The 220,056-nt window shown below is 43.6% G+C and overlaps 3 protein-coding genes and 1 long non-coding RNA gene across 4 annotated transcripts; 3 read left to right on the top strand and 1 right to left on the bottom strand.

The window, feature by feature from the left end:
* Nucleotides 1-15,421: 15,421 nt before the first annotated feature.
* KDSR (3-ketodihydrosphingosine reductase) lies at nucleotides 15,422-43,022 on the top strand. Its single transcript, XM_068161018.1, has 10 exons — nucleotides 15,422-15,645; nucleotides 24,234-24,323; nucleotides 25,408-25,464; nucleotides 29,536-29,601; nucleotides 29,754-29,849; nucleotides 31,529-31,720; nucleotides 33,576-33,659; nucleotides 36,650-36,733; nucleotides 39,198-39,299; nucleotides 39,621-43,022. The coding sequence occupies exons 1-10, from the start codon at nucleotides 15,538-15,540 to the stop codon at nucleotides 39,738-39,740; spliced, it is 999 nt and encodes a 332-aa protein (XP_068017119.1). The 5' UTR covers nucleotides 15,422-15,537; the 3' UTR covers nucleotides 39,741-43,022.
* An 8,379-nt stretch (nucleotides 43,023-51,401) lies between these two features.
* BCL2 (BCL2 apoptosis regulator) lies at nucleotides 51,402-164,299 on the top strand. The gene is made up of 3 exons (XM_068161017.1): nucleotides 51,402-52,296; nucleotides 52,674-53,466; nucleotides 159,464-164,299. The coding sequence occupies exons 2-3, from the start codon at nucleotides 52,879-52,881 to the stop codon at nucleotides 159,596-159,598; spliced, it is 723 nt and encodes a 240-aa protein (XP_068017118.1). The 5' UTR covers nucleotides 51,402-52,296; nucleotides 52,674-52,878; the 3' UTR covers nucleotides 159,599-164,299.
* Nucleotides 156,171-181,375, bottom strand: LOC137452531 (uncharacterized). Its single transcript, XR_010990110.1, has 3 exons — nucleotides 181,288-181,375; nucleotides 159,391-160,058; nucleotides 156,171-156,437 (listed from the first exon to the last, which is right to left on the bottom strand). It is a non-coding gene; the product is annotated as an uncharacterized lncRNA (long non-coding RNA).
* Nucleotides 181,376-185,282: 3,907 nt separating this feature from the next.
* On the top strand, nucleotides 185,283-205,321 carry LOC137452529 (MARVEL domain-containing protein 3-like). Its single transcript, XM_068161016.1, has 4 exons — nucleotides 185,283-185,398; nucleotides 186,602-186,749; nucleotides 190,440-190,603; nucleotides 204,447-205,321. The coding sequence occupies exons 2-4, from the start codon at nucleotides 186,643-186,645 to the stop codon at nucleotides 205,139-205,141; spliced, it is 966 nt and encodes a 321-aa protein (XP_068017117.1). The 5' UTR covers nucleotides 185,283-185,398; nucleotides 186,602-186,642; the 3' UTR covers nucleotides 205,142-205,321.
* Nucleotides 205,322-220,056: the final 14,735 nt, after the last annotated feature.

Raw genomic sequence — 220,056 nt, 5'->3', positions numbered from 1 at the left:
CTGCCCCTCTACTCAGCTCTGGTGAGACCCCACCTGGAGTACTGCCTCCAGTTCTGGAGTCCCTATTACAAGAGGGATATGGAGGTGCTGGAAGGTGTCCAGAGAAGGGCCACGAGGATGATCAGAGGGCTGGAGCACCTCTCCTATGAGGACAGACTGAAGGAGTTGGGGCTGTTCAGTCTGCAGAAGAGAAGGCTCCGAGGTGACCAAATTGTGGCCTTCCAGTATCTGAAGGGGGCCTACAGGAAGGCTGGGGAAGGACTTCTCAGGATCTCAGGTAGTGATAGGACTAGGGGGAATGGAATGAAGCTGGAGGTGGGGAGATTCAGGCTGGATGTGAGGAGGAAGTTCTTCACCATGAGAGTGGTGAAGCCCTGGCATGGGTTGTCCAGGGAGGTGGTTGGGGCCCTGTCCCTGGAGGTGTTTAAGAGCAGGCTGGCTGAGGCTCTGGCCAGCCTGCTCTAGTGTGGGGTGTCCCTGCCCATGGCAGGGGGGTTGGAACTAGATGATCCTTGTGGTCCCTTCCAACCCTGACTGATACTATGATGCTATGATGTATGACTCGTCTTTGGCTTGTTAGCTTCAAATCCTTTTTTTTTTCCCTTAATTTAGTATTCCTGCTTACTCTGACTGCAGTATGAAAAAATGTCATTTTCCTCCAGGTGAGCAAAACAGTTTTTCAGTTGCAATCAGCTGTGCATGTGCTTGTTAGGTCGTTCACAGACAGCTTCTGCACCTTGACATTAAACTTTGGATTTCCTGTTGCTTGTGGAATACATCTTGATGCATATGCTCAGAGGGTAAGCAAAGCTCTGTCAATTGTTGTCTGCCTTTTTTCCTGTGTTGCCTGACTGACCTCAAATTTCAAAGTCTTAGAATCATAGAATAGAATCAATACGGTTTGAACAGACCTCCAAGATCGTCAAGTCCATCCTGTCACCCAAGACCTCATGACTATGAAATCATGGCACAAAGTGCAGAAGACAGCTGCACCTTCCCTGTGATAATAGCATCACAGAATGATCTGGGTTGGAAGGCACCTCCAAAGGTCCTCTAGTCCAAGCCCCCTGCAATCAGCAGGGACATCCTCCATGAAATCAGGTTGCCCAGAGCCCTGTCCAGCCTCACTTTGAGTATCTCCAGGGATGGGGCCCCAACCACCTCCCTGGACAACCAGTTGCAGTATTCCACCACCCTGTTGCTTCCAGGGCATCTTCCAGGGCAAGCTCTACCCTTCCTAATGTGTGGCAGTTCCTGTGCTATTTGTGAATTGTAAATATAAGTAAGTATTGTATATTTTGTACACATTCATTGCATTCTGTATGTCTAGATTTTAGTGTGCTTGTAAATATAGCTTCTTGTTTCTTCCCTGATTTACCTATTGGCTTTGTTTTGCTGTTCTCCAGCACGATGGAAATGCACAAACTTCCTTTTTTTTATTTGTTTTGGTTTATTTTTCAAAGCATCTGCTGGTCTTTGAATATGCTTTTGGTTTAGTTCATGGGCCAGAACACCTCTAGTTTGGGGTGATACTGCTGAATCAGCTTTTGTTCCTACCCCTGTCTTTTAGGGGACTCTGATCATAGTGTGTCAGCTGAAAGAAACAAACTGCTGAATGTTCTCTGGCCAGGCATTTTGACCTGTTCTGTGTCTGTTTAGTGCTCTTCCTAATAAGAATGCATTCTGACTTTTTTCCATGTTATTTTTGAGGATTCTGCTTCTAATAGTTCTGAATTTGTTGGAATATGCCAGAACATTATTCTGCTATTTCCTCTTCTCCCAAAATGACAATCTGGCCTCATGATTGCCTTCCATAGATGTTTTTGGTCTTAACCAGGTCCATCCTAGTAATCATGGTTGACTTAAAGCCATTCCTGTAACTTAGGTAAACTATTGCAAGAACTTGGTGTGCTCTTTGTTTCCTACTGTACCACTTTCCCAACAGGTACTTAATTCTTGTAATGACAGTGTTCCTTTTATTCTGTGCAGGTAGCTTTTGTTGTAGTTTTTGTGGCCTAGCTCCAGTGTTTTCCTGTTTTATTTTTCTTTAGCTTTTTACTAATAATATTCTAATCTAGTGACTTTATTCCACAAATTCTCTGTCATAATTAGCTATGTAAAAACTCTTACTGTTCATTAATCCTGTGTGCTGGTATTTGTGTATTGACAGTCCAGATAGTAGATAAGCTTGTCCTGTTGTCTTTTGGTCTCTGTGACCCAATTACAATTCTTCTTCTCCCTCCCTATCTCTACAGACACACACAAACACGCCCTTCTGATAGTAGCCTTTTGACTAGGTCTCTGCTTTGTGCCATTTTCTGTTTACTGACCCTTGCACCCTTCAGCCTACCTAAGAGGCTTCAACTTGATGAGTGAGCGCTCACGGATGCTTCATCCCACAAACAGAGCTTAGGGATGCCAGAGTCCACCTGTCCATACTCTATGTGCATGGGACATGGCACATGTACAATCTGCCAGTGTTTTGCAGACATACTTGAGGTTTTAGGGCTCATTTATTTGGACTTCTCAATCATCAGTCATGAAAACAAAATGTGATAGCTCCTGCTATGATGCAGTTCTTCTCTAAAAAGACCTTGATTTTGAGACATCTCCAGGAAGTAAGTTGCCAACACCTGCGTGCAGGCCTGATGTTGATAATGAAGCCACAGTTTGCTTTCCTGCTTGGTGACCTATTACCAGGCACTGTGCCATGAATTGCCAAGAGCTGCTTTTGCTTACCCTCTCTCCTCCTCTGCTGCCTCAGCTAATTTAAATCTCAGCTATTCAAGGCAGGGACTTCGCTTTCAGACATGCTCTGTGTCATGTGTGTCCTGTAAACTATAAACAGTAATTTCCTCTGACTCACTCTGCTGGCCAACGACTGTCCACAGGTCATTTGTGACAAAAATCTTAGCTTTAGTTACCTCCTGCTGCTGCTCTGTCAGTGCCTCAGCAACAAGTCAGCTACATGATGGACCGAGAAAGTTGCTGTAATACCACCATCTCATACAGGAAACATAATGGCAAATGAGGACAGTTACTTAGAGCTGTGACTTGGGCCCTGGAAGAGTCAAATTAATTGTTGGTCAAAAAAAAGCTACAGGAAAAAATAAATACAGGAATTCAAATAAGCATTTCCCCTTCCCTCCTGGAAGTCTCTATGGGCTGTAGCCAAGAGGCTCTGACTTGTCAAGGCCCTTTTTGTGTTGTTTGGGGTATTTTTAAGGCAAGATTTTAGAAAATCTGGAGAAGCAGCTGACTGCTGTTTTCAAATGTGCCATTTGAAATGCCACTTACAATGCTCATGCTCCTGCCTGCCTGAGCCTGATCTCCCTTGAGAGTTTTAATAATGTTTTAATGAATTAATCACAGCCATGGATTGGTCCGCACACAACTGAACAGAATCATACAATGTTAGGGATTGGAAGGGACCTCAGAGATCAAGTCCAACCCCCTGCCAAAGCATGATCACCTAGGGCAGGCCACACAGGAACATGTCCAGATTGGCTTTGAAAATCTCCAGAGAAGGAGACCCCACAGCCTCTCTGGGAAGCCTGTTCCAGTGCTCCATCACCCTCACAGTAAAGAAGTTTCTCCTCATGTTGAAGTGGAACTTCCTGTGTTCTAGCTTATATCCATTATTCCTTGTCCTATTACCGGGTGCCACTGAAAAGGGCCTGTCCCCTTTGTCTTGACACCTACCCCTCAGACATTTACAGACATGAATAAGGTCCTTTCTTAGCCTTCTCTTCTCCAGACTAAACAGTCCCAGTTCTCTCAGTCTTTCTTCACGGGAGAGATGTTCAAGTCCCTTAATCATCCTCATAGCTCTTTGTTGGACCCTCTCCAGCAGATCCCTGTCTCTCTTGAATTGGGGAGCCCAAAACTAGATACAGTATTCCAGGTGTGGTCTCACCAGGGCAGAAGAGAGGGGGAGGAGAACCTCCCTAGAATGCAATTACTGTTTTGTTTTTAATCTTTACACCTGTTCTTGCTTGATGTGGACTTGCATGTTTGTGTCCAACTTTGTTCTGTCTCTGTAATTTAAATTTGCTTAGTTTAGTTTAGTTTGTTTCTTACCTGCCTGAAAACCTCATGCCCAGGATGCAGGTGTCCACTCTAAGTATGGAAACAAGCAGGGGGTTTGCCTGCCTGACAGCAAATATTATGTAGTTGCAGCATAGCAAATTTCCATTGGAATCACAGGGCCTGCTGACAGAACCTAAAATTTTCCACCTGCCCTGTGTATTCACTGTTTCATCACAATTCAAGAGGGAACAGATTGAAGCTTGGGGAGGGCAGATCTAGACTGGATACTAGAAAGACTTTCTTTACAGTAAGGGTGGTGAGACACTGGAACAGGTTGCCCAGGGAGGTTGTAGATGCCCTCTCCCTGAAGGTGTTTAAGATCAGTCTGGATTGAGGCCTTCAGCAACCTGGCCTTGTGGAAGGGGTCTCTGCCCATGGCAGGAGCATTGGAACTAGATGATCTTTAAGATCCCTTCCAACCCAACCCATTCTGTGAAATCAGGACAGAGAAGGGATGCCCATATAAACAGATATAAAGAACACACAGGGGGCTGATACACCTGCAAATCCATATTCATAAATGTTAGTCACAAACCCCTCAAAAAGGTGCATGCACCTGTGCAACGCCCTCCAAATGCACGATAGGTAGTCAGTACAAACTTGCCTTCATCCAGCACTTGTAGCACTGTGAGGTGCTGTTCATTCCAGGTTTAGATGGGCTCAGCCCAGCAGGGAACAAACATTTTGGAGCATTGGTGGATTGTTTCTGGGGGGATGTAGTGGTGGTGCTCTTCCTAGACAGTCTGAGGCTCAACATGCAGTAACCACCTACAGAGACACATTTCAGTGACTGGCTTGTGCCTCACATTTCTGTAGCTGGCATAGGGTGGAAATTCACTGGTGAATGAGGCTAGGAATGCTGATTCTCTGGGCTGCTATGGGTTTCTGTCCTAGTTGTCAGCTGCATAAAATGGTTTCCATGTTTTGTGTCCATCAGGCTTACTCTCTTGGGCCTTCTTTCACGTGAAGCATGCTCACTTCACCACAGTAGATACTGGAAATGCATGATGGTCCTTAAAAGAAGAAAAAAGGTTTTGATTAGTTTTCCTTTTGATGTGCAGTGTTAACAGGCAACCTAAGCCTGCCTCTTTCCTATTGCTTTTGAGCAGGTTTTCTTTTCTTCTCTCTAATTTTGGTTTCTTTCTTGTTTTGTCTGACTCACCTTCTGTCCTTTGCACCGTTTTTTTCCCCTCAAGTGTAAGATAAGGCACTGATTCCTTTTTAAACGCTATTTCAAAGCTCTGTATGTTCCTGTATTTCTCTAATGTTTATAGCAAAGCAAGCTTACATGCAGCAAAGCAAAAGCTGACAAGAGTGTCTCTGATTTCCCTTCCTTCAAGGCGACAGAGCCCTTCTGTACATGCTGTCCTTCAGCTGGCTGACAGCAGGATGGCAATTAGCTGTGCTATTAGAGCATGGAGACAGGCTTTGAGGAGTGCAGCTCTGATGTATCTCAGTAATGCAAGGGGGAGAAATGGCTGAACTTCTTGTTTTCAGCAAGCTACTTTACACTCATTTCTTTGGTTGGAGGAGGAGAACCAAACTATATAGAAGAGATCTTCTAAATTTCCATTGCATAACCTCATCAGGGGCTGATAACAAGGGCAGATGTTGTGTAACTGAATCCAAGAAATAAACATGAGCCTCTTGCCAGTGCTGTGTATATCCAGTGTGTTACCTGGAATTGGAAATAGACTTAATTCATGTAAAAAGCTTGAGCAGAGTTCTCTGAATTACTTTGAAAGAGAACCTGGCACAAACTTCCAGTGTGTTCAAGACTGCAGCCCACAAAGCAAACAGCAGCGGGAGAGTATGAAGTTCTCCCACACAACAATGTGGGGTAGGTCAGGAAGCTCTACAAAGGTGAAACATTGTCCAGGAGAGGCATGAAGATCTGGAGAGCAATGCTGTAGCTTTACAAGCACAGGAACTACGTAATAAGATCACCTACAAAAGGTAGGTTTTGAGAAACCAGAGGCCTGTCAAGACTAAAAATCATTAATTTGGCCTTTTGTAATATGACTGAGTCATATCAGTGTGCCCGTGATAGACGTGGCTTGACTGAATGACTTGAGGTGGTATAACTGGTAGCTTAATCCCAAAGCAGAGCAAACTCCTGTCAATTTTTGGGTTACCTAGAGGTATGTTTCCAAAGGCAAGACACAAAGCACAACATTATGCCTGTTTTGGAAAAGTAACAGTAGCAGCTTGGGTGGGAACAACTTCACCATCAAGATGCTGATGCAGAAAGAGGGTAAAGTGGAAAAAATGGACTAGAAGTTGCTGAAAAGGTAATTTCAAAAATGCTCCCTATCTGGCTAAAATGTGAAAGCTAAAATGTGAAAGAGACAGAAGGTAGCAATGACAGTAACAGGTGAAAGAGTGCCTCTGAGGAAAGGCAAAACACGACACAAACATCGCTCAAGCAATGTGATCGTTTCAGTGGTATCTCCTGAAGGGCTTAATTCAAAACAGTCAGGAGAGGCTTCCTGAGCTGTCCACCTAGAACTACTGTTTCAAAAATCTAAAAACATGTAGTGACCAAGGAGCTTTTTTCCCCACAGATTAAATTCTCTATTAAAGCTTGCCTGTCGCAGCCTCACAACATGAGCTTAGGGATGCTAACAGCAAGCTGCAGCAGCTGTGGATTTCCTAGACAGGTGGGGAGCAAGGACAGAAGAAACCATGGTAAGCCTCATCTTACTGTTCTCAGCTTGTTAAACAAGGAGTCAGTGGGATTTCTTTGAGCTTCAAGGCTCTTCCCTTTCTTTCCTTACCCAGTTTTCCAGTGGGAGGTAGGCACCACTCCACTGTGGGGCTGGTGGCAAGTGCAGGGGGGCAATCTCTTTCTGGGGGTGCACAATAAGAAGACAAGGAATGACAGGTACAAGCCTGAACATGGACGATTTAACCTCAACATGAGGAGACACTTCTTTACAGTGAGGGTGACAGAGCACTGGAACAGGCTGCCCAGAGAGGTTGTGGAGTCTCCTTCTCTGGACACGTTCAAAACCCATCTGGATGCATTCCTGTGCAGACTACTCTAGGTTATCCTACTTTGGCAGGGGGGTTGGGCCTGATTATCTCTGGAGGTCCCTTCCAACCTCCAATGTATTGTGATACTGTAAGCACAGTACTGGCATCTTCTCCTCTTCCATCCTCCCAAAGCACAGGTTCCCTGTTGAAGCACAACTTCTTTGCTCCTTCCTGTCAGCAGATCTTTGCTTCATGCACTCAGCAATTCAGCTTTTCCCTATGACACTGGGAAAAGGAAGTAGCTGCCACCAGCACACAGAACTGTGAGGCACGATAGGAGTTGCAGCATCTGGTTTTGCTGGCAAAGCAGGAAAGGCTCTACTGCAGTACTGAGAAGTGGAAGACTGCAGGAGGAAGATACAGAAAGCTAGAGCATCTCCAGGGAAAACTGGTATGTCTCATATGTTGAAATACTGTACCTGCAAGAATAGCTCTACAGACAAATTTTAGGATGAAGGCCTTCCAGATAGAAGCTTCCTGCATGTCTGCTGTTAGAAAAACAGTAACTTTTTCATTAGGAATTAAAAAACTGCAAGGTAGAATAGAGAAAATCATACTTGCTTTACTAAACCTAAGAGAAAGGCAGTTTAGGCCAACTACTTTTTCAAACTCACCAGTGCACTTCCTCAAACTTTCACAGATTGCACTAGGTTGGAAAGGACCCTCAGAAGTCATCTTGTCCAACACTCCTGCAGTCAGCAGGGACACTTCCAACTAGATCAGACAGCCCAGGGCCTGGGCAAGTCTGATCATGAATGTCTCCAGGGATGCGATCTCAACCACATCCCTGGGCAACCTGTTCCAGCATTTTGCCACTGACATTGTGAAGAGCTTGTACCTTATGTCTAACCTAAATCTACCCTGCTCCAGTTTAAAACCAATGCCCCTTGTCCTATCACTTTAAGTCCTAAACAGTTCTTCCCCAGCCTTACTGTAGGTCCCCTTCAGATACTGAAATGTAGCTCTATGGTTTTCCCAGAGTCTTGTCTCCAGGCTGCACAGCCCAAATTCTTTCAGCCTATCTTCATAGGAGAGGTTCTTCACTCCTCTAATCATCTTGGTTGCCATCCTCTGAACCCACTCCAGCAGATTCCTGTCTTTCTTATGTTGAGGACCCCAGAGCTGGACACAGTACTCCAGGTGAGGTCTCACCAGAGCAGAGTGGCAGAATCACCTCTCTCGACCTACTGGCCATGCTTCTTTTGATGCAGCTCAGGATTTGATTTGCCTCCTGGGCTGCAAGCTCATGTCCCCCAGGTCCTTTTCTGCAGGACTGCTCTCAATTTCATCATCCCCCAGCCTGCGTCGATATGGAGGATTGCCCCGACCTAGGTACAGGACCTTGCACTTTGCCTTATTGAACGTCATGAGATGTTGTGGGGGACTGTGTCAAAGGCTTTACAAAAGTCCAGGTAGATGACATCAGTTGGTCTTCTCTTGTCCACTGATGTAGTTACACTGTTGTAGAAAGCCACTAAGTTAGGTCAGGCAGGACTTGCCCTTAGTAAGGCAATGCTGGCTGTCTCAAATCACCTTCTTGTAGTTCTAATTGTATGGTGCATTTTCCTCTGCACATTCAATTATGGTGGCCCAGCAGTGGATTCCCAGGGACTGAGTGCAATGCAGTGGGATATACAGTGAGGTGCTGGGGGTATTTCATGTCCTGTCATGGTTTCTGGGTTAAGCAAATAAACACTTTATGTCGCTGTGGCTCCTCCTAGTCAGACAACTGTTGTTATCAATAATATTATGTGTGCTCTCTTGTAACATCAACTTCCATTGTAATCATCTGCTCAAACATTAATTTTTGAGGCAGAAAGAACAACTAAGAATGGGTGCTCTTGTGTCCAGAAACAAAATTAATGTGCAAAAAGCCTGTATTCCCTTCTTACAGATGTTTAAAAGTTTTAGCACTGAGCCTTCAGTGCAAAGGAAGGTTATGAAGATAGATGTTCCTTCTGTGCCCATTCCTGCCTGCATTCAGCAGTATTTGCTCCAGTGTGTTTTCCATGCCATCCAAAGAGAGGGAGGCTGCTCAGACTTCTCCTCCAACCCATAATCCACAGGATCCCTAGGAATATTTAGCAACCTAAAGGTGTCTCTTATGTCCTAGTATGAACAGCAAATTGTTCCAGTGTGAAGTCTGGTATAAGGAGGTGTACCAAATGAAAAGAAACACAGCTACCAAATGAAATTAAGGAGCATCTTGGTACTGAGTTTAATTTATGCCTTTTTAAATTACACAGTAACCACTTCCTTTTACTACTAGGTTGTCATTAATTTTATTTCAATAGATCTGGTACTCAATATGCAAAATAATCAGTCCAGTTCAGCATCAATTAGAAAATAATTATAACATATATATAATTCACAATTAATGAGTTATTAATTTTGGATGTTGATTTACCTTTTAAATGCTTGTGGCTAACACATTAAACAGTGAAATAAGCTTGAAGAACAGTGAGAAAGCAAAAATCTGATTCAAACAGTGCTTTCAGCAGTTTCATTGCCAGTGTATTCATGCCAAAACAGCTGCAGAAGCCCTGAGAAACTAGGCAGGCAGCAGGGCTAAATATGTAGATGTCACCTGCTTTTGTATCACACAGTCAGTCACCAACACCTCCTCTGCTCCCAGGAAGCAGACTCGATTCGACCTAAACCCAGGCTGCCTACAAACACCATCTGCCTGTGTGCTGGCAACCTTGGGGATTGATTCTGCTGAAGCCTGTGGGTCACCAGCCCTCCTGCCTCAGTTCATCATGATAAGGGCACCTGGAGGCTGTGAGAGAACTGGAATCTGTCCCTTCCAGAAGCAAGCACCTCCTGGATATGCATGGCAGCCTTATGAATCTTCTAGGAAGACCCACAAGATCAGCCTGACAGCTCTCCATCAGAGGAGGTACCGAGTCAGAGTATTCTGACCTGAGTAGCATTCTGGAAGATATTTCACCCTGCAATACAAGGACAATTGTATGATCTCTGCCCAGCACCATGACCTGGTGGACACAAGCTGTTGTCCAGCTACAGGGAGCCCCTTTCTTCATTTAGAGAAGCAGAACCAGGCAGACAACTGGTATGTATTTCTGGTATGTATCTCTGCCATGTGACATTAGTCACAGAATCACAGAATTAATTGCGGTTGGAAAAGACCTCTGAGATCATCAAGGTCAGCCTATGACCTAACACCACAGCATCAGCTAAACCATGCCACCAAGTGCCACGTGCAATCTTTTCTTGAAGACCTCCAGTGATGGCATCTCCACCACCTCCCTGGGCAGTCCATTCCAGTGCCTAATTAGCTTTTCTGTGAGGAAGTGCATCCTAATATCTAACCTAAACCACAGACACCACTATATCCAGGCCACCATTTCTGTTCTCTTTCCCAAGTGTCCTCCCCAGGTAACTGTCAGGGACAGACAATATGTTAGATACTATAATAATCAAATGCAGCAGCTTTTATGTTCCTATTAGCTATTCCTCGCCAGGAGCTAAGGGATCAAGGAGGTTGGTTAACAGGAACCACCCATCTAGGCTGCCTCTATGTTAAAACCTGGAGCTTCACAAGAATCCCAGAATTACTAACATGGGCTTAACCTCTTTTAGCCATGAATGCTCATTTCTCAAGAAGGCCACTGGATGCCACACCTATGGTTACTACAGAAAGAGGGGAAAGCCTAGAAAAGGAAGCAAGTTAATTTGGAAGGATAAAAGGAAAAAGTTGTTTTCCTTGGCCATAGAAGTGACTTACACTGATGTTTCTTTTTCTAAATGCAGTAGGACAGGCTGGATAGAAATCACTTAAAGAAGTTTCCAGCTTTCTCATGGTATAGTCTATGGATCCTGGTTTCTCCTTCCCCTTCCCAATACACAGAAAACACAACCAGAAAACTCAGGAGGGGAGTAGATGCATAATACAAGTGACTCCAGAGACTAGAGGCTGCAACCTTGTTACCTCTTCTTCTGAAACATCATCCCTTCTCCTGAAGACATCTTAAACCAAGCTGTATTTCTTCTGATTCTACCTAGTGTGTTTTGGGAGCATCTGTCTTTTATGAAGAAGATCAGAAGGACACCTGTAATGCCAGCCATTTGTGCTGTGTATTACCAACTGACAAATCTGTTCCTGTGTTTAAATGACTACTTTGATTCTTCAGTTGCCACGCTTTGGTTCTTATTAAAAATCTCAATTCACAACATTCTGATTGCAAAAGTCCATTGAAGGATTTAAATTAACAAAACCAAGGAAGCAGAAAACCACAGCTGCAACAGCTCTTATGGTTTGGCCACTTTCATCTACTTCTGTTCTCTCCTTCTCTAAACATATCACTGCTGTATTGAAGCCTCTTCTAAAGATTAATTAGCAAATCAAAGAGCATGCTTTACCCATTCTTTTTCCCTCCCTATCCTCAGGGTATATACAGATAGTGGTCAGCTTGCTCTTTAAAATTACACACTTTGTGAGGTTATTTATGAAGGTCAGATTAATTAAGTATTGCTTTATGTACAACTCCTGTTTGGATGGAGAGCAACGATTACATTAGCGTTCAATTTCTAGTTCCACAGTCTTTGGGAAAACAAGTCTATAGTAAACAATTCCCTTGTGCCAGGAATGCATTTTCCCAGTGAATGAGGTCATGTGAGATGAATACAAACCAGAAAACCCAAGGAGGGCAAACCTTAGTTTCTACTAGCATACTATAAAAGAATCAATAAAATCTGCTGGGGAATTAATTGGTGAAATCTCTGCAGTTCATGAGGTCTTTGCTTTTGAATATGTTTTCCACACAGAAATACGTGACACTTTACAGAGAACAAAGCAACAGCAGACTATCAGCAGAGCTTTACTGTCAAGTCCAAGGTTGTAAGGTGGCCTGTAAGCCAAAAGAAAAAAAAACAACCAGTACTTATTTCTCCATTAAAATCTATAGAGGAACTCCACACTGATCTTGAAGAGCTTTCAAAATGGGGCTAGTAAGATGTGTTTGTCACATAACTTTGCTCAGGACCACAACATGTGTTCAAGGCTTTTAATGACCTTCTACAATATATTCAACCTTTGTTTTACTGGGAATGAGTGAAAATTATTCCTTGCACCCATGCCCTCACCTTGATGTTGAGTGATATTAGATTGTGAAAGACAGATTTGTCTGCTTTGCTTTATCTCTGTAATGCTGACATTCGAGCTTTGAAAGTCTCATCAGCTTCTGCAGTGGAAGTCTATAAATAGTCTAGAGATACTACCTGATTAATGTCCTCTCTTGCATTAATATTGTTGGAAAGATAGCACATATAGATTGCCCTGGGTACAAAAGGAAATGAACATATTTGCTGCTTTTTCCTGTCCACATCTGATGTTGACTTCTGCTAACAATATAATTAACATACTCTGTTTTCTTAACTGTATCACTAATCAACGTCTGTTGTTCTCGTCACTGTAGCAGCTAGTATCATAATCATAGAATCATGAAGGTTGGAAAAGACCTTTAAGATCATCGAGGCCAACCATCAACCCAACTACCATGACCACTCAGCTGTATCCTGAAGCACTACATCTACACACTTCTTGAACAACTCCACCACCTCCCTGAGCAGCCTGTTCCATTGCCTCACCACGCAGTAAAGAAAGTTTTCCCAATATCCAATTGAATCCTCACCGGCACAACTTAAGCCCATTTCCTTGTCCTGTTGCTAGTTACTTGGGGGAAGAGATCCACACTGGCCTCACTTACAACCTCCTTTCAGGTACTTGTGGAGAACAGTAAGACCTCTCCTTAGCTTTCTCTTCTCCAGACTGAACAACTCCACTTCCCTCAGCCACCCCTCATATGAAATGCCCTCCAAACCCCTCACCAGCCTCATTGCTCTTTTCTGGATGCCCTTCAGGACTTCAATGTCTTTCTTACACTGTGGAACCCAGAAATTAACACAGTACTGAAGCTGTGGCTTCACCAGAGCCAAGTAAAGGGGCACAATCACTTCCCTACTCCTGCACAATTTCTTCCTCCCACTTCCTCAAGCCTCTGCAGCACCAAACTCACAATGCCACCAAAGCATATTCCAGGTCAATCCCATTTCAGGACTAATTCTTGGGTTTGCATCCTTTCAGTATATCAAATCCAGGTCCTTTGTTCTCACTTTGAAAAGTGCATAATCCCTGCCCACATCTCTGCTCCCATTTCCGCCTACTCACTACGTCTAATCTCCTCTCCAATGTTATTTTCACACCCTTCTGCACACCCTCTTGCCTAGGGGCTTTTGGTTGTTGATTGGGGTTTTTTTGGTTTTTTTTTCTCCCCCTTCTTTTTTTTTTTTTTGGAAATTATTATGCAGAGGTCAACAACTACTGAGAAACAGTAATCTGAGGGAGTTTTCCAGTTACAAATAATTACACCACAAATTCAAGAAATAGCAGATGGAGTCACTTAGATGAAATAAGTCAAATAGAGGGACTGCTCTGGAAGGTCGGTTGGTTTTTTCCTCTCTCTTTGTTTTGCTTTTTGTTCTGCTATTGTGTATTTAAAGCTGAAAACCATGTTTGTTTGGTTTTAAAATTTCTTTTACCACACAAAAAAACGGTGGTTTCACCCTGCAGGGAACAGTACACTGGGAAAAAAACCCCCACAATTTAGATTTGATTTTAGAACAAGGGAGCAGTATTAACTGCCAGAGGAAACCAGTGGAGCTCAGCTGCTCTGCAAACCGAGTCTCACTGAATCCACAATTGTTGTGACTGATGATGTAAAACAGGTTTGAAAACCCACCCATGCTCAAGAAAGTTAATGATCTTGCATAAAACATTTATGTTTTCTACTTCACCAATATGTGATGTTTTTCCATGCCAGGGAGTATTCTCTGCTTCTGCCCCTTTCTGAGTGCACGTCTAATGAATGGTCTGACACCCAGATCGGGTCTGGGACCTACTGGAGAGGGTCCAGCGGAAGGCTACAAGGATGATTAGGGGACTGGAGCACTGCCTTATGAGGAGAGACTGAGGGACCTGGGGCTTTTTAGTCTGGAAAAGAGAAGACTGAGAGAGGATTTAATAAATGTTTATGAATATCTGAGGGCTGGGTGTCAGGAGGGAGAGGACAGGCTCTTCTCACTTGCTCCCTGCTGTAGGACAAGGAGGAATGGATGTAAGCTGCAGCACAGGAGGTTCCACCTCAACACAAGGGGGAACTTCTTTACTGTGGGGGTCACAGACCACTGGAACAGGCTCCCCAGAGGGGTTGTGGAGTCTCCTAATCTTTCAAAACCCGTCTGGATGCGTTCCTCCGTGACCTGAGCTAGATTGTATGGTCCTGCTCTGGCAGGGGGGTTGGACTCGATGACGGGTCCCTTCTAACTCCTGACATCCTGTGATCCTGTGACACAACTACACCATTTTTATGACGAAATTTGGTAACCTCGGGCAATGTGTTTAAAAGTTTGTGTACAAGCAGGTGCTTAATATTCAAGACATTTCTGTAAGCACAGGAGGAATCCAAGTGCTTAATATAGCCATACTTAACTAAATCACGTGTGGTTTTTTTTTTATCTTCCCCTCCCAAACTGGCGTTTATTGCCCCATGGAAGGGGTGTTCAGGCTCAGCACTCGGCGCTCACCAGCCGTCTCCAGGCGGACGGCAGTGGCAAGCCTGCTGGAAGGGGACGTCTCCACGAAGGCCTCTCGCTAAAAGCCAGTATCTCTACAGGGGCCGAACTTTTCAGACCCAAGCTTGTCTACGTTCACCTTCGGAGAAACTTTCACTCTACCCTGGGCACTAGCTGCTGCCCTCGGGCCCCAGAAGCCACACACTGGGTGTCCCCTTCGCAGGACTGCACTAGCGGACAGATGTCACCCACCACACGAAGCCGCAGCCTCGCCCTGCCTCCGCCTCCATTTCGGCGGGAAGCGGCCACCTGCCCTTTGCAACGAGACAAAATCCCCTCCCCAGGCAAAGCCCCCGAGGGGTGGTAGCCGAAGCGCTGCCGCTCCACCCGTGGGAGGCGCCCGACCTATCCCCGCCTCCTCGAGATGGATTCTATCTTCCCCGCCGCTCTTTGCCTCCAACGATGACCCTACAAACACCCGCGGGCTCCAATCTCCGAGCCCCATCCCGCCTCTCCGCCAATCCGTGTGCGCCTTTTCTCCCTCGATGGCCAATCCGAGGACACAGGCCCGCGCCCGCCTCGGTAGCCAATCAGTTGGCGGAATGGCTGCCTGACTCTCCTCCTCCTCGCTGGCCCCGTGGCAGCGTTGTTCCCCGCCCGCTAGGTGCCGCGGCGCAGGCGGGCGGTTGCTGCGCTGGGCTGCGGTCGGCGACCCCTTTCCGCAGCAGCCAGTAGCAGCAGGAGCAGGATCCACAGCCACCTCCTGACGGGTTTCGCGTCCTTGCTTGCTGCGACCCTTCCGCGGGCACAGCCTGAGCCATGCTGCTGCTGGCGGTCGCATTCATCGTGACCTTCGTCCTCCTTCTCTACATGGTGTCGCCGCTCATCAGCCCCAAGCCTCTCAAACTGCCCGGCGCTCACGTCGTGGTGAGTGAAGCGTCCCGCGAGGGGTACGCTTAGTGCGAGGAAGGGGTGCCCCTCGCTGCCCCTTTCAGCCCTGCGCCGAGGCAGGGAGGCGGTTGGCGGGTCGCCGCCGTTCGGCCTCTGCGTCTTCCCCGCCGCGTCATGGGATGGGTGGGAGAGGGATTCCGTGCGAACCGCCCTCAGCCTTTTTGTCCGCTGGGTCGTGGGGAAGGGAGGGAGGCTGCTCCCTCCGAGATGGGCGCGCATCGCTATGGGAAGGAGTGTCCCGCTGGCAGCCAGGCAGGCAGCCGCGGGGTATGGTGGCATTAGAGGCCCCGCAGGGAAGGCCTCGCTCCATCAGGGGTGAGCGGAGGAAGCCTCCCGATGGCGGGAGCGGCGGGGGAAGGGGGCACTGGCGGAGAATGCAGGCGGTAGCTGCCTGCAGGCTGGTGTTCAGCGCCACCCAGGTCTGGGCTGGTGGGAAAGGCCTGTTCTGGGGAGCTTCAGCGTCGGGGGTCCTCCTGGTTTGCAAGGAATCTTGGCTGCTAGCTCCAGCACCTCAAGCTACCGAAAGACGGGAGCCACAAGGAAATGACCTGTGCTGATGACTCCTGACAACCGCTTGTCTATCTCGGTTGGCTTAAGGCAATCCTCTGAGTCACCAGAAACGCAAACCATCTTCAGCCTTAATGTTGACTTTTTGAGACATTCCTTTTGTACTCTCGAAGTTACCGCTTGAGTTCTGTTTTAGCATCTCCCAAGGTATTTCAGTGGTGTGTGTGCTCATAAACAAAAGGCAAAGTCTGTGTTTGACATGGTCCTAAAAGACAAGTCAGATCTGAGGAAATGGCATGACTAATACAATAGAAGTGGTCAGATGATACTGAGGTACCGTTTCCTCTTTAAGTACAGAGGTTTCGATGTCTATGACAACAGGCTTTGACTGTAGTCAAGGTGATAGAACTAAGTCTTTAGAAGGAAGTCTGCAGAAGAAAATACTGTTGAATCAGTTCTTAAGTAGTACACCACTGGAAGCTCTATGGGTGTGTGGCTGGCTGGGGGGAGGGAAACAATACCAATCACAAAGTAGTGAATTTGGATGCATCAATTAAACATTAGAAAGAATCGGTGTCTTAGAATTATCTTTAAACTTAGCTTTAAATCTCTGTGCTGTATGCAGAGAAGTTTTAGTTTACTGTTTGGTTAGATCTGCTTTTAAGGAGCAAGTAGCACTTTCCTATAGTTATTACAGTAGGATTTTGGGGTAATCCAGAAGTTACATGTTCTAGGTGCAAATGAATTTACAGCTGGGGGGAGTGTTTAATTACTGTTTTTAACTCTGTATAGCGCTTTTCTATATTGCTTTGGATTTATTATATCTGGAGGATGGAGCAGTCCCCAGAATAATTTAGACCTGTCCAAATTACAACAGTATTCCTAAGTTGCTTTATGCAATATGTGTTAATTGGATGCTGTAACTAGCTTTGCAGCATCATGTATTGTATGAGGTGTGTGCAAGCTTGCATTAAGGTCCTCTGGTTATGGCTCTTCCCACAGAAGTAATGCTTCTTAAGGAGGAACTCTTCAATGGTGTGTAAAAGCAAATGGAAAGCAGACTTTGGGGCCTTCTGCAACTTTGCAGAAATAGAACAGCAAGAAATAAAAACTTAGTGGATTTTGTTGCAAAATTTTGCTGCTTTAATATATATGTGTAGTGCCTGTTCTTTTAGTGATTAAACTCTTTGAAGGCTCCTGTGCTGCTGCTTCTAATCAGAATGATTCATTTAGAAACATTCACATTGAAAATTATGAGAATAATCTTGTTAGGGAAGTAATCTCTAACCACTCCCTGTAACTGCTGTCCCTAATTATTTTAGCAGTAGAAGCTCAATTTGATATCAGTGGAAATCGCAAAACCAGTATGCTGGAAGTCTTACAAAATTAGAAGTACAGCTAGGGAAGTAACTTCATTAATATATTGATGGAAGTAAAGCTATAGATATATTTGATACAAACCAAAATGCACTTGCAGACAATTTTATTGGTGCCAGCAGTGGCACAATTACTTGATTTATTTTTACTAGAGTTATGCTCTGAAAGTATTCATGTAAACTAGTGAAATATGGAGCATTTGTTTCAGGGATCAGGAGTTCTTAGACTTGTAGACTTTCTAGTGGGGTACGTAAGGGAAAATACTGGATAATGGTACTGTAAATCAGAAATGCTGTTCAGGGAGGTTTTCCATGTTGCATGCATAAAGTGAATTCTTACACTGAATACTGGGACTAAATGTTCTCTGATACGTGAAATGGATGAGAGACTTCATGAAAATATTTGAGGACCGTAACATTATTGAAGGACTTCTTTGAACGTGATGGCATTCAACAAGTCCAAGTGCCGAGTGCTGCACTTTGGCTACGGCAATCCCATGCAGAGCTGCAGGCAGGTGAGCTGCCAAACAGAAAGGGAACTGGGGGTACTGATTGACAGCCAGCTGAATGTGAGCCAGCAGTGTGCCCAGGTGGCCAAGAGGGCCAATGGCATCCTGGCCTGCATCAAGAATAGTGTGGCCAGCAGGAGCAGGGAAGTCATTGTGCCCCTGTACACTGCACTGGTTAGGCCACGCCTTGAGTACTGTGTCCAGTTCTGGGCCCCTCAGTTTAAGAAGGACATTGAGACACTTGAACGTGTCCAGAGAAGGGCAACAAGGCTGGGGAGAGGCCTCGAGCACAAGCCCTATGAGGAGAGGTTGAAGGAGATGGGATTGTTTAGCCTGGAGAAGAGGAGGCTCAGGGGAGACCTTGCTGCTCTCTACAACTACCTGTAGGGTGCTTGTAGCCAGGAGGGTGCTGGTCTCTTCTCCCAGGCAGCCAGCACCAGAACAAGAGGACACAGTCTCAAGCTATGCCAGGGGAAGTTTAGGCTCGAGGTGAGGAGAAAGTTCTTCACAGAGAGAGTTGTTAGCTGTTGGAATGAGCTGCCCAGGGAGGTGGTGGAGTCACCATCCCTGGAGGTGTTCAAGAAGGGATTGGACGTGGCACTTGGTGCCGTGGTCTAGTAATCATGAGGTCTGTGGTGACAGGTTGGACTTTATGATCTCTGAGGTCTTTTCCAACCTCGTTGATTCTATGATTCTATAAGTCTTCTCACAGAAAAATATCAAAATCTGTTTATGATTTGATTTAGATAAGACTGTAGATTAGCATTTGGTAATCTGTCAGACCCTGGTTAAACCCAGTCTTGAAATAAAGGAATAAAGACCTGCAAATTGCATGTTTAGCTGGTCTAGCTCTCTCAGGAGGGCAGAAGATTACCATTGCACAGTAAATACATTTTTTGAAGATAAACTTGAAGCAGAGGCGATCTTATTTACAAATTTCTTTCTTGGGGCCTGTTGAAAGTATCACGTAAATATATCTGTTAATATTTCTGAAGGAAGGTCATTGGGCGACTTCAGAGGCTATTACAAACCCAATTACTGAATTTTCAGCTCAAGTCAGTATTCTTTTCACTCTTAATCCTTCATGAAAAGTATTCCCCTTCGCTCTTAACAAGTGCGGTTAATGGATGTTTGGATTACAGGAACATAACTGATTCCAGCTGCCATTTGGGATAGAAATTTGAAGCAGTAAGCTTGTTAAGTTTTTCCCTCTGTCCTTTCCCAGAGTCATTTACATAATGGAAGCACTCTCTGTTCTCGGCAAGGCGTGCTTTCTGGAGGAATCATCATCACAGGAGTCTCTTTTTTCCTTAGAAAAGAATAGGACTGTTATTCAGAGTGAGAGTCTGCAGCCCACAGTACTTATGCTCTAATTTTTTTTCCCTTCCCCCTCCCTCGTACCTTCCAGGTATTTTGGTGACCTTAGTGAGCACTGTTAAATAAAAAGGGCGTCTCTGTTACCAAATTTAGCTTATTTAAAAACAAAATACTTTTGAGATGTCTAATGCTACTTGCATTGTTTCTAGCACAACTGGGAAAGTGTTTGTGAATCACAGAATGTTACGGGTTGGAAGGGACCTCCAGAGATCATCTAGTTCAATGCCCCTGCCAAAGAAGGACCACCTAAGCAGGCTGCTGCACAGGAACACATGCAGATGGATTTTGAAAGCCCTTGGGATTGTAGAGCTGCTGCTTCTTGTGCTGAACTACTTTGTGCTTCGAAATCCAGAAGACTTACTTCATACATCTTTTATTTTGCTTTAGCTTTCTCCGTGGGTCTCAGGCTCCATACTAGCACACATCACCTGGTTTGTGAGAATAAGCTGCTATTTTTGTGTCTGGTTGTAACAGCAGACAGGAAAATGAAAGTAGGTTAAGGCAGTTATCAGTGCTTCATGTGCATCGTGCTCACTTGCATCACATTTAAGTGTGCTTTTCTGGGGACATTACACCTTCCCTACACACATTCTCTCTGCACCATTTCTCTGCAGAGGTGCTTTGCTTGATGGAGCAGAATGCAACAAAACCTATAGATGTTAGGGCAAAAGCTTCTTCCTGTAAATTTCAGGAGGAAAGTTTAGAAACTCTTTGCTGGAATACCAATGCCAACGTTGCCCCTCTTGTTTCAGTCTTAATCGTTCTAAAACCGGGTTGAAATTTCAGTGGAAAAACCCAACAGTGTTCTTGGTGATATGAATGCAGTTTCTCAAAGCTTGTGGACTAACAATGGAAGGAAATGTAAAGACGCTCTTTGCTCTCAATTGTCCCATTCAGATTGAAAAGAGGCCTTAATTTGCAAATGGTTCAGGATGATCATGCCAAATCCACATTTATAGGGGTCATCTCTAGTCTAGAAGTGGTTTCACCACTTTTGTGCAGAGCCCAGCTTGATAAATGCAGTCAGCTGTAAGGGCAGCCGATCTTGGTGTCTCAGCATTGTAGCTTGTGTTAGGAGTAGTATCACCTGGATGTATCTAAGTAGTTTGACAAGAGGTCATGTTGAGCCTGATCAGGCATACTAACTACTTAGAGCAGATGAGAAGGATGTTCTGTTTGGGTGGAACTAGGTATCTTCTGTCAGAGCACTCTTTAAGAAGCCAGCTTGCATCCAGTGCTAAGTGAAAATAATCTCTGTTGGAGATACTGTATCAACCAGGTCTTGATCATTCCTGCTGACAGCTCTGTAATTTGCAGTTGGACTCTCTCATTAATTGAAGCAAATTCCCAATATTTTGAATTTGAAAGTCAAACACAAATTTCCAGTTATCAAGGGGAAAATAAACCCTATGATCCATACAAGCTGAACTCTGTTACCAAGGATCATGGCTCAAGATGCTGGAGCTTCACCTTTTTTGGAATAGCTAATTTGGTGCTGTGTTCTCAAACACAAACAGCTCAACAACAGTGCTTAAGGGCTGGTAATGCTACATTCTGAATATTTGAATTAATACTAGGATCTAATTGTTGCATCCTGTCATGAATTTAGTCTGTGTTTTGAGTTGCTGTGCCCAGGCTTTTATTTTTGCTAGCTCCTCTCAGGCTGGGTTAGAGTGAAATTTAAAAACAGGATCAGTGACAATTCAGATGTCTGGGACTAATGAAGTGCAGTAGTGCTGTAGAACCGTTGGCCACAAGAGTAGGTAACTGCAATAACACTTTAATAGAGTAAATGTGTGCTCTTCCTTTAATTCTGAGCACCTATGTCAGTGACTGACTTACATAGCAGACTTCATCAATTTGCTTAGACTGATTTCATTGCAGCACAAAGCAAAGTCTTCACTAATGTTAGGGGTTTGTGTGTGTTTCTTTTCCCCTGTTACACTAACATTTTTGGTGAATGTTCCTGAAAGACTGGACATCAGGAAGTTTGACCTTTACTGGGAGGGCGGTAGAACACTGGAACAGGTTGGCCAGGGAGGTGGTGGAGGCCCCATCGCTGAGGGTATTCAAGGTCAGGCTTGATGGGGCTCTGAGCGACATGATCCAGTAAGGAATGTCCTTGCTTTTACTGCCTGGGGGTTGGACTAGATGAGCTTTGATGGTCCCTTCCAACCCAGTGTATTCTGTGATTCTAGTGTGTATTAGTAGCAGCTTCCCCCACATTAGTGGCAGCCTTCCACCCAAATGCTAACATTCCCAGTTAATTGATACAGCCTTTTGTCACAGACCTTTCTGACAGGAGCTATATTCAGTGTTCTTGGGTAGGGCTGGGAGTAAAGACTTCCATTTCCCCTTTCTTGCCTGACTTCAGACCTTGCCTGTGTGAAATGAATGTTAGCATTGTCTGATGAGCCAGAGGCTTGCTGCCAGTACCTTCACCTTCAAAGAATTCCTCAAGCACTGGTGTAGTTGACCTGTTTGTGATACTCAGCCATTTGTGGATGTAGTAATCAGCTGTCTGTGCTGTGCCAAAAACTGGAATTGGAGCAGTCTTCCATGCACATTGATTAGTTCAAGTGCTGATGTTACCTGGTTGCTCTTGAAAACCTGTGGAAGCAGCTCGCAAGTGCTGTGGAACTGAGGTCTGCCTGACTGTATCAAAATGAGTACTTTAATGTTTTCAGAGGCAAATCTTCAAAGCTGTTTTGCTAATCTTCTTAATTCTGGAATTTTGCTGAAGTCCCAAATCCTTGGCACACATACTTCTATGGGTTTGATTTCACTTTGCAAGCAGTCATCATTGCTTCAGAACACTGCAGACTGGGTTTCACATCTCTAGAAAAGGGCATGCATCTTGAAGTCATCCTCAGGGGTTAGTGTAGTGTGAAGCTGATCTTGCAGAGAGAATCAGTTAGAAGCTAACCTGAAGTAGCTATCTCTAATAATAGAGGAAGCCTGAAGAGCTGAAACCAGTCTTTGTGAATGTTTCTCCCATTCTTGGCCCACTTGTGACTGCAGATGAATCGGGCAGAAACCCATTGACCGTGTTGTAAGTCTTTGCTATGGTTATTTGACTTAGAGTGGGTTATTCTTGAAGATTAATATTGATAAAATACTCACGTGAAAGAAGTTTAGTGACTCATGGGAGTGTACTTCTGACTCTTCTGACTTTACTGTCTCCAGGAGTGGAATGAATCTGGAGGATAACGCATCTCTGGAAATGAAAGAGAGGTGCTGGCAGATGAGACAACAGAAGGCTTTTGATAGGTTTTGAAATTGGAAACTTGGGATCTTTGCTCTTTCACTGATTAGCTCAATTCCTCAGTATATTTTCCTCTGCTCCTCAGTATGTTTTCTCATATTTAAAATGGAGTTGATACCTTACTTTCTCTGAAGTCTTATGAAAGCTTTTGATGCCCCAAACCCTGCAATTGACAGAACAATGTGAATCACTTCTTTTTTGTAATTATTAGGAAATCTGTATTTCAGAACTTGCTTCATCAGCAGAATTATTTTCACAATAACTGCTTTTAGGCATTTTGCTGCAATATTTTCCCAACTACAACCTTTCAACATGCTGGTAAAAGAAAATTCCAGTAACTTGTAAATACAAGGAAGATACCACTGTTTGTTTAAGGACTAAAGGCATATGCATACTGTGGCTGGGCTTAAGTGAACAAGTCATCTAAAGGCAGTGTCAGACATTCTCATATTAGTAAGAAAGTGAGGCCAGGATTGATATTGTCTCCATGTTCCACATGGAGTTCTTAAGTAGGTTTATTGGGGGGAGTACTGAAAGCAGTCTTAAGGTGACTTTAAGCTGTATATTGGAATAGAATAGAATAAACCAGGATGGAAGAGACCTTCAAGATCATCGCGTCCAACCTGTCATCCAACACCACCTAATCAACTAACCCATGCAACCAAGCACCCTGTCAAGTCTCCTCCTGAACACCTCCAGTGACGGCGACTCCACCACCTCCCCAGGCAGCCCATTCCAATGGGCAATCACTTTCTCTGTGTAAAACTTCCTCCTGACCTCCAGCTTGAACCTCCCCTGGTGCAGCACATTCTCATGCAACATGCAATATAAGGCTGTGGTCATTACCCTGAAGAGCTATTCATGTCTTGTTTGCATATAAAACTATTCAGTGCTACAGTTTAGAGGAAGAAGAAAAGATGAATGGAAGTTTAAGTGTTGGTATCCTAATAAAACTGGAATTACAACACACATGGTCCAAGGTCCAGACTAGGGGATTGAGAAATACTCTACAGAGTCAACTGTTGAATTAATGGTGGGTTTTTTGAGAAAGAAATAAGGTATTTTCAGATTGTTTGTGTGATGGTATCTTCAGCAGGCAATCTACAACTGTCAATTTCACAAAGAATTTCTATTGGGACCGAGTATGAAGGGGCAGTATGTATGCCACTGTATTATTATGGCTAACATTAACAGTGATTTCATACTTAGCTACTTGGGCTTTTGGACATAACACAGATAACTTGGTCAAGCATGTGAGCACACCCACATGGGAGTGGGTCTGAGTGCCTGATGTGAGAAATGAGCAAAAAATGCTGCTGGGATAAAACTGGTTTGGGGATAGAAATAAACACTCATCAACCTATTCAGATTTAATCCTTCATTCATGTTCAGTAAGGAAACTTAACTTGAGTCTACCTTCTGTGTTTGCACCTCATTTCTAATCCCAGTATGTTTTTGGGATTTGACTGTTATCATATGGGAGAAGGGGTGAGAATATTGAACTAACATTGCTCTTTTCAAATATCTTAGGTAACTGGAGGCTCCAGTGGGATTGGAAAATGTATTGCTATTGAATGTTACAAGCAAGGTGCTTTCATAACACTGATTGCAAGGGATGAGGTAAGTGTCTGTGTATTTTTACTGGCTAAGCTCTGTTCACAAAATCTGCATAGGCATGGAATAATTTTGGAATTTATAATTATTCATACTTTCTTCAGTGTATATTTTAAGGGGATCCTAAGCATTTCAGATGAATGCCTTTGAGTAGCAGAGGTGGCTGCCTTTTTTAGGAGTGCAGCTGAACATGGAATTTGTGATTAGCTTGCCTTAAAATTCTTCCAGTGCTATGACTTCTGCTAAAGGCACTCATTACTTCACTGTCTAGATCTGTGGCAGAGGACAAAAGCCTATATTCTTTGCAACTGTAGAGTTTCCCACCAGTAACTGACAGGTTGGGGTTTAAAGACCGTTACTTAAAATGCATAGATTATTTTGCTGTCTTGTTCATCAAGACAGCTTTGGAGGAAAAAGGATTGGGGTTTTTTATGGTAACTCAAAAGTATTCAGAATTTAGGTGGAATGACTCTGTTTTCATAATGGGTTGGGGTTGTTTTTATTTGTAGAGAAAAATCTAATTTTCAGGAAGTAAAAACACTTAACCTTTTTTTTTGGGGGGGGGGGTGGTGGTGTCAGTCCTAGCTGGCTTTTGGTGGTTTACTTATGCTTGAGAACTTTGTATAACTTCAAATGCAGGCAGAATTAGCACAACTGTTCTTGAAATAACATGAGCTTTCCTGAAAAGGGTATGGCCATTTGAATTTCCTGAGCATTAGTGTCATTTTTATGACAGTTCTGTGACACTGATTATTCTTAGGAATACTTAATGTAATATTGCATAAATGTAAAATAGAAGAAAAAGTTAATACCTAGTCTTAAATGCTCTGCCTAGTTGTAAGAAACAAAAGCATTGACTCTACAGAGGTGGTAACTGGCTCTAGACGATGAAGTGAAAAACAGATAAGCGAGTTCTGGTAGCTGGAGGGATTTAATGGTTTCATCATATCTGTGAAATGACAATAGTGAAGTGTTACAACTAGTTGAAGATCAACTCTCTTGGATTTTAGACAATGTTGTTAAGCCTTATTTAAATACTGAAGAGTAAATTGCCCTCAGAACTGCAACGCTGTTCTTCTGTCCGTTTCAGAACAAGCTGTTGCAGACAAAGAAGGAAATAGAGAAGTATTGTGTAAATGACAAGCAGGTAAGATGGTTGCTAACAGCGGCTGTTGTGTGTTCTGTTTAAGGTAGTCACTCCAACATAGTTGAGTAGTCCTGCCTTTGAAACAGCTGTTTGACAAAAAGGAGTGAGGACTCAGTATTTGAATTAAAAAACACCAATTTGCTTACATAAGATGTTCTGAACTCTGCCATATTTTATGTTGCCTAGCTAGTGCATTAGTCTGCTCTTCTTTAGAGAAAAAGATTGATGTCTTCAGCTGTAGGTGTACTGTGTTTTATTGGATAACTGCAATTTACTGTCACTCAGTAGTTGCTTCTGATCTTTGGAATGAAGAACCAAATTTATTGTCAAATCTCTTGGTTTTTTGAAATTCATAAATGCAGTGACTGGCTTGGGAAAGAAGATCAGACATTTGTCTCAAGGTTTAGTTCATACTCCTATTCCATGCTCATCTTTACATCCTACTCCGATTCCTTTTTCTCCCAAAGTACTGTAGCAGATTCAAGTTAAATTTGTGATGTTTTAGGACTCCTGAACACTGAGGCTTCTTTGGTGAATAGATGGCACTTGTGCATAAAGGCACTATTTTAGAGCTTGCACAGGTACTAGCTTACAATAGGTAAGCTTACAGTGAAATGCTAAAATTATTTAAATCAAGGGGAGAGGAAAAAAAACCAGTGTTGAGGCTGTTGACATTTCTGATGGCTCCTTTCTTGTTCCAGAACTTTTGTTACTGTCATGATTGCGAATACAAGCCATTTATTTCTCTGGGAAAAGAGATTTGAATTGATAAATTTGGTATTCTGCTGAAAAGAAGCAATGGGGAAAAAACCCCAAATAGTTAGAGGCAATAATACTAGTATTTGCTGATACAAAACTTTCTTAACACCTCCATTTACAAGATTCTGTCTCCACTTCCTTTTATTTTTGTCAAATGGCTCAAGGTGATTTATTTTGTTTTCCCCACGCATCCTGCATTACTCAGATCAACTTTATTTGAAAAACTAAGCCATTTGAGGTGAGGAGAAACTGTTTTGCCCCTTTGAAATAGACACATGAATACCAATAACTTCTTTTTTTTAGCTGCTGTAGTGGTCTCTTAAGCTTAGCATTAAAGTTAATCCCTTGTCAAACATTGTGTCAGGATGTTCCTGTTAAAATCTATGCAAACTGGATAGATGCAGACTTCAAAAAGTAATATTACTTGATGCCTGTTCTTAAGAGTTTCAGTTAAAACCTCCAAAAAGTACCTTCCAGGTTGAGAAAGGTCCAGTGTGGACTGAACAGGACTGCTTTTGCAGAAACAGCTTTAGATCTCCAGCCAGGTAGGCTGGCTCTCGGTCACTTGAAAGAAAGCCTGTGAGATCTAAATGCAAAGAGCAGTTGGAAGAATCAGGCAGTCCAAGGCAGATCTCACACTGAAACAGCAGATCAGAAGCTGGGAAGTGATGGTAGCTGAACCACTGCTGAAAGAGGAGTTACCTCAGACAACTTTCTCTGTGCTGTTACTTTTACTTGATGTCAAGCTAAGCGGCCAGAGATCCTCAGGAAAGATACTATTTTTATTTTCACATGAGCATATGCTGTCACTGTTCAGTTCTTGGGTATACACATGAAACCAGATTGCATTGGGAACCAGGGGCTGACATCAATGTACATTTTATTGTTTGATATTTGCAATGTGATTGATTTAGAGTGCTGACACTACAGCCTCTGTAGGTATAGGTGTGCAGTGGAACAAAATCCCTGCCCTCGGTTTGCCTGCAATACTTCATAAAATCCCTTTCCTAATAGCTTATATTCCCAGTTACTTCACTGGGAGTTGAAATGATCTTACATTGTGAAAGTTTTATTAATGATCCAGCACCAGAACAAAAGGTGAGGAACAGAGCTGGGGATACCAGACTATTTCTGGCAGCATGTTCTGTGTCTTCGGCGTGGGTCTAGTAGATACTTTGGAGTGAAGGTGATCAGTATATTGTAGCAGAAGAAAGGCCATATGATAATAGAATCAAAGAGGTGAATTGTACAATGTGATAGCAGTCAATAAAATCTATGGTAATTCCTGCATGTGTTGTTCACACTATAACTAATGCAAACTGATACATTGACCAGCTGCTTCAATTTTGATAGAGAGCTAGGAGTTTAAACCTCATTGACCTTGCAAAGACCTCCAGATAATAAAACAATGTAGTTTTTGCTCAACTGCCATTTTGTTGTTAAACTTATGGATAAAGGATAAATATTTTCAAAGTGTAATAAATGCCCTTAGGGAAGATGCATGCAGACCTGCCAATAACCTGTGCCACAAGTTTACTGTGATGCCCAACTAGGCATAGTGCTGGGAGGCAGGAATAGCCAACCTGCTGTACAGGATAGGCAAGCATATTCTGTTTATGCAGCTAAGAAATGTTGCAGCCTGACCAGAGGCAGAACTGACAAATGAGTAGCTACCAAAGCAGCTAATTACACTATGGCAGGCTTTTTGTGGTGTGTATGCACATGTCTCCATGGCTAGTGGTCATGATGATGCTTACTACAAACTGGTGGTGACTTTATTTCACCTCAGACTGAGTTTAAATGAATTGACCAAAGTAACAGAAGGGATAGAATACAGGATTCCCTTTTTTTTATTGTGATAAGAAAATAGCTTTTCAAGATGAACTGCTGCAAAGCTTGGCTGATTGCTCAGCTCAGAGGGTGGCTTATTTAGAATATAGAATAAACCAGGTTGGAAGAGACCTTCAAGATCATCATGTCCAACCCTTCAACCAATCCAACCCACCTAAACAACTAACCCATGGCACCAAGCACCCCCTCAAGTCTCCTCCTGAAAACCTCCAATGACAGCGACTCCACCACCTCCCCAGGCAGCCCATTCCAATGGGCAATCACTCTCTCTGTATAGAACTTCTTCCTAACATCCAACCTAAACCTCCCCTGGCGCAGCCTGAGACTGTGTCCTCTTGTTCTGGTACTGGCTGCCTGGGAGAAGAGACCATCATCTGCCTGTCTACAACCTCCCTTCAGGTAGTTGTAGAGAGTAATAAGGTCACCCCTGAGTCTCCTCTTCTCCAGGCTAAGCAACCCCAGCTCCCTCAGCCTCTCCTCATAGGGCTTGTGTTCCAAACTCCTCACCAACTTCATTGCCCTTCTCTGGACACACTCCAGCAAGTCAACATCCTTCCTAAACTGAGGGGCCCAGGACTCGAGGTGTGGCCTAACCAGTGCAGTGTACAGGGGCAGAATGACCTCCCTGCTCCTGTTTGTTAACACCTGGCCAAGATACCACAAAACTTAGACATCACTGCCATCTGGTTTTGGTCATTCTGTCCTGCCAGCCCTCTTCTCTCACCAGACCAGTGCTTTATTTTGTTCTGTATCTTTCAAACTAAACCACATAATCTCTGGTTTCCAGAGGAGAAGCAAACCTATGTACATTACATCACTTTTTAGATGTTTAGGACACTGTGCAGCTAGTCAGTTTCTCACAGAGCTTTTATGTTGTCCTTGCAGCATCCCAATTGCCTATCCAAACGTTAGGACACTTTTAACACTTGCTTTACAAATTGTGGACAAGTTTTTTTGCACTGCCCATCCCACAGTTTCAGAATGACATTCTCCAACAAATGCCTTTCTGTGATAGAGGGGGGGAAAATATCTTTTTCTTCAAAGATAAGCCTAGACCACACATGCTTCAACTTGCACTTAGCACTGCTAAAGGTTAAATGGAGCGCCATGGAACTTTGTCTGCCCAAATTAAACTTCAGTGAAAACTATTCTGTGTAAATAACTTGAGTTGTATTGTGTCTTCTTAGAGTCAACTGGAAATCATACTTGGCCCAGGATTAGCTGCTTTGATCTTAATGAAGTGCTTATTTGTTCTTAATATAATCTTTAGTGTACTGGAATGAGTGAGAGGGGAGGAATTGCTTGCTTCAATGTGGGAGGAGTGCAAACTGTCCTATCCAAAAGGCTTCTTGTCTTTCTGGAAAGGATAGGTAATTGGATTTTTGTCCTTTTGAAAGGCCTGCAGTCAGCAGTTACTGGACTTAGTGTTGTAAAAAGTGTTCTTTTGCTTTCCTTTTCTAGGTTGTATTGTGTATTTCTGTTGATGTATCTAAAGACTACGAACAGGTGGAGAATGTTCTAAAACAGGTGAGGAAGTAACTGATTCTTCTGTGTATCTTAAGAAGCATATCTGTCTGTGATGTATTTCTAATTAAAATATTTTTTGTGTAATGATACTGTGCTATATGAAAGGGTTTTTACCTCCTAAAGAACATCTTCACTTCTATCACTTCTTCCAGGCTCAGGAGAAGCTGGGGCCAGTTGACATGCTTGTAAACTGTGCAGGAACATCAGTTACAGGAAAATTTGAGGACATTGAAGTGAATTCTTTTGAAGTGAGTGAGCATACTTTTTTGTTATGTGATGATTTCTCCTTCAGCCATTCTAGCAATTAGATTGCATTCCTGTGTCTTTGCTGACTTTGCATGAATAGTTATATGCTTGATTTGAGGTGGCTGTCAGACTGTCTTTAGATTTGTGAGGCCTGCCTCTAATTTCTCAACTATTAGTCCACTCATGGGTCAGAACAGTGAATTGTCCATCTGGAACAGAGTCCTCAAGATAGCAAAAAAGACCAGCATGTATTTTTGCAGTTAAAGGCACTGTTAATGGTAGTGAATTTCCCATGGTCTCATTTTCTTCTGCTGAAGAATTTTTCTAACCTGTTTTAAGGAAAAAAAATCCGCTGTTACCAGTGTTCAACACGGAGTTGCACACATTGTTTTCAGCTTGAGAAGCTGCTCTTCTGATCATTAAAAGACCCCCAAAAATGCCAAGCCCCTGTACCTTGGTTACTTCATGCACAGAGCCTCCAGCCCCCTAGTGATCTACAGCTAATATTAAATCATCTGAAAATACTAAATAATAGAATAAACCAGGTTGGAAGAGACCTTCAAGATCATCGTGTCCAACCTGTCATCCAGCACCACCTAATCAACTAACCCATGCAACCAAGCACCCTATCAAGTCTCCTTCTGAACACCTCCAGTGATGGCGACTCCACCACCTCCCCGGGCAGCCCATTCCAATGGGCAATCACTCTCTCTGTGTAGAACTTCTTCCTAACCTCCAGCCTAAACCTCCCCTGGTACAGCTTGAGACTGTGTCCTCTTGTTCTGGTACTGGTTGCCTGGGAGAAGAGACCAACCTCTGCCTGTCTACAACCTCCTTTCAGGTAGTTGTAGACAGCAATAATGTCACCCTTGAGTCTCCTCTTCTCCAAGCTAAGCAAGCCCAGCTCCCTCAGCCTCTCATAGGGCTTGTGTTCCAAACCCCTCCCCAGCTTTGTTGCCTTTCTCTGGACACGTTCCAGCAAGTCAACATCTTTGCTAAACTGAGGGGCCCAGAAGTGGACACAGGACTCAAGGTGTGGCCTAACCAGTGCAGAGAATCACCTCCCTGCTCTTGCTGGCCACGCTGTTCCTGACGCAGGCCAGGATGCCATTGGCCCTCTTGGCATCATAGTATAATAAATCTGAATCATCCATTCTATTGATTGTATATGACATCAGTTTTGGTTTAGGCCTTCTAGAGATGGAAATCAAAGACTTCTCCTTATCCTGCCAAAGATTAAGATCTTTGAAATGTAGGAATATAAAAAAATATTACTGTTTCCTGTTTGAGAAAGGCCTTTAAACTTGGGGTTTAGTATGTTTGCATGCATCACGTGTAAATGGATTGCTTCTTGAACACTGTTTAAATTAGATTTTCTGTCATACATTCTTTTTGCTTTGAAGGCCATATGTTTCCCCATATTACCATTTTTCTAGTTTCCATTAAGACATGCAGGTAGAGTGGATTTCTTCTGGCTTGAAATGAGGTTTTCAGCTATAAAACAGTTTATGAAGCTGTAGAATAGAAAACAATTGTTTCTTTTGCCAGCTGATGGAGCTGCAAGTCTAGTGAACTTCATGGTTCAAGCAGAATGAAATGGAGTTTTGGGTTTTTTTTTTGATAAATAATACCAAACAGCTGAATGTGGGATTCAAACATCATATTAATATCTTTTGTACAGACATTAATGGCAGTCAATTACCTGGGTAGTGTTTACCCAAGTCGAGCAGTAATCGCTACCATGAAGGAACGAAGAATGGGAAGGATTGTGTTTGTATCATCTCAGGCTGGGCAGTTAGGCCTGTTTGGTTATACAGCCTATTCTCCAACAAAGTTTGCTCTTCGAGGGTTGGCTGAAGCCCTGCAAATGGAGGTATGTGTGCAGTAATTGAAGTATGTAAGTTTGGTTGTTTGGGGGCTTTTTGTTTGTTTTTAACTAGCAGCACAGCACGTTTTCATTTCAATAGTTCTTTTGTCTTGTGCAGCACCGCTGATATCTGCGTGTTATGCTGGCCCCCTTTTTGGCAGCATATACATTCCTATTGCTCTGCACGATGATGCAGAAACTAAGCTGACTTCAGTTGCATAAGAGGAAACAGACTGAATCTGTTCCTAGAGCTGAAGATGACTACAATTTTAAAAACTACTTGTTTTTGAAAGGACTTGGATTTTAAGTCATATGGAATCCAAGTCTCTGAATTTCAAGGCTCTAAGAGCAGAATGGTATTAAAGATCCCATAGATGCATGAGGGGTGGGACTGTGATTCCCAGCTTGTTTGTGAGGCCATGGTAAGTGGTGTGTGAACCATATGAAACAGTAAAGTTTGCAAGGTGGAATTTGAGGACTCTCCACAGAAATTGTGTGGCCTGTGGTTCACCCTTCTAAGTTTTGATATATATGATCTTTTTATAGTGCCATGATCTAATTTTATGCTGAAGTCCAGACTAGAATCCAAACACACACTGTTATTATTCAGTGGAACGAGGTTGGCAGGTACAGTGCAGTAAGACAGGTAAAATTGGTTTGGAAATTACTTCCCTTATTTTTCTGTTGAGAATGTATATTTCAGTTAACTGTTTAGAGCCAAACACAGACACTTCCCATATAGACTCTTGCATGGCCTCTGTTCTGTTCAGTGTAGTTGCACACCTTGATGGGGTTAAGGATGAGGTCTTAAACTGCCAAGTAGAATAGTGTGACTGCAATGTCTGTCTTAGACTGGTGACAAATATTTTTGTGAAGACTGAATTATTCAAAACTAAACCCAGGGTTTTTATGGACCTGTGATATGGTATTTTAGTAAGTGTTTTCAATATAGGATGTTTAAAAATGGGAATAAAAATTCTTAGTGCATTATGCTTTGCGTTATTGTAACCCTCTGACTATTTTCATTAAAAGCTTCTTTATTTGTATTGGAGTACAGATTTGCATTGTGTTGGGTTCTCAGTAGTGCAGTAAGTGATGTAATTCTATGACAGACACACACACATAAATAAATGCAGTCCTTGACATGAGACCTTCTATTTTTCCTCAGTTTTCTACTTTCTTCTCCTTAGACTTGGATCTCATTCAAGTTTATACCAGGGGTTGAAAATTCTTGTGACTTGGGTATACCTCTTAAAGATAACAAATTTGAGGAAAGCCCATCAAAAAGGAAAATTCATAGTTGTCAAGCAGTGAAAATATTTTTTATCACAGTATAACTAAGGTTGGAAGAGACCTGGAGGATCATCGAGTCCAACCTATAAACACAGACCCCATGACTAGACCATGGCACCAAGTGCAACATGAGCAACAATAAAAAAGTGTGCTGCCAAGCCTCAGTGAAAGCCATTTTTGACCTTGTGTTCATGAATGTTGGATACTACTGTTTGGTACTTACTCAGTCTTTATTTTTAATTTGAAAACAATAAATTGTAGTAGTTTCATGTTCCTCCTAAATGCCTTAAAAACACTTAATCAAATTATTTATACCAAATGCAAAGTTTTTAGGTATTTTTATGAAACAGAACCAACGTAGCGTGGTTAGAAATGTTTGCCATTCTGCTTTGTCATTGGACAAAGCTCCCAGTTTTAGAAGTGCTGAATGATGGGGGTGTTTTAACACTGGCAGCAATTTAATTCACACTCACTTTGTTTCTTCTGTGCAAGATAAATTGATGATGTTATGAGGGACATCTAAAGGCTGTGTCAGTATTAAGATAACCCTTACTTTTGTAAAATACAGGTAAAACCTTATAATATCTACATAACGGTGGCTTATCCTCCAGATACCGACACACCTGGCTTTGCAGAAGAAAGCAAAACAAAGGTAAATTATCCCTCAGTAAGACTGTGATGTTCTTAAAGCTTCACTTTGTAGTAAGCAATGCATTGCAGATTTCATTCACTTCCATAGTGCTTCTGAAACCATTGCATGTTAAGATTTTAAGAAGTATTTTTAAACACTTGAATTGCATTAACTTAACTGCTCAGCGTTGAACAGCTTGCAGAATAATTTAGTGTCGTTTGTTGCTCTGGCTTTAAATGGAAGAACTACTTACCTTAAATCGATGAAACACTGCAAAGTCTTTCTGTGCATAATCAAAATACTGTTGTGGACTGGTAAGCTACAAAACCACTATTTACTTTGATGTCAAAGCTTAATGAGCTAAAAATTGCATCTTTGATAATATGTAGTTGTTCTGATAGATGGGACAAACCAAAATGAATCTCAGCTCCTTGAGTGAAGTTTGCAAACTAACCATGCTGAATATATGAATATATATGTGTGTGTGTGTGTGTATATACACACACATGTATATATATATATACATATGTGTATATATATACATATGTGTGTGTGTGTATATATATGAATATATGTAATGACACACTTGAATAGTGGCTGTTGTCTACTATTGAAGTAGGAAGGAAACTTTGTTGCATTGCTTTTTGTAGTGCAAATGACAGTATCGTGTTTCAAAAGGTTGTGTCAGCAGAGGGCTTTTTTTGTTTGGCTTTCCTTAAAAGTGGAAGTTTTGACCTCCAAAGCATTAGTCATCTCACATAATTTGGCATATCCCATGAAGTGTAATTCCAAAAACTACATTCAAGCTCCCTCTTAAGACTGAAGTATGGGGTATCTTATTTTTTATTTGCATAGTCTGAACTAGAAACTTGATATCCGAAGAGATCAGTCTTTTCAAGATGCTCCATCATGTATAATAGGCAGTTGGGGTTGAATTATATTTTGTCTTTCTCCCATTGTATAGGAATCACTACAAATTACATAAAACAACTCTTATTTCATCTTTTCTTGCTGTAGATGCTCTGTGTTAAATGTACACTTCCACAGAGTAAGACATGCACAGATATTTCTATAGCTTGCATGTTCTCTTCTCTGGCATTTTTTCCTTCATAGCAGCCTATTTCTGGGGAGTAAAGTCACCAGCAAAATGCTCTGTTCATCTAAGATTACTCTTCTAAAGACATTCAGTGAGTTTTATTCGTCAAAAAGTTGTCTTTTAAGCAGAGTCTTAGGCTATGTTTTAGCATACATGAAATATCATAATAGTTAGATCAGGCACCTTAAATCTCTGTAATACTGCACTGCTTTGACAGTTCAGATACTCATTTATTATTGTTGCATTTGTTTAATACTACTTAGTGTAAAAAATCTATCTCTGTAGTTTACACCTCTTTAGTACTAAGCTATTTCTCTTTGTAATAATTGAATATAACAAAAAGAAAATGTCAGGAAATAAGAAACTAGGATACAGCTTTCCTGTGTTTAACAGATGAAGTTTTATTGCTTGTTTGGGAGATGTGTGTGTGGGTTTTGTTCATTTGTTTGGTTTGGGGTTTTTTTGGGCATCTGCTTTACAAATGACAACTATGCTTTGGCTCTCTGGCTAGCCAGGTGAAGTATTTAATGATGTTTTCTGACTGCCTTTTTTTCAGTGTGTTACTACCTTTAGCCTGTTGCTTCTGCACAGCTGCTATTTTTTGCCCCCCAAGTTACAGTATTTAATTACTGTTGACATCCCTACGTCTCTTTCAGATTTGGTTGATACTGTCCAGCAAGCTCAAAAGTACATAGGGGTTATGAGATGGACATCTTGTGATACAAGCCATATGACTGTAGGAAAGCGTGTAAAAGGTGTTTGTATGTCATTTCTGCTGGCAAAGACACTGATTGCCCCCCTGCCTCCCCTTTAAAATACACTGACTGAAAATAAAAAAAATAGTAAAAAATTCAGTGAACCTGGTCAGTGAAATTGAGATTTGTAATCCTGCAGATACTTGGAAGCAGGCCTGTTTCTGTAAAGTTTAATTTCTGTAGCACTTTGGATTGGTAATGAGAAACTTGTGGTTGCTCAACTCTTTCCTGGAAGTGCTTTTTTAAAAACACTAATCTTAAACTGGTCCTGGTATTTGACTAGGCTTGAATGATTTTTTTGGGTTTTAATTTATTTTTCCTTCTCTCTTAATGTAACCAACTTAGCCATTACGCCACGCTGACCTGTGACTGAGTGCTCTCCATACTTTAGCACTGTTTTATCTTCATCAACAGAACCATCTATTTTAGCATATTTGAGCATTTAAATGGAGTCCTGTGCAGTTAGCTCCCTCATTGTTTTATTTGTTAAAAGAACAGGAATGACAAGTATGTTTCTAACTACTTCAAAGCATACTTTTGCTGTTTGTTTTTGAACAGACCAGACTTGTTTGAAAGCTTTCTTTTTTTTTAATGTGTGTGTGAAAGAAGTTGTGGTTGCTAAAACAACTGCCATAATTGCTTTCTTCTAGTGAGGTAAAGTGGCATGTATGCTCTAAAACATGAAGAAACAAAACACAGTGATAGATTTTGGTGGATACTTGGGTGTGGAGTTTGAGAAATTTTTTTAAGTTGTTTTGTAGGATCTTAAAATATTTTAGGTCTAACTTTGACTTAATTTTTTAACAAAACCCCCATAAATTAATTAATACAGGTGTCAAGGAGATGTAGTTGAAACATTTTGTTAGCTAGTAATGAAAATAAAACACTTGAGGGGAAAAACACTTTCATATTTTATTAATATTAAACTATGGGGGGGGGAAGTGCTACCCAAGGAAAAGTTGGCATTTCCCTTCGTAAAGTTAGACTACTGTTTATGGAAGTGCTTTTATCTTTAAGTGGATGCTTCAGGTGACAGTGTGATACCACTTGCTAACAATGATGTCATCCATGGCAAAAGACCCAGAACCAAAATTTGACCTTCATATTTTTTCCCTGCTTATATTGTTAGTCAAACTTACACTGATGTTTTTCTACTAAAGCCCTTAGAGACGAAGCTAATTTCTGAAACCTCATCTGTTTGCCAAGCAGAACAAGTTGCCAGAGTTATAGTCAAAGATGCCATAGTAAGTACATTATCTTTGTTAACTGAACTCTTCATTGCAGAGATTACAATTGCATGTGATGCTTGTTTATGGCTGTAAGACAATGGCTAAGGGAAGAGCAAAACGTATTGATGTGTCGTGGCTTTAGCTGGAGGCAGCTCTGCACTGAGGGCAGAATGAATTTACTCCAAAGGAATAAATAAACACTTGCACAGAATTGGAGGTTAAGTAGAAATACTGTTTCCAAAAGTAAAACAAATACAAAAGGTACAAAGGCAAAAGGATATATATGCACACAATCAAAATCAGCTCAGGCCTAGCTCTCTAGCGGGGCCCACCAGGCCAAGACCTGCCCCCCAGCACTAGGCCTCAGTAAGCCAAACTGCCCTTCCACCAGGATAGGTCTACCATTCCTCAGTGCCCTCCCCTCCCCCCCCCCCAAGCTTCACTGACCCTCTCCCCACTAGCTGGCACACTAGGTCCAGCTGTGCAGCAAGAAAAGAGCTTGCCCACAAGGCCACAGAAGGCCACACTCCCCCCAAAACCAAAGAGATAGTAGCCCCATGTGTGGGGAGCAGAGAGGAGGGAGAAAGAGACAGAATGGGCTATGAGGCCTGCTTATATAGGAAGATGCAGGATTATGGGATGGAATAACAATTTATATCCTGTGTCCACCCCCTGGGATGGTCTGTCCAGCCCCTTGGACTCTTATCTTTGGAGGACTTTTATCTCTATGGTAGGACACTTAGTCTCTAACCTATAACAACATTGCTCTTTGTTGGTTAGTTTGAGCAGGAAATATTTTCTTCTTTTCCCACTCTGCCCACAAATGGTTTCATACAATCACTTGGAACTAAAAAGTATCTGAAGCTGTACAGTAGACAGAACCAAATGATGCATCAGTATGATGCAATGTCTCAAAGGCAGATTCTGACTGATTTCAAAGCACTAAACTGTTGACTTCTTGCGTATCAAGTACCATTTGTCTGCCCTCAAAAGCTTGTTGGGCTGTCTTCTTTTTCTTGGAGATGAGTTCATGTAAAAATAATTTTACAATAAATGAAGGCAGTCTAGCCCTTTTGGCTTTCAGTGTCTCAAGTGTGTGGTTTATGAGTGATAAAATGCTGCTTTTGGTGGTTAAAAGTGTATTGCCTTTCTGAGCAAATTTTTTAACGTTTTGTGCTCTGGAATATTTGTAGGCCCCTCAGAAGAGAGGCAAACAGAAAATTCATAAGGCACAGGAATTGAATCCTAGAATCTATTGTTGTTTTGCAGTTGCAAATGCTCTGGATCCATAACATGATTTACATCTGCAGCAGCTGTTCAGTTGTGAAGTTTTGACAATATTTTTCAGAAATGCAACACAGACACAAAATGATGTCTGTTTTGGGGGTGAGGAGTTTTCAGAGCAAGTACTACCTCACATAGTATTCAGGATTCTGCTTTGGTGCTTAAGGAAAATTAATCTCTCTAATTTTCAGCATCTGGTATTTCTACACCATGCTTTCCAGTGTTTTGGATGCTACCTTAGTTCAGACATGGTCTTTATGCAGTGATGCTGTCAGCTGACTAAGACCAAAATGAAAAGGTAGCTCTGTACTGTAGGAATTCACAGTCCTCTAAGACATGTTTTGGGAAATAACCAAATCTCCTAATTCTTTACAACTTTGCATAGATACATTCCTAACCCTGATTAAGGAGCTCCACCTTCTCCTTTTCACTTCTGCATTCCATAGATTTTAGTACTGTGCTGTTTCAGAAAGTCTGTTTTCCAGCATAAAGTCTGGTGGAAAAACTGGGAAAAGTCTGGGAGTCAGACTATAAAGCTGCAGCTTTCCTGATGAGTAGTCAAAAACCAATCAACCAAACATCATTTTCCTGCTGTCTGTACCCCCTCTTCTGCCAGCTGAATTGCTAAGCAGGCTATACATCTCACTGTTTTGAGGAGGGCAAGCTAAAAATCCATGACATAGATGAAGAAAGACCTGTTACCTAGCATTTGAAATACATCCCCCTGTCAAATCTCATGGGATAACAAATTAACTTTACCAAAAGGCAAGCAATATTTTATTCTGCTATTGTATTGATTGGTGATCTGACAGGATTGGTGTGTAATTCTGTCTCTAAATTATACATACAGGCAGAGAGCTCAACATGCATTTTTTCCATCAGTAAGCATGCTACAAGAAGAAATGTAGAGCCTTTCTAGCTTGTAAAGACATCTGTAGTAATTTAACACACATCTCTAAAGAAAGGTTAGCTTCCTTGTCCATTTTTAAGTGAATGCCTTTTGGAATGTTGCTCTTTAGCACAAAAGATTTCTGAATATTTCAATCCTTAATTGTGTTAATATTTTCTTACATAAAAATGTTTGCCAGTTATATCAATCAGCTCTGTTCAAGAACATGAAATAAGACACATCACAAATTGCCACAACTGGGTAAATTACTTTTTGTCTCTTCTTTGCTATTTGCTTTCCACCCAGCAAGGGAATTTTAACAGCTCTGTTGGATCAGATGGTTACATGCTGTCAATACTGACAAGTGGAATGTCACCAGTCACTTCTATTACAGAAGGTCTTCAGCAGGTAAGGTTTGAGAAGACTCCCATAGTCAGTTTCTTATACTTTAAAATAGTTTAAAATGTAGAACAATATGCAAATGTTGGTTAATTAATTTTGCCTATCAAATGTCTGTTAGTACTGTGGAGACTTCTGCTTATTTTCAAGCTGAAGCAGCAAATTGGTAAGATTACTACCTGCTGTTACACAGTTATGACATTGTCCACGAGTCTGTTTCGTTAAGATTATATCACACACCTGTCTGGCCCTTTTTTCATTTCACAAGTAAATAATAAGATGCAATTTGGCATCTTCAGTGAATTGAGAGATGTTTCTTTCTGTTTCCAGGTTGTTTGCATGGGCATTTTTCGCATCATTGGCCTATTTTACCTAGGAAGTTTTGACAGCATAGTTCGTCGCTGCATGATGCAAAGAGAGAAATCTGACAGTGCAGATAAAACTGAGTAATCTTTGCTTTGCATTGAAAGAAGAATGTCCAACAATCCTGGACAGCTTGCTGCTTAAGTGGGACTCAGTTTATCTTCTGAAGGATTTAGAGTGGAAGTACTTGGTATATGTGAGAGATGAGTCCCCTCAAAAGCTATGAAAGAAAACAAAGCTACAACTCCAGAAAATGCCAAACTATGCAAAAGTGTGACTGTGAGGATCAGAGGTGTCTGGTTTTGTGCGTGTGGAATTTGTGTTGGAGAGAGTTTGGGGAACTTGTAAGTGATCTGCAGGTAAAATTTGAGATGAACTATGTGCGGTAATTCTGGACAAATGCTTAAGTTTTCTCACTTTGGTGCTTATGGATGAACTAAGTACCATGACAGACTGGGCTGAAGTTGACTGAAGTCCCCTGAACAAGTTGGTACCTTTTGCTAATGCTTTGGGACCATTTTTAATTTGGAGAGTTGATGTTTCCTTTGGCCAGTCTACAGAGCCTTCTGTCAATGACAGCTTGCTTTATTCTGTACAAGATGCAACTGTGGAAACCTTAGGATGGCAGGTACATTTGTACCATCCAAGCTTTCTCAGGCTGGGAGTAATTGAAAAGTATGACTTTAATATATTGCATACTTTCTAAAGGGAGATGAAGAACCCATTCCCACAGAGAAAATGCTAGGAGACGTGATTCGGTCTGTAGCTCTTTTGGCCTTTGAAGTATGTTGTGAGGAAAAACAACAAAAACCAGTACTGAGTACATTGATCTTGACTTTCAGCATTTTAAGCCATTGGAATGATGTAAAATTTTTACAGATACTTATCTGCCAGTTTTTGCTCTGGAAAGGAAAGTAGCTTAATGCTACTGTTATGCATATTGTTTTTCAAAGCTGCAAATGATGAGCCAAACCAGTAGTTGAAGATAGAACCAATTGTAATTAAAATGCCAGGCTCTTCCAGTAGCAGGAATGTAGCTTTTTGAGGCAGAGGGGTCAGGAGGGAAGAGAGGGTGTGTCAGAATGGCATTCCACTCTTAATTTTATCACCACACAGTAAAGCTTTCACATGATAAGAAATTACTTCAGATGCTCTCCTTCTATGGCCTACTTGTAATTTGTTTCATTTTTACATTATACAAAACAAGGCTGCTCAATAACTGCTTCAGAATACACAGAACCCAGTGGTTGTTTCTAATACCTGTAACTTCAACACTGAAAAAGTGTGATGCATAACAATGATGTTTTAAGGGTGCACTATATATATACACTATGTAAAGGACCACTATAGCAAGTGCCTTGTGAGCTGCTTTTTGGTTTGGTTTTGGTTTGTTTTTTTCCCCAAAAGCTGCACATTTTGTATCTTTTAGCATTGCTGTGTTCCCAGTGTCATAGTTTCCACTTTCAGTCAGTAAAATTACTCAAAAAAACAGGTACTTTTAACTTCCTTGAAAGCAGTATTTAAGAACAAAATGGCCAAAATTGATTGCTCTTGTTAAGATATTTGTATTTATTTAAGAAAAGAGAGATTCAGTTAAACTGAGATTAAAAATTAATAGGTAGTTAGCTGTTTATTTTCCCCTTCTGAAATTGGTTGATCACTTTCCAAATTTTCTTCACACTGACTAAACTTGCTTTAATACCTGGTTTACAAATATATTTGGGGGGGGGTGGGGAGATCACATTGGCACTCTCATTTTAAGTGGTTAGACTTGCATTAGATTACAAATGTTGAGGCATCGTTGAATTCTTCACAAAGCCTATGTTTTAAGAATTCCCTCCTGATTTTGTTTAGATATGTGAAGCTGTGCATGCCTATAATATACTAATTTTGAGAATAGAGCCTACTCCTGCATTTTTAAACAGCTGGGCTTCAGTGCAAAGACACCTAGTGTGCATATATTTCCTGTGCTGCTTAATGTGAATGACATAATTGGCTGTTTATCATACATCCATTGTCAACGTTATGTTTCTTAAAGCAACAGAGCAATGCCATTTGGACCCCATCATCTATGTTAATTCTTACTTTGGTGCAAATAAAATGCTCTTTGACCACCTGCAGAAGAGATCAAAATGGATGAATCCATTGTGCCGTAGTTTGAACTAAATGCTTCTGTAAAGGGCTTGACATCAACACAGGCTCTCGAAGGTCAGGATTTAAAACCAGTAAGACACTCTGGATACTTGAATTTTTGGATCTTCAACTTGAAATACTAAAGGGTTTGCATTTAAGAAATATTCTAGAAGGTCAGAGTGCACAGAAGACACTATGGCAGCTAAGCCTCTTGAAAATATTTCAAGTTGGACATCCTAGATCACTCTTTCTTGTCCAAAGAGTCCTCCAAATGACAACTGATAAAATTCAGCACAAGTGTATGCGAAGAAGGAATAAGAATACTGGATGAAAGCCATGGCCCTGATATGGAGAGACTTCAATTCTTACTTGGCTTTCCATAGTGTAAGTGGTTGTATTGACAGTAAAATTGTAGGTTGAAGCCCATAGCCATTGTGGAAATTGGAATGAAGGTTTCTAAAGGAGCAAGTAAAGAATAGTCTTTGTAACTGTTCTAGTTTCTGCTGGTGTAAATTAATGCAGATAACCTCAACTGATGAACTTTTCAGCTGTTCTCTTGTCAAAATACAGAAATTGTCAACTGCAGCAACCTTTGGTGTTAATTTTGTTTCCTTATTCACATTCTCTCTTTATCAGTGTATTCATTTTAAGGTCCAACATTAAGTGAAGGAGATGCCTTGTAATTTTGTGGACAAATGTTTAGCAGCCAAAAACCTATTTTGCCAGTTTAAATGTTACAAAAACCTCTACATCAGAATGTTCTAGCAGTGTATTGGATCCGTGAAGAACTTCACATAGGCTTTATTATTTTGTCAGATTGTCAATAATTTAATCACTTGTGCCATATCAGTCAGTCTCTTGTCTCTTGTTTTCTTGCTCAATCTTTGAGATTCAGTTTAGGCTCCAATAGTCTTTTCCATTCCATGTAATTTCTAATGACCGCTTTGAATACAGATTTATTGTACCTTTATATCTATAGTTTACTTCACCAAGGTGTTCATATGTGCAATTTAAATAGATTTAATATTTTACTAAGAAGAAAGAGAAAGGTAAATAAACTTTATTTGCTGTGAAAAAAAAAAAAACAACCCACAAAACTCTAGGCACTTTTAAAGGGTAAAAAGATGCAGCGCTGTTTGTAAGAAGAAACTGCTTATTGCTTCGTCATTTTTGTGCCAGAACTGTAAACCAGTTGGAATATTTTATATTTCTCAAAATAAATGGAGAATCAACAAAGCATGTAACTTCTGAGTTCTTTGAGGGGATGAAGGGCAAAGTGTGAATTCATTTGCAGGGCCTTGGTGGTGGTGGTTTTTTTCTTCTTTCTTTTTATTCTTTTCAAGATTTTAGAATCTGGGATTAGTGCAGCAGGAGCCTCCTAATTTTGTGGGACAGCAGAGGGGGCAGTATATCCCTCCATTTTAGCAGCTGAGGGCAGAGGTGCACGGCAGGTGAAGGATGTAAAGAATTCGAATATTGTCATCAGACCTGGTGTCACCGAACTGTAATGAAAGCGGGATTAAATGGACAATCTACTTTGATTGCAGGAGCTGCTGTTAGTGTATAACTAGTGCTTGTGCTCTCTGGAAGTGCATGTGAATTCTGACAAGCCAAGTGGTTTGTTCTTCCTAGTGGAAAACAATGGCAATAACAGTGAAGTTAGCTATCTCTCTAGCCCACCACTGAACATGCAGCTATCTACAAAATTGCTGTAAAAGTATCAGGCCAAAGTAGATAGCTCTTCATTCCTTTTCATAACTGGATTTCAGTTACAATGCTAAATTATCTGTAGGTCCATTTTGGTTTGGTTTGGGTTTTGTGTTTGGGAGGGGTTGTGTTTGTTTTTCTGCCAGACCATTACCAAGCATTCTAAGAGTAGGTGCGTGTTTGTCAATGCTGGTAGTGAAACTTCATGAAGTCATTTCCTATTCTCTGTCACTGGGGGGAGACTCTTGCAAGAGCCTTTTAAATTAGGTGTCTTGTCTTGCTACACCTCCCGTTCTCCACCTCCCGTCCTCTTTCTCCTATTTCCTTTCTTTCAGTCTGGACACAGTAAACAGGTAAAAAAAGAAGGCTGTGCTCATCTTCCTGTCGTTGGTGCTCTGCAGAGGGGGGTGGAATAACATTATTGAACTTCTGTACAGAAATTTGCACTGAAGGAAGTGGAAAGTAGAAATACATGGGTCTTTTGTTTGGTTGTTGTGGGGGTGGTTTTGTTGTTTGGTTGGTTTGGGGTTTTTGTTTGTTTTGAGCCCCAAAGATGTGTATCTAAAGCTGATTGGAAAGGACTGCTGTTTGAGGAAACCTTGATGAAGGAATATTAAACCCCCTCCATGGCAGAATACCACTAAACCAGTATTACATTTTATTTTTTAGAAGTTGGGAATATATTTATTTTCAGCTTGGAGGGGAATTCCCATGTTAATTTTAAACCTTTTGAGTTGTAAGTATGAAGTTCTTTCTGTCCTAGTGTTGCTAGAGCAATGCAAATAAACACAGGGGCTGAAAGCGTAACATACATGACTAACAACAAATCATGCCACCAAGGGTCGACTTCCTTGGCCAAAATAAGATGTTAAATCTGTAAAGATACCAGTGGTGATTAATGTAAAGAAAAATACTAACATCAAATTTTCAATGTTCTAGGTAACTTGCAACTGAGGAGAAAATCCTTTTAATCAGGTGCTTCAAAGAAAGTAGAGAAAATGAGATGCATTGGTCTTTATCTCAAAGTATTTACTTAAATGCTTTCCTCTTTTTACTTTGAGGCAACTTTAACAGGTGTAACAAAATGTTATGGATCTGATGGATATTCCTATTTGTCTAGCAGAGTCCTCCCACTTCCTTTCCCTCCATGCTGAATGTGTTTCCTTCACTCTTCTGCTGTCTCAGGTAGGAAGTTGGTCTTGGATTACTTTTTCCATAGAAGAAGGAAGGGACATAGGGAGCACTTTCCAAAGCACCAGAATCAGCTGGTACCTTGTGAAAAGATGGTGAGACAGCTCAGGTACTGTAAATACAAGATCCTATTGCCACATAGTGAAGTAGAGATGTTAAAGTGAAGGATTTCCAGAACCAGATGCAGTTGTCTACTTCCTTTCCAGTGCAAACCATGGGGCCTCTATCTTGATGAGAAGTTTGACGGATGAGTACAGTAAAAGAGGTCTGAAAGTCAGGAGCTGTTTGCTGTGTCAGACCCTAAAGATACTATCTTAGGATCTTATCCAGCTGCCTTCCCTGATGAGCACAATTAAGCACCATGAAATAAACCATAATTGCAGGTTGAGCACGCTTTTAAATGTTTTACAGTAGAATTCTCTGCACTGCAAGTGCTTCCAGACAAAAAGGATCCACTCCACACCTCTAGCATTTGCAACACTGACAGGATGAAAGGAAATCTCCCATCTCAGGAATGCACTTGAAGACATTTATTCAGGTTAACCTGCCGCTGTCCTGGTTAAAAGTTAGGAAAATAAGCATCCAAGCTTCATGGGTTCTACTTCTCTCTGTCCTTTGACATGCAGAAAACTCTTTTTAAAAGCATTGTATGAAAGAAGCTACCTGCTGCCTAGATGATACTGGGCAATGCACTGAGCAAAATGGATGAAGACAGTCTTAGCAATAAATGGTGTGTAGCTAATGGAGAATTATATGCACACATGCAAGTTTCTTACAGAGCATTTTTTAAAGCATTTTCTGCAGCTTGGCAGGCATAGACCATCAGTCTCTGGGTATGGTGGTCTCATGGACAGAAATGAACATGAAAAATCATGGTTGGTGGATAGTTTTAGTCAGGGCAAATTAGAAAGTTCTGGCTGGCATGAAGGCATGCGGAGCAAATACATGCTAGCTTGGAAAGGAGAAGCACTGCCAGGGGTGGCACAGACAAATGCCTCACTGGACACAGTACCAACAAGCACTTCAAGCGCCACTGGCTATATGAGGAGCAGCCTGCTAATTTGCATGTGTGCAAATTCCCAACTCAAGGCCACAATCTCAATGGACTCTCAGTAAAACCAATATCTAAGCTGTACTAAAACATTGTAAAGCAAAGGATCTCCTTGATTGTCATATTTACATGTACCACTAAATAGTACTTTTGGGTTATTCAAATTTAGAGGTTTTGGGGCTGGTTTTTTTGGTTGTTGATTTATTCTAGGATAGAAAATTGCATATTTTCAGCAAAACTGTGGCATTGTCTTTGCTCACTTTGAACGCTGTCACACAGTGCAAACTTGCTTCATGCCTGCTCAAGCAGGGCTTGAAACAATTGCATGCTTCTCTCCAACTTGCCTGCTCATGAGCCAAGGAAATAAGAGTGGGCAGGTCACCAGGAAACAAAGTTGCTGTTGAAATCGTGTTGGTGTTAATACAAAACTATGGGGGAAAGGTGTCCACTTTCACATTGTCAGGAAGTTCAGTGTTGCTAGGCACTGCAAACTTTTTTAGATCATTTGTTAATAATGCATCTACTGTATAGCAGGCTTCTGAGAAGCTATCAAAGAGCAGCTTTGCAGGAGCCTGCCTGTTTGTTCAATTGCCTGAGCATGGGTAAGAAAGCCATCTCAAGAAAATAATCTGTTCTTTCCGCTGCCAGACCTGACTGATGCCTGTGGTCAGCGTTCCAGCCTCTCTGATTGCCATGGGAGCTTTTTCACGTGAGCTTTTGTTTGTATTCCTAGCTGAGTGCTAATTCTTTATACAGCTAATTCTTATTAGTCTGATTAAGTTCAGTGGGATGGCTCACATAAAAGTAAATGTATGTGTGGAAGGATTTGCAGGATCAGATCTTCAGTAGTCGGCATGTGATGATTTATTAGCTGGCTTTGTGCGCTCATTCCACGCTCCCTGGTAAATCCTGATCCTCTCTTGATGGTTTCTTCTAGCTCCTCCCTAAAATATATTGTCTTTTGGGGGGGGGGTTGGGTGTCTTTTTTAACAGCTCAAACAAACAAGCAAGGTCTAAAGCAGAACTGTGATGAAAACTTGTGACAGTTTAATGCATGCTTATCACCCGCTCAGGCAGAGTTATAATTGGTTTTGAGATGCCACTCCCTTCAATTGCAGCTGTAGATGCAGGTCAGATGCAATGCAGTTTGTTACATTATTTAACAACAAGGAAGACTTCCAATGGATGTATGTAATTTTGGTTTGCTTTTTTACAGAGTCCAAATTTGTCATTCTTCAAGGCACAGATTTTCTTTCCTGTGATTCATCCCTAATACCTTTACTTACAGCAAACAGTTCCTAGGATTTTTCCCTCTATTTTTCTGGTTTGTTTTGTTTTTTTTTAATATAGTCTTAGCTATGTTTGGTGTTAGCAAGTTTTCTTGTGAACTATGACAATTGTTTTCCTGTTACACTTATAAGAAGACTGGGATCTATCATTCCAATAGCAAAGTGCTGAATATAGCTGGTGGGGGGGGAAAGCATCATCACTAAATGTGTTGCAGAGAATTTTATGGAGTTTTTGCTGTACCCATTTCAATCAGAAATCAGTTAAGAATTCTGAGACTATTTTGTTTTACTGATTACCTGCCTTCAGTCCACTGTTCATTTAGTTGGTCTTAACTCTATTTTGCATAAAATTTATATATAAATACCCTAAACAAATTGAGTGATCTCTTCAATTTCTCCTTATAAAAGCCTTTTTGTTTTTTTAATAGGTATCTCTTTTTTTGCATCAGCCCCAGTCTGATTTATTCCCTTTGCTTTAAAACTGATCCTGCTATGACATTGTTGTGCAGCTTATGCAGACACTTTTTCTGTGTAACTTAGCATTTGTAGTCTAGCTGGACTTCAGCAAGGCCTTTGACACCATCCCCCACAGCAAACTGCTGGCCAAGCTGTTAGCCTGTGGCTTGGACAGCAGCACTCTGAGCTGGGTTAGGAACTGGCTGAAGGGCTGAGCCCAGAGAGTGGTGGTGAATGGTGCCACATCCAGCTGGAGGCCAGTCACTAGTGGTGTCCCCCAGGGATCAGTGCTGAGCCCCATCCTGTTTAATATCTTTATTGATGGTCTGGATGAGGGGATTGAGTCCACCATCAGTAAATTTGCAGATGACACCAAGTTGGGAGCAGGTGTTGATCTGTTAGAGGGTAGGAGAGCTCTGTAGAGGGACCTTGACAGGCTGGACAGATGGGCAGAGTCCAACATGATGTCATTTAAGAAGTCCAAGTGCTGGGTGCTGCACTTTGTCCCCAGCCTGTAGCACTGCATGGGGCTGTTGTGACCAGAGTGGCTGGAGAGCAGCCAGGCAGAAAAGGACCTGGAAGTACTTGTTGACAGCTGTCTGAATATGAGCCAGCAGTGTGCCCAGGTGGCCCAGAAGGCCAATGGTATCCTGGCCTGTATTAGAAGTAGTGTGGCCAGCAGGAGCAGGGAAGTCATTGTGCCCCTGTATGCTGCACTGTTTCAGCCACACCTTGAGTCCTGTGTCCAGTTCTGGGCCCCTCAATTTAAGAATGATATTGAGACACTTGAATATGTCCAGAGAAGGGCAACAAGGCTGGGGAGAGAGGTCTCAAGCACAAGCCCTATGAGGAGAGGCTGAGGGAGCTGGGATTGTTTAGCCTGGAGAAGAGGAGGCTCAGGGGAGACCTTGCTGTCTACAACTACCTGTAGGGAGGTTGTAGCCAGGTGGGGGTTGGTCTCTTCTCCCAGGCAGCCAGCACCAGAACAAGAGGACACAGTCTCAAGCTGTGCCAGGGGAGGTTTAGGCTGGACGTTAGGAAGAAGCTCTTCATAGAGTGATTTGCCATTGGAATGGGCTGCCCAGGGAGGTGGTGGAGTCACCATCCCTGGAGGTTTTCAGAAAGGGATTGGACATGGCACTTGGTGACATGGTTTAGTTAGTCATGAGGTGTTGGGTAATAGGTTGGACTTGATGATTTCTGAGGTCTTTTCCAACCTTCCTGATTCTATGATTTGTGTGTGATGTATTTTCAGTTGTGGGACCAACTACATTAGCTCAGTCACCAGCACAGTGGCAGACTTAATCATCATAGAATGGTCTGAGTTGGAAGGGACCTCCAAAGGTCATCTAGTCCAACCCCCTCTGCAGTAAGCAGGGGCACCCTCACCTAGATCAGGTTGCTCAGAGCCCTGTCGAGCCTCACCAGTCAGCTTGGTTGGTTATGGCTGTTCTGTATGAGTTGTTCCATTTAAACCACAGCATGTTACATGGAAATGTCAGGTTATTTTCTATATTCAGAACAGACTTTTTTTTTTCCTCTTTTGGTGCAAGAATAAAAAGGCAGTGATTTTACTTGGTTGACAGATACCTCCATTTGTGCCATTAGAAGCAATCCCTCAGCTCCCTGTAAATGCCTTACTTTTGAAGTCTTCTTATGCATCAGGAGTTGAGATGCATTTGCACCCCAGTATTTAATTATGCCACAAGCTACACACATGCCCTGGTGGTGCTACAGCCCTTAGCCTGGAGCTGCATAGAGCATCGTCCATCTTTTCACCTCGCTTCAGCTGCTGTCTTGCAACCTCTTGTCCCTCTCCTGGGAACTCAACCAACCGCAACAAGCCCTGTATTAAATAGCAGCAGGCAGGAATAAATACGAGGCAGAGGAGAGGGCAGCTGGACGGGTGGGCCTTTCGCTCCTGCCAGGCCGCAAGGCTGGGGCTGGGGGTCCCGGCTGCCGCGGCTGAGCCCGGGGAGAGCAGCGGCCGCTGGGGGGCAACCGCCGCGCGCCGGGGAGGCGCCGCCCGCCCTACCCGGCAGCCTCGGCCAGCGCGGGCATCCCTCCCTTTGGGGTCCGCAAGTGCTCGGCACTGCGACGAGGAGAGGAGGTAAGCGGAGAGCTGGCAGGGAGGTGAAAAATGTTGGCACGGGTACGGGACCGAGCACTTTCCCGTGCCCCCCTAAATAAGAGACGTCAAAACGATTAAACGAAGGCCTCTTCAGGTACCTGGAAAGGCGCTCGTTGGTACACGTTACAGACACCTTCCCTGGCGCAGCTTCGAAATGAGTCTCTAGATCATCACTCGGGCCGCAAGTGAGCTGTTAGTGTGTGAAGACTCTCCCCCACTTCGGTACCAGGACATCCTCTTCTCAGTGGAGCAAAAGCTGAGCACCCACCCCCCTCCAGTGCGTTTTCCTCAACCAGGTACGCGTGAGGCAGGTAAGCCCACACACCGTGCACCATGGGCCAATGCGTGAAGAAAAGGTGACCCTGAAAATGGAGGCAGAGGGCAGGGTCTCCATTCCAGGGACGGAATGCACATTTGTTCCCTGTCCCCCCTATCAAAGCAAACTCACCTTCACAGCTTTATTTAGGCCTTTTATTCCTTGTAGGTTCAGAGTAGTGTATATAGATTTTCATCCCAGACACCCACATATCAACAAAAACTGGCAGACCTCATCAAACGTCTCCTTCCCCCTCTGAGTTGTCCCGCTTCAGCTTCACTTGGGCTTTATGCTGTGCTGTCTCATTTCAGCAGGGTCTCTCACAGCATCACTCGTCCGTGCCCTGATGTTTGTCGGGATAGCAGAGGGGCTGAACCATCGCTATTTTACTAATTCCAAGTGCTATTAGTTTACCTGATTTGAAGGTTAATTCTGCTTCTTTGATCAAGTTCCAAATTAATCTGTTAAACAGTTCATTTCCCCCCTCTTCAGCCTAAAAACCCCAACCTTCAGGCCGGGTGCAGGGACAAATCCAAGTCCCATTTCTGCAGAGTCTAAGCATCCATCTCCTCGCCTGTTCCCCGGGCACACCTGAAAACGGTCTGGGCGTAGCACAGGGGCCTGGAATTTCACACCGGGGGGGGGTGGGGGAGAACCACCCGCAGAAGTGGCCCACGGCGCTAGACCTGTCCCCAGCTCCTGGCTGCACAAGGTCTCCGCTGCCACACAGCATCTGCTCCCAGGGCTGACCCCCCCAACCCACTCCGCTTTGGAGGCCTTGCCCGCCTACATCGGGCCACTTTCCCTTTTAAAAGGGACACTCGGGTGTTTTTTTTCTCGTCTTCACACCTCAAGCACCCCCTTAATTGTTATTTTTTCCCCTGTAATAAATCCGCGCAGCTGCAGCTGCTCACCCGTCCCGCGCGCGGCGGTAGAGGCGCGGAGCCGGAGCGGGGCACTCCCCCGCGCAGGGCAGCGCAGCGCAGCCCCCAGCCTCACGCCGCTCTGCCTTCTCCGCGCGCCCGCCTACGCCACCCATTTCCTCCGCTCGGGCGGAGGCGGGAGAGGGCGGGCGGCGGCGCGGCCCTCCAGCACCACCCGCAGACCGAGTAGCCGCCCCGCCGCCGGCCCCAGGCCAACGCAGCGATGGAGGGCGGGCCGGGTGCGCGTGGGGCTTCTCGCCCCTGCCACCGCCTGCCTTTTTTTTTTTTTTGCCTTTTTTTTTTTTTTAGCACCCCTCCCCATTTCCCCCTTTTCTTGAATGAAGCGTGAGGCGGAGCTCTAGGAAACTACCACGCCCGGCTGCGCCGCTCGGGGCCGAAGAAGGAGCCTGCCCCTCGGGTTCCGCTTCTCCCCGCCTTTCCCCGCCTCCGCCGCGCCGCTCCGCTTCCCCCCCCGCACCCCCCCCCCCTCCGCCGCCTCCGCTGCCGCCGCCGCTGGGAGAGCTCCCCGCCCGCGCCCGCCGCTGCCGCCGCTCGGAGCCGCCGCCGCCCGGAGCCGCCGCCACCGCCGGCAGCAGCAGCGCGGAGCGCCCCGAGGAGCCGCCCGGGGCCGGCGGGGGTGCGCCGGGGCTGCGCGGGCAGCGGGCGGGCAGCGGCGCCGTGGCCGCGGTCCCCATCGGCACCAGTCACACCGCACATACGCCCCGTCCGCGCCACTCCTCGCCAGCGCCGGGGGCTTTTCCTCCTCTGATACAAAGCTGCTCGGGAAATGGCATTTCTCCCCGGAGCCACAGTCAAAAGCAGTTTTCCTTCTTTATTTTGATGAATTTAAAAATTATTTTTTTCGCTCTTTCTTGTGAAAAATAATTAGTTTCCTAAATACATACATTTTTTTTTCTTTTTTCCTTTTTTTTTTTTATTATTTGGCGTGTGCGTGTATGTGTGGGGAAGCACCGGGCTCCTGCGATCGGTGTCTGAATGAAACTACGTAAATGCCTATGTCTGTACGTTGCACTGGAGGGAAAAACGGAGCACTTCTGCGAGAGCTTGGATTCAAATGCGGTTCATCTGGTCTCCAGGATTTTCCGTCTCTTTGGGGTTGTTCACCTTCCTGGGCTGCGAGGCGGGATTTTCTAAGCTTTGACATATCTTTGAAGATGTCTGTTAAACAGAAGTCTGGAAAAAAACATTTGAAATCATAAAGATTTTTTACAATTTTTTTTTCTCTTTTTCTTTTTTATTTTCCTTTCTCCCTTTTTTTTTCCCCTTTTTTTCCTCTCTCCCCGGTCCGTTTCCCATCACCTTGGTGACTTGAAGCATCAAAGCACCCAGAACTTAACGTTGCTGAAGACTTGGGATGTTTGGGTTTTGTTCTTACAAATTTTTTTTTTAGAGGAAACTTGACAGAGGAACATATTTATAGTCCAAGTAAGTACTTTACAGAGGAAATTTAGTTTGTGTAACTTAACAGGAAAAAAAAAAAAGGCAGTGTTGGCGGTTTCTAGCTTAAAGTGTGTCGGATTAATATTCATCCAAGGCTGTTTAGCAAATCGTATTGAATTGCAGTTTTTACAGTGTGTGCTCATCTGCTCCTTCATGCCCGTGGTAGTTCAGCACCTGAGGGGAAATGCACCTGATTTTCAATCAGTAGAATCTTGTTGTTTTTTTTTTTTAAGATGTATTTCCAACAACCGAGGAGGAAATGATCCTAAAGTAAATTTGTAATAAAAGTAGTAAATGTGCACCTGGACGTAAAGTATTTGCAGCATTTTAATCCTTATTTATACCGTGCATCTCAAACCAAGGAGGAAACACTGAGAAGACAAAAGTACCTCTGAGACCCTGAGAACTCCCCCACACCACCATGAATGAAACCGTGCCCGATACAGTAACTGGATTATAATTTTTGGTGTTACTAATTTTATTACTATTGGCTGCTTTACTTTTTTGGGTTCATCCTGCTCCTCTTCTTCCTCTCTCCCTTCCTCTTGCTGCTTCCTCTTGGGAATTATGGCTCATCCGGGGAGAAGAGGCTACGATAACCGGGAGATAGTGCTGAAGTACATCCACTATAAACTCTCACAGAGGGGATACGACTGGGCTGCCAGCGAGGACAGAGCACCCTTGCCTCCAGGTCTCTCTTCTGCTGCTGCTGCTGCTGCGGTTCCTGCTGCTGCTGGGACTTCCTCTGATCACACTGGCCTGGTGCCTCCGCACCCCGAGCCCCCCGGCTCAGCTGCTGCTAGCCATGTACCCCCAGCTGAGGGGCTGCGCCCTGCACCCCAGGTCGTCCACCTTGCCCTGCGCCAGGCAGGGGATGAGTTCTCCCGACGCTACCAGAGGGACTTTGCGCAAATGTCCGGCCAGCTACACCTGACGCCCTTCACGGCCAGAGGCCGCTTTGTGGCAGTAGTGGAGGAACTCTTTCGAGATGGGGTTAACTGGGGCAGGATTGTGGCCTTCTTCGAGTTCGGTGGTGTGATGTGTGTGGAGAGTGTCAACCGGGAGATGTCTCCCCTTGTAGACAACATCGCCGCCTGGATGACCGAGTACCTGAACCGGCACCTGCACAACTGGATCCAGGACAACGGAGGCTGGGTATGTACCCTGATTGCTTGTTCTCCCTAGCTCTGGTCCACAGCCAGTGGGGCTCCAGGGTGGGCAGTGCCCAATGGGTTGCACTCGTGTTGGGGAGGAGCAAAAGGTTTGCCTGGGGGGGTCATCTGCACTGACGTGCCACAACACAACAGGCCTTTTGCCAGCTGTCAAGTTTCACCTAGTTGTGGAGTTACAGTGGAGTGGTTTGGTGTTAGGGCAACAGCTACAAGTCAGGAGTGAAAAGGATGAGGAAGACACCCTCTTCATCAGCTGTCTTGGCTCTCCTACCCTTGTCCAATCTCCCCTGCTGGTAACACCCACCTTGGCCAAGTCAAGGTCCTGCATCAGGGTGGGAAGGGGCAGCGGAGGTACTTATCCAGGTGCCAAGAGTAGGCATATCACAGCAGGTCTCAGATGTGGGGCCAGCAGGGACCATGTGTGTGCATGCATGCATCCCTGTCCTTTCGGGGTGATGTGCCAGGTAAATGCTCAATCAATACGAGATTCTGGTGTTGCAGGCAAGCAGGTGGCCATTGGTGCTGGTGTCTACAGCTGCAGTGGCAACTGGAGTGAGGTTTTATGGTATAGGATATGTCTAGTGTGAAAAATGAGTTTTTGTCTTGAGGTGAAATAAAGGTGCTGGGAGCCATGCCTGTGGGATTGTGCTGGAATATGAGTGTTTGTTGTGATCCAATGGATGACTGTTTCTGGGGTAGAGATCACCTCTGGTCAGGGCTAGCTTCAGCATCCCCTGGAGGTGTTCAAGAAACATGTGGACATGGAACTTCTGGACATGGTTTATTGGTTGTGGTGGTCTTAGATTGACAGTTGGACTTGCTCTTATTAGAGTATTTTTCCAACCAAAACTATTCTGTGATCATTCAGAAAGGGAAGATTCCCACTTGTATAAGATAGGCAGCTTTTACAGTAGTAGCCATTACCTTTTATCTTTATCTCCTTCTAAAATGAATAACCATATTGAAATTGGAAGAGTCTTTCCTTTTTCCCCATACTAATTGATATACACTAAGAAAATACAGTCCTAGCTGCTGTCCCACAGCCCAAACGTGTATGTGTAGAGCTTATGATACTAACGCTTTGGAAGAAGAAAAGGCAAAAGTTATACTGAAGAAGAAACTTTACACATGGCCTGAGAGCTGGAATAAGTGACCTCAAAATGGAGGTCAGCTAGGTTGGACACCAGCAATTTCAGATCTACTCCCTCATGAAGCACAAGGCTGTCTCAATTACACAGCACACCTTTCAGTGGCACGTGTTAAGGAATGTAAAGTACAGCATACGTGTACCTGTTAACATGGTGTGCAAACCTGATGTTTGTGAGGCATTACTGCATGAAACTCGCAGGGCTGGATCTCTTGCTGTCGGTGTTAGGCTCAGCAATGTGTCACCTGCATTGACTGACTGCTAAAAAATGAAGATACAGCCTTTTGAATCTTCCTGACTGAAGGGTATACATGTCTGAGGTTTGTACATATCTGAGGGTAGTGTCCAGAGGACATCTACTTGCTGCTGTAATGGAGGACATAAGGCTTTGGGGTCCTTTTCTCAGCAGGAATCCACATTGTGTGCCTCCCAGAGGAGTGCTGTATATCCCTGGTGACAAGTCACGTTGGAGGCAAGATTGTTCTGCTCAGCCCTGCTTCCACCAAGAAGACAAATAGATTCAAAATTCATGGGGCCAGAAGGGGGAGCAAAAAATGTGTGTGTGTGTGTGTGTTTATACACATATATACATATGTGATTTCAAATGAGGATACATACACAGACACGCATATCTGTGTGTATCTAGACACACACACACAAAATGACTCCAGTATTTTTGTGGCTCCAGTACTTCACAGCACCACAGCTGGGAGAAGGAGACGCAGTCCTTGATTCCCTGGTTCATGTCTCACTACAGAGGGTTTGTCAGCATTGGGGGCTTTTAGCAAGTGTATAACTGGGGAAAAAAAAATCTGCAAACAGTTCAGGCTTTTGGAGACCTTGGCTGGTTAAAACACGAGCAGCTTAAAGAGTTAGGGATTTTGTAATGGCACTTCTGGGCTGTCCTGCTTAACTTGTGTGAAAGTCCCCCCCTCAGGCTGGAAGCCCGTTCAGAGCGCTGGGGCTTTCTGTTTGCTCCAGAGCCAGGGAAGTTGTTCTGTTGACGCCAGTGAGCTTTGGATCAAATCTGTAAGCATGCTGGAGATGTATTGTCCTGTGGGTGTATTGTGTAAATAGAAACATAAATAATGAATAAAACGGAGAAGGTACAAAGACAGGTGTTACCAGGTGTGATTGGCCAGATGAGGCAGGTGCTGGAGCTGTTTCTCCACGGTTAGCGATACAAGAAACTTGGACTATAAACACTGCCTGCCTTTAAAAGGAAACGATGCTTCTTATTGATAGCTGTTTAGTTTTTTTATTGAGGCTTTCTATAAACAAAAGCTTCAGATTTAGGATGCATGTGATGCCATTTACTGTCACATGCTATTTGTAATATACACATGGAGGAAGATTTGCAAAATATTACCCCAGGGTAGCTTTTGCCTGTCTGGTGAATGGCTGGTACCTTTGAGCCATAGATTATTAAGCACAGGCAAAAACTTCTAGCTAGTTAGGAAGAGAAAAAGACTAACGCAAAGTTGTCAATACAGCTTTTAGTCTCTTCAGAGAGGGAGACATGGAATGGTGGATTTTTCCCTTCCTTTTTCTGTCTTTTAGGATCTTTCAGTGGAAAAGGATGCTTTAATATATACACTCAGTCTTAAGGTTGGCATTTGCACCATACCCCGTATACAAACCTTACCGAAGCATGATAAACGGCTCTTCTGAAGTAGCTGATTGCCTGGGAGGTTGTGAGGCTTTGTAGGACCTCAGCATGGCTGTCTGCAAGATCTCCCCATCACACACATGGCTGCAACAAGCAGGAGCACCTGCTGTTGTAGCCTTCTTGCTCCTTTATGTTGTGGCTCCTTGGTATGTTGTGGAGTGATAATTTTATTAGGAGCTGTGTAGTAGTGGAGAAGAGAGCATCAGAATTAGTCACAAGCATATGCTACACACCGAGTAAGCTGGACAGCACATGCTTTGAGTCTGTTGTATGGGGTTATGTCTTACGTTCAGGTCTGAAATTTGGTGACATGTCTGTCTTCTGCTTGGTCTGAATTGCTTCTGTAATGTATTCTGACAATATATTTTCAGGACATGAAGTCTTTATATTGCAAGGCAAATGAAAGCAAGCATATCAAAGGGCAGGTTGGAAGGGTGGTGGACTATAAATTTGAGGCACTGGATGTCACCGTTAATGGTTTCTGGGACTGTTAATACCCTTACAATACACGGCACCAAGGATTTGTTTGAGGAAAAAGCAGCAGATAGGGACTGCCTTTGTGGAGGCTGTACTATTAGCTTGTGGTTCTGGTGGCAAATAAATGCAGCTTTCTGAGATTTTCACGTAGGCCAGGAGACCGCAATATTGTACTTTGACTTGATAGCATCTTAATCACGTTACAAAAGAAATATGAGGAGAACCAGCTCATCTCTGCAATTTTGTGGTGCTTGGTATAATGTATGCTTTCTGATTGACAGTTTAATGGCTTCATTTCACTTTTCAGAGCCTGATGTTTTAGCTGCAGAAGGGCTGGCTTGGCAAGCAATGCAGCCGGTGTAGAGGAAATAACCATGTTTGTCTGGCAGTGATGGATTCTCTCTTTAGGCACACAGCATATAAGTGGGAGCTGTTCTCTACTCTGGGCACTTGTAGTCCAACATACAGCTTCCTCTGTGAGCTGTTCAAGAAAAAGCAAGAACATGAGATGACACAGGCACCATCCCATATATGTAGATAAGTACGTTTTTGATGTGAAGAATGTAAAGAAGCCGAGGTGAGAGGAGCAGTGTTGTGTTGAAAATACAGCCAAGAAAGCATAATTTTAAATTACTATCTTCACTTGCAAACCAGGAATGCAGTAGTCATGTAGTTTTGTCTGATACTGGGCTTTTTCTGCAGTTCTTCATTCAGTTCAAATCTTAAGGCCGGATATGGGGAAGGATTTAGATGTCCAAAGCAGAGCTTGGGTGGAATATTAGCACTTGCATCCCCGGAGTGCCTGCCTGGCCAAAACAGAGGCAGAAGTCCCCAGCTTCCTGCCATTCCTCACCCAAGCCAGCCAGGAACTTCAGCTGCCCTGAGTCAGGAATGCTGCTCAGCATGCTGCAGGGAACACTGTTCCCAACACTGTGTCTTGAAACCAGCAGGCATCCTCTGCCCGGTTGCTGTCACTTGCAAGTCATCCTTACGTGCAAATATAACTGGAGGGAAACCTCCACTGCTCCTGGCAGCTCCTTGGTTATAGCCCCTCATCTGAGGTAATGGGAGATTTGCCTTGGAAACCTTTTCCAGCCTGGGGTGTGGTTTACAGCCACATCTTCAACATCTCGGGAGGCTTTGCATGCCAGATAACTGCTGGTTTTGCTTAGGTGTCCTTCCCTTTGGCAGCAGAGTGGCTCCTTTTGCAGTGACAAAATTCCATTTGACGGAGCAAGAGCTAGGGTATCTAATTCCTGCTGTCTGATGTGTTTTCTTAGGTGGCTTTCTACAGCCAAATGCATAAATGCTTCTTGGACCAGCAACTAGACCCCAAGTTTCTTTTCTGGTTGACAGCCCTAATCACTGAACTTCCTCTCTTTTTTTTCCCATGTAAGCCATTACTTTTCTTTGCTCAGTGGCATGCCTTGAAAAGGAAGTATGGAGAGTTGCTGTGCCTTACAAAGGTGCATAGCCCTCTCATGAAGGCAAGGGATAGCAAATGTGTCTGCCTCCAGGACGGTGCTAGAGGTTGTGGGATATTGGTGTGACAGAGGGCCTTCCCTTGTGTGTGCATGGGATACCAACTGATATCTCATCCCTTTTGGGCTCTGTTCTCCTGGTGGCTTGGCTAGGCCTGCACACCATGTTGCTTCTCTTGCAAATCCCAGGCAAAACCCTCTTGCTTGTCTGGCGCGGGACAGTGCCTTGCTTGGAGCCAGATGCCCCATGTAGGAGCAGAGGTGCTTTGAGGTTTGTTTTACCAGTGACATGCAGCCTCATGACAACTCAATCCCCAGTGGGGCTAACCCCAAGTCACTGTTTGACTGGTAAAAGGAAACTATCTGAAATCCATTCAGTTAAATAAATGAATTGGCAGTTTCAAATGTTAACACCATCTACATCCTTTGCCAGTTTTTGTGGCTTTGTGGGTTTATAATCAAATTCTCAGAATATTATCAAAATATTTTTCTTTTTACTGTGCCGAAGCAAGGCAAAGAGCTAGGGGGGGAAAGAGAAAATGATTGTGATTCTTTAGTCCTTTTCCTTTGTAATAGCTTTGTTTATAACAACAAAGTTAGACTGCATATTTTCTCAGATGTTTTGTCTCTTTTTTAATGAACAAAAAATAATCTATTGCTCATGACCTTTGAAATTGCAGAACCAGGGGTCTTGATTGTGGAGATGATGTCGTTTGCCTTGATCTTGCAAAGAACCGTAAAGTTCAAACAGCAATCCTATTAAAAAGTTTTACTCTACTTTCAGTATTGAGAAAGAAAGTTAGTTCTGTGCCTGCATTAACACAGGCCTCTCTCAAGCTGCTGTGTTAGCTCTGCTGGGCAGTAAGTAGCTTAGTTTATTTGAGTATGTAGCTTGAAATTTGGAGTTGGTAATCCACAAAGAAAATCCAGTGGAATTTTTCTGCCGAGGCACAACTGTTTCTCAGATAGCAAAGCGTGCCTCTAGGAAAAGAGTCACAAGACCCATGCAATGATGTATGAAATTGCATGTAGAGCAGAAGGATCTTCTCAGCAGCCAGATACCAGGGCCTGGGCTTCCTAAGGCAGCATGGGAACTTTGTACTGCATTGCCAGCAAACATTAAGCCCTTGTGCCAAATAAAAGTGTCCTTGATGGGATGGTGAAAGGAGGTGGAGGGAATAGGATGTAGAAATGAAAGCAGCTCTCAGTTGTCACTCCAAAACCTCTGCTGTGGTTTTGGTCTCTTATGATGGTTTGTGCCTGGCACACCAGAGAGCCAGTCTTGTGCTATACTATTGCCATCAAGGGATGCCAGGCCCAGGGCTCAGGATAGGACCAGCTGAAGTGGCTGCTCTCCCTGTGCTGCTCTGTTTGTTAATGCAGTCTGCCAGCAGTCTTGCTGTGCCCTTGTCTCCACTCATACTCTGCAGCCACACCACAAGGCTAGCCTGCTGAATGTTAGCTCTGTGGTCCTACCCTGGCACTGCCAGTGGGATGGTGGGTGCTCACTCCTGACCTGGAGTCTGGGTCAGCAGCCTTAGCAGTCAAGCAGCCATAGCTAAAAACCAGTGATAGGTCTGATTAAGGTTCAACTCTCCTGTGGCAAAATGATTTATTTTTTTTCTTTTACTACTGCATTTCCATCCCTTATGGTGATCAGGCTTATGTGAAGGGTAGAATGGGGCAGGAGTGAATGTACAGCCATGTGCTTCATGGCGTGCTGGCCAGGCACAATCCCTGCTCCCGTTGTATGTGTGCTTGTCTGTCTGCTTCATGGAGGGCTGGCGGTCCCTGGGCTTTCTGCAGGCCTTTCTAACCATCCCTTTCCATCACCACTGCTGGCACTGGGAATTGAGTGAGTGTGGGATGTAGTTCTTCGTGCTGCCTCGCAGCCCTCAGATACAGTGTGTGCAGGATCCATCCCTTCCCACCTCCCTCCCTGGCCTGTTTTATTTTCCTTCACACCCTTGGGAGAGTGAAGCCCAATCCTGTTTGGTTTGTTGTTTTTTTCCAAAATAATTTATTTGTGAGCACCTGGTGGCTGCTGTCCTGCTGGTGCAGTAAGAATGATAACAACACTTGCTGTTTGGTGGCAGCAAAATACTGACTATTTCTGAGGGCAGTACTGGCCTGGTTTATTTTCCATTTCATCTATAATGATTGATGGATGAAGGTATGCAGTGCCACTGGCTTTCAGTCTCTTTAACAATCTTTTTTTTGATTGGTAGTTTGTTTTGTTTTGTATTATTTTGGTTGGTTGGGTTGGTTGGTTTTTTACTCTCCTGAAAGCCTATGAAACCAGATGACTTTTCTAAAAGCATCTAAACCCTAATTTTCTGTTACAGTAGTGTTAGGTTGCTCTCATAGTTATTGTATATTGATAGACTTTGCTAAATCTTCCTCACTGAAAAGTTCTTTGCAGGTTTCTGGGTTTCACGGTTAGTGAGTAAGAAAACAAATCTGATTGTAAAGTGTTGCCATTAACTTGAATAGGAACAGGAAAAGACACTGGATTGAGCAGTTGTAGTTGTGTTTACTTTGTATATGGCAAGAAATACAAGATCAAATGAAAAACCACAGGTTTTCAACTAATAGAAAAGCAGCCTTTTCTGAAATGCATGATTAGTCTTTGGAAGCTGTTTTCATGGAGAGCAGTGAGTGGAAGTACTAAGTTGCATTCAGGAAAGGTTTAGGTATTTAAAAGGGTAAGGGAAGCATCTATGCTTCCGTTCAAATAAAAGTGCTTGAAAGTGCAGTCATAGACCTTGGGGTAAATTTCACATCAGCTGCTGAAATGAGATCACCAGGTGCTGAGAGTAGACCTCTCTCTGGTGAATGCTATTTAAAGCATATCTATTACATTACTTCTTCCCCAGAGTAACCTTGTGCTGGTCAGTTACTGGGCGTACAGGGATGTAGGCACTTCCAGTCTCATCCATCTGGGGCAAACTTCTTATTTCTCTAGGCGTCTTGTAGAGGTAATTCTACATGCAGTTGTGTTGCTAAGAGCAGCCACATCCTTGAGCTTACTCCTGCACTGACTGAAGATCTGTTATGTTGAAAGAAGTCAGCATCCTTCAGTGCATACATCTTTCTATTGCTCCTTTATTTTACTGGGGCATGAAAAGCAGGATTCTCTTTTGTGGATTAAAAAGGCAAGTTGGTGGATTTCAGAGTACTTCAGTAAGTAATTTATGTACATAGAATAGAATAGAATAGAATAGACCAGACCAGGTTGGAAGAGACCTTCAAGATCATCGCGTCTAACCTATCATCCAACACTACCTAATCAACTAACCCATGCAACCAAGCACCCTGTCAAGTCTCCTCCTGAACAGCTCCAGTGATGGCAATTCCACCACCTCCCTGGGCAGCCCATTCCAATGGGCAATCACTCTCTCTGTGTAAAACTTCCTCCTGACCTCCAGCCTCAACCTCCCCTGGCGCAGCCTGAGACTGTGTCCTCTTGTTCTGGTGCTGGCTGCCTGGGAGAAGAGATCAACCTCTGCCTGTCTACAACCCCCCTTCAGGTAGTTGTAGACAGCAGTAAGGTCACTCCTGAGTCTCCTCTTCTCCAGGCTAAGCAGCCCCAGCTCCCTCAGCCTCTCCTCATAGGGCTTGTGTTCCAAGCCCCCCACCAACTTTGTTGCTTTTGTAGGCCAAGTACAACTAAAAATAAAAGGACCAATTTTTCCCGCATACATATTAAGAAGGCTGCTGAGAGTCAAAACTTTGCTTCCTCTAGTACAAAGTACATGATAGGATATGGTACAAATCATTGATATTTCTCTTTTTTGGTTAACCCAACTATGAAATCAGTATTCTTGCTAGCTGTCCACCACACCAGGTCTGGGAAATGTATAGTTGCCCACCATGCTATCATGAGTTGGGCTGGTGTTTTTTGATTAAAAAAAAAATCAGACAAAGGACAATATTGCACAAAATGTCCATCGTGGTAATTTGGGACTTAGAATAAAGTCAAGATCTATGGCATAACATTTTATTATTGCTGGAGTTTGCTAGCCTGGGAAAGGCCAAGGTGAGTCAAATTGTGAAAAAACTTGAGAGTGATATTTCAGTGGAGAGAGGAGGTAGAGGAAAGAAAGAAAAGGTTAAGCAGAAATGTAGGCTTCAACTTTTTCAGCTCCATTGTTTGAATGTGTTTAGCAATGCTTGTGATGGAAACAGATTAAACAGTTCGGTTTCGGGTGTTGATTTCTAGCTTTTATTTACAAAAAGGGAGAGCAGTGTGAGAAAAGTCAACTGACAATGGCAGTGTTTTTCCTTTATGTATCAGCACAGTTGGTGAGGTGTTTCAAGAAGGAACTTGGCCTTCCTTTTCCAGTCTCACTATTCCAAAGGCTGTATGTGGCATTTCAGGGAAAGGAGCTGTGTTACATGCATCTGTAGAAGGTATCTTCATGCACATGTTTTATTGTGCTTTTGTTCTCCAAGCCATTACCTTAGCTCCAGAGGTGTGCTGATGAGCCTCCCTGGTGTTTTAGGATCATGAGACAAGTAGCCCCTCACCCTCACTCTGCTTTCCAGCCTGGGTGGCACCAGTATCACAGTATAACTAAGGTTGGAAGAGACCTCGAGGATCATCGAGTCCAACGTATCAACACAGACCCCATGACTAGACCATGGCACCAAGTGCCACGTCCAATCTCCCCTTGAACGCCTTCAGGGACGGTGACTCCACCACCTCCCTGGGCAGCACATTCCAATGACGAATGACTCTCTCAGTGAAGAACTTTCTCCTCACCTCGAATCTAAACCTCCCCTGGTGCAGCTTGAGACTGTGTCCCCTTGTTCTGGTGCTGGTTGCCTGGGAGAAGAGACCAACCCCCTCCCGGCTACAACCACCTTTCAGGTAGGGGAGCCTATACTTTTTTTCTTACCTGTTGAAGCTGATTGTTTCACAAGGGAGTGGTGTATTTATTCTGCAAGTAGTTGGAATTTTAATAACTTTACAAGGAAAAACAAAACCACCCCACTTATTTTATTTTTCCCAAACCAGTGAGAATGACTCCAGGGGCATGGTAGCACATTCTGTAGGCCAGGACTTCTGTGGCAGTTTAACAGGCTGAAGGAGGAGGCAGCACTGGCATGCTGTTAGGCTGTGTAAACAGGCTTAGGGTTTGTTTTAGAAAACTTACTTCTTTTTCCCCTCTCTGCTCCATTCTCTTCCCCCTGCAGACACAAATACATCATTCTCACAATGAAACTGTTTAATTTTAATAACTGGCCTAGAGCTAAAACTGACAGTGGGAGAGGAGCTGTTTGTTTTGCAGCCGCTGACAGCTGGAATAAACTACCTGTTCTCTTGGAAGGGATGGACAGCCAGTTTGTTTAGTTTTGAAGACATTTTGATCCCTAAAGAAACTCTTCTCGACAGAAAAAATTACTGAAACTGTGGCAGCTTGGTGTTACTGACTGTTCTTTGTACTTAAGGCTCCAAATGTGATGGAGAAATGCAGCATGCAGGCGTCCCTTGTCTCTGTGGTCCAGACAATTCTGTGGAGAGCAGCTCCTTATTGTAAAAAGTCACTGTGACCAGCACCTTGGGAGAGTGTTGGGGTCCTACTAAAATACATTTCCTGTGATGAGGGACCCTACCAGGCTGGTTTGACAAGAGCTCTTCAATATAGCAAGATGGCTCAGCTTCTCAAAACACTGCCTTGAAGTGCTGAAGGCTGGAGGATTGTGTTAGATATTAAATAATTTTGCAATGACTAGTTTTACTTCTGGCTCTGTAAGGAAGTCAGCCTTCTTATTTTGCCATTTCTCAGAAGAAAATGGCAGCACTCCCATTTCCTCTTCTCCTTCCTTCAGGCCTGCCACCCTTTTTTTTCTTTTTTTTTTTTTTTTCTCTCCTTTCCCCTTCTAGGGCCTTTAGACAACATGCAAATTTATATTAATAGGACCAGAACAGCCCTGTGTTGCCAGTGGCATAGCTAGGGTCAAAACCATCACATGGCAGCCTTCAGTTTAATAGTAATTTTGGTGATGTCAACCCCTGGGTTTGGAGGTCAGGCGAAAAGGGGCTATGAACACAAATCCAAACAGGACTTCTCCCTGTAGCACCTCTGCCCCACAGCAGGCTCTGACTGGAATCTGCTTGAGGACTCTCCTGACCCCTGCCTCAGGAAAATTGGTGTACTACAAAGCACGAGCTCCTTGCTCTGCCTCTCCTGCAGCCTCATCCTAAGTCCCTCAGAGCAGACAAGTCCTCCCCTGAACAGAGACCTTGCAGACCTCTTCCCTTCCTTCCTTCCTTCCCCTGCTGCTCCAGAAAGTCATCTTTGCTCTTGAGAAATAAGACAGCACCACACGGTTTGTTTTGATATGAGCTCCCACTTGAAAAGTAGGGATGCCCAGTAGCAAAAGAGTGGCTGTGGGTCAGAGGTTTGACAGCAGGCAACTGACAGCCCTCATCCACCCCTTGAGCTTTGGTGCAGTCTGCAGAGGACAGGGACAAGTTGGGGGAGCTGTGGGGAGGATGCTTGTACCAAGACATCTCTCTCCTCTGCCCCAGACCCTTTGTCCTGGAAATCCTGAGTCCTCCTGCAGGCCCTGGATGCTGGCAATGAATGTTTAACATTAGCTATATAAGCTACATTGGCTATGTGCCACAGCTCAGGGGAAAGATGGGGCAGCTGGCTTCAGACCTTAACCCTGGGCTAATTTCTGCGGCTGCTTTTGCTTTCAAGTCATGGGATTTTGTCGGTGGGGCTGTTGGGGAGAGGGACTGTGCCATTTACAAAGCTCCTTTTGTAACTCTTTTTACAGGGAGGTGTCTGTAGCTATATTTAAAAGTGAGTATCAGGAAGGAAGGAGAAAGTGTGGCTGGAAAGCTGTCTGGCAGAAAGGGACCTGGGGGTTCTAATTGACAAGCAACTGAACATGAGTAAGCAATGTGCCCAGGTGGCTAAGAAAGCCAATGGCGTCATGGCTTGTATCAGAAATGTTGTGTCCAGCAGGAACAGGGAGGTGATTGTCCCCTTGTACTCAGCTCTTGTGTGGCCACACCTTGAGTATTGTGTCCAGTTTTGGGCACCTCAATACAAGAGAGATGGGGAGGTGAGGAGCCAGTGCGGAGGAGGGCAACAAAGCTGGTGAAGGGCCTGGAGAAGAAATCTTATGAGGAGTGACTAAGGGAGCTGGGGCTGTTTAGTGTGGGAAAAAAGGAGGCCGAAGGGAGACCTCATTGCTCTCTACAACTACCTGAAAGGATGTTGTGGAGAGGCTGGTGTTGGTCTCTTCTCACAGGTAATTAGTGGTAGAAAAAGTGGGAATGGCCTCAAGCTACAACTGGGTAGGTTTAGACTGGACATTAGGGAAAACTTTTTCCCAGGAAGAGTGGTGAGGTGTTGGAATGTGCTGCCAAGGGAGGTGATTGAATCACCAACCCTGGATGTGTTTGGATATGGTGCTTGGGCCTATGGTTTAGGGGTGAGCTTTGCAGAGTAGGGTTATTGGTTGGACTTGATGATCCTGAGGGTCCTTTCCAACCTGAATGTTTCTGTGATTCTGTGAAATGTACCTCTGATGTCAGTGACTGAAAGAGTATACTAGATACCTCTCTCAAAACTGGGGCTGCATGGTCTCTGTTTGTCCTATGCAACTTGCTGAGGGGCGATTACCCCTACCATAGGGCAGAGACTGAAATCTCTGTCTTGGTTGCCCTTTTGGAAATGACAACTCTCTGACACCATATCTTCACCCTAGATTTTGGTGGATGAGCAAAATGAAAAAGGAACACCTTGGATTTTATCAAGTAGTGGTTTGAGAATTTTTCTTTCCGTCTTCCTCTTTTTTTCCTACTAGCTCCCCAGCACTGTGAACCCAGATAGGCTTATCTTTAAGAGGTAGCAGTAGCCTCACTGAAGTCTCTGACTTCCAAAGAAGCAGGATGAGAGGCCTGAAGCAGAAAGTGAAACAGAGCATCCTTGTTTCATTTTCCCAGCTGAAGATAATGCAAAAAGTAAACAGCTGGCACAAATGACTAATGCAGGTTTGCCAGAGTGTTGATCAAAAACATGCTGAATTCAGCAGTACATTTTGCACAGAGTTCAGTGGGGGTTTGCATCAGGCCCATTGCAAGGCAGGAAAGAATATTTTTTAGAAAGAAAAATGTCATTTAAAAAAATGTGGAAAATTCTCCTGTTCTACCTCCTACATGTTTCTATTGTCAAACAGTCACTAATCTTATTTTAGACTTGACCTTCGTGTTCTTTCCACAGCATGCAGACTGAATGACATGTTATTCAAGTTCTCAGACAATATTATGATATATCTGCTTTTATATTTAGCTGTAACTTTTATTCCCCTTATAAACAAACCCACCTAATGCAGCCACCACCTATCCAGGGAAAGTATTTTGTTCGCCTCAGTTTAATTTGGGCAGATTTGGCATGAAAACATTCAATAGTTCCATAATAACCTTTGTAACAGGATGCCTGCTGTGCTGACATGCAGGTCTAGAGCAACTTGTACCATGTGCCAGGAAATTGCATTCTTAAGAAAAATCTAGACATAAATTCTGAACAGTCAACACTTACATTTCAAGAAGTCTGACAGCAAGCTGTCATCTGTCTCACGAGTTTTTGCTTTAATAGCTTTTTACTCTGAGCTCTACCGCTCTGTCCTTTATGCAGGCTTGGGTGCCTCTGGTCCAAGTGAACTGAGCTCTGTAAAGCAGAAAGAGGGAGTAATAAGTTGTTTCTCTCTTGTTGTTTTTGTGTGCCTGTGTGCTCCAGCACTGCACCTTGACACAGCTGTGGGAGGTGATTTCTTACCAGAAAAAAAGCAGAGCTTTGCTGGAAGTTACACAAACGGACATTTAGCTCTCACTGGGCGTTCATGCAACAGGAGCTGAGCTTACTGGGTTGCAGTGCAGTTCAGCCTTGCCTCCCAGCCAGGAGAGCTGGAAAGGGAATGGGAAAAGGTGAAGTACCACCAGGCTCAGCTGTCCTAGATCAGCCAGGGGAGTTCTTCACACTGGGACAAGCCAGTTTACTGAAATATGAGGGAACTAAAGAGTAGACTCACTCCAGTGTGAGAAGTCTTCCATGCCTTGGGGTCTCTGAGCACTTCAGTTTTGTTGCTCATCTCATTGGAAGTGGAACAGAGAAAGGGATGCCCATCTTTCAGAAATGCTGCCAGCTGTGCTGGAAGGTTCCATTACTCTCAAATGCTCCCAAAACTTCCATTGCTCCTACTTAGGAGAGCACAGCATGGCTGGAAGACCTTCATGCAACTCTCTGCCAAAACCCTCTAGATTTGCGTCAAATGTTACATCAGCAATTAAAAGGCTGTTGTAGAAGGACACAACTGCATCTGTGAGTTTTGCCCCTAGGAGACTTAAAGAAAAACTGACAAAACACACACAGCTCCTTGGGAAGGAAAAAAACCTCACTGGTTTTTCTGATGAGTTCATTAAAGTAACTGGCCAATTTAGTTGGCAAAACATTAAGTGGGATTCTAGGAGGAGGCAGGGATAAGGAGGGGATGTTCCATGGATATGAACTCGAAGTGAAATGATGGGCTGTGAAACCGTGTGAACTGAACTCCATCAGGGAAGGCTTACTGAAACTTGAGCCAGGAAAAATTACAGAGCTCTATAAATAGCTAAATTGAAAATTGAATGCATTTGTGTGTGTGTGTGTATGGATGCACACATCTATCTATGAGGTCATGTGTGTAAAAGAAATACAGTAGTACTTCATGTGTTGGGGTTTTTTTTTTAAGTAGTGGAAAACGTTTTAATGATTCCTTAAAATGAGTTTTTCCTAGACATGGTACATTATGTTCTGTCCTTGGGGCCAAAAATACAAAGTGCCTCTTTTCATGAGGAATCCTACAGAAGGCAGAAGGGAAAGTATTATGCAGCGTAGCAAGGGTATAGTAGCCATTCCACAGTGATTACACATCCAAGCAAAACCCGCACTAGAAAATGAAAAAGTATATTAGAAGCTGAAAACAAGATGTGGGAAGTGTTTTCCTCTTCCCTCCCCACACTTAATGACAACCAAGCAGAGAGGCAATCATGGAGTTTAAACTTAACCCCTTGTATTTGATAATAAGACTGTATTTCAGTGACAGGCAACAAGCATGTTAGGTACACACTAGATTGAGGACTTCCTCTGCTTACGATTTTGCTCCCTCCAAACATTCAGTAATTTTCAGGGCATTAAAATAGTACAGACACACAGCAGAAGTGACTGGAAGCCCTGAATAATGCAGTAGATGTTCAGCAATTAGGGTAGCTGAAGTGAATCCCAGCCTGCATGGCTCCTTAATTAAGTACAAAACTCTTGTTAGTTTTATACCAGGAAGTTGTGAATAAAAGTCTGATTCCCCCACTGTTACCTTTTCATACCTTTCATTCATCCTTCAGTGGTCAAATGGTGAATGAAATCAATCTTTGTGTTCTTTTCTAAAGGCTCTTTTTTCATACAGAACTCAAATGAATTAAGGAATCAATACAGTTGTTCAATTTGATTTAAGAGCAAGATGCAGTCTGGAGTGTAATGCCCTCATACCACAAGGGAATCAAAGTTGTATTTGAGTCTCCTTTGCCAGCTTGTTTAATCGTTTATGATAACATCAGTAGCTTGGTAAATGATGTAATGGGAGTTAAATCCGGATGACCAACATAAACATCTGTCAGTGCATGTGAACATTTGATGTATGACCCTAGAGCCCAGTGCAGCAGTCAGTATCTTGGCAAACGGTCACTGGATGTGAGTGTCACTCGAGGTTGAAGGATCGCATGCTGCAGTGGATACATCCTGTCTGCTCTGTGCCGTTAGGCAGTCATTTGGTACATGATCTGCCTGGTTGGTGTCAGGTGTATCACTTGGCAGTGTGTCCCCTCCACTTAGTGTGGACAGAACTCAACCCAGTGCTGAGGGTCAGGACAAGGCAGTGGCAGTGCACTGCTTCTGCTAGTGAGCTTCAGCTGGCATTAAGTCATGAGTAGGTTTGTTCTGGTCCTCCAAATGTAGGAGAGTTTTACAGAGATAACTGAAAACATTCTGGGTGGCCATGTAGACTGAGATTCACAGGCTGATTTGTACCCAAAAAAGTCATCCTTAGTGTTTTGTGACTGTAATATCACAGAATCCCAGAATATTAGAGGCTGGAAGGGGACTCAAGATCATCCAGTCCAACCCCACTGCCAGAGCAGGATCACCTATACCAGATCACACAGGAATGCATCCAGGCAGGTCTTGAATATCTCTGGAGAGGGAGACTTCACAACCCCTCCTGGCATCCTGTTCCACTGTTCTGTAACCCTCACAGTGAGAAAACGTTTTCCTCATGTTTCCATGGAACTTCCTATGCCTCAGCTTCCACCCATTGCCCCTTGTCCTGTCACTGGGCATCACCAAGAAGAGCCTGGCTCCATCCTCTTGGCTCTCACCCTTGACATATTTATAAACATGAATGAGATCACTCCTTAGTCTCCTCTTCTCTGAACTAAAGAGCCCCAGCTCCCTCAGTCTCTCCTCATATGGAAGATGTTCTACTCCCTTAATCATTTTTGTGGCAAAAATATATCAGTGGATTAATCTCCTAGGCTTGGCTTATGCTGGTGTTATTTTAATTCAATATCACCTTGTCATCATGCTCTTGCATGGATCTGTAATTTTCTGAAAGCAAGCTGGCTAGTATGTTCATGTTCCTCATTAGTTAGTTATTTTTAAATGAAATTCATATGGGAAGCCAATAGTAACTACTGTAGACAAATGTGTAAGTTATTGAACATGTATGCCCTCCACAGAAAGGGACAGAAAGGATCTGAAAAAGATGCCTTGCAGAGGAAGCATAGAGATAAGGGAACTTGGCCTGCTACATTTTGTATTGTTCTTTCAAAGCACAGACAGAGGTAACACAGGTGAGAAATGTCTTAATGAGAGGCACAGGAGATGGATGGCTCTGGCTCCCCTGTCATCAGTGGAAGCCTCAGGGTATTCAGTAGCTGGACACAAAACTCATGGTTGGTCCCATATCACAGAAATCACAGGATCACAGAAACATTCAGGTTGGAAAAGACCCTCAGGATCACCAAGTCCAACCCATAACCCCACTCTACAAAGTTAACCCTAAACCATATCCCCAGGTATCACATCCAAACGACCTTTAAACACATCCAGGGCTGGTGACTCAACCACCTCCCTGGGCAGCCATTCCAATGCCTGACCACTCTTTCCCTGAAAATTTTTTTGCTACTGTCCAGTCTAAACCTACCCAGTTGTGGCTTGAGGCCATTCTATCTTGTCCTATCACTAATTACCTGTGAGAAGAGACCAGCACCAGCCTCTCCACAACATCCTTTCAGGTAGTGGTAGACAGCAGTGAGGTCTCCCCATGTGCCCACCCGCTCCAAGAATAGCTTTGCTTTGCTAAGTGGAGTTCTGGGAAAGCTGTTCCCATGCTTGCTACATCTACAGTGTTATAAATGTGGATAAGTAGGCATATTTAGCTATTTTGCTCCTTTTTAATAATCTTAAGGTACTGCATGCTTATAATTTACTTCAAAAGATATCTTTTATCGGTGGTGAATAAGTAGGTGAAATTTTAGAACACAGGCATCTTATTGCTATGACTTTTCAAAAGACAGCTGGCAGCATCCCTTGGTTTTTTATTACTAATATAGTCTAAAGTCTGCCACAAGAAGGAGTAAGTTATAGATTCCAGAATTTTTGTTGGGATTAAATGCAAGCCATTCAAGAGTGCAACTTAAGCTCCATTACATCAAAATACATTTATGGAAATAAATGTAAATGCAAGCTAAAATATTTTATCTCTTATTTCTGCCCCTGGCGGGGGGGGGGGGGGCGGGGGGTTGGAACTAGATGATCCTTGAGGTCCCTTTCAACCCTGACAATTCTGTGATTCTAAAGAGGCACTACCACCTTAAAAAAAAATTAAATTCAATCATAATAGCTGGGTATGTTAAAATTAAAAGTGCCAGAACAGCACATGGTTATTGTAGATAAGAAGGCTGAAGAAAGAAACCAGCCCTCCTCACCCACAGGTGTGCACATGTGCACCACACATGTGCCCAATTTGGTTCTTACAAAGTATGCTGTCAGGTGAGTACTGTCATGTTCCCTGTTTAATCAGTTTCCTCTTTTATTTGTGTGCTGCTGTATATAAAAGGGAATCAGCTTGTAAAGTCAGCCTTTTTAATAATTCATTCAAAAATGATTAGAGTTCAAGGGGAAAGTTGTTCCTTCTAAATGCCTGAGCCAAATGAGGGGGAAAAAAAAACAGGTATCAGAGGATGAAATTCACTTCTGCCTATATTGTGTATTGTATATTTAAATTCTGTGTTCAGACCTAAATCTTGGGATGTCAGTTGTTACCATCTTTATTTGGGTCCTCCTTTTCCCTCCATTGGGGTACATTTTGTTCATTCTGAACCTTCAGAGGTGCTTTTTGACACAATAGGATAAGCAAGGTGGTTTTGTTTTTCATTTTTAGGTCTTTACATGCACTGTGTCTTTTCAAAACAAGCTGAAAATCCCAGGTGGGATTTTGGGTTTGGCCAGCAATAATTTTCATCTTCTCTTCAGGTTATGTTCTACTAAGTAGCCCTAGCAGCATACCTGAAAAATAGTCATTATTTCCAGCTGGATGCTTGTCTGGCAAGAGAAGGACTGAGCACGGCAGGGTGTTTACACTATGAGTACAAAGATGCTGATCAGCTCCGGCACAGTCACCAATTGAAGAACTGAAACAGTGCTGACCAGTTCGGTGGTATGACACTTGGAAGCTGGTGTAGGGATGGTGTGAGTGAGTCAGGGGATGAGTAGCACTTTGGGTGGCTGTGCCTGTGTCCTGGGAAAGTGCTTGCAGTGGGTTTTTTGTGCTTGTTTCACCTCCTTTCCCTTGTGCAACAAAACAACTACCAAGGGCCTGGATTCAACAATATGTTTAGATGCAGTGTCCCTTGGAAATCCCTGTCAACACTTTCCCAACATTCAGCTAAAGCAGTGAAACAATGGGGCTTGAGGACACTGAAGCAGAGATGAGAGCCTTTTGCGTTGTACTGCCTGGTCTCAAGGACTGTCCACATGATCCCAGAAAACCTCTTTCTATTAATGAGAACATTTCCTTCGCTGTTGTCCTTTCCAGAAGCAGCCTACCTATCTGCAACCTGCATTTCCAGTATTAGCTGAGGGCTGGTTTTACAAGTGCTGCTCAGAGCTTGTGTGGCAAGACACAAACACCTTTCCGTTCTAGGGAGGCTCAAATGAAGTGGTCTGCACTTCCCCCATGCAAAGCCAGTATGTTTGTGTGTGGTTAGCTTGTGTACCATCCTCAAGGATGCTGCCATGCCTTGTGCTCTGTTTCTTGTCCTCCTAAAGTTGTTCGTGAATGAGTGGAGTGTTGTCGTCCAAGTCACTCAAATGTGATGATGCCACTTGGATGCAACTGAAGCCCCAAAGGTAATAGAGACATGAAGAGGAAGAAAGATAGCACTTGGCAGAAAGCAGTCTGTGGTCAGCAGATCCAGAAATATTTATAGGTCAATATTGCAGGTATGGTCATGGAGAAACATCTCATTCTTGGAGCTGAAACAGCTTGAATCTGATCCCCTGGTATTGTGTGAGCTGGTTGAAGTCTAAGCTCTAGGTGTCTCAGCATGGCACAAAGAGATTGGTAAGTCCCACAAGTGTTATTAGGGTGCATGTGAGGAAGGTTCTTGTTAGTGGCAGATGGACGCTGGACCTGATGGGGTCCATGTTTTTTTTGGAGGAATGGTCAAGTGACAGCTGGCCATGGTCCACAGGCAAATAGTTTGATGCTAGGTACAGTACCAGTGGAAGAACGGGCAGCATAGTGCCCAGGTTTTGCGAGGACCCATTATGACTTCTTGTTTGGGGGTATTTTACTAGCTCCTCATGTGCTGGTCTTTGTGTGGAGGTCCTATCATCTGGGCGCAACCTGGGTCCTCAGCTCTGAACCAAACAGCTCATTGAGTGTACTGCAACTTCAGTTTTTCCTGCTAAATTGAAGATGTTTCATGTTTCAAAATCCTATGTGTTGCTAGGACAATGTTCCTTTACTAAGCATGTTCTGAAACTGCTTACTCACTGGCAGTAAACAGCATTATTTTAGTGGCTTATCGTAACGCCCAACAGTTGCTCATTTTCAGCCAGAGGCCAGTGTTTATTGGCCTCCTGCTATTGCCTCTATGTTCTTTTGTCATGTACTCCTTTTGTCTTAGGACTCCAGTCCTTTGTGGGTGTGATTCCAGTCCCAGTGGACTCTCACTTGACCTTGGTATGCTTTGAGTAAGATCCAAAGCTGTCTTCTTTCACCTCATATTGTGTCCTACTTGCTACAAGTCAGACATTCATAATTGAGTAGGTTATTGCTAGTGTTTTCCATCTGAGGTAGGAAACTATCTGTCTGAGGGGAAAAAAAAAAGAATTGCAGTTGTTCAATGAAAAATAGATTCTGTATTTTACAAGTTCAATTATGAGTGATTTTCCATTTTTAGTTTTATATGTATTTAATGTTGAATCTAAATGAGGCCACAGGAAAAGGATGGTCTCTCTTCAAAGAAACAATTAGGCTGCTTCAGGTTCGTGGAAAACCGTCGTGGGTGTAGCCGTGGCTCTCACGCTTTCTTCCATGCTAGTCTACAAGATGCAGGTACAAGCTGGATACTTCTGTTGTGTGGGAGTTTGGAGGAGCAGGCTGGCAAAACTGGTTGATGAGGTTACCAACAGTGCTGTAGAGCTGCCTTCAGAGCTTTAGAGGCGCACAGACCAGGGAAGAGGACAGGAGGAAAGCTGTCCCACATCTTCCTCATGCAAATACTAAGCCTCACTAGATCTTCATCAACAGAGACCACATGGCACAGATACAAGAGAACAACATTCACTGCTACCTACCCATTAAGAAAGGGTTCTTTAAGTACACAGTTATTGTTCTTTAGATTGAAATGCAGCCCTGCCTTTACTAGTGAGACTTCTAGGAGGCGTGACTTGTGCATTTGTTACACGTTCACAAACCTTTGTGGAATGTTTTGAAGGAAAGTGAGTGTGTGGCTAACTCTGCTGAATTAAGAAAGATCTTCAGGCAAGAGTAGGAAAAGAAAGTATTAACTTAAAATATATGAATTGTAGTTCCTTGACAGCAGCCTTGCAAAGAAGGACTTGGGATTACTGGTGCGTGAAAAGTTGGACACAAGCCAACAAAGTGTACTCACAGCATGAAAAGCCAACTGTATCCTGGACTGCATCAGAAGAAATGTTGGCCTGCAGGTGAAGAGGGGTGATTCTCCCCATCTACTCCACTCAGGTGAGATCTTCACCTGGAGTACTGTGTCCAGCACAAGACAAATATGAACTTGTGAGAGCAGGTCCAGAAGAAGGCCAAAAATTATGAAAGAGATGGAGCATCCTATGAAGAAAAGCTGAGAAAGTTGGGGTTGTCCAGTTTTGAGAAGAGAAGGCTCTGGGAAGACCTTATTGTAGCCCTTCAGTACTTACAGGGGTCTATAAGAAAGATAAGGGCACTCTTTTAAGCAGGGCCTGTTGTGACAGGGCAAGGATTGATAATTTTAAATTAAAAGAGGGTAGATTTAGACTAGAAATACAGACAATATTTTTTACAGTGAGGATGCTGAAGCACTGAAACAGGTTGCCCAGCGCAGCTGTGTATGCCCCATCCCTGGAAACATTCAAGGTGGAGTTGAACCAGGCTCTAAGCAGCCTGATCTAGTTGAAGATGTGGGTTGGACAAGATGGCTTTTAAAGGTTCCTTCCAACCCAAACCAGTCTATGATTCTGTTCTGCTTAGCTATTCAGTATGTCTTCTTGCTGTTCCTTGTGCAATGCAGAAGAGCAGCCAGGCGGAGAGGGACCTGGGGATACTGGTTGACAACTGGCTGAGCATGAGCCAGCAGTGTGCCAAGATGGCCAAGAAGGCAAATGGCATCCTGGGCTGTATCAGAACTAGTGTGGCCAGCAGGAGCAGGGAAGTCATTCTGGCCCTATACTCAGCGCTGGTTAGGCCTCACCTTGAGTACTGTGTCCAGCTCTTGACTCCTCAATTTAAGAAGGATATTGAGACTCTCGAACGTGTCCAGAGAAGGGCAATGTGGCTGGTGAGAGGTCTGGAGCACAAGCCCTATGAGGAGAGGCTGAGGGAGCTGGAGTTGTTCAGCCTGGAGAAGAGGACACTCAGGGGAGACCTTATTGCTGTCTACAACTACATGATGGGAGGTTTGTAAACAGGTGGGGGTTGGTCTCTTCTCCCAGACAACCAGTGACAGAACCAGAGGACACAGTCTCAAGCTGTGCCAGAGGAAGTTTAGGCTCAAGGTGAGGCGAAAAGTTCTTCACAGAAAGTGTAATTGGCTATTGGAATGTGCTTCCCAGGGAGGTGGTGGAGTCACTGTCCCTGGAGGTGTTCAAAAAAAGATTGGACATGGCACTTGGAGCCACAGTTTACTTGTCAGGTTGGACTTGATGATCTTTTCTGGGTCTTTTCTAACCCAGTTGGTTGATTCTGTGATTCTGTAAATTTAGAAAACTGATCTTCATGTACGTTGCATGTTAAGTACATAGAGACTGAACTTGCAAAATTAATTGCTTATTTTCCATATGAGAATGGCATCTTCTGTGCAGAAAGGCCTATCCGTGATGGATCATGTGTATGAAGAGTGAGAGGCCGTGAAAAGCATTGATGGTTTGGTTGTATACAAGCCAGAGGGTGCTACCATGCGGTGTTTCTGCCAGTAGAGACTCCTCTCTTTGATCTTTGAGGTTTTACAGTGACCATTCTGTTTTCTTAACAGCACTTCATACAGCTCATCTATGACAGTTAGTGAGCCTCCACTGTTCATATCTTGTTACCCAAGAAACTGCATGTAGGTGGCTAACATACCTCACTAGTCCATAGCTAGACATTTTTGCTAACACAGATTTCCCAGAGTTTTTTTCTACTTGAATGTTACTCAGAAAGAGGCATGGAGGCAAGAGTCCATGAACCAGTAGTCTTTTTTTGGAAGGAAGCCAGATTGCTCCTGAGCAGTCTTTAGTGTATTGCAGCATTGGTTTTGCCTGAAGAGGAACAAAGCACTCTTATTGCAGAGCAGGAGTGGCAACTCATGAAGGAATTCAGAAACAGCTTCTCTTCAGTAATCCCACATAAAGCCAAGCTCTATTCTTTCAGTGGGCTCTTGTGGATGTGCTGCAGGGCTTCGTTTGGGGCTTCTGAAGACCTGTCTTCACAGTTTATGTTACTTAGTGGTTGTCTGAATAGTGACTTCAGAAACATTTAGCTTGGCAGGCAAACTGAACAAGCTTTGTTTAAATAACCAAACAGCTACAGGAGGCTATTTGATGTTTGGAATTGTCAACAACTGATGTTGAATATATATTTTCAGCAAAATCTTTGTAAGTTTCCTACTGCTTCAAAGTACAGATGCAGAGATCAGGATTGGTTTAAGAATATTAAATGTACAGGGATACGTGTGCTCATATGTGAGGTGCTGCAGTTTGGTTTGGGCAGGCAGCTATTTGCTGGCTTGCCAATAGTAACAGAAGCAATAGCTGGACTTTGCAAAAACATGTGTTTCTCTTCTTCTGAGGAGCTCCAGCCCTTTCAGCAATACCAAAAAATTAGCAAAGATCTTCATTGTTCTGGTGTTATGGATTTCATTGGCACCTGGAAGAGGAATGTGGTTCGTAGTTCAAAAGCTCTCTAGTCTCCTTTCCAGCACAGGACAGTTGGTGTTTCTGCAGAAGGCTGTCTTCATTGTGTGTCCAACCAGGTCCTGTCGCCTGTTGTCGCTTTTAAAGCTGAAAAATATGAGGAGTAATTTTGGGTCGTGTTAATTCTACCTGATTTTCATGACACCTTCCTTCTGGCCAAGCTGTGATGCCTTTGCAGATGGTGAGGACTGCAAGGGGCTATTGGCAAGAAGCTGCTCACCCCAGCCTCACACCACAACAATGGCCAGACCCTGCAGGCTGCATTTGTGCCTGAAAAGCCAAAAGTATTTATGTGACTTTTTTTTTTTCTTTTTTAGTTCAGCAAATGCCAACATTTCTGTGCTCTACTTTGCATTGCTCTCTGCTTCTTTGGATTTCCAAGTTACTGAGACTTAAGAAGCCTTCTTCATTGTTCCCTCTCTCACATGACTTTTTATTGAAGGGCTGAGTGCTTCTCAGGCAGAGTGTTAGGTTCAACTTCTATTTTTTTTTTAACTAAATGTACTGGGGTGACCTAATCAGATGCTGGCTGGTTGACCACAGGAATGGGAACCATGGTACTCTCTAATCTAGTTTAAAGTGAATTCAGTCTTTGACATTAGGCAAACATCTTAGTTTCTGCAAAATGGGGATGATAATTCCTTTGAAATGTTGACAGAAAATTGACTAAATAAGCATGATTTACTCTCTATGGGTCTGCAAGTCTTATTTTCAAAGAGACTTCAGAGCTTCCATTATTTCAAATGACTTTGGAGTGAAGGGATGTGGCAGAGGATTCTAAATCACAGAGGACTCACTGTGCTTTTCAATACTGACTCTCATACCTCTGCTTTCCATTGCTGGGGGAGAAGGGAGTATGGGGTTGCAGGACAGGGTGAGAGATTCACACCCTACCTCCAGTGTGCATATGATTTGCCTGTGTTGTATAGGCACTAGAGAGATAGACATCTTCACAGAATCACAGGATGTTAGGGGCTGGAAGGGACCTCGAAAGATGATCCAGTCCAACCCCCTGCCAGAGAGGATCACCTATACCAGATCACACAGGAATGCATCCAGGTGGGTCTTGAATATTCATCTCCAGAGAAGGAGACTCCACCACCCCCACCCCCACCCCCAGGAAGCTTGTTCTGGTGTTTCATCACCCTCTCAGTGAAAAAATTTTTCCTTATGTTTCCATGGAACTTCCTATGCCTCAGCTTCCACCTGTTGCCCCTTGTGCTGTCATTGGGCATCACTGAGAAGAGCCTGACTCCATGCTCTTGACACTCACCTGCTGCCTGTACTTCCCTACAGGCAGAAATGTAACTGTCAATGAGGTGATGTTTTCAGTTTTGAGATGATGTGCCTTTGTACTCAATAATGACATTAATGAACTCAACTTCTTAGGGCTAAGTGCAGCCATGGCTTCATTTGCAGCCAGTGCATTTGCCCTTCTGGCTTTGTCTGAAATTTCCAGTGAAGCTCAAAGGGCTCCACTTGCTGTTTAAGATGCAACACATCATGATGGCAGAGCAACCTTTGCAGCTTTTCCCTTTCTGAGCTGTATTTTTTAAACTTCAAAATGCCATTTCTTTTGACACCTGATCTTTTTCAGGCTACGCTTTCATTGGTGGGTGTAGCAGTAAGGTGTATTAAAGGCAGAAATGCCTGAGGAAATGGTTAGAAGTTATTCCCAGAATGTAAATAATTTCCTAATTTTTGAGCTTTAGAAGTCTGATGTGTTTTAAATGGCCTTTCAGAGTGCAAAATGAAACTCAGTGTGGCATTTAACCAACAGTTTACAGAGGTGCTAGTTATTCCACTTGGCTATATTGCTATATTTAGGAGTCCAGGAAGCAGCAATGACAAAAAACCCAGCAAAACATTCTTGCAAAAAAAAAAATCATTAAAGGAACAGTTTCAACTATAAAAATGATATCAACAGCAAAAAAAGCCCCACAGCTGCTAAATTACCTAATCATAATCGTTGTGACAGAGTTGTATCCTGATCTTTCTTTAAGATGTCTTCACCCATGTGAAGGCCTCTTGATTTAAGCGAGGCTCTGCAGCAGCAAGGGAGTTTATGTTAGAGAATCCTGGTAATCTCATGTAAATCAAGGCTTATTTTTGCATTCCAAGCATGAGAAAGTCACGTGAAGAGAGTGAGATAAAAGATGTGCAAAGAAACTCTTATACAGAGACTCCATGCTGGTGAAGTCTCAGCTGAATGCTGTGCCCCACTTCTAACAAAAAAAGCAACCAGTCTGAGAGGAAGTCCAGAGGACTCCCCTGTGGCCTGGGGAGCATTGCCCACAAGGAAAATCAGAACAAACACTGCTTGTTTGGTCTGTTAAAGAGCATGGAAGGCTAAGGGATGGCAGGATAAGGGGTGGCATCCACAGAGACCAAAAAGGTTAAAACAAGAACAGAAGTGCCAAAAATTACATAGGTATAGTTGAGAAACCACCTCTAGCTTAATGAAACCTTACTTAGCAAAGACCAAATAGTACAACTACTGTAGGTAAGTGGACATAATTAGTCCCCCTCCAGCACATAAAGTAGGTAAAGTAACTTAAGCTGATATTTTGCACTCTGCCTTATGAAGTGATGTAACTTTTACCAACCTTTAAAATACTGGTTGTGAATGAGTCAGTATTTCTCAAGGGCTTTGGTCAGCTGTTCCCATTTACTGGTCTGGAATCTCACTTTTATCCTCCAGTCTCCCTGAGCTTCCCTTTGTATTTGAAACCCAAGTTGCCGTCACTGTAGTGAGATTCTGTCATAGTAACCAGGTCAGAAATTCACTATGATAGATGTTACTTAAATATTATGGAGAAGCAGTGACCTGCTTTTACAGGTCTGTGATTGAATTGTTTTCCTGCTACAGTACAGCTCATTAAGGCTTTGATTTCTCATCACAGCACTTTATAACACTAGCATAAATGCAGTTTTATAAACAAAAAGGGTTTTTTTAATTGCTGCTACAAAGTGCTAGTCTCCTTTCTTAATCACCACCCTGCCCTAGCATAAACAGCATTTGCACTGCCTGAGCTTTACCTGTGTGATTCAGCTGTTGCAGTTCCACTGGTCAGCTGTTCCTAGTGCTGACCTGGCCTCAGGTTGGGCTGCTGTAAACATAAGATGCATTGCAACTTAGAGGTCACTCCCTTCAACGGGAGCATCAGAAGGCCTGGGCTCACTGTATTGTTAGGTAGGGTAAGGAGCTCATCTCGCAGGATGAGTTTCAGCATCCTCTGGCTGTGCCAAGGGGAGAGCCAGTAAATGCCTGTGTTACATGGCATGCCTGGGTTGACATTTAACTCTTGTGTTTCTTCTCTAAGAATTTTGCTGCTGTCCAATGTTGATTACTCTATAGAAAAAAGCACCCTTTTTGCTCTTCTCTCAAGCAGGTAGAAAGTAATTTTATAACCAAGCACTCTCTTTTGCCTGTCCTCCCTTCTGCCCCCTAGCCCCTCAAGCAGTGGTCAGAGGCATCCCTAATGAGGTCTCTAGCTGCTCACTGGGATGATTTGGTTGTAGTTTTTAATAATGCAAGGTTATTTTGTTAGCAGCTTTACTTTCCAAGCCTTTTTCCCCTTTCAGCACCCCTAGGTACAGCTCTACTGGATCAGTTACCATCTGCTCCAGTGTTTGCATTTAGCCTGCAGGGCCTGTGATCTCAGAAATATTTCCTGTAAATGGGATCACTCATGCCAGGCCTGTCACACAATAGATATATAATTGCATAAAACTAAACTGAAAACAACAAACAAAAAGAAGAAAACTACGTGTGCCATAGACGGCGCGTGAGGCTGGCCAAAATGGGATATGCTCCTTGTTTATGTCTGAAGCTGCTCTCATAGATCATTTTTATTCCCCTTTGCTCTTCTAACAAAATCAAATTAATGTAAAAACTAAATTCCATGGTGAATTTTTTCCCCATTTAATATCTGACCTGAGCAGCTTGCTGTGTACAAGCAGAACAGTGTTAGCACCACAACAAATGCATTTGCTGCGTTTTAAGTCTTGATTCTGGTCTCGGATACCAGGTGGAGCCTGCGTGGAGGTTGCAAATCTTTCTCCTTCACCATGAGTTGGCTTCATGCAGCATTTCTTGTTTGGCAGCAGGCAGGACAATGCATGGCACAGGAGCAAGGCTAAGCCCTGGGGGAGACAGCAAGCATACCACAGACAGACGATCCCCTGGTCAATAAGAGCAAGGGTGAACGTAGCAAATGATGCATCAGTGATCCTTACAAGGGAAAAGGAAATGCCAAATGTCTTTAAATCTTTTAAACTCAATTTGAAGGCCTCTTGAGCATGGGTACGACTTTGCGCAAGATGCAGGATGCTCCCTGGGACAGCCTGCTTTTGGGGCCTTCCAAGCTTCCTGCAAGAAGGTGAAGGTGATGAAAAACATCCTGCTGTAAGGAATCCACACCTAAACATTAAAAAAAAAAAAAAACTATTCCCAGAAACTGATGAAATTAATCAGAAATCAGTCAATGTGATTTTCCTCTTGCTCATGCTATGAATTTTCTTCATCATCACTGCAAAACCAAACTGTGTTGTGTCTGTGCTGTTACTCTGGTGGCAATAAGCTTACAAGTACTTTTTCTGTGCCGTTGGAGGGACTGCAAATGCTGCATGCTAGTCATAGCTTGCAAATGCTGCTCAGAAGTGCACTGCAGAACATCAAAAAGGGAATTGAATTCAGCTTCAGTCAAGACCAGTAATTGGGTTTTATAATTAAAAAAAAAAAAGTCTCCAACCAAAAGCTGTTCATCTGTCTTGGAAAGATAAAAAAAAAGGCCAGAGTTTGGATTTGATTGTCCTCCCTTAAAGTAATAATGGGAATCCTAATAAAGGGGGCTGATCTGTAAATTTTCCCCAACTGAGAGTGCCATGATGTTACACTAACTTTGGCTTATTTGTGGTAAATGTAGTCTGAGGCACCAGAAATAGAAGCCTTGAATCCTTTTTGATTCCAGCGTAAAAGGATTACATTTTATCGATACAGCTTGTCTCCTAGGCCAATGGCATCCTGGCCTGCATCAAGGACAGTGTGGCCAGCAGGAGCAGGGAGGTCATTCTGCCCCTGTACACTGCACTGGTTAGGCCACACCTCGAGTACTGTGTCCAGTTCTGGGCCCCTCAGTTTAGGAAGGATGTTGACTTGCTGGAGCATGTCCAGAGAAGGGCAACAAAGTTGGTGAGGGGCTTGGAACACAAGCCCTATGAGGAGAGGCTGAGGGAGCTGGGGCTGCTTAGCCTGGAGAAGAGAAGACTCAGGAATGACCTTATTGCTGTCTACAACTACCTAAAGGGGGATTGTAGACAGGCAGAGGTTGGTCTCTTCTCCCAGGCAGCCAGCACCAGAACAAGAGGACACAGTCTCAGGCTGTGCCAGGGGAAGTTCAGGCTGGAGGTCAGGAGGAAGTTTTACACAGAGAGAGTGATTGCCCATTGGAATGGGCTGCCCGGGGAGGTTGTGGAGTTGCCATCACTGGAGGTGTTCAGGAGGAGACTTGACAGGGTGCTTGGTTGCATGGGTTAGTTGATTAGGTGGTGTTGGATGATAGGTTGGACGCGATGACCTTGAAGGTCTCTTCCAACCTGGTCTGGTCTATCCTATCCTATCCTATCCTATCCTATCCTATCCTATCCTATCCTATCCTATCCTATCCTATCCTATCCTATCCTATCCTATCCTATCCTATCCTATCCTATCCTATCCTATCCTATCCTATCCTATCCTATCCTATCCTATCCTATCCTATCCTATCCTATCCTATCCTATCCTATCCTATCCTATCCTATCCTATCCTATCCTATCCTATCCTATCCTATCCTATCCTATCCTATCCTATCCTATCCTATCCTATCCTATCCTATCCTATCCTATCCTATCCTATCCTATCACTCTGCCTTTTTTCCTTGCACCTTTTTTTTTGTCAACCTGAAAACCTTGCTTTCAGTCTTTTTTTCTTTCTTTTTTTTTCCTCTTTTATTTCTTTTTTTATCTTTTTTTCCCCCCTTTTTATTTATTTTTTTTTCCTTTTCTCCCCCCACCCCAACCATAGCCAGCACTTCCTAAATCAAGAAAAAAAATCCTCATGCCATTTTTGGCAATGAGCTATTTTATTGATTTCCAGAATGCCAGAGTTTCCTCAGTAATGGTTAAATATAGCCCAGTAAATTCACCCTTCCTGAAAGAAAGAGGCCTGATCTTTCCTAGCAGCTTCCATTTGCCTTTGACTTGAACTGTAGTTTCAGTGGTTCAGGAAAAAAAAATCAGGTTTGATGAAACCTTACAGAAACACATAAACGAAGCCAGAAGCAATCAAGAATACATATGAGTTCATAAAAAGTAAGCCTTGCTTTCTTTGTCTAGAAGATTTACACTTCCTCAGGAGGGCTGTAACAGGATTGAGTCTTCCTCATGGTACTTCAAAGACTTGTACTCTCAAAGACTTTTACTGAATAACTTATGGTGCCGTTGAAAGCTTTACCTTTGCTTTCCTCCCCAGTTGCTTTCAAAACTTCAGGGAACACCAGAACTGAAGATCATGTTGCTCCTCCTCCTTATTTTTATTGCCCAGACATTTTCTCTCTTTTGCATCCAAAAGCGTGGAGTCTTGCACCTGGGAAAGAACAGCCCCAGGTATCAGTATAGGTTGGGTCTGACTTGCTGGAGAGCAGTGAAGGGGAAAAGGACCTTGGGGTCCTAATGGATAGAAGGTTGATCGTGAGCCAGCAATGTGCATTTGTGGCCAGGAAAGCCAACGCCATTTTGGGGTGTATTAGGAGGACTGTGGTTAGTAGGTCAAGAGAAGTTCTCCTCCCCCTCTACTCTGCCCTGGTGAGGCCACATCTGGGATATTGTGTCCAGTTATGTGCTCCTCAGTTCAAGAAGGACAGGGAACTGCTCGAAAGAGTCCAGTGCAGAGCTGATGCTGAAGGGAGTGGAACATCTTCCTTATGAGGGAGCTGGGCTCTTTACTTTGGAGGAGACTAAGATGTGACCTCATTAACATTAGGAGAGGAGACTAAGGAGTGACCTCATTCATGTTTATAAATATGTCAAGGGTGAGAGCCAAGAGGACAGAGCCAGGCTCTTCTCAGTGATGCTCAATGACAGGACAAGGGGCAATGGATGGAAGTTGAGGCATAGGAAGTTCCATGGAAACATGAAAAAGTTTTCTCACTGTGAGGGTGACAGAACACTGGAATAGGCTGCGCAGGGGGTTGTGAAGTCTCCCTCTCTAGAGATATTCAGAACCCACCTCAATATGTTCCTGTGTGATCTGGTATAGGTGATCATGCTCTGACAGGGATGTTGGACTAGATGATCTTTCAAGGTCCCTCCCAACCCCTAACATTCCATGATTCTGTGACATTTTTATCCTTGCAGACAAAAAGCCATAACATTTGAAGATTTTTTTTAAACACAAATATCCAGTCATGTTACTATTTCAGGACTTTCAGGTGTCATATTCTTGCCTTTAATACTGTATAGTAAAATACATTTACCTTTTTTTTTTTAGATCCAAGGAGCCCCACAACATGTATTTTTGTTATACCCACAGCACTGACATTCTTTTGCTACAAGAAGATGCTATAAGCATTGGTTTCCCAGACACTTTGTACAGGCTAACGCTCTCACTGTTGGTGTGTGGTTGGAAAACACCATCTCTCCTGTTTTCCATACTTGGACTTTCTCCCCCACCCTTACTCAGATGGTTAGGCTGCTTTTCTTGGTGGTGGAAACCTTGAAAACCTTCAGACTGAAGGCAGAGAAAACCACTCTTTAGCTGTGTTAACTGTTGGCTTGGAGATGACTACTGCTATTTGTTTAGAGAAAAGAAAGCAGTGATACTAGTGTGGGAGAAGCCAGTCCTGTGCATGGGTTGGGCATGTTCTGCTGGTTTGGTTCCATAGGCAATAGGTCCTACCTGCTTGGGTTGGGCAGTTTTGAAAGGTGAAATCATTGTGAGCTAGCAAGTTCTCCTGGCTCCAGGGATGTGTGCTGCCACGTTGGGCTTTCTGGTTCTTGCTGTGGGTCTTACAGAGGCTCTTGGAGCCTGTGTCCTACTTAAATGGTTGAAGTTGCCATTTCTGGATGTGGTCATGAATTGATGTTCCTGTAGTCAGGCAGGGAACAGAGAATCAAGCCCAGATACATGCAATCTTTGGCCAGTTGACTGAATAACAGGGTGAAACTTCCTCTATATGCCCCTAGGAGATATCAAGGAAAGAACCAGAAAGTCTCCAAGTTCATTTAGTGCTTGTTCTTTCTGTGCCACATTTTGCTCTCGTACTGATGGAAATGAATGGGATTAGACAGGGCACACCATTTATGATTTAATTTTTCACATTCAATGTGCTGTCAACCTCTGTAATTCTATTGCCAGGATTTCTCATAAAGCATCTTGGTATGTTAGTTAATACATTTAAATCTACTTAGAAAGCTTCTCCCTCTCAAGAGCAAATGGAGCCATGCTTAACATTCCTCATTAGCTTGCTTAGGGGGAAAAAATGAGTTATCCTTGCTGTATTGGCTGACAGAGGGAGTTGCATTCTTACTCCATGTACTTGACTAATTTGTAGTCTTTCACTCTTAACTAGCTTCTTTTCATCTTCTAGCAATTGGGTCATTTTATTAGATAAAATGCCTTGTCTAATAATGTGGGTAGCAGTGCAATTTCAATGACTGCAAATAAGCAAGCAAAAGTTGCATGATTAATTCTGGTAGTCATAGGTACCCAAAGAGAAATTTCCTGCTTGCCACAGAATGTTCACTTAAGCCCCAGCAAAGCAGTCTCCTTCACCCAGCCTCTGGGCCTGCTTGTCAGCTAAGTGATTACCAGGAAACACCAAACAAGCTATGGAAAGTACCTCTACTGGCACTTCTCACGTTACTAAGTGGCACACGAGGGCTCCAGCTGAGGTCTAAATAATCCTGAAGTTTCCCAGCATGGCTGCAGGGTGGTGAGACTTGGCACTGGGAGAATGTTGAGGGCTTTTTGGAGCATCTGGGTGGAATGGGACCTTCTTCTGGTTCTCACCTGAGGAGAAGGAGGTGGTGGGCACCTGGGATGGCCCTACTCCAGTCAGTACCCAGGGCTGTGTCTGGTAACGTTGTCCCTGTGCGACCCAGCACGCAGCTATGGCCCGTGTGACGGAGGGGAAATGAGTACTGTGTCATTGACTCTTTTAACATTGGGATTGGGCTCCTGGCTTATTGCAATCCTGTAAATGATGCCTTTACTTGCTATAAATTAAACACCATATTAAGTACAAAGTCCAGAAATAAAAGGACATAAATAGTCGTGCTTGAAAGCTGTATCATCATCTGTAGTTGTTTAAGTGGGGATTTTATCCTTTAGATTAGAAATACCACTTATCTCATCCTTCTGGTTATTTTCACTACCCTTCTAACTGGGAGATAAATATCCCTTAATGTTTTTTTTATGTGTTTTATTTCTTTTTCCATGATGATCAGATCAGTTCTGACTGAAAACGAAGCCAATTATCAAGAACAATAAATAAAAAAGGAGTCCTCCTTCTGCACTGGAATAAAGAGCAGTGAGTTGAGACAAAACAAATTTGGTTGCCAAATCCAAGTACCAAAGACAGCAAGGAGAACTTGGGCCCCATCCTAATTAAAGAGGTCTAAACACAATGAAAACATATTGTTATTGTACTGATGTCATATGTTAAAATATTTATAATTGCACAAAAAAAGAATCACATCCTATTGAAAATGTTTACAAAGCTTGCTGTTTCTGTGCAAGCTAAAGAGAAGAGTGACTAAAAATGAATGTTTTTCCTCAACTGTGAAAGACTTGCTCTTCAGGTTTCTCTTATGAGATCCAACACTACCTTGCCACTTCGTCTTATCACTTGCTGAGGTACATGAAGAGCACTACTGATGTTGTATCTGAAGGCAGGAGATGGTATCCGTCAGGAATTGCTGGTTTTCCCGGGCATTGAGTTGCAATCGGCTCCACTGGAGTAGTTTCAGCTGCTTAGGAAGCTGTTTGCAACACGAGGGCCCTTTGTATCAATCTGGCATGCCAGGTCGCGTATGGGAGGGCTGTGGGCTCCCAAGAGCAGAGGAGCTGTTGAAGGAGAACAAGGCAGGGGCTTTCCTCAGATACGTTCACCAGGCTCAAAATTCTGTTTGGCAAAAAGAAAAAATTTTGCCTACATGCTACAGGGAAATAGGAGGGGGAAAATGATGTGCTGGAAATCACAGTCCCTGTCAGCAAAACCAGAGAGGCAGTAGGAAGATCCCCAGCTGTATGCATAGAGAAAATGCTGGAAAGTGAGGCTGACACAGTTTTCCATAGCTGTGTGTAGGGGGTGGTGGGCAGGAGGCAAAGGTGGCTCACGGTGCTCCAGAGTCTGCTGTCTGAATGCAAGCCTACCTGTGTGTGTTGTGTGGAGAGGATCCCCAGTATATGTTCCCACAGAAGCTTATTGCAGATGTGCTCACTTAAATACTTTCTGTAGTATAAAAATAGGTTTTTGGCGGCACACCATGTACTCACTGGAGTAGGAACTTTACAAATGTGGCTTAATTTAATATCTTCCTTGTTTGTGTTTATGTTTCTTGGTATTGATTTTCATGTTTTTCCTCTCAAATGCTGGCAAGATCCTTTCTGTGAGTAAATGAAGCTAATGTAAGCACTTTTCTGTAGTTCCTGTAGTACTAAAGAGCACTGTGGCAGTGTGCAGACATACTGAGGTTTCTTATTAACACACTGAAGAAGAGCATTTGTTAGTTACTTTTTAAATTAGTGATTTATATGGCACCAGAAAGGTGACTGGAACTTCAAATCCCTAAAGCATTGTTTTAGGGAAATAAGAGTATCTGTGTTTAGCTAGTTAATGTCTACCTTTGATATTTAATATGAGGTGACAAACCAACTTATAAATCATGCAAGAGAAGAAAAATGTGGTAACTTCTCTGAAATTATTAATGAGCCAAGAATTGCTATGGAATTTCTGTAAGCCTTTGATATAATTGGAAAATTGATGCTTTTTGTCAGGAGACTGATAGCTTTGCAGGGGTTCAGGAAACAGCAAGGTGGGGGAGAACTAAAAAACATAGAGTAATTGGAATTGGAAGGGACCTTAAAAAGCATCTAGTTCCAGCCCTCTCGCCATGGGCAGGGACGCCTCTTACTAGACCAGTTCGCTTAAGGCCCCATCCAGCTTGGCATTGAATGCTTCCAAGGTTGGAGCCTCCACAGCTTCTCTGCGCAGCCTGTTACAGTGCCTCATCACCCTCATTGGGAATAATTTCTTCCTAATATCTTACCTAAATCTAGCTTCTTCCAGTTTGAAGCCATTACCTCTTATTCTGTCACTATTTGCCTTTGTTAAAAGTCCCTCTCCAGCCATCCCATAGGCCTCCTTCAAATACTGGAAAGCTACTTACTCTAAGGTCTCTCTGGAACTCCAGGCTGAGCAACCCCAACTCTCTCTGACTTACTATTTGGAATTCCTTTGTGCTGCATGTATGAGGAAAGATGCCTGTGGTTTTTCTAAGTGTCCTTAGGTCACAGTTGGGGTTGCACACAACCCTGCCCTTGCCCTGCTTACCCACGAAGGACAGCTTGATGGTTAAGCTAGTTCCAGTCCAAAATCTATCTGGACTTGGTGATCTCAGAGGTTCTTTCTGGCCTGAATCAGAGGTCTTTAGGGTTGGACTCAATGATGGTGGTTAGACTGGATGATCTCAGAGGTCTTTTCCAACCCAGACAATTCTATGATTCTGTGATTCTCTGTGGAATGAGCATGAGGCTGTTCCCAAGGTAATGTACTTGTGAAGCTGGTGACAGTGGCTGGAGTAAGGTGCCACACTAACATGGATGCATAGCTTTCCAGTGGCGTGCAGGCAGTTCAGCTCACAGGTGACCAGCAGGACTGACTCATGGAAAGCAGGGCTGGTGTAACAGGGACTGACAGCAAGGGCTTGATGGTCCAGAATGTTACTAAAAAAGAAAGGGGGGAAAAAAAGCTTAAGTGGCAAAAGAACTTTTAGGGTTTGTTGCTTTCTCCTGAGGGAAGTAAAAGGTGGCAAATTATTTGCAGAATATCAACTGGCATAACTCTCCTAAAGCCAGAAATAAGTGATGCCCAGATGAAAAAAACCTTCAGAGGTGGGGGAAGGATAGATGACCACTTTAGCCTCGAGTGAGGCTCTACACATCTTCACATTGTTGGTTCCCCACCTGTGGCACAGACGTGGCAATGTCACGCCAGTCTGCACCAAGTAGCATATGGCCCTCTGAAAGTCAGAAGCAGCCACTAGATTTGGAGATACTTGATGGCTTTTGTCTTTTTCTCTTGATACCACTTGCAGCAACAGTGCACAGCCAGAGCCCTACAATGATTTGTTTCTCAGTGCTTCCCGACCCAGGTTTTCCAGTTATGTTCTGTTGTTCACTTTCCAAGAGGCCAGAGCATCACGGGTGCACACTCTTTGCTGGAGCAATGTGTGCTTGCCTTACCCATTGAAGCAGACTTTAGCTTTTCCTTCTTCAGAAGTCTCAGGCTTTGTTTCTATTTAGTCCTACAACAACTCAATTAGTTTGATGAAAATGAGATGTCAAAATGCTTCAGGCTTCAGTGACTTACCCAGTGTCACTCAGAAAGCTTTGGCAGAACATTGCTGCCTAAAATCTGCATGCCCTCTAGCAGTGGGCTCTTTCTCCTCCTTACTTTCAGAGACAGCTAGGGCCAGTGAAAGGCTGAGACATTCAAAAGACAGTTAAAAAAACAATGTCTTGTTTACTTAATTTTCTAATAATTTAATCAATATAATTCAGGCTGGATGTGAGGAGGAGGTTCTTCACAATGAGAGTGGTGAAGCACTGGAATGGGTTGTCTAGGGAGGTGGTTGAGGCCCCGTCCCTGGAGGTGTTTAAGAGCAGGCTGGATGAGGCTCTGGCCAGCCTGATCTAGTGTGGGGTGTCCCTGCCCATGGCAGGGGGGTTGGAACTAGATGATCCTTGTGGTCCCTTCCAACCCTGACTGATACTATACTATGATACTATCCTATTAGTCTTAGGAAGTTTAGATATGGCTCAATTTTTGTTGTGTGTCCCCCCCCTCCTTTTGCTTAATTGAGCTTGTCGTGCACTTCTGGGTTCAGTCCTTTTACACAAAGCTTCAGCTTTGGTGAGCTAAGTCTAGACTCACAGAGAACAAACAATTTTATGTGATTCATTTAATAGATTATGGCCATATTCCTGCAGTTCAGTGTTTAGCAATTGAAGTTTACTATGACTGTGATTTGACTATGGGGATAAAACTCCCCTATTTATTTTCAAATACTGCATGTAAGACCTGCCTATCTGACAGATTACAGAGCAGGCTTTAAAGTGGACATGAAAAGAATGCCAAATTCAGCTTTCCTGGCAATAATTGCCATAGTGAGAAGCTGGATTAGAGCAACTGGAATAAAAAGTCAAGTACTAAAAGAAAAATGGAAATTGCTGGTTTCTCTAATCATGCAAAATGAATGTTTTATGACATTTTAATATGATGCTTTTAGCCTTTCCCACTTTGTCAGTGCCAGCATCCTCTGAGCAGCTCAGAGATGCTATAATTAAGTGCTCTAAGTGATGAGCTGCATTGTGACTTACCTGACTGATTCAAGCTGAGCTGGAGACGTGATCTTCTGATTCAGTGCTGCACAAACTACTGTTCATTGGGACGCAGAAATGAGGATGCCAAAACAGAAACGCCTAACACTTACTGTAAGGTTTTGGAAGGGGATTTAGTATGGAAACCAATGCTTAGGATCTAGAAAAGAGCTTGCATCTAAGCTGTCTCAGTGTGATAAGATGTCTGAATGCAGGCTTTTGATATATCTTATTAAAAATATATGGGCTAATCACAATATCTAAATATAAATTTAGGAGCATTTGGATCTTAGTTCTGGGGACAGCACTGCCCCTTAAGTGAAAAAAAAAAAACAACCTTTACATATTTAGAATAGAATAGAAAGAATAGACCAGACCAGACCAGGTTGGAAGAGACCTTCAAGATCGTCGTGTCCAACCTATCATCTAACACTACCTAATCAACTAACCCATGCAACCAAGCACCCTATCAAGTCTCCTCCTGAACACCTCCAAGTGATGGCAACTCCACCACCTCCTCGGGCAGCCCATTCCAATGGGCAATCACTCTCTCTGTGTAGAACCTCTTCCTAATCTCCTGCCTAAACCTCCCCTGGTGCAGCTTGAGGCTGTGTCCTCTAATTTATTAAATTAAATTAGTTTGCCATCAATACCTAATCATCTTCATTTTAAGAGGGTTGAACATAGAGTGGTATTTGAAGGAGAGACACTCATTGACTCTTTTCTTAAGTCTTAAAATTTTCCAAAGGTTGACATTAATTTTCTCTTCAGGCCTAATTCAGGTGGTGATATTGGCTCATTTACAGGGTGATTTGCATGTACTACTGTTGAAATTAAATCTATGGTTTAATGTCTCTTTTAATCTGTTTCTTCAGCAGAGAGAATCATTATTTTTTGATAATGCTCGTTAGGAGAAGGCTACTGTTTCTATTCCAGGTTGCACCCCAGGATTTGGACTTAATTGCTTGGTTGTATGGTTTAGTTGATTATTTGGTGTTGGATGATGGGTTGGGCACGATGATCTTGAAGGTCTCTTTCAACCTGGTTTGGTCTGGTCTGGTCTGGTCTATTCTATTCTATTCTCCTATTCTATTGAAGTTGCTAATTTGTGGTGTTTATTCAGCTATATGTTTTTAAATAGGTTAGGAAAGTAAGAGGAAAATATTCTAATTTCATGTTGATGGTGCAGACCATATGCAACTGTTTTCCACTCTACCCCCATAAGGACATGAAACAGCTGGTATGTCTCTCCAGAGACTAAAGTGCTGTCTCTAGCTGCATTTTGCCTCCTAAGCCTCAGGCGTTACTCTGTAAGTGCACTCCAGGAATTAAATTAATTTACAAGCTGAGGAATAGGCTGGGGTTCCTACTTACAGGTCTCACGCAGCACTGCTACTTGTATGGTTGGGAGGATGACACACACATTGCCATTGAGACTGTCATCTTCCCAGAGCAGTCAGCACATTGGCTAGGGCAATGACCTTGCAGCCTGCACCCAGATCTGCTGGCAGCATTTCAGCCTCGGTAATGTTAAGTCACTTGAGGGCCAATGGCATCCTGGCCTGCATCAGGAACAGTGTGGCCAGCAGGAGCAGGGAGGTCATTCTGCCCCTGTATACTGCACTGGTTAGGCCACACCTCGAGTACTGTGTCCAGTTCTAGGCCCCTCAGTTTAGGAAGGATGTTGACTTGCTGGAATGAGTCCAGAGAAGAGCAACAAAGTTGGTGAGGGGTTTGGAACACAAGCCCTATGAGGAGAGGCTGAGGGAGCTGGGGTTGCTCAGCCTCGAGAAGAGGAGACTCAGGGGTGACCTTGTCGCTCTCTACAACTACCTGAAGGGAGGTTGTAGACAGGCGGATGATGGTCTCTTCTCCCAGGCAGCCAGTACCAGAACAAGAGGACACAGTCTCAGGCTGCGCCAGGGGAGGTTCAGGTTGGATGTTAGGAAGAAGTTCTATACAGAGAGAGTGATTGCCCATTGGAATGGGCTGCCCGGGGAGGTGGTGGAGTCGCCGTCATTGAAGGTGTTCAGAAGGAGACTTGACCAGGGTGCTTGGTGCCATGGGTTAGCTGTTTGGGTGGGTTGGATTGGTTGATGGGTTGGACACGATGATCTTGAAGGTCTCTTCCAACCTGGTTTGGTTTATTCTAATAAAGGTTATTCTAATAAAGGTTTATTCTCTTGTTTTAATCTTTATCCATACCATGCACATGTTTGTCAATAGCAGAAATGCTGTGTCCAGCTGGAGTAGAGAGGTGATTGTCCCCTTGTACTCAGCTCTAGTGAGGCCACACCTTGAGTATTGTGTCCAGTTTTGGGCACCTCAATACAAGAGAGATGTGGAGGTGCTGGAGCGAGGCCAGAGGAGGGCAAGGAAGTTGGGGAAGTCCTGGAGAATAAATCTTATGAAGAGCAATTGAGGGAGCTGGGGCTGTTTAGTTTGGAAAAGATGAGGCTGAGGGGAGACCTCACTGCTCTCTACAACTACCTGAAAGGACGTTGTGGTAAGGCTGGTGCTGGTCTCTTCTCACAGGTAATTAAAGATAGAATAAGAGGGAATGGCCTCAAGCTGTGACTGGGTAGGTTTAGACTGGACATTAGGGAAATTTTTTTCATGGAAAGAGTGGTCAGGGGTTGGAATGTGCTGCCCAGAGAGGTGGTTGAGTCACCAACCCTGGATGTGTTTAAAGGTTGTTTGGATGTGGTGCTTGGGGCTATGGTTTAGGGGTGAGCTTTGTAGAGTAGGCTTATTGGTTGGACTTGATGATCCTGAGGGTCTTTTCCAACCTGAATGTTTCTGTGATTCTGTAATATATCAGTTTGGTTCTGCTAAATCATCCCCATCAATACTTCAAGTAATTTTAAACTGTCTTATTAGGAAAATGACTGCTTCTGGAATCCAGTGTCTGTCTTTGAATCAGTTCAAACTCCAACCCCAACTCACACTAGCTGGCCTTAGCTAGCAAACAAGAGCAATCTAAAATGGACCACCTTTTTTACTTTGTGTCAGGGAGGTTCTCCTGCCCCTCTACACTGCCCTAGTGAAACCTCACCTGGAATATTGCATCCAATTTTGGGCTCCCCAGTTGAGGAGGGACAGGGATCTGCTCAAGAAAGTCCAACAGAGGGCTACAAGGGTGATGAAGGGACTGGAACACGGCCTTATGAGGAAAGGCTGAAAGCCCTGGGCCTTTTTAGTCTAGAGAAGAAAAGACTGAGAGGGGATTTAATAAATGTTTATAAATATCCGAGAGCTGGGTGTCAAGAGAGAGGGGACAGCCCCTTCTCAGTTGCACCCTGTGATAGGACAAGGGGCAATGGATATAAACTACAGCACAGGAGGTTCCACCTCAACCTCTACCCAGAGAGACTGTGGAGTCTCCTTCTCTGGAGACTTTCAAGACCCATCTGGATATGTTCCTGTGTGACCTGTGCTAGATTCTATGGTCCTGTGAGGAGAGGCTGAGGGAGCTAGGATTGTTTAGTCTGGAGAAGAGGAGGCTCAGGGGTGACCTCATTGCCCTCTACAACTACCTGAAAGGTGGTTGTAGCCTGGAAGGGGTTGGTCTCTTCTCCCAGGCAACCAGCACCAGAACAAGGGGACACAGTCTCAAGCTGCACTTGAGGGGAGGTTTAGACTCGAGGTGAGGAGAAAGTTCTTCACTGAGCAACTTGTTCGTCATTGGAATGTGCTGCCCAGCGAGGTGGTGGAGTCACTGTCCCTGGAGGTGTTCAAGAGGAGATTGGATGTGGCACTTGGTGCCATGGTCTAGTCACGAGGTCTGTGCTGATAGGTTGGACTCGATGATCCTCGAGGTCTCTTCCAACCTTAGTTATACTGTGATACTGTGATACTGTTCTGGTAGGGGGGTTGGACTTGATCTCCAAAGGTCCCATCCAACCCCTAACATCCTCTGATCCTGTGATCATTAATAGCCCTGTTGGTTGTAGTCCCTGCAGGAGCATGCTGAAACATCCAGTGAAACCCAACCTGTAGACAGGTTATGTGTTTAAAACCAAAAGCTGTACACCTCTACAGAGAGGAAGGGCACCAGCCCTGCTGCTAGAAAACCAGCAGTCAAATGGCAGCGTTTGTGCTAGAAAACCAAATGTTAAACATCTTCAAAGCGTAATTCATATCATATCATGCCGAAGGCTTTTTGGTTTTCATCATCACAGACCTAAAGGTGAAGGATTTTTTTATGTTTTATTTTTTTGGGGGTGGTTCCTTAAATCTCCCAGGAAAAGGTAACTCTAACAATGAGAAAGCAGATGTGTGGGAGTAAATGGAACCGTAACTGAATCCAGACACTGCTCTATATGTAGGGACGTGAGGGGAGTGTTCCAATAACATTCACATAATAAAAATCTGAGCCCTTTTTTATATTTTTTTTTCCTCCTCTTGCTTAAACTTGGATTCACATGTGTAGAATTCCTGTGGACTTTGATGTGGATTGACGTTAGCACCATACAAAATGGGAGCTGGGAGAAAAATGTTTAACAGGCATGGGGTACTGGAAGGTAAATGATCCACAGAGACCTGCAAATTTCAATAGAAGAACACTTGCCCTGTTATTTAGGGATATTTAAGTGATGCAGTCGCTCTAGTAGGATAAACTCACTGGTCTAGGAAGGAGTTTTTCAAACTTTCTGGAAGTGAGTCTCCTTTTGGCTCACCTGTTTCCATGCCACTCTGAAAGCCATGCAGATGCAGCTTGGAGCCTCGGGGAGAGCAGAGAAGGGTGAGAATGAGCTATAGTTGCTGGCTGGAGGTGGCCATGCCTCCCCAGCCTATTGAATGAAGCTGCTGTGGGCAACTAATGGAGATGAGCAATGCCCTGCTGAAGGTAGAAGCTCCTCATTTGTAGCTGTTCCCTGTTCTCTCTCCTCTGCTTTTAAATACAAGTTTCTTGTGATTCCTGCTGCCTTCTGACACTTGCTGCCCCTTACCTTTCTTTGAGCTGCCCAGGTTTACAATCTGCGTTGTGAGCAGCTCTCTTTCTGCTAAGAGAAAGGAAAGAGCTGGAGTGGCAGGGTAAGCCATCCACCACACCTTGTTTTCCTGTGGTTTGGATAGCTCTGTGCTGAATTAATTTTTCACTAGGCAACTTACATTGCACAGTGGTGTATTTTGTTCTTGCCCCACACATGCATCTGAATGCAGGCAGTACCAGACATTTCAACTTGGCCAGAAGTTCCTTCCATCTGCCTCACAGCAGCTGAAGTCCTCTTTGTATACAAAAACAATTTCTTTGAATGTACACAAACCCTCGGGCTCACACTTGTGTTCTTCTTTGCTGGGATGTAGCATTGCCCTGGCAGGACATCTGCAGTGCTCTACCTCTTTCTTCCTCTTGTCCTCTGCACCCATTTCCCTCCCACGCTGGGGAGGACAGCAGCCTTTCACCATGAAACATCACTGACTTTCTAATCAGCCTGGTGGGTCATTACTCATGAGGTGTGGGCTCGGGAAGGAGCCAGCAATCGTGAACTGTCAGTAGGGCATAGCATCAGTTGGGCAGGCAGAACTCGTTGCAGTTGCTGAAATGCTGAGTACCCATACAAGGCTCTCCTATGAGTCTGCCTCTGACATAAGACTATTTAATTAGTCCAGATTCCTCCTTAGTTAGTACAAACTCCTTCAATTAGCCCAAACTTCCTCCAAGCTCCTATATGCATTCCTTTGAGTAAAAAATTGAGTAGAGGGGGAAGGAGACCTCTATGGATGAGCAAAGAGCTGCTAAAAAGAAAAGTCATGTGGAAGAAAGAAGTTGACAGTATGTGGAAAAAGGGAGAGACCACTTGGGAGAATTATAGGATCATTGTCAGGATATGTAGGAATGCAACAAAGGAGGCCAAAGTCCTCGTAGAATTAAATCTGGCAAAGGAAATCAAGAGAAGAAAGACTCCTTCAAGTACATCAGTGGCAAAAGGAAGAATAGGGTAAATGTGGACCCACTACTGAATGAGATGGGAACCTTGGTAACAGAGGATGCAGAGAAGGCTGAGTTACTGAATGCTTTCTTTGCTTCAGTCTTCACTGCTAAGTCCAGCCTTCAGGAATCCCAGACCCTGGCAGTAAGAAAGAAAGCCTGGTAGAAGGAAGGCTCTCATTGGTCAGTGAGGATGGGGCTATGAGGATGATTAAGGGACTGGAACATCTGCTTTATGAGGAAAAGCTGAGAGACTTGGGGCTGTTTAGTCTTGAGAAAAGAAGGCTGAGAGGGGATCTTTCAATGCCTATTGATATCTGAGGGGTGGGTGTCAAGATGAAGGTGACAGTCTCTTTTTGGGGGTGCCTAGTGGTAGGAAAAGTAACAAGTACAAGCTAGAACTCCAGAGATACCACCTCAACACTTCTTTGTGGTGAGGGTGCTGGAGCACTGGAACAGGCTGCTCAGAGAGGTTGTGGAGTCTCCTCTGGAGACTTTCAAAATGTGCCTGGATGTGTTTCTGTGCAGCCTGCCCTAAGTGATCCTGCTTTGACAAGGGGATTGGCCTAGATGGTCTTTAGAGGTCCCTTCCAGCCTCCTGATATTCTGTAATTCTGTGATTCCATCAGGCATACATTTGCATAACAATTTATCAGAGAAGTGTTTGGTGGTGGGTATGTGAAAACACGGTGAGCTCTCTAGAGCACTGGCCTTGTCTTTTTGTCTTTTCTGAGGGAGGTGTGCATATGCCACTTGCATCCACTCCATATAGCTGTTAGGTAGTTAGTATTATGTTCAGTTTAAAGGAATAATTTAGGGTTTAATTAGGCCTTGTTTCACAGCTCTCCTCAGTGAATACTATCAGCAGCTGAGAGCAATATGGTTGTTACTGACTTGTTGTCTAAGTGTTTAAATATTTGGTCATTATGCTACTTGCAGGGGGAAATTCCAGTTTTTGTCTGAACATACTTGGGGTGTATACATACACACATTATCTCCCTAGTGTACTAACTGTAAGTGTGTAGTTTTATGTATGTCAGCACAGATGGAAAAACCCTGCTGAAAGACACTTTCACATAGCAAATTGCAAGTTATTTTCTCCCTGTCTTTGAATGTGTGCTAGAATAACAGCTGCATCCTAAGCCTTCTCTGCTTCTGTACTGCTGTGTTGCGTGTGCTCCGTGCTGCTCAGTGTTCTGAGAGATACACATGCCTGGTGGAAACAAGACAATGTACATTCCAAGCCCTACCCAGTGTGTCCCCATGAGCATCTGCACTCTGTGCTGGGTTAAGAACTGGCTGGAGGGCTGGGCCCAGAGAGTGGTGGTGAATGGTGCCACTGCCAGTTGGCAGCCAGTCACTAGGATCACACACAAGGGTCAGTGTTGGGCCCAATCCTGTTCAATGTCTTTACTGATGATCTGAATGAGGGGATTGAGTCCATTGTCAGTAAGTTTGCAGATGACACCAAGTTGAGAGCAGGTGTTGATCTGTTAGAGGGTAGAGGGCTCTGCAGAGGGACCTTGACAGGCTGGACATATGGGCAAAGTCCAATGGCATGAGATTTAACACATCTAAGTGCTGGGTTCTACACATTGGCCACAATGACCCCATGCAGTGCTTCAGGCTGGGGACAGAGTGGCTGGAGAGCGGCCAGGCAGAAAGTGGCCTGAGGGTACTGGTTGACAGCAGCTGAACATGAGCCAGCAGTGTGCCCAGGTGGCCAAGAAAGCCAATGGCATCCTGCCCTGTATCAGGAATAGTGTGGCCAGCAGGAGCAGGGAAGTCATTCTGCCCCTGTAGTTAGGCCATTTGTTGAGTACATGTCCAGTTCTGGGACCCTCAATTCAAGAAAGATGTTGAGTTGCTGGAAAGTGTCCAGAGAAGGACAGCAAAGCTGGTGAGGGGTCTGGAGCACAAGGCCTGTGAGGAGTGCCTGAGGAGGCTCAGGGGAGACCTTACTGCCGTCTACAAGTACCTGAAGGGTGGTTGTAGCTAGGTGGGGGTTGGTCTCTTCTCCCAGGCAATCTGACACAACAAGAGAACACAGTCTCAAGCTGTGCAGGGGGAGGTTTAGGCTGGATGTTAGGAAGAAGTTCTTCACAGAGAGATTGCCCATTGGAATGGGCTGCCCAGGAAGGTGGTGGGTCAGCGTCCCTGGAGGTGTTTAAGAGGAGACTGGATGAGGCACTTAGTGCCATGGTCTAGAGTATTAGATAGGGTTGGGTGATCGGTTGGACTTGATGATCTTGGAGGTCTCTTCCAACCTGGTTGATTCTGTGATCTCTTGGTGATGTCCTGCAGCACTGAGCATCCTGCATACCCACTGTGCTGCCTTTCTTTAGGGGCTGGGTACTGCAGCTGAGAATGCTCTAAAACTCAGTGTTCAAGGATGCTCTGAAAGTTTTACCCTCTGAAAGTTTTGCCTTCTCTACTTTTTGCCCAGGCTAGGAAATCCAGGCTTTTCTCTTGTGTGGTTTGATTGTAGACTTTCTCGCTGTTAGGAAAATGGGACTTGTTTATTTTACTATGTACAGCTTGCTTATGACATTGAAAATTTACTCAATGAACTTGGAAGAAAGGTTGATGCTTTGTTAGGCAGACAATGCCAGCTCTTACCTGGCAGTGGTTGGCACATGCCCACTGCCAGGCTCCATTTCCCCTGCACCCAGCACACAAAGACTGATTCAGCTGCCTCCTGAAGTACAGACAGAGTTTTTATGTGCTTAAGAAGGCCCAGGAACCAAGAACAAATCAAATCCCATGGTTCAATGGCTGGCTGGCAAGGGGTTAAGTTGTTTTACATGCAGTTTGCACAGATGGAAATGAGTATGGAAGCAGTACTAGAGTGCCAAGGGGGAAGTGGTAGACACAGTATCTACCTCTCTCCTCCTTTATCTCACCAACCTTGGTATGAGTACAGCTTTATGCTGGGGACAAACAGAGAGGAGACATTAGGACTTTCTTTTTCAAACCTAGCACTGAGTTTCAAAATCCTCTCCACCCTCAGTTCCCACTAAGGTCTGTGTTATTTAGGCCTGAGTTATTTGCCAAATACCTCAGAGAAATGTGATAATCCCATGTCTGTCTGCATCCTGGGGTGGGGACATCACCACCCTCTTGTTGAGTGCAGCAGCAAAGCTGCAGTTTTCATTCCCCCAGTAGGTATGAGACAGCAGGATTGCAGTCCATCTCAAGGACCTTCAGGAAGCAGCTGCCCATCTCAACAGCCAGTGTCCCACCTGAGGGGACCGTGCCAGTGGGGCACAGAAAAATGGGCCAGCCCACTGGTGTACCTGATGAGCACCCTGCACTGCCAAAGTGGTTTCATGAGGTGCTACTGCCACAGCCTGAGAAGAGCAAAAACAAAAGAGAGGTTGTCCAGAGATCAGCTGTACATGTTCTTTTACTCTCTCTGTGCTGTGTTGAAAAAAGGAAGTGTTTAAAAAAAACCCAAAAAACCAAACAAAACAAAAACACACACCCCCTCAAGAAAAAACAGAGAAAAATGAAGCTTTTGAAATCTAATCTGTGCAGAAATTATTTAGTAGTAATTATATTGCTGTCTACAACTACCTGAAGGGGGGTTGTAGCCAGGAGGGAGTTGGTCTCTTCTCTCAGGCAACCAGAACCAGAGCGAGAGGACACAGTCTCAAGCTGCACCAGGGGAGGTTTAGGCTGGAGGTGAGGAGAAAGTTCTTCACTGAGAGAGTCATTAGCCATTGGAATGTGCTGCTCAGGGAGGTGGTGGAGTCACCATCCCTGGAGGGGTTCAAGAGGGGATTGGACATGGCACTTGGTGCCATGGTCTAGTCATGAGGTCTGTGGTGACAGGTTGGACTTGATGATCTTTGAGGTCTCTTCCAACCTTGGTGATACTGTGATACCTTACTGTGATATCATTCATTATGGTTTTGTAACCTTAGAGAGTAATGAAGGATGACAGGAAAGTATCATGATTGTGTTAGGATTTCATTGCTAACTGACCTTGCTCTATCTAAGACAGAAAGAAACTAAATGTTAATGGGAAACGGGAGAAAATTAAAAAGAGGAAAAATCAGAAAGGGCAAGAGACAAGATTAGTAGCCTAGTCTACCAACAAAACCTTAGCAGTGTTTCCACAACTCTCTGTTTTAGCAATATGAAGCCAGACGAGTTAGTTTTTTTGGTTTAGTGTTTGTAGCCACAAAAATGTGTATTATTTCCTCCTTATCCACAGCACACTCTGTCATCCATCTGATACACAACTTGCTCCCAAATAATGGGAACACCTAGAACAGGAACAGTGCCTCCAGTTTTACCACCCTTTCTTCACTTTTCATTTGCATATTTTAGTAGAACTTGCTTTGCAGTATTTCTTTTTTTAAAATTTATAACTCTCTTTTTGCTGTTTTTTTTTTTTAGTTAAGTAACATCCTTAGCAGTAAACTCTGCTGTCTGCCCATTTTTCTGACTGTCATAGCATAGTTCGCAACCCTGGTGTTGGAATGGACGTGCTGAGAAGGAATTAGTTCATTGCGAGGTAAAACGTAATATAATCTCTTCCCTAGATTTCAGTGCTTAAGCAGAGGAAGATTCAAGAGCCTCTGTATTTTTGTCAGCTATTTATACAGAGAAGATATTACAAGGTTAGAGGCTGGTGGAAAGAAGTACAGCTCTGTTCAGCTGTGGAGGGAGCTCGTGGCTTGGACCACTACACTCTGTGCTGGGTTAGGAACTGGCTGGAGGGCCAAGCCCAGAGAGTGGTGGTGAATGGTGCCACATCCAGCTGGCAGCCAGTCACCAGTGGCATCCCCCAGAGATCAGTGCTGGGCCCCATCCTCTTTAACATCTTCATTGATCATCTGGATGAGGGGGTCGAGTCAGTCATCAGCAAGTTTGCAGATGACACCAAGTTAGGGGCAGATGTTAGTCAGTTAGAGGGTAGAAAGGCTCTGCAGAGGGACCTCGACCGACTGGACAGATGGGCAGAGTCCAATGGGATGGCACTCAACAAGCCCAAGTGCCGAGTGCTGCACTTTGGCTACGGCAATCCCATGCAGAGCTACAGGCTGGGGTCGGAGTGGCTGGAGAGCTTCCAAACAGAGAGGGTCCTGGGGGTACTGACTGACAGCCGCCTGAATATGAGCCACCAGTGTGCCCAGGTGGCCAAGAGGGCCAATGGCATCCTGGCCTGCATTAGGAATAGTGTGGCCAGCAGGAGCAGGGAAGTCATTGTGCCCCTGTACTCTGCATTGGTTAGGCTGCACCTTGAGTACTGTGTCCAGTTCTGGGCCCCTCAGTTTAAGAAGGACATCGAAACACTTGAGCGTGTCCAGAGAAGGGCAACAAGGCTGGGGAGAGGCCTTGAGCACAAGCCCTATGAGGAGAGGCTGAGGGAGCTGGGATTGTTTAGCCTGGAGAAGAGGAGGCTCAGGGGTGACCTCATTGCCCTCTACAACTACCTGGAAGGTGGTTGTAGCTGGGAGGGGTTGGTCTCTTCTCCCAGGCAACCAGCACCAGAACAAGGGGACACAGTCTCAAGCTGCACCAGGGGAGGTGAGGAGAAAGTTCTTCACCAAGCGAGTCGCTTGTCATTGGAATGTGCTGCCCAGGGAGGTGGTAGAGTCACTATCCCTGAAGGCGTTCAAGAGGGGATTGGACGTGGCACTTGGTGCCATGGTCTAGTCATGGGGTCTGTGTTGATAGGTTGGACTCGATGATCCTTGAGGTCTCTTCCAACCTTGGTGATCCTGTGAGTTGTTCCATTAATATTATCAGCAATACAATGCTTTGATGCTGTTGTCCATATAGCTCAGTTGGGGTAGTTCCCAGAGCTTTAATCTTTTTCTGCCACTGTGCTGTCAGGTTGGAGAATGCTAGTGTCACACCAGGTAACATTCAGAAGCTTTGCTTTAAAGGCAACTGAACAATGTAAGAGCAGGGTAGCTGCGCCTTGGGACTAGGGGAGAAGTCCTCCTGTGATCTCTGCACATCTTCCAAGTCCAATTCTGCTGAGAGGTTTTAAAAGATTTTTTTTTTTAAAGAAAGAGATTTAAGAAGAAAAGCCACACCACCTCTGTTCCTACTGCCTAGGAAATCAAAGAATGAATGGTGCAGTAGTCAGAGCATGCTAAAAACCTGCAACTTTATGAGCAGGAGGTCATAATTTCCCAGTCTCTAACCCCAAAACCCTGGCAAAGCAGTAGCATATGGTGCAGAATGCCCAGGCTTTCAGTTTTTGTCACTGTGTTTTTCATTGTGTAGGCTTTAAAATACTGAAGAAAAATCCCCAAGCTGTGCTGAGCCTCTCTAAAACCTGTTGGTAGCAGTTTGGTGTGAAACAGGGAGAACTTTTTAGCCTGGGGATTACCAGCAAGAGTGAAATCAGTCATGAAATAGAGACTTCTTAGTTAGAATTTGAGGCACTATGTGTCGACTTGCTGTTTTAGGTACCTTTTGAGTATCTCTAAGGCATTTATCACTGTGGGAGTGAAAATGCTTTTGTGTGTCTCTGGTTCTGTTTAGCTGGGCCTCCTGAGTTTCACAGGCCTTTGGGGTGTCACATACATTGGCAGCATGGCTTATAGGGCTGAGTCTCACTCTGACTGATGTTCTTAAGGCCTTTGCTGCTGGAGCTGGTTGCAGAGAAGTTTCTTGGTTGTGGAAAAGCCCTGTGAAAATGTAATGCCAGTGCAACCTTAAAGGGTCAAAAGCAGAGGCTACATAAACCTCTCAGAACTACTTTTTCCAAAACTCAGTGTGGTTTGGTTTTTTTTTGAGCTGGTGGCTTGGAAGGGATTTGGGTCTCACATGGGAATTCACTGGGGAGTTCTCCTAAGAGGGGAAACTCTCTGTCATCTCTGTTGCCCTAAAGCAATCAATTTCTGCATCTCGATCTATATTGAGCTTCACCATGTTCATTGGAACTGGATGTCAAAAGGAGAGTGAGAACAAGAATAGGTTGCAGCAGGCAGCAGAGATTTGTGTCCAGCTGCAGCGTTAAGGTAGGGTTGACCCTGGAGCTCTGTGTTGTTTCAGGCAACATTGGGTCTCCCAACAGCACATGTTCAAGGAGCCCATGTAGCAGATGGCTGGAGAAACAGCACAAATGTAAATTCCTTCCCTCCTAAAACACCTCTCAAAAGCTAGAGCTAAAACAAAAAAGAAAAAGAAAAAAAAAGGCATGTTTGCTGCTGAGTTCAGTTCTATGTTTGTATTCTTTTTCATACCATCTGAACTGAGAGCTTTTATTTCAGTTGTGTAGTGTGCCTTACAAAGTATTAGTTTCTTCAAGTGTTCAGGCGTAATGGCTCTTTTGTTTGTCGCTGTCAGGAGAAATTGTTGAGATTATGAAAACTTCACAATGCAGTATTTTTATAATTACCAGCAAAAAATACTAAATAAAACATGTTACTCGCCTTAGACAGAGTCGTTCCAGAGCTTATTAAATATTCAGTAATTAGAGATGGTTGTGCACTTCTGCACAGGACAGATTTGAGATACCTCAAAATTAGGCATCCAGCAGACAGATGCTTTCGGAAAGTGATTCATCTTGTCCCAAAATAGGTAGGCGATGATTCATCCAGGCAAAAATCTACGTGATTAACTTTGTCTAGACTTGCAGTTTGAAGACAACTCAAGCTAAGTGAAATGTATCCTACCCTACGTTTCTTGACTTCTCTGAGTGGCCTGACAGTCCAGGCAGGGAACCCACAGCAGGGGCTCAGCCAGCGGTCACGCTTTGTCACTAACGCAGCCGTGCTTATCCCTGCCTTCAAAATGGGCCCGACACTATTGCCATACCCAGCACATGATGAGTGAATGTCAGCATTCCCAAGCACTTTAAAAAAGTGTCTTTGGATCCTTAGGCTAAATAGGTGATATAAAAAAGCCAAGAAGGGTTACTGTGACTCAGAAGATGACCCATCTGTCTGAAGGCAATAGAAATGGTAATGGCAGTGTTTTTTTGTCTCTTTCTGCACTGTAGAAGAAAAGAGCTTTAAGATTTTCTTATTTCTCATTCCACTGCTATATTTAAGAATAATTAAAACCATTCTGGCTAAGGGTGATATAATGCATATATTCAGAAGCAGGCTTTCAGTTTAATTTTTCCAGCTGGTGGGCCTGTTAGCCCCATTTATTTGACTAATCTTCACACGCTGACTGAAATAGGTAATTGCTCTGTTCCCAACTAATCTTCACACGTTGACTGAAACAGGTAATTGCTCTGTTCCCCCTGAGATTTCACTTCCATTTTTTTTTAAGCATGAAAGATATTTGACTCTGTATATATTAAATTCAAATACACTGTAGGATAGACTTATGTCCTTAAATGCTATACAGATCTAGTTATAATTCATTTCATATAGAACTGGAAAATGGACTAAAACAGAGTGCCAGACAAGAAAATCCAGTCTTATATGATGAGGCCACTGGAATACTTTAATCTTCATTTCTTGAAGTGGCAGCAGTATCTCCCTTCAATTTATGTTCCATTCACTTTTTTATCTTAATGAGAATATGGGGTCAGTTTATTTGTTTTTAAAATATTTGGTGTTTTGTTAACATATTGAAAATCCTGAACAGGGGTGCAAATCAGGATGACACTGCTGACACTGATGGGGTTGTATCAGACTTCACAAATCCAGCCTTGTGGAGTGGATTGTGCAGACTTACATCTTGAAATTAACAGACACTGAATTATTTTAATAATCAAAGGCTGTGGACCTGCTGTGTTCAGAGCTGGACCTGAGCCAGCAAAACTTTGCTAGGGAAAAGAAGCAGCAAGAAGTTTAAGGTCCAGTGGTTCATAAATGATCAGGGATAGAAACATTTGCTGTATCCCATGGGAACACTAGGATTACACTCTTGAAGCAGTATCCAATCAATGTTCTACCTATATACTATGTAATGATATTGACAAATTAATGTCTTTCTTCATGTATATATAGATAATGCTTGTCATCTTAATTAAAATTTCAACATGCTTTTGCTCTCCATTGTATCAGGAGCTATTAGACATAGCAACCTTCTTCATCATCTTTAGGCTAGATGTTGGGAAGAAGTTCTTCACAGAAAGAGTGATTGACCATTGGAATGGGCTGCCCAGGGAGGTGGTAGAGTCACCATCACTGGAGGTGTTTAGGAAGAGACTGGATGGGGTGCTTGGTGCCATGGTTTAGTTGATTAGATGGTGTTGGATGAGAGGTTGGACTCAATGATCTCAAAGGTCTTTTCCGGTCTGGTCTGGTCTGGTCTCGTCTGGTCTCGTCTGGTCTGGTCTGGTCTGGTCTCATCTGGTCTGGTCTCGTCTGGTCTCGTCTGGTCTGGTCTCGTCTGGTCTCGTCTGGTCTGGTCTCGTCTGGTCTGGTCTCGTCTGGTCTCGTCTGGTCTGGTCTCGTCTGGTCTCGTCTGGTCTTACAGTCCAGAAATGTGGCATTCAGATGGTAAAAAGCAGCTAGTGGGCTGCTAAAAGCATTTTAGATTTAAACAGCAGCCAGGAGTTGGGAGGATAGGGTTCAAGGTGCTATTTAGTATCAAGTATGATTGAAGTATACTTTTTTTTTCCCCTACATAAAACTCCTGCTTCCAGGATGTGTTAGATTTCCTAAAATAAAATTGAAGAGGGTGATGTGGCAAGAATTTCTGAATTGATATGCAGACAATTTCCTAAGTTTATCTGGCTTTTACCAGCTGTTCTTCGATTACTAGTGTTGTATTTTTCAGGACCTAACAAAAAGGCACTGGTATTTTCCAGTAAGAGGAAATCTCAATGTCCAGGTATTGCATAGTGTATCTCATATAAATAATTATTTTAAAATATATTTATATCTAAAAATATTTTTATATAGTGATATATAAGAATATATAAATATGTATAAATAAATACATAAATGTATGTATGAATTTCCCCTAAGGTAAGTTTAATGTCCTCTCCATTTTTGACAAGCTGCAAACCTCATGAATTCTCTCTGTTTATTCTGGTGGAGCACAGTTTTCTGAGTAATAAAATAGGCTTGTACTTAGGTTAAGTCCTTTGTTACAGTTTACTTGTCTTGAACTTTGGAAATGATTGAACTCACCCCAAGTCTTCATGGTACCTTTAAATGTGTGGGTGTTGCTCAGAAATCTATTCGTTATCATTAATGCTTAGGTATGTTGCTCTATTTTTAGCACAACTACAATCCAAAAGGATGCTATGTCATTGTGTATTATAGTTTTCTTTCAAAAGTACCTCTAGAATTTTTGAGGAACTGTGTTAAGAGTTTTCTAGCTTATTTGCAGCTGCAGAAACCCCATTTTGGCTTCTTGCTGTTTGGGAAAACATTCCAATATGTCATCATCTGTGAGAAGCGTGAAACGCTGGCCGAGACCTGGAACCCATTGATTTCATAGATATCTTGTCCTCCAAATATTTTTCCCATAAACATGAAGTTGCATCATACTTCCTGGTTTTCCCTCCTCCTCTATTCCTCTTCCCCCCAAACATGCAACTGGGCAATGGCAAGCAAAAATTAATTAAACCCCCTTCTCCTGCATATGCTTTGTTTTGATTACAGAGTTTGATTGGAGTGTTTTCTTAAAAGATTAAGGCCACTATTATCATTGACAATGAGTAGACAAAATAGATGTAAGAAATTATGAACTACATCTTTTCCAGTGCACTTAATAGTATAGGTTGTCTTAATCCCCTACCCCTCTGGGGTAAGACTTTAGAACTTAATACCAAGAGAAATCATAATCCACAATTTAATATGGCTATTATCTGGTTTTATCTGTCTGTGAAGAAGATTAAATTCCAGATGGTAGAAGTTATAATCCAAGCCTGTTATGATCACCAAAATGAACCAAATAACCAAATGGAAAATGGTCCCACCAGAATTATTTACTCAGGAGCTTATCTGTTATAGCTACCATAAGAAATGCAAAATATCAGAAGTATATTGGAAATGATTTGTACAATGGTGCCTCCCCCCCTACCCCAGTAATCTGATTGCTGCTGTCAGGCAACTTACTAGATGCAATGAAAGACCATTTCCTAGGTCATTAGTTCAGATCAGCTTTTCAATCACCTTGTTACTATCTACCAGCTGTATGTTGCTTCCTCATGTAGACCAGCCTTTGGAGAGAAGGGAAGGAGCAGCAGGAGCAATACAGGAGAAGGTGGGAAATAAATGTCCATGAGAAAGGGACCTGCAGTGATACTAGCCTGGTCACACTTCATGGAAATGTCTACTCTCTACTGGAGGCACCCACAAAACCACTAGGAGTGGAGTGAACTCTATGACAGTGCTGGTGAGATGTGGGGTTTGTAGAATCATAGAATGATCTGGGTTGGAAGGGACCTCCAAAGATCATCTAGTCCAACCCCTTCAGCAGTAAGAAGGAGCATCCTCAACTAGATCTGGTTGTCCAGAGCCCTGTTGAGCCTCACCTTGAATATATTCAGTGATGGGGCCTCAACTACCTTCCTGGGCAACCTGCATCTGGCTGCATCACCCTGAGCCCAGAGTGGGAATGATCAAAATTATGTCCATGCCCATAGGCAGTTTTGACCTCTGTCCCAAAGATCTCACTGTCTGACAGAGATTTAGCAGATGTTTTCTCCACTTGTGCTAAGATTTAAGGCTTAATGAAAGCTGCCCTCTAATCAGTGAGTGGTTCATGCACTGCTTCTTTTAGAAAGTTGGGCTGTGACATCCCTCTGAAATTGCATAGGTCATGAGAAGTATGTAATAGGAGCAGTTTATATCTTAATAGGCGCTACCAGCAGAATTCATGCTGATCTTACTAGTTCAGTGATGGCCTATGAAATGGGCAGCACAACGCATTTCTTTGGGGTCGTTCAGGGAAAGCTTTCCCATAACACAGCTCAGAAGCTGCATCTCAGAGAGATGTCTGAAATGCTGCAGCGTAAGTGCTTGCGTATGTGTCAAATATGTGACAATTCCTCCTGCTAACAGTGGCTTCCCTGCCTAGAAGGAGCCTCAGATGTCTGCGTGTAGATAAGCAGTCCTACTGCCATTTTTATTGAGGAGGAAATCGAGTTGCGCCATGGCAAAGCTACTTATCTGTGGTGGCCCTTAATGAGAACTGGACAAGGCACAGAAACAGGTTCCCTTCTTTGCTGCTTATCTCCTACGTGTCCCAGTTTCGCCAGTCATTCCAAAATATTGACTCCCAGTCAGCTGCAAAGATTTCCCAGTAAACAAAAGTTACTTCATGTAGTCACATGCAGGATCCCTAAAGGATTTATTTTTTAAAGGCTGTGATTTATAATAGCCCCTTTTCAAGGGCTAGCCATGCTTAGGTGAGCTTAAACCAGCAATTATTCTGCAGTCCTGTTTTCAGTGCAGGCTCTCCGGATGGTTGCTGATTTTGTTCCATTTAAAGCATTTTGTGGCATGAACTCACTTTGTTTCTGCCCACATCACTGCATTCCTGGGATGTTTTTCACAGGCCTTAGCAAGATCATCTGACAGCAACTAGTGAGGTCAATGAACTTTATACACAATTAAACACTTGAAGCTAGGAGAATTAATTGTGGTTTTTTTTCTCCTGCAAAGTTAGGGAAGGATACATGGTACGTTATAGCCTGTAACAGAGTCAATGTTATGTGTGGTAATCAAGCTAGTTTCACATGATTTAATGCTGAACAGAGTCAGAAAATGATTGCATCCTTTACATGGGCCTCACAGAACAGTCACCACCCACACTGTTTATTCAGACTCGGAGCTCTGCCATTCACTGTTTAAGCCAGAGGAGGAAAAAAATCCCTTCGTGAATGCTGTTGAAGCCGTGTGTTCGCAGTGCAAAGTGGAGCCAGGGGGAGGAATCCAAATAAGGGCCTTTCAATTGCCACAGTTGCAAGGAGGTGCAATTTTCTTCGAATCTCCAGTGAGATGGTAAAGGAAGGATTATTTGGAACTGGGGATATTGTGGGGAATCAAACCAAACATTTGTTGATGCCACTAAAATTTCTAGAAATAGCTGGGTAGCTTCTCTCCTCCCAGCCTTCCCATCTATTAGTACCTGAACAGAGGTAAAATTACCTCTTCTGCTCTGTGAAAAATGGGTATGGGTTGCTGAAAAGGCGCAGAGTGTTCTGGATTTTGTTCAGCTCACCTCTTTCAAGAGTGAAAAGTTTTTCTGCTGTCTCATACCTTAATTTATATTTTTTTTTTTTTTGGATAATTGAAGTATTTGGGAACCTGTTTGTTGCTCCTATGTAAGGTTCCTATCCATCCCTGGAAGCTCTTAAGGCCAGGCTGGTTGTGTCTAGGGCAACCTGATCTAGTGGAAAGTGTTCCCCCCATTGCAGGGGGGTTGGAACTAGATGATCCTCGAGGTCCCTTCCAACCCTGACAATTCTGTGATCTGTTGCAAAGGAAGCTCCAACCAGAGAAAGCTGCAACTGAGGATGCAAACCATCTATGACAGCCTAGTAAAATTTTATATATTTCCAGTGATAGTGTTTTTACTTCTTCTGTAGCTGAACTGATCTCATCGGGAAGGATTTTGCTAAACTTCCATTGATATTTTCCCTTTTACAGTTCCCTTTCCTTTTAAAAAGGGATTCCTCATTTCCCCAGGCACTTACATTTTAAAGTTTCTGCAGATCTAAGCCACTCTTTTAAATTTATATTTGCAAGTTCCTGGGGTTACAGAAATGCCGAGAGTGTATCAGCAGCTAGTCCAGAGACGTATGATAGAACCCCCTCTTATTTTTATGCAGCCATTAAACTTTTCATCGTTGGTGCTGAGTAATCTGAATGGCAAGCACAAACTGGTTGGTCCCTCATAGAATTGTTAGGGTTGGAAGGGACCTCAAGGATCATCTAGTTCCAACCCACCTGCCATGGGCAGGGACATGTCACACTAGTTCATGTTGCTCAGCGCCGCATCCAGCCTGGCCTTAAAAACCTCTAGGGATGAGGCTTCTACCACCTCCCTGGGCAACCTGTTCCAGTGTCTCACCACCCTTATGGTGAAGAACTTCTTCTTAATGTCCAATCTGAATCTACCCATTTCTATTTTGTTCCATTCCCCCTAGCCCTATCATTACCTGGTTGCTCCTGTGCCACGCTCTTATCCAACATACAATTTTAGATCCATGGGTGGGAGATTTTGTGCGTCCTCTCCACTCCAGCTGGTCTGCTTGCTGGTTTTTTTTTTTCCCCTGTGATTTGTTTGGAATAATTGAAACAAGGATTTCCTTGTTCAGTAAATTTGCCACAAAAAGATAGTATTTTCCTACTTAAAATAATAATGATGTAATGTGTAGTGGTGTAGGGTTAGAGTGGCACATTCACGTTGTCTTACTGCCTCGAAACATTTCAAGACCCACTCAGTTTGTGTATACCCTTGGCTGGGACAGTTTTATTCTGAGCTCAGGTATCTCATCCATTTTTCCATTTAAGAACTGATCATAAGATATGCAATAGCTGCATCCATGTGCTTTTGTTCTTCTCGCCAGACTCTTGCTTCATAAATTAGAGCTAAGCCATAGTAAGCCCCGCGATCTGGAGTGTCCTCCAGGTTACTGTCTAAAAATACTTAGGGCGTTTTTCCAGCCAGTAAGATGGATTTGTTTCATGCTCATTGTAGTTAAGCATTATGGGGGGAAATTCTTCTTGGGGAAGCATAAATGGGGTTCTCACTGACTTCAGTGGGAGCTGCATGTGCGGATCAGGGAATAAAATTTGTGTAAAGTGTCTCCCATTAAGAGGTTATGGGGCACGTGAGCTTAAAGACCACAGTGACTTTCAGTCATTGTTTTCCTTGTTATTAAAGCACTTACATAAGGCAATGCCTGGAGGAAAAGAAAGTTAATTATCCCCAAACAGAAAGCTCTTTAGATATAGTGTGGGGTTACTGGAACAGTGTTTGTATTTCCAGTATAAGGTTGCTTTCCCATTTGCCTTCGAGATGTGATGGAAATGTTCCTCTCCTCCCACCAGTGAATACATTGTTAATTCAGAATTCATTTGATACCAGAATTAGATTTGTATTTCCACACTGGGTCGTTCAGTATTTTTAAGCCATGTTTGCTTCTTTCCTCAGCAGCCTGGAAATTGTGGTATGTAGTTTTTTGGCTTGGTCAACCTTGTACCTTCAACCCAACCTCACATGTTTTGCCCCTCCTTGATAACAGGTACCCCACTGAATCAGCTGATTTAAGAGGAGGGAAATTATTATTTGCTTTGTGAAGTGAGCAAACTTGATGGAGGAGTCTCTGTGGGATTAAATATCTTTACAGATATAAAAATAATCATGTTTAATATGGAAAAGTGAGTCACCCAATGGTTTTGCTTTTTTTCCTAGGCAGTGCTGGAGTCTTTCCATTTTCCTCCCAGACCTGTCAGCCTTATGGGGTCAGAGGTGTATACATAAAATCTCTGTCCAACTCAAACCAATGAGTGTAATAATTAGTAACTGCTCAGTGGTGCCCAGAGCCTGTTTAGATTATGACACAACCTACTGTAGAGCTCCTCAGGGCTGTGCTTTGAGCCAGCCCTGTCTGTGGGCCCTGGGCAGGCGCTGCCAGGCTGAACTGACACATCCCACTTTTACACAGCCTCTGTCCTGCTTATGACTGCATTTTAATTTGTATCCTCTGTGATCACAGCTCAGTTGGCTCTCTTCAGGGCTCAGGGAGTTGGGAAACTGGTTTTTGTTTTGCTTGCTGCTTTTCACAGGCCTTGTTCTACTAATGCTTGGATGTCCAGCATTACTGTGTACCAGTAAGATGCAGGAAGTTGTCATTTTACAGAAAATACTGTCCAGAGTTAAGCATATATTCAGGGAGGATGTCAGCAACAGCTTTGAGGCTTTGGTGCAAGCAATGATCACCTTACCATGTAAAGAGCACCTTGGTTTTTACTGTTGAAGTATTGAGACAGCTTTCAGTTCTGCTGTATTTATTGCTGAAGGCCAGAAACTGACTGTTGTTACCTGGAGCCTCTTATACCAGATATGGAGGGAGAACAGATTTCTTTGCAAGCTTGGATTGAGAGTGGGGCTGGTTCAGGGTCACACAGAGCTTCTTGACTCTTGAGAAGCCCTGCCAATAAATACTTCATTGGAAGGTGCTCTTTTCTTTCAGATACCTTTCCTACATGACAGCAGGATTAACCTTGGACTGAATAGTCACCTAGAAAGCTCTGTGTTGCTCTTAAAATGATATACTATGCTAACAGAGCCTTGGTTGAGTCTCTCTACCTTCTGACTCTTCTCTTCAGGTGATGGCTAAAGGTTGTGCTAAGACATGACCCATGTGTTGTTTTCCTCTTCCCCCTGTTCTTTATGGGAAGAAAACAGACATGCATGAACCTGGAGGAGTGCAGGATGTGCTCCACAAGTCTCTTTTCTCCTGAGGATGTTCTGTTTCTTTGCAGCTTGGATTTGGGTTGTACTATGCAGGTGCAGTGTTACTGATTCCTGTTTCTTCCTGCCTATGGGAAAGAGTGAAAAAGAAGCTTACAAAAGTATTGTTGCTGGCAGTTTGTTGCATTAGGCATGGGAAGATATCTTCATGGTTGTTTTGCTGACCCATTCCATGAGCCTTGCCCTCTCTTCCCCCCAGGATGGAAACTGCTTTGCCAAGTACTTTGTGTAACTGTGCAGCTCACGTGGGCCCAACTTTGGATACCATCATGCTGTAAAGGCTCTTCATGCTTCTCCACTGAGTGGGGCAACAGCACCAGCTGAGAGTGGGCCTAGCACATAGCCAAGCAGGAGTTTGTGGAGTTTGTTAGTCCCACAGGTCTCTGTAAAGGGTTAACTGTGGGTATTTTTACTGTGCATTTCTGAATCAAGATGCTTGCTTGTTTCTGAGACTGATTTATTTCCTCTTGTACGTGTTTGGGATTAGAGCACTTGCTTCCTCTGACTCCTGATGTCTCTGTGGTCTATTTGGACTGCAACTCTGCGAGGGAGGGACTCTTACTTAGCTATGGAGCTGGCACAGTAGGGCCTCTCAGCACCACTGTAACCCAGAAGATCAATAATAATAAGTGATGGAGATATTTCAGATGCCTTGAATTAAACAGGCACATGGAAAAAGAGTTTGTTCCCCGTGGATGCCTAATAGGGTGGGTCAGGAGGTTTTGCTAGGAGTCAAAATGCTAGATGTGCATCTGAAAATTCTTGCTGTTGGATGGCAGAAGCTGAGGAGTGGGGGTGTAGGTGGGATTTAAGACCCTTAATTCTATATAAATATAGCCTTGTGGTTTAATGTGCAAAGCAGTAGCTCTGTGGTTTATCATTTACTGAGAACTATGCTTTTCTAAGAAAATGCTCTCTTCCTGGTGCATATCTAAGCCAAGGCCTCCACTGTCAGTTTGTTAACTGTAAGGATTACTCTTTGAAATAACTGTTTGGTAGCAATATGGCCACACAACTGCTCGATTCACCCTGCAGGTGAGTTTAACAGAAAACATGTTGACTAAAGCTACTCTGAGCAAGACATCAGTGTTGCATTTGAGTATTTGCCAAGAAAAACCTGAAAGTTCCTAAAACTGGCTGCAAGGACAAGGGATTAGCCTGTCCTTCCAAGTCTGTAAATGAGGTCCTCAGACACTTTTTCCCCTTGGGAACATGTACACTGCCTGTTTATGTTTTTTAAAGGAAAAAAAAAATCCTGTGATGCTGGAGATTGCAAAGAGTCAGCTTTGCAGTTGCTCAGCTACCAGCATGTGGGTCATTTGATGTTCTTTTCTAATCAGGAATGCATTGTGAAACTGCTGTTCCTTGCAGTGAAAGGTCACTGGATTTTTAATTTCTGTTCACCAATTGTATTTTTCTAATGCCTCACACCCTCTGATAAACTGAATGACTGAAACCACAGAACAAATGAAACTTTGAAACAAACCCTTTCCTTTGGCACGCGTGTGGCTCCTAGAGTCTGCCTGAATTTCTAAACAAGGTACCTTTTTAATGCAGTGATTGGGAGGCAGGCTAGATGGAGAAAATAAAGGATGTGCACTCTATAGAGCTATGTGAGTTTGGGCTGCCAGAATATTTTGGTTTGTTTGTAAGCATGGGTATTTAGTTTCAGAATTAGTGTAGGGGCTAAGGAGTTGACAGCCCAAGCTATTGACTTGTTATGATGACATTCACAGTGCAGAAAATACGTCCCAGTGCTAGTTTCAAAAAATACAGCTTATTGTTTGTGATGCTGATAAAAAAAGTGTCTTCTGCTGTGTCTGTTCAGACCCAAACTGTTGCTTCACTGCTGGGTTTTTTGCAATGCGACTACTGTGAAATGCTGCCTTGTAATGAATTATCGTGAAATCCTTGTCCTTCCTTCTCTTTCTTTTTCCCATCCTTAAAAACAAACAAAATCTGAATTCTGTAGCTAAGGGGATGCTTGTTTTCAAATAATGGCAGTAGAACTGGTGTAAAACTTGAATAAGGCAATACTGAATCAGTTGGAGCTTTGTTGTTTTGTCTGCTAGGACCCACATTGGGACAGAGCTTGGGTGCGGGAGGGTCTGTGGCCAGGCTAGAGCTCCTTGGCTCAAAGTGACTTGGCTTCACCTTTCCCTGTCACTCCCCTGCCACTGAAGAAAATACATACATTTGTTCCCTCCAGGTACATTAGGGCAGTGCAGCGTGGCTGGTGAATGCAGTCTTCCCTCCATGAGGCAGGCAGGACTTATGTCCTCTGTTTCAATTGCCTGCTGTTTCTCAGTTCTCCCGCCTTTGGAGCCTTTGCAAATGTGGGGTTCTTTGGACTGGAGAGGTTATTTTGGATGTCCTGTCACTGTAACTTATGGATACTTTCTTCACTGAATTTTCATTAGTCTTTTCAGAGCAGTAAAAGAGAAGACACAGGCCTTGTTTTGCAGATTCAGCTGAGACACAAAGGGTGTGTTGTTCTGGCCTTCTCGACACACCAATAAATTTTTTATGTTGGCAAAAAGGCCTTGGCCTTCATAAGTCCTGAGTGCTTCTGGCTTCCCGTCCAAGAGCTGGACCTGCTGCATGAGGTAGCACATAGTCTGGGAGCTGTGTCCATCAGAGCAAGCAGGAGCCAGCAGCCTGCAGGACAGGGCATTTCCTCGGGTGGCAGGGGAGCTTCCCGGCATCGTTTCCCCACTTGGCTGAACATTGCTACCTTTCAGACATTGGATAGAGCTCTGTAGGAAATGCTTGAGATTCTGCAAGTGCCATGTGTAGGCAGCTGACTTTTCCTGCAGTACTCTGTGTCCCCACAGCAAATCACCCAGTTCCCCTCACATGCTGCAGCATTAGGCATGGCACTGCCAGGGTCTGGCCCTAAAGCTGCCGGGAAAACGCCCAGCCCTTATTTAGTGTTCTGGACCCTACACATGTTTCATAAGTGAGTTTGGTACAGCAAAGAGCTGCCTCCAGAGCCAGTGGGAATCCTGCTTCAGGGCCAGGAGTCTTGGCAACTCTGGGTGATCCTAGCTGAGCTCCTTCACATCCCCAAGACTCTGCTAATAAGGCCTGTGACAGGGAGATCAAAGGTGGCCCAAATGTGGTTTGTTTTCTCCTTGCAGTTGTTTTCTGGCAGCCAAAATGATTCCCTGAAGCAAGAGGTGTCCTAAAACAGGGCAGTGGTGAGTGCATAGATGCATCACTTGGTTTAAAGACAGCCTCCTCCATCTGATGGGCAGGAGAAGAGAGAGTGAATCTGATTCATTCACACAAAGGAAGCACCCGGTCCTTGTGCAGAGAGTTTGCTTTGTCTCGGGGGAAGCATCACTTTAAGCTCCTGCCATGATCTTTGCTTATTCTTCAAGGTTTCAGAGGGAAGATGCAGCAGAGCCCACAAGCATTTAATCCCCTGTGTCAACCAGGTATTGCAAAAGAGTGAAGGCTGTATTTCCTCTGGTGGTGTGTTTCCCTATGCCACATGCTCATTCAGAGAAACTTGGGTTTTAGTTTTCTGTGAAACTGGCCATCTTACTGTGAAGCACTTTGCCTCCATCCTCCCTCCCACCCCCTGGCTTACACCCCTGCATTAAGGCTTTCCCTACAGCAGTGGGAATGTCACAGGCTTGCTCAGGGACCTGTTTTCCCTGCTTTCTGCTTTTGCCTTCTGTGAGAAATGCTGGCTGGAGCATTGTCAATTAGCAAGGATGAAGGACCTAAGGAGGTCCCTGCCTGCCAGGGCAGACAGGATTCCTGGTCCCTCCATGCTGCCCTAGGGGTACTGGAGGAGATTGGGACACTTCTGTCACAGCTGTGTACAAAGCGTGAGCCTGACCGTATGTATCTCCTGCAAGGTGCTGCTGGGGAGCCTGTAAAAAGCCGGGTTGGGGGTTACCATAGATGGCTCTGATTCACTCAGCTTCCTGTCTCTCTCTAAGAAAAGGATGTAAATAGCCAAAAGTCAGGGATTCCGGTGAAGTGAGCTGGCGGGTGCTGTGCCGGCTGTGGTGCCTGGCCTCGTGGAAGGCCGGTAGTGGTGAGAGCTGGGGGTTCTCGGAATCGGGGGAGGCGTGGGCTGGTGCTGCACCCCATCACCATGCTGCTTCGGAGAGGCTTCCTGCAGGTGGAGGAGAGCATGGAAGGATAAACCTCTGCAGTGACAGTGGCCTTGCCCCTGACTGCAGGATTGATGCAGCCTTGCCTCTCTGCCCTGTACTTCTGCCAGACCTAGGCAAGGCACCCCTGTGCTGTTGCCAGCTTCCAGTGGCTGGGAAAGTCCCCAAAGGGCTGAAAGCTGAAGCTCCTGTGATATTTTTTCATGGGAGATTCATGGCTTGAGGCCACTACAGGTTGTGCAGGGAGGTGTTAGAAGCCCCATCCTTAGAGGTTTTTAAGGCCAGGCTGGATGTGGCTCTGAGCAACCTGATCTAGTGTGAGGTGTCCCTGTCCATGGCAGGAGGGGTGGAACTAGATTATCCTTGAGGTCTCTTCCAACCCTAAGAATTCTGTGATTCTGTGATTCTATAATGTGGGCAAACTTTGTGTCCATACTGAACACTTATGCCCATAGGTGTTGAACAACTCCCTCCATACAGAAATACAGCCTTTCATTGCTAGCTTTTTCCATGTTCCCAAGACAAATTGGAATATCATATAGACAGAGGCTCAGACACCAGTGTCCTGCCATTGTAAGAAGGCTGATGTCACTCTGACCTCCCTGTCTCTTGAGGGCATTGGCTGGGTGGTCTCCTGAAAGCAGCTGTGCTGGAGACCCTTGACAGCAGTGTGGTGGGCTTTATCCCTAGCTCATCTCAGACCAGTAATAGCTTCATCTAGATGGCTCCAAGGCCCTTCTACCTCTTGGTGTTTTCCTACGTTCAAAACGAGAGTACTGAGGAAGCAATCCAAGTTAAGGTGGCTCAAAGATGTTTGTACAAAGGGTGGCTTCAAAGGGTTTTGTAGCACAGGCAAGCACATGGCTATAATTGGGATGTCATCAAGGGACTTGGAGGGGGCATGAGGCACCCACTGCCAGCCAACAGATGTGGGTGTTCAGCTGCCCTTCTTACCTGTGACAGTAATCTCTGTATAAATCCAACACCCCGGTACTGCTTTGATGAGGAAGCAGGCAGGTGGTGGAATTCCACAGTGGTGGAATTCCCCACTTGAAGTCCAGCTCTACACTCTAGCAGCAAGAAAGCATCATGTGTTTAATCAATTCTTTAAGGCTGTTAAATACCTAAAAAATGCAAGAGTTGCCTGAGGTATCCCTCTGGAGCAGAGTTTGAGATCTTTTCTGAGCGCAGTTTTCAGTTGCATTGAAGGAGTTTTGTGGCATGTTTGGAGCCAGAGTATGAAACTGTCTACTAGGAACAGACTTACTAAGACAGCTCTGCTTATTTGGGAGTGGCTGCATATTTAAGTGGAGCTGAAAGAACTCATTGCTCTTGTGTTTTCTATACTATAAGCCTAAAAATTTACGTTGTCAGTGGTGGAGTTGCAGGCAGGACAAGGTGGGAAATGTAATGCTTTTTGTAGGGAGCAGTAACCTAATCCAAAATACATTTGAGCTTCAGAAGAAAACAAGATGTGGGTAAGGATGAGCGACCTGTATCTTCTGAGGGCTGTAGTACTGCTTCCAGGTAAAGCTATTCACCTACAAAGAAATTGTGTAAATCCCCCACAAAATTTCACATACAGATCAGTTAAATATTTAGGAACACGCTTGCTAGTAAAAGTCAAAGTTAATATGCCAAGTAACACTCTTGAAGAGGTTAAATGCACAGCTACTGACTTGAATGGAAAGGTGATCTCCTCTCCCCACCATCTTCTCTGCACTTCCCTGCCAGTGCACTCTTTTCCCTTTCAAACTGCTCAAAATGGTTTCTGCTGTCTTCCTGTAAGAAATTCAAGCTCCACCTCTGTTTAATTAGATACTGGGTGACCTGGGTTGTTGTATTATGAACATCTAGGGCAAGAGTCTAGAAAACCTAATCAGTCCTAGGTCAAAGAGCAATAGTTCCAGTTTTAAGCCAAGTGAAGAGATAGGAGCTATAGAGCACAAGACCTAACTCATCCAGAGCAAGTGTTTAAAAAGAGTAATTAATTAAACTCTGTTGCTTCTGTCTACTGCCTTCTAATGTATCTGTGACTGCCTAAAGAAACACATGACCTTCCTCAAAGGCATGTGAAAACTTCTAGTTTTTACAAGAGTTCCTTTACATTCATCTCTCACTTCACAGCTTTAGGAATGGGGACCTAGATTTGTTCTAGAGGAAATGTTAGATAGATAAAGTAAAGCCTCTGCGAAAGCAAAGAATAAAGGAATTATTTTCCCTTGCATGCTCCTGCCAGCTTTCAAAGAAAGGAAGGAAAACATGGTTGCACACCTCTAAATGGAGCTGCACCAGTGTTAATAGAGCAGTTTTATGGCCCAAGTTCCCAAGCAGGGTGTGTGGGGATTTGTAGTTTGCTACCTACCCCAGTGAATGCTAATCCTAGAGGGAGACAGTGTTTGTATGCAGGAGTGAAGTCTTTATCACCTTCCTGCTCTAGTGGATGGCGGTGGTGGTGAACAGATGAAATTTTGGGCATGCAGCCCTTCTGTGGTGCAATATGTGCTGGATCTTGTTCCTGGGTTAGGGCATCTGCTGTTCCTTCATAGGGCTTGTTCCTCCCTCTGTCTCAACACTTCAGCTGTGAGCTGTTGAAACTGTACAGCAGGAGGGACTTGCTGCATTTTCACCTCAGGATAACCCACAGTGTTGGATTTGAAATGAAGTGAGAGAGTGGTCTGCAATCCCTTTAGGCTGGGAGAGGAATGATCCCAGGTCTTCCCATATCCCTGCAGAATGTGGTGAGCCCAGACCCCCCGAGTTAGATCAGAGAAGTAATTTTGGAAGGAAGAGGAATGTACAGGCCTCTGGGTTATTTTTTCCTTTGAAGGAAAGTAAGTGTTTCCAAATGTAAGCAGCTAAACTCCCTGAGGACAGAGGCATTGCTCTGCAATCCTGAGTTATCCCCACACTTTGGCCTTGGGTTGAGGGCATGGTTTGTCTCCTGTGTTTTCTTTGGGCTAGCTCTCTGCTCAGACAGCAGATTTCCACTAAGTCCTTTCTTAAATGTTTAAATCTTCCTCTTCTCCGAGCAGGGCAGCCCCAGCACCATGCGTAGGGTTGTCCACACTCAATGCTATTGATGAGGTGCTTGCAAAACCTGAGACTGTCAGGGGTAAGCCTCTCCCAGGGCAAGGTGGGTAGGCACATGTAGTATCAGGGGCTGATTAGAGAGCCCGTGGCTTTGATACCCTCTGCTTGGATATGTGAAGATGTCCCTAGTTATAGGAAATCTTTCTTAAGATCCGTGCTACAGGATTTCATTCTTCTAGCTGTCGGCCTGGTGCAACCCATGCCATGTCTACAGCTGACAATGCTTCAGGTTCATTGCAAAACCTTTAAGCCTTCAAATGTTGCAATATGTGACTCTCTCCCTCTCCCCACTCAGAAATTTAAGCAGCCCAGTGACAGTACTTTGGCAGTGGTTCTTCTATAGCACTAACCAGACTCACCCTCCTCACAGCAGTGTCACTCTTGATGGTCCATGGCTGAACTTTCTTCCCATTGACCTTTATTCTCTGTCAGTGAAAAGCGGCTCAGCTCTAATGACAGAAGCTCTGATGGTTATAAACATCCTCTCCTGCTCTCTCAAGATCTCTCCTGCCATGCCTGTACTTCTTTTTAAGAGCTTGTGGTCTCCATTTACTGCAAAGGTTGTGTGAGTCAGCCAAGCTCCTTGGAGTAGTCACATACCTCCACAAAGAGCTTTGTAAATAATGGGCTTTGTTTTTCAAAACCGCCAAGTAAAAGTTATCTGTTCATGATACAATACCTGTAGATGTATCTACATACCTTCCAGCTTGTGTGTGTTAGGGCTGGTGCAGTTCTTCTGCCACTGAACCAACCCTGGTGTGGCACTGCATCCCTTCTGCCTCAAGATGAAGAGTACGTCTTACTGCATTGCCACCTGCTGCTGGGAGAGAGCTTGCTGGAGGGTAGTTAAATATGCTTCTGATCTGTGGGAAAGAGTAAGATTCTCCTTAGAGGCACAGTGGCTATTCATTCACTTGGACTGCTTGCCTTCATGTCATGCATAAATTTCACCCATGTGATAAGCCTGAAAATTGCAGTGTTTGGGGACACAAAGAGAAGAGAAAATTAAATGTCACTAAGTGGCTCAGAAACATTGGACAGATGATCACAGCAGGTAGATGGATCACAGTGGCAGTCTTGTCTCCCAGCCCCAGATCATTTTTGTGAGTTTTCCCATGTGTCTCTGAGCTGTGAAACCTTTCCACACCATGCTGTGCCATTATTGTGTGGGCAGTGGTGTGAAGGCTCCAAGCTAGCTGTGGGTCCAGCAACACAAGAGCATACCAGGACAGAGACAAATGCAATGTTGCACCATGCCATGTTACCCCCAACAGTCTCACACGTGGCTCCCAAATGTGGTGTTCCCCCTCTGAATAAGCCTCATACCCTTTCACTGGGACCATGGAAAGAGGCATTAGGCTTTTCACACCAGGCTCCTCTGCTGATTGCTGAATCCTATACTAGCTGAATTTGTGTCTTTTTAGCACCACCCAACCCCCCTCAGCCTCCCACCCCACCATCTACAATTCCATGTTTTAGCACTGCTTCTGTATCTCTTTCTTTAATAGAAGTATCACTCTATCTAGACTGAGTCTATATAGACTGAGAGTTTTAGGCTTTGTTTGTTTGTTTGGAACTTGGCTGTGGGATTGTTTTTATCAATTCTTTTTATTGCTAATTTTTGTTGTCAGTTGTGATAAATACATTTATGGATACTGATGCATTTGCATTTTTGTCATACATTTCCTTGGTTGATGCTATATTCTCACTGATCCTGATCTCCTTCTATGACAAGTCCTACCTAGTGGATGAGAGGGAAAGGCAGTGGATGAGGGGGAAAGGCTGTGGATGCTTTCTACCTGGACTTTAGTAAAGCCTTTGATACTATGCCCCCCCAACATTCTCCTGGAGAAACTGACTGCTCATGGCTGGGGCAGGTGTACTCTTCACTGGGCAGAAAACTGGTTTGATGGCTGAGCCCAAAGAGAGGTAATGAAAGAAGTTAAGTCCCATTGGTGACCAGTCATGAGTGGTGTCCCTCAGGGCTCAGTATTAGGGCCAGTTAGTATCTTTATCGATGATCTGGATGAGGGGATTGAGAGCACCCTTAGTAGGTTGTACATGGCACCAAGTTGGGTGGAAGTGTTGATCTGCTTGAGGGTAGGAAGGCTCTGCAAAGAGATCTGGACAGGCTGGATCCAGTGGTGTGAGGTTCAACAGGGCCAAGTGCTGGGCCCTGTACTTTGGTCACAACAACCCCATGCAGCGCTACAGCCTTGGGGCAGAGTGGCTAGAAAGCTACCCAGTGGAAAAGTGCTTGGGGGTGCTGGTTGACAGCTGGCTGAACATGAACCAGCAGTGTGCTCAGGTGGCCAAAAAGGCCAACAGCATCCTGGTCTGTATCAGGAATAGTGTGGCTAGCAGGAGCAGGAAGTGATTGTGCCCCTGTATTGAGCATTCAGTGAGACTGCACCTTGAATATTGTGTTCAGTTTTGGGCCCTTCACTACAAGAAATTGAGGTGCTGGAGCATGGCCAAAGAAAGGCAACAAAGCTGATGAAGGGTCTACAGCTGATGAAGTCTTATGAGGAGCAGCTGAGGAAAGTGGAATCATTTCCTCTGGAGTTGAGAGGAGACCTTCTTGCTCTCTACAGCTGCTTGAAAGGAGGTTGTATTGAGGTGGGGGTTGGGCTCTTCTTTCAGGTGTCAGGCAACAGGTTAAGAGCAAATGTCCTCAGGGGAGGTTTAGATTGGACATCAGGAAAAAAAAATCTTCACTGAAAGAATGGTTAAACATTGGAACAGGCTGGCCAGGAAAGTGGTTGAATCACCATCCCAGGAGGTGTTCAGAAAGCATGTGGATATGGCACTTAAGGACATGATTTAGTAGTAGACTTGGCAGTGTTATGTTAACAGTTGGACTCAATGATCTTGGAGGTCTTTTCCAACTTCAGTGATTTTATGATTCTGTGGTCATTGTTATGCACAGCCACCTGCTAATTCTTCAACCTGTAAACTTTCACTTTTGTGGATCTGAGTGAGGTCCATACTCCTCTCAAGTATGCTGGGTACATGACTGTTGAAGGTATTTTTTGAATGGCCACATGAGATCTCCTGCAAATATCTCAGTGGCTGAAGTCACTAGAAGTGGTAATTCCTCTTTCTACACATTACAAACAGATGGTTGAGGAGATGTTCCATTCACTGGTAAAATTTGTTCTGTAACAGATGCCTGCCAGCTGCTATTCACTGCCCTGCTGCATAATTTTATAGAGCTAACAAGATTAAGAAACTGTTGAAATTGATTTTTGCTTCTAAATACAGCAGATCTGAGTCTGAAAACGCAGAGAGGGCTCCGTTCCAGGTGGTGCAAGCTGGTGCAACTCCAGTGAAAAGTCAGCAGAGCTCAACCGCTTCACGTCAGCCATAGCTCTGCCTTGGAGAACAGCACTCTTAAATGAAAGTGTCAGCAGTAAGAAACAGACAAAAAGAAATTTCCAGAGTAGAAGAGCAGCATGAAGGTGGGCAGAGGGGAGAGTTTGGGACAGTTTTAGAAAACTACCCTTCAGTAATAGCGGCAGTTCTAAATTGCTGATACTTGAAAACTGCCTTTCATTGGAAACTCCGGTAGGTCACCGAGACAGCTTACTGCTCAGCTCCAGTGCCATGGCAGAAGGTTGTTTTGCAGCCTTCAGGCTCTGCTTGCTAATGAATCAGCACTTCCCACCTGTAGCCACCGGGGCTGAAGTCACAAAACCTCCCAGGGTTACTGATAAAAATCTAGAATGAAGGCATGAAGCTGTGGAAAAAGGCAGATGTGTATTTTGAGAATCCACGGTCGAGCTTTGAACAATCAGATTGAGTATTAAGAGGGGGGAAAAAAATGCAGTAGTTTAAAAATAACAGATCTACTGCATGGCAGCCATAAAAGGAGATTTTAAGGAAAGGAACAAAAAATCGTGCCAGATGAACGCTTTTGGAGCAGCAGTTGATACATCATGTACAAGTGACAACATATATATATATATATATCTCCCCTTTCCCTCCAAAGTGCATATGAGAGCCTTACAGGAGCAGCCAGAGCACAGTGCTGAAACTCTGTTAGTACAATGTTCACCACATCTTTTTGTCACTATATGCTTTTGCTGAATGCTACTGCTGTTGTTTACATCTCCAGCCAAAATTTAAACTCAGGTCAAAACTTTAGCAGTGCTTAGCTGAACAAACCAACTCAAAGCGTTGGGGCTGTTTAAAAGCATCTATGACCCACCAGATTTGAATGGTGAGAAACATGACATGCAGCACGGGCTTTCCTTCCCTACTGCTCTCATAGTTTCTTTCTGATCAGCAGATCTTTGACTCTTTGCTATCGTCCTAGTCTCAGTGCCTGCTAGGCTTAGTCTGCTGCCTCCATCCCACCAGGAGCACTAATTGCAGGGTGATTTATTCCCTCTTCTCCATTTTGTAAAGGGACAAGAAGGCAGAGCCAGGACTCAGCAGCATCCCCCAACTAGCCAGACACTGTCACAGGCTTCCTGAAAACCCCTTGTCCCCAGAAAGCAGGATTCTGTCATGGTTTGATCTAATTGGCCAAAGAGTTCAGGCTTGCTGCAGATGTCCCCTGCCATCACCACCCCACAAGCCCAGCCCGTCTTAAATCACTGTTTGCTGGCTGCCTACATCAAAAGTCCTTTGTGAAGAGCACAGTTGCTCCTCTGTAACTGATCTACATGGAGCATTACATCTGATCTACATTATGAGCTTTCTTTTCTTTATCAGTTTCTTTGTTGTATCAGTTTGGGTTTTGACCCCAAAAAAATCACAGTATGAAGTAGTATTAGAAATAAACAGTCTCACACTTCTCCCCTAATTATAGAAAGAGGAGCTGTATTAGGCTACATGTGACTTTCAGTGTCAGCTCCTCACCTGTGAGGATGTGTGTGGTTTCCATGCTGCACAATAGGTATCTCTGCTAGTTACAGCAATTCGGTTTGGCAAAACCCGAACCGAAATGCTGTTATCTTCTGCAAGTCCAAAGGATGATCTTGGAATTACTGAGTCTTTCCTCAAGGTGACTTTGAAAGCCATCTACCTCACCCCAGCAACGAGATCTCTGTGCATGGTATACAGCAGCCCCTGGAGAGTTTTGTCCAAGCCAAGAAATGAAGAGCCTCCTCTAATGGGGTCACCAGCTGCTAATGAAGTTGCACGTTCATAAACTACTGCCACAGCCCTCAAGGGAAACTCTCTGTCATGTCTGCTTCGGGAGGTGCACTTTGTCTGTGTCACAGGACCTGTAAGAGCTGCTGGAGGCAATCTGCTGTGTGGGCTTTATTTTTTTACCCCCCACTGCCCCCTACCACTTTTTAAATTTCATTCCCAAATTTAATTGAGCAGAGATTTTACGTCAGTGCTGCTGTTAATTTGTCGGCAGTAGCCATGTGAGGCGGGAGTTATTTGGCTTTTTATCTCCTGTGGAGTATCAAACAACAAATCTGTGTAAAGAATTCCTGATGAAGAAGTCTAAAATTATGAAGCCTAGCTTACAAATTTTCAAAGCTGTGGCACTGTAAACCAACTGTCTCTGCCAACATGGAACAAGAGCTCATTAAGAATAACTTGATTGAAATCTCTGTAGCATTTCTGACTTACATCAGTTGAAGCTGTGATCCATTCACCTAGTTTTAAGTCCAGGCACACACTCTTGCGGAGTAGACAGAATTTCCTCTGCATGCTGCAGCCATTGCTTTGTACTGTGTGAGGCAAATGTTTGTTGGGCTCTGTATGGCTCAGCTTGAGATCATAACACATTTTCTCTTTCTGGCATTTGTTATGCTGTACGTCACACACATTTTGGTGGCTCTGTAGGTACTTTCTCTGGCTCTCATTTCTGAAGCACAAGCCTGACAGCTTGGGAAAAATAACTTCCACTCAGTACTCATCTATCATGGTGACTTTATTTCCGTCACAGCGTACCGAAAGCAAACAATTTTCTACTACTCTGCTTTGCAACTGAATGCCTTTTCCAACAGGCTAGGGAAATGCTTGTGTCATGGAAAAAAACAGAATCCAGTTATGCAGAAAACAAAGAGAGAGATGCAGTGGATCTGGCTTAATTGAGCACTTAATAGGTTCAGTCTAGCCTGAGCTTACGTTAACTGAATCACTGAACCCATCCAAGCCGAACAGATGTAGAGCATTTTGGCTTTGCAGTTAAAACACACTTTAGCATGGTGTTCTTTATCTGCAAGTAGTAACACACAGCCACCTGGGCAGCTGTGCTGAAGATGACTCTGCAGCACGGGCAGAAGAGAGGGGCATTTTGTATCCACACAAAAGAAGCTGCTTTCGGGGGCTCTGTATAGGACGTGCCCCTCTGCCTCTGAAGGTGCAGCTAAGGATGCTCCCAGGCTCATGTTCTTTTTCCCTTTTCTTTTTGTTCTTCCCTCAAGTGTCTGTCCTGGGGAACAGGTATTGAGGGCTATTCTCAGGATTTAAGGTGACTTAGAGGCAGAGGGGCTAGTGAATGTCCCTGTCCTCTCCTTAAGAGCTTTGCCCTTGCATGCCTCTGACACCTCACTATTTTGATGATACTTTTTTCTTTCTTTAGAGCCGGTATCTCAAAGTCAGCGTGGGGATTGCCCCACGAATCTCCATCTCCTGGAAACAGTGCTTCTAAAGCTGAGCATTAATCTTTGCTAACCAGGCACTGTCACTACCACCCTGTCACAGAACAGTCTGCAGTACTTTTTTCCTAGAGTATGGTTTTGCTATTTGACCTGGGAGAAACCCCAACCTGTGCACACTGTGGTGCTCAGACAGATGAGAATGTGTCTGCCCTAGGTGATCATAAGACAGTTTGAATTGTTATTATGTCTACAGTTAATTTAGGATACTTTAAAGCAAAATTTCAGAGACAAAGAAGTATGTGATTGCAGGTCATGGTTATTAGAACATCCCTAGCTCTAGCAGGCAAATAAGGAACATAAGCTCAGCATTTTCTGGATTGTGGTGATGTATCTGTTAGCTTAGGCTTTGCTAAAATATACGCAGTACTTAAAATTGCACTTGGCCATGAGCTGCTTCTTTTTGTTATGAGTCCAAATGCCAGGGTTATAATTACTGTGAATATTGCATCTTACAATCTGGAAGCATAAACTCAAGAAGCATTGGGTTGGTCTTCACAAAGAACTTGATGAAGACTGCAGTGGCCATCCAAGAGGAATCTTCCCATGGCCCTGAGTTATGTAGCAAGACCTCATCTATGTTGTTTCCTGTTGATGCTGTTTCATTTTGCCTTGAGTAACTGTGTTAGACATCATTGCAGACTGACCCTGCAACCTGATGCTGGCCCAGGCATAGGATGTGGGATCCATCCTCTTCTACTGACTAATTTTAAAGACTTAAAACAAAATGGGAAAGCTTCAATAACCCACTTAAACCTACTTAAAAAGGGATACTCTCTTATAGTGTAGTCTGTAGGTCATTTTGTAGTAAGCAAGGACGGGAACAAGTCTTAATTCTCCCAGAAAGGGGTGTAGTAGCATGAGGATAATGCAGGCCCTAAGGGATGAACTATTGACATCTCTCAGGCTAAAGTGACACTTGGAATCTACTGGACTCAGTGGATTAAAACTGAGGCTAAAACTGCAGCTGAAAGTTTGGGCCAGGCTCTAAATAAAGTACCTTAGTAAACTAAGGAGAAGTTGTTTTTGAAAGAACTGAGTAGATGGAGTAACCTGTCCATACACTTTGCACTTCAGTGTTAGGATACAGCTTGGTTGAGTTTATTCCTGGTGGGTAATAAATACAGTGTGTGCTTGCAGCAAATACATTTGGACAGCTACATGATGTAGCTGGGGTTCCCCCTCCCTTCCCCCCCATAAGCAAGTAGTTTTTGTGTTAAATTTGATGAGCAACAGCCTTTCTGTAACATGTAACCGGTGAATTTCCTATGCTAAACACTTTGTCCTACAAACATGCAGTCGAAGAAGGCTGAGAGATTCTTACACAAGACACAGGTAGGCTCATGGTCTTCATTTTATCTGTAAGGCAAAAATCCCCTGAAAAACTAAAGAGGTCTCACAATACTTTTCTCTAGATTTGGGGTTTGCATTGTGTTCTGAATTTGACACAGCAGAAAAATGGTCAGCTAAAGAGAGAAGGGATTTTATACAGAGACTTACTCTTTCTGTCCTGTGTGTGTCTACGTATGTGTGTGTGTGTGTGTGTGTGTATATATACATATATGTAGTTGAGAAAGATGAAATATGCCTTCTTTGGCTTTACAATAAACTCAAGAGAAGCCAGAGGAAGGCTTTGTCTGTGTATTCAGCATCTGCAGGTAAAGCCTCATTTCCAGTTTGCTCTATAAACAGACTCTTCCATTATTTAAAACTGCCTAGCCCCTTCTCTGCAAGAAAACAGCAAAAGAATTGAATGCAGCCTTGGTCACAAAAGTGGCTCTTGTCTCAAAAGTAGTTCATATTCAGTGTTGTCCTAGTTTTTGTTTTCTCAGTCCCAATAAAGGTCCTTTTCAGAGTTGCAGAAATTTCAATTAGTTACTGCTGGAGCTGGTGTGTGAGCAAAAGAAGCACAGTATATGGCAGGGTGCTATAAAATTACATATAAATATTTACATACCCTTTAATGTCACCTCGTGTTCAGTTAAGCTGTTGGGCTTGGGGTTTGGGGTTTTTTGCAGCTTTCCTCTAATCTTCATTTGGCTATTTCAAGCATGACTGACATCTTTTGAATTAAATTTCCAACATCTTCTCTGTACAAGTGGCGTGCATGAAGGTACAGGTGGCTGAGCTGAGTTCAGAGGATTCATTTGCCAAGGAGACCTAGGACTTTCTGACTGTATTTGTGTGCTAGAGTTTCTTAATAAAGCCACTGCCTTATCCTGAACTTGGGCTAACTCCATGGTTACAGTGGTGTCAATTAACTGTAGAGTCAGAGAAGTCAGCCTGAAGCAGCCAATAGAGGGATTTTTATTTTCCTCTCCTCTCTTTACCAAGCACAGACAAAGAGGCAGGTTGCTACGTATTTCTGTTACACCTTATCTAAATATATTGATCAGTTCCTCTAGACTCTTATCTCTTTGCCTGGCAATGGCTCTGGTTCATTCACGCTGGGATTACAGGGGAGATGAATGGTTACAGCCACATGAAAGGTACCAGTGGGCTGGTTCAAGCTGGGTGACGCTGTACCTGACTTCCCTTTTGTTTCTCCTGGCTGGCTGTTTGACAGCCATCAGATTCTCTGTTCATTAAGTTGACATGATGAATAGAAGGCAGCAGAGGGTAATTCAGGTAGTTAGGGCCACCTGGTCAGTAAATATAATAAACATCCACTACTGTATCTGCTCCACCATGAGCCAGCAATGTGCTCTTGAGGCCAAGAAGGTCAATGGTATCCTGGGTTGTATTAGAAGGGGTGTGGTCAGTAAGTCGAGAGAGGTTCTCTTTCCTCTTTACTCTGCCCTGATGAGGCCACATCTGGAATGTGGTGTCCAGTTCTGGGCCCCTCAGTTCAAGAAGGACCTCAGGAAACTGCTTGAAAGAGTCCAGCGTAGAGCCACACAAATTATTAAGGGAGTGGAACATCTTCCTTATGAGAAGAGACTGAGTGAGCTGGGGCTCTTTAGCTTGGAGAAGAGGAGACTAAGGGGTGAGCTCATTGGTGTTTATGAATACATAAAGGGCGAGTGCCAGAAGAATGGAGCTAGGCTCTTCTCAGCAATGCCCAAGGGGCAGTGGGTGGAAGTTGAGGCATAGGAAGTTTCACAGAAGCAGGAGGAAGAGTTATTTCACTGTGAGGGTGACAGAACACTGGAACAGGCTGCCCAGGGCAGGTTATGGATTCTCTCTAGAGTAATTTTCAAGACCCACCTGGTTGAGTTCCTATGTTACTTGGTATAGGTGATCCTGCTCTGGCAGGGATGTTGGACTAGATGGTCTCTCGAGGTCCCTTCCAGCACCTAACATTCTGTGATTCTGTAATAGTATAGCTCTCTCAGCACCATGTGTGCATCAGTGATATGCAAACTGGAAAATGGATGGAAACCATGAATTGATGTGAAGATACTAGAGTATCCAGACTTGCCAGACTCACGCAGGATTCTCTTGCCCTCATCCTTTTGAAGGCCAATAAAAGAACACTTTCAAAGGTGAGGTTTTCCCAGTAACAGGTTGCATTCACGTAGGACAATTTTTCATGCAGAGGACACCTGGTTCTGCTAGTTTTTACAGTGATGTAACTTGGAGTGGATCCTACTGTGCCCCAAGAGTAGGTGTATTCAGCAATGTGAGATCAGGGTGGTGCATAGAGTTTGCACAATGGTTTGTGTGCCATCCATGCACTCTGTGTGTGTGTGCCACTAGCAGTGTGCTGGGGAAGGTAGGAGAGCTGAGAATGGCGAGGAAGTTCAGCCCACAGGAGTCCCAGACCCAGCTAATTTTAAACACCAGACTTGTACATAATATTCCCAGTCTGTGCCTTTCCCTGAGCTGAGTTATGGCAGTCCCAACTTTATGATGGGCAGAGACATAGCATAGGCTCGAGTCAGAGCCAGAGACACTCTGTTTGTGTGCGTAACATGATAATTTTGACTCATAGAGGCAAGTTGGGACTCAATGCTGATCAGTGAAGGCAGCACTTAGGTGGTATGGGACCAGCCTCACTTTAGCCAGTGAGTGTAATATCTTTAGCAGACTTTACATCGTGAAGCAGTTAATGAATTCTTTTGTACTGAAGGGCTGGATTCAATAAAAACTTTCTGGGGCAAGCTACCATAGCCTGCCATACTGCACCGTGCCAGGCAAACCCTTTTTTAGTGGTTTTTTTTTTTTCCTTTTCATTTATATTTTCTTCCCCTTTTAATTTTAAATTGAGTGCAGCTGACTGCCTGCAATGCTGTTAACAATGGCACATTTTTTTCCCTGGGACAATGTAACATTAAAAACAGATAAACGCCCATGTGGGGCTAATAAAAGTTTGCCCCCATCCTCATTCCTGTAGGGCAAGTTTCCCCATCGTTAACATTTCAAGTAGCAGGCAACTAAGGATATGAATGTAATTGACTTTTACACACTATTACTCATCAGTGGGTAACTCTGGACAGGCATCACTAAAGGGATGGAGTGAATCTCAGAGAAACTTTGTGTGGCCCAGCAGCAGGGAAGTGATGCAGAGCTGCATGAGCTGCAGCCTCGGTGGGGACTGGGGAGTCAACAGGCAAATGAGGGAATCAGAGAGCCGGGCATGGCAGCCCAGCTGCCCCAGGCCAAGAAGAGTAGGAGAATGAGAAGGATCCATGGATGGCACAGTGTTTTGGCCCAGTATGACACCTATGTGCTCTTTCTGGTGGCTGGTGAAGTTAGGGAGCAAGTCAGTGGATTTCAATTACAAATTTTCCATCTGAGCTGCTTGTGCAGCTTGGGTTAAGGAGCTAAATGAAATCTTCTGAGCATTGCCTTTTCTGTCCATATTAGGGAGAAGACATGTGACTTACCTACCTGCTTGGATGGAGAATAGTCATTGAATCCTCACAAACAACATTACTATTATTTCCAGGGCAGTATAAAAGCATTAGGTTTTATAAACAGACTTTGAGGTGATTTCTCTCCTGAGAAAGCTTTTCTGCATGGCATATAGATGTGCTTTTACACAGTTCAGTCTAACTTCTCCTCCAGTCAGCAACCCAGCTAGTTTTAAAATGTGTATTTGTCAAGTGCATGTGTTTGAACTCCACATGGAGGGCTGTCAAGTTTGGAACATCCATGACTGGAGTCTTCCTTTGCCTTCAATGATCTTTGGATTAGGCTCTGTATTGCTTTGCGTATCCATGTATCTCTGTGAAGGCTTTTGGTTTTGTGGGCTTTATTTGCAGAATGGTTGAAAAGTCTCTATCAGTGCCTCTGTTCCGTTCCTCTACCTCCTCCTGGTCTCCCTGTAGCTGGACAGTTTGTTTCCCCTGCCAGCCAGGAGTGGCTGTAGCTACCAGACCTACCCAGCTGCCACAACTGAGCCCATGTCCTGCCCTTCCCACCAAAAACTCACATCAGTAACAGGACCCAAGCGTTGGCATGGTATGGACTGGCTTTATTTCCAAATCTAGAGATAGAATTGCTCCCTGTCAGTGGTTACCAAGTATGCATTCCAGCTGAAGCACAAATGAGTCATTTTGACATTGCTCATAGGAAATAAAAAAAAGGCTTAAACACCTGCAAAATTTGCTTATTCTTCAGGTGTAGCCCCTGGAGGGGCGAGGACAGCTTCCTCTATATTATAGTTGGATATGTCACTCCCATGGCTACTGGAAAGTTGAGCAGTCCCTAGCAGTGATAGTGATAAGTTCCATGGAAACATGAGGAAAATTTTTTTCCCTGTGAGGGTGACGGAACAGGTTGCCCAGGGAGGTTGTGGAGTCTCCCTCTCTGGAGATATTCAAGGCCCACCTGGATGCGTTCCTGTGTAATATGGTATAGGTGATCCTGCTCTGGCAGAGGGCTTGGAGTAGATCATCTTTCAAGGTCCCTTCTTGCCCCTAGCATTCTGTGATGTGCAAAAAGCAGGGAAAAGGCAACTCAGTCAAATCCTGAAGATTGTTTTTATAAAAGGTTGGAATGCAAAAAGGGTGCTTGACCTCAGTAAGGCCAAAACATGACACATACCCCCACAACTCCACATGGTGTTGGGAGCATTAAGTTGGTCTTTATCCACACAAACATGAAGTTTGATCTGGTAGTGCTCTAGTGGCTGTCTCCAGACTGATACAGATGGTGACTTTGTTCAGGCCAACATGCACTAAAGTATCCCAGAACTGAAGCTCGGAATACCCACGGTACTCCAGGGTGCCACTCCCTCTCCTTTAATGCAAAATGACTCGAAGGCTTGAAAGGACAAACACTGACCAAAAGAGCAAAGAGAGATTGACTGGTGCAGGATGGGACGAGATGCTGGTTTAGCCCAACAAACAGTAACTGCATTTAGAGGTGAGTATTGCCAAGGGAGCCCAAGGCGGTGCTTGCTTACTAAATTGGGTAGAATGCAGGGATTTCACCAAATGCAAATGACAATGAACAATATGTATGACTCAATATATCCGCTAGGCTTTCAATCTGCAGTCGGGGGTGGTATAACTGACCTTTTAAAGTGATGCCTTTCAAACCACATTGTTATGATTATCAGAGTGTTCATTTTAGAATACAATATTTGGACCCACTCCCATTAAACGTCTCATGTGTCATTTGAAGGCTGTTTCACCCCCATGCTTATAAGAAAGCACTGCCAGGCAGCTCCTAGATTGTCATACTTTCATTTCTATGTCTGACCAGGGAAGAAAATTTGCCATCAGTTCTCCAAGGCTTGAGGCACACCTCTGGAATACTTTGAGTCATGTATGGAATTAGCTAAAATAAGTTTGATGGTCCTTTTGCAAGTCCTTCCTGTGCGCCAGAAATAGTCTCTGAGAACAATGTGGGGTGAGAAATACTCTCTGCTCTTTAGCCTCAGCTTCCTTCTATCTAAAAGCCATTGGTGGCATCACTGGCAGTGCAGAGCAGATCCCAGCACAGCTGTAGGGTGGCTCCAGTTTTGCAGTACTCTGAAAGAAAAAAAAAGAAAAAGCCTGGCAAAAAAAAGTCTGTGGAAAAAAAGTCATAAAACTAATCACAGCACAGTGTCTCAAACATGGTCAGCTCAAGGCCAGCAAGAGGCCCCTGCGAGTCCAAAGAGAGACAGTTTTTCTGGGATGCATTTCCTCGTCCTCCATCAGACAAGCCAAAAACTTAAGAAAAAAAATTAAAAGGAAGCTGCACAGAGCAATTTGGCTGCACAATGGTCCTCATTACAAATAAACAGCCTGGGCTGAACTCTCCCATGGTGCAGGGACTCGGCGCAGCGCTTGGGGGGCCATGCAAGATGCTGCCACTCTGAGCAGAGGCGGCCACCACCCTGGTACCCACAGCACTGCTTGTCCTTGAGCAGTCACCCCTCTAGCCTGTAAGGGGTCTGGTGCAGGCTGAGCCAAAGTGCAGCTTTGCTAAAGCACGAGCTGTGCTGGTCAGATACCAGATTCAGTGAAGAGTTAAGTACTTAAAAAACAGCAGACTTTTTATTGGGTTGAGGATGCCTTATTTTGATCAAGAGGTCACATACAGATGTGGGAATTCCCCCAGGTTGATTTATTTGCAGATTTGTTCAGACAGTTTCTTTTTTTTTTTTTTTTCTTTTTTACAAATTAGCCTTTTTATATAATAATCTCATCTTGAAACTTGAGAGGAAGGGAATGTATGGGTGAGCAGCTAATATCAGTGAGTTCTGGAAACTCCCTTTTTACGATCTCTCGCGTTCAGCAGCTGTACTGTTTTGACGCTTTCATTGCATCAAAAAAGTTATTTGACATTACTGCAAATAAAGTAACATCATCTGTTCCAGTAGAAATAGCTTCAGCTCACAGTAATTTTGAGAAAAGCACCACTAAATCACATTAATGTACAGACAGCAGGGCTCTGCCCTAATGTATCATAAAGAAGAAAAACATCAGAGGTGTTAGGATGGGAGAAAGCAAAGCTATTTTCCTTTACTGATTATACTCTCGGTTCAAATATTATGTTAAGGATGTACACGGAGCATCTAGCACCTGGCAGATGTAGACATTGGGTTTAAATTAATTTTAAAATATTTTCTACAAGCAATATATTTACTGATTTAAATCATACCCATCTGGACATGTTTATCAAAATCAGTCCTGGTCTACTAAAAGCCATTTGCTGCCATTGCCACCCACTGGCCTGGGACAAATAACCATCCTGTTATTGACCCAGATCAACAAATGTCCTGATTAAACAGACCCATCTTGCCACACATCCAATTGCTTCCTATACAGCATCTTGCCTTTAATACAAAATCTGGCCAGCTTTGTGCAATATTTGTTTACTGATTTTATCTTCAAAACACAAGTCACAGTACAGGAGAGGAGCGAAGGACAGCGAGCATGTTTTGCAGACCACAAACTCTAATCTGGTCGTTTCATCCTTCTGTCATCTCTTTAAATGTGCTACTCAAAACACAAGGGATCTTATCCTTTTCCTTTTCTGCAATACAAGGTGCTGTTTGAGCAGCAGATAGTAAAATAATCAATCTGAACTACAAATTGTAGTGAGCCAGTTTTCTCACATAGGGTCGGCACACACGGCAATACTTTGGACTAAGGATGAAATTACTGCAGGACCATAATAACTAAACTTATTCATCTTTTTCTTAAGAGCATCACAAAAAGACGTGTTAGAGCAATCACAGCTTAACACTGGGATCCTCTCAAGTTGCAGTCCTTTGTGTACTGAGAGACTGTGTGTGCTGTTTTGTACTAATCACACTAACAATTAATTTCATAAGTAATATCTGCTGTTGTTGCAGGTTCACCACTTTCCTTCACAAATTATTTTACGGCCCAAAACAAAACTGATAGAAAACCAGATAGAACTGATAGAAAAACCCATCCCACTTAGGGGAGCTGCTCTTTGCTTAGATACATACAAGGTGCGTACCACACATGCTGAGGTGGCCTTTGCTACAAATGGTTAATCAGAGGCAAGGGCAGGCAATAATGTTTTGTTCTCTACATCATTGGTAAGGGAAGGAGGAGAAGCACTGAGAACAACTGCATCTTTTGTTTTTAAATACTGTGGAACAATTCTGCCAGGCAGTGCATTTTCCCTCTGTTTCATTTTTCTTTGTTATTTTTCCTGTCTAATTAAAATTCTGCAACGCTGTCATGGAATTGTTGTCCGTTTAAGGTCACAAACAGCTTCTATCCTAATGAAATATGAATTGCATTAGTTAATTGAATTGTGCACTTATTGTGTGTTGTGAATGGACTTAGTGCACTTACATTCTTAATATATAGCGGGCATTTTATCGGTCTAGGGGATGTGTGGACATAGAAAATGCTGCTATCATTCTTTACTTCACAATAGGCAGATTTAATTGGTAATAGAAGGGGCTAAGAAGTATTTGTGAAGGACAAGAACTGTAAGATCTCACAGACGCTGGCTGGGATGAGATCTGTTTTTCACTGATCTGGGGTCAGGTCACGGTCCCTTGCGGAAAGCTCAACTAAACCCATGTTATGCACAGTGTCTCTGAGATGTCTGCAAAGATAGGAAGAACCAAGAAAGAGTAATGAAACATCTGTGATCTTCTGCAGCAGGAGGGTTTTGGGGTTAGGTGAACCTCATAATTGAAACCCTGAATGCACAGTGCCGATGGTTCACTTCGAAGGTCTGCCTGGTTTCTGTGCAGATACTACCTTCATACCCCTGATAACACAACGAGCTTTGGTCTGCTGTCCTTTTCACAGATGGGAGATTTTTCTTTGAACTGTGGGAAAGTTCAGTTTAGCACATCAAGGACCTGATCAAAGTTGAACGAAAACAGGGGAACTCCTTCTGTTGACCTCAAGGCTGTGTATGAAACGGGTGCTTAAAGGAAGTGCAGGCTCTAGCACTCAGCCTTTGCAATGTCTAAGGTGGATATATTGCATCTGTAACCACACAATGGTGAACTCTGCTAATCATAGAATCAATAAGGTTGGAAAAGACGTCAGAGATCTTCAAGTCCAACCTGTCACCCAACACCTCATGACTAACTAAACCATGGCACCAAGTGCCACGTCCAATCCCTTTTTGAACACCTCCAGGGACGGTGACTCCACCACCTCCCCAGGCAGCACATTCCAACAGCCAATTACTCTTTCTGTGAAGAACTTTCTCCTCACCTCAAGCCTAAACTTCCTCTGGCCCAGCTTGAGACTGTGTCCTCTTGTTCTGGTGCTGGCTGCCTGGGAGATGAGACCAACCCCCACCTGGCTACAACCTCTCTTCAGGTACTTGTAGACAGCAAGAAGGTCTCCCCTGAGCCTCCGCTTCTCCAGGCTAAGCAATCCCAGCTTCCTGAGCCTCTCACTGAGTCTTGGCTCACTGGAGATGTCCCAGAGGACTGGAAGCTGGCCAACGTGGTGCCCATCCACAAGAAGGGCCGGTTGGATGAGCCAGGGAATTACAGGCCGGTCAGCCTGACCTCAGTGCCAGGCAAGATCCTGGAACAGGTCATCCTGAGTGCATTAACACAGCACTTAGAGGATGCCCAAGGGATCAGGCTCAGCCAACATGGATTTAGGAAGGGCAGGTCCTGCCTGACCAACCTGATCTCCTTCTATGATCAGGTGACCCGCCTAGTGGATGTGGGGAGGCCTGTGGATGTAGTTTACCTGGACTTCAGCAAGGCCTTTGACATCGTCCCCCATAGCAAACTCCTGGCCAAGCTGTCAGCCCATGGCTTGGACAGCAGCACTCTGAGCTGGGTCAGGAACTGGCTGGATGGCCGAACCCAGAGAGTGGTGGTGAATGGTGCCACATCCAGCTGGTGGCCAGTCAGTAGTGGAGTCCCCCAGGGATCAGTGCTGGGCCCCATCCTCTTTAACATCTTTATTGATGATCTGGATGAGGGCATTGAGTCTATCATCAGTAAATTTGCTGATGACACCAAGCTGGGGACAGGAGTTGATCTGCTAGAGGGTAGAGAGGCTTTGCAGAGGGACCTCGACAGGCTGGACAGATGGGCAGAGTCCAACAACATGAGATTTAACACATCCAAGTGCCAGGTTCTGCACATCGGCCACAACAACCCCATGCAGTGCTACAGGCTGGGGTCAGAGTGGCTGGAGAGCAGCCAGGCAGAGAGGGACCTGGGGGTGCTGGTTGATGGTAAGATGAACATGAGCCTGCAGTGTGCCCAGGTGGCCAGGAGAGCCAATGGCATCCTGGCCTGCATCAGAAACAGTGTGGCCAGCAGGAGCAGGGAGGTCATTCTGCCCCTGTACACTGCACTGCTTAGGCCACACCTCGAGTACTGTGTCCAGTTCTGGGCCCCTCAGTTTAGGAAGGATGTTGACTTGCTGGAACGAGTCCAGAGAAGGGCAACGAAGTTAGTGAGGGGCTTGGAACACAAGCCCTATGAGGAGAGACTGAGGGAGCTGGGGCTGCTTAGCCTGGAGAGGAGGAGACTCAGGGGTGACCTCATTACTCTCTACAACTACCTGAAGGGGGGTTGTAAACAGGCAGAGGTTGGTCTCTTCTCCCAGGCAACCAGCACCAGAACAAGAGGACACAGTCTCAGGCTGCGCCAGGGGAAGTTCAGGCTGGAGGTCAGGAGGAAGTTTTACACAGAGAGAGTGACTGCCCATTGGAATGGACTGCCCGGGGAGGTGGTGGAGTCGCCATCACTGGAGGTGTTCAGGAGGAGACTTGACAGGGTGCTTGGTTGCATGGGTTAGTTGATTAGGTGGTGTTGGGTGATAGGTTGGACGCGATGATCTTGAAGGTCTCTTCCAACCTGGTCTATTCTGTTCTGTTCTGTTCTATTCTATTCTATTCTATTCTCTCCTCATAGGGCTTGTGCTTGAGGCCTCTCCCCAGCCTCGTTGCCCTTCTCTGGACACATTCAAGTGTCCCAATGTCTTTCTTAAATTAAAGCCCAGAACTGGACACAGTACTCAAGGTGTGGCCTAACCAGTGCTGAGTACAGGGGCACGATGACTTCCCTGCTCCTGCTGGCTACACTATTTCTGATGCAGGGCAGGATGCCATTTGCCTTCTTGTCCACCTGGGCACACTGCTGGTTCATGTTCAGCTGGCTGTCAGTCAGTACCCCTACATCCCTTTCTGTCTGACTGCTCTCCAGCCACTCCGACCGTAGCCTGTAGTGCAGCCTGTTTCAGAGGATGGTCATTAAGTGAGAAAACAGTAATAGAATACTAAATTTAATTTCTCTACAAGGGTCTTGATTTTTCACTCAGTTGTTCAAACCATTCAGCATACATAGACATGCAATGATGTACACATATCCATGCATGCAATATACATATGCAGATACATATACATGCTATACATATATACAAACCTTCAATGTTTAGCCTCTAGATTTACTTACAGGGAAAAGCATGTGTGAATTCTGCATAATACTTACCTAAGCCAATAACAGATCTGAATATAGTGCCTTCCAGTTACTCTTTAACTTGACAGGTGTAGAGAGATACCTATTGTTCTGTCAAACAGTGCTTCCCTTAGCTTGAAGAGATATTTCATTCAACAGTTGGCTGAAAGAAAAGATAAGCAATTCTCAGGTTGAAGAGTTGTTGAGAAATTTCTTCTTACCATTTTGCACTCAATAGCTGAGGAGACATGCAAATGCAAATGGCAGCCTTTCTTTTACTGCAGGAAGTCAGTGGTAGCAATCTAAACCCGCTTAAGGTAAAGACAGAATATTGACTTGGCGTGATGCACAGCTCTCCCCCAAAAGTACCATGGTCCTATCTACAACAATAAGAGATAGAAGAGTATCCTTCCTTGATCTGAGCAGGCATGGACAACCTCACTGGGGGGAAGTTCCCAGCTCTGTGCACGTGCAGAGGCACTTGTAATTTCCCACTGTGGGCAGTCCTCCACAGCTGCTGTAGTGCTCACTTTCCAGGAACACTTCCCCACAAGCACTTCATTACCACCATCCAGAGATGATGTATCAAGATACAGAGATTAAAAGAGACACTCTCATTCAGGTAGGTAGCAAGGGCTTTCCCTATACACTCAACAGAGGGGAAGAGAAGTTTCTGCAGAGGGCAGATTGGAGGTAGATACATTAGGCTGCTTCTCTGAATCATCTTCTGGAAAGAATTTCTCTCTCTCAGTCATTGTATTTACTGAACCTAAGGGGACCCACCTCTGGGTGTAGTTGTTGCTTTGCAGAAGTGCTTCAAGCAGATGAGTTTCCTGCACTCCCCAATCCCTGTGAGACAGTCAGACCTGCTAAATCTTCTGAGTAAGGAATTTCCCACCTACTGCCCATTTCATTCAGTTATCTCCTCTCTTGTTCTGAATTCCCTACATTTACCAGAGTACCAACAGCTGTAGCTGAGCTGCTGTTGAACATCCTTGCCTGCATGAAAGGGTTTGGGAGGTGAGTAAGAAGGGGTGGGTGTCTGCAGTGGTTTGATGAGGTGCATCCTGACACAGGGCAGAGGGCAAATGACTGAGAGTGAAAGTGGTGGGATGGGGCGTGAAGGGTGATTGATAGTGGTTGCTTAGTGGTCTGAAAAGAGGTAAGTGAAAGTATGCAGGGAGGGCAGAGGAAGACTGGGAAGCACGACTGACCATGAGAAAGACACCACTCCATTACCTGTGCAGTTTCAGATGACTTGATGTCATTAAAAAATACTCACGAGCTTCAGTCTTAAAATATGCAATACACAGATGCATAATTAAGGAGGGCAGGAAATGAAAGAGATTCCAGGAAGGCTGAAAATTGAATGTAAACTCAGGAGTCCTCTAGGGAGAGAGGAGAAGAAACAAAGGCCAATATAGCCTTGCAGACTTTACTCTGCGTTGCCTTCTGCAGTGCCATCATGTGCAGGGAGACCATCTGGGGCTGCTGTGGGTGGCTCTCAGTGAGGGCCATCTGCACTCAGGCTGCCCCTCTGGCCCTGGGTACAACCACAGGATTCAATTGTCTGTCTGAAGCTTGGTGGAGCTTTATCTGCTCCAGAACCATCAGCTGTACCTCTGTGGCCTCTTCTAGCAGCCACCCCAGCCCAATGCAGTGCAGGGACTCCTCTCTAGGTGGCAAGGGATGGTCCTCAGAACAGCCTGGGAGAGTGTCCCCTGCTGTAAATAATTCAGTTAAAAAACCTAACCATCACAGCCACACTGGACAAAGGAGTGAAGGCAGCCACATGTGAGCAGTAGCATTTTTATACACTGCCACAGCTTTAAACAACCTGCTAACAATACCAAATTTAATTTCATTTTCAGTTGAGAACACAGCTGGGTTTTTTTTAATTCTTCTTATTTTAATATAACCCTTTCCCTTTATGTTGTCGTCATGATCTGTTGAGTTTCACTTCCTTCCATTTGGATAAGGTGCATGGACAAAACGGAATTTTTCACTCTGCTTGTTTTCATGATGTATTTTATGAAAGGGTTCCTTTTAAGATTACAGAACTTGCTCATTTTAATTACATTTTTGTTATGACTAGCATTTAACTTTCATCAGGTTGTTGGGCTTTTCAAATACTAAATAGTGACATTGTTTTCCAGATGAAAAGACATATTATGGGTTGGTTTTTTTCCTTAAGTTAGAGGTACTGTGTTGCTTGAGGTTTTTTTTTTCAATCTCTATAAAAATCTTAATTTAGGAGTCCAGAGGGTTCTGTCTCAATCAAAGTGTTTAAGAGCAGGCTGGCTGAGGCTCTGGGCAGCCTGATGTAGTGTGGGGTGTCCCTGCCCATGGCAGGGGGGTTGGAACTAGGTGATCCTTGTGGTCCCTTCCAACCCTGACTGACACTATGATACTATGAAAGGAATTTTTTTGTCAGATGAACAGCCAATACACAAGAAGTAAAAATTGTTCTTCACCAAAGTCATGACCCACTCCACAGAGACTGTTTCTGTGCCTGTGCTCAGCGCTACCTGCTTCAGATGAAGGCAAAGAAATGCCACAAGAGCTGGATGTAGGATAAGCTTTTCTCTCCCATCCTTCCCCATGTTCTGCATAGTCCCCCTGAAGACCACACCAATCCCAAGAATTCAAAGATTGATTTAATACTTCAACTATAATCCTTCTATGATTATTATTAGTAGTATTTATTAGCATTAGTAGTATTGTTAGTAGCATTAGTAGTGTTGTTGTTATTACTGTTATTACCACCATTATTTCTACTGCTATTACTGTAACTTGGAAAAACTATTAACAACTTTTGTTCACTGTAGAAATATGTAATTATTCTTTGAAGCCTGTTCAACTCACTTCTCAACATCCTGTAGCAATCATCTAATCTAAATACTTGATACAGTAAAATAGTGCTTCTTCTTACCAGCCTTGGATTTCCTATCTTGACTTACATCACTGAAATCTCTCAATTTCTTGTATGAGGAGGACTGGGAGTGCTGAATCTCTGTCTCTGCATTTTCCCTGTCACTCATTCACTCCTTTTCCAGTCAGCTGGTTACTAATTAATGTGGTTAGTTCCTGTGCCCTCCCTATTGACCTTTTTTTTCTGTTCTTATAGTCTCATTGCTGCACTTTGGCCCTTTTCAGATAAATAGTGCAGGAAATTCAAACACTTTTTAGAAAGCATTTTTTAAATCCCAACAATTCTAATTAAATTACTACCAAGGCATAATATTAGAATTGAGGAATTTAGCTTCTTTTGTCCCCATTCAAAGTGTAGCTTTGTAATGTATTACTTGCCTCAAGACTTTTGATGCACCTGCCTAACTTCAGACAAGCAAGGCAGGAGGTCTCCCATGTGAAACTCGGTTTATTCACTTATGTGTCTACCTGTGTGTCTAGGAATCTAACTTGAAAGCATATTTTTGACGATTTAGGGAAATGAGAAAGAAGTCTCTTAGGCAATACAGTTCTGACAGTTATTTGTCCAGCCAAAAGCCCCCCACTTTATCAAAACTTAAGCAAACAGATTAAAAGGCATTAACTCTTATTTTGACTAGGGAACTGGAGAAAACATCTTACCTTCTCTTAAGGACCCTTGACCTCTACAAGGCTTCTGCTTCTTTACTTTCAAATGTTCTGAAATCCCACAAATGTCTGTGAGAAATTGAGGAAGCTCCAAAGCTGGAAGGTCATCTGTGAGGGGAAGAGCAGCACTTAGGCATGTGCTTTAAGAAGAACAGTTTCTGGAAGAGAAGCTCAGCTACAGAGCAGAGGGTCAGATCGCACTTCACAGACAGAGTCGAAAATGCGATTCTTTGAGAGTGACTCATGGAATCATACAATTGTCAGGGTTGGAAAGGACCTCAAGGATCATCTAGTTCCAGCACCACCACCACCCCTCCTCCCCCCTAGGGGTGGACAGGGAAAAAAAAATGTATTTTTTTCCCCAAAAAAAATTTTGGGGGGGAATTTATACTGAGAAAATGTATGGACAAATCCCCAGACTTGGTGCTTATCTCTGCAGGACTGACAGACACCAATGCATTCAGATTTCTGTGGTCCCCAGTTAAAAAGAGTTTTAGCTGACCAGAAATTTTGTCTAAGTCAGCTGGCCCTGGTCTAGTACCAAGGACTGTCCTGGAGGCATCTGAGTATGACCTGCATCTTCTATCAAGCTCACAGCCAGTCCAAGGTGTTTAGCATCAGCCAGGAGTCAAGTCAGAGTCTCTTCATTAGGAGCACTGAGGACCACTTTAGGGTGTCCATAGAACTCCCACTGTTTCAGGAGCTCAGATTTCTTCTCTGAACTTGCTTGTAGGGAGAAACAGCAACATGGGAACACTGTGCTGCTACTTTACCCTTACCTATCTTCAAATCATTGTGGACAATCTTGAGCTCCCCAGACTCTCCCATGATGTCAGCTTCACTCCCCAGGCTGTTGGCAGGTGCAGCCATTCTGACTTTGGGCTGGCTGAAAAGTCTTCCCCAAAGGCCCCAGCCGGAAGATGGCTTTTGCCACCGGTCAGAATGAAACTGGTGAGATAAATGCCCCCTGTTGTCCCCAGGAATAGTCATGAAGAATATCAATTCAGCAAGCCTCCTAATTTCAGCCAAAACAATGAATATCATGAGACACTGAATGATCTTTTCTTATTGCTAAGTAAGAGAAACTGTCTGGAAACTAACATAATTTGGCTAGATAAAAAAAACTCTGGGTCTGAGACAAGGCTAATGGCTTTGGCTCCGTTGTTCCCAGTTTCATATGCAGTGAAATCTATGCCAGTTCTGAATGTGGCCAGAAAAGACTGCGCAAGAAAGTGTTTTAGTTTGTTAGATAGAGTGAGGAAACCTTCTGGGGGGGAAAAAAAATCACTTTAAAAAAGCCTTAGAAAATGGAGAGAACCAGAACAGAAGTAGATTCTGCAAATAAGCCAGAAGTTATGAGGATCTAGGGAACATATTAGTCAGATATGCCTATTAAAGACATCTGTATATATGGTAGCATCTTGTGATGATGCCAATTATGACCATTGGAGAGTCATAATTTTAGTAAATGCATAAAGGGGAATTCAGTAAAAGTAGGAAGGCATCAGAAAAAGGAGTTGAATAAGTCTTAAGTAGTTAGACATCTGTAACAAGCTCAACAGCAAAAGAACAATCAGAGTATTTTGCTGTAGAGAATGCTCTCAATAATAATGGGATGTAGGGAAATGTAGTGGAACAACATCATCATTATCTGCCTACAAACTGCTCAGGAAAGAAAAACCAGAGGCAGAGGAGGTATCACTGTATGGAAGGATAGCATGAACATTTTCTAGCTGAACTTTAAATGGGAAGGACTAGGCAACTGAATCTCTGAAGACTAATAAATAAATGCTAAAATAGAAATTCCAAAGCACTTTAACAACTTTTGGAAAGTAAAGACATTAGCAGGTCTTTGTTGCTAATACCCAGCTTAAGCAAAGGAAATTGAGTGAGCAATGCTGAAGGCAAAAGAAGTGTTAACAAAATTGTGGTAATAGGGACTTTGGCTACTTCCCTAGGCTTGGCCAAATAGCTCAAGAGGCACACAGATTAGAAGAGAGATGTCTTGACACTTGGCATGACAGCATCCTGGAAAAGTGACACACTAAAGGAAGAAACAAATCAACCTGGGTATTAATCACAAACAGATCACAGCTGACTCACTAAGTCTTGACTTCTAGGTGGACCACAAGGTTAATTCAGTATAGTAGCTCCTATGTTCATGGATCATACCTTCTATGTCTGTGAAGTGATGCTGTTTTGGTTTCCTTACAAACATAGCATTAGACATAAATACGTGTCTCAGTATCTATCAAATTCAAAAAAAGGAGCAACTTCCATCTTTCTTCTTCTAAATCTACCCTTAAAAAGCAGTACCAGAGGTGAAGTACTAAGCAGCTCTATGAGCTGCTTCTCCGCTCAGGAGCATGAAGACCTTAAGAGAGATTCTCATATGGCTCAGCAGCTACCAGCTTCCTGATAAAGCACATGGATGTGCTGCACCTTTCATGCACTGGAATAGCATAGCATAGCATAGCATAGCATAGCATAGCATAGCATAGCATAGCATAGCATAGCCCAGACCAGGTTGGAAGAGACCTTCAAGATCATCGCGTCCAACCTATCATCCAACACCACCCAACCACCTAAACCATGCAACCAAGCACCCTGTCAAGTCTCCTCCTGAACACCTCCAGCAATGGTGACTCCACCACCTCCTCAGGCAGCCCATTCCAAAGGTGAATTCCAACGGAACTCACTGGGCAGCACTGAACTAGAGCTGTACAGTGCCCAAGCCAGACACAACTGGTGTTTATATTGAGCCTTGTTTCAAACACTCATACCTGACCCTGCTTGCTTCTCAAGGAACATTGCCTTAACTTAGGTTCATTTGGGACACAAATTGCTTGGTCTCACTGAGTACCAAGCAGGGGTGGTCTTAACTGTAAGCTACCACAACTTTGAAGAGTCCCCTTGACACTATGCCCATGGTGACTTGGCAGTTACATGCACCTAGGCTGCACTCAGCATGGTGGCAGCCAGCTGCAGTTAAAACCTGTGCTCAAGCACAATTACAATCATGTATTTGTATCTGCTAACTTCAACTCTGCAGACAGGAATAAGCAATGTATTAGCAAGGAAAGGCACTACTTGTATACTTGCAAATGCTTTGTGGAAACCGCAAGGTAGGATGCATGAAAACGAAGAGTGAAAACAGGTAATGAATGAAGGAGGGTTACACAGGCACAGAATGAAGGACTCACATTTGAATAGGTGAAGAAACACAGAGAAGAAGGAAAGTGAGTACATGAACAAAAGCATGCAAAAAACCCAATTAATTAAAAGGGTGCAAGTTCAGAGGTACAATTTGAGAGTGGACAAAGATGACAAAACTAGACTAAAAATCAGTGTTCAGGACTAGGCAGGCATGAGAAGAGAGTCACCAACCCTCCCATGATTGTTGTTTACATGGTAAGGCCATTTGGATGGGACAGAAAACACTAGGCAAAAAGGATGTAAAGGAGTAGTGTATGTTTTCCAGTCCAAAGCCACGCCTATGCTGAAAGTGCCTTTTTTCTTCACTTCAGGCACATTAACAGTTTAATATGCTTAATACATGATAGTATCACTGGTGATGCTGAGGACACTGGGCTTTAATGAATCAATACATTAATTTCATCTTCAACTAATCTGAACCCTTAATCCTCTTGCTTGTGCAAAGTCTTCCTCCTTCAGGTTGAAGTATTAAATAGGCTCAAGAAGTAAATAAGGAAATAAATACCAGAAACCCCATGAGAAACTTTGAAATTAAAGTCTTCTAGTACTCAAATCAACTTAATGCTGTGATCACCAGCTCAGTTCAGCTTCTTCCCCTCCCCTACCCCCACCTCTATGGCTAAAGCTGTGGGAATAAATAGCCAAAAAAAAGGAAGGGGCTTTGGTTTTCTTTCAGTTTCTTGCTGCTTGTCTTACTCTAGATTGTTTGTTTTTTCTTTTAACTGCTCCCATTATAGACCTACAGGAACTTTTAGCCCACAAATTTGTAAAAGTCAAACACACAGCCCAAAACAGCAGCCTGCAGATTTCCCGCCATGGTTGATGCCTGCCGTGGTATGCCCACGTTGGGTATGCATCTGACTCTTTTGATGGATATAAATTCTACTGGTGCAAACCCTTATGTAGACAAAATCTTGCTGATAGTTAACTGTCTTCCACCAGCACAACATATTTCAGTTAATGAGTCAGAATACACTTTGATATCTGCATGAATGTTTTCCCCGGAGGGAGGATTGCTTCTTTACTGTTAAAGTGTAGATAAGTTCTGAAATTTTTCTCTTGCCTTACTTGGGCTTAAATCAATCAAACCCATGTTGAGTATTTCTCATCCAGAATAATACAGGTTCTTTTCATCACCTTTTTGACTGCTGGCCCCTGCCTGTGCTCTTGCTTTGACTGTGCAGTCATCAGAAAAGGGTATAGCTGAAATCCTCTGAAAGCAGAAGTTCTGTTTCAAGTGACAGCCACTGCAGGATCAAATGCCTCCAATCTTAAAAAAGAAAGAAAATTGGCTCAAAATGTTGAAGCCAACAAATGGTTTGTGTTTAATATCGAGAAAGCAATGACTTTCTGGCCTTTTGTAGAGCATCTCCTAGACAGACCTCCAGGCACACAAGAAAATGAAGTCTTAATGCCATGAGCTTCTTGAGAACGCTATGGTAAGGTGGTGGCAGACTGGGCTCTCTTGGTTCCCGTGCTCGCTGCAATGTGAACATCTCAGTTTAACATGATGCTTGGCAAGTTTCCCAATCTTACATTGTGTGGGGAAGGAAGACAAGAGAAGCTGGTATATTCAAGGAGCCTTTGAAGAAGCCTCTTCACAATTTGCTCACAGCAAAACAGTTGGCTGTGCATAGAAGTGTCAGGACTGCAGCTTAGACTGCTGGCTTGAAAAGAGTTTAACTGAGTTGCATCCAGCACCAAGATGTTGAGATACCATAGCAATGTGTGTGGTATAAGAACCTAGATAGAAGAAGATTAGATAGCAAATCAGAGAGAATTTTGCATGTGATTTCCTGGGTTTGCCTAAACCTTATAGCAGCAACAGTTAATTAGAGGAGGTTCTGAAGGCAGCTTCTGGCTGGGTTTTTTCACTTCTACATCAGATTCCACCCATAAAGTGCCTGCTGAGAGTTACTCCTGTGGCAAGAATCCCCAGCTGACTGCAAAGCTGATGGCAACCATCCTTGCACCATCCCATTCAGGGAGAGGAGCAGCAGATATTGGTGATGGACGATCTGAGGGAGAAGCAGCACATTGACAGCAATGGCAGAACTCCAATGAAAAGAACATCAAGATGGGCAGAGGTCATCACCCGAAGAGAGACAGACACAGGAGATGGTGGCACACAGGCATTATTGTGGTCATCCTCTAGATGGTTTTGTACCTACTTGCAGACCTAGTCCCTCTCCTTTTACCACACATGAATCCCTCAGCTCTTGTTATCACTTCCTCTGACTCTTATGCAAGGGTAGCTCTTCAATTGCAGATTAATGCTTTAAGGAAATCCTTGAGGCAACTTTGAAGTGACCGGACAAGAGAGGTTGGCCTTCCAACAGAAGCTGCTGGCACAAGAGTCACAGCCCACATTGCTGTACAGGGAAAGTGGTGCTGTAAGATTGTGTAGCAGGGTCCATGGATTTTTCTCCAGTAGTGCCCCAAGGCACTTCTACACAGCACACTGCAGCTCTGCACAGGGATACTAGAGCAGACCCTGAGCAGTGGTGGCACTGGTTTTGCAGCAGCCATAGTTACCCCACCCACAGTACATTTCCAATATACCTATAGCACTTGCACCCCTATACCTGCCCCTGCTTGGTCAGTGCAAGGTCAGCTTCATCTTCCTCTCCACATAACTGCACTCTGCACTGAGACCCACCTGCACTTAGAAATATTTTTAAAAGTAAATTCTAAAGCTTAGGACTTGATACCCGTTTTGATCTGCAGTCTGTGGGGGTCTTATTTTAGCAAGTGGACAGCTTTCAAGACTGATTTCATAGGTAATGCATTTTTTTCTTGGCTGATAACTCCTGATTTTGTTTTTTATTCTTTCCTTTGAGTATCTGAAATTTTGCATGAAACTTCTGTAAACTTGGAAACAACAAAACATAAAGTAATTGCCAGTCTTTCCTGCCTAAGTTAACAGCCTTCCCCTTCCTCATGCTGTTAGTTCAAGGTCACAGTGATAGATTTAAATCCTTCATGAATTTTCATCTGACCTACTGTCCACAGAAATTGTTCATTAAAAGATCCAATTTCCATTGGCATCTCCTTTTCAAAGGCTGTCAACAGGAAATATAAACACTCAGCCCTTTGTGAATGATCTGCAAGGACATGTAGGCTTATGAAAAAACAAACAGCAGTTAACCAAATCCTTTAGTTTCTGTTTTGAATGACTGGCCATAGGAATGCAAGCTAAGCTGTATTTCAGCTGTTCCCAAGGATGCCTGTGTGTAACTTGTTGATAGTGGTAGGTACTTCAGGCTCCAGTGACAGCTATGTAACCACTCCAATGATCATTGTCCTGTAGCAAGCCCCTGCTTCTTCTCAAAAACACCGAGCACGCAAGAAAACAAAGAGGGATTTGTTGTTTCAAAGGACTGGCACCCGTACCTTCTGGTTCTTACTGAAAGAAGGAGAGATCCCAGGTCACCTCAGCTCTCATCCCATGCTCCCAACAATCATGATTTGCATGATTTGCTCCAGCAATCGATGTGAATGTCTGATACCTGGGAGAGCTGAAACTTCTGCCTTACAAGACCTGCAGGGGATCTGATTGATGGGAGCAAAACTCAATCCCTAGAACACCAGCTTACTTCATTGGGAACTACCCATCACCACCAAATGAGCGAAGACTCACTGCTGCTTTAAAGTTCCAGCATTCTGTTTCAAAAGCATTACTGGTACCCTAGGTATAGGTCTTTCACAGTAAAAATTACTTACAGTCCATGTGAATGCACAGACACAGATCAGTGCTGAACATCTGGTTAAAATAAATTACAGTCTTCTTTTGGAAATAAAAGTTCCTAGGGTCTACATGACAAAGTCTGGCCAGCATAACTATCTCATGGGGAAAAAATCACATCCCAAGCCTACAAAGATAACTATTTTGGCATGATTCCCTTCCCCACTATGTAGACTTGCATAGACTTAGACCAAATAGGGGAGTCCTTGTGCCAGTATAGCTCACGTTGCCTGGGAGGTACTTCAACCATGCTGGCAGACATCTGCAGCTCATGTAAGACATGACTGCATCAAGGGATTGGGCCAGAATAGTGACACTAGCAAATTCCCTGAAGTACAGAATAACTCCTTCTCTCCTGCTACTAGCCTCTGACATTTTTGAATTTTAAAGTTCCCTATTAAGAGGAAACACAACAGAATGTGTGCCCTTTCTTTTATCAGCAAGACATTCCCTCTTACAGAGGAATTAAAAGTATGCATATGGGTAGAAGGTTGTTGCTTTCAAACATGCCAGTTGTACTCACTTTTGGATGGGAGAAGATCCCACTTCCCCTGTGGGAAGCCTGTTGCTTGGTTTGGTCTTGGGTTTGGAGGTGGAGAGGCAGAGGCGGTTTGCATTTGTTTTAAGTCTTCATATTTTGGTTTTGCTTGGTGGCATTTGAATAAATCTAATGGTCATAGTTAATAGATTACAACTGTGTATGCAAATGAATTGGAGCTATTTGCAATAACAAAACAAAGTCCTTCAGTCTATTCTTACATTCCGACTCGTCCTTGTGTTTTCATATGGTCCCTATTAGCTCATACCTGATAACATCTGTCAAAGACTTTCTGGATGAACCCCAAAATTTGAGATTTACCAGCCACTTGACCTATGAGCTCACCATAAGGCAAGGCAACTCATAAAGCTATCTTGGCTTAAAAGTAGGATTCAACTCATTGTTACAAGAGGCAGTTTTCACCTGTCCTATTTAGACAGTTGTTTTCATCTAAATTCTCACTTGCCCCAGACTTTCATCATTCCTTTCCCTGGTCCTTTCACCCTCCATTTATCTCCCAGGCCTTGAGCTTTTGCAGCAGTGGTGAACAGGACAGGAGGGACAAGAAAAGAGAGAGAAGGGGAAACATGAAAACCAGTCTCTTCTGAGCAGATGTAGACCAGGTGCTTCCCCTTATTTTAATTTCTCATTATCACTTAGCTGTGAAATGATGAAAACATGGAGCAAGACACTGAGAGACTTGCATGCACCACGTAGGAAAGGGGACACTAGCAGCTTGCTCCATTAGGTTGCCTGACTGCCAGGACACATCTGCCTCCCCTACAGCTAACACTGACACACAGCACCTGGTGGAACACAGCACTCAAGGGCTGACTTAGGAAATGGCAAGAGAAAGCAATAACCAAAACCTGCTGCCTCTTCTCTGCCTCAAATAAGGCTTTTACAGGTGAGCATAAATGGTTTGAGCTGCTAATGAGGTGTAGGCTGCCAAAGAAAACATGTGCAAATTCATATTTTCCAGGTGGCTGCTTGTAGAAGTGTAACTGGCCACTGAAGTCTACAGCATTAGTTTTGCACTTACTCTTTACGCTGCAGATTTATCGTGAGGTTACTTTATCGTGTTAGCTGTGTTGTCTTATTACTCCTGTAAATCAGCTGATTGTCACAAGATTTAGGGGGGAAAAAAAAAGAGTCTGCTTGAAGTCACGTGAGGAACAGGTGGCACTTCTGCCCAAGGTGCTGGTGGCTGTGCATGACTTCTTACTGCTGAGACACCAAGGAGCACCACGGCTTTCGCTCGAGCAAAATGTCACTCTTGCTCAATGCCAAGCCTGAGTTAGTGAAGCCAAAGGGCTCAACTGAGTGTTGAGACAACAAATATGGGATGGAGTGTTCCCCTTAGGGATCTTAAAGCAAGCAGAAAAATGCATGACTAGTCCCTTGTGGTTCAGCCAGTGGGACAACCTGCTAAGGCTGGTTTGATTCCATCTTTCTTGTTCACACACATTCTGCCTCTTCTGGCTGAGGCTGCCCTAAGCCAGGCCCTCTTCACCAGATGACAGACTTGATGTCTTGCCTTCCCCTCCCTACCTCCACTTCTACCCACTCCTTGAGCCTGGCACAGCTGGATGCACTTGTTGAATAAAACCCTCCCTGGCCTTGATGACAAACGCTGTGCTACAGAACTTGGAGCATTTCTACAAGCATCTACTTTCAGTTCCCATTTCTCAGGCACTTTATGTGACTTAACTCTTTCATGGCAGCCTGAGAGCAGCATGGGCTGCTGGAGCAGGCAGGGAACATAACAGGGCATGTGTTCACATTTCCTTCTACTATCAACATACTGCTGCAGCCAGATCTCTCAGGGGCTTTTAAATTAGGTAGGCTATTTCCAGTGTAAGGGCACTTGTATTGAAAGTAAATTACAAGCAAGACAGACTTCAGACAAGAATTTGAGAGAAACAGGCCTGCATTGTCATTCAGACCAGTTTTGTTATTACTTTCATTTTAAAGTCACTCTAAATTAGATTTGTTAGGGGTCTTAATGCATCTAGCTTCTTTTCAGAAGATGCTGGTGTAAGAGTGATGTTACAGGATGGGGTGAATTTCCCCAGCAACTATGTGACATCTGTTCTCTCTTCCAAAGTGATCCAAAAATCCGTGCATGGGTGTTTGCTAAATTTACTGTTGGATGTGAATGCAAACAAGTTGGATAAATTTGAGAGGATGGAAAAGGCAGTGACCTAAAACTGAGTGGTTCCCAGCACTACTGAGATTTGTGCAAAATGCATGCAGGGACACGTTCATTTTCTGGGTACAAGTCACACAGTTTCTAACACTCAACTGAGACAGGCACCCTCAAAAATAAAACTAAGAATGCTAAGTATTGATGCAAACAAACAGCAAATTAGCTGAACAGATTATCAACCCTTTAAGGTTACAAAAATAATCTGTGGAAGATCAAGTACAACATCTTTGACCATGCTGTATAAAAGGCCTTCCTGCCTTCTTTCTCTCATAAATACTAATAGTCATAGATTCATCAAATACCAGGTTGGAAGGGACCTCAAGGATCATCCAGTCCAACCTTTCAGGGTAAGAATATAGCTTAAATGAGATGGCCCAGCACCCTGCGAGGTTGGGCCTTGAAAGTGTCTAATGTAGGGGAATCCATCACCTCCCTTGGGAGTTTATTCCAATGTCTCATAGTTCAAATATTGTTCCCTCAGAAGTGGCACCCATTAAATACCAACAGTCAGCTGCCATAGTGATGTTATAGTTGTTATGCTGAAGCCACAAATACCTCATTTTAGTGTGGGCCTTTCCAGGAATAAGAAAACAAGGCAGCCTCCACTAGGTCTGGTCTTTTGCTTAGTGCAGAGCCACATCTAACTGAATTAAGCAGAGACGCCACGACTAAATTACTGCAACATTTCTCATGCTGACTTGGTTTAACAAGAATGCAGCCTAGACTGAACACAGCATGGGTTTCCATGCAAGCTGAATTACCAGCACCTTACAAATCCTGTGTTTAAAAAGTTGCCTTGACCATTTCCTAAAGCCTGGGTTCGTCCATCATCTCACAGAGGTCCAGAGAAGTCATGCTCTGGGAGCATGGACAGGAGGAATGGTCATCCTCATTAACAGAACCACTCACGTTTATATATGTCTAGGCATACGCATCAGTTTTCATGAACAAACCTAACCACAGTGAGTTCTTGCTTCTTAGATGTCTTCATCGGCGTGCCATGTTTAGTCAGTCCACTGATTTCTGTTCACATACACTTCAAGATTAGAACCTGTAAGATTTATCCCTAAAATCACAGGCTCACATCACACAAATAGATAGCAAGGACAAGGAACAAAGAGGTTAGGCAAGACCACTGTGCTGAGGACACATTTTGTCCAGTCAGAAACCTCAGATACTGGAGAAACAAAAGTGTATACAGCCAGCAATCTACACATCAGATGCAGACCTAAGGTCATCTTGGACATTGTAGAAATAAAGAATTCAAAATAGGCTCATTGCCATTACAGGGAAAGGTGAGGAGAGAAAATTAAAGTCTAGATGGGGATTTGAAATGACTCCCTAGGCAAGTTCTCTGCCCATGGTCAGCAGGGTTTGTGTGCTGACACTTTCTTTTCCTTCCCATTGCGATTCAGTAATGTGCATCTGGCTGGACTGCCAGCATGTTGGCTCTCCCAGGCATGAAAAGACAGCAGTCACTTAAAAGATACTAACCTCATGAAATGCCATACCTCAGCACAACACACTGAAGATCTGAGCTGGCCCCATTTGCATGCATTCACGACTTAGCCTGACGTAAAAGACCCATAAACTCTCTGAGAAAACAACAGCTACAGATCTATTTTTTGTGTTCCAAGAACTTTTCTTGTTAGCTTCAAGATGACATTTTAATGAGGTTTCACTGCATAGAAAACATGGGACAATTTAACCAGCTCTGTCTGTTCCCTCCCTCCTCAAACTCCTCTGAAATGAGTTACCATTTGGGAATGAAAGCTTTTGTGACTATTTACATTGCTTGTATGGAAGCAGGGGTGAGGGAAAAGTCGTTCAGCTCCTAAACGTTGGCATCAGAGTATATGCCATTCCCTCTCGTGTCCCACATCACGTGGACATGCTGCCTCATTCATACCAGTGCAAGTTTGTTCAGAAGCTGGGAGCTAGCATGTGTGTGCTTGTTTGTTTGTTTGTTTTGGAGTCACGGGGAGAGAGGCATAAAACAGCCAGAAGGCAATTCCCGTTCAGTAAAATGGGGAAGTCTTGCTGGCTCTTCATTCAATACAGCATGGCTCAAGAGGATATCCTGCCAATCCAGTGATAACGAGGGAAATAAAGTCACTTCCTCACCAGCTGTTTGATTCAGGTAGAAAAAGGAAGCCTTTACTTCCTCGTGTTTGCTCTCCTCACTGCCCTCTTGGTCAGAAATGCCAGGCCTTCTCCCTCTGTATTTTCAGTAAGGAGCCATCAGATCCATGATGCTTTGCTAGGCTCAGCCTATGGTAAGTAGGCACTTAACTGCGGTCCAGGAGCTATGTCTTGCCTCTCAAGCAGGAGTGAAGGCTGAGTTGCAAAAGGCCTGAGACTAAACAAACTCAACAACACACAAGCAAAGAATCCCTGTGTAATTAAAGATAGCATTTGTCTCTTGGAAGAGCTGCCAAATTTGGGCCAGTGGAAGAGCAGGGTAGGGTGGTCTGAATGCATTAAGACTGGCCTGACAGCACACTATTTTGCCTCTTAATCCTCTGAAGGTGACAAACTCCATTTTGCCCTGGGCGCCCTTCAAATTCCAGGAACTCCAGCCAGGACCACCCTATGTCCTCCCTGCATATAGTTTAACAGGCAAGAGGGGAGCAAGGAGAGCTCTCAGGGCAATCTTCCAGCGCTCTGCCAGTCAAGCCCAGGTAGCTGAGGCAGGCATCTTCAATGCTTTGGTGCTAAGAGGATTTTAGGCAGAGCATCTTTTCCTCCTCCACTGCCATCTTTCATGCTTCACAGAAACAGTCAACATGAAACTGCATAGGCAATCAGCAGTGGACAGCTTTGATTCAATCAAAGCTTCTTAAGAAATTACTTTTTACAAACTTACAGAGCTGAATGAAGAGATCTTTTCCATATAATTTCTAACTATCCTACTTTTACATCTAGGATGCAACTTCCCATTGAATTTTGAATAAGTACATCTTAAAGGCAAGGCCTCCAAACATTTCCTTTCCAATTGTGTACGACTTCCAGAAAGGCTGACCAGGACAGAATTTGGCCCAGACTGTTTGCCAAGGGGTCCCTTGCTTTCATTATAAAGAGTACTTTTCAGAGGACACCGAGTGTTTCAAGCAGCTTTCCTAATCTTATTTTCTCTAGAGATTCTCTTATTTTACACTGAATTGTTTACGTGACAAAAATCTAGCAACAAATACATGGGTTTAGTACAGAAGGAGACAAACCTTATCAAATAGTTGAGATTCTGTTTAGGGTTCTCTCTGTGCTAAGATAGTTTTCAGCAACAGGACATAGTTCCCTCCCCCCCTCCCTGTTTTAGTACATAAAATGGATGTGTTTATTTAAAACAGGTTTGAAACTTAAACAAATAGTGACAGGCTGTTCAAACAAGCTTCGGAAATAGGCCTAATCAGGATGTTTGAGAAGGGGAGGGGGAACAATCATAAAGAGCTACTTGTAATATATAGTGTAGGCACCATTAAGTTGGATTCATGTTATTGTTCTAATATTGGGCTGCATACTTCATTAACATTCCTCTTTTGAGCCATAGATTAAGCTGTACTTTTGCCCTGTCCTCAGGTTTTATTGTAACTTTTCATCCATCTTCATGCCTAATACCAGGAGCTCTACTGAATCACTAGAAATGGTCTCCCCAGACAATGCTGGGAGGCTGTTTCTATAGGGGGATAGAAAGGAGGCAAAAATATACTCTTTTTGATATTCATACCGTGTATGCATCAGCTGTCATGAACAGACAGAACTGAGACCTTCCCCATGGAAAGAAACCACGAGAATCTTAATGTTAAAATCTTTTCACATGACTTGCATTTCCATGGGTTTGTGTTTGGGTTTTGTTTGTGTGTTTGTTTTTAATTTCCTCTCTTTTCTCTCCATAGTAATACTACTAGTTGTTGAACTTACCCTTGTATTTTTAAGAAGCCTAGTCTGGAACTCCCTATGCAGACAGAGCTCCTGTGGAAGTCAGTGGGTCTCCAGTGGTGACAACAGGATTTAGCCCAGTCTGTAATATTTTAGGATATTATGTTACTTCATAGCCTTAAGGAGAGATACAAGCAGCCTTACAAAGAGCTACAGAGCAAACTGAGTGTGCTTTTCCATCTCTGCAACAGCAGAGCAGAAAATTAAGGCCAGAGTTTGCAAACGTCTATTTCACAAACCAAGTAGCTAAGCAAAAGTTGCCAAATCTTTTCCAGAATGAAGAATTTGCATTAAAACTTTACTTCCCAAAAGTTAAGCTGCTTTCACTTAAGAGTCCAAGTTTGAAAATTATAGCCTGGAGGAACAAGCATTGAGAAATAGCTGCAGGCACAGATCTATTTTTCAGGTCAAATCTGTTGGCCAAAGTCTATAGCTGTTCTGTTAACAACCCTTACCTACTGGCAGCCACTCTTCCCCACAATATCATAGTATCAGTTAGGGTTGGAAGGGACCACAAGGATCACCTAGTTCCAACCCCCCTGCCATGGGCAGGGACACCCCACACTACATCAGGCTGCCCAGAGCCTCATCCAGCCTGGTCTTAAACACCTTCAGGGACGGGGCCTCAACCACCTCCCTGGACAACCCATGCCAGGGCTTCACCACTCTCATGGGGAAGAACCTCCTCCTCACATCCAGCCTCAATCTCCCCACCTCCAGCTTCATTCCATTCCCCCTAGTCCTATCACTACCTGAGATCCTGAGAAGTCCCTCCCTAGCCTTCCTGTAGGCCCCCTTCAGATACTGGAAGGCCACAATTAGGTCACCTCGGAGCCTTCTCTTCTGCAGACTGAACAGCCCCAACTCCCTCAGCCTGTCCCAATAGTACTTAATCAGATAGCATCTTTTGGAATGAAGTACGTGTCCTTTATTTCTTTGAACCTCGGTGTCAAGTGAACAGGAGGCAAAATGGCAAAACATTTAAAAAGCTTACGCGCCCTCTTGTGGTAGGCTCCCAAATGCTCTTCTGACGGTAACTGGAAATGCCTCATGATGCAGGCTAATTTAGCTACATTTTCAGATTAACGTGCCTGGAAGATTTATACGGATCATAGAGACCTGTCTCTCGATAATTCCTTCTCTAAACCATAACATATATGCATTTTTAGAAGGAAGGTTACCTCCTAGCATAGAAACATTATAAAACAGCTAAGGCCCTGCAACATAAAAAGAAAATACTCATTTCTGCCAAAAATGCAAAGTTGAGAGTAATAAAGGTAGAGACAGAAACCCCCTACATTGGATAGATATTTCTTGAGTTTATCTCAATAGTTTGGGAGCAGACTACACAATAAAAGAGTTGCCATAAAATGATGCTATCAGTTTTGCTACGCTTTTCAAGTAATTTAGCTTGGGCATTTTTACTGCTTTCATGCTATACAGAATGATTTATCTGTCCCTCAGGAACAGTCTGAAGCATCATGTTTGTTAGGAATTGCATGCAGAATACCACTGATCTGATCAGCCCAATCAAACCTCGTTGCATTTATGAGTTACAAAAACTTATTTGCTACTTTAACAGCCTGTCCGTTTGGTGTCTATATGCACCTCCAGACTTTTCCTGAGCAGCTTTACAAAACTGCTCTCCATACATGTATGACTGCAGCTCTGAGGGTGGTTTGAGCTGGGCTGAGGGACAGAACTCCCCCTACGCCTCACACCAGGTGACCTGTGGGCAGCTGTGAGCAAGGGCACCACTGTGTGCTTCCCCTCGTCTTCTGGCTGAATGTCTTGGTTGTAGGATGGGAGGCATGTCAGACAAGAGGATCTCATGGTACAGGAGCTCTTTTTTTGTGCAGGACTACCAGATCATCTGGTTGACCCAGTGGGTTGTATAACCAATCCACGGCCACATCCAAGGTGTCAACTGCTTTAGTGACAAAAGGGATCAAAGATGTAACACCCCTAAAGCTTCAGTTTATGTGGAAGAAATATCTGTGGCTACTGCACATAGTCTTCTGAAGCCATCCCAATGGAACCAGATAAATACTGCCTTCTCTTCAGCAAAATCAACCAAGATTAGAGATGCCCCATGCCCAGTGGAAATGAAGAGTTTGCAGAATGAATGTCCATTTACCTTCTTTGTGTGTATATACAACATTCAGGAGCCAAAATGGTGGTAGTCACATTTAGATATTCTGCACCTCTCTTGGGTGTTAGGTTGGGTGTAGCCTAAAGCAGAAGTCATGACCATAAGTAATTCCAGGAATATTTGTAAGGAAGAAGGCAGGAGAACTTGGTACTAAGCACTGCACAAAAACCACAGTTCCCAAAACACTATGCTGCTAGGTTTGATGGCAGGTTTTGTGCTGGTGTGATTGCTGGACAACCACAAAAAGTGAAGAAGTTGTCTTCTGAATATGAGCAAGCAGTGTGCCCAGGTGGCCAAGAAAGCCAGTGGCATCCTATCTTGTATTAGAAATGCTGTGTCCAGAAGGGGTAGGGAGGTGATTATCCCCTTGTACTCAGTGCTGGTGAGGCCACATCTCTAGTTTTGTGTTCAGTTTTGGGGACCTCAAGAGAGATGTGGAGATGCTGGAGGAAGTGCAGAGGAGGGCAATGAAGCTGGGGAAGGGCCTGGAGAATAAATCATATGAAGAACGACTGAAGGAGCTGGGGCTGTTTAGTTTGAAAAAGAGGAGGCTGAGGGGAGACCTCATCACTCTCTACAACTACCTGAAAGGACATTGTAGGGAGGCTGGTGCTGGTCTCTTCTCACAGGTAATCAGTGATAGAACAAGAGGGAATGACCTCAAGCTGTGACTGGGTAGGTTTAGACTGGACATTAGGAAAAACATTTTCATGGAGAGAGTGGTCAGAGATTGGAATGTGCTGCCCAGGGAGGTGGTTGAGTCACCAACCCTGGATGTGTTTAAAGGTCATTTGGATGTGGTGCTTGGGGATATGGTTTAGGGGTGAACCTTGTAGAGTAGGGTTATCAGTTGGGCTTGGTGATCCCAAGGGTCCTTTCCTACCTGAATGCTTCTGTGATTCTCTCTGTCTGAAGAAGCTACAGCAGTTCTGATATTCCATTATTCTCTTTTCTAGGACGCCTTCGTGGAGCTGTATGGCAACAGTATGAGGCCTTTGTTCGACTTCTCCTGGATCTCTCTGAAGACTATCCTGAGTCTGGTTCTGGTGGGAGCTTGCATCACTCTTGGCGCTTACCTCGGACATAAGTAGAGCCAGCCGGTTTATCGCGGATTACAAAAGTCTTTCAAAATAACAGAATAATGTTCTTTTTTCTTTTCTGTAGCACAATGATATTTTATGAGCAAAACAACTTCCCAGCTAAAGATTAAATCAGCTATTACTGCCAAAGGAAATATCATTTATTTTTACACTGCAGGAAAATTATTTATTAAAAGATATTTACATTTTAACCTGCTATTTTCAGAAACTCTGCAAGTTGTATCTGTCATCACATCATGTTGTTATTCTTAACTTTAATGAGCCCCAAAGTCTTGTAGGTTGGTTGGGTTTTTTTTCAATTGATGCAGCTGGCTGGATTATTTTATCTCTGAAGAGCAAATATACTGACAAAGACCTACCTGCTTACACTTACAGGGCAGTTACTTGAGCTGCTGAAGGCTGCATAATTGTATTGATTTTCCTTGCATTTTTCCAGATGGCTGGGAGGGATCTGAAAGACAAGGTCAGCATGAACAAAGTTCTCACCCTGTCCTGCTGGTAAGAACTGATGGAGTATAAGATTCAACATGGTACATACATGGGGTCAAGATGGCAACTTCTTGAAGGACACCTGACTATGCCTACAGGAGACCAGTTGGAAATACGATTGCCTATGCCTTGTAAACGTGCGTTTTTAAGTTATCAGTTGTGCCATCACATCACAATTTCCCAATCCATGTCAAATCAAATGCCTTTTTTGTTGTTGTTAACGGAAGTGTGAAGTTAAATCTTTGGGGCTTGCAGGAAATTGCCGTTCCAATGATTTTCTCAGAAGTAAAACATTTTTTTATGGCTACTGACACAGAAACATCAGGAGACCTTAAGTGCCTGCTTCAACAGAGCAGAGCTGGAGTCTGAAGACCTGACCTGTGTCCCACTCTAGTGGGCTTGTATCTGCAACTAATCCTGTTTACTTACTGAGTTCCTCTAGGGGTTTGAAACCAATTAGATGCAGTCTCTAAATCCCTGAAAGTTGAAAAAGATCTTAATTTTATTTGGCAAGAAGCAGACCTCAGCTAAGTTACAGATTAGCTCTGACTATCCTTGTTTATCAAACTGTACACCAAAAGTGAGTTCATTTTCACAACAGGAAAAGAAAGTGAGCTTTATCCTCCTGCCCTCACCCTCAAAATTATTTCATGTTAATAATGTCCTAAGACTGTCTGCAGAAGAAAAGATGATGAAGAAACTCCAAATCCTCTCTCTGGACAGAGACTGTCTGACACCTCAATCGCGCAGGTACTGTCATTTCAAGTGAAAATAGGGTGGAGGAAATGGGAAGGGGGGTGCGAAGTTATCTGCTCACGTTGCAAAATGCAACTCAAGTGAAATTAGTGCAGAGTACTCCATATACTGAGTACATTTTATAAAGAGATCCATGTTCTGAAACAGATGTGTCAATGCATTTTCAAGTGGGGCTTTCCGTGCGCTCGGATGGGGGCCAGGAGTCCCAAAGACGTCGAAGAGTCTGAAGGGTGTCCCATGGGCTGCTCTGAGGCATGGAAATGTCTAGCTTCAAATGTTTAGGTCAAGCACTCTCTATTTTTTCTAGCAATTTTTGAAATCTGGAATTTGTGGGTAAATGGACGTCCAGACATAAAAAGGAAAGGTTGCAAACCTCTGGATAAAATGCACCGTACAATAAGCGCTCTAAGGGTTAAAAACAAACACACACAGTAAATAAACTGTGGATCCAACCTCATGATTTCAGTCAAGTAACTTTGTGGCATTATATGCAAAATATGTCCATTAACTTGGGAATGTAATATGTTCAATGTTAAGGCTGTAGTCGATATTGTGTCTTCAAAGCTGCTTTTTGTTTTGTTGTTTGGTTGGGTTTTGTTGGGTTGTTTTGTTCTTTTCAAGAGTTGTACATCTCAGCTTTTTTACTGCTATTTAGTTACGGCACCTACACTTTGTATGAGCAAAGATGGAGCGAGCTTACGTTTCCAGTTTGAAATGGCTTTTAATTTTCTAGAAACGTAGAAAGGAAATATCTCTAAGAACTCACAAATGTGACCTGTGCTTCATGAAAGAAAACTGAAAAATCCCACCATCAAAAAGAAAAAAAGGGAGGGGGAAAAAAAAAACAAACACGTGAAAAAAGCACTTGTAATATTTTCAGAGTGCTTCTGTCAGAAGTGGGCATGCTCATGTAGGGTTCCTCTGAAAATTACTTTAAGTGGGAGCACACAAATATTGTCAATTGAATGTGGGCTTTGGGGTGTTTTTTTCAGCTTCCAAGTTGAATTTATCTGCAAGCCAATTTCACAACTGGAGTTAGCCAGTATCGAGCTAACGTCTTGCTTCACAATCTGGTCTTTGTTTCAGGTGTGCCCATATGCCCATTAAAGTTGCTGAACTATTAGACCTCGAATTGTTTCGATAGTGTTTATTTTATTAAAGGTTTACATTGTCAAAAGTAGTAAGAGAGTACCTATCAATTGCAGTGCTGCTATACTACCATTAGAATTTGAATGGGGTTTATTTTTTAATACCTTTCAATGGCAAAAGTTTTTTTTTTAAAGCTGCTTTAGAAATAATATGAAGAATACACGTGATACACATCTAAATAAATACTGAGGGGTTTGTGTTCTGATGTGTCTACTCACTGGACTTCCCAGTGTATTAATACCAGGCAACAGGAAGAGTCATGATGACTGTTGATGATCTTATTTTATTAAAGAGCTAATGAAGCTTTCCCATCCTGACTGCAGAATAGTACAGTATTGTGGCTGCATTAGGAATAATGATAGTTAATAATACATTTATTAAGAAACATATTAGAAACATTGAATGTATATAAAAGCTTGAACTTCCTTAATAAAATCCTCTCCTTTCCCTCTTGCATTTCTTTTGCAATAATTCCTGTCTTTCCTGTTGTTCATTACTTCCACATAAGAATTTTTTCCCCCACAAAATGCCTTACAGACTTTGATGCTCCAAGACTATGGCTCAGTGAAACGCCATCCCCTGTCACTATGTGTGCACACACAGCTGACCACTCTCAACAGACTGAGGTTGTAAAAGCAAACAATGAAAAAAAGAGGGACACGTCTTAAGTTGGTTAAGGTGTGGAAGGTCAGAGGACAACAAAGGAGGAGGTCAAGAAGTAGAAGAAAACAAACAGATCACTGAAATATCTCCTTGGTTAAAAATGACTGTTACTTGGAATTTGTTCATCTCACATCCTTTCCCTTGAAAAGAAGATGATACAAGGGCAGAGGAAAACATTACAGATTCCCCCAAATTATTCTTCACTATAAAACTTTGTTAATTCTGGAGGCAGTCTTTTGCAAAACAGGAAATCCAGAGGAATTTAAGACAAACAGTTCATTTTGCTGCCTTCAGTTTATTTGATGTTAGTTTTCATTCCATTTATTAAGAAAGTAATGAAAATATTTTGCTTCTGAAAAAAGAAATCTGTAAGATTGCCTATGATCTGTAAGAGATCAGTAACTTAGGAACAGATTGAAAAAGTTATGTGGTCTGAAATCACAACTGACAGAGTACATTTCTTAGTAGAAGCAGCACTGGATCCACCAAAGGAGTAACAGGGCTGTTGAAGAAACACAATATAGAGATGAAAAAAGGGGGCTGGAAGATATTAGAGAATGACAACAGTATGTAAGAAAATCTAATGTTTCATAATGATGCAGGAGTTCACCAAGGTGGTTGGAAAATAACTTTTAACTAAAACCAGATGCAAGCGTGTGCACTACATGACTAAAATGATTTCACATTTTCAATTACAAAATAATTTGTAAATGCCTACCAAAATATCCAATTATTATAAAAGTTCATTGATTTGATCATGTGATTGAAGTAGGGTTGCACTAATAAGGAGAACCTATGGGGGGAAAAAAATCTGAAAGCAGATGTGCAAAGGAAACATGAAGGCGATGCAGTTCACAGAACATAGACCCAGTACCCTCAATCCTTGCATGCATGCAGTGTCCCTAGCTGAGGCATCAGGAGTCAGCTACACACAGGGCCTGCAGGCTTTGACCCTGAAGCATGACACTGTGCTTAGCTGTGCACCTGCACTCTGCAAACCTAGAAGTCCTATTGCTTAAAGGTATTCTCAAGTAGCACAGTTAAAGCCTCTTTCTTTTGATCCTCTATCTTTAAACAAGCTAGCAAAATGATTCATTTGTATTACGAGTTTACAGCTCAGTACTATATGAAAAATTAATAATCTTCTGATTTAGGAGTATAAAAATTATTTCTCATTGCCAAACCCAAGCTTTGTTTTTCATTCCTGTTTCTCTTAAAAACGAGGCAAAATAACAAGGAAGACAAAAAAAAAAAAAGCTACTTTAATCTGTGTTTGGTCTAAACCATACTCCTATGTTGTTAATGCAGCTTCATCACACAATGAAATCTTTTTGCAAAAGCTATTCAGCATTAAGAATTTCACATAAAACTGGTTTTTTTTTAATATAATTTAAATAGCATCTTTTTTTCTTTTTTTTTTTTTCTTCTTTTTCCCTGAACATTTAATTATCACCAGCATAAATGTACATAAGCAGATACTGTTTATCCAGTACTTTCGTTTGATGTATGTATGGTATTGTAGTTTGTCAGTTTATCCTCATTTAATATGGTTATGTTGTTCTTTGTCTTTAAAATGTTATAAGAACATGCTGCCATTAAACTTCCCGTGTCTGTCTAGTTAATATTGTGGGGGGGGGAAATAAATAATAAAGCACACTGTGAGTTACTTGCTTTGCATTGTTTAGGATTCACTGATAAAAAAAAACCAAATCTACCCAAATGTTTTGAGTGTAATCCCATAAATGAAACATGACATTTCCTTCCTGACAGTTCTATTGACATGTTTTGTTCACTATTGGTTAGTATTTGCCAGCCTTCTTTGAAGACCTCTGTGCATCAAGATGCAATTATCCACATTTGGTAAGATAAGCTGCTGCTGGGTGAAATACAGTCCACAGCTGTATCACACACGTAAGCACAGCATCACCCATTCTGCTGTCCCATACATCTGATGTGTTATGAAAAGTGCAGCACAGAATCACAGAACCAAACAATATTAAAGGCTGGAAGAGACCTCCAGAGATCACAGAGTCCTACCCCCCAGCCAAAAGCAGGATCACCTAGGGTAGTCCACACAGGAACACATCCAGGTGGGTCTTGAAAGTCTCCAGAGAAGGAAACTCCACAACCCCCCTGGCCTGTTCTAGTGCTCCATCACCTTCACTGTAAGGAAGTTTCTCCTCATGTTTAGGGGAAACCTTCTACGCTCAAATTTGCGTCCACTGACTCTTCTATTTATTTGCTAAGACGACTTTCTGTCCTTCCTAGGAGCTGGAAATGCCAGTTTCAACAGGAGAAAAGTATATTTGTTACCACTGAAGGTTTGTTACGGTTAGGGTTGGTTTCCAGCAGGTATTTGGGCATATTGCTCATATTTGTTTGCCCTCAAATTGCAGTTGTTGCCATGTATCTTCTGTAGCTTTAGTTCATGTAGAACATAGCTAAATGAGCTCAGGCAATGCGTATCATACTGCCCAAAGGATTTAGCCAGCTTCTCAAATGTGTTTTTCAGCCTAGCATGTGCGCTGTGCTGTCATGGCTACACTTGAGAGTGCCTGAAGTCAGTAGTTTAAATGCTTTCCAAGGACAGTTCAAACACATGCAAATCATGATCCCCTCTGTCTGTGACCCTGGAGACAGGGAAGGTGGAGGAAGTCGGCCCAAAACTGAAACCAGCAGCAAAGCACAACTGATAGACTCTGTCCTCTGAGCTCTGGGATTAAACCATCTAGCAGAGAACAAGGTTGCTAAATTCTTTGCGAGGCAGAAGGTAAGCAAATGTGCAGTTCTGCAAGTACTGTCAATTCCCCCCCACTATTCAGTGAGACTGAAGAAAAGGAAGGAAATGTGGATTAAATTAGCCTCAGCACTCTTTTTTTTTCTATCTGAAACCCAACAAAGGAAGATGGGATTAAGTTTCCCTCGGGAGGCAAATAGAGTTCAGCAAAACCATGTGAGTTAGTTCAGTGATTTTCCTCTTTCTGACCAGTCAGATGACTCTTCTAAAAAGCCAACAGATTAGCACCCATGATTAAATGCCTGCCTTATCACTGACACCAAGCACACTGAACAGAAATCTGGATAAAGACATAATGAACATTAGTCCTGATAACTAAGGTGGGTTTCGGCTATCTGAAGATCAGGTAGAAGCATCTTTTAAACGAGTTTTGCTGGGCCAAAACCAGAAAGTTCATTTCTCAAAATATACTTGAATGGCTTCAAGCACTGTTAAGTCTCTACAGTTGCTGCATTGTCGGCAGTGCACTAGAATACCTCTGTGGCAGCAGGCTTTCAGTCTCGTAGTATCACAGAATCAACCAGGTTGGAAGAGACCTCCAAGATCATCAAGCACAACCGATCACCTAACCCCATCTAACCAACTAGACCAGGTGCTAAGTGCCTCATCCAGTCTCTTCTTAAACACCCCCAGGGACACTGACCCCACCACCTCCCTGGGGAGCCCATTCCAATGGAAAATCACTCTGAGAATAACTTTCTAAGATTAAGCCTAACCTTCCCCCTGTACAGCTTGAGACTGTGTCCTCTTGTTCTGTTGCTGGTTGCCTGGGAGAAGAGACCAAATCCCACCTGGCTACAACCACATAGTTGTAGACAGCAATAAGGTCTCCCCTTAGCTTCCATTTCTCCAGGCTAAACAACCCCAGCTCCCTCAGCTGCTCCTCATAGGGCTTGTGTTCCACACCCCTCACCAGCTTTATTGCCCTTCTCTGGACATGTTTGAGAAACTCAACATCTTTCTGTGTCCAGAACTGGACACGGTACTCAAGGTGTGACCTAACCATTGCTGAGTCAAACAAGATCCTGGTCATGCATGTAAATGTGCATCTGGAGCAGACAGTACTGGTGCAGGGCTTTATAGAGCCACAGGTGGCAGAAGTAAAAGCCTGTCAATCTATTTGGAGCAATGCAAAAAGAACTACCTTCCCTCTGCCCAGCAAGCTATAGACACCTGCCTACATGGTCAGAGATCACAGAATTAACAAGTTTGGAAATTACCTATGAAATCATCAAGTCCAACCTATCACCCAACACCATCTAATCAACAAAACCATGGCACTAAGTGCCTCATCCAGTCGTTTTAAAAACACTTCCAAGGACAGTGACTGCACCACTTCCCCAGTCAGCACATTCCAACGGCCAATCACTCTTTCTGTGAAGAATTTCTTCTTAACATGCAGCCTAAACCTCCCTTTGCACAGCTTCAGACTGTGTCCTTTGTTCTGTCACTGGTTGCCTGGGAGAAGAGACCAACCCTGACCTGGCTACAACCTCCTTTCAGGTAGTTGCAGAGAACAGTAAGGTCTCCCCTGAGCCTCCTGTTCTGCATGATGCCCAGTTCCCTAGTTAGTAACTTTCTTGCGGTTGTCTGGAGTTTCATGCAGGTTTAAATCTCTCCCCACCTTTACATTCCCACTCTGAAGATTACTGATCCTCAATATATCCAGTAGGTAAACCTTTCCCTTCTCCAGCTGTGCCTCCATGAACAGTACTCTTCTTACCACCCTGAGAACACTGAAGACCCTTTGGCAGATAAGGTGTGGATGATACTATTAGTGGATCATTAACAACTTCGTCCAATGTGGCTATCTTGGGCTATACTACTATGCTCAGAAGCACTGTAGTGCTCTCTTGCGTTGCTATACCACTGACCTGAGATCATTTCATCCAGATCACAGAGAGACACCTGATGCCAGTTCTGTCAAAGCAGCCACAGCCCATGCTAAAGCTGTTTATTCAAAGTGTGGGGGAATGAATGACACATGGCTCAGCATCATCTAGGTAGAATGGCACAAACAGGCTTTACCACAGATACCATACTCTACTATGAGTTAACTTTCTCCCAAAGAAAAGTAGCAGAAAGTTAACTTACAGTAATGGAAAAAGAAGTTTGGTGAGCTTGATCTAGCAGGGGTTACAGTGAAGCAGCACTTTGTGTAATGCATTTAAGTATATGCAAGCCATGCAACTACTTCATATTCCTCCAGAAACTGTTCTTTCAGTCATGTATCACGAATCCCATAATCAGATTTACTGTACCATTGAAACACAATATCTATGTCTTAAGACACACAATCATATCTGATGCAAACACATAAAAGGTCAATGCATGCGATCTGTAACTGGCCAGAAAGTTAACCATTCACACTAGGGTGGCAACAGCTTCGGTAGCCTACATCAGACATTGTGAAAGGAGAACATTTCACATTTAGCATCAAAATGGACAAAAATCTTGGCTGTGTATTCCTGCTGCACTAGAAATAAACATCCCTGATTTACTGGAAGCTTAACAAAAAAAACAACTTGAAAGCAGCACACTTGTCCAAAAGCCTCTTGCTCTCTTCTGGGGTTCAGCCCTCCAAGACACTTGTGTGACAGCATATACCTGTAGCTGTCTCTGCTTAGCAGCATTCGAACTGCACAGCATTTCACAGAACCAGAAATGTGAGAACCACACCTTGAGTCCAGTTCTGGAGCCCCTTTTACAGGAAAGATATGGACATGCTGGAACATGTCCAGAGAAGGGCCACGAGGATGATCAGAGAGCTGGAGCACCTCTCCTGTGAGGACAGACTGAAGGAGTTGGGGCTGTTCAGTCTGGAGAAGAGAAGGCTCCCAAGTGACCTAATTGTGGCCTTCCAGTAACTGAAGGGGGCCTACAAGAAGGCTGGGGAGGGACTTCTCAGGATCTCAGGTAGTGATAGGACTAGGGGGAATGGAATGAAGCTGGAGGTGGGGAGATTCAGGCTGGATGTGAGGAGGAAGTTCTTCACCATGAGAGTGGTGAAGCCCTGGCATGGGTTGTCCAGGGAGGTGGTTGAGGCCCCATCCTTGGAGGTGTTTAAGACCAGGCTGGATGAGGCTCTGGGCAGCCTGATGTAGTGTGGGGTGTCCCTGCCCATGGCAGGGGGGTTGGAACTAGATGATCCTTGTGGTCCCTTCCAACCCTGACTGATACTATGATACCTCTGACTCTTGAATAGTTTGGAAAGAAAACAGCAAGAGACTGGAAAGCGAACCCATGAGCCACCCTGAACAGGTGAGAAGGCAGTTTGGAAATATGCTTCCTTTAAGACAGTATCACTGGAAAATAGGGGTAGTCACAGTTATGAGGACAAAGCCAGGTGGATAGACCACGGCAGAGCAGTGGATATGGTTTATTTTGATTTCAGTAAAGCATTTGACTCTGTCTCCCACAGCATCCTTGCAGCTAAACTGAGGAAGTCTCTTCCTTATGAGGAGAGACTGGGGGAGATGGGACTCTTTAGCTTGAAGAAGAGGAGACTAAGGATTGAGCTCATTCATGTTTATAAGTATGCCAAGGGTGAGCACCAAGAGGATGGAGCCAGGCTCTTCTCAGTGATGCCCAATGACAGGATAAGGGGCAATGGGTAGAAGTACATAGGAAGTACCATGGAAACCTGAGGAATTTTTTTTTCACTGTGAGGGTGACAGGACACTGGAACAGGCTGCTCAGTGGGGTGGTGGAGTCTACCTCTCTGGAGGTTCAAAACCTGCCTGGATACATTCCTGTGTGATCTGGTATAGGTGATCCTCTCTGGCAGGGGGTTTGGACTGGATAATCTTTCAAGGTCCCTTCCAGCCCCTAACATTCTGTGATCACACCTCCACATCTCTCACGTGATCCCACAGCACTGCAAATAGTAAATCAAAGTAATGATAGTATCGGGGGAATGGAACAAAACCAGAAATGGGTAGATTCAGATTGGTATTAGGAAGAAATTTTTCCCCATGAGGGTAGTGAGACACTGGAACAGATTGCCCAGGGAGGTGGTAGAAGCCCTATCCCTCAAGGTTTTTAAGGCCAGGCTGGATGTGGCTCTGAGCAACCTGATCTAGTGTGAGATGTGCCTGCCCATGGCAGGGGGGCTGGAGCTAGATGATCCTCAGGTCCCTTCCAACCCTAACAATTCTATGATTCTACAATAGCACAATAAATTCTCCCAGCATTTTCATTTGGGACATAAAAATCAATCTTTAACCAAGGACAAACAGCACTGCTTCACTTATATCCAAGTCACAGCTTCCAGTGCTGGAATTAGATCTCAATCCTATTACTTGGCAGCTGCTTCCTTGTTTTCTGGAGGGGGAAAGGAAGGTCAGTCCAGAAGTCATAAAAGATATTCAAGAAGCAGAAAAGGAAATAAACTACACAGCTTCCTTCAACAAGATGAGATGGCATCCAAGGTTCATCAGATCTAGGGTCATATCACATGCTTCTCAAAGCATGCTACCAACTAGAGAACTACTCCCATCACCATCCACTGAGAAAGTCCAATTAATATCAGCTGGACCTAAGAGGAGATATTTTAGTACTTGCTCTGGAAGCAGAACCATTGACAGCTGCAGAACAGCTTTAACTGCTACACAAGGTTATTCAACTACCTGAGAAAGACAGGGATCTTTCTTCAAATAGCTATTTTTCTTAGGTTCAAGTTAATTGTGTTGGGAAGCTCTGTGCCTGGAAAAGAAAAAAAATCAGAGAGACACCCCAAACACTTCTTATCCATTATGAGGACAAAACCCCAGCTGTCTCTGTCAATACTTGCCAATCTCTTTGAAAACACCACCAAAACTTGTAATGCAGTCAGAATCATATTAGGAAAATGGAACATGACACAGAGCTGTGAGATGTGAGCACAACATATGCAAACACAGACATAGCCGGGTCTAAGTGGTATCACTTTCTTTACTTATTTTGCATGCTTGCCAAGTGACATTTTACCTCTTCCTTTCCAAAAACCTTCATGGAAATTATTTCTTTATGCATGTCCAGAATACCACCAACATGATCAAAAAATCTTCATTCACTTGCCCTAAAATGTTTAAATTCTTTCTTATGGGAGAAAACTTATTTAAAAAAAAATCCTTGGGTCAATTAATTTTTTTTTATTTAGGAAAAATTAGCTAGTCAAAAAAGATGTGATTTTTGGCAAAGAGAAGTGTACACACCCACACAAAAACCCACAAACAACTGTCCTTCATTTTCAACTGTATGTCCACTGTGGAATCATCCTCCTCTTTAATTACAGCTGACAACTGCACAGATGTCTCCAGCACAATTTACTCATAAAGACACATCCACTGCAATGAGAACATGACAGACTTCACACTTCACAGAAGAGTAACTTCATTAATGTGCCCTGAGGATCCATTCACCCATCCACTTCAAAACCAACATCAAAGCCCAGTTTTCTTCATCACATCCACCAACAACTATCACCACCCAAGTGTTAGGAAAATAAGTCAGCACTTTTTCCATTATCTCCATCAGCTAAACAAGAGCAATGTACAAACTCCAAGTCAGAGAAGAAAGAATCACAGAATGGTAGGGGCTGGAAGGGACCTCGAGAGATCATCCAGTCCAACCCCCATGCCAGAGCAGGATCACCTATACCAGGTCACACAGGAACACATCCAGCTGGTGAGGTGTTTGGAGCACAAGCCCTATGAAGAGAGGCTGAGGGAGCTGGGGTTGCTTAGCCTGAAGACAAGGAGGCTCGGAGACCTTATTGCTGTCTACAACTGCCTGAAGGGAGGTTGCAGCCAGGTGGGGGTTGGCCTCTTCTCCCAGGCAACCAGTGACAGAACAAGAGGACACTGTCTCAAGCTGTGCCAGGGGAAGTTTAGGCTGGATGTTAGGAAGAAGTTCTTCACAGAGATTGGCCATTGGAATGGGCTGCCCAGGGAGGTGGTGGAGTCACCATCACTGGAGGTGTTTAAGAGACTGGATGGGGTGCTTGGTGCCATGGTTCAGTTGATTAGATAGTGTTGGATGATAGGTTGGACTTGATGATCTCAAAGGTCTTTTCCAACCTGTTAATTCTATTCCTTCTATTCTATTCCTTGAATATCTCCAGAGAGGGAGACTCCACAACATCCCTGGGCAGCCTCTCTCAGTGTTCCATCATCCTCACAGTGAGAATTTTTTTTCCTTATTTTTCCATGGAGCTTCCTATGCCTCAACTTCCACCTGTTGCCCCTTGTCCTGTCATTGGGCACCACTGAGCAGAGGCTGGCTCCATCTTCTTGGCACTCACTCTTGACATATTTATAAACATTAATGAGCTCAACCCTTAGTCTCCTCCAAGCTAAAGAGCCCCAGCTCCCTCAGTCTCTCCTCATAAAGATGATGTTCCACTCCTCTAATCATTTTGTGGCTCTGCAGAACTGGACACAATATTCAAGATGCAGCCTCACCAGGGCAGAGTAGAGGGGGAGGAGAGCCTCTCTCAACCTACTGACCACAGCCCTTCTAATACACCCCAGAATGGCACTGGCCACCTCAGCCACAAGAGCACACTGCTGGCTCGTGGTCATTTTCATTTCCCAAAGACCACAGGTATTTATCTTGCTGACCCATCCAATTAGGCAGTATGAATCACCAATGACTCGTAGCACAAGTCTTCAATTCTGCCAAAACATTACAAAATTAGCACAGAGCAGCTACTGTTGTCATTTTAATGATGTGCCTATGATGACTGTAGCTGACCAAACAAACGTTGTGGTGTTATTTGAACCGTTTTAATATGTAAAGTATTTCCTACAGAAATAAGCTTGCAGACTTTGAAGATAACAAGGTGGCAGAAGTCAGTTATAAAATTTATCTTTACTGGGTAGAAGAGAACTAATGTTCTCATTTATGAATGTCAGGCAAGCTTATCTTATTCCCACGTGGGGCAGCAGCCCCACATGGAAACAACAAAAGCTATGGGACTCTACACAAGAAGAACAATCACGTTTCCCATTTGTTTAAACAGAAGCTGAATGCATGATGAAATGTGTCCACAGATGGAGCCAACTATCTGAAAACAAGAGATGCTAACATTTAATTAGTTTAGTCTTTAGAAAAGAAGACTGAGAGGGGATCTCATCAACGCCTATAAATATCTGGGAGGTGGGTGTCAAGTGGAAGGGCCAGGCTCTTGTTGTTGGTGCACAGTAATAAGAACAACTGGTTCAAACTTGAACATAGAAGATTTCACCTCAACACAAGGAGAAACTTCTTTACAGTGAGGGTGATAGAGCAATGGAACAGGCTGCCCAGAGAGGTTGTGAAGTCTCCTTCTCTGGAGACTTTCAAACCCCACCCAGATGCATTGCTGTGTAGACTACCTAAGTGATCCTGTTTTGGCAGGGGGGGTTGGACACGATGATCTCTTGAGGTTCCTTCCAACCTCTAATGTTCTGTGATTCTAATTCTTCAAGTAAAGACATTTATTAATCATAACTACATCTGAGACAAGGTGAGATTAAGTTTTATATTAGAAGAATTAAGCCACCAGTTTGTATCATTATTGAGAAGCCTGATAATCAGCCTGCACACATGAATTCCACTAAAGGTCTACCAACAGCAATAACCAGGGAGGTGGTTACAACACTGCTCATTTGTCATACTCTCACAGGAACAGAAACAAAATGTCATGTTCAACTCCAGTACCTCTCCTGAAGGAGGACAATAAGGTAAACCAAGTTCAAGTAGGATTCAGTAGGTCCTCTCCACTCATAATGGGCTTTGGATTTTGCAAGATGTTTGCATCTTTATATCCTAGGTGGAGCTAAGGGCATTGTGAACCTTGTAAGGGTCAAGTCTCAAGAGCATTACAACCTGAAGGGAGTATCGATGCGGGGAGACGGGACACCAGCAGAAGGAAATTCTCCTCCTTATTGGGATTTGCCTTAGGAGAGAGTCCCTCTGAATTCCTCTACTGCTGTCTCCTCTCTTTTGCAGTGCAGACATACATACCTGTGACTTAAGACTCCAGCACTGATGAATGTCCTCCTTATTGTAAGAAGGGTCTCCCTGCCACTAGACTATACAGAGAACATTTACCATCACAGTTAAATTCTCTCACAAAACAATCAATGTTGTGAGACAACATTTTCCCCGAGGTTTGTTTTTTCTTTCTTCCAGTCTCCCTGACCTTGTTTGATGGCAAGATGGAACATGGTAAGGGAAGGTAATAATACAGGTCAAAGTTGCACAGGGAATCTTTTAGTTCTCAGGTAGAAGAAAAATGTCCATGGAAGTTATAAAATCACTTCTAAAGCTGATCTACCTATATTGCAGGAAGGACGCAGTGAATCTTACTTTGTAAATGTGATTTGCATATATATAGGCAATGCATCAAGACAAAAACCAAGTTCTGGCAGATGAAGACTTTATATTACAGAATACAGAATCACAGAATACCTCTGGCTGGAAGACACCTCAATGATATTCCAGTCCAACCCTCCATCCAGCACTGAAGGGTCAACACTAAACCATGTCCATAATCACCAGGTCCACACACTGCTTAAACACCTCCGGGGACAGTGATTCCACCACTGCCCTGGGCAGACCATTCTAACGTTTGATAACCATTTCAGGGAAGAAATGTTTCCTAATATTCAGCCTGAACCCCCCTCTGGCACAGTTTGAAACAATTTCCTCTGGCCCTGCAACTTGACACCCAAGAAGAGGCTGGGCCCCCTCCTCACTCCAAAACCTCCCTTCAGGGAGCTGCAGAGAGTGATGAGATCTCCCCTCAGCCTCCTCTTCCCCAGACTGAACAATCCCAGCTCCTTCAACCGCTCCTCATAGGCCATGTGCTCCAGGCCCTTCATGAGCTTCACTGCCCTTCTGTGGACATGCTCCAGCACCTCAATGTCCCTCTTACAGTGAGGGGCCCATACTGAACACAGTACTCGGCGCTGTGGCCTCACCAGGGCTGAGTATAGGGGGATCATCACCTCCCTGTTCCTGCTGGCCACCTGTTTCTAACACAAGCCAGGATGCCATTGACTTTCTTGGCCACCTGGGTACACTGCTGATTCATATTTAGTCAACTGGCAACCAATACCCCCAGGTCCCTCTCCCAAGTTGCAGCTTTCCAACCACACACACACGCACATATATATATAGAGAGAGATATATTCTACTAAGCAGAATTCAAAATTACAGAGAACATCACTAAAAAGCAGTTATACTGACAAAAGTGGAGCCTCTTTAAAAAATTGAATACTTATTTTGCCAAAAAATCCATCTAAGTGCAAAAGCTTAATATAATGTTAACTGTGGCACTGCTGTTCTACCTGTATAATCAGCTTAATGCCTCTGAAGATGTAAAGAACACTGCAGCAATTAGGTGATTGCATCTTAATGCCAGCTTTAAAATGAAGGGGGGGGGGGGCGCGGAAATCACTTCTTCATGCCTCACAAAAACAAGTAATTACTTTAAATCCTTCTTCCTTGAAAGCAAGTTGCAAATTCTCCAGTTTCAAAACAGACAGACAAATCTCATGCAATTTGTCTGGTTTCAAATTATTAAGATAATTCATAATAAAAAGCTGGAGGGGAGAGAATTAGGTACTAGGAAAAGATGTTTGGGTGCACATCAACCACAAAAATAAACTGAGATCAGATGAGAAAGAGAACAGGATGGCTATTAACTTCCTGCCTAGTCTTCACCAGGGCTGGTGTTACAAACTTTGGAGTACAGCTGTACTTAATGACTTTGTGGGATAGAATAGAATAGAATAGACCAGACCAGACCAGACCAGACCGGAAGAGATCTTCAAGATCATCGTGTCCAACCCATCAACCAATCCAACCCACCTAAACAACTAAACCATGGCACCAAGCACCCCATCCAGCAGCCTCCAACGAACCAGAAAGTTCTTCCAACTTTAGGGATGAGAGTTAATTATAACTCTTTTTGTATGTGTGCAATGGTACTAAATTATTAAGAAATATTGTCCTGTCCAAAAACTGTGCAATATCCACTGAACTTGATTACCATAGATGAGTATTTGCCAGAGACAGGGCTGTAAAGTGATTAACCTTAATAACAAGAGAAAGCATTCTGCCATCAAACTTCAGCATGCAAATGGCTTCCCCTCTTGTTTCACCCAAAGTGTAGGCAATGGTGTGGAATGGCAAGAATTTCTGTTCCTTCTTCTTGCTAGTGAGGATGCAGGGAAGATGCCTTGACAGAGAGAGCTGTGTGCCTAAGAAATATAGCCCAAGAGATATTCACTGTTGAGACTAACACACAAACTGGGAGGGGTTTTTTCCCTGTTTTTTTTTCTAACATACAGTAAGATGAAAAAAAAAAAAAGAAGTGTGCTAGACATGAACCAGTAGAAAGGTTCTCACTGTTGCTTGATAACAATAACTACCTTGTCTAGAGAGTGGATGAAGCTACAGAAGAAGCAAGGAAACTACATTCCTTCTCCTCCTCCTTCATCACCCCCAATCATGTCTCTTTAAATTGCACTGCAACTGCTTGAGGCATGCTAATTCCAGCATCCATGACTCAAACAGCCTTCTTTGCTCTTTGAACACGTAGGTCTCCCAGACATCTCCAGGCAACACTGTCCACCAGGTTAGGCAATTTGACATTTTATGTAAAAAGTATGAAAGAACGTGTGCTGACATTGTAGAATCGCATGCTGAGGGCAGCTTGAAGGGAAATAGAAAACAGAGTGTAAAAATAGAACACAGAGAGTGAAAACAGAGAATATCAATTGAATATTAGAAAACAGGGTCAACCTCGGGATCATGCTCTTTCACTTTACTCATGTGTCCTTTGGAACAAGTGCAGACAGCCACCGCCAATGTCTTGATAGCCTAACTCTTGGGTTCTGTGCTCACTGCCTGCCTGTGCAGACCATCTTTGTGAGTATAAAGCATAGCCTGGCTTTCTTTTCTAGACAGGTTAGACCCACGGGGACTCCCTGAAAGAGACAAGACAGACAAGACAAAAAAAATCCCAGGGCACACTGGAAGGATGACTGCCAATGGGACAAGGATGAAAGACTCATATACGGGATTAAAAAGGGCAGTGAGAAGAATGCATAAGAGGACTATGTTTGCATCCATCCAAGCCATACTTCCAAACAAATACATTTGAATTCAATTATTCTTGAAGCAAATAAACCAATTAGATTTATATCATTATAATCTAATTAGGTTTACATCATCAATAAGACAACAGAGACAGTAACATCTCAAGAGACTTAAAGCAATCTTTTGAACTTTGAATGAAGGCTATCGCTGTATCTCCTAAAACTAACACAGACAAGAGAGAGATTTAAGGCTTCTAAACACAGATGCAGCATGTCAGTTTAGCAGTGCTAAACAAAACCAGCGGTGCCTTATTAAGCAAAAAGCAAATCACCAAGAAATCAGCTTTCCGAGATCAGCTGAACTGTCACATTGTGCTCACAACTAAAAATTACCCAGCAGCTTTTTCTGAACAAGACACACAAATGAGTTTTGCTCAGTGAATGCAGAAGCCAAACTTTTCTATTGTGAGGGTTTCAATGGACACTCAAATAACTCAGACAGCATGGAGGGGGAATGGTGTCTCTGACCCAGTTTCTGCATAGCAGGGTGATGGTGGTAGGAGTGCTCACAGCAGAACCTCTTTTCTTTAATTTTCCCCTTCTGCTTGCCTACCATCACTTTGAATAATCCACAGATGTTATTGCAGGCTCAATAATAAGATTAATTGATCTTAATGATTGCTAGGGACTTCCTACATTCATACAGCTAGTGATGTCTTCAGTATCCAGGCTCTTTACACAGTGCAAGAGAAAAATTTGCTTTTTTTCCTTTGGCTTTCTTGTTTCATAGCCATTCTGAAAGTAGAGTTTTAATTTCTTCCTGATACCTTTGCCCTAAACCTCTTAACATGCCATGAGAAATTCTGCAGGTCAGACTCTCTTCAACTGGTGCAACTAGGCTCTCCACCAAGGAGTTTCTTGTCACTTCTCATGCCACTGATACGGGAGAGGATGCAACTGCTCCTTTTCATAGAAAACAAAAGCCTACAGAGGCAGGGAACTGGATTACTGAGCAAGGGGATAAATGCCTGAAAGAAAGGCTTTATATGCACCAAGTGGCAGGGAAACCAGGAGTCTGCATGTGCCAGCACATAAGGGCAGTGTCCCCTCCAGGCATCCAGGCAAGAGATGTGACAGTTGAGCTTGAGTGAAAACACTGAAAATCTGAGTAAGAGGCAAATTTCAAGCAATGCACGTGAAGCTGAAATGACAGGTTCCTCCCACAGCAAGGGTTGAAATACACTTATGAGTCTCAACATCCACAATAATAATTTTCTCTTTAAAAAGCCCTCACTGCTAGCCATGTTTCAGTCTGATTTTCAGCAGATCTTGAAGTATTACAAACCCTTGCTTGTCTGCTTTGATATGTCACACATCACCACTAGCCTGACAGCTCTCCGGCAGATTTTCAAGCACCTTGAAGAATACAAACCCAACTTTGCTTCTAGTACTTCCTCCACTTCCAGATCCTAAAACAAAATCTAATTCAGGGGCTTAAAAAGAGCAAAATCAGAAATAGAGCTCACCAAGGCTCTGGTAAGTATGACACTAAAAAGTTATACTGACAAAATCATTAGAACAAAAGGGAGAAAGCATAGCAGGAAGAGTTTTATGCCAGCTTTTAGGCTGCACTGTGCTGTACCCCATAGCAGGGGTACCTAACCCTTGAGAAGCACACAAAGAATTCTGCTATGCTTAAACTGGAATTTTACCAGGTGAATGCCGGTACAGGTGCATAAATCTGAGGGGCAACATGCAATCTGAACACAAGCAGTGGAAGGAGGAGAGCCAGCAAATTGTTAAGGAGATGCCTGTTCAATCCTATCCAACAGTAGAGCTGCCAAAGACCTAAGGAGTCACTGTCATCAGTCACAAGACCTCTTCCCAACTCTTTCATAACTTTCCTTGGCTAAGGAGTGTTCAACATGCAGGTGCATACTTTTTAGGGTTTAAGGAGATTAGTCACTCTTGCACTAGTCAGTTATACTCAGAAGACAAAAAGACTACGACTGGAGAGAAGAAAGCCTGATGCAACATAGGTTTTATTTGTCCATCAACCATACTTTTGCATTCTCATTCCATTTGAGAAACCAGGTCCCAGTTCTGCATTCTTCCCAAGAGGGTTTTCTTAATTTTTTTCTTCCACTGGGGAAGAAGAGGTCTATTGGAGCATTTACATTATAAACCTAACTCATTCTGGTTTGCATCCAATACTTTCAAATTCACTTTCTCAAAATACATGCATTTTCTGCAAACACTTTGTATCATTTCTTAAGAAAATAGTGGTGGTTAAAATTTTTGACCATTTTAAGTAATTCTTTCATAAGAATTGTGTCTCTGCCCCAGAAAATGTTAACTAGTACTCTAACTTCAAGACCGTTACATTCACTCAAGTGACAGAGGCATAATTCCCTCTGCTGTCAGAGGCTTCCTTTTTGACTTCAGGCCATTCACTTTGCCTCTATGCAGCTGAAATGCAGCTGTAAAACTGGTATTATAGCAACTTGTACCATACAGAAACACCGTGAGCATACAACCACTCATTACTGTCAAGCTCTTGCATACTGTGGAGGAAGAAGGTATAGAATACACAATACATGAACTAGGCTTTAGAAAGATATTGCAAAGGATGATGGACTTGAGTGAACTATGATATGCAACTGAGAAAAGCAGTGTCATTTTCTGAACAACCAAAGCCTTAGGACACTCTTACTCTTGCAAATAACACCACAAAATGTGTAATGGAGATAGGCAGGACTTCTGTTTTATATCTCAGCTAGTAGACAAGAATCATTCTGCTGCTCCACAGACAGAAAACATGCAGTGGGTCAAACAGACCAAAAGGGAATGCAGCCAGTACTGGAGAGTCAAGACCTATGGAATAAACACAATCACTCCTAAGGCACTTTAATTTTATCTCCAGTAGAAAAGCCAGGCTTGGCCTGGCTTTGCTAATGGCATATGAGGAGTTCACTGCCTGAAGTCATAAGCTTATGATGTTGCTTTGATGCTGGAGATTTGCAGCTCCCCTCCTGCAACTCAAAGTATGTTTTCTGAATGTAGTCTTAGCTAAAATCTGTTCCTGAAAAGAACCAAACTCATGTACTTGTTGGTCTTGTATATCCATTATCTAGATTTGGGGCAGCTTGAAGGCTCCCTCATTTCACACACCAGAGTTGAGATGAATGTGGAGAAGCTGGTAGCACTCCATTGCAGACATACGCTAACAGGGAATGGTGCAGAGCCTAGTGTCCTTTTGTTCCTCTGCATATTATTAGCAGTACCTAGTAATGAAGCTGGCAGGGAAAAAGAAAAGTACTGAGAAAAGTGAACCAGATGATTAAGGAGTAAAGAACATCAGATGAAACTAAAAATAGTCCCTCGGCAGTTGTAAAGGAAATTCGTTTGACAGGAGGCTGCTTCTTTTGTCAAGAGTGGCTTGTTGTGCAAGAGACAATACCAACACAGGCTCCTCTTATCTTGGCTGTCAGTTTAACTGACAAAAAAGAACAGGGGTTAAGATCACTGGAGTCACAGTCAGTCTTAACATGTGTTTGTTTTCATGTTTTATGAGGGATTAATGCTGGCAAGAACCTTTGGTGGCAAGCTCAGTTAAGCAATTTCATAAAAATCAAATGAGTATTCACTCGTTATTAAAGGCAACAATTAAGCTCCTGCCTGATGCTGAGCCTTCAGGAGCATTTATTCCTCTGCATACAAAGGTAAGAACTAGGAAGAGGTTTTAAAAGACTCCACTTTAATACCACCTCTCTCACAGAAGAGAAGCCAGTGTAAAAACAGGAGGAAAAGTAAAACATGAGGCCCTCAGCAGCTTCCCTGGCGATTGCCCACAGGAGTGCAGGTGAGCCTGTACAGTCCTTGCTAATGTGCCTTCTGACATGCCTGCAAGCTTTCAGAGAGCCTGGTAGTCACAGCTGCCAGTATCTGCTGGTGATCAACTAAGCAAATCACAATCTGTCCAAGTACCACAAGTAAAGGCCAGGACTTTGAAAAACTCAAGAGACGTACACATACATGCACACACAGAGTGTGGGAGCACTGTGCAGGAGCAACCACTTGGATATGATGCTGGTGTGAGGGAAAACAACTCTTATTAGTTTTCTTGCCATGGACTTTCATGAAACATTCATTGTTAGAGCAAGTGTGCCACACTAAACTGCAGGTTAGTTCAAAACATGGCACTCTCACTCTCTCCTCTGTTCTGTTTTTTTCTGAGGAAATGTTCAGCAGCACAAAGACATCAACACAGAAGCCCTGTCTCCTTGGTCATGACTAAAGTCATCCTCTCTGTCCCAAACACCAAAGTCTTTGGTAAAAAAATAAATAGCAGAATGCAAGGTGAATTAGTGGAAATACCCTGTCAAAAAGCAGATAACCACTTTGAACTTCAAGTTGAAAATACACACTGGTTTACTGGAGACTTTGTTGTCAGCTAACTTAGAAATAACTTGATCCATTTCCCACTCGGTACAGGAAGACCTTGGAGGCAGATTCTGTCCTACACCAGACCCACCTGCCATGAACTGCTTGGGCCACAGGATGCCACTGTAGGATTTCTTTTTCAGGAGGTCAAAAGAAACTGTGACAAATCATTTGCGTGAACTAGATACCTACATTCAATGCCTCTTTCCCCTTGTCAGTGCATACAGTTGCCAACATCACAGATCTAGACAGACCAACCAGATGTAAATAGCTCTGGGGTGCACTTGATCAGGAACAAAATGTTTGGATACCTTTTAAGGTTATTGAACCCAGATCTCCATGCACTCATATGTTTCCTATGCACAAGAAATCTTTCAAATGATTGCCAGGAGTGTAGACTCCAGCCCTGGATGAGAAAAGAAAAACACTAGATTGGAAAGTAGATCGAGAGAGAAGGCAGATAGCTAATAATTCTTGCCTCTTGCAAAAGAAGCAAGAGGTCCTACCATGTTAATAAAACTTCATAAACATTTTACTAATATAAAAGGCAATGTAAGGTATTAATGCCAAGAGGCAGGGAAGAGGCAGGAGCTGCCAGATAGCTCCTTTAACTGCAATTTTCTGCAATTTACAAGCTGGCATCCTGAATCATAAGCCCAAGACTATTAAAACCAACCTCCAGGCTGGTTAAGACAAGGGCACCTCATGAAGATCCAGCACAGTGAATTTTAGAGCAATCAAGAGTGCACGCTGTCTACATGTACTCTGAGGGCAAATTTCAGTCATGAAACACTTCTACATTTAAGTGGTAAATTATAGAAAGCTAAGCATAGGATTGCAGATAGTCTCCAAGATAGACAGGGGTTTGCCCAAGTTCAGCACAACAGAGATGGAATTTGTGAGAAAGGATTGTTAAGAAATGAGGGAGAAATTTGAATGCTAACAGTTTTTCAGGTTTCAAAAGCTGCTTTGGTTTTGCTCATCATTGTAGAAGAGGAAACATGGATTCACCCTACTACAACTCAGCTTCAGAATAGGGTTGAAAAATTAATGCTAAGGTTTCAGATATAACCTGAGTGGCCAGCAACAGCAGAACTTGAGGAAAACCAGCATGAAAGTGACAGCTGTAGTGATGCAGAGCATTACCTAGGCCGGCATTACAGGTTCATACTTCAAGCGCACATAAATACAAAAGGGCCAACAAATAACAGTTTTTCAGGATTCAAGGCTTCAAGAAAAACATCCTCACTGCCTTTGGTCTGTTTTGGATGTGTCCCAGAAGCTATTCCACAGCCAGACTCTAGATTAAGTGTGACACAAACACCCATTCTTGCAAGATCTTTAAATCAGAACTTGCTCAGAAGATGCTGGGAAGGACTCAGCCTTAGAAAAGAAACAACTTCCAATCAAAAGAGTCACGTTACTAAAGACAACAATAAAAGAAGCTTAGAGATGATTCCCATTGGTTCAAAAAAAACCCCAACAGTATTTGTAGTAGCACACACCAAGCCACAATATTCATATTAAATCAGTCATGATTGTTCACATTTCTTTTGCTGGTGGTGTGATTTCTTTTTCCACTAGGCCAGAAAAGATTCTCCAACACATAACCAATTGCTTGGATCCCAGGCTCCCATTCCAAAACCAAGGGATACCAAAATCTTTTGAAAAACTTAAAAATAAAACGAAGCCTTTGACTCAAATTCTTTTCTTGTTGTTTATAACAATAAACAACAGATTTAAGGTAAAAGCAACACCAAAAGTGTAGTAAAAAAATGTTTCAAAGCTGATTTTAAGCCCTGCTGACCTTAGGAGCTTAGGGCTCTCATCAGCCTGAATAGACTCCAGTGGTGCCCTGTCAGGCTGGATGGAGAAATCTGTCCCTGGAAGTCTGTTTATAGACCTTGTACCTTATACCTATATTGGATTTTTGTTTGGGGGTTTTCTGGTTTGCTTTTTTACATTGGAGCAAGTATTCTGGACTGCTTTCACAGAATCACAGAATGTTAGGGACTTGAAGGGACCTCAAAAGATCGTCCAACCCCCTGCCAGAGCAGGATCACCTATAGCAGATCACACAGGAGTGCATCCAGGAGGGTTTTGTATATCTCCAGTCAAGGAGACTCCACAACCCCTCCTGGCAGCCTGTTCCAGTGTTCTGTCACTCTTGCAGTGGAAAAAAAACAACATTCTTCATGTTTCCATGGAACTTCCTATGCTTCTGCTTTCACCCATTGCCCCTTGTCCGCCATGACTTACCAAAGACAGTGGAGAATGGTCTGCCAATGACCTCTGCCAGCTCCCTCAGAGACTGCTCAGAGAAGGACTTGGACTTCAGGATCTCTCCCTCCCCTCCTCCAGCAGAGGACAGCACAGCCAGCAAGGATGACACCTCCTCCATGCCAAAGCAGCAGCACCCTTCCTCTACAGACCCAAACTGTCTTGGGGGGTTGTAATGCAATTCCTGTCCTCTTCTCTCTCCCTCATCTCTTTATTTTCCTCTCCCTCCCTTCTTCTGTTCCATCCACTTTATTCTGTTAACAAATAGCCTTTCTGTTGATATTTTGGCCTAGTGTGTGCCTCTAATTTCATAACACAGCTAATATTCAAAAGAACTGAGTATCTTTCCCTCTCTGGACTGAGACAGATGCCATCAGGACCCATGTCTGACTTAACTGTTCCCTAACCCAGTCCTCATCAACCCAGGAAAACTCCTTTGTCATGTCTTCCTCTGGTGCCTCAGGGGTCTGGGGTTCCTGAGGACAGTCTCCAGCACTATAGATGGAGGTGAAAGCGGCATTTAGTAACTCTGCCTTCTTTGTATCCTCTGTCACCAAGGCACCCACCTCATTCAGCAGTGGGCCTACATCACCTCTGGTGTTAGCTTTTCCTGCAATGTATTTGTAGAAGCCCTTTCTGTTGTCCTGGACCTGCCTTGCAAGGTTGAGCTCCAATGAGGCCTTAGCCTTCCTAGTTGTCTCTCTACATCGACAACAGCCTTAGACTCCTCCCTAGTGGCCAGCCCCTCCTCCCATGACCATGATTTGTAGACTCTCTTCTTCCACTTGAGTTCGCTCAGCAGTTCCCTACTTAACCATGTATCTCCTGGATCCCTTTCTTGACTTCCTACTTGTTGGAATGCTCTGATCTTGAGCTTGGAAGAAGTGGACCTTGAATATTAACAAATTATCATGGGCCCCTTTGCCTTCTAGAACCCCACCCCATGAGATTTCCCCTAGCAATTGCTTGAAAAGGCTAAAGTTGGCCCTGCTGAAGTCCAAGGTTGTTTTCCTAATTGGTATTCTGTTCCTACCACACAAGATCCTGAACTCCGCTATCTCAAGATCACTACAGCCAAGACTGCCCTCAACCTTCACTGCTCCAAGCAGAACCTCCCTGTTAGTGAATATTAGGTCCAGCAGTGCTCCTCTCTTAGTCGGCTCAGCCACCACTTGCATCAAGAGGTTATCATCGATGCACTGGAGGAACTTCCTGGACTGTGGCTGGCTGGCTGTGTAGGCCTTCCAGAAATAGCTGGGTAGTTAAAATCCCCCAGGAGAACCAGGGCCTGTGATTGTGAGGCTGCTGCCAGCTGCCTGTAGAAGGCCTCATCAGCTGCCTCACCCCGAGCAGGTGGTCTGCAATGAACACCCACAGGCCATGCTGGCCTGCACCTTAACTCGCACCCACAAACTCTCAACGTCCACTCCTGGACAGAGCTCAATTACTCTAGCAGCTCCCTCATGTAGAGAGCAGCTCCAGCTCTCCAGCCCCCGGAGATCCACCGCAGGGAGGGCTTTCACAGAAACGAGACTGTAGGTATTCAAACAGTCACCTAGCTAAAGTACAGCTTTCCACCAGTGGAGAGTTTGGTTGTTTACCTCCCTTTTCACTGCCCAGCATAAGACAGCCTGTTCCCACCCACTTATTCCTGGTGAGTTCCCCCCACTTTCTTTCACCTCTGTCCTTTGTGCATCCCGAGGCAGGGCTTCCCGCCCTGTGCACTGCGCCTCAACGAAGCTGGCTTTTTAACAACAAAACAAAACAAACCCAGAGAGCGGGTGGGACCCTTGAACTTCAACTTGATTAACCTTCACGTTCTAGATCTTAGGGCACTGCTTACCACATTCTTCCTCAACACTATGGTGCACAGCGACCAGGGACCTTATTCCATCCAGGTAAACAGCAGCCCAGGGGACAGGCAGTGCCCCTCTCTCCGTCCCCAGCAAGGAGAGCACGCCCCGCCGCGCCATGATCCGGCGGGATGGCAGCACCTGCGCCAAGGGCTGGCCCGCCCTAGGAGGGAGGCAGGACGCAGGTGGGCGGGCAGGAAAGGAGAGACGAAGGGACGAAGGAATGGCGGGCCCAGTTGCTCCCGGGAGCGTCTGTTAGGCGGGCTGGAGTTCCGCACGCTCCCCTCAGGTGAGGGGCAGCGGGATGGGGGGGGGGGCGCTAACTCTCGCCCCCTGGGTGCCGAGGGACGGGAGACACGGGGCCGTTGCTGTCCGGCGGATGGATATCGAGGGGCGCAGCAGGGTGTAGGGTGTGCGTCAGCCACGGGGCAGCGCACGCGGCTTCAGCTCTGGGCCCTCGGGCCGGGTCCCCACCGGCAGGGTCACTCCCGGGGAGTGAAGGCTTGCTGTCGTCGTGGGGTGGAGGTGACTGGACCGACACCAAAAGCTGCCCGTGGGGAAAAAGTGCAGGGCTGCTTCTTGCTAAGTGGCTTCGGCCCAGAGCAGAGGACCTCATCTCCTGCAGAAGACACTCACTCTTTGTTAGCCAAGTACAAATAAAGGAGATGGAAGTCATTAAAAGCAAGTCCTCTGCTCGATCAGTCAAAATTAAATCAACTGCGGGCATTGCTGCAGTAATGATGAAGAGTTGCAATGAAGCCAAATGAAAATGAAGATTGCTTAGATGTTTAAACTCTGCAATTCTGTATTTCACGGGTTTGGGCTTAAATGTACTGGACACAAAAGTGTAAAGTCGCTTTCAGAAAATAACATCCCTGTAATATCTAATAACAAATTATCAAAAAGGTATTTTCTCACCAATTATTTTTTTGGCCTGGCTCAGCTTTGCCCATACCCAACATTTATCCAGATCTCAGGTGGCATTTGGTGCTGCTTCTGTTTACAGCCATGGTTGCCCACCTCTTGGAAACTTCCCGGACAAAGGCTGTGCCCTTTGCTGTGACCTGCACTCTCGGTTTGCCTGCTGTCCATGGCAGTTGTATGCATTCTCATTGAATGCACTGGCGTTTGCTGAGGTTAATGTTTTGCATAAGAGACAACACCAGAGAAGCCAAAATTCGTGTTCTTAGTGGATACCACACCTTGTCCATGCAGCAAAGGGTAGGAAATTCAGAGCAGACCCAGAAAATAAGCTAAGCACAATAATTATTTACTACAGAAGTATTACAATTCCTTAATTAACAGAAAAATGCAAGGGAAAACTTCCTCCTTTAGTGAAGTTACTTGTATGTAGCTTAAAGGGTTCTACTTCCTTCTCTTTTTAAGGAAGTCTACTAAGTTTTGAATCAGCATGAAATGAATGTGAGTGCTGGTCAATGAGTAACTTTTAACTAGAGCTATAAAATGAAGGAATTTTATTTCTGTGGCTCAGGAAGTTATTTTAGAAGGAAAGAATACATGTAAGAAAACGAGATGTCTCATGCCGGGAGGCGATACCAGGAAAAGCAGAACAGGCACCATGAGAACCACGGATATGAGGAAGACAGAAGAGTGAGAAAACTTTACGCGTACAATGGAAGGTATGTCTTTATTACCTTAGAGAAACCCCACAGGTCTGTAATGTATGTCATCATCTTTGCCTGCTTTTAAATACTTTCATATTACAATAAAGAAAGCATTTACTCAGCCTTGAAATCATGAAGCATAAGCACATCACCTTTAGAATCAGGGAGCTACTTTACACGTAGAAAATTAACCTTTTTCTTTATATTGACCTTGAGAAGGGGCAGAAAGATAGGCTGTGCAGCACAGGCAGACTTGTGATTTTCCTGGGGTTAACTGGCTTAAGTAATCCAAAGAAGGTTAATGAAGCTGGTGAATGGTCTAAGGAACAAGTTTTCTAAGGAGCAGCCGAAGCAACAGTTGTTGTGTCTGGAGATAAGGAAGCTCAAGAGAGACCTTACTGCTCTCTACCTGAAAGAGGTTGTAGCAAGGTGTTGCTCTTCCAAGTAACAAGTGATAGGACTAGCAGAAAATGGTCTCAAATAGTGCCAGGAGAGGTTTAGAGTGGACATCAGGAAAAATGTATTTCCTGAAATGGTTGTCAAACCCTGGGACAGGCTGCCCAGGGAAGTGGTTGAATCATCATCCCTGAAGGTATTCAGAAGACATGTACATATGGTGCTTAGTGACGTAGTTTATTGGTGGACTTGGCTGTGCAGAGTTAATGATTGGACTTTAAGATCTTAAAGGTCTTTTCCAACCTAAATGATTCTCCAAGCTGGGTCACAAGTAGGTGAAGCATGGCCATTTGTTTTAGTACAGTTACTGAAGAAGCTGGTCAGTAGGTGACAGCAAGACATGGCTTACCATTGCTTAAATGAGAATGCTACATGATGGGAGACCAGCATGGGGATGAACTTACTGAACTCTCCAGCTGCTCCAGTTCATCTCTGAACAAATTCATATCAATCTAAACCAAAATTAATTTCAGTAATCACAGTTAGTAAGTAAGTATTTAAGTATCTTACAGCTGTTTTGCGTCACTTGATAGTGGGTCAGCCCCAGTCAACACAATAAGCAGAACAACTAATAGGTTTGAAGTGACAAATACATTCTTGGGATATTACACTGCTACTTCCAGCCTGGACAGCCTACAGCATATCAGAAGTGAGCATAGGATGTTTTCCTTTAAGGATTTTCCTTGGAGTGACTGTATTGTGGGAGAGAGGTCTGTAATTCTCAACACCACTGTCAAATTGGCAGTAAGGTATTCATCATTCCCAGTTAGTCTCTGCGGGCATGATTGTAGGACAATTTAAGAATGGAGGCAAGGAAGGAGAGGAGATAAATGTAATTAATGTTATTGAAAATTGTCATACTGAAATGCTCCCTTGCATTTAGCATGAAAAGCAGAATGAGAATAAAAGCATCAGTGAAGAGTACTGCATGGACTAGGAGGAGTACTGATGGCTAAGTATAAAACATTAGGATGGTGTTAATCCTATTGCATTTTGAAAATAGCTAATAAATTCTTCCTCTGTCTCTCTTAAACCATGAAGAATTGGAGATAAATGGGAACAAAGGTCAGCCTAAGAATCATCCTCAGAGACAGAATCACTGTCCTTAGCAAAAGCTGAAATCAGGAGGGGATATAGTTAAATTACTTTGAACATATTAGAGGTGAAAGTAGCAAATACCAAGAATGTATTAACTGCACTATGTGGAGGGGAAAAAAAGAAAAAGGTGTTGGGATATTGGTGTGGATTTTTCATGTACAGCAGAATTTAAGCAATTTGTGCAAGGATAGCTATAAATTAAAACACCACTTCTTAAAGCACTTCTCTGGACATCCTGATTTTGCTGCCAGTTTTAAATTACTCAACACAGTCTGAAAATTAGTGGATACATCACAAGCCAACAGATCATCATTGTCCAATAGATCATCTTTGTATCCACCAGGGATTAGAGGAAGGGAGATGGTGGCTACAAAGTGGTAATAGCTATGGTGGCGTTTCTTAAGAGTCAGGCTGAGAATCTGGGGGCACCAGCCCTCACTACAACCAAATCAAATACATTTCCATCCCTTGCTGTTTTGTTGAGCCAAACACTATCCCAACATTTCCTGCTTAGCTCTCACAACAAAACCAGCTGCTTTTCTAAGGCTGATTGACCAAAAGACCTCCAGATACTATAATGAATTAGATGGGAAATGTGTAGTGGAAGCTGTAATTTGGGCGCCTGGTGCTTTCGCTCCTTATGAGGAAAGCTTTCTAGCCAGACTGCGTTCCAAATGCATTTCTGTCTGAAACTTCTATAATGATCTCATTACTGAGGAGAAAAAGTTGCACTGGCCAGAACAGGAACATCTTGAAGAAAAACAGGAGCAAAGGTGGCCATTGTGAGGGGAAAAAAAATAAAGAGCACCTAAAAAATACTTCTTAAAGAAAGGATTTTTTTTCCCTAATTATATTCTTGTTGCTGAACATTAGGAGGTTTTTTGATAATTTTGTTGTTGTTGTGTTGTTTTGTTTTCTGGCAAATAGCAGGATACAATAGAGAGAAGCAGCTGCATCAGAAGTACCAAAGGGATTGCTTTCATGTTAACTGGAAGTCTTATAAATCACACAGTTTATTTAATTTATGTGACACAGCTGCGCAGGATGCTTTGGTAGTTGCACAAGACGCAGGACAAAGGTCAGAAAAATCAGAAATGTTTTGGCCAAGTAGAGCTGTTGGCAGCCACACACCAGAGATGTTCATATTGGACTTGTTATTAAATGTCTTAAAATGTAAAAATGACAAAGAACATGATTTAATGTAGATGAATGAGATAATATTTGTAAGTAGAGTCTGGAAGTGGATTAAAGTAAACCTTAGTGAAGTGCAGGAAACAAAACTGTAGCTGAAAATGCTGAATAAGAAATTAGAGATAAAAAATGAATAGGAAGAAGACTTTTGAAAATGTAATGCTGAATGAGGACTGAAATACCTTTTAATAACAAAAATCACATAGCTGTACCTTGAAAAAGGCATAGTGTGATTCTTCAGATGAGGGAGAACATTTAAATTAGACCAGACACAAACCAATTTACAACCAATGTTTCATTCAACCTGAGTGTTAGCTCAGTTTAAAAAAGGCAAATAGCACTTCTCCAATAGGACAGTCTAAATCTCACCAGCCTCAGAAATCATCAGGCTTCAGACATGGAGCTGTGTGTCATTGCAGCCAAGTGGACAATCCCAGGTGAAGCATCCAAAGGAAGAGTCTAATTGGAGACAGAAGAAATTGATCATTTTGTGGGGAGGATCAATTTTTGATTGCTCATTAAATATCATCAATTACCTCAAAAAAATAATTAAATAGGCTTTCCCTCCAACCTCCATTTAAAAAATCTTCATCTACTTCTTTTAACAGATGTTTGTTTTTTTAAAGGCATCTTTGTGAGCCATGGTAATTGGAAGTACCAACATGATAAAATGCTTACCCATGACATAGTTGTGCTACTTTACACACTTCAACCATGAGTACAGAGTTTGTCAAATAAGAATAATCAAAGTGCAGATATCCTTATGAGCATGGCTTTATGCAAGTATTGGGAATAGTTGCTTTCAAAATATCCAAGCAAAAAACAAAAAAAAGATGAGATACCTGTGAAGCAGACTAGCTGGTTCCACTAATAGGAGCATCTTCCACTTTCTCATGTTCTAATGTTCAGGAGAGAGAGCATGATGTAATTAATACACCTTTGTTGTTTAAACTGTTGTAGATCAACAGAAGACATCCAACCTGGCCAGCACTCCAGGACTGCTACTGTTCATTCAGATGCCTGCTCTAAAACCTCAGCAGGAGACTATTTCAGCCCACCACCAGAGTGTTATCCTCCTAAGGAAACCTTCTCAATGAAGTGTTCAAAGGTATGCACAACAAGAGGTATGTGAGATTATTACTGCCTGCCATTTACCCCTCTCATTTGAAGGATTTGTCTTGGTTTTGGTTTCTGTGTTTAGAAGCACAACAAAATAAAGATAGAGGAATCTGTCAAAGAATCCAAACCAGAAACTGAGTTCAATTTAATGACTACAGATTACTAGCACATTTTAGGCATCTTAAAGGAAAGATTTGAAAACACACTTCCAGAACATGCATCCAGAGCATCAGAGTAGGTAATCACTCAGGTTGTGCAACAAGTGTTAACCTTTAGGATTTAGGAATAGATATTTGCATCTGTAGGCAATTTAAAGATAGCTGTTGAAGCTTTGATGCTAGTTTATTTCTGACACAATCTTCTCAGGTTTTTTTATCAATTGTGGATTTAATCCAGTCATCACTGGTACATCTTTATAAAGCAACACTGCAGGAGACAAAACTGTTTCATGGACAGGAATCCTATAAAGCAGCTCTTGAAAAATAACTTGATTTTTTCTTAGCTAGAAAGTAACTACAAGAAGCAGAGAAATTAGCATTATTGTGGGAGAAAAACAGCCTTAACACTTAGTAAACTCATTCCTGTAAACAAACAAAAAAGCCAAAGCATCCATTACTCCTTTAAAGCTTTCCCTTTTCCAGGACAATGCAAGTTCTCACCTTATTCATAGGAAAGGCCCACTGTAGTCCTGAGTTAAAACTTGCAGCTGGGTGCCAAGTCTTTGGCTGGAGTCTATGAACAGCTTTTCAGTGTCCTCCAGTAGAGAAACTAATGAAGAGTTTAGTTGTTGGATATAAATGAAAATACATAATGTTAGATTATTTCCTTACTCCATGAGGAAAAGTTAAATAGCACACAAATAGTTCTCTGTATGTGAGTCTATGAACAATTTTAAGAGTGTGCTGAACTATTTTCTCTTACAGATATATGCTGTGTACTTGAACACAGTTGGTTTTCCATCTTGAGGTTTAAGTCCAACAGTTAGTCAAGTGTATTTAATAATGCAGAGCCATACTGATATTTCATCCCTGATAAAACTCTATCAGCGGTCTCTTCTTCAACAATAGCAAATTGTTTTACCTTGTCTTAGAAGCTCTAGAAAATTCCATGCTTTATCACAAAATTGGAAAAAGAAAGTGACAAGTTATTTTTAGTTTTCCGTTTCACTGGCTGTTTAGACTTAACAGATAGCTTAGTGTGACTTGCTGGGGTTTTTCGCCCCCATGTTAACTTCTTTCAGTGCATGAAACATCATTAACATTTTCACAATGGCCTAGTTTCGGATGCATCAGTTGATGATGATTGCACTCCCACCCATCCCCCAGGTGTTGCTCAGTATTTTCCAAAAATTTAATGTCTGAGCTTGCAGTGGAAGGGGAAAAATAAATCATGTAGATGATAAAGCCTTTTATTAGGAGTTTAATTTTTTTAAATGAACGCATATTGAAGGTTGATAAGATTAGGGGAGTGCTACTCCCCAGTTTGATGTGAAAAGATTAAGGATTTCCTAGAACTGTTACGCAGAATTCTCAAATCCCTGCAGTCACAGTAAATGTTATAAATTAAAAGCTACGTGAATTGTTTACTGGATGTCAGTACATGTGAGCTCCAACTCACATGTTATGGCTTCCTCTAAATACTTCTTAACCATCCCTTTCCTTCACCAATGATTTATCAGTGCTCTGGTAAAATCCCCCTTCCCTATCATCATAATTCTGAAGTAAACTGGTATGAAACAAGTGATGTAGCACAGTCTTTTCCAAAGCAGCAACTGAAATATGAACTTCAGTTTCTGACCATACACATCAGTCTGCTTTCACTGTGGGGTGGTTGTTATTGTTTCATTTTGCCCAGGAAATATACTTATGTTCTTTGTGCACCTTGACTGGTTTGGCAAACTGCAGGGGAATTCTAAACAACCAGAGCTCTGAAAAGTATTTGTTCCACCCAGATACTTCCCTCTTCAGCCATGCTTTTTGCCAACAATATCCCAAAACACTGAAGCTGAGTTTCAGAAATAGGCAGGGATCCTTCAAACATCTTAGCTGCAGGCAGGTTTTACCCCCACAGCCATGTTGCAGGTTTTACCCCCACAACCACGTTAAGAAAATAAACCAAATCCAGATACAATGGAAAAAACAATTAATACCGATCCCTTTAGCCAGTGGAGACATTTGATACTATCTAAGAAACTTCAAAACATTCTGCTCCTTTTAATCCTTTCATCGTGACAACAGAAGGGAAAAAGAACGTTCAAGTGTTTTATGAGCAATATCTATTTCAAAGCTATTCAGGTAGGATCACGTGCATAGTAGTACTGGAACATGTAAGGCATTTAATTACACATCTTTTCAAACTATGTACCAGAGTGCAAATTTAGGAGGGCCAAAAGAGGTTGGGCCAGTACAGAGTGAGCTATCCTCATGTTTGGAGAAGAGAAGGTTCCAAGCAGACCTTACTGTGGCTTTCCAGTATCTTAAGGGGGCCTACAAGAAAGCTGGTGAGGGACTTTTTAGGGTGTTGGGTAGTGATAGGACTAGGGGGAATGGATCCAAGCTAGAGGAGGGGAGATTTAGATTAGACATTATGAAGAAGTTGTTTACTGTAAGGCTGGTGAGACACTGGAACAGGTTGCCCAAAGAGGTGGTGGAATCCCCATCCCTAGAAGTTAAGGCCAGGCTGGATGTGGCTCTGGGCAACCTGATATAGTGGAAAGTGTCCCTGCCCATGGCCTTCCAACCCTGACAATTCTGTGATTCTATGAATACTCTGCAAACCTCAGATTGGTGGAATTTTCTGAACTGGAGAACTGCATTCACTTCTGTTACACTTAATATGACTTTACAGCCCTATCAAATTTATTTAAACCTTTTCTGAATCCCCTTTTGAATGTTTGGCCTCCAGATTATCAAAGTTCTACAGGTTTTGTACCACTTGAAGAGGCAGTATTTTGCTTCTCCATGAGATTTATGATTGTAGAGCAAACTCTTCCCTTTCTCTCTGTCACTGTGTTCCTATTGCTTCCTCACAGACTAAAGAATAGTTAGGTTTGTCATCCAGAACGAAGTTTTTCCAGTTGCTCTTAGCTTGCCAGCCTCATACCTTTTCCATATCCATTGTACCTTTTTGAGATGGGCTCATCAAAAATGGACTGAGAATCCAAGACAAATTCCAAAACAAATCAGAGACCTGCATAAAATGTTGTGTCTCTGTAGTCCTAACCCTATGCTTCCTAGCTTTTTTGTGTGGTGTTTAATAATTAGTGACCACTGAGCTAATGTTTTCAGAGAAGGCTAGCTTATGTCTTTCCTGAGTGGAAAGGACTTGTAGAGAGCCCATCTGTGTGCTGTGTAGATGGGTGTGGTTTGTGTACATGCATGAAGTGTGAGGTTGCTTAACAAAACAATGATTGTTCAAGAGCTTGAGTTCCCAGCAGCCTACCTCTTTTACAGTTGGCAGTCAGTAAGACTTTGTTGTGATTATGAAAACAGATTTCACCATTTCACTTTCCACTCTCTTCAATTCATTACTTTGTGCACTTACTGTGTTATTTTTGTGGGTACTTTTGCATGGATTTCCTTGGAGTACTCACTTAGAGCTCCTTGGGCCATGTTGCAAAGCAATCTCAGGATGCACAAACTGTATTTCTTTCAGGTAAAACTAAGTCCAAGGGTGATGTGTAACTGTGGTCCTTTGTCCCAAACTTGAGCTAAAATGAAGTACTTCTCCCCACAAAATGCCTACCATGTAGCCCCTAGGTCTTCAGCTCTGACTCTAAAGCCCCATTCCCAATGGACTGTTAGCAGGCACAGACAGTGTCAGCCAGCAAAACCCAGAGATTTCTCTCCTAACTGTTTGAAAACTATTTGTTTCTTCTTACTCTTTAACTACTCCTAACCTGTGAGAGGATCTTTTATCTCACAGGAACTTAGGTCATTTAAGAGCACTACCCATTGGACTGCCTTTCTTCATCTATCTACTGCTTCTTTCAGGTGACTTCCTTTGAATGAACTTTTGACTCTTCCCTGTTATGCTTATGCTATCTTTATGTCTAGTTTCTGTATGTTTGGTTGTGGGTTTTTTTCCATAGGGACATTACACAAGTGGATCTACATACTAGATTCAGGAGGGCACAAAAACAAAGTCTGCCCCCTTGTGTTTCTGTAGTAGTGAGGGGAAACTTAAGGAACCGCCTATGGACTGGTGTCAAGCTGTCTAGATGCTCTACATGATTATATGGGAATTAGAAATAAACTGTTCTTGATAAAGACAAACCTTTTATCAACTAAAGAACTAATGCTTGTGGAAAAAAAAACACCCAACTTCTGCACAATAATGCATGCCATTTAAAGCAGCACACATTGATAAAGACAAGAGTTTTTGGCCAGGGTGTAATTAGAGCAAGAACTCTTTCAGAACAAAACAACTCAGCTTGCTTTTAGCAACACAGGTAAAAATTCTTAGTTCTCTCTTTGCTGTAGAAATGTGGAATCTGAAAATATATTTGCCTTTTGGGCCTTTTGAAAATATAACCACTCAGTGCTTTTGGCTGCAATGCTGCTTCTTTCACCTTAAGAGAGCAGAATCTGAGTCAAACCCAAGACTGAATAGCAGATCTTAAATTGGTCATAGATGTTTGGTCACTTGACCTTGAAAACTTGCCATTTCATTATGCATATTGGTGTGAAATAGGTAGAGCAGTGCAATGCCATAATAATCACAGAGTCATAGAATCAGTCAGGGTTGGAAGGGACCACAAGGATCATCTAGTTCCAACCCCCCTGCCAGGGGCAGGGACACCTCACACTAGATCAGGCTGGCCAGAGATACTTCCTTCAGTTTTGCATAAACATGAAAGGTAAACTAAGTTTCTCCTATCTTTGGTCAGTATATGGCTTAGGAAATGCCTGCACTTTTGCCATGTAGAGAACTGTACTGTACTGGTCATAATTTCTGAGCTAATAACTTGTAAAAAAAAAATCTTCAACCCACTTGGCATTTAATAGAGACAACACTGAAAAGGTTAGAAAACAGTCTGTGGGGAAACAAGTATAACTGAATCTCTGTTCTTCGCTGCCATGAATACAGCTTTGCACTATGAATAGCATCAGATTTCTGAAGCATGTTGTAGGCTCTTCCAAACAATCATGCCTTCAGCCTACATTTTAACATCCAGAATTGTTAAAACCTTCAGACCAATTTCCTCTCAGAAAAAGACAGCATTATGGTTAGCAACAAGAAAAGTCTCAAATTTCAAGCATAGCCAGGAGGAAATAACAAACTGAATTTGTTTGGAGGAGGAAATGAGGGAGTAACAATGACTTTCTCCAGGATATGTTCATGCCTTAACAAACCAGCATTAATTCAAATGTAAACATTTATAAACTGTTGTTTTTACAGAACAGTTCAATTTTTGCCCTGTAGCTATACATGCTGGCAAAAACCTCATAGACTAGAAAAAATACTGAGATGAAAAGTCACCCTGAACATAGGGTTCACACTGGTAGACACTGAGTTTGATTTATCTCATTGTTCATAATCATTATTCTGCTTCTATGTGTCTCTGTTATGTCCTGATACTTTTCTGCTTGGAGCTGGATTTAGGAACAGAAGGGGAAAAGTATTTTGCTGAGTACTTACAACCTTTCTAATGCTGTGGAAATATTGGGGAAGACTAGTGGTCTAGCAAGAGGCATTGGACTGAAGTAAAATACATGCTGTAGGTACAGTTCTGTACATTCAAAGCCTCTGAAGGGTCATTAAATGCACAGAATGCAGATAACTTTGTAGATAAAAACCAAGCATTTGACAAGTGTGTTCAGCAGTATATGTTAGGTCTTTTCAGCAGTGGTCAGAAGGATCCTTACATTTCTATGGAGGCATCCAATGGGATTAGAAATTACTGTATTTTGTAGTCACCTTCTTCACATTTTGCCCATACAGTCTGCCATACTCTGCTCCTTTAAATTGTCCTCAAATCTGTCAGACACTGTTCCTGTGGCAGTTAATTTCAACATATTTCTGCTGTTAGGAAGGGAGCACTGAGGTCCCCTAAAGTCTTATAGTAAGTGGATGGTTTCCCACCCCTAGCTGTTACAAAATGTATTTGAAACAGGATGACTAACAGACTGAATTTGTCATCCAGTTTTTTAATCCTGTAATTGTGAAGACAGAGGATATTAGTTGTGAGAATTGGATGGAGCTGTACAGATTAACATAATACCAGTTACTGAAAATGCATCATGAAAATTACACAGTAAACAAGGTATAGTGAAAGAGCTGCAGGTAACTTCTGTGTTCTGAAGTATTTCACTTGAAGGTAACTCCTGTTTGCTGTGCAATATAAATAGCCATGAGCAGTTAGTTCTATAAAAACATACAGGGGAACTACACTAGCTGCAGATGCTAAATGTTCCCTTTAGCAAACCATTACCCTGCCAAAATATGGGACTTCACTCTGCCCAAGTCTTTATATCAAGGTTTTTTCATCCCCCATTTGGCCCTGTGCTAACATGTACACTATTATTTTCAGACAGGGGAGAACTACAGCTGAGAAGAGTCACTCAAGTTGGCAGGGGAAGATAACTAGCAAAGTTGATGTTAGCTGTTAGGTATGTGTTAGACTCTAGTCTGCACTTCCTGACTGGGAAATCTTAGTGAAGTGTGTTTTCCACCACTATAGAACAGGACTTGCACCATCTTGATTGGAAGACCACTAGGTTTATCTTTCCCCACAACTGTCCCAAATTCTGGGAAGCAAGAAAAACTCTTCTCTTTTAGGAGGTGTCTCTCAAAGTTAATTGATACAGCAGAGTATTTATTGAATGCAGCTCCACTTCTTGAGCAGAAGATCTTAGCTTGTGTAAAGAAGGAAAATCCGCCCAGGCAGGAATGTTGCTAACCAAGTGTGACAGCCTACAACTGGTAAAGTGAATGAGAAGCTCAGGTTCACAGAAGCCTCCAACCTGGCCTGCCTTCAGCCAGACTATAATTACTTAAAGAGCAATAACACTCCAATCTTTGGACTTTGTAAAGGTGGCTCCGTTTCAGTTCAAATGGAGGGAGTGGCTATGGAAAGTTGGCCTAAGCATCAAGGGGTTTTCATTGTTTTCTGAACTCTTTTTTCAAAAACTCCTGCAAGTTTCTTTTGTTACAAACTACTCATTTACTGTTTGAAAAGACCATGGGTACATCAGGCAAAAAAGGCCGTTTCCTGAAACGCAGCATGTGAGATCACCGTGTAGAGACCAACCTGTGTTACAAATACACACACAGCCATTTACAGCTGTTGTATTTAAATCAGTATTGCCAAGTGCTACAATTTAATGCAAGACCTTTTGCTTTCCATCCTTTCCAAGATCATGAAGGGTGACTCATGCTTGGTTAACAGGAGAGAAATCAGAAACATGCTAGAAATTATGCTTTAAAGAACTACTGGGAACAAGTCAACCAAAGTTGTTGTTCCCAGGCACAGGCTGGGTTGTACCTAAGCTTTCTTGATGGCAAGTAAGTCTTTGTGTCAAACAGTGATGGGAAACTATGGGGATAGAGGCTGATGCAGTAGTTCTACAAATAAGGTCCACCCTTTCCTGTGAAAATTGAACAGCCCTGTTTAGAGGATGGGACAGTATAAAACAGGAGATCTCCTTTTGAGATTTCCTCATGGAGTGGCTATTTTGAGTAAAGAGGGGCAACTTACTAAAATATAATAATAATGTTTCTTTCTAAAGTACATAAATCATTCAATTTCCCAGTTGTTAACTATTTTTCTATCAATTTCCATGAAGAAAGATTTCTCACATTACTATAAATGTGTTTGGCATGTACATGCCACTTAGCATAATTCAGTGAAAGCTAAATCTCCCCACTGGCTGAAGAAGACTGAAACCTACAAAACCAGTGGTGGGATGGGGGGAGGAGGGTTGTTTGTTTATGACAAAGATGTGTATTGCCCTGAGCCTGCATCAGTGAAGTTGGCTGAATTCTTTTAACTGGTTTCACTAAGTTCTTGCTGTGTACTGGCATACATGAGGGAATTAATAGTGATAGCAAGGTGTGCTAATACTTTGCATCCAGATGTACTATTTTTAATGTTGTGACTGTTTTCTCCATTTCATTTCCCTTGCTCAGTTCTTCACTCTTCCTCCTCACTTGTTACATTTTTGTCCCCTTCCAAAAGCAGAAGAAACCCCCTCTTTTCTTTGACATTTTTTCCACCTTCCTCTTGATCTATTCCTCCTGCCATCACCTCAGTTCAGCAGAGGTAACCAAAACCGCACATTGAGCTGTGCCTTCATTCTGAAGAATGTGAAACCTGCACTAGCCTTTGACATCCTTTTCAGGACTGACTGCTGCTTTTGTAAGTCACTATATATATGGTCAAAATACTTGTCTGCTCCTTTGAGAGGAAAAAAAATTACCTCTGAAAAACAGAAAGCTCCCCCAACTTTCAGTGAGAATGGTTGGGAGAATGATTTTTTTTAATGCATGTGTTGTAGCCTCTCACTCCTCTCCTCCCTTCTCCTGGAGTAACCCCTAATGGGATATGACACAGGCGCCACTGACCTGTGCAAATCCCAGTGCTGCTGCCCTGCTGCTGAGTCCAGGTGTCTGAGAGGGGCAGCTGGGCATGCCCTGGGCTGCCAGATGTATACTGCTGGTCACATCAGTATGTGACCTGCAGAGGAAGCAAAGGGAGAAAGCAAGCCAGAATGGAGAATGATGAACATAAAATATCTCAGAAGTACATAGGGATGTTAATTCAAGGGGAGAGAATGGTACCAGAAGAGTCTTTTCCTTGGAAAGAGTCCATGTGTAGTCAACAGAAGTGGAAAAAAGTGACTACCATGCTAAGATGCAGTAGAGTGAGACACTCTGATGGCTCTCCTCTATTAGGGTAGGTTCAGCAGAGTCAGAACTGACTGTCCTACAGTTTGAGTCTTGTCAGCTGCAGAAACAGAGGAACAAACACAAACTATGTCACTGTTTGTACACACATAGGCACACATACTGTAATCCTGCCATAATGCTGGGATGAAAATGCCTCTTCACAGCTTCTGACGTGAGACTTGAGCACACAGTTGAGTTACTAGGTACCTCACATTCAGCTGCAGTGTAGTTTCATGAGGCAGAGCATGCAGATCTAACAGCTCACAATCACCTGAAAAAGAGAGTTTCTGTGTTTTCTATGATCCTGACTTTTTTTTCCCCCGGCTAAACTCATGCCAACACGATTGTTCTTCAGATAGACTGTGAGTCACTTCAAGTTGCTGAAGTTGCAGGAAAACACAGCAGCACACAAGAAAAGGGTTGAATTGTTTCCTGCTATTTTAATTTTTTTAAACAGCCCATGGAAGTGTCTAATGCTAGGCAATAGCAAAGCATCTACCTGAATTCAAAGTTAACAAGCATGACACTTTGAAGGTACTATCTATTGCAGAATTTTATGGAATGAATGAAACAATTTTCTGGAAAGCTCCAGCAACAGCCACTGGATTTTAGATTGCAGCCATTCTCCTCACCTTCACTACTGAAAAACAGTGCTGGAAAGAAGCATGAAAAAGGAAATAGAAGTGAATCTTGTTACTTGTTTGGTATGGAGCAGGTTAGTTCACACCAAGTGAACTGTTCACTGTGATGATTTTAATACAGGTCAGTAACATTTTAGATAGATCCCAAGATTTTGAGATCTGTCTAAAGCAGGGGGTGGGGGTGGGAATCCCAACTGAAAAAAACCCCAAGCAACCAAATCAAAACCCACCAAACCAGTGGAATTCTAAGATATTCAGACCTTTTGTCCTTTCACACTCAAGTCTTGCAGTGTCTTCATTGTTGCACAGGATTAGGGAATAGTTGTAGAGATAAGTAACTTTCCCATAGGAAGACCTTTTGGCAGTCTAGTTTCTGCAGCTATAACTCTTAAGATGCCAGAGCTAATCAGCCTGTGAAAGCAGGAATGGCAGCACAGACTCAGAAGTATGGCTTTTAACTCAGTCCTTTCATCTAGCAATATACTGCTAGGAGCAGGTCAGTATGTGTGTGCTAGCATACCTAGACAGAGCTAAGATTCAAAACTTACCTGCCCTGTTATTTCTTATTTCTCATGTCTGTCCATCCTGTTTGTACTAGTACAGTCGGATTAGGTATCAGCTTTAAATATCACAGGTTGCATGAGGCTTTGGGGCTGTCTGGATCAAGATCTGAACATACTATAGGGCTTAATATTTCCATCAAAGCCCTCATGAATGCACAAAGCCTTAAAAGATTTCCACAAGCTCTTTGCTATTTTCACAAACCCTGCTGGCTGTCACTGTAGACTTGTAATTCCTAGCTGGTTCTACATACTGCTTATCATTTGGGGATTTTCTTTAATACAGGAGGCTTTTGTTATTGCACTTCTAATTATGCTTTTTTTTTTTTAAAGTTAAACTGTGTGATGTATATAACTGGTGGAGTAGCTGCTAATGAATCTTTTTTCCATTGTTTAGTCACTCCAATCAGTCCTATAGCAGACATACATGAAAACTGTCTAAGTACATACAAAACCTGTCTACCCTGAATCCCCTAATATTTTTTCAAGGCTGTCATTTTAAGGCATCTTCTGCTGCAGTTAAAAATACAGTAAACCTACACTGATCATATTTGTCATTTGCCTGCATTAGGAATAGTGTGGCCAGCAGGAGCGGGGAAGTCACTGTGCCCCTGTACTCTGCATTGGTTAGGCTGCACCTTGAGTACTGCGTCCAGTTCTGGGCCCCTCAGTTTAGGAGGGACATCGAAACACTTGAACGTGTCCAGAGAAGGGCAACAAGGCTGGGGAGAGGCCTTGAACACAAGCCCTATGAGGAGAGGCTGAGGGAGCTGGGATTGTTTAGCCTGGAGAAGAGGAGGCTCAGGGGTGACCTCATCGCCCTCTACAACTGCCTGAAAGGTGGTTGTAGCCGGGAAGGGGTTGGTCTCTTCTCCCAGGCAACCAGCACCAGAACAAGGGGACACAGTCTCAAGCTGTGCCAGGGGAGGTTTAGACTCGAGGTGAGGAGAAAGTTCTTCACCGAGCGAGTCGTTCACCATTGGAATGTGCTGCCCAGGGAGGTGGTGGAGTCACCGTCCCTGGAGGCATTCAAGAGGAGATTGGACGTGGCACTTGGTGCCATGGTCTAGTCATGGGGTCTGTGTTTATAGGTTGGACTCGATGATCCTCGAGGTCTCTTCCAACCTTAGTTATACTGTGATACTATGATTCCATGAGCAGACACATTCTGCCAGCCCTACTGTGATACTACCAATCAGAAGTTAAGGAACTGCATACAGAATTTATGTGAATAAAGATTTGGAGCAGTGTCATTGAGGATTGGGATTATTATAAATGTGGGGAGGTTAGCAGCAGGTGCTGAAAACAACAGCAGAAAATTGCCTTTTTCAGAAGCACAGCAAACTAATGTACAGGAAGAGTTGATGCTCAACAGATCAGAGTGCCACACCAGTCCCAGAGCAAAAGGAAATTCTGAACACAATGATAGAAGACTGACTGACCATGAATTCCCAACTTCTAAGTTCCCAAACACTTAAAATTTATGTTTCCTTTAATCAAACAGGCTTTCCTCCCTGTAGACTTGGTAAGAACTGCTTCCTGATGGAGCATCTATGAAAGCAGTAGTCAGCCCTTAAAAAGGGCGGTGGCCTTCTGTGTCAAACAGTAAGGGCCCTGAGGACCTAAGTTGACTCCCTGTTTTTGGGAGGCATATTGTACAACTCAGCTGAGCAGACAAAAATATCTGATCCAGTTCCAACGAATGTCCTGTACAGCTATTATTCTTTCACAATATTTTGAACGGTGCTGGTGAAGTAATGACTCTGTGCCCATTAAAAACATTGAGCCTTTTGGCTGCAGTTTGAATTTGGGACAAGGAGTTCCCAATCCTGTCTCATGGACCAAGATTTAAATTTCTCTTTACATGTACCTTCACAAATATTTCCTTTGAAATAGGTCAAGCCTCCTGAACAGATTTGGTAACCAGCATGGTTATTGCTTTGCTTCACAGAAATGGTTGTGAGGAAGTGTCAAGGAAAAGGCACACTGGTCATGCAGAAATCAACACTGTTTCTGAAGAACACACACACTTAACTCCACACTTATCTCCTCCTCAAAAACAGCACTTTGTCTTCTCTGACTGCTCTACTTAATTCTTTCAAGAATGTGAAATCTCTATGTGAATGCACTTGTGTATACATACATACATATATATATACACACACAATGTCAAATGTACTGAGCATCAGATATTCTCTTCCTAGGTGTTGCCACCATTATCAGTGCATCTCTTTGTACTTCTGGAATAGTCTGCAAGGCCATGATCTGAATGGGCTTGGTACCTACCTACAGCTGCACTAGCAGAACTAAGACCAATCTGGGTACAAGAGGAAGCAGAGAACTTATGAAGTGGCCAAAGATTCTTGTCAAACTATTGGCAAACACCTTCCCATGAAAAGCAAGAAGCAGCAGCAGGAAGATGCTCATTACCTCAGCCTGTGAAGGAAATACAGGGGCAGAATGTGAATACCCAATAATCCTTCAATAGTGGCTGTCACTGGCTTCCTTTGATTAGAAACACCTGGCAATGCAAGAGGAATTTGTCTAAATACCCTGCATGCTGCTTCAGCTCATTATTTTCCAGCCCATACAGCTTTGACAGCGTTTGAGCCATTGCTCAAAACACCACAGTGATCAATGGTAGCAGCATCAAATGCAAATCTGTATGCAAACTGCAGAATCTGCCCCACTTTAAAGACAAATATAGCACCATGGTGTTTGGCTGCTTATGCTCTTGGCTGTCAGACTGCATGAAATAAGATTCACCATTCTGTAATTAATTTAAGAACTCAAGGAGCAACATGCATGATACACTAGGGGGTTTAATTTCCAGAATAGGCAACTCTAGCTATGCTATGCTATGGTGCAACATCCATCACGTTTACTAATCTTAGTCTGACCCCTAGTGAGCTGTCATAGAATAATCAGATTTATCTAACAGATGCTGCACCTATCTGGTGGAACAAAAAGAAGTCATTTATCCACTTCCTTCCCTTCACCCCCTTAAAAATCCTTGGTTACCTTTAACTGTAGCATAACATAAGAACAAGAAGAGTCAGCTCAGGAGTCATAAAGCTTTTTCCTGAAGGTAGGAGTGTAGAAGAGACCTCATGACAGTATCCAATTAATTTACCTCTGCATATAAGGGGATTTTTGCCTCCTTCACTCCTCTTTCCTTTTTTTGCTGCGATCAAGAACTGCTTCAGATCCATAAAGAAATTTTTATCTCTGAAGGAGGTTTCATCTCCTTAGAAAAGTTTAAATTAATAAAAACTTTGACCAAAAAAAAGAAAGTGTAAGTTAACGCAGTAAAGAAGTTTTAAAGAACCCCAAAGAACTTGCACAATTGTAAGCCATTAGAACCTTCGTAGGTTTTTATCCCTTTTCAGCTCAGGATTTTGTTCATACTGGGTATTTCTTGCTCAATGTATTTATGCCAAGTAGTTACAGGCCAAAAGGCAATCCCTGTGTGCTTAGCTTGGCAATAACACAAGCACAGTAAAATTTTTATGGATTTCTTCCCCCACATGAAGATCCATTTATCAAGCACACTACAATCTTTTTTTGAGTCACTTGCCCAGCCTCTGAAACACGCTCACAAGAGCTCTTGCTTTTTATTAAAGCAGAGCTCTTCCATAGCTCTAGCCAAGAAGACTACCTCAGTAATAGTGCCTTCTGCCTGTGCTTCTGGTGTACTTCTGTCACCCTCGTTTTGCACAAGATTTTTACACCTGTTCCCATCTTTTGGCTCCTTACAGGCATTTTGAAGTTCGTGGAAATCACGGTTAACATCCTCGTGCTGATTTGTGTGGCTGCTGCCCAAGCCTCTGTTGCAGGCTTCACATCCTTTGGCGGTTTTGGCCTCGGATCCTTTAACCTGAATTCAGCATACAGCCCCTTTGAAGGCACGGAGCTCCAGGAGGTGAGGGAGCTAGACATGCAGTTCACCCAGATGAGAGCTCCTTGCGTGTATGGTGGAGTCTCCTTCAGCTTAGCAGCAGGAGTACTTACCCTTGTCTTCCTTGTTGTGGGGGCAAAACCCATCCAGCAGCTGAGGGTGGGGCTGCTGGTAGGTGAATGTGCCTTCAACCTGCTGGCTGGCACATCATACATCATAGCAGTTGGCCTCTACCTGCATTTTGTCAGCCAAGTGAACTCCACAGAAGTCTGCAAGAGGCGTGAGAGACTGTATGCACGACGTGGTTACACCTCAATGAACTGTGTGGTCCAGGGTGGTGATGCAGCCGTCGGCCTTTTTGGTGTCGCTGCTGCCTGTTTGTACTTTGCCAGCTTTGTGGTCTGCATCCTTGCTATCCGAACAGTCTGGGCCTTCCACAGCCACATGGTTAAGGCTCAGCACAACCTCACAGACAGAAGTGTCAGAAACCACCACGCCACCCATAGAACCACTGAAAGCTCTCACAACATCCAGGCTCTTGCCACATTAGTGTGAAGTCAGCTCAGATACTGTGCCAGAGAGCTGGAGTACCAGAACCAGACACTGGGTGTCATATGCTAAACAAGCGACCAATCCACACCCTATTATCCTGTAAGGTGCTGAAGTGTGTTACCAAACCACTAGATGTAACAATACTGCTATAACCTGATGTAATAAAATTGACATTGATAGGTATTTCAGCAAGGTTTTCTTGCTCAAGCTGGACTCCAGCATATCAAATGTGTTTGTGATATCTTCATCCTGTACCAGAGCAAATCCAAACACCAACAGGCTGTTAATAGATTGCTACCAAAGTGCTGTTGAACTTGGGCTAACAAACACTTCCTTTCCTCTCCCATGACATAAGGAATTGAATACACAGCTAGGATGGGCTGGACTCCAGCATATAAAATGTGTTTGTAATGTTTTCATCCTGTACAGAGCAAATCCAAACAGCAATGGATTTTAATAGGTTGCAATCAAAGTGCTGTCAGACTTGTGCTAACAAACATTTCCTTTCCTCTCCCATGACATAAGGAATTGAATACACAGCTAGGATGGGCAGCCTTGAACAGATCCTGTGCCCGTCAATGCCTCCCATTCCTTTATGCCACACCACTCACAAAACAGAGGACACTCAAGAGCTTTTCTGAATCACAGCCAAACCCACATATGTCACCTGCTTCACTTGGGCTAGTGGAAGGTTTTCTTTTTTGAGTCATGGGAGCTGGCACATGCCAATCATATGCCCCATGAGGAATGCTGCTGGAAAGAACCAGCTGTGATTTCAAGAGCTGCATTTGGCTTCTCCTCCAGTTCCCTACTAAATTTTCCCTACCTCACTGAGCATGGCTCAGAACCTACGAGGCAGCATATTGCTCAGTTATCAGCTTAATAAATATACCACTTGCTTCTGTAAATACCCAAACAAGGTTTGACTTGCTGACTCCACAGCCAGTGGTGGCAGAGCCTGAGTAGAGAACACACTGGCTACCCTGGAGTTTTCCATGGCCATGGTGTAACAGTGACAGAAAACACTTGCATCCTTCCAGTATCTAATCATATGAAACATGAGTGAACAGTAGTAATTCTATACCCCCAGGATTGAGAAAATGAATTTTAAGAGAACATCTTTCAAGTATCCATTGTTTGAGGCAGATGAAATAGATAAGTAGTGTTCATAGATGAGGAGTTGAGGAAAAAAAAGACTGCTCTTGAGGTACAGAAGATTTGTTAGCTTGAGAGGAGGGAAGAGGCAATTTTGATTCTCACTATGCTCACTCTTTCCAGTTTTGTCTGGCTCAATGTAGTTGCCCAGATGAGGCTCTACTGAACCATAGCAGAGCTTATGTATTGCATACTTTTTAATATATATATTTACTTATATTTACACACACATATGTCTTTAAGGAATATGAGGTAATATATAAGCCAAACAAGACAATGTTATGGTTCTGATTAGAAGTGATTACATAAGCCTTTACAATAAGCATTTATCATTTATATAGTATCTTCAAGATCTCTTTAACACTTTGAACATCAACAAGCTTCATAGTGTTGTTATGCTTAAAAAGAGCCAGGAGTGAAGAGAGTGTCTCCAAATTTGCTATGACTCTCATGAAATTAAGACTTAGATTTGTAGCTCTTAGACCAAACCCAGACTTTTGGGGGTGTGCTGCAGTCAGTTGTGAAGTCTGTTAGATGTCTGGCACGCAGCTAAAGCCGCAGCTAATCACTTAGGCATTTCTGCTTGCACACATGTTCCTACGCTACCCCTACATCTTGCACATTTTAAACACCAGCTCAGTTACATGATGACACGCTGGTATGAACTGAAGCAAACAACAAAAATTGGCACTTTGAAGTGACACATGCAAAAATATTAGAAGAGGCTATAGATAAGAAAACTAAATCTTTACTGAGTCCTTAAAATATGTGTGCACACAAATGTTAATCTCAGGGTTTCTCACTCTGCCCCATACATTTTTTGAATGCTTGTCTGCCAACACTGCACAACAGCAGTGTTCTCCATGCACCCACTCTCTCTGTTTTTCCCTTGTGAGTGTAGTAAAGGCCTTATTTGCTGCAAAGTGTTGCAGGGGTTTGCAGTTTTCCTGTGGACTTTTACTGTAGTATTCTTCCTCACAGCCACACCCATTTTGGGTCCCTTTGCTTTTAATAGGAGCAATTTTATGGGAAGAGACAAAAAGTAGCTGCCATTTGCTGCTCTGTTGGAGAATTCTGCGACTTACTCAATACATTGAACACAGTTGGTTCCAGTCACCCAGCTCCCTTCTTGCACTTGCCTTCCTCTCATGTTGCTCACCTCTGCAACCTCAAGTTTAATCCTTGTATCTAATTGAAATCAACCCTCTTTTAGTTGAAAATGATTACCCCTTGTCCTGTCACTACAGGATCTGGTAAAAAAATCTCATATTTCTTATCATTATATATTAAAAAGATATAAGCTTTCCCTAGAGCCTTCTCTGCTCTGAACAGGCCCAACACACTCGGTTATAGCAGAGTTACATCCCTCTGATCATTTTTGTGGCTCTCCTCTGTACCCACTCCAACAGGTCTATGTCTTTTCTTGTGCTGAGGATGTCAGAGCTTGACATGATACTGCATAATCTGACCAGCATGGGGTAGAAGGGGAGAACTACCCTCCCTCAACCTGCTGGCCATGCTTCTTTGGATGAAGCCCAAGATACATGTTTGGCTTTGTGGGCTGTAGGCACATGTTGCCAGATCACATCCAGCTTTTCATCCACCAATAGGCCCAAGTCCTTCTCCCACAGGGCTGCTCCAAATCCATTCACACTTGGTCTGTAATAATACCCAACACAGGTGCAGGACCTCATGGAACTCTGAGGTTCACATGTGACCACTTTTCAAAGCCTTGAGACCATGACAGGCCTCTCTGAATGGCATCCCTTCTCTCAGGCATACCAACTGCACTGCTCACCTTGGTGTCATCCAGACTGGCTGAAGCACTGCAAGCAGAGGGACCACAAAGAAAGCCAAACCCCAGTGATTACAAGCTTCTTGAAAACTTTGTGCCTCAAATTTGTTTCCTTCCCTGTAACCATGAAGAAAGATCACTAAAAAATAATCACAGGGGAAATAAATATTAGTGCTGCTTCCTCCATTCACTTTAATGAAAGTAAGTGTAGGAGAGCAGAGGTGGAAATCCTAGAGATACTCCTCAGAACTAGGACAGGGGAAAAGCAGCTTTCCCTCTGCTTGGGATGAGGTGTGAGCCATATACCATCAGAGCCATCCAACCAACCAGTCTGACTGTAACAAGACCATAACTGGTATCCTGTACTTCAAAATCTTTACTGCACAACCAGGGAAGGTGTAATAGAGGAACAGGTATTTTTTTGTGGAATGTGCAGTGGAAGAACAGATTTTTCTGGCACACACGTGACTGAAAATGCAACAGGCTGTCGACCCAGCTGCCACTGCAGGTGGTCCTAACTTCCAAGGCAGATTAGCCTTCCCATCTTCTGCTGCAGATGGCTGTGTCCCACTGTCACCTCTGCACAGTTACTGCCAGTTAGTACATGACAATAATCCATATCTGGAGCAGCAAGCCAATGTCTCTTCTCAGCCCTATAATTTCTTTCAGGCTTTTCCTGCTGCCCACCCTGTGTATGCATTCACTACCTGAGTGCAAACTTCAGGGTCAGCACTAAAATAAACTCACCTGTTTCTTTGAGGCAGCTCCAGTCTCGCTTGCAACCAAAGGACTACACATAGTTGTCACCTTCAGCTTTTCTTTGATGAGAGGGATCCTCAAGGTGTATCCAGCTTGCCTGCTGTGACCACCACCGCTGGCTTATCACTGTGCTTCTCTGAGGTTGTCTTGTAGGTAAGACAGTATGGTCTCTCTCAACCTAAAAGCCTGGAGAGCCTCCCCCAGTACTTGTGCAGTAGGAAGCCTTCTTTCATACCAAACCTATTCTGAACCTTTTAAAAGATGAATAAAATGACCACAAACCCTGGAGATGGTAGAAAATGGAGGCAGGTTGCAGCATAAACCGGGGTTGCCTGACAGGAGAAAAGCCCCACTGCAGATCATGGGTCACTGGTGCAAGGTGCTGCAAGCTCACTAATCTCAGTTACCTGTGAGGCTCAGCCAGGACCATTTGGATTTAAACCACCTATTTGCCTCAGTCTCCTTCCACATGATAGCAAACAGCTTTAGTCAGTCTGAGAGCAGAATCTCCAGCTGAGCTCACCAGCCATTAATTATCCACAAAGGGACCTCCTCTCCCCAGGACAGCCTTGGAAAAGAAACCATTTCTCTTTGAAAAATGGTGTCTCCCTGCCCTAATTTGGAGGGAGAAACAACAGGCATAAGATATTTAGGATGACTATATTTAAACAAACAAACAAACAAACCAATCCAAAACAAACACACCCCCAAACCAACAAAAAAACCCAACCAACCCCAACCATCACCCCCTCAATTCTGCATTCCACTGCTGAGTAAACTGCCATGCTAGATTGTGAACCTTTCAGCACTTCTTTCCCTGAATGTCTTCTGTATTTAAATAGTGGCTCATAAAAGTACTTCAGTCTGGGTGAAATTTTGTCCAGAACAGAAGAAATCAGCATCCAAAACCACAGACATATTGTTTCAATGTAAAAGACAAAATAGTGGGGAGTGAGGCTGGAGAGGAGAGAGGATCTTTATTTCCTCAAGTAGGCTTAACCTTTACCAAACAAGTAATTCAGGTATATGGAACTTCTGTGTTTCCCATACAAACAAATTCAGGTATCTGTAAATCCTCTGCTGCAAAAGGATTGGGATGTGTTAGAGCATTGCCCTCCTGCTGCTGCCCAGCTGTATGGAGGGACCTTGGTACCCATGTGCAGAATCATAGAATCAATAAGGTTGGAAAAGACCTCAAAGATTATCAAGTCCAATCTGTCACCCAAGACCTTATGACTACTAAACCATGGCACCAAGCGCCACGTCCAGTCCCCTCTTGAACACCTCCAGGGACGGTGACTCCACCACCTCCCTGGGCAGCACATTCCAATGACGAATGACCCAGTGAAGAACTTTCTCCTCTCCTTGAGCCTAAACTTCCCCTGGCATAGCGTGAGACTGTGTCCTCTTGTCCTCTTGCTGGTTGCCTGGGAGAAAAGACCAACCCCCTCCTGGCTACAACCTCCCTTCAGGTAGTTGTAGACAGCAATAAGGTCTCCCCTGAGCCTTCTCCAGGCTAAACAATCCCAGCTCCCTCAGCCTCTCCTCATAGGGCTTGTGCTCAAGGCCTCTCTGGACACGTTCAAGAGTCTCAATGTGCTTCTTAAATTGAGGGGCCCAGAACTGAACACAGGACTCGAGGTATAGCCTAACCAGTGCTGAGTACAGGGGCACAATGAAGTTTTATTATTTACTGAAAGAGTAGTCAAGCATTGGCTGTGCAAGGAGGTGCTAGAGCCACTGTCCCTGGAGATGTTAAAAAACTCTGTAGACATGGCACTTCAGTGCATGGTTTAATGACCATGGTGGTGTTAGGTTGACAGACTCAAGCATCTTAGAGGCCTTTTCCAACCTTAACAATTCTGTGATCCATTATTTTACCTCCAGTGCATATTTATCTTCATTAATGTTACTTTTGTAGTTTCCTACCCAAACTTACACTCACTGTGAGCCAACTATAGCTATAGATACACAACAGTCAGTAACTCTGACCTCTCAGTTGCAGAACTTGGGTGTCTCCTTTTCTTTTTCAAGACTCAGGTAAGTTCCTGAAGGGGCTATGACCACTGTTTATGACAGCTGTGACATTTGTTGTTAGTCATCTCTCACAATATCCACCTCCCAAGAAAAGCTCCTGCAGCAGCTTAATGCCAGCACAGCATAAAAAGTGTCACAGATGCTCACCATCACCCATCATAAATAAAACATGAGACTCCTTCCAAGGTCCACATGTTGTCAAGGCATTTGATGTAATTGGTTTTGGCATCTGACAGTGCAAAATTGGTGAGTTAAAGGATGCCCTTCATTACCACAAATCACAGAATGCACTGGGTTGGAAGACACCTCTGAAGATCACCTAGTCCAACACCCCTGCAAGGACATCCTCAAGTGGATCAAGTTGCTCAGAGACCCATCAAGCCTGACCTTGAATGGCTCTAGGGATGGGGCCTTCACCACCTCCCTGGGGAACCTGTTCCAGTGTCCTACCACCCACATAGTAAAGAATTCTTCCTAATATCCAATCTAAATCTACCCTTTTCTAGTTTAAAGCTACTGCCCCTTGTCCTAGTGCTACAGGCCTTTGTAAATAGGCCCTCCCCAGCTTTCTTGTAGGCACCTTCAGGTACTGGAAATCTACTATAAGGTTTCCCCAGAGCCTTGTCCTCTCCAGGGTTAATACCTATCTTCATAGGAGAGGTTCTCCAGCCCTCTTCATTTTTGTAGCCCTCCTCTGGACCCTCTTCATCAGGTCCATGACCTTCTTGTGTTGAGTGCTCCAGAGCTGGCCACAGTAGTCCAGATGAGGTCTCCCTAGAGCAGAATGGCATAGTCACCTCTCTTGGTCTGCTGGCCACACTTTTGATGCAGCCCAGGCTGTGACTGGCCTTCTGGGCTGCAAGTAAGCATTGTTGGCTCATGTCCAGCTTTTCCCCTACCAGTAGCCCCAAGTCCTTTTCCTCAGGGCTGCTCTCTATGACATCATCCCCCAGCCTGTACTGATAATGGGGGACTGTCCTGACCCAAGTGCAGGACCTTGCAGTTAAGTTTGCTGAACCTCATGAAGCTCACCTAGACCCACTTCTCCAGCTTGTCCCGGTCCCTCTGAATGACATCACATCCCTCTTCCTGACCTCACCACTCAGCTTGGTGTTATCTGCAAACTTCCTGAGGGTGCACTCAATCCTACTGTCTGTATCATTGAGATATTAAATAGCATTCATCCTAGGTATAAACCACCAAGAGACACCACCTGTCACCAGTCTCCATCTGGATTTTGACACATTTATGACTACCCTCTGGATGCAACCATCCAGCCAGTTCCTTAGCCACTGAACAGTCCACCCACCAAATTCACCTCTCTTCAACTTACAGAGAAGGATGTTCTCCTGATCTGTTGTTACTGTCAGTCTTGCTTATCAGGGGTGTACACTTTAACTTTCCTTTCCTTCTTGACATACCTGTAGAAGCCCTTCTTGTTACTCTTCACCTCCCTTGCCATGTTCAGCTGTGCTTTGGCCTTCCTGATCTCATCGCCACACAACTGGGCAGCATCCCTATACTCTTCCCAAGATACTTGCCCCTGCTTGAATTAGCTCTGCCGTTTAAGGGCAACAGGTAATAAGCCCTTACTAGCACCTTGTCCACCTAAGCCCAGGATGTTATTCCACAGTTTGTCACAGACAAGCCTGATATTGCTATCCGTCTTCTCCTTCACATCTAGTTTAATGCTCTGGCAAGCAGCTCTACAATCTCCTGAGCAAAGACCCTCTTTCCCTTGGAGAAAGGTGAATGCCATTAGATGGCAGCAAGCCTGCTGCTGTGTAGGCTATCCCATTGCTAAAAAAATCAAATCAATGTGGCAGTGACATCAGCCAGAGAGCCACATATTAACAGCCTGGATCCGCCTGTACCTTCCAATGTTGCTGCCCACAACTGGAAAAAGAGGAAAAATAACCTGGGCCCCAGATCCCCTTACCAACCATCTCAAGGCCCTGAAGTCTGTTTTGGTTGCTCATGCTCACACTCTTGGGGGTGAGCAAGGGACAGCCTGGCTCTCGCCTGGCTCTCACCTGGCTGCAGGAGAGCCGGATCCCCCTGGGGCCAGGAGCTGACGCTCGTCTTGTTCTGAGGAGAGGAAGAGAGACACACGGCCCCTAGCTCCCCCCGCCCTTTTGCCTTCGCTCTTCGTGCTCATTTGCCGCTTTGGGAAGCTTCATCCGCCCTGGAGCCCTTGGCCTACGCGACTGCGCTGCAATGGCAGCTACACAGGAGTTACACTGCTGCCGCCTCCATGCCGCCGCCCGCGGTGAGCCGGACCCGCCTCCGGCCAGAAGCTCAGACTCCTCGCGTCCTGGGGGTGGGGGCAAGGATCACCCTATGCTTTCGACTTCTCCCTTTTTGTTCTTTCGCTGTGGTTTTGCCGCCTTGGGAAGGTCCCACCCCCGCCATCCTCCGCTGTGGCGCCCCTCGCCTCGGCGGCTTCGCTAAAATGGGAGCCACAGCGAGGTTTAAACTGCCGCCGGCTCTCTTGTCCCCGCCTGTGGCGGTCGGAGCCGCCTGCAGCCGGGAGCTGACGCACGTCTTGTTCTGAGGGGAGCACGGAAAGACACAGCCCCCCCGGCTCTCCCCGGTCTTTTGCTTTCGCTGTTTCTGCTGTTCTGCCGCTTTAGGGAACTTCGCCCACCATGGAGCCCTTCGATTCGGCGACTTCGCCGAAATGGCAGCTGTACAGGAGTCCAACAGGAGTCCAACAGGAGTCCAACAGGAGTCCAACAGGAGTCCAACAGGAGTCCAACAGGAGTCCAACAGGAGTCCAACAGCCGCCGTCTCTCACGCCCCGGCCGTGGTGAGCCATCCGCCTCGGGGCGGCAGCTCAGGCTGTTCCCGCACGAAGAGGGAGAACTGGGGACACTCCGTCTTTCCCCACCCTATTGCCTTCTCACTTCTGGTTCTTTCGCCGCGGTTTTGCCGCCTTGCAAGGTTCCTGCCCCGCGATCCTCCGCTATGGACCCCTTCCCTTCGGCATCTTCAAATGGTCTATTGCTTTCCAGCGATGCCATTCGCACACAGCCCTACACCTGCCGATGGACTTCCAGAAACCGAGGCCATTGTGAAGAGTTCAGGTGAGGGAAATGCGTCAGTAGGATGTAGAAAGGCTTGTGTGACAGACGCAGATACGCACCACGTTTTAGTAGGCTTTAGAAGATTCAGTTCTTTGGGTATACTACTTTCACTACTACAAGAGAAGCCATGTCACATGGCTTAGCATTTGTAGGTATATGTAAATCTTTAATTCTTGTTGTCTCTTACTGATTTCCAAGATAAATACCACAGAAACATTCAGGTTGGAAAAGACCCTCAGGATCACCAAGTCCAACCCAGAACCCTACTCTATAAGGTTACCCCCTAAACCCCAAGCACTACATCCAAACCACCTTTAAACACATCCAGGGCCGGTGACTCAGCAGCTCCCTGGGCAGCACATTCCAATGCCTGACCATTCTTTCTGTGAATTTTTTTTTCCTGATGTCCAGTCTAAACCTACCCAGCCATAGCTATATGGATAGTGGAAAGGCAGGAGGGAAAAAGGAGGCTTGAAATTGCTCAGCTGTTTAGTGAAAATTGAAATGTCTTCAGTTCTGAAGACACTACATGCATCAGAGGTTTCCCTCCATACCTGGATTTATAGATTTAAGCATAGCTTTGTATTATCATCTACAAGCCCACACCATTTCTCAGCAACACCACAGCCTCAAGCTTGAAGGGCCCACCGTAGTGACTTCCAAATGCTTGGTATTTTAGGGCCGGATTCTCAGCACAGAATGATTAAAATTACGGGGAAATGATTTTTTTTTTTCCTGTCACCAGCTCTTTCAACAAGTTTAAGACATTTTGAGTGAAGGCTGGCTAGCATTCCCAGTCAACATAGGGAGTGTCACAAACAGTAATAAGGGTGTTTCAGATTGCAAAAAGAATTCCCCAATGAGATTCCTATGTCCCTGAGCAACCTAATGGAGATTCAGATTTTTATGTTGTGGATCAGCTCCAATAGTGAAGATTAGGCAATTCATCCAAGTAAGTAAGGCATGCTCTGATCAAAATCTCATTGCCCATTCTCTGAGACTACTCAGGAGCTCACTAAGATCATCTTACCTGGCAGCAACACAGATGCCCAGCTCTTTCAGCCCTCACATCCTTGTTTAGGCTTGCAGCAACCACTTCTAACACTTCAGAGGCTTCTGTGTGCATGAGAGTCCTTGACCAGTACAAAGCAGCTCCCTGTCACATCAGCGTTGCTGCCTTGCTGCCGTTTGTTCAGCTTAAGGAAGGCTTCTCCACACCATCGAAGTTCACGCAGCTGGCGTACACAAGGATACATGATGCACTGTTTTCACTGGCATTCTTCGGGGACGAAGATGCAGCCGTTCTGATCCTGTCCTGCCTAACACGAGGGGGAGCCCTTGCAGTTTTCAATTAACTCAGACGGCAGCAATGGGCCTTTTTCTACCCAATTTCCTGATCAGAATGAAACAAGAAATGGCTTTCAGGCCTCTTTTCTTCACAAGGAGCTTGCTTCTGGTTCAAAGAAGTGCAAGCCACGGATCACTAGGAGAGGGGAAGGTCACTTACTGCAGATGCCCTCCCCACACATCATGCTTTCTGAAGAGGGGTCAGGAGTCAGGATAGACTGTGGACACATTTTCCCCTCTTCTCATCTATTTGTCGTTTCAAGGACTCCAAAAACAGCAGGGAGCTGGTATTGCTGGTACCTGACTTCTGTCTGAATTGCCCTGTGGTCACATTTTGCTCAACAGAAACGAGACAATGGGATCATCTCTTTACCTCTTAAATGAATAAGGCTCAACAAGCTTTATTCTGGAGAGCTTTGCTACTTTCAGGAGGACAGTTCTGGCCACTTTGAAAAGACTGAACAATTTTTGCACTCTCTTGCCACCCAATTTTAAATGCATTTGAGCAGAGTACTTCACAATATATTTTATGCACTATTCTGTGCATGGTGTGTCACTGTATCTTCTATAATCCTACTCACATAGTAGTTATCTTGGTCCTGAAAAACTAACTTTAAGTGCACCTACTGCAAGATTTAAACATTTGTTTGGTTGTTTTTATTTTGACAAAGTACTGGCATCTCTCTCCTGAGCATCTTATTCACAAGTCACCGAGCCACCCATTTCTGCTACACCACCCTTCCTTTGTCCTTCTGTGTCCCCATTTTCTTTAAAGCATTCAACAGCATCCATTTAATCAGAATAATAATTCCATCTGTCCTGTGAGTCAGTACTGACAGTTTTACTGTTAAAATACACATATTTCTCTTAGTGCAACTATGCTTAATCTGATGGGGAAGAGCCTGCTGTGCTCAGTGCATTCTGTCTTGTACCCAGCTTCCCATTGCAGGGCTGAAATCTAGTTGACACCAGGGGCTCCTTGAAGGCCTCCTCCACAGCCCGATACATGGTTGCTGCTGGCCTCTGAGACCCCACAAGTCACCTACATGCCCTAAACACAGGCCTCCAAAGGCACTGCCACATAACCACTGGAAAACCATGCTTTTTTTGGTTGGTTGCTTAAGTTTTAACAAGTGACACAGAACACGCTCAGACAAAAATGTGGAACAGATAGCAGGGCCTGTGACAACCAACAGAACAATGGAATTGAGACCTTAATAGGGGACAGGGCAGTAAGAGCCAGCTAAACCTCATCTACCAGCAGGGAGTACCTCCCAAGCTTGGCACTGCCAACTTCATCCTCCCCTCCCAAGTCTGAGGTACAGGAAAACCAGGGTCTCTGCTTGGAAAAACCAGGCTCCCTGGTTCTACAGCAGAAAGCCTCATGGACTCATCCAATCCAATCTCCCTGCTGAGGAGATGACCAGTACTGCCTGTTCCATGTCTCTGTCATGTTGCAGTAGTTACATGACAGCTTCCTCACCACTGCAGTACTGTCATGCTCCTGACACACTTGCAGATTAAGCTTTTCCCTTCAGTTTGCAGTATTAAGAAAATACAGAAAAAGATGAGCTAGCATCTGCTCTGTTTAGATCCTGCCTTAGACATAACCTTGAGGGCAAGCTTAAGTCACTGTGGGAGATACAGAGTAAGAGAAAGTAACAGAGTCAACTGCAAGTGAATCCTAACTTTGAATTACAGAATCACAGAATTGTTTCTGTCTTAAAAGACTTCTAAGATCAAGTCCAACCATCAAAGACCACCATGGCCATTGAATCATGTCCCAAAGTGTCACAGCCACGTGTTCTTGAACATCTCCAGGGATGGTGACTCCATCACCTCCCTGGGCAACCTATTCCAATTCCTGACACCACTCTATTCACAGACAGCAGATGCAGCAGGACTTGTTTCCCTGAGAAAAGATGCTCCAAAGGATGAACTGTTGAACCCAACAGCAAACGAGGAAGATTTTCTTCTAGTGATGTCCTAGATAAATGATCTGCTGATTCTGCCCTGGGGCTGCAGGTATCCATGAAATATTTAGGGTTTATTTGCCCCCACACCTTTTGATTGAAATGGCTACCAAGGTTTTACAGTCAGCAGATGAATTTTCACTTTCATCTTCCCTTAGAAGCAGCAGTCCTTTTACATATGGCATTTGAACACTTACACCATCACTGTAGGATGCAGCTTACCTCTCATCCAAATGCAAGCAATCAAGAGGAATGGATTGGCTCACACATCTCTCCTTGAAATCCTCACTGCAATCAGGTAACAATTCAATCAGTAAGAAACAAATCAATTAATCCAACAATTGTGCAGTAAGTTGGTCCTGAAGCAAGTCAATTGCTTTACTGTCCTGTTTTGTTAATTCAGGTTAACAGAAAACAAGTAAACAGAGTTATGAAGACACTAAGACATCCTGGTTCCAGCATAGAGATATTTTTACCAGCTTCTAAGCAGCTCCCTGCTGCAGCCAAGGCTCCAAGGGACCTGACCCTATAGCATTGCTAAGAACTGCTCAGCGTAAGACCTGAGTTCCTTCTCCTAGAAAAGCTCTTCTCTTCCTCAGCAGTAGACAGTGTCCAGGGAAAAAAGTCCAGATCTGCAAGGTTGAATCTGAAAGTCATCATCCATGACTATGGCAGAGATTCAGAAATTGCTTCCAAAGGTGTGATGCTTCATTAACACCCATCCCCAGGTGGACGTTCTTCTAAAGTAGCAAAGTTATACTTAATAAATACATACAACTTCTTAGAAAATTATGCATGAATGCCATGGTTTGAAGCAGGCTGGCAGTCAAACATCATGCAGCCTCTTGCTCAGCCTCCCCGTACTTTCAGGGGGTAGGGGGAGAGAATTGGAGGGGCAAAGGCACAGAGACTCATGGGTTGAGATTAAAATTTAAGAATTGAAATAACAACAGTAATGATCATAAAAATAGAATATACAACTAGTGATAAATAGTGCAGTTGCTTACCACCTGCTGACCAATGCCCAGCCTGTTCCCAGCTATCCATCTTGGAAGTCAGAAAATCCTGAAACTGCAATTCTGGAAGAAGCCCAGCTTCCTGGTACATCTTCAGTTATATCCTGGGCATGATCCTGTGTGATATGGAATATTCCATTGGCCAGTTTTGGTTTGCCACTCTTGTCTGTGTTCCCTCCCAGCTTCCTTCTCACCTGCACACTAGCAAGGCAGAGGGAGTTGAAAAGTCCTTGATTTCTTAGCAACTGAAAACACTGGTATAATGTCAAAATTCTTCTCATACCAGTTCCCACAGTAAATCCAAAAAACATGGCACTACTCTAGCTACTAAGAAAGAAAGCTACCTTCAAGCCAAAACCAGTGCAGTGAGTTGCAAGCATGATGGTGAGTGATCAAGCTGACTACGAAGAGAGTAAGGGTAACACACAGGACACTGCAGTAGCAGCACATCCTCTGGTAAGGGTGACAACCTGCATAAACCTCACTGGTGCACTCCAAAAGCAGTAAGAGGAAGACAATGCCACCATGGCACTGGTTAGCAACAAAGTGGTGCCAAGCACTGAGTGCACAAACAGAATGCCAGGAGCTTGTTTGTGCACAAAAAATGCATGATGTTAGAGCACTATGGCAGAAAGCAAGAAAAAGGCTTTCATGCCACAACAGAAGCCTTGCATATACAGGCACAGAAACAACTCAGTTATTTCTCAATACTACCACAGCTTCCTATTCAAAGCTACCTTGCAGAAAATAATGTAAATAAGTTAATTTTTTTGCAACTAGCCATCTACTTCCTCCTGTTCACAGAGTTCTGCTTCTCTCAGTGTCACCAAGTTTCAAAGGACACAAAAGGGTTAATTATGAAGGTAACAAAGCTCTATATTTTTCCCAGCTGAAAACCTGTTTCTTTTCAGCCCCCAACCTTTGCCCCTGCCACAGCTAAGTTCTGCAGATTCACTTCTCTGTTGGAATGAGATAATTCCTAGTAGATCAAAATTGTGAAAATATTTGGAGCACATAATCAAAATCATGTATGACAATAAATCACCTCGATGAAGTCAATGACTTCAGCCCTCATGAGGTAAGAGCTTACTAACCCCCATTTGTGAAAGAGGACAGCAATGTCCAGAAAAGTCATAAATTATAAAAACTGTGCCTTATGTTCCAAGTCCCAGTTTAAAATCAGAACAAAATACCCTTTTGCCCTTGTTTAAAAATAAATGGTAAACTTTCCAAAGGTGCTCCCAGCCATTCAACCTACTGATCTAGTTCAGTGTGTTATGGAAGGTGCAGCAGAGGGATGAAGTCTCCCATATGAATTCTTTGCATTCTGACTTAAGACAGGCTATTACCACAAATGTATCAGTATCACTAAGGTTGGAAGAGACCTCAAAGATCATCGAGTCCAACCTGTCACCACAGACCTCATGACTAGGGTAGGGAAGACACTACTGCCCACTGCAGGCTTGAACTCACGACCTTCCCATTAAGGGTCTTATGCACTACCAACTGAGCCACATCTTTGAGGTCAACCAGAAAATCCACAGGTACAGCTCCTTGGCCAACATCCTGTCATTTTGGTATTATAGAAGCCCCAACTCCAGGATGTAATCATTAACTTTACAGAAGGTACCATGCTGATAGTGTCAGGCTTTGGTGGGATGTCAGTTTTGACCATCTATGTTTCAAGGTAAGTGCATAAGGAGAGAAATGGCATTGTTGCCTGTAATCTGCTAATGCCACAAATTCTTGG

This window comes from Melanerpes formicivorus, unplaced genomic scaffold (assembly GCF_026170545.1).
Source record: "Melanerpes formicivorus ecotype bairdi unplaced genomic scaffold, bMelFor1.0.p_v2 SCAF_55, whole genome shotgun sequence".
In the NCBI taxonomy this organism is placed as follows: domain Eukaryota; kingdom Metazoa; phylum Chordata; class Aves; order Piciformes; family Picidae; genus Melanerpes; species Melanerpes formicivorus.
This window is presented reverse-complemented; position numbering and strand designations above follow the sequence as displayed.

What these genes read in the sequence shown, in the direction of transcription:
- BCL2 (XM_068161017.1), top strand. Translation starts at nt 52,879, where the DNA reads ATGGCTCATCCGGGGAGAAGAGGCTACGATAACCGGGAGATAGTGCTG. An exon ending in TCCAGGACAACGGAGGCTGG is followed by an intron (nt 53,467 to 159,463) that starts GTATGTACCCTG and finishes TCTCTTTTCTAG; the next exon opens with GACGCCTTCGTGGAGCTGTA.
- KDSR (XM_068161018.1), top strand. Translation starts at nt 15,538, where the DNA reads ATGCTGCTGCTGGCGGTCGCATTCATCGTGACCTTCGTCCTCCTTCTC. An exon ending in TGCCCGGCGCTCACGTCGTG is followed by an intron (nt 15,646 to 24,233) that starts GTGAGTGAAGCG and finishes CAAATATCTTAG; the next exon opens with GTAACTGGAGGCTCCAGTGG. An exon ending in CTGAAGCCCTGCAAATGGAG is followed by an intron (nt 31,721 to 33,575) that starts GTATGTGTGCAG and finishes TGTAAAATACAG; the next exon opens with GTAAAACCTTATAATATCTA.
- LOC137452529 (XM_068161016.1), top strand. Translation starts at nt 186,643, where the DNA reads ATGTCTCATGCCGGGAGGCGATACCAGGAAAAGCAGAACAGGCACCAT. An exon ending in CTTTACGCGTACAATGGAAG is followed by an intron (nt 186,750 to 190,439) that starts GTATGTCTTTAT and finishes AAACTGTTGTAG; the next exon opens with ATCAACAGAAGACATCCAAC. An exon ending in AAAGGTATGCACAACAAGAG is followed by an intron (nt 190,604 to 204,446) that starts GTATGTGAGATT and finishes GGCTCCTTACAG; the next exon opens with GCATTTTGAAGTTCGTGGAA.